Genomic DNA, 285,134 nt, shown 5'->3' with positions numbered 1-285,134 from the left:
AAATAATGTTATTTCAATGTTTAATTTCACTCACCAAAAACTGTCTACTGTCAGAAAATGAGTATATTTTTTCATTGAAATGACTTTAATTGCATTTGTGTATTTCTCCCCCAGGCTAGGTTCACACACACACACTGCTTAATCCTCATATGGGGGGGAAGAGAATATACATATATAATGCATGAGCTTTGGAATGTCCTTAATTTGGAAAGTAATTAAAAAGGAATCACTTTAATTCAGTGCTCTTATCACAACACCATTTCCAGCCCAGGGGAGAATAGGGGTGGGGGGCGGAGAGGCACGAAGCAGGGGGAGAGAGGGGAGGGGGAAACGGGGGAGGAGAACTGATAAGGGGGGATTGGTGCTGTCAGAGAGACTCATCAGTCTAAGACAGGTGGAAATTCACCTACTCTGGGGCCCACAAAATGTCTACTGGCAGGATGGATGTAATCACTAAACACCAAGAAAACTCAAAATGTAGCAATTTGAACACCACTGTAGTGTAAATACTCCCCTGAAGAAAACTGATGAATTGTGGCCCGGAAAAATCCAGTTTATCTGCCTCACCTTGTTACGGCAGTTATAGTTATGGCAGAGTGTCAGATGTAGGTGTTTACCCCCCCAAAACAAGAATAATTCCTTTCTGTGTTTCACAAGGGTAGGTGAGCAGGGTGGTTCTGGGAGGGAGGCGTGGGGTGTTTTGGCGAGGGGATGGGTGGGTGGATTGGGTGGGGGGGGGGGGGGGTGGGGGGGGGTTGTGCAGAAGTGTTCAGCAAACAAATGTGTTTGGTTCCCTGGAGCAGGTCTTAACTATGCCATTATTTCTTCAGTTGTTCACAGATGGCTGCCCCTAGCTTCCCAGAGAGGTTTGCAATTACCAAGAGGTGTACTATTTGATATTCCAACTCTTTAGGAGAATTAACACCAGGCAATAACTCAAAAGAACGTCAAGTAGGAACCAATAAGCTTGTTCCCGATGTGGATACCCATGCAAATATCCAGCTTGGAGTCAAGAAACTCAGTATAAACTGGATTACACTTACAAATGGATCACATAAGTGAGAGTGCATCATATAAGGTGTGATACTGGGCAGGTAATGGATCTAAATGTATGATTTACCAGTAAATATCCCCAAGCTGGAATTTCTGGTAGGATATTAACGGGTTCTGGCATTATCTGGGTGTGTGAAGCTCAGACCTATTTACCTGTAATGCTTGCTGATATTGCTGCACCTGAGGCTAAAGAGATCCACGCTGCTATCAGCATCCTGTCTCCCTGTGTGTTCACAGAGCTCGCTTTATTCCACAACCATAACATATTAAATTTCATGTTATGATAGCATCCCTCATTTTTATAATGGATACCCCGGTGTAAAAAACGATATATAAATAAAATACAAAATCCCCTGCCCCGTTGTCTGTGGGAAGATGTCAGTGGGGCACTTACTGATGAGTCAAGTAACAGAGAAAGGGAATTACAAGTTGAGATCCCCTGGAGGTTCACCCAGGCCCTGTTAGGAAAGAACATGCTTCACTCTGCTGCCCATTTACTCCTCAGATATGGGCGGCTGTGCTTTTACGGCTGTGTTTACTCCCCAAGGGGGCTGGCTACATCCTGTTAAAGTTCAGGTCACTTCTCCTCCTCCTCCTCCTCCTCCTCCTCCTCGGGCTGGCTGCTGCTCCTCTTCCACCCGTATCACCCTCCCCACTCAGAGCACATGAGAACGCCAGTCACCCTTATTTTTTTACTCTCAAACCAATTGCATGTCAACAACACCACAATCAAATTTGACAAACAATTATCATTGCTTAGATCCAATTTTCAATGACTATTTTCCCAAACAAATCACTCCAGACAAACATATGGATGGAGCAGTATGTTAGCAAATGGCACACAGTGAGAGAAGGACTCAGTATTTAAGGAGTGAGTTATTTTTCCAAAACGGAAGCTAGCTAGTTTTAGTTAGCGTCCGTTACCTAGCAACCTAGCATAATACTCGTAGCAATGCTACTACCTGCTAGTGTTACTTGTTAGCCTCCTAATTGTAAATTTTGAAGCCATACTATAGCGTTTGTCATATAGTTTTTGTCTATCGTAAAATAGTCGGTTGGAATGTTCAGAATCACGTGTGACGCTACTCCTTAACGGGTTAAGTCCTCTGCGTCTTTGTCAGTCTTATAGACACACAGGAAGCACTGATATAGATGGCTGATTACTGTTTGACTTGGTCTACATTCTAGAAGGTCTGTGTCCCCTGAGAAAAGTGCAGACAAGGACATGTCCTTTTCAGTGAGAAAGGCAGTGAATCCCTGCCCTCAAATGTCTGACTCATACTAACTCCTGGGTGTCTCCTCCCGATCCTCCACCTCCTACTCCTTCTTGAGGGTTCCTTCATTTTCCTCCTCCTCTTCTACGCCCTCCTCATCTTCTACCTCCTCCTCTTTTTCCTCTTCCTGCCCCTCCCCCTCCTCTTCCTCAACAGCAGGGAGCTGACGTCACCAAGACTTTCTCACACTAGGTCCAGACAAGCCCGGTCAGGCTCACTGGAAATCTGCTTAGTTACTTTATCATGGCAGGATGTGTTTCTCATGGGAGAGTGCTGCTTGTCAGGGCAGATATTGTCAGGAAACTCAACTCTGCAAGGTTGCTGTCACGTTGTTGCATGACCTTAGCAGGCCTGCTTTGCAGAGGGAGGAGGGTCATATATGATGGTGTTGAGTCGTTGATGGAAGAAGAACCACGTATTTTCCACTTATATAACTGTCAGCGTGCACTTATGTCAAAGCCTGGGGATCAGTCGCATGTTTTACAATGCATTTAATCATACCAAAAACTGCTTTGTTTCTTGGGATAAACCCGGTGTGACTTAGGTCTGCTGTGAGGGTGCCACATAGACTGCGGGGAAGAACAAGGACAAATTGAGTCTTCCATTTTGAAACTCTAAAGTGAATAAATAGACACAGAGGCCCTGAGTACACTCCACAGAAAATACTAAGGCTAATGTAATTTGACAGTGGTCTTTGGCTACATGTCACCCAGCCTCCCGCGTGGCATAATTCAATTAGCCAATGTGGTTGGATAGTCTGGCGCATCCGTGAGCCAGCTCTCCTAATAGATCAGGTGCTGAACGACTTTGAGAGTCGGACTCACACACCATAGATAGGTGGTGGGGTCAAGGGGGGTAAGTCATTTTCCAGTGACCTGCTACTAAATCTCTCTCTCTCTCTCTCTCTCTCTCTCTCTCTCTCTCTCTCTCTCTCTCTCTCTCTCTCTAGCTCTCTCCCTCTCCCAGGGTGCTTTGTTGTCCAGGGTAAATTCTCAATTGCTATTGACAGTTTGAAAAAAAATCTATTAAGGACACAGTGGTGTATTCTCCAGGCTCGGCAAGGGGCTGTTGTGCTGTGCTCCACTCTTAAATGGGTGCTGCTGCTATTAACGTAACCCATCTGCTGTGGAGCTACAAAGACCTCCCTGCGACACAATAGGTCCCCAGCTCACACCAAATGGTAGTGTGTGAGGCGAGGGGCCTAAATACTCAGCAAATACAATGAGGGACATCCAGCCGCAATCAGGCCGTGAAAGGAACCCTGTAGTCCAGCTAGCTATTAATGTGTGATGGAATCAAGAGAGTCTGTCTCTTTCACAGGCCTCCTGCCAGTCCTCAGCCCATGACTGGAGCCATCAGAGACGATGTTGCAGCAGAATCACTCTGATTGCTGTCCTCAGTGGGGAAAGAAGGTGTTCATTAAAGACTATAAGACCGATTAGTATATAATCATGCCCACGCTGACCTGATCATCTGCTGTTTTGAAATATTGAATGCATCACATGACCCGGTACAGATTACGTTACACACATGACCTTACTAAAAAGATTGAATTGGTATGTCTAAAATTTCATGAGCTAAGTTACCTAAACCTAAAGCTATGTAGTGTCACACCGATTTTTTTTTAGGGTTAGAACTTTTAAGCTAAAGATCAGCTTCTTGCTTCCAATAACTCAAGTAAAAGTGGCTGACATGGATGTCTGTAACTAGACTTTTTTCTATTTGCCGGTAAATTGTGCAGCTTCAGACGCCAGTTTTATCTGAATGCCTGCAGGTTCCCTGCATCTGAATTTTCTGTTTGTAGCTCTCAGTTCTGTTGGTCTGTGTCAGGGTTATGTTAATTGACTTTCGGCAGGTGGTTTCTTGCCATTTTTAGATCGAAAAATAGTATTTCACAACAACCGCTGGTGAGTGTCTGTTGCTCCTCTCAGTGTACACCTCTGAAGTCAGAACGCCACTGATGTTTTTCAGGCTGGACATTTTGTGTATGTGTGTGTGTGTATCTGTGTGTGGGTTTGTTTGTCTGTGTGTGTGTGTATGTGTGTGTGTGTGTGTGTTTCTGTGAGGATTTGGAGATTCACATGCTCATCAGCACACCATTAAAGATGCAGCCATGGTAAGTTTGAGCAATTTCAGATTAGGTTTTGATGTTGCAGTTTGGATATCAAACACACACACACCAAGCCGATAAACAGCATGTGCACTTGGGGGTGTTTAATTCCTCCAAACAGTGTAGACTAGAAAAGTCATACAAAGTTAGTCAATTAAATAGTGAGCTTGTGTTCAAAGAGGTAGACCGCGACTGTGCAATGATTAATGCGATAACAAATATCACGTGAGTTCCCCTGGTGCAGCCATATAAAAAGTCAGTTGGGGCAGATTGATCATCTTTGATTCATATGGAGAGAGAGTGCATGGGTATTGACTTGTGCAGAGTGAGTTAAATGAATGCTGATATCTGTATTGAAGGGTCTTATGCAGTGAGTGTGAAAGATTTGGCCACAATGAAAAACACCTCTCCTCATCGAGTGAGACCTAGTCTCTCTGCTCTCCTACCACCTCCTCATATTCATGAAGGGAAGTGTCCACTACGCTACACTGCACTAGGCCGCTGTGCCAGATCTAATGCATTATACGAGTGTGAAGATGAAAAGACAGGGCCTGGGAAGAGGATATTATAGAGATGGATTCTGTGTTGAGCAGATGCTGACTGGCCCAGAGTCTGTGCCCGGACACAGCTGTACAGCTGATCACTAACACTGACAGGAGCTGGAGAAGGAGAGAGAGAGGACATGCAGCTGCAAAGGTCACAGCAAACAAAGTGGAGCTCTCTCTCTCTCATTGTACTACGAGCCAGCTTAGTCGAGTTGCCCTTTTCAGTCTGTCAGACCCAGATCCAGATTTGTTTTGATATAGCAACCTTTCATGTTGTGGATTACATATACGTTTGATAATAGTTATGGGAGTGGGTGCAGTTGCAATTATCATCAAATAACTACTGTGGTTTGAGTTAAACTTATGTGCCCCAACATAAAGCTGCAATTACCTGTTATTACCCAGCATTATCTGTGATGTCAAGCCCAGGATTACCATACAGCTCATATGTCACATTATGACAGGCGGCAACTATGTTGAACACAGAAATAGATAAATGGGGATTAGAGCCCAGCAGTGTTAATATCATATTTGGTTGTTTGTTGCACCCAGAGTCTGTCATGGCTTTACTCCAGACGTATAATCCTACAATTTACATGCAGGGTGTCTAGTAACTACTGGACCAAGAGAGAGAGAGAGAGAGAGAGAGAGAGAGAGAGAGAGAGAGAGAGAGAGAGAGAGAGAGAGAGAGAGAGAGAGAAAGAGAGACTGAGAGAGAGAGAGAGAGAGAGAGAGAGAGAGAGAGAGAGAGAGAGAGAGAGAGAGAGAGAGAGAGAGAGAGAGAGAGAGAGAGAGAGAGAGAAAGAAAGAAAGAAAGAAAGAGAGAACGAAAGACAGAGGAGGATAATGGAAAATATTTTAATTGGGTATTTGAGCCCTGTGGTTGTGAATTGAGCTTTAGCCCAGTTGAGAGCGTCATCATTATAATCTCACACCGGGTTTTAATTCAGGACCAGAATGACATCCTCCTGCTGGGTTCCTTGCACTTGAAAGCACTGAAAGATTGCTCACATCTCCCCCTTCTTTCCCATTCTGTAATAGTTTTGAAGGATTATGCAATGGCAAATGTTCAGATTTGACTTATTTATGCACCAAACAGGAGGCATTACACAAGCAAACAACAAACAAACAAAAACATTTGTGTCTTTTGTTGAAGCAAATAATGTCCACTTTGTGACATCTACATTTCTCTGTCACTCTGGATTTAGAACGTCAATTGCCATCAGCAAACATCAATCATACCCTCATATACTGACCCCCTGTGCATAAACAATTCAATTTCACCTAGAAATTGTCCAATTTAGCTCCAAAGCACAAATCTGAGAGGATGTATTTGGCTGCGCGTCGGCAGACGATGGTGAACTCACTCATGGCCCCTCAGGCAGTAAGAACACAGCTCAGATGAACCCTGTCAACTCCATTACCTGCTGATGTGAAACGACCGGATGCCCTTTGAGAAAAGAGGCAGGTCTGAATTCAGATCATCAGAGCACACAGGCTCAAGAATGACAGTAACTGTCTTTGGGATCCAAGACTTGGCTGGCTTGTCTGTACAGAACAATAAACAGGTCACTAGCAAGTGCATCCCGATACATTATAGCACATTTGTCTCATGCAACATGCCGTACCGGTCAGAGACAGTTCACTGCAAAGATACACACAACCGAGAACCCCCCCAGATAGGCTGACTGTCTCAGAGAAACATTCCGGTTTTTACAAAGTACTTAGATTATGTTACGTAACCATAGCTACCTGAGGAGGGAGGCGTCAGACAAGCTTGCCAATATTAAGTGACTCAAAGACACTGAAAGATGAGAGACGTCCCGTGTGCCTAGGTTGATCCTGCGTCTTGTAAAATGGGTTTGATCTTGCTCTAGATGCACGAGGAGACTGCATAGGGGTGAGGGGGGGGCAAGAGTCGATCAATGCCACAGGTCAGCCTACAATCTTGTACCAGTAGAATCAATACCTCCACATCAAAGGTGTATACCATTGTACACGCTTAACAGGAGCAAAAAGGCCAAGCCCTTGAGAATCAACCATAGAAGTGGGTCAGAAAAACACTCCCTCCAATTGGGTCAAATGATAATGTAGAGCTGAAACACTGTAAATCTACCTGCACAGTAACTGATGCAAAGAAGCTCTGTAACCAAGGATGGCTTTTCGAGCCGTACAAAGTCTGTGTCTCTTTTTTTAACATTCAGCATTTCTTCACAGGGAATTCATGTGTAAATTAATCTACTCAGCCGAATAAGTGCAGTGGAAGAATACTGCAAAATATCTTTGCTGGCCAAGCAAGTCAACATAATTGATGTAACAGCAGTAATTCCATCGGCCAGGAGGATGAAGTTCAGATGGTCTAACTTTATTACAGTGTGACGAGCCGGTGGGGAGGGAAGGGTTTGATATCTCTGTTGTCTCCTTGGCCAGTCCTAACAGCTGATCAGCACTGACAGATAGGCAGTAATCATATTGAAATCTTATCTGGCTGCTGTATGGCGAAGATAGGCCCGGTGTATTTGGGTCTTATCTGCCTACAACACCGTGCAACTGTGTGTTTGTTCCCCCACTGTCTGTCTGTGCACCCTGGGCTCTGAGATTACTCTCTGCCCCTTTGAAGATCTGGCAGCCAATTTCTGTTTTAGACCCGTGAAGGTCGCATAATAAATAAAAAAAAGCCCGTCTATCACCAGATGTTTCCGTGACAAAGCATTTCAGGTGAGATAGAGGCTCTTGGATATGTCTTTGATGGAAATGCTTGAATACTAAATGGATGACTTGTAAGTCTGACTGGCATTGTGAGACGCCTCGCGACAAGTGGAACCAAAGAACTGGGACATGTCATCCGTCACCTCTCAGATGGGAGGGGAAACATTTAGCGGGGATCACAGTCGTAGATGTTGCTTTTGTGAAGCTTGGATGAAAGCCCAAGAGAATGAGGAGCACTGGCGTGGGTTGAGTTAGAAGAGACAGACATCTGTGATGATGACAAAGGAGGGTCTGTATTTCATCCCGGAGTTCTCCAGTTAAGTGTCCTTGGGCCGCTCCGCCCGGACACCAGGACCTGAATACACCCCATCCCGTCCCATCAATCACAATCTTTCAATCCTTCTGAGCGGCCAGCTTGAGGGGTGGTTCAAAATCATTTGGGTTGGAAGGGATTCAGACCAAAATATTAACCCAACCCCTTAGTCTGTGGTTCAAGGATGGAAGCGGCTCCACACTAGCATCTGGGTGATGAAGGGTTATCTCCGAGATTCTCCGGTGCTGACTACAGTGGCAGTCACATGGAAGTAGGCTGAGACGCCTGTCTCTCTCTCTCTTTCTCCCTCTCTCTCCGCCTCTCTCCATCTCTCGGCCAGCAGTCTCCCACAGCGAGGCTCAAGCCTCCACGTGACTCCCTGAGTTAGCCCAGGAATCTGGCCAATGGAGTGCGAGCCATAGACGCAACTCCATGGCAACGGCATGAGGAGGAAATCACATAATTAAGGGTAAGCTGGAGATATGGTAGATCCAGGCTGAAGTGACATATGGTTGCCTGGTGCTCCTGTTAGAGGGATGTAGAGAATCTGTAATGGCCTCTCAGCTCTCCCCAGCTGGGGGCCACACCTCAGGTTTTTTATTACATTTCTACATCCTGGTACATCCCGGCCATTAAAAAACAGGATATTATACCTTTCTGTAATGTAACACTTGGGGAAGTAGTCCTATTGGTGTTGCCTTTAATACCTGATTTAGATGTTTTTGTTTTTGAATGCAATCTTAGATTATACATTTTCAGACATGTTATTCCTGATTACTGACTGTTGCATCAACCAATTATTGGGGTCAACATCGTCTGGGACTTATTGCCCTGTCCACTAGAGATGCTCATTACCTGGCATCGCCTCACTCTACTGGTCTTTAAGAGTGTTCTGGAATTGTCCATGTTCACCAGAATGACTGTTGTTGCCTTTCACATGACTCAGGCCAGTTGTTTGTTGATGTGTTGCATTGTGCCTTTGAGACAGCCCTTGCCCCCCAACTGTGTCGTTAGAGAACCTGTATCGCTCCTTTACAGATGCTGCTGGGCGTAGAGACTCAGGTAGGATATGTGATTTAATGTACTGCATCCCCCAGATAGTGTGGTACACCTACTTTATTCTGCCCTTGTAACTATGGTTACAGAAGCCTCCTGGATATCTAGATTGTCACAAGCCTCGAGACGTCTTCAGGGGTGGACTCTGATTTCTTACACCGACCCAAGGAAAACTACAAATTAACATATCAAGTTAATTACCTTCATCAGCCGGCTCTCATTTATCAACCTAACGTCTAAATCTCTCTTAGCAGAGATAAATTAAATTTCATTTCCTTTTGACCTTTTGCTGAGCAGGTTATTTTTCCCCTTGAGATGCTATCACATCACTTTGCCTGCCTGAGACTCTGAGTTTATTGTGAATTTATGGACGGTACGTGTACACCATTACGCCTGATATACAGTACTTGTTTGGTATGTTGATTTGTGGCTGTATTAGAGCTGTGTTGTATTTCAGTTGCTCTGCAGCCTCCTCGTGCTGGCTTTCCCTGGGTTGTATGAGTAGATAATTACTTCTTAACAATGTGCCATCAGTGCACTGTTTCCCCATGCCCCGGGCTGTTCTGCCTGTTTCTGCCTCTAGCTCTGCTGCGTTAGACCCCAAAGACTTCCTGAAGACTCACTAATGAGAGGATGATGCTGCTGGTGTGGACCAGGGGAAGGATGCTACAGTTTGGGTGAAATGTCGACCAGATTTGTTTGTTATCATACCACGAAGACAAAATTATCTTTTGTTACAAAAGACAGTTTGATCAATATGTTCCCCTTTAATAACAAAGGATGTCATGGTACAGAAGGTTGAAGTTCTGTTTGTTTTGTACGTGAGATATTCTTAAATGATGTGCCTCATTAATAGTTATAATAATTTGTTAGTATTTGTATTTTTTGTTATGGTAGTATACTTTATGTTAATGCCTTGACTTCAGATAAACAAAATAGTATATGTATGAACTGCAAGACAGTCTTCTGATGGTGATCTAAAGACTTACTAAAAACAGTGTCTCCATTAAATGAGCTTTGTTTGACTGATTGGCCCCATGACCATAATATAGCCCACCCTGAACGCAGAGCTAGAAATATGAATTTCAATAGATTCTCCTTGGAGGACTGTATGCTTGATAGAGTAAATTCTCCATTCATGGCATTTCCAAAGTAGGCCATTACAAAGAGCAATCACTGAAATGTTGCCATGAAAAGTAAAGTTTGAACACGGGTGGATATCAGCTTGGAGATAATGACAACTTCTAATCAGAAGTGAAACACAGAATGTTTTAAACTGTTCAAACCTTTGTCTGAGTGCTTACATAGCACTCACCATGCCAGAATCAAACATGGCTATGAAATGCATATTTGTGAGACCCCCGAGTACTTCTAATCTCTAAAGCTGTACTTTCCATGAACTGAATCTGTTATTTGACAGTGAAAGCAGAGCTTCCCACAGAAACCCAACATGTACTGTTTCGATCTTCTTGGCAGCTTTGAGACACAAAGGCGTAGATACCACTAAAGAACCACATCACGCCAGCCCCTGGATGTAGCCAGAGAGGTGAGGGACTGGAAAGTCTGATTAATAAGGTTTTTTCTTTCAGATGTTAGTTCTTATTCACTCTCTGACCCATCCCACTAAAAGTCCATATCTATTAAAAAAATGTCAGAAAGTAACCCAAGTACAGAACTTAAGGAATATCTGGACAATGGAAACCAACTAAACAGTCATATCTACTGTAGGGTTTGCAGGCTTAACAGACAAATCGAGTTCATACAGGGGTTATCACCATAACCCATGACCTTGACAGAGAATCCAATCATGGCTAAAATTACTGATAGTAAAAGCATCAGGCATGTGAAAGAGCTGATTTATAGTCGAGTATCTGATACTGTACAGCTTGATGAATCATTTATAGCATACAGAAGTCATTACAGCAAGGACAATATCTCACAAAATCTTCATGTGGATTGAATATTCAATGTTGGCAGAGCAATACATCGGTATCGACTTGTTCCCCTCCATGAATTAAAACTGTAAAATAGTTTAGTCTCCCCTAGTGTACTGAGAATAGCCTCCGACAAACGTCGACACATTCAAATCTGCTGGCAAGAGTGGGATCTTCAGAAAGGTTGTTTCTTTGTTGGAAGCCTTCCATCTCTGGCACAGCATCTGGTTAGGAGAGAGCAGCGTCCTGCCCATTGACAAGGACTATTTTGTGTAGCATTCAGTAGCCTATCTAAAAGCAATGCCAATAAATGTCTGTCAGTATGGCTATCCATCATTGCCGCCTAGTGACACTTCTGCACAACCAAAGTGCTTACTGTACCATTGTTGAATGAAAGTAAACAAGATTGCAAGGCTAAGACATCCATGTAAATGAGACTGAATAGAGAGCTCCCACATAAAACAGGATTTATTATGAATGGGACATGGGTGCAATGAATATCCAAGATTTATTGTTGGACAGGAACAAAGCCAGCATTTACACGTAGGTCCTACAGGGTACACACTTGGGGGGGTACACACAACACAAGCACACACAAACACAGACACATAAAATACACACACACAGAAAGTTTATTTTTGCAAGACTGTCATTAAAGCTAATTTCCGTGAGTGCTTTGATTGCATTGATTAGAATAATTGGTTAGCTCACTCAGTTGATTCATCTTCATTGGTTGTTTTGTTTGTGTAGCCACAACTTTAAATAGCTTGCTGGAGGTACCTTGCATGTAGCCAGCTACAGTTTGTGCATTCTCAGCAACTTCTTTCTGAAAGGTTTTGGGAAGTTTTAGCATTGTTCAGACAGTGGAGTTCAGTCCATGTAATCACAAATGGCTTGCTTATTGTTTTACTGGCAGAAACGCTCAGATTTCAAGATTTGTGCATTAAACATGCAGCCTAATAAAATATTAAGGTGCACTGTAGATGCCATGCCGTCCTGAAACCTGAAAAATAGATCCAGTATTTTCTTCTTTTGCTTCATTTTATTTTTTACCTCCAGACAGACCTTTTTTGTGGTTTAGCACATCCAGGGTGTACTACATATTCTCGGTGTTACACTGTCGAGTGTGTTCTGTATGCGGGCAAGGAGTAGAAAGAAAGGTGGTGGTGCTGTCTGTCTCACAGAGCTGTCTGCTTTCACTGAGAGATGTTGACGTCAAGGGATGGACATGGAGGTACATTAGCAGAATGTACCCATGATTGATGTCGGAGACAGAGAGGCTTGGCCTATTTCACTCACTCAGCCGGGGAAGACGCACACAGTCAGAAGTCCCTCCAACAAACGCCGGTTACAGAACACCGAGGCTTGCGAGCAATTTGAATCAGAGGTCGCACAAACAAATAGCAAATAATCCTGAATCTACAGCATGAGGTGACACAGCTATGCAGGCCCTGATTTGTTTGCCCTTCAGCAGGTGCAGTTCATGTAGTTCATTCAGCTGCCTGTCACGGTGGAAGCCAACCACAGCACACAGCAAAGGGAAACTCAACACAGACGAGGGCCCAACTCACCACAGACTCCACCACAGACGTGCTTGTGGAACATAGGATCTGCATCGGAAAGAAGGAACATTTTACATGTCACGTGACAGGACCAGGAAGTAATCCGAGTTCTCGTGGAGCTACGGGTGGGTGTCAGTGAAAGGAGCATGTCTGCTGGTTTTCCTCCTGCTCTGTATGAATGATATACACCTCAATATGCCTGGCTTCCTCCATCAAACCTGGCCCATGCTTATAATAAATGATAGTGGGGGACAATGCCCCATTTTCACAGTAGAGTCATCTGTCATGCCAGGCCAGACAGAGCCCCCAGAGTTTCATCATTTTCAGCTGTAGCTCACCTTCTGTGCGCCTGCGCAGATGAACCGAGGGGGGATTCAAGGGAGAAACTCATTGGATTCACAATTCCATATGCATTTTCGAAAAACCTTGAAATTCTCAAGTGTGATAAAGGGACTCACCTGCGCTCACCATATTAAGTACTCAATCGTTTCGAGCTAAGCGCTGACATTCTGCAGGCCTATCACTGTTCAAATAAAACGTCTTATTTGAACACGGAGAATCTGGAGATTCCACCTCCGTTTAAACATTTAGCAATTAGAGCGTAGGCGGTGTGAGTTTTATCTCCGTCGGTGGATTGATACTCACCTCCTTCTTCTAGTCAACATCTTATTACACTCCTTCTACAACCAATTCCATGTGTTGAATGCTTAATTAAATCCCAGATTATATTAGGTAGAGGGCTGAGGCAGACATCTTGAGGTTTAATATCAATTTGCAGGTTAATCAGGTCACCATCACCTGACAAAGCAGCAGAGAGCGTGCAGCTGTCATAATTACACACCAGAGAAAACACAATGACAAGGGCAACTGCTCATCAAAGCCTGCCTAGTCCTTCTCATTACCAAACAATAATTTTTGGTATTAGGAGTATGGTATTTTGTCATCTTTATTTGTGTTGTAGACATAATCCAGCATAAGTTTACATTATTTAAAATGTCCTTTACTGATTGACCTCACATTTTTCCAGATATTTCTATTTCAAGGTTTTCTGAGGGTGTTTTTGTATCTATGGCAACACATTTACAACCTTAGCTCGACAAACAACTTCATACAGTAGGCTTGACAACTCAGAAATTGGAAGACTTCCATATTTACCTCATTTTCCTTTTGAAAAAAAAAAAAGATTTAAATGTTGGACAGTGAGGAGAGTGACAGTACACTAATGTAATTTATGCTCCATTTCCCATTGGTGGATATCTTGTATTGACACAAAACGATTAAAGCCTCCATTTATGTGAAATGTGACATGTTATGCTGAAGGGTATCTGTGCAGACTGGTTACATGTGGCTGCATGGTTCACACAAACACTCGTTTTTTAATTGTGATATTGTAAAGCAAACTGTTACAACATGTGGCAAAAGCCTTTGAGCATCGCTCCCCTCCCCTCTCTCCTCCCATCCCTCCCTTCTCTCCTCATTTACATTACATTTATTCATTTAGCAGACGCTTTTATCCAATGGGACGCGTTTATCCAACATTTTATTGTATGGGTAACATGGGAGCATCTGGGTAGATTGTAGACCAGGCGGGCCACTGCGTTCTGAATCCTCTGAAGAGGGCGGGTTGCACATGCTGGGAGACCAGCGAGCAGCGAGTTGCAATAGTCCAACTTGGAGAGGACAAGTGCTTGGACTAGCAGCTGGGTGGAGTGCTCAGACAGGTATCTCCTGATCTTCCGGATGTTGTAGAGGGTGAATCTACACGACCGGGAGACCGCAGCAATGTGGGCCGTGAGGGAGAGCTCGTCGTCCATGGTAACCCCAAGGTTCCTGGCAGAGGATGAAGGGGTCACCGTCGCAGATCCCAGGGTGATTGAGAGATCGTGGGAGATGGAGGGTTTAGCCGGGATGATGAGAAGTTCTGTTTTGGCGAGGTTCAGCTGGAGGTGGTGCTCGGTCATCCAGGCGGAGATGTCAGGATTGAGGCAGGCCTCAATCCTAGCTGAGATCCCCGGATCGGTCGGGGGGAACGACAGGTACAGCTGCGTGTCGTCAGCGTAGCAGTGGTAGGATGGTCTCCTCCCATCCCTCCCCTCCCCTCTCTCCTCCCATCCCTCCCCTCTCTCCTCCCATCCCTCCCCTTCCCTCTCTCCTCCCATCCCTCCCCTTCCCTCTCTCCTCCCATCCCTCCCCTCCCCTCTCTCCTCCCATCCCTCCCCTCCCCTCTCTCCTCCCATCCCTCCCCTCCCGTCTCTCCTCCCATCCCTCCCCATCCCTCTCTCCTCCCATCCCTCCCCATCCCTCTCTCCCCACCACTCCCTCCCCACACGTTCCCCCCGCCCCTCCCCTCCCTCCACACCCGTTCTCCTGGTGATAAATGTTATTTACATGGCAGGGGAAGCGTTGTGAACGCTCTGAGTAAGGAACCTGGACGATGGCAGGCAGAGACAGAGTGCCCTGAGATAGAAATCTAACAGCCCTATCTATCTGGGTTATTAGAGTCTCCCCTCAGGATCCTTCTCAACACAACTCTCACTATTATGTAGGCCACAGAGAAACAATAGAGGAAAAGGCCATGCAGTGGTAACTACACAGCCGAGGAATTATCTCCATAGAATCCCCCCCGGCCCCTAAAAGATAGGATAAGGAGACAGTGCCGAGTCTCGGGGTCACTTGGTATCAAGTAGAGAGTCAAGTCATCAGGCAGCAACACATCAGTGCATTGGGCATCTTGACAAACTTTATTTGTTCTCTGGTTATGTAATTTACAGGTCAGAAGGCAGAGCTCATCCGTGGTAAGCACAGGAAAACATGATTAATTTGTTGATATTGGAACTGATTCTGCGTGTTACCCTTATTTTCTCAAATAAATCTATTTGATTTACAAGTGTCCTTTCAACAATCTTCAGGCGGTGAAATTCCATAATTGCTTCTCACTTCATTCTGAATAGCTGAGGATTTACCGTAACAACAAACCATAGTTTGAATTTGGAGAGGAGACCGGCAGAAAACAAAAGTAGTGGGGCAGGGCAGAGAGAGAGAGAGAGAGACAGAGAGAGAGAGATAGAGAGAGAGAGAGAGAGAGAGAGAGAGAGAGAGACAGAGAGAGAGAGAGAGAGAGAGAGAGAGAGAGAGAGGACTGACTGCTTGTGTGACAGAGAATGAAACTGAGAGAAAGATAAAAAAAAACAGAGAGCGTAATGACTGCAGCGCCAACAGACGGCACGTCAGAAGCGTCTCTAACACCGTTTGGATGACGTCACAGAGAAGCTGCAGGTTGAGGACATAGATATATATAAAGGCTATATATATGGTTGAGGATCTGTTTGGATGAGGTCACAGAAAGGCTGCAGGTTGAGGATCTGTTTGGATGAGGTCACAGAAAGGCTGCAGGTTGAGGATCTGTTTGGATGAGGTCACAGAAAGGCTGCAGGTTGAGGATCTGTTTGGATGAGGTCAGAGAGAGGCTGCAGGTTGAGGATCTGTAATTGATCGTGTTGCAGCTTTCTGAGCTCCTGCTCTGAATGTTCCACAGGATGACTCCTCAGGTTGATGGAATCCAGGAAAGAAGCAGAGAGAGGAGGTCCAGCAAGGAATTTGAGAAAAAGAGTAAAAGGTCCTCAGGGGGTTTAAAATAGTGGAATAATTGTACATAGTAATATTTGTGTGCTGGTACCCCCTCTCTGTTCTCTTCTGTTTATTTTTGACTATTGAATTAGTGGGTTTAAAATCTCATTAAGCAGCCTCCCTTCCTCCACCCTCGCTAAGGTGTGCACACCTTCTTTTAATTAGATACGGGCGTTTTACACACAGAGCCTTCACTGGGGCTGGAGAAGACTCAACTCAGCTGCAATGCAATTACAGACATGAGGTTAATAGAATAGAGAACAGATTATCAGTGAATGTGTGGTTTGGCTGTCATACACACACACATGATGCACACTTGCACACATGCACACACACACTCATTCAAATGCACTTTTACACGTTTGCACACACAGTCACATACACATGCACATGTATGCACACACACACACGCTCAAATTCACATCCACACAAACCTACACCTGCAAGTCAGCAGAGCTATGCTCAGGCAGGGTAGTCATTAAGGATGATGTTAGTCTGGAGCATTTAATTAAAGGCTGAGAATGAGGTCAGTATTGGAAGGACAAACATATTCTAATGAAGTAAGAATGCAGTCTGCATAAAGATCCATGGGCTCCTTAAACCCCCACTGACTGTAGTCTGTAGAGGCAAACACTCAATCTTTTTCTCCCTGTCGTTTCTCTGCAGGTTGAAAACTCATTTATCAATTCAGTTCTCTCCTTCTGATCACCCAAGCTCTGCTTCTCCCCTCCCCCCCTCCCCTCCGGGTGTCTTTCACCAGGCCGACGCTGCTCTGCCCCCCTGTCCCACCTGATAACAGCAGAACAACACAGCGGCTCCGATCCCCCTAATTAAATCAATCTGTAGTAGCTGGAGCAGGTGCGGTCGCTCAGCCTAGCTGTGACTCGTGCAGGTCGGCGCCGGAGCTGACCTTGATCATGCTAATCTGGCGCAGCGCACCTGGTGGATGGACAGGCGGACAGGGCGAGGGGTGCGGGGAGGGGGTGTCGGGTGTCGGCTGATGACAAGGGGGGGTCACAGAGGAGCCTCCGGAGCAGCTCTGTGAGAAGCGCTGATGCTGAGTGGGCGTCGTCAGGACACAGTCGTCAGGGCGCGGTCGTCAGGGCGCGGTCACCTCGGGGGAGCCTGACATCACTGGCATGGAGTCAAATGATACAAGGCTACAACACTACTGATGCCTGCTCCAAAAATGCACGCAGATAGATGATTTTTTCTTCATGAATGTATTCATGCTTTCCATGCTGAAGTGCTCCATACTGTTGCCTGCTCTACAGTGAATGCAAGTTGTGCTTTTGCTTTGATGATATGAGAATTACAGACTGTTCCTTGACTCTAACCAACGAAATACTGAAGAACCATCCACTGTACTTTCTGTACACTATTTAGAGATTTGGATAAAAGCGTCTACTAAATGAATCCAATGTAAACATGTAAAATGTGATGAAATAGTCTTTGTGGTCACAGCCTGCTGAAGTCAAGTATGACACCAGTACAGAGATTCCTCCAACAAGTAAACATTATTGATACAGCAAAATCTACATGATCAGCATGTTGAATGAAACATCCTCCTTTTTTTTCAAAAGGAGCAAAAGCACCTTCAAAAGCAAGGCAAATGTCCCAAATAATACTCCATTAAATCAATAAAGACAGCAAATGTCCTTTCAAAAGTACAAGGAAGTCCATTTGGAGGTCAGAGTGGGTTCCAGGACAATGGGGGCCAGTGTGGAGAGAGATGCAGACTAGGGCTTGGCAGGCCAGGTGGGGTTGAGGCCCTGACAGACCATTACAGTTAATATGCACAATCCTCTTGGTTGAAAAGAGACATTTAGAAAGTAAAACAGACTCCTGTGATAACGGTGGATGTGACAGATCTCTCTCTCTCTCTCTCTGTGATCCCTCTTATTCTGCCTATCTTTCTTTTCTCTTGCTCTTTCTCTGACTCCCCCTCCCCATCTTCTCTCTATTTCTCTCTCCCTCTGTCTCTTTTTTGTCATATCTCTTCATCCCCTCTCACTCTCCCCCACCCTGGGTGGTTCTGATTCTCTCTGTCCCCCCCCGCCCCCCATCCTCCTCTCCGTGCCTCGTCTCATGGTGATGTCAGTACCTGACACCTTTGTTCAGTCAGCCAAATGTCACAAAACAGAAAGTGAAATATCAGGCTGGCAGTCGATACAGTGGAGAAATGATGGGGATGGGGAAGGTGCTGCCGTCTGGTCCTCCGAGGAGCCGCACGGCCCCTGCCCTGGAGCTCTGAGAGCAGGGGCAGTGACAGCTCGCCAAAGGAGAACAGTGGGGATCAGAGGTGGAGTGTTTCCTAGGGAACACTTCCAATGCGCTTTGCACCCTTCCGTGCATTTGCTCAAATGCTACCCTGCTAGCAGCTTGTCATCATCATCATGCCAGTGACAGCGTAGTGTGTCAGAAATGCCACATGTCACCAGCACGGGCAAGAATAATGTCACACTCTCGCTCCATGTGATTTTTATTAACTGAAAGTTTAATTGAGCTTATTTATAGCTGAGGTATCCTATCCAGCTACTACCCAATCCAGCTATGTGTGGCATTTCTGTATCTTTTTTTAAGACAACCATATGCATATTTCATCTCACGATCAAATCAGATCTCTTCACTCTGTGCATACAATGAATGCAAAGCAGAGAAAATAAAGTATTTACTTTCCCTGAGGAACGACCATTGCTTGTTGAATGTCATTTAGTATGCCAGCTGAGGCCACTGGAGTACACATTAACAATGTACACCTCCCAATGACTTGATTTCCAGACTAACCAACGTGCCCGTGTCTAAATTTAAACAATGATGAACGTCTTAATTTATTCATGGCCCCGTTCACACCAGTTTTTGTAACATAACACACTTAAAGCAAAGACACGTTCAGATATCTTATGTAATGAACTGCACAGCTGTGCTGTGCTGTAACACATGTTCATGATCTTATCCCCAGACTGTGTGGGAACTACAGTACCAGTAGTGATGTTTTACAGTGTCGGACAGCCAAGTAACAATTTAAAAACGAACTTTCCTAACTCCTCCATTGCTGTATACAAATTAAATCAAATCAAAATGTATTTGTATAGCCCTTTTTACACGCAAGCACACACACAGAGGACTTCACATACGCCCATAGAACTGCCCCTCAACCAACCTAAACCCTCAAGTATGCAGTGTTGATGCATTGCTCAAAATGACCCCTAGACTTGTTATAAGCAACAACAAGAAAGTATCTAATCAATAGGAGGAAAATCATTAATAATAATCAGAGCATTTATCGGCAGCTGTAAGTGGGTTATTAAGAAACCCTGCTGATTCGTTTTTTTCCAGATGTCTTCATTTGAAGAGCAGATAGATTTACAGTGACCTTTTCTGACACAGCGTGTTACCACCGGATATTGAAAAATATAGCAATATATAGTTGGAAAGAGAGAGAGGGGAAGGCAGGGACACAGACAGCAGGATTTGCAGACAGTCCAAGAGCCAGACAGTCTGAGGACTCAGGCCTCAGTGAGTTGCGTCATTCATGAAAGCCCACAAACCCAGAGTTCAGATTGCCATTATCATGAACGCCAAAGGACCACAACCTTTAATGAGGAGGTTCAATCTGGCGTAAAACGTTTTCAGTCCACGGGAGACAAACAGAGCGTGTCTATCGCATACCTGACCCTCTCCCACCCCTCTCTCCATCCCGGTTTCATCTAACATGTTCATGGCCATCAAGTTGTTTTGTTGTGATGAAGCTCTTTGTTTACACTACTGTGTTTATGAGAATTAATGCCTAAAGAGTTAGCGCTGCCAGGTGGATTAAGATGTATTAAACAACCTCTTCTTCTCTCATTGTGATCTAGAAAAAAGGCCTTATTTCTTGGACTCTTCATCTCCTTTTCCAGACCTCTTGGAACCAGCAGGCATGGTCTTTCAGTAAGCCCTGAGTGGGGGGCAAGGAAGGGGGTTCAGGCCTGAGCACTACTGTGGGTTACCTGGGGAGGGCAGAGACCCCTGCGGTCCTCCAGTTCACACGCTGTTGTTTTGTTCTGCTAATTAAGGAGCAGTGTTCAGGCTGATTGGTTTCCAGTGTATAATTACCAAACCGTCTGCCGAGACTGCTTCCAGTAAGACTGCCAGATACTCTCCCCCACCATTAACACCAGAAGAGAGAGACAGACAGAGAGAGAAAGAGAGAGAGAGAGAGAGAGAGAGAGAGAGAGAGAGAGAGAGAGAGAGAGAGAGCGAGAGCGAGAGCGAGAGAGCGAGAGAGCGAGTGAGCGAGAGAAAGATAAATTCCATGCAGATGTCTGAGGTCACCCACCTTATTTACGCCAAACAGTCTCAAGGATGTGGAACTAAGGATGATGAGGCAAACCAGTATGGAAATAAGCCACCCCTCTCTACCTTCTCTTCCTTCTCCTTGATTGGTTCTGCACAACATACCTTCAACAGGCTCTGAAAGACACATGAGGAAGTGCTCCCTCTAAAGGACATCCTTGTTATTGTGTGACAGGCCTTCTGAAGCACTGAATGAATGAACTACAAGAGTCAATTAACCCTGACCATCAGGGCGGCAAAGAAGACCTCAGTAAAACACATGGACACCATTTTATATAACCAGGCTGTATCACTAAATAAATGATTAAATGATTTACGAATCAAAACACAGCCAGTTTGACTGCACAATGACACGCTTTCAATCACTCTGTTCTATTCCATCAGTCTACCAGCCTCCCTGTCTCCAGGATCCATACCCTGCCATTCGGCATTCATCAATCTCCTAAACAGAGTAGAATATCTCATTTTCATGGATGTTTGCCATGCTTCTTACTGTATAGACACAATGATATTGCATAAACAGCCCATAGGCAATCTGTTTTCAACATGAACAATGAAATGTTTGATTTTAAATGCCTGGGATTCGATCCACAAGTGAGGTAGCTCCACAAAGCCAGACAGAGGGACAATGGCACATCAGTGTCATGAAATAACGGAAATAAAGCTTGTCCCATCATTTTGTTGTGCAGGGAAATATTTGAGTCAATTGAATTGCTGTTTAATCTTCAAAGAGCTTATGCTTTAAAAAGTCTATTATTAGGGATGGAAATAAAATATCCTGACTGCACTTCACAACTGGTTCAGTTAAATTAGTTTCCTACAGAGATTAAAGAGATGCCAAATGTTTCTCCAACATTGCAAAAATATGCTTACACATGTCTTATTCTAGAGTCCAGGCATTCAGAATTTAAACGTCTAATTGTAGTGTCTTAATCTCTCTCTGTCTCTCTCGGTCTCACACACACACACACACACACACACACATACACACACACACACCCACACACTCTCAGTCTCTGTCAGGCAAACCTTCTCGCTCTTTGGTCAAATTAAAGTACATTTACAAAAAGAAATATGCATCTGCATTAAAACATCATATATAAGTACAGAATTAAGCTAATTAACTCATGCATCAGAGCAGGTGAATGCAAATTAATTAATAGATTCAGAGTCACAGTGCACTGTAACACATTAACGTAAGCCTCAAAACTTCTCCAGAACAACAGAACATCTGGTCTGAATTGTTTCCCCGGCACAGAGTGGAACAGTGAACACCAAACCTGTGTAAAAAAAAGTCTGATTCTGTGAATAGCAATGTCCTGCTTCCTTGAGACAGCAAGGGCAGTGAGGGTGGTGATATGTGGTGTTGGTGATTGCATCATAAAGCTAGATGTAATGCCCTGACTAGCTGCTCCGTGTAGTGCCTCTCCTGTCGTCTGCCTCTCAGCAGGGGGGCTGCTCTACACAGGCTACCAGTTTTCAACACTGAAACATTTGCTAGTTAGACTGCATTTGTGCTTTGGAACAATAGTGAGTAGAGTGGTGAAATATTTTTTTTTTTCAAAAAATCGTTATTTACACTCAACGAAGAACAGAAGAAAGTAATGGACAGTGTCTGCTGTAAAGGTGTTATTCTCCTCTGGAAAGTTCAAGGTTCAAGTCTTGACTGTTGGAGCCCCAGGGTGCAGTGGAGGCCTGGTTGTCGAAACACGCCGTGATGATGGTGTCATTAACCAGCAGCCGTGCCAAGTGGGGAAGTTCTGGAAAATGAAACGGCGGCCGCCGTCTCTTGCATAAGTGTCTTTTATGCAGCGAGGTGTAGGGAGTCAAGCGAGACACAACAACAGATGTCAGTGAGTCAACAGGAGCCACTCGGAGAGCTCGTTCACACTGTGACACGTCTCATATCGAGTGAAAGGATGGAGACTTGAACCTTGAGGTTTAGGTTGGTTGAGGGGCAGTTCTATGGGCGTATGTGAAGCCCTCTGTGACATGCTTGCGTGTAAAAAGGGCTATACAAATACATTTGATTTGATTTGATTTGATGGAGCACAGTCTTCAAGGTGCCAACTCCAACCCTCATGATGTCCCTGAACAGAATATTTGACTAGCATGAGTAGAAGCATTTTTTATAATAAAAGAAATCTTGAAGTTTTGAAGATTTTGGTGTATATTGTGATGGTTGTGTTAGAACTATGGGTTGTATTACTCAGGAAAGAAGCTAAGGCGTTAAATACATATGGCAAAGCCTTTAATTCCGAATCAATTTCTGGGACTGGGGACTAGGTTAGGCCTGTCTAACTAAGCCCTTCCTTCTGGTGTGCATGTGCATAAATTAGCCCCACACCAGGTAGCCTTCGACGGCATCAGTGCTCCAGAGCACTGGCCACACATGGGCTAGCTTGGGAAAGGGCAATGCTTAAGACCAACACCAGAGCTGCCCAGCTGGCAGGGCTGGCATGTGAAGGATACATCATGTGAGTCGGCAGGTGGACGGCTTAGTTTAAGATCTCCTTACTCTCTTTTTATCTCAGCATGCGGCCACAGCACAACATCCGCCAGCGCTCTGGGGAATGGAGAACATGAATATCTTTTCTCCCTGTGTCTTTCTCTTTCTGCTTGTCTCCTTCTGTAACCTTGTCTCTCCATCTCCTTTTTCTCTCTCTCTCTCTCTCTCTCTCTCTCTCTCTCTCTCTCTCTCTCTCTCTCTCTCTCTCTCTCTCTCTCTCTCTCTCTCTCTCTCTCTCTCTCTCTCTCCTTTTATTCCCTTGCTCTCTCACTCTGTCTGTTCATACTAAACACAAGTGTTCCATTTCATTTGTTTTTTAAGCGTCGTTGCTTGTTTGAAGCCCTAGAAACGGAAAGAGGGGACTTCTGGCCGTTGTTGTCCAGGAGACGAGCTGTGTTGACAGCCGACAATTTTCCAGCAGCCTGTTCAAAAGCTTGGGCTGCAATCTGTGACAAGAGAGAACAAGCTACAACCGTCTGCTGTGGAACACAAGACCATTCAGAAGAGAGATCCTCCAGTTTTAAGTTCTGCTAAAAACACTAATATGTGTAGCTTTGATGTCCTCTATGTTGTGCCGACTGCTCTCTTATCCTGTGTGCCACAACAAAGACACCAGAAAGCCATCTGTAATTCAAATGAAACACTTTCTGACATAATTCCATCCAAATGCAGAAATCTCACTATTCAATCCCCAAATTCCCATGCCAGTGTATCATGCCTAATTCAGAGCTAACATGTCAAGTGAGATAATGCAGACGTCAGGAGTCAAGGGATTTCTTTCAGAATAGAGAATTCAAAAATGAACAATCAAAAATTAATTTGATCGTTTTAAAATCGTGGAGAGAAATGAATTTATCTAATGGCTTTTAAGTGCTGTTCTGCTGTACTGTGGACTGAAAATCATACCTGACAACAAGTCCCTGTGTCTCTGGACATGGATGTTTTTGAACAGGAACCATATTGGTAGGTCTCATCCAGACTGCTACTGACAGCACGCCAATGCACTGTCACTTCTAACAAAGACTGAAAGTGTCACATGCTGAATTGAAATCGTATTTGGATAGGAGGAAGAGTATGTAGACAGACAGAGTAAGGAATGGAGAGAATGAATGGGAGCGAGAAAGACAGAATCAGAGTGAGACAGAGAGAGAGAGAGAGACAGAGAGAGAGAGAGAGAGAGAGAGAGAGAGAGAGAGAGATAGAGAGAGAGAGAGAGAGACAGAGAAGAGAGAGAGAGAGAGAGAGAGAGAGAGAGAGGGGGGGGGGGGGAGGACTGACTGCTTGAGTGACAAAGAGTGGAGATGGAAGAACTGAAAGAGAGAGAGAGAGAGATGGAGGCAAGAGAGAGAAGCAGGGAAGGATAAAAGCATGTATCCTGCTGTGTTACTCCTAATAGCATGGGGTTAGCAGAGCTGCAGTAGCTGTCATTTTCACATCAGAAGGGGACAAAGTCACCTTGGCCCACGTGTGTCCCTGTGTGTGGACAGGTGACAGGGGGAGCGGGAGGCTGTGTGTGGCGGCAGAGCTGGCCCCTGCGAGGCCCAGGTGACGAGGGCCAGTGTGACTGAAGATGACTGGGACGAGGACCCGCACACCAGGGGCCCCTGACACCCCCACACCTGCGGCGTCTGCTGCCTCAGCACATCCTAGAACAACTTTTAGGAGGTGGAGAGGGAGAGGTTTGTCTTCCTCTTCATCCCTCTCTTCTCTTCTTTCTTTCTTCGGCAGTTCCTCTCTCGCCCCTAAGCGGAGGAATGAAATATTAATATCTTGTGTGTCTTGTGTCTGGTGGTGCATGTTGCAGTGGGCAAAGGGGGGGGGGGGGGGATGTGCTTCATTCACAGAGAGAGGGAGGAAAAAGCTTCTGACCACTTCCTGTCTGTCAGGGCTTTGGCTTCCTCTGCCTCCTCTCCTCCTACGCTTCTTCTCCACCCGCCTCCAGCCCTTCTTCTCCTCTACTTCCCTCCTCTACTCCATCTCTCCGTCGCATCCTCAAACCCTCCTCCCCTCTACCCTTCTCCTTTTCCTTTTCCTCTCACCTCCTCCTCTCCATCTTTTCCTCTCCTCCCCCTTCTTCTCCTCCCCTCCTGACCCTCTCCTCCCCCTCTCCTCCTCCTCTCCTCCTCCTCTCCTCCTCCTCTACCTCCTCCTAGGTTGGTATCCATCACAGGCCAGGAGGCCACCTCTCATCTGACAGCTGTGCAGTGTAAATGACTGTGCGGGGAGCAGGCGGACCCCAGAAGGAGGGGACCTGCAGGGTTGGTCATCACCGCTCAGGGACAGCCCAGAATAACTGCCCCAGGGCTGCCCTGGGCTCAGACATGGCTGAATACACACACACACACACACTAGCACAAATACAGTCACATGAACATGCACACATCACAAATGCATTCGCTTCAACGCAGTTACACAAACACACACACATACACTCACCTGCACTGTCTCATGCAACCACAAGCACGTACACCACTTAGAAATGACTACCCTTGGGAGACAGACACAAACTTTTAATTGAATGACTTAAATGGCCCTTTTACAGTATAGTAAACAAGCAAGTGGACTGGGACTCTGACATGAGCAGACAGGGGAAGGTTGTCACGGTTTTATCTCAGCCTGGCCAAAACTGGGACGCCCATCAAACTGACCATCAAATGATCTCCAGATATCTTCATCCTCAAACCAGCAGGATCCGGCTGCTCCTTGGATTTTTCTCCATTCCACTGGTCTCCTCTGTTCATTCTGAGGGACTATGTCTCCTTCACCAGACTAGTTTTTTATACTATGGTTTTTCTGCTTAGAAATATGGCCTAATTCCTGCTTCAAATGAGCTCCCCTGGGATTGTGTTTACTAAATTGCAAAGAACTAAAGATAATTCATATCTCAGTAATTAGGCATACTAGAAGAACATCACAGACCTGAGTATGCCTTGTTATTAAAAAAGGCCATGGTTTGATATTATGTAGATTTAAAAAGCCCCCCTCCGTGGGTTTTTGTTCATAAATTATTTAAGCTTTTCTATTTATTTTGTCTGCGAATAGAACGCCAATGTGAGCTTGCTCACACCCACAATGCCAGGCAAATTAGCAACAGATATGAAGCAAAGAGGTGCATTCCCACTGTTGTTTCCTCAATATCAACCATGTTCCTTTGAACAACAGCAACACTCAGGACTCGTTTGTACATTATTACCACCACACTGGAGATAACGCCTGTCTGAGTGAGAGACTGGGATCCATGTTCCGGGGGTGATGAAGATCTTTGTGTGCTTCTCCTCCAGGGGATATGTGGTCTCTGAAGGTCCGAGGGAAACATAGTTACCTCACCACGCAACACACAGGAGACACCCTGGCAATCTGAGAGGGAAGGATGAGCGAGGATGCTGGTGTGTGTGTGCTGCTGTGTGTGTGTGTGTTTGTGTGTGGAGGGGGGCTGTTTTGATAACAGCTGTTGCAGTAATAATGTTACTACTGTAGGGACAAGAAGAGAGGTTCATCTCAAAAAGTCCATTGCCAAGGCTTGTAACTCAGGGAATACTTCATCAGACAAAGTGACTGACCAGGCTTCTCTCCCTCAACACAAAAACAACTAAAAAGCGGATACATTTTATTCTTGATTAAAAACTATGGTTTACTGGTACTTTTCTTTGTGTAATAAAGGGGAAAACTGAATTAAATAATGATGTCTGCATTCATGTAAAGACTGCAATCCCTGCAAGCAGTTCAAAGCACACAATAGTTTTTTTTTCTGTCTGTCACCTGTCGTAATAATATATTCACAATCTCTCCCCATTATCTTTGTTGACAGTCAATTATTTCTAGACTGATTATACTCTGCACAAATACCATGTGAGCCAGTGAGATGTATGTGTGCTAGTTACAAATATTAACTGATATCTCAAGGTGTCTAAATGCATTATCTGTGTTTTCCCTATAAGTGGCATAAAAATAAACTATAATAATGTAATGATAGTGTTCTTTGTCCTTTCTTTCTAAGCTTGTTCGACACCAATCTGTTGGATGAAAATACAATCACACATCTGCTTTTGAAATGTGTTTGCGTTGACACAGGATGACACAGTCCAGCCCAACAGCTGGTGAGCCCAACGTGTCCGTGTTCTCCGGCATGAGCTGACACGCTCCTGAGATCCAGCGCGTCCAGTGAGAGTGAAATATAGCCGCTATTAGAGCCTATAAATAAACGATGATGTTGCTGTGAAGCCCTCAGAAGGTTCCCGATCACAGCATTGGATGAGCGTGACCAGAGAGGGCCAGGAGCCAGGGGCTGGCTTGAGAAGATTGGTTCGCCTTCAGGCTTGGAGCACAAGCACCTGTCAAGACTCCTGAGTCACAGCGAGCAATCATCCAATCACAGCTGCACACCGGCAGAAGGTCACCAGGACGGAGGGCCATACTTTTCGGGGAAAGGAGACAATCGCTCTTACTTAGATCTGGCGTCTCTTGAGAGTCTTGTTCCTCTCAATCACCTAGGAGACTCTGAACAAAACAACTAGCCAGTGGGATGGCATTCCTGGCAATGACCAGTATCTGGATAGATGATCCTGTGGGGACATTTGATGTGACACTAGAGTCTAGTCTTATTCTTTACTTTGGAGACGGGTCAACTGACAAAGAGGGCACGCTCCTAACTGCATTCCCCCGTTTCACATCTCATACCAAACACAGTGTACAGTATCTGTAGACTCCTGTGTGTGCTATTTGTCACTGCTCCTAGCAATCCTACTGTACTGTTCATGGAATAATGATCCTGTACTTTCCCTCCCAGTGTCACTATGTGTCATGCCATCATTGGTTCAGGCATGCAGCTTGTAGTTGAGAGTGCCTGTCACTGTTATTCTGTCTTGCAGGTGAAGACACAGATGTAAACAAAAAGTGAAAGCTGCAGTCTTCTCTCCAAACGCACCAGGCTCTGCAGCGCTGCACATCCTGTTTGTTGAGTCAGTTCAGAGAGAGGGGGAAACTGCCTTGGTTCCTGGGGGTCTTTTGTTGTGTAGTCTGGGGCTCTTAAACAGAGGAAGGACAAGAAGAGGCTTCAAATTCGAAAAATTCTGACACAGCTGATAATCACCAGACGCGGATCGTAGAATGCTAACTGAGATATTGTGTCGTGGGTTGGATATTCAAGGCTGGTCCGCTAGGCCTATGAAATATTGAGGGCTGAGATGTTTGTGTTGACTTTGATCAAAGCCAGCCTCACCTGTCTCCAGCCCTGCTCTCCTCCTCTGGTCAGATCAAAGTTGAAAGAAACCTTTATTTCAGGCACCCCTGCTCATTTATAAGATAACCAAGTCTTTTTAGCATGCTTGGAGTGACAGTATATGGACTATAATCTGCAGACTATTCCTTTACTGGAGCATGTCAGCAGCACACAGTTTTATACAGTCTGGGCGTCACTGCAGCTGCCTTCCTGCCGCTTCTTGGACAGGTTCAGATCTGTGACTCTCATCTTCCCATCAGGTGATGTGAAATGGGAGGCAGGCAAATTAAGCCATGCGTTGTAAGTCAAGCTGTTCTCTCAAAGCCGTATTTTGTTGAGAGAGTCAGACAAAAGTATTTGAGTGACATGCGCTTTGCTGTGTACAGGTGCTGCAGAGGGGTGTCTTTGAACTCAAAATAACTTGCATGTCAGTTGGCGTACGTGCAGGTGGAGTAGCAGTTGGGTTGAAAGAGTTAGGAGGAACTCAGTCAAAGAGTGAGTGACAGTTTTCCCGTTAATAGATATTCATATTTTTACGCTCCAATTTGAAATCAAATTGGAAACCGTGCAACCTCTACAACAATGATTTTTAAGAATTAAGCAATTAACAAACCCGAAACAGAAGGTTATCTAGTTATTTGTTCAACTCAAGCATTCTCCCATACATTTCACGACAATAAAGATATTATGTTCAGATTTGCATTTTTCACTTAATCCCCCTGAAAGAATCATAAGTCGATCATAAATAATACGTTTCCAATGGGAACTTTTCAGAATTTTCTTAGTTAAATGGGTGGTGAGAGCTCCAAAGTTTAGTAAAAAAATCTTTAAAGTTCTCAAAGTATCAAAGGTATGCAGTGCATGAAAATTCAATATGTCACACTATAGGATGGGATGTGACTACAAGCCCTTCTCTCACTTCTTGGGTTTTAATTGAAAGTGCTTCGTAAGCCTTGTTTGATTCCTGATTTGTTCTGCTTCCAGGTAATTTGTTTATCTAATCCCAGTCAAACTTCAAAACAGCAACGTGCCAATTTAAGTCTACTGTTAATCTTTTGACAATCTGAGCATCATTTGGCATCAATTCCTTTACTGTCACTTCACCTTGGGAAACTCCAGGCACTCACTGTAATCATGTTCATTATAGGTATGAAGACGGCCAGCTTAACAAATCAAGGGTCAATAAAAACAGCTTTTAACTTCGAATTAGCCAATCAATAGTGAGCAGTCCGGAACAAGTCAGTAGTAAAAAAAGAGACCTCGGAGGTGTGCATCCCTTCATCCCTCCATCTCTTTGTCCCTCCTTTTTCACAAGGAATGGCGTTGATGTCCTCCAGAGGTCAAGTGAGGAACATGACAGGGTCCACCATGGCAGTGTGTCATCAGTAACCTCCATAATCTTCCCATTGTCTTAATGACGTTGTCATGGGCCCTAATGGCCTGGTGGCGGAGCCGCCCTGCTGCACAGTATTAATTTGAGCAGGGCCTCGCGCTGGGAAGGTTATTTTTTATTGTGTCTGTCGGGGGCTGATAAACCTCCACACATTCACCCATCCATCACAGGGGGTGGAGAGAGAGAACGCGAGAGAGAGAGAGAGAGAGAGAGAGAGAGAGAGAGAGAGAGAGAGAGAGAGAGAGAGAGAGAGAGAGAGAGAGAGAGAGAGAGAGAGAGAGAGAGAGAGAGAGAGAGAGAGAGAGAGAGAGAGAGAGAGAGAGAGAGAGAGAGAATGAATGAAAGCTTAGCTCATATCATCACTCCCTAGCCCCTTTCTTTCCTCCCTGTCTTCTCTCCAGGAACCCCATCTCTCTCTCCCTCCACCCCTCCCCCCACCACCACACATACAACCCCCTTCCCCCATCCACCCACACACCCCTGCCTCACACTTACACTTAGGCGTTTTTAAGCTCCACATGGTCCTAATGTTATCCTGCGAGCCGCCCACTGCTCTCCCATGGTGATGAATGGCCAGGCCTCCAATATCGATTTCAAAACCGAAACAATTTGGAGACAAAACAAGTAGCAGTTTATCATATTGATTTTGCTCCCAATTTAGTTTTTCCCTTTAAGGTGACACTGTGAATGTGAATGAATGAATGAATAAATACGTTAATGGCTGAATGGATGAATCCATAGGCAGCAGCTGCTGAGGCATGTCTGGGATTCAGCTGGATAACCACTTGATGGAGTCTTCTCAAAGTGGTTTTTAATTGAACCGCCTAGCGTCACAAAGAGAGCATGTTTGGTAGAGAGAAACTAAAGAAAGCAGCATAGCACATCAACCATTCAGGAGATCCATTGCTCGTTGAAGCATTTGATACGGTTCTTCTTCAAAGAGAGAGTGAAATTGAAAAAAAAAAGAAATCACCATTTGTGTTTAGATTTTCTGGGGAAACAAAACTAGGCCATTTCATGCCGTGTCAGTACGTATCTGTTCACAGCTATCGGGGTGACAACATCAGGCCTAAAGTGACAAAGACTTGGGAGTTCTGGCAACTTAACGTTCCTGTGCCTTTGAAGCCGTTACATCGGTGGAAGAATTGTTTTGGCACAACAAAACGGAGAACAGAACAAGGGAAAATTCATTTTACGTAGCATGAACCAGACATTCAGAATAACCACTAAAGATTGGATAATGGAACAATCCCTCTTCCTTACCTGAGTGTGCAGCACTGTTGTATTCACTGAGGGGGTGAAGCTCAAAACCCTGACATGTGTGGGATTCTCTGTCTTATTTTATAGAACAGCTATTGGACTCTATTGGAGCTATTGGAAGAAAAGAGATTCTCACAATTTACTTTCTGTATCATTTTATGTACTGTATGCATGCAACTGCAAAGTCAGCAACTGAAACCGTCAGCAAAAAAAAAGAAGTCTTTGTTTTCAGAGCAAGGATAACTATTGGCCAGTTAAAACACCAACAAGTAAAAAAGCAGAAGAATCCATTTGAAATTCCATCAGGGGCTCACAGGTGAACACCATCAGGGACACTTCCAATTGCATTACACCCCAACTCGTCTCTGTTTTCTTTTGATGGAGTCAAGTGTCAAGATCATCTTTTAATAACAGATTGGATTTGATTAGGTTTTGCTGACGGTGCAGGGCGAGACACAACCGAAAGGCCTGTGGCTCTGCCCTGAATGCATTAGTGCTGACAGCAAGAGTAGCCAGCGGCCAGGCGTGTCCTTGGCTACATTGTTGTAGCCTGGCCCTCGACACTGACCACCACGTCCAGTGCACGCATGCGCACAGATATACACACATATACACCATAACCCAAGCAAACACACGTAAAAAAACACAGCCAAACAAACACACTGGTATACAGTAGATGAATATCCACACATGGACACACACATGGACACGCACACACACCACAGAAATAGACCGGGAATGAAAAAGGCCATCAAAGAAAAGCGAGCAAACAACAATAGCATTCAGTGGGAGAAGACCAGATTTGGGAATTGCAGTCTTACTTGTTTAACCTTAGGTCCTTGTTCATCTCTACCGTGCTCCTGCACCTAGTTAAACTAGCCTCCCCACAGAGCCTCAGACTCTCTACGTTGCTTCAGAGTACAATTACCTGTACATGAAACTATCTGCAGCCCTGGGAGACCACAGCACACTATTCTGCACTGTAGGTATCTTGAGATAGACCAGACAAAAAAACAATATAGCACCTTTAAAATACACCTTTGAAAAAGTGTTGAGGGTAAAATGCATTAACTCCTTATCTGAATGTAGTCTTTTAAAATCAATAACAAGGAAATGGGAAGAGAGCAGGCTAGAGAGAACATTTGCTTTGTTCTTTAATGTGTTTTTTTTCATCTATCCAATCATACAATACTTACTTTTGAGTCTCCCGTAGCCGAGTTTATAATGAGAAGAGTACTGTAAAACATGTCTTCTCTTACGCAGGTTTTTGCTATGTGCACTAAGAAGTAAAATACGATAATAAGGCACTTGCAGAACAACAACAAAAAAACACCCTTCATGTTAACATTGTGACAAAAACGTGCATTTCAGGACTGAGAAGGTTGAGCAGCATGGAGGACGGTGTGGTTGGGTGGTCTTTGGGCTGGGTTGTCCATCTGAGGACTGCCTCAAGCGCAGCCTGCAGCCCTTCTCTGCATAGCTGTCAACCTCTCCCTCAGAACCACCTCCTCACCGCTCCACCTGCGCTTCACACCTTTGCTTTCTGAAGTCAAAGACACACAAAAAAAACGATCTTACTGCTTATTGTCCCCTGGAGAAGTAGATGTGTAAGGCCTGGTGGTTGAGCTGGGCGAATTGGCAATTAGTTGAGTGCTACTGTTTGAGAGCCAATGTTCGATTGAGTGGTCGTCTCTGCTGGTATAGGAGGTTGTTAGTTGTCAGCTCTGGTCAGGGTCACTGAGGGGAGCTGTCAGGGGTGTCACACGCACAACCTCTTAGATAAACATCACTGATGGAGAAGATAGGAGGATTGATGGGTAAACAGATGATTAGACTGATGGATGGGTGGTTACTGTCAAGAAAACGGTTCAGTTTTAAAGTGTATGGAGAGAAATAATATGATGACAGAACACTAGAAGTAGGTAGAGGAAATGAAGGGATGGTTCATTCATTTCTTCTTTCATTCATTCAATCAATCTTTAAGGTGGTTGTTCATTCCTAATTTAACTGTGCATGCGTTGAGGTCTGCATGAGAAGCATGTCACAGAAACATGTCAGTTTAATCATGTAATGTGGAATACAGTTGATGTGACCATGTATGATGTTTCTCTGGAACAGTACCTGACACTCTTAGCCACCAGTGATGAATGTGATGGCTGGCCCATCCATCTCTGGCTAGAACCACGTCAGCAAACCTTCCAACCAACAACTAGGTCAAGGTGTGTGTATGGTTTCAGAAGACATGCTCCTCAGAGTGATCCAGATGGATTCTGCAGGTTAGAGTGCCTAGCCCCAGTGTGTCAGCCTTAGCTCTATATCCCCAGTATCCTGCAGGCAGGCCATATATTCTGTGTGTCTGCGGCCTCAGGTCGGAAGAGCAGAGCTGAGCTTTAAACTGAAACAATAGATTACTGTCACCTCAGCCTGTCTTCAACCAATGACGAGGTGAGCCTTCTGAAAAGGACAATGGGGTAGAAATTGATTTATGAGGGTTCTGGGGCCATTATGTTCAGTAGTAACAAGGAATCAATGGGCTAGAAAAATGCTAACAGCAGCCCTTTATGTCCCAAGCTTTTGTCTCATCCCAAATTTAATTAATTTCAACAGGAGTTGTTTCTCTCTTTTTGTGTGCGTCTGGTGGAGTGGTGATGGAGAGCCACGTCAGAGAGACGGTGGAGGTTGTGGTTCACGAGCCCAGCCCCTGCAGACCCACGCACAAGGGACCACACCGGGAGAGAGATGACAGATGTGACGGGTCTGCTTTGGAAACAGTTTATCACTGAAGAGGAGAGAAAAGTTAACTTATGGAAAAGAAAGAAGTAAAAAAAAAAGGGGGAGGTGTGTTGTCGACTGGCCATGGTTTGGTGCTGTGTACAGGAGCGTGGCTATGCCCCTGGGGTTCAGGGAGAAATGAGGTGCTAGTCAGTAGTTACTGACTTGCTAGTGCCAATTTATAGATCCAAATTGCTTCCTGGAAATAATTACCTGGTCGGAGGTAAATTGTCCTTTACAGAGGATTGCGTCTGAGAATTTGACATTCTCTCTTACCTGGAGCATTGACCAATACACCATTATCCCCACAAGGCACACTCAGAAATCAGAGGGTGGGGTGGGGAATCTATTAATACACAGAATGGATTTTACTTGTTTCATGGTTCATGAAGTTATTTATTTTACACACAATACTGTAAGATTGGAGGTGGAACAACATTGTACTTTTTGTAGGAGGCCTTCCTCGTTATGACAAGCCTTCAAAGAAACATTTCTCTTTGACAACCTACTAATTTCTCTATATTTCCCTCGTTTGTTTCCTGTAAGCCCCTGCTTCTAATTAGCAAGCCCATGGGTGAAAGAAATTTGATCAGGATTTAGAGCCCTCAGTAATAAAATGTGATGTGTGGCCAGGAACCAAACTGACATGCATAAATTGAATTGCATTTAAACTGACTACAATGTTACAATATTGAAGACTAAACCCCTATACACATCATTATTCTCTCATTCCGCTATGCCATGTTGCAAGCAAGTTCACCTTTCCCCTCATTAACCTTTCCACCTGGCTAGCGTTAGCTCAATTAACAAGCCCCACATTCATCCATGGGAAGGCTAATGTCATAGTTAGCAGACTGCAGATCCATGGTGAACATTACAAAAACACGGACTGATGTATTGGTTTTCTGTCTTTGTGCGTCTGGGAGGCCGCTGCACTGTACATCTAATTAGCTACTGAACTGTCTGTGAAGATTACGCTCAAACACATTACCGTCCAGCCCTCAGGAGGAGAAGCGGGACCTCTGATGGAGTGACCATTTGATCAGTGGATCCTGATGTGCTGCTTACCAATTAAGCAAGGAATCTGCAGCCCGTGGGAGGGTTCGATCACCGTGGTTACCTGCTACGTTGGAGGCAGAGCCACATCTGATAAGTCGTTAATGTGACGAATCTGTAATGTAGGTTTTAGAACGGCTGCTGGTCGGTGTGTTCCAGGTGGTCCATCTAACTTCCTTCTCAGCGGCAGCTGCGCTTCAGTACACAGCCAACACAAACATAACACAAACATTGTACCCGCAACACATATTGTTAAAACGTAGTTTATTTACACAAAGTGTAATCCTCAGCTTGAAAGGAAAGACGCTCCCTCAAGGCTTCAGAGTAAACACCTTCATCGTTATGACGGTGAACATACCAAGTTCAAATCAGAGTAACAACCAGCCCTTGTGGTACTGAAGAGGAGAGAGGATTTGTGGGTGTGTTTGAGAAAGGATATGTTCTGCATATAGATGGCATGGCTTGTGTGGGCCCTAAGCCTCATGGTCACACTACTCACCACTACCGTGGGGTGAGATACAGCACCTACGACACTCCGTCGCAGCTGTTGCCATGACTACCGCACCTGATTAGGTAGGAAGTCAGACATATGCCCTCTGGTATGTGTCTGCTTAGAAGACTGCTTGCTTATTCCTTAGACCGGACCAAAGAAAAAGAAAAAAAAAATTCTCTGGATGTCTCGTGTTTTTACAGACCATGATGTGCCTTGCAATGATGTGTTCTAGTTCAGATGTTCAGCGAGCAGCACGGTTCACCACTCTCCATTTATCATCAAACGGTCTGAGTTTTTGTTTCTTATTCTTTATTTTCAATTTTGTATTCACTTATATCTCTCATTCTCTCAATCCCTGTCTCAATCTTTCCGTTACTCATTTGCTCTTTCTCCATTGCTCATTCTCTCGGATTTCTCTGTCTTTTTCAATCTCTCTCTCTCTTTCCTTCTATCTTTCTCTCCCTCTCTCTTTCTTTCTCTCTCTCTCTCTCTCTTTGCTGGTTCCCCCTGATCAGCATGCGTACAGCAGACTGCCCAGGGAGCCTACTGATCCATAATCCCTCTACAGGAGAGGACTGGATGCCTTTAATGATTTCATCTGGTCAATGAGCACCTACTCTGATTTGAAATGAGAAATTTGACGGCTCTTTAGAATTACCTCAGAATACAGCCCCACTTACCACGTCAGCAGCCCAACTCAATCAATGGCTATTGACCAAAATAAGTAGGTGCTTAATCATTTTTTATTAGAAATAATCAGACATCTTGTTTTTTTTCTGTAAAAAAAAGGACAAATTCCAGGTCTACTTGGATGAAAGTTTTTCATTTTAACGTTTCAACTCAGAATTAGTTCATTTGACATACTGTCAATACATTTTTTAAGCTTTTTTAAATATTGGAACAGTGGTTTCTTGTGAATAGGTGATTATTCAACGTTTTGCCCGTGGCTTGTCAACCGTGTTTTAAATACTAATTCTCACAGAATCAAAAACATCACCACTGACAAAACCAGGAGGGAAACAGGAAGTGTTGGTGTGTGAAGAGTATGGGTGTGGGAGAGAATGTAGTCATTGTGTGTTAATGAGGCCCTGTGAAGCCAAGGTTCGCACCCCTCGCTAGGCCCTCATACAACATTAATGTTCCCTCATCATAGTCCTGATAATTACCCAGGACGTGAATGTCACCCCAGTCTCGCCTCGCCGGCTGAGAATGACAGCCCGAGGTCTGTAGTCTGACAGCCGCTCCGCCAGAGCATGGCATCTCACACACACTCTCCATTTCACACACGTTCTCATCACACGTACCACTTTGGTCAACGTGAACCTTCTGTGCCCCTGCTCCAGAGAGACTGGTAAACAGTGTACCACGTCCAACTGGCATCACCCCCCTTTCATTTCATCCTTTCCTTCATCTCCTCAACTCGCTTCCTTCGCAGCAACACCTTGAAATGTGCTTCCTCAGCAAGCATTCAAACTACAGAGTTATCTACAGTTCGGTTACAGGAGACCATTCCTGTCTCCTTTGTGAAAATGGAATTTGCGTTTGGATTTGACCCTCCAATCAGTCGCCACTGCAGTGAGTGAGAAGGGAAGTTGGGGATCATCATAATATGTTCAGTGTCTGTCACTGTATGCATCTTGGTTCAGCCTGAGAAAGAGATGAGTCATACAGAGGACGTTTATACCCTCACTTACTACACTCTCTGTCAATTACCCCTGTGACTGAAACAGATGTCTGCTCCCTCTCCTGCTCTCTTCTTTTTCTCTCTGTGCCTGTCTGCCCTCATCATGCCCCCCCTCTCCTCCTCCCACCTTTGCTTTCTTGGTGCGTTACATCCACACTCTCATTTTGGGTACCACTGTGACCTTCTAAATTGAAAAAAAAAAAAGAACGCTCACAGTGATTTTTGCATTCCCCTGCCTCCCCCTCTCTCTATCTCTCTCTCTCTCTCTCTCTCTCTCTCTCTCTCTCTCTCTCTCTCTCTCTCTCTCTCTCTCTCTCTCTCTCTCTCTCTCTCTCTCTCACACACACACCTTCGCTCTCTCTCGTTTTCTCTCAACATCTCTCGGGGGGTATTCTGCATGCCACTCTATCCTCATTGATAGGAGAGCTTTAGCTCTAAATGAACCTGTTTGCCTCAACCCATTTCCTCCCCCTTCTCCTCCAGGGCAGAGGGTGTAATTGATCGCTGTCTTCCCAGGGGTGTGGGGGTTGGTTGGGGGCTCCAGACTGCAGCTGGTGGGGCTACAGGAGACAGTTAGCCTCCCTGGCTGCTCTGTTTTGCGTCTGTCGGAGCCAGACTCAGCTGCCCCCTGCTCCCCTGCAGCCCTGTGTGAAGACACTTGTTAGGAAGCTTCTTAAAATAGAGGAGCAACATCTCCCACCTACAGTCCCCTCCACACCTTTCTCCCCCGCTCGCCTCTCAGCTCCCCACGCAGATCTGGCTGCTTATTTGCCTGGTAGAAGGTTACCTGGTACCCAGGGTGCATTGCAGGGGTGTGAAGAGGTGGGGAAGTGGGGGTGTGTATGGGGACTGTTGAAAAGGTGAGGGGGGCTAGGTGGGGGAAGCAGTCGTCTAGCCTGCAGAGGGCTAGGTTGGGTTGTTTTGATAGGAGGCAGCGTACTGAGATTTCCACTGAGATGAGGAGCTTGGCTAAGGGGGTGCTGGAGGACGGAGATGGGGCGCTGTCTCCCTGGCTTTGGACCCCTGGATCTGCCGCTGTCTCTCAGCTTCTACCTGATTCTCAGCACCTACTGGTTAATAGGCCTGTCTCTAACAGCCAGTAAATCCTAACAAGAATAATGCTAACCAGCATAAATTTCATTTGAACTACTAGCATTGTTAGTATTAGCATCACCGGCATTATCAGTATACGCATCACTTATCACCCTGTCTTCAACCCCCTGACTGGTTTTCTTTTGCCTAAAGTGGGCTTGCATCTTCGCCCTGCCTCTGTATAAAACAAGTCTTTGTGAATGCAGTTGATTGTCTCCAGGAACCGAGCAAAAAGAATCAGATGCAAATGACCATGTCCAACCCGTGGACTGAAGTAAAGATTGGACTAAATTGGTTTTAGCCTGTGGCTTGCTATATGGCGTCTGTGTGTATTTGGACTGTATGTAAGGCAGGCTCAGTGACTGCGCTAATATCAATTAGCATGCAATATCAATTAGCTACCAATCTCACAGCACATTAGTGGGGATAATGGGTAGACCCCAGATACAACCTGCTCCCTTCTCTTCTGGATCCTCCCAGATTGCTCACTCAACAGCCCATGTTATGTAGCCCGCACATAGAAAAAGTTGAATATGAAACTTATATTCCAAAACACTAGGGTCAAAGACATTATAATTAATTATTTTCTCAAGTTGAGAGTTTGGAAAAGTAGATATGCTACTGTAAAATTGCATAGCTGAATGCTTTACAGTATTGCGTCTCAACAGGGAGTATAATTATTTCTTTTTTTGTTTTTTTCTTTCTTTCCTGCTTAGAGCAGAACTAGTCTGGGCAGCTGTATAATGACTGAAAGGTCTATAAATGTTCCATGCTCTGCGTACTGTGAGTTACAATGCTCCAGGCAGGCAATAACTCACACCATTAAACATAACGAGGGCTTAGACAAGACCAAGTCATCGCCTCTACCGAAAAAATTATGTCCTGTTGTGTGATGATGTAATGCATATACTGTTCGATTCTGGCCAACAAAACCAATTGAACGTTCCCTGCCTTTGTAACTCTGCCTGATATGGGATGTGAAGGGTACAGTACAGTTCAAGAAGAGAGAAGCAGAAACCGTGAAGCAGACATATTTCGGCCAATACTGATATCAATGTATTTTCTTTGCCAAAAATATAGATACCAATAACATAAGAAAGTGAGTTGGCTGTTGTGTTCATTGAGTTTGTATAGATTCATTGAGCATGTAGCAATTGTGAATAATTTAGCATATAGCATGAATCATGTTGAATGTGGCATCTATGAATCCCTGTGAATCTTTTCTGGATTCAACTGGATGCAAAATTCAGGTAAAGTTTGATTAATATTGACTTAATGGGTAAAGCTTACTTCTCTCTCTCTCTCTCTCTCTCTCTCTCTCTCTCTCTCTCTCTCTCTCTCTCTCTCTCTCTCTCTCTCTCTCTCTCTCTCTCTCTCTCTCTCTCTCTCTCTCTCTCTCTCTCTCTCTCTCTCTCTCTCTCTCTCTCTCTCTCTGGTATTGTATTCAGTATTAGGATTCTCTGAGTGTGCTCGTAGTACACTATAGAATGCAGAGCAGAGGCTGCAATCAGACTGTGACACCAATGTCCCCTCTTCAGTGCCATCAGGAACTGCATTCAATCCAAACTCACCAATTAACCTCCTCTGAACCGCCTCAGTGCCAGCTGGACTGCAGATGACCTTGAGCTGATGACCCAAGCAGCTGATTGGTGGGATGATAGGAAACCTAACGTTAATGTGGTGAGAGCTGATTTAAGTCGGAGGCCTGGATGATTTGTTTCCATTGTCTGAGGCCAAGATGGTGCTGAAGAAAATTAAGCAATGCAATACAAAAATAAAACTTTGAGAAGTACAATACATTGAGCAGTTCTTAAAGATTATAATTATGTATATACCCCTTTCCATCCTGTTGACATGCTGTAACATATCCATTGCTAACTCGGTAATGTAGCTGAAATACAGTACACTTCATGCTTTGTTTATTTTTGGAGGTAATGGAAGGCCATTAACTGGCCCGTCATTGACAGCCCTCTTGTCTTGTTTCTTTCCAGCACAGTGTGACACCTTTATGCACTAGACACATTCAATGACCGGTGTTCAGGGGTGTATTTTATACAGGCAGTTGTAGCAATCAATAGCTTACCTCAAACATAGTTCATCTACCATATATCCTCATAAAGCTTTCAATGTCATATTTTATAAAGCTCCATTACATACAGATAATTCCTCTAGCCATTAACAGTACATTATATTATATTTCTACAAACATGGCTTTATTAAAAGAAAGTTAGCTGTACTCTATCTGTGATCAGCATTTGTTCTACAACAAATATCAGAGGGTCAGTAAGTATTAAAATACCAGCTCAAACAAGACTGTAACACAGTGTAATCAGTACATTCTGAGCTGTCAAAGCAGGGCTTTGGCCCCTTAATAACCCTGGATGGTGGTGGGGGGTGGTGGGGGGGTGGTGGGGGGTGGTGGGGCAACCCGACACTACAGCCTGTCCTCCAAGCACCGTTTGAATTACATAATGTGGGTGAAATTCAATTGTCTCCAATCGTCTCCGGCCCCTGTGTTATCCATCATTTTTATTAGTGCGGCAGTGAGATAAGACTATGTTATGTTTCAGGGGGAATCCATTTCTAGCCGAAGTTCAACGTTGCTGATTGAATGTATTAGATCCCAGGGTTACTCAGATCATGAACCTAACTGGAGTTCTGCAGCCTAGCAGGAGACAAATCTCTTAGAAAACATTCTGCAGAATAGATACCAGACGAATATTTTTATAATCACAACTTTATTTTCATTCCCATCAGGCAATTCTTACTGGAATTTTTTAAGTGCAATCAGTTCAAGTTGAACAGTAAAGCTTTGAAATAAGGCCTGTTTTACTGCATGGGGACTTATGTAATTGAATTTCAATGGCATGTTGAGCTGTTGATTGTGGGCTTGCCAAAAATGTGAACCCTATGACGGATTGAGACAAATCGCTGCTCAAATGGGCTGACAACAAGACGCCTCAGGCATTGCATCCCTATTCAATTAGCATTTAAGACGGCTTCAGGGGAAATGGTTTTCATCTATTTTGTCGAAGAAATATGAGCATCTCCCACAGACTTCTCATTAGGGCCACTTTGAGGGTAACACTCACCCCATTCATCAAACCCAAGGTGCACCCATGGTGAATTACATTCCTTATATTTGGAGGGAAGAGACGTTGCAGATTGAGTTGTGCTCATTGAATTACACTGGAAGGCTGAACTTCCTCCATTCACAGCTCTCGTGTGGATTTCAAATTTCCAGTTTGCACAGATCAGAAATGGATGGGGCAGTGGTAATTGAATTCCAAAAAAAGATCCCCCCAGTTTTTGCAAACATCATGACACAAGTACATTTTTCTGGTCGTGGGTTAAGTGTTGAGGAAACGTGCCAATATTTCAAAACCCAGTGATTTTCTCTTCTTCCTTACGGTACTGTATGAACGGAATATGAGAATGCACTGACTCCCTGATGTGGCAGCACCAGTTGCTCAGAGAGTGCCTGTAGATCTGCACCATGCAGCCTCTTCCTGTTTCCCAACTCCTTAAGTAAAACCACCTTCACGTCTTCTTAAAAACGTTTTACGTAATGCTGTTTGTAAAACCTCTGGCACCAACAACATACCATATCGAGCCAACCACATCCCAGTCAAGCCAACGTTCACCATGCTGTGGTTCAGCTAAATGTAACATTATGTTTTACTTCTGTCTCCTTAAATTTAATGGAAACGCTGTTTTGTGTGAGAAATGTTTCCCTCTGCTCTCCAGAGCATTAGTCACAATTCCTGTAATAGGGCTCGGATCTGATTTGTTGACGGCGTGGCTAGGTGGTCACAGGCAACCTGATACATGTCCCTCCTGGGCCCCGTCACCCTATCAAGACTCTCCATAAAACAACGTCAACACAAGGAAAGGCCAGTCGCACAGAGAAATGATCTGACCTGAGGAAAGGAAAAGAACACCCTTATCCAATCCCTACCCACAACCAATTCTTCCCTCTTTTCAGTTTTTGGCAGAATCAATTTGATTTTTTCTTTTTAATTATGCCTCGATGATGATGTATGCTCCCCTAATAAGACATGAATGTGAAATGAAAGGTCGGTGAGAGCTAGATAAATGACTCCTATTATTTCACCAATGGGAGAGAAGCCCCTCTATATGTTCTAATTTGAATGATAATAAAATCCTGAATTGCTTTGTCCTGCAAGGCCACCCTTCCCATGATAAGCAGCCCGGCAAGGTAACCTTGGCCCCAAACCCAGACTGCTAGTGGCTCTGGAGACCTGCCATGGCTTTAAATTAAAGGTACCGCAAAATAAATCACAATTCAGAACTGTAAGCTGATAATTCCATGACTAGACACAAAAGTCTTCGGATGTTACTGTAACACACTGTAAGAGGCGTTCCTGGTCAGATTCTTTGGATGAAAAAAATTGAAATGGCATTTTTCTAGATTTGCTTAATTGTATGTTTATGATCATTATGGCTCTGATGCGAGTGCATATCCCAGATGGATCAGTGATGTAATGCTTCATGGTTAACATGGGATTGACTCCAATATCAAACAACATACAGTACATCCTTACATATGTAAGCTACTTCTCAAAGCATTGTGTTTACCATGACAGTGTCACTGTCCGAGAATTGTATCCAGACACAGATGCTTACAAGTCCTAGATGAAGTCCTAGATTGTTTATTTTTAGAGCACTCATTGGACAGAGACGGATAAGGTGGCTTTGAGTGTATAAATAATAAATGCCGTTGTCCTTGTCTAGGAACATACGTTTGAAAAGCAATGAAATGTAATAAACTGTCTCATCCGGGTTGTCTGATATTTGTGGCTGTCACTTGTGAGCTGACGTTTGGCCTGTATAAGTTACTGATGGCACAGCACAGCATGTCTCACTGGGTCTATAGACCAGGAAGGTAGGAGGCAAAACAAGTCAATGTCAGTCTGTAACTCTGTAGGAGTGTGTCCACTGCAGCATGCTCACAGAAGCTGCTGCCAAGACTTCATGTCAGCCACTAGAATGGCTCAGGACCTCTGACAAACAAAACAAAGGACATGCTGGTAAAACCTTTTTACTAGGTTGCAGCTAGAAAGTGTACAGGGTTATAACGTACTCGTAGCACTTCAGGATTCTTATCTGGGTGAAGATGGCTTTATGCTGGGAGAAGCTGCTTCTGACAGTTGTGAAGCGGCTGGTAAACACAGACACTTCCTTCACTGACCGTCATAATACTGCTGTGCACTTCCTGTACTTTCTATATGCACAATTTATTTGTCGATTTAGATAAAAGTGTTTTCTAAAGGAACTACATTTAAAATGTAAATAAAGAATTGAAGGTATCTAAGGAGAGGTTAGTATCGTGCAGTTTTTGTGTTTCTTTCCCTTGTGTATTGCTGTAAACACAGCCTTGGTTGAAATGTTCTGTCATAGGCAATTATCTTCTCTTTGTCCACCTACCACCCTCCCCCAATGAAAATAATCAAACTCATGACGATAACAAAATACGTCCTTTAATTAGTAAAAAATAACAGGTCAACTTGGGAATATTGGAGGACAAGGTAAAAAGTATGAAATAATGTTTTGTAATAAATAGCAATTATTTGGTTTTGTGAATTCATTTATTTTGATTACCATCCACGTTGTTCCACTTTATGAAATTAATTGAATTCCTCATGCGTATGAGTAAACGGACAAACGAATTAATCAAGAACAGAAAATTGACTGTTTTTTCTAAACAGTGTGAAGAGATTGTATGGTGCAAGTGTGTGTGTGTGTGTGTGTCTGTGTGTGTGTGTGTCTGTGTGTGTGTGTGTGTGAGCGTGTGTGTGTATGTGTGTGTGATAATATGCAAGGTGTGAGAAGATGCAAGCTGATGCTAGGGACTCAATCATCTCTGGAAAAGTACAATAAAAGAGTCTCAATAACATCAGTTGGTTATCACAATACAACATCAATGTTTCAACCAAATAAGGACGTCATACACATAAACATGTCAAACATTAAATTCATACATACATAAAACATACATACATACCTTTTTTGTAATTTTTTGTAAACCTTTAAGGTTTTCCTGGAGATGGAACTGAGGTAAAATAAATGTTCTACTAATCAATTGGCAAGATGAAAGACTAGGAACACACAGTGTGACACCCACACTTAAGAACTTTAGAATCTTCAAAAAAATGTTCATCATGATTGTCTATTATGAAAGTTGTCTTGCTTTCAGTTAAATGAAACAAGAAATAAGAAAAGACTGGAACAACGTTCCCATCCTTGAAACAGCACATCATCACAATTGAACTGTCACTAAAGAAAAGATGCAGTCTTAGCCAACAATGGTTCCTTTTTCAACACATCAAAGCGATGTTCCCCTCAGGACATAATAGTGTGGCACACCTGTTTTCATCTCAGAAATGCTTGGCTGATGTTTTCTGAAGCCTGCCTGCCACCGACAGAGCCTTCAAACTATTATCTCCCTCCCTACCTCCTCTTTCTCTCCTCTCCTCCCCTCCTCCTTCACTCTCAAGAACATAAAAACACTATCCTCCCAATCCCTGTCTCAGCAGAAAATATTGTGAGACATAATGATGATGCGACACAGGGGGTATAGAGTGGCAAGAAAAAATATGCTTTGTACTGAACTGAGTGTAATTTGTTCAAAAAAGCTTTCATCCCCCCAAGTATATTGTTTTAAAAAATATGTCTCAATTTTAAGGCAATATTTTGCACTTTGAAGGTTACAAGCACCAGACAAGACAAGCAATCTAATATGGTTATGTGTATGGTCAGGGTTACAGCATAAATGAGAGGTTTGTGAAGGAACATTAAATTACAGTAAAGGAATGATTATGTAAATTTCCTCACACAACAATGAGATCATCAATAAAACAGAGCAGTTCATTAGCCTTGGTGAGGTTTAATGTATGGATGTTTTGGCTAATTCCAAGCACTGCGCACTGGGCACTGTTCAGTGATGCATGGCTCCTCTGCTAATCGCTCTACACTATATTCAAAATGTGTCAGGCGCAATGGGAGGGTAAATGTTATGCTTTGCTTACAAATCATATTATTGGTGGGCGTGAATGTGATATATTGACTCAGGAGAATGTCCTGTGCAGAAGAAGGAGGAAGTACAAGTCTTTTATTCTCTTCATGACTCACAAAGTCAAAGTTATGTGCCCTGACCGTAGCCTTCCTGTACCACACTGCAATCTTCCCATGCAATCTGACCTTCCAGCCTTCCGTAATCACCACTCTCATCGTGGCAACAGCGATGCATAAACAAGCTGTCTTCCTCTGTGTGTTTGGGCCCAGAGCACAGGAACAACAGGTCCCTCTCCTGCAGCATCGGGATTAGCACGTTTGTGTCAGTGAGGCAGAGAAAGAAACAAGGGAGCAGATCAAACCCGAGGCCCACGGCGCCCGGCGAACGCTTCTGCTGTCTCACTTTGACCACCATGTGACGGGTGGGAGGGTACGCCGGCGCCCAGGAAACGCAGGCAGAGGGAGCAGGTCGTGAACTCTCCCTCTCGGCTTTTGAGTGGCAGAATATGTTCCCCCTCCCATGAATATCAAGGGCAGCCTGACTCCATTATTCATGACCCAGCTGTTCAAAGGTGCCCGTATTTACACTTATATTGGAAGAACCTGCATGCCTCTCACCCCGTTTTTTAATATCTGCTCTGACAGCCCTCTCTAACTTCTCAAATAGAGGGACAGAGTGAGTTGCTCCGGGGCAAAATATGTGGCTTTATGGGCGGCGGGCTTGTGAATTTGTAAACAAAAGTCTGGTGACGCTATATTATATTTGCAATTTGAATTATTAAATAGGGCGTTTGAAGATGTTTGTATTCTGCCTGAGTGTATGATGATAAGTTTGGGAGATGCAGGCCTCGATGCCACGGGAGGTGAATGAGCTGACGAGTTAGAGTCACATGGCGATGACCCAGGTCAGGAGTCACACAGACAGACAAGTGAGGAATAATGAAGAGTTTACAGGAGGTGGAAAAGCCCAACCCCTGCCAGCGTGCATCTGCACTGGTTCCAAAGCCATTATGGTTCCACCCCAGAGAATAAATGATAAAGAAGATGAATCCCTGTTGAGGAAACATTGGAGACCAGTTACCAGCACCCAGCTGTCTCATTGAGATAGTACAGATCGCCAGTCATTGCAGTCCCAGTCAGGAGAGAAGCCAAACAGGTGGCATGTACTCGATGCTGTGCCAGAAGGTCCACTGCTAACAGGTTTGAAAATGGCCCGGACAGTTTGAGTCTCTCCTCTTCCCTAATAATGCCTAGCTAGGACAGAGGCTCACTGGTGTCACCAACACAGACGGAGAAAGGGAGAGAGAGAGGAGAGAGAGCAGACAGCCAATCAAATGAGTCCGATATCCTCCTAACAGAAGACTGTAGGAGATACTGTGACAGAGCAGTCCCCGATGGCTAATAAATCTATGGCCAAAGATAACGTGGCAATGTGAGCTAGTTTATCCCAGGGTCTGGCCCGGCTAGGATGGCAGGGACAGCGCAGCATCCCCAGCCCCCTGGTCCCTGGTCCCTGGCCCCTGGCCCCTGGCCCCTGGCCCCTGGCCCCCTCTCTATGGGTGGCATCTGAACGGTGGAATGGAGGGAAGCAGTGACAGGATGTAGTTAAGGAACCAGACACATATCTTATTCATGTGGTCAGGCCTCGCAAGGGATTTCAGGTTGGCAGGAAACAGCAATTTGTTGGTGTTGTTGTGTTTTTCAGTGCTTTGGGGACACCTTGGCCAGACACTGTTCCAGAAGCCAAGACAAATTTTAACAGGAGGCACAAACGGTATATGTTACAAACGTATGTACTTTATATGTAGAAAACTAAATTGTTTTAATTGATGGAGTTTTTCAAATAATAAATCATTCCTTAATATCTCAATCCAATCCAAATGAATGACAGAGGTAGGGCAATAGTCACAGGAGGACAGAGAAAGACACACACAGACACATACACACACACCTGGATACACCATGGCTCCTGTATGAAGATGTTGTTGTTGCTGTTGAGTCGAGGGGAAGGCTCTGGGGGTAGGGACAGGACAGAGGTGATGATGTCACGGGAGCATGCTGCATGCCAGGCAGCAGCTGCCTCATCTCTTTGCGGTTCCACATTTTTGCACACTGCCGTGAAGGAGATGTCATCTATGCAGAACCCTATCTGACAGCTGAGAGTGAAATGAGGTGAGAAATCAAAGTCATATTCTATTTGGGATCGTTTCTGTGGTGTCTATCTGCAAACTGAGATCACCCTGCCCCCCCTCCCCCTCCCCCTCCCCCTCCCCCTCCCCTCCCCCTCCCCCTCCCCCTCCCCCTCCCCCTCCCCCTCCCCCTCCCCCTCCCCCTCCCCCTCCCCCTCCCCCTCGCCCCAGTGGCTCCACACTTGGATGGGCCTCTCTCCTCTCTGGAACAGAGAACCTGAGCACATGGCTGTAGAAGAAGTCAGGGACAGAACTTTCTTGCACACGGCCAATCACACACTCACATTCTTGCTCTCACAGACATACACACTTATAAACACAAACACAAAAAGAAATGTAGATGTGTGACTCAACACTCTCTGATTAATTTATTTCGATGGATGGATGATTAAAGCCAATCTAAAATATGCATTAACTGAATGTTGCCAGCTTCTAATGTTCAACATTTTCAAAATGTTCAAAATGTTATGGTTCAAAATAATGGTGATTTTTAACTTTTTCCAATATGTGTCTGAATATTTAGCAGTGGTATATTCTCCATATAGACTTTTCACAAGTCCCACATGTAAACCCAGTTCAGCCCTGGCTGAGCCCAATGGCAGAGTAACAAGCTTCCTGGCCGCAGAAACTAGCAGAATGGATCGCTCCATTCACCTCTTGTCTATTAGTTTTCATTAGTCTGCCCTGAGAAGCCTGGAGATTTATAGGGAACATTTGCTTTAAATTCAGCCCTGTGGGTTTCCACCTGATTGCTGCGCAGGACAGACAATGATCAGCCCCCATCCGTCTCCAGCTCCTGTCTGCATTTCCATAAACCCTCTGAGTCTTGTGGAGAACAAGAGCCTGTCAGGGGGCACAATGTCACAGCCAAGAATTCCCTCCAAAGATGGACTTACACAGGCTTCTCTCCTCTTCCTCTCCTCTCTTCCTCTTCCTCTCCTCGGGCGGTTCGTTCAGGGCTCAGAGAGGCATCTCTACCGACAGACACACGAGGCCGTTTCCATCCTAATATCTTATCATCACTGTTCTGCTCTGTTTCCCTGGAAATAATACCACACAAACACCAACATGCCCTGGCCAGAAAGTGTGGATGCTCCTTGGGGCTGAGGTATTGGTGGCTGCTGAGATACAGGGTTAGAGGGCCTTCATATCTGAGGTACCTCTCTAAGTCCTTAAGAGAGGGGAGCTGTGGTCTGATGGTGGATGGAGTCATCTGATAGCAAACTAGGAAAACTGACATCGCTATTGTGGTTATTAAAAAGTGGATGCACTGTAACCAAGAAGCTGAATACCTTTCACTCACTGCACCCCTAAATAATTACATCATTTTTTCTGAAGTTGTATTTTCTCTCTTAGAATTATGCCAGCACCATTGACATCAAGATGAAGTGTGGGTTATTGGCTTTAAACATTTGGATGTAAAACAAGAAATAGAAACTGCAGAAATATTTTCATGAGTTTCTTTCTCCCCTCCCTCTATCTCATTTATAACCAGAGGAAATGTTGGTAAACACATTTATTTTGCTCATTGGCTGCATGTTTTTGTCAGCCCGAAATGATCATTTCCTGATTATTCAAAAACTGATCTGACTCCAACTCTTTTTTCCAGACGAGGATAGGATTCTGATCATTATCTACAGCAGTTTCATACAACATCTTCGAATGATTCATCTGAATCGCCCTGGTGATATCGTATTTCTTCCACACAGAGGAATCGATCCCTCCTTCGTTGGTAGAGTTTGATATTTCATTAACCCATTTAGAAATATCTGGCTATCTGCTGTGAGTTATGACAGAAGGACGGGGAGGCCAGGAGACCTCCTCAGCCAGGAGGACCTGTTCTTAGGTGAGCCTTTTTCTGGTTACCGGATGAATTCCATTGGAATGGCGATGATGATGATCGATCTGCAGCTCAGTCAATGACAGGTAAATCCCAGTGTTTAACCAATCAATAACCATGCGATCCATCAATTGTACTTCAATATTCCTGTCAGAGCCCGTCTCCTCCTTTACACAACATCCTGAATTCACTACGCTGCTCGTGAATAGATGTTTTCTTTAGGTCTCCTTCACCTTGGCGGACGTTCATTTTTGAATCCTTTTTACAATCAATTTATCATCTGTCTTCTTGACCGTCTAGACATCCCCTCCTAAATAGCAGCCGTTCTCTTTCATACATTTTAAGTCCTGTGTTTTCACAATATTCCTCCCACTCAGAAACACATTCCCCACCCTTGTTAATCAGCAGCTCCATTTCCTCCCTGGTCATCACGAGACTGTCAGTCTATCCTCCTCCCCAACGTTCTGCTCTGTCACATTAAAACTAGAGGATTCCAACCCTGTGGTGAGAACCAGACGTCAACAGGGTTGAAAGGCTGTCAGTGACTGGCTGGCTAACGTGTTGCTAGATTGCTGGTGTGCTAGCTTGCTAGCTGGCCAACTAGCTTGCAGGCAGGCCGGTTTACTGGTTGTGTTGGATGGCAGACTGGTTGCCTGTGCCAGGCTAACCAGTTCTCTTCCTGAATGGGTCTCCTACGAAGCTTCCTGCTGTTTCTGGGCCCTAAGGACAGCCTCCCCCAGCCAACAGGGAAAATCAATTCCTCATTAAACAAATTTGTAAAGGGCTGCTTCAGAGGGTGTTCAACATTTGCACCCACGCGGCTGTCAGTTTGATGTGACCTTGAGAAGGCTGTGTGACACCTCACAAGCAGAGAGCCAGAGTTGTCATTGAGAAGGTGTTGCTTTTTGTCCTTCCTTCTTGATTGATAGTTGAGTCATGGCTTTTTTTCTCAGCGCTGAAACAAAGGGTCGACAACTGACAATGCAAATCACATGGACAAAAGGAGAGGAATGTACAGTGTAAAGGTAAAATATGAAGAGCAATGGACAAAGAGTGTGAGAGAAAAGGAAAGCAAGAGTGAGAGAGAGAGAGAGAGAGAGAGAGAGAGAGAGAGAGAGAGAGAGAGAGAGAGAGAGAGAGTGCAAGAACAACCGTCACAGTCCAGGGAAGAGAATGTCACCTCAGATTCTGCCTCCTCCCCTGGCAGAGGGTTAGTATTACCCATCCTTATGTGCTCGTACATTTCTTCTTTTACAGATGACCGGCTATCCCCACCGGGAATTGACACCCTCCATTTATACTCATCCCCCTGCTCTCCTGCGACCGGCCCGGGCCTCCTCAGTGAGCTGAATCCACCACGGCTATCAATAGAGAGAGTCTTCATGGGCTGGCTAATGCAGCCCTGGTCCCTGGGAGGTGATTCTTCAGCAGCCCCCACGGCCAGGGAGATACGCCAGAGCACTGCCGCCAGGATCAGTCCACACGATAGAGAGAGATATATCTTATTTAAGCCTGATTTAATTTAGGCAGGTTAGCAGCATTGTGCAGGGATGTGTCTTGAGCAAACTGAGGTAGCCGATGATGCTAAAACTAGCCTCGATCCGTCTTGAGAAGCCGGCGGAGGTATCCAGACAGATACTGCACAGTGGTTTGAGAGACGGTTTTGGGGCTAGATATACTGCTCTATCACTGATGAACATCCAGGTAAATGACTGCAGACTTCGCTCAGAGGAGTACAAACATAGGAAACCTGGGCCTGAAGTTAACTCAAAGTCTGACATCAATAATTCACTGTAGCCAACGGGAGAACAGCCCAATTTGGTCCCGTGCTGTGAAACAGAAATTCTACAAGGTTAGGTGAACTTCTTAAATCACCTTACATCGAATGGACAGATTATAGTGAATTATCCTACATAGACAGTTTATCACCAAAAATGTCAGCAATTATAAACACATCATGCGCTTTGAAGTTGCCAGGTTGTCATTGCTATTCATATTGTAAAAGACATAATACAGCTCAGTAATTCATTCCGGCTTAGCTATCTCTGACTTTAATGTCGACCATAACAAACTATTGTGTCTCCAAAAGCTCACATCAATACATGCACTCCTCAGGTGATATTAAATATGTACTGTATCAGCCTTCTTCCCAACAAGGCTGCCACTACTGTATGCATGACTGTGTTGCGTCTTTCCTGAGTTTGAGGGGATGGTTTTGTCGGAGGAGTCTTCCTGTGCTCACTAATCTATTCTGACAGTACATTCTCCACGGGAAGGCTTCACAACCGTCTCAGCCTCCGTGCAGGACTAGACTGTCTCTCAATGCAGAGTTGATTCATTATGCTATGTAGAGAAGATGGCAGGCATCGTTAGTGTTTACAATACTGATAGCTCATTGTGCTCACAGAATGCAAATGCTCAGTACGATAGAGTGGACAAATGCTGCTGTGGCACTGGCTGTGATTACGTTTCAGACCAACGAAGGCTACTTGGTGACTCTGCCTATACCGTGCTCACCTTTGAAGGCTTATCAAAAAACTAACAGATTTGATAAGCAATTACTGGTGTAGGCTTAACTATTATTTTCTTGTCACGAAACTCACTTCTAAATCCCTTTTTTTATGACGCAGATGATTGCTTAGTTCGTCATTTGGCTTGTTTGTAGGACTTTCCTGTCATTGATGGTCCTTCACAACTGAAGTGTAGACCCTGTGTGTCCTGACTGCCTCAGAAACATCCACTCCTGACTGCCTCAGAAACATGCACTCCTGACTGTCTCAGAAACATCCACTCCTGACTGCCTCAGAAACATCCACTCCTGACTGTCTCAGAAACATCCACTCCTGACTGTCTCAGAAACATCCACTCCTGACTGCCTCAGAAACATCCACTCCTGACTCTGTAACATCCACATCTGTCTCAGAAATGGCCTTTGGGCCATCTTGTGATTCAGCTCACAGGAGAGACAGCATCTCAATACAAACAACAGACACAATCAGACAGTTAATAGGCTTTTTCCTGGGAGTCAGCCAGAGAAGCAATTCAGTGTGATAACCACTGTTACAGTAGAGTGAGCAGGCGGAGGATGATGAAGAAAACACTCAGGAGGAACAGAAGGAGACAGTCACATGACTCACTCACCACGGGGGCGCCAATTGGTCAATAACACAATGTGAAATCTTTGCCCCCCTTCTCTTTCCCGGTGTGTTTGGCTACACAGGCTAGGTGGAGCCTGATCTTTTTAGCTCTGTAGGAAAGAGGTGTTTAAATTCATAACCTGTAACAGACATAGATACTTCTTTGTTTCTCCCAGTGTGAATGTTGATTTATTGATGATAAGGTTCTGAATGTGTATTCCAGAAGTGCATCAAGAACATGTTCTCGGTTTGGCTGAATAGATCCTAGAGCAAACCAAGCAGTGCATTCCCACTTGAAGCCAAGAGGAGAGAGGAGTACAGTACATGAATAAAAAGGTTGTGGTACATGATGCTCTCCAGTGAGATGCGACAGAATAAAACGTCCATCTCTCTTTTTCTCGCTTGCCTTTTCTTTCTTTGTACTGTTTTTTTCTTCCTCTCCACTCGTCCCTCACTTCACCTCTCTTTCCCCAGCCCTCCTTCACTCTCCCTCACGGGTCCACTCTCCCACTTGTTGTACTCTCAAGCCTGTTGTCTAGGAGACCATTCCTTGTTTGGACCTGTTGTCAAGGAAACAAAGATGGAAAATCTATGGATTAAAATTATATTTTTAGAAAATCAATCTGCTTCGATGCAACAAGGGCTGCATGAGAGCTGTGATGCTACAGTAGTTGGATTATTATCAAGACAATTAAAATGTTAAGACAAAAGATGTTTCATTGTGCTTTTTAGCTATTACTTGTAGCTATTAATGAGCTTCGCTGTTGTAAACAAATTGGGAAGATGTATTGTTGAGTGCCTATTCAATGTGAGCTCCACTAGGCTACCTCTCTGTAATGGTCCAGTCTAACAAAGAGCTTATTTGAGCCATTGAGCTGAAAATTGTGTGGGAGAAAATCTATAATTGAGATAATCCTCTACTCTATTGAATACTGACCAGTGGCCACCCTCTCTCTCTGTACGAATAACAGACTTTCAAAACGCCCATAATCACCCACCATTACCTCAGAGTTGGGAGGTTAAACTGACCCAATCCGCCTGTCACATACTGTTGCTATTTCCAGCAGAACATGGTGAAGACTGAGGGATTTTTAAGCCCTATTTGGGATATTGAAAGAAGCCAGAGACGCTTGCTTTGGGTAAATGATAGCTTGTTCTGCATGAAACAACCCGGCCTAATTTGATTTCAGTTCCATTGCTCAGGAGGAAGGCAGCAGCTGGACACTGAGTTAGCAATCGCGATGCACGTTGTTGTGGAAGCGATTAAAAACTCAATGTGCCCTAAATCCCAGCCCACGGGCTGCTTTCCTGTCTATTCAGACACCCCCGGACTCCTTCATGTCATTCACAGTGTTCCTCTTTTCTTCTCCTCCCCTCCTCATCACTCAGTTTCACATGTGTGTTGAAACGTACGGGGGAAGTCATTCATGCACTGTATCCTGCTGTTGCCCACAAGCAGATAAACCAGCATAAACAGCTTCTTTACTTCCCGCTGGCATCCAGAACTTTCCACAGTATACATCATATACTGAGCAGAGAGAAGTCTCCCAGTATTGTACCATGGTAAGGTCTAAAATGTTCAGTCAGTCATGAAAGAAAGAAATGTCCAAGCCTGCCTTCGCCATTATGTCTCTCCTCCTCTCAGATCGTAATCAAGGCAGAAATCTGACGCAGCACAACCTTGCCAAGAGCCAGCACTGCACACTTCAGATACTACAAACACGAACGTTGACAGGAAAACTTTGTGTCATCACCACCCCCGTGAGTTTTGTTCAGACTCTCTTTGAACCCCACTCATCCCTACCTCTCCTTACCACCCCTACCCCTTCCTACCTCTCCCTACCAATCCTCCCGTCTGGTTTTCATCAACTGACAGTGGCAGGATGCTCCCCTGGGTCCAGTAGGAGCAGGGGTTGCTGGGAGCCTGGTGCAGCAGGAGTGGTGTGGTGCGGGAGGCAGACATCGCTGGCATCCCTCTGGCTGCATCTTTGGGACAAAGCCTTGTCAACACACGCAGCTCTGGGGGTTCAGACTCCAGAAGAGGGGGGGGCAGAGGACACAGGAAATAAAATATGAGGGGGGGGGGGGGAGAAGAAGCTACAGGAGGTGAAAGGAAAGTGGGAAGAGGGGGAGGTAGGAGCAGGCAGTGAGGAAGAGGGGCGTGGATGGAGACAGGGATGGAGGAGTCAGAAGGAGTCCAGGTCATTGTGGAATCTGACAGCGCAGGGCAACTCCAGGCCTCATTTAATATTCCCCCCTAGAGATGCAGCTGTTACATCTTTTATCAGGCGAACAAAAGACTGCCATGCTATTTTCACACAAGAGCTATTTTCTTAAGAGCAGCCTTGCAAAGGACAAAGGGGATAACAGAATCTTGCGTAGGGAAAACAAACTTATTTTTGAACTGTAAAGAGGCTACGGCATCTCATCATACCTCAGGTCAACTGTATCTGATGGATTGCGCCCCATTAAGTTTCTCATCCTGTGGATGTCCCATTCCAAGCCGCCTGAAATGGTCTGATTCACTGCACCAGACACCTCCAGCTAGATCAGCCGAGCTCCTCATTTCTCTCTCCCAAACAATAATTTCCCCCAAGTGTTCTCTCAAAAATATAAGCTTGCATAGTGCGATATCTGGTGTGATCCAGTGTTCAAATGCAAAAACCGAATGAATTCCAATGTCAAGACATGCATTATTTTGTATAACTTTTTTACTTTCAAGCTAAATATGTCGGGGGTTTTAGAATTGTTTTCCCATTTGCGGCAAGGTTTGTTTACCCTCACATAGACAAACCTCCTCATTAAAGAAGGAACGTTTCGTCCAGACATCATTACTTTATTATCACCTTTTATTGCTTACCGATTTAATGAGCTAAAAGGGCAGGTCTCCAGGTCCTCAGTCCAAACTGTTTGGGTGACTAATGACCAAAGAGATGTAGTTAAAACAGCACACACAGACACGCAGAGCCATCAATCCAAATTGCAGACTCAAGCACTGTATCAAAACCATGTTCTTTTCTACACTGTAATATTCTTTGTGACAGTAATCACAGAACCAATCATGCAGTCTGATTGTCCAATTTACCAGGACTGCATTGAACACATCTTATACTTATACTAATTAGACTATAGCCTTTTTTAAAGAAGGAAAAAACTAGTTATAATTTTAAGAAATGCACTTGATAACGGGGCCATCCTATCTGTCTATTACTGATGCAGTTTTAGCCCACTGACAATGTAAAAATAGCTTCCTGTCCTGTTCAAGCCTGGTCTGATATCCCTATAGATGACAGTGCAGAGGAGGCTGGAGGATACACAGAGCAGGAAAACTGACAACAGTGATTCTTCATGAAATCTCTCCTCTAAGTGGTGTTTGTGGATGCGCCTGCCTGCCTCGCTCGTGCGTGATGTGATTGGTCAGTGCCATGGAGGTGTTTCTGTGGCACGACTGTGTTTATTGAGTATGTGGCAGAGCCTGCTGGACAGCCCTGCCTTCAAAGGCAGAGTGAGTTAGCCCTTTCCATGCAGCCCTCACAGTAGGGTGGCCAAGATCAATCAGAAGCAATTTGAGAAATGTCAAGCTTCCATCTAGCCCCATCCCAGCGTACGCTAAGCAGAGGGGAGAGGCTGGGGAGCGGGTGATTCGTCACTGTTAATTATAAAGCCCATTAAGGTTTGGACGGATGTCGAAAACCAGTCAATAGAAGAGCAGCCATTATTAGGAAACCCGTCGCTTGTTTTCCTGAAATTCATTTCTCTGAAAGTTGTTGTCAACCATCCTGGACCCCAAGCATTAATTACGGTGTCTATTTTCCCCATGTCTTCACTTAAAAGGGTTGAAGGCTCTGTCAACAGAAAACAAAACAAGCATTAAAGTACATTTAACGTAGAGGAAAATGAATGACCAAAGCTTCCAGCCTTTGTTTTTGTGTCTCTGATAACGGAAAAAGAAAGAGACAGTTGACAGGAGGGTCACAAGTACAAGGGCTGAAATTCTCCTGAAGGGTTTCATTCCAGATACATGCCTTTTGTGAGCAGAGGCAGAGATGTAAGAATTATCATCATGGCATTATTCTGCCATGCACTTTCTGTTGTGTGTCTGGAAAAAGGTGATAAATGCGCCAGAAAATAAACTGGAAAAGAAATTATTCATGGGAAAATGGAAATCAACTGTTAATGTGGTGATATTTCTCCTCCCCCCTCACAACTAAAAGACACAACAATGTATCAGCATTCTATTTCATCAATACCACTTCCTGGAGTTTTTGTTCTAACATGGAGGAACAGGATTCCTGCCCTCCTCTGACAGGCTTTCTCCCTCAGGGCCAGCTACAACCTGACCTCCACACACACCATGTTTTTGTGATTGGATTTCATGAAGTGTTGTCTAACAGGTACTGAAACCATGGTGGGCACAGTGAGTGGAGTAGTAATTAGTTCTGTGGTCTGCTCTATGAGGTGCTTGAATGCATGCTCTAATGTATGTCTGCTGTTAGCTGAACTGTGTTTGTGCATTCAACATTTTACAACTGTTTTACCACAGATAGCATGTCTGCACTGCAGTTCAATCAGAACGTGTGAAATTAGAGCAATCAGCTGGGAAAGGATGCTAAACGTTGGTGTCTATTTATGTCTTTCACCACATCTAAATGTATTATATCCTCACAGGACAGTATAGAACAATGATCTTGCTGGCTGGCAGTGGATCCATGTTCTAGATGCCAGACAGACTGAGTTTAATGGCATGAAACAGCTCACTGCACACATGAAACATTTAAAACAGTTCACTTCCACAAAGGACATGCTAAAATAACCCAAAGTACAGAATTAAAGTAACAGTATTAATGATTCATTTACTTAAGAGTTGGTTTAATCACTCCTACTTCCCAGGTTGGTGTCGTGCTCCTGAAGTCTCCTGAGGGCGGTAACCAGGGTAATCAACAAAACACCAGAGAACAGTGGTGCCCTGCCTGCTGCTCTGTTGCCACAACCACAGCTCCTGAAACTATGGCAACTACCCGCACTATTTGGTGTACTGCAGCTCATTGGAAAGTGCTAAACGGTTCAACATTTCCCTTTAAAGTTCAAAAATCAGCCTCCCATTTATCTCCATGGCATCGGGAACTAACAGGCTTATAAAAGGGACAGCTCTCCCGTGAGTTTCATCCCCACATATCACGCGAACCACCTGTCTAAACAAACAAAAAAGGAATTTGAGATGAGTTTCTTTAATCAACTTCGAGGAGGATTCCATGCTCTCTGTGTACCCAGAACCACAGAAAGCTCTGCAGGAGCACAGCACACGTCAGGCCTAGTTAGGACTGAAAGGTAAGTGTTGTTTTCTCTGTAAAAATAAAAAATTGAATAAAAGGCCCGAACCGTGACAGGGAACAACACAGGGCACATTCACATTCCCATCCCGTCTGGCACTGATCCCTCAAACCTGCCCTCTCCGTCGTCTCCCAGAAGCACCGGCAACATCTGGAGCCTCGCAGACACACAAGCCCGCAGGACTGAGATAGGTGGAACGCAGGCACGCACACACTTACACAAAGGGAAACAACACACACAGACACACAGACACACAAACGCACCACACAAACTCCTACTCCGACGAACACACTGACATGCATACTCTCACCAAGTGAGAGACACTCGGGTCAACAAAAGGTAAATGCCTCTTGTTGTGAAAAGATGTTTGTATCAGAAGCCATCATCGGCACTCTCCACCTGAAGGATTCTGGGAAGCCAAACAAGCTCTCTGAGACATTTCCTTATTGAGTTCAACCAGGACCTGCCTTGCATCAGGTCTGGGCTCAGGCACTGGGAGTTTGTGATGAATCCTTAAAAGAGGATCACTTTCAACCAGAAAGGAAGTTATGAACAGGGGGCTTGACAAACACTATAAAACAAAAATGGCAATCCATTATACTCCACACTTTTGGAAAACATGGTCAAAGCACAGGCAAATGGGAAGAGCTCTTTTCTTTTTTTAAGTATTTTCAGTTTGAATGTAATACACTGGTTTGCAGTAAGTGTTACAGTAGGTCTAACTCATTGTACATGCCCACACAGTACAAAGCTCTTTCATTATATTCTCACTGAATGCATTGTGGAGGAGACTGATATATGTGCATTTATTTTCAACAGGTGTACATTTCAATGTGGAAAACATAATACTGATAAGTGCAAATTGAGGATAGTATTTTGTATCTATAAACAAAAATGTGAAAAATGTGTGTATTGTCCAGTGCAACCCTATGGTCTAAACATATATTTCTTCATGCATTGTTACACTGGTATGAGAGATGAGACGCAGCAGAATATTACTATAAAATTGTTTGTGAATCAGGTTTTACCATTTGCAGGTTAATTGGGTGTGCTTTGCCTTCGGCAAGGGCACAACCTTTGTTCTCTCACATATATATTATTGGGTGTGCTTTGCCTTCGGCAAGGGCACAACCTTTGTTCTCTCACATATATATTATTATTATTCTTTTTGCCCCCCTAAAACTCAGTCAATATTTGGCCTACATAGACAAAGTAGGTGTCAAAAGTTTCGTCTTGGTAGCGATTGAGTTGCTTCTATTGGAATTTACGTTCCGTTGCATGGTTTAGGCTGAAGTTAAGTTTTTGTGGCGAAAAGTGAAGCTAACGGTGGCTAATTTGCTAGCCACAGTCACTGACGTTACTAACGTCACTACGTCACTAACGTCACGAAAACACGCGTTACTACCTTTGGCAGAACATTCGTTTCGCATCTGTTAACTTGGGGGATAGCTAGGCTAACTATAGCTTTACTGCAAGGCAGCTGCAGAAACGCCACAAGAGGCCAGGGTGATAACTATTTACTCATTTTACTTTGTGATATGACACACAATTGTGATGTGTAATGTACAATATAAGCTGATATTATTAAGGAAGTACATCTACTTTCAGAAACAGTAGTCTACTATTTCACTGAAGTATTAGCATCATGACATTAGCCTGTGTTGCCCGGGCAACACATACTACAGTGGTCTATGATGTAGCGTTATCTGTTTTCAATCGTTAAAATAAACATTCCTCACATATACATTTTCGTTGTAGGATTTATTATGACATTAGTAAACGATTTGTTGGTGAAATTACCATTACCTGTGGTTTCAAACCAGTGTAGCTCACTGCAACGCTGTAGCCTCCCCGAGACACTAGTGTGAGTAGCTAACAAAAACTCCTCAGCTGTTCAAGTCAAACGGCGACAGAACATGTTCGGCACTCCCCTTACTCAAAAGTCTTTCAATAGTTGAAACAATCTGACTACTAACCTGAACTTCATTGCCACAGCCTAAACTTTGTCAATCTGTTCATGAAAATAATTAATTTCAGCCTAAACCGTACAACGGAACGTTAAATCCAATTCAACCAACGCAATCGCTACCAAGACGAACACAGCAGTAGTCTAGTACTGTACTGTAGTAGTAGAATTTACCGGGGCAGCTTCTCCACACAGGGCTATATCGCATTTTGCGTTGTTACTGACAATGATCGCTACCAGTGAGCTTTTTATGAATGAGCGATTTTCCACTAAATAAATGTCAAGCTTATTTACGTTTTTGGGGGCATATTTTCAGTTAGCAGATGTTACTGTTTGAATCGCGATTCTATGTTCTGCCGTTAAAGTCGTAGAATAATCTTCAAAGGGGGTTCTTTATTAATGAATGAATGCAATATGAGTAGGCTAAATGCCTGAAAATATCACGAGAAGGGACAACTTAAAAGGACGTTTAAATCATGGAGATTAGGTCCATTTTAACACCGGTCTGCCAAATGTATTCGTTTTGATTCAGCCTGTCAGCTGCCTCTTGCAGGGGAAATGAGAAGACATCATATTTCATTCTACACTTCACTCGTATTTTGAGTTGTAAATGAGCAGCAAAAAAAAGATGCTTTTAAATCTATGTAATCTTTATAAATAATAAGTAGGCCCGATGCATTTTTATATAAAATATACAGACCCCTGTGCATCCGACGCAAGCAAGCACACCCTACAATTTCCCCAGAAATTGTATCCTCTCTAGTTATACTACAGACAGTGATATGTATATAAGTGAGCCCTGTTTCCACAGCAATAATAATTGATACATACAGTAACATACTGTATACTAGGTATTTTAATATTGAGTTAAAGATCAAAGAATGTCTGGTACTGATGAAGAGAATGGCCATGACTGCTGCACAAATGTGTTGTGTTTCTTTGAAAATGATTGTATTTCTTTAAATGTGTTTGTGTACGTGTGTGTGTGTGTGTGTGCGCACACACGGCCGCGCATACTTTACATACAGTATGTGAGTGTGTAACCATGATGACAGCCAATTAATTCAGTTCTTGGAGAGTTGGTGAGGAGAAACAGTGACTTGCGGGCTGCATTAGTCATGCTGTATGGCAGTACCACCATCAGGGAGCTCTCATACACACAAGGTGACGGCAGTGTGTTGGTGTGTGTGTGTGTGTGTGTGTGTGTGTGTGTGTGTGTGTGTGTGTGTGTGTGTGTGTGTGTGTGTGTGTGTGTGTGTGTGTGTGTGTGTGTGTGTGTGTGTGTGAGTGCTCTGTTCCCCTCCACTGCCATCCTGTTGTCCCTCCGTCACCCTGGGCCCTGTGTAAAATACTGAAATACCCTTGTGACTCCAGTCTACTGTCTAACCATGAGTCCTCCAGCCAGTGACTAAAACACTGAGCAAAACTTCTAACCATTCAAAGAGCCTGAAAGCATCCGTCTTAAAGCTCCTTAAGTCTCACTCAGTTTGAGAGCTTATCACACAGCGCGCTAGACTCATACAGTAGTCAGAATCATACCTTTGGAAACTGAACAAAATTGTATGGATGAGGGCCGTGGTAAACTATTGGTTCAAGGGCAAATGCCCTAAAGGCCTGGCCCTATATGTATTAGCAGATGTAGAAAAAATAATCACAATAATGTAAATATAATTGTAAAAATAGGTGGAAGGGGTTCTTTGGAGAAGGCAATAACACATGACTGCCAGCCATGTTACAGGGGTCAGAATAGAAGATGTTTTGGGGATTCAGGTTCACTGCTACAAAGCTTTGGAACTGTACACAGGTTGTTATTGGCTGACAGTGTGAGATACTCATAGCCATAATCTGTATTGCACAACGGTAGTGTATGGTAGTGTTTGTGTGCACACACAAACACACACTCAGCCACATATACTTAAACACTTCAACACGCGCACACACACACACTGTACGCTTGTTTACTTCTTCTGCCTGTCTGCAATGTTCTAATTCTGTATTGAGTGGTTTTGCAGTGTATGTCCTACATTAATAGGTTACATAACAATATGGAAATGACCATGTCCCCATACATTTCTCAAGCCCTCAAAATAACCCTGATTTCATTTTTATGATGCAGTGTAATTATGTCGTGTTAAATCTTTTAACTGTCCATTGGTATTTCTTTCATTCTGCACACGCAGTGACTGCAAACATCCTCACAGACACTGTGTTTATAAAGGAATCTCATCATCTATGCAATCTATAATCCATACTCTATCATCTGTTCTGTTTATAATCCATACTCTGTCATCCATCCTCTGTCTATCATCTATGATGTCCATAATCCATACTCTGTCTATCATCCATACTCCTGCTGTCATCCATACTCCTTCTGTCATCCATACTCCTTCTATCATCCATACTCCTTCTGTCATCCATACTCCTTCTGTCATCCATCCTCTGTCTGTCAGCTCTATTATTCATCCATACTCTGAGCCTCTGTCATTCAAAAGACTGAACCCCAGCAGTATTACCCCAGCTCCATTACACCTCAACCAGACAGTGAAGTATACATTCAGAAGGACTGGCACGAGCATGAGTGAGCATTCAGATGCACTGCACACCTACACAGAGGCACGCAAATGTGTGCATGCATGAAGGTGCATTCATGTGTGTGTATGTATGTACGTGCGTGTGTGTGTGTGTATCAGCATTGCATGTGTGCACACAGTATAGAGGAGTAGCTCCATGAGAAACTAATGATGAGGAGGGCCAGTAGGTGGCGGGTGTGCTGTCACAGTCAGGCTTCTGCAACAAAAGACCATTAGCCAAGGTCTGCAGCTGACAGATGACAGGGGTTCTAATGGTGCCAAGGCACACTATGATTTACAGTGTTCATGTTTAACCAGAGAGGTGATTCATTAGGCCCAGCAGATTGACAGGAACAAGTGGGGGTGTGGGTGTGGGGGGGTGGGGGTGTTCTGACTGAAATGGTCATCTGTCACCCTGCTCTCTGGCAGAGGGCACCCCTCTTGACCTTGTGACACCAGTACAACCCTCCCAACCCCTCAATCCTTCAGACCTTACCCATCCGATGACCCCCTAGTCTTGAACCTCAGTCTTTCTTCCTTCACTCCTCCAGTCTGACCTCACCAGGCTCCCTCTCCACTTTACCTTCTTATTTGCCCCTCCCACTTAAGCCCACGCCTGCCGTCACCCTCTCCCCACCTCACATACCCTAGCACCCTGCTCCCCTCTGTGTTCACCTCCTTCACACGCTCAGACAGCCTCCAGATGGCACGTTTGTTTACTCTTTTTAACCCTCACCACTCCAGACGCCTGCCTCAGGCAGTCACACCTTGCAACTATTTCAGACTGTAGGTAAAGAGTGATAATGAGTTAACCATGGATGAGTTAACCATGGGACCAAGGCGTGGATGCCGAACATGAGAGCCTGATTTACACAACTCATTTCTTTGCCTCGGGGCTCAAAGTAAGCATACCACCAGGATAAATCCTGAGATTGATGACGTCGGCGTCTCATCCTTGGTCACCTAGCTGATCCGGCAGACAGGCGGCGAGGGCTCTTTGGCTAACGTCTTCCCCTCCTCGCCTGCTCGCCAGAGAAGACCTCTGGGAAGGACAAGGGGGAAAGCGTGCAGGTCACAGGACAAGCCTTGCTAATCCTTCTGCTCCACTTAGGCACAGCCCCTCTCTCTGAAATTAAGGATGGAAATTGCTAAATGATCAGAACATTGCATCAGCTATGCTTCTCCCATCACTCTGTTTGCCCCACACACCCTTTTTCTCCCTCTCTCTACCCATCTCTCTTTCTCCCCCCTCCCTTCTTCTCACATCTGCTTCCTGTCCAGGCTTTCAGGAGAATTACGCCATTCCCAAGTGTCAAGAGTGGGAACAATTAGCAGACAGGTACTAAAAAAAGGTTGGTTTCATAAGGAGAGTTATTTGCACACAGCTCCCTCAACACACACACACACACAGCTCTCCCAGAATACACACACATATAGCTCCCTCAGCACACACACTACATCATGGTCTTACTCTAGAACCCCTGTGGTATGTGTTTTAAATTGACGCTCTTGCATTTTCAGTGTTGATGTCCTGGTTAGCATACAGGTTCTGTGGGTCAGGGAATAAAGGTCTCATCAGAAAAGCAGTGAAGTATTGTGAGATGAAGTTCTGTGAATGTCAAATATCATCAGTGAGCTGCTGTACTGTAGCTTGTCTGACAATCTTTGCTGGCAGATTATAAGACTGATGTGAATAACTGAGGCCTGTTGCGTCTGTCAGTCTCACTAATTAAATGATCTATTTAAGGATAACAATAATGACACACAAAGCTATTAATAACTGTCTTCATTTGACCCAGAGTTGATCAGTCTTACATTCTCTGTCACATCAGTAACTAGTCAACCATGATATCATGCCAAATCTCTTCAAATGCATGCAACCGTGTGTGTGTTATGCAGGAGTGCAGGAGGGGTGAGAGGACTGGAGAGACTGACCAGTCCTAAGTGTTGGTTTGTATGTAGGATGGTGAGCTTGTAACCACTGCAGGGGTGTCAAGGTCATCCATCCTCTCAAGGACCATTTATCAACAACATTCGCATATGATTTTGAATCACCCCAAAAACATTATAACACAGCCATAATTTTTACAGCCAGCTTGTTATGATCCATGAGGTCAAAGAGGTCAACGAACAGAAGAATAGCTGATCTAATCCCAATGGCGATTCAGCTCTGTGGTCTCCCAGAACATGCAGAGTGCTACTGCCCTCTACTGGTTAAGAAGACACAGACATGGATGAGAGAAGAATTGGTCCAATGCAATTTGTTATTTTATCAAAGTTCCTTGCCCTGCTTATCGAATAACAAAAGCTTGAGATGTCCCGGATTGTCGGTGAACAGGACTCAAATATCAGTGGATCGGGCTTTATCTTGCTGAAAGAAAGTCCTCTTTTTTTACCAGAAAACGTTCTGTTTTGTTGAATCTTGAAACCATGTTTCGGAGATAGGATCATGTGTGACAAGGCCAGTGGCATGTGAGAAGCATCCCTGGTGAACTGAGGAGGCCGTGATTATGATAAGACATCTTTATCCACACAACAAATAGCTATGTCTGTTTGTCAGCTATCACAGAAGCCTCCAGAGATAGGCTCTCCCCAGGTGACTGTCAGCCAATCTGCTGCATTTGTGCCTCAGTCACTCTGTAGACCAAGGACAATATTGTCCACTGCAACTGATTATTTACATTATCTGAGGCGTGACGTGATACTATTTACCTCATTTAAATTTGGATTGTGGATTATATATGAAAAGGACTACTGGCTCCAGGGATTTTGAATATACCCCCTTGTTAGTATTCTCATTGCTGGGATGTGGTGTGTTCACCATCTAGTGGTAAGAAATAAAATTAAACACACTCAAACAAGTCCTTAAACCTCTAAAAGATGTATAAAGCCCAAATCGACATTTCTAACACAATACGTAGATGAATATACAAATTCATTGAGAATTTTTAAGATGTGCAGTATTACATTAAATCAGTTAACGTTTCATTCACAGGGATAAACTCTAAATGATACACCAATCTATCATTTTATGCTAGCATCAAAAGAAGTGTCTCTTCTCTGACAGCTATGAAGGGTTCTTGTGTCAATTTGGTTAAAAGGGTGCTTTATTCAACATTGATGGCAGTTCTTGATGACAGGGGCATGCTGCACAGTCCCTATCTGCCATATGCTGTTTCAATGTGCAAAAACAAAGAATGCCAGACTGCAATTCCAGGCACGATGTCACACATGAATGATATAACAAGCAAGGTTCAAAGCTCAGTTTGGATTAAAAAATAAATGATCATGAATCTTTACCTAAAAGTCCAATAATTTATCTCTCTCTAAATCATGTTACACATCTGACCTTTAGTGCCCTCTGCCCCCCTCCCCCATCCCTTCCACCCCCCATTGGGAGGAACAGGTCATGCACCAGTGCCCCACAAGAGAGATCTAATGGCTGGCGTGATGTCTTCAATTAGTGCCTAGGGATACTATAACTTTCTTAATATATATATATGCGCGATATGTATAATTCCTACATTGTACCTAAGGTACATACAACTTGAGGTAAGTTGAATACGTTTTTCTTTCTGTTCTGTAGGAGACATTAAATTGCCTCTATTAGCATGTACTTCAATATTTACTTTATGAGCACGGAAGCAATTCTTCACTCAGCATGAGATACAGGAGAAACATCATGCGCTTCATAATGATAAGTGCTGGGTAAGGGTAAGGCATCAGTTTTGCAAACAGTTCTTTTCTGTTTATCAATTAGCTTTCTTCCACAGATAACATAGGTTTAATGAACCATTGCTATAACTGCCACAGTATTACTTCCCTTCCCTGAATTAATGAGGCTAATAATTGTCCTAATTTGTTTTGAAACCCTGACATTAAACAATCCAAACCAACTACCTCTCCAGAACCACCTCCGTAGCTTCGGGTGAACAGGGATAATTATAGGCTCTTGCTTCGAACATCAAGGGGTAGCTTTTTATGGGGATAGACAGTCTCTGTTCTTGGTGACTCTGATAATGTCTTTTGTGTGAAAAGTGGAAGCGTTCAATTGTTTAAAGAGTCTTTAATTAAAGCGCTCAGGAGCATACTGTAGTCCCAGGCACAAGGGCCATGCTCAGAAGTCGAAATTTAGCTAAACCTAAGTAGAAATATCAACTCTGAAACGTCGGTTGAGTCACCAGCCGAATGATGGTTAATATTGTTGTCAGAGGTCCAACCCATAAGCCTATTTCGAATATGACCATCCAAAAAGCCTACAATGGATCACCCTCAAAATCATTGAACCGAAGATGGTTTACCCGGTTTGGTCCTAGCCCCCCTTGTTTAACGCGCGTGCATCAGTCAGTGATCATCTTCGAGGGGGCCGCTATAGGTTGACCTTTGTAATGTTCCTCACACCTCCCGTGGACTGCTCCACCACTCCCCAGTCACACCCAGCACCAGATGGGAAGTGTAGCCCGGCGCCTCATCCTAGATTCGGCAGGGCTACAGGCTGTTGCGCTGGCAGTGGGGCTGGAGGAATGAAATATTCATGTTCAAAATAAGAATGGGCACCCCCGGTAGAAGAGTGTGCCTATTCATTCAACTAAGGCCAGGGCTCATTAAACCGCTGACGGTGTGGCAGGTCACGGTGATTTCCTTACTATGCTTTAGCATCTAGGCCTACCGCCTGTCATGCACAAACACACACACGCGCGCGCGCGCGCGAACGAAACAATGCCACACTATAGCTTATTTGTGCTTTGTGCTGCAATGAAAATTCCCTATAGAGCTAAACTGTATCCTATTTGTTTATGCATGGAGTACACTATATTAGGTCCTGTTTAACCCGTCAGTCTCTCTTCTCAGTAGAATTAATTTACCGGTCTAGGACTAATAAAAGGCTACAATATTTCATTTCGAAGGTTCAATGTTCGAACTAAACAACAAATAAGTAAAAACAATTCTCAAGGGTCAAGTGTTTTACTTGAATTTAAGTAGATATGTAAAGTGTTAGTTACTGTTATTGTAAGTGTTTCGTTTTTCTGTCGCGAGTCCAAGCTAATGAAGAGTGTGAAAGTTGAATTCTCCCTGCGTGCAGCATATGGGAGACGTGGGTGAGAGCGTCGTCTGTCTGAAAGCTGAGCGAGGGAGCCAAGGGACACCAGCTGAGAGGCAGAGGGTTCACTCTCTTGAAGAGTTGCAAGAGGACGAGTCTCAAACTTTGACGAGTTTTTAATTAGTCATCAATAAAAACGATGATGATGATTTTGAGAATGATTTTAATGACGATGATGGTTATGAAATATGCACACGGCATATGCCTACTTTTTAGTCATCAGCACAACGCATCACTATCTCTACTAACTGGCCCCACCAAAGCTGTTTTTATATCATCAAATATTGTCTCATGCTAAATGATTCATGAATCACCAGCAGACAAACTTATCAGTTACATTGCTCTCACAGAGACAGGTGCGTCCCACCACGTCTCCCACCTGTCCGGTTTATGATGCTGCAAATAATCCTGTGGCAATAGTTCACTTTTTACTGTTTATTTGAGAGCAAACCTGAGCAGGAATTGCACTGCTATGCCCCTTCTTGCCAGGTCTCCTGCTCAGCCAATTCCGTTGCTTATCTGTTGTACATTACCTACCGATATTAGTAAAGGACGTTGCCAACTTCCCTTATTTCCAGTGGATTAGTTGATAAACCTTAGGAAAACTACTTTCTGAAAAACGGCATGCTCAGCACTTACATGAAAGCAAGTAAGAAGACATTGTTTATTAGATTAAAATATACCATAATTCCTGTTTGGTGAATGTAGAACCTAGAATTTACTCGAAACAAATAATAAACAAATAATAAACAAACAAACCATAACAACCTGCAAAACAAATAAAAGCCATAACCAAACTCCGCAGATGGACAATAAATCACCTCTCTAATGGCAAAGTGAGATTCATTTGTAATGCTAATAAGATTGAATAAAAATACACAATAGAGAAAGTCATAATACAATTTCTTCATTTGCAAGATGCCTCACTCTTGTGATTGGCTGCTCGCTGCCGACCTGTTAATGGGCGGGGTAGGGGTCTGTGATGTACTAAAGGCCCACGAGGGATTCAGGGGTGACATGAGACTTCTGGGAGTTGGTTCTGTGTAGATCCTGAAAACTGAAGGAACACTTTAGACATCTGGACTAACTACTTTTTTATTTTGTTTTTTGTTTTTACTGCAATAGCAACTATGACAGCAACTAAATCCGAACTTTCCAACTGGTCAGACTATTCCACGGATGATTACTCATTGTTAGAAGAGTCAAATATTGTGCACATCAACTCCAGGACTTGGATAACTTCACCTGTTCAGTCTCCAAGTTCCAATCCTGCGTTTTCTTCCAGTGGAGTTTCTGGACGATACTCACACGGATCCATGGAAATGACGCTTGACAAATTTATTTCTGTGGGTACATTTTCAGACAGTTCTATCAATGAGATGGATGTTGATGAAATGCCAGAAGAGGCAAGCAAGCTTGGCAACCCAGGCCCGCAGAAACATCGGCGCGTGGCTGCAAACGCAAGGGAGCGAAGAAGGATGCACGGGCTCAACCGAGCATTTGACAAATTAAGGAGTGTAATCCCTTCATTGGAGAACGAGAAAAAACTTTCTAAATACGACACTCTCCAAATGGCACAGATTTACATCACTGAACTGTCCGAGATTCTGGATGGAGTTGTGCAGCCCGAGAGGAGTTCACGTACAGGATGCAGCTCTCCTGATAACCCCACCAAAAGAAATGCAATGCAAACCTTCTCGCCAGAAACCACCTTCAACAGCGATATCACCTACACGATGGACTCCCATCCAGCGCAGAAGAGGCTAAATGGAGAGCAGGGTAACACTTCTACCAAAGTGGGTCACCTCATCATCCTGACGACCCCTAAATCTGACCTGTCTATTGGAAATAAAAGGGCCTCCGCTTCTAACGGAAGTGATGGCGAGTCCTCACACTACAGTGATCCCGAGGACGGCCAGAGCAGCAGACAGTGACTCTTAACTGCCAGGATATTCTTTCAAATCAATTCCAAGGGAAATGTGTGGGTGTTTTACTGGTCAATGACAATTTGCTATCACTTGTCTGTGTTTTAGAAGACATGAGGGACACCAAAATGAGTGTTGAGTTTGTAGCCGGTCTTGAAATGTTGGTATATGCTAGAATGAGAAAGGACAAGTAGCCTAGCAAACACAGTAGGTATCACCCTGCCATATTTTATGATCCATATGATTAAATGCCACATAACACATGAGAGAGATACTTTTTAGATATTTTTTTCTTTTTCATGTTCACAACATTTAAGGCTTCATGTAAAATGAATTTCTAGAGCCCAATGATTGCACTTTATCAAATGTGACTTGACTGATTGCATTTGCCCCTTTTGCTCTCTGCATATGTATTTAAACATGAAACTATTTTGGTATTTATGTAATGCTTATTTTACTTACGAAGAAGCAATAAAAAATAATTTGTTCTAAAATATACATTTTAAATTGATTTTCGGTCTCTCATTCCCCTCACATAAAACCTTTTTAAACAGTATAAAATTGTGAACAAGTGAATGATTAACTCAAAATATCAGATAAAAGTGAAGACCAAATGATATTGTAGTGACCACACAAACATAATTAAATACATAATTATAGATATTATATCTATAATATTCTATGATCTATTCCTTCAGAATATTTTCTTTGACAATTAGTGGTGGAAGGTGGGGGAATCACTCTCCTGAGGGAAGGGCCGGCTGGAACTTTGCAAGGTCTTTAGAGAGGATATCTGACAGCCTCTGTTTAAAGCTACCAGGGATCTCAGTTGGATTGATGTTGGGGGAGACATGTCTGGCCCGCCCCTCCCCTCTTTCCTCTGCCTCCTCTTCCACTTGGACCGGGGACTGGTGTCGGGGCTGGCTGAGGGCTCGGGGCTGGGGCTTCGGGTGGGTCCGCTGGGGCTTTGTCCTGATAGGAGATCGGAGCTCAAGTTGGGGGTGTGACTTAGGCTGATAATAGTTAGGCTGCGGCTGCAACAGCAGTTGGCCTTGGAAATGTGTCTGGGATTGGCACTGGGACTGAGGTTTGCTCACTATTGCATATCTACCCTCCATTTTAGAACTGTCTTTCTCTGTGACCCCCTGGCCCTCCACCCATGTTCTCAGGTTGTAATAGTCAGACTCTCCATTCAAGTTGTCCAGTCTGATTGCGTCCAGAGAATAACACCTCTCACTGTCCTCCTCATCCCCCCCAGACTCCAGGCTGGCCTCAGGCAGGCTCAGCATCCTCATAGGTGCTGGATGTTTGCAGCTCGCTCCAGAGCTGTCGTCTATTGTCGCATACAGCTGACCGTCACACTCATCGCTCTCTTCCTCGGGAAGTAAACATCCAGTGGGAGAGGACCTGGGTGGCTGTTGAGCGCCGGTGAGTCTGTCAGGACAGTCAGATTGGAGGTGGCTGCTGTCACGATAACAGCCCGATGTCGGGGCTTCAGAAGGGGGAAGGGAGGTCCAGGGAGGAGGTTTTGTGTCCTCCTCCTGACGGTGCTGGGCGATGGCCTCCTCCACTGCCCAGTGGATCTGGGGACCCAGCTGGGACAGGAAGCTGAACTGCCCCTCCCCCGAGGAGCAGCGACGGCCTGCCTCGATGGAGAAGCCCCCCTGCGATCAAACACACCTTCACGGTTTAATCTCACGATAACACACAAGAGCATGGGGCTGCAGATGAAATAAAAGGGTTTCATGAAAATCATTCATATTCTCTAGGATTTATGAAGGCGACCTGCTCCGGCCACCTGTACCTTGAATAATCCAAATCTGCGTAGGAGGTGGTAGGGCCAGCTGTAGATGGTCTGGGCTGTGTAGAGCTCCAGCAGCAGGAGGCCGTCTGTGACCGGGCAAAGGAGGTAGTCCCCTGCCAGCTTACACCTCCTCGAGGCCTCAGTGGGCTGGATTGTGACCGTGTACTGGGCTGAGGTGAACAACAGAAAGGAAGAGATGATGCATGCAGAATTTGTTGTATTAGTTGTAGTATACCACAGGATCAAATGCTGTGTTTATCCACAATACTTTAAAGTCAATGAAACATGTAGATCAGAGTTTGAGATCAAATCACTCATACTGTATCTCAAGCATTCAGTCTAAGACAGAAGCAAAATTTGGGTCAAACCGAACTAATGGATGCCTATACAGTTGGCCTACAAGGATGTTCATATTCATATTTACTATACCAATATTTAATGGAACCAGACTTGAGTGCTTGGTTGTCAACAACACTAATCTTCTTCCTTACTCTCAAAACAGAACATCTATGTAGGTAGGGATCAATTTCCTCGTTTTATTTCCTTCTCTGTATTGACAAAGTATTCTTTTGTCAATATGAGGAGTAGCGATAAGAAGCCATTTTGTTTGTTCATATAAGAGATATTGTCACCCTCCCTCCTATTAAGACATATCCTGTTTCAAAAGAACTTGTGGGAAACACTGTCACGAAACATGATGAGGTGATAAGCCTAATTAAAAAAAGGCTCATGACTAAGCCACAATTGCAATGTTAATGTGAATAGATCAATGAATTACTGCTACCTGTTTTCCAAGATGAGTACAATTCATTGTCTTCCATGGGTATCTCCCCCAATGTCTGAAGAACTCTCGTCTCTGGCTCTGAGGGTTCTTTCTGTTGAGCCAGAGGAAAGTGTTGCATCTTGGAGTGGAAACATACTCTCACTTATCTCTGTTTTATGATATGAACATTGTTAGACACACAAGCAGATTGAGGCTTGTGCAAGCAGCAAGATAGGAGAAGTGAAAAGGGCAGTTGCCATTATAACTTCCCCATTGCTGCTACTGTGGGTCTCAAATCTAGACCCACAGATAGAGGGGGTAAACAATAAACCCCGAGTTCAGAGAACATAAAAAAAGACTGAGATAAACCTAAATTTACTTGATAACAGAATATTGATAGACCCCCCCCCCCCCCCCCCCCCCCCCCGCCAACAACCAGGACCACCACCAACATGTACACACACTGACCTCTTCCCTCCAGCTCCGTGATTTTAGGCTATCTGGTGCCTGGAAGGCCACCTGTGAGAATGTGCAGACCCAGTCCTGGCAGGCGTCAGAGGCCAGAGTGTAGCACCGCTGGGTGGTGCTGAGGAGGAAGGCACTACAGTCCGGGGGGCAGATCTCCTCCTGGGCCAGGGTGATGCTCAGGCAGTCACACAGACGGACCCTCTTCTCTGGCCTCCTAGACAGAGGGGACTTTGCATAGAGGGATGTGGGTCCGTCGCGCATGTTATAGAGCTCAACCCGGCCAACCCCTGACATGCTGGGCTGGAAAAGCATCGCCCAGGTCTTGCGCCAGGTTTTCTTTGGGTAACACCAACAAGGTTAAAGACCGGTCCTTCATACACACTCAATATTCTCAACTAGGTATTGCAGTCATGTTGACTTACTTCACCAGCCTAGTTTCACTAATCTCAAACGCAAGATTATTACGTATAACTTGTAGTTACTTTTTGTTCTGTTTGAAGCCATTCATTTATACATACCTTTCCAAACTTGACTCCTTGTAAATACAATACACCCTCCTTAAAGGCAACCTCCATGGCTTTGTCCAACTGTTTCCTCTGCCTCTGCCTGCTGTTACTTCTACACTACAGCACTGTGGGCGCAGTAAAAAAAAAAAAACACCCTACAAAAAAACCAAATCTATCTTTTGCACTTCCTGCACATCATCAGATGGCTACGTTCTCATTAATTCAGAAACAAAAATATTTTATAACATGCTTAGCTTAGTTCTCAGCTGTTTCCTGTAGACAAGTTGAGGAACCATAGCAGTATGTCTATGTAAAAACTATTTTATAGAAAGTGAGACTCACTTCCTTTTGTACACATTTCATCATTTTCGCAGTACAAATTACTTTCACAATGGTTAAAAAAAAAGACGCTTTTTTTTCTTTTTTTAACACAAAATTGTTATTGAATTTTGCTTCATGGTTCCATATAAAATATTCACAGAAACATTTCATAGATGCATATGTCTTTACGTAAAAACAGAACTCATTTGTAACCCACATCTCAATGAGTCATCTCTGGCAACAAAAAGGAAGTCCATTTTAATTGAAAACATAATTCACACGACTGTACAATTCACTGAGCATGTCTACTGGTAGTTTAAAATGTGAGAGATTCAGAGCCTCAAACATGTCGTTAGAAGTCCATGGAGCTGTGAGCCAGGTAGTCCTTGCGTCCAATGTTGGTGACCTGTTTAGTCTGCATGGCCTCCAGCTTGGGGCAGTCGGTGATACGATGACCCAGACCACCACAGAACGTACAGCCTCTCTCCCCTGAGGACACAAGACCAATCAGGGTGTTACACAAGGAGCCTGTGCCAGAACTTCTCAAAAGTTGCAAATTAGTAAATATGTGAATTAACTTAAACTTATTATTTTATTTTATTCAGGTAATAATTACAACATACTTTATTTACTGTAAATATAGATAATAGAAAGACACAGTAAAACTAAAGTGAGTTCTATTTCTGACCGCGAAAAGAGATTAACAAAATATTCAGGACAGGAGGAGAACAGTGAGAACATGAAAGAGACTGAAAATGAGAGAGCCGGAGGGAGAGGATGGTGAAAGACAGAGAGACGTGCCTCCGATGTCCAGCATGGTCTCGTCTCCTGTCTGGAGCACCTGGAGGACCGGAGGCACCTTCTGCTTGGCCTCGATCAGCAGAGCTTTGAGATCCATCAGCACCGACTCATCTGCACAACAACACACAGAGACACAGGTTGTAACAAACGCTTCAACACCCTGGGGGCTGTGGAAAGAGGAAATCCTTCTGTTGACATTTGTTAATTGTATGATATTAGTTGCTGCTTACCGCAGCCTTTGTTGATGAAGGTTGTTGCAATACCAGTTTTCCCAGATCTACCAGTTCTTCCAATCCTGTGGACTGAAATATGGGAAATGTATATGACGTGGGGGATTTCCGACAGTGGCTTTAAAACATGAGTAAAAACAAGGTGGGAAAAAGCACGACCTCGGTATTAAAGAGGCCCTCACCATAGTTTTCTATCTCCTCTGGCATGTCGTAGTTCACCACGTGTTGAATGGCGGGAAAGTCCAGACCTTTGGAAGCCACGTCTGTGGCCACAAGCACATCTTTCTTCCCTTCCTTAAATGCTTCGATGGCTTTGGTTCTCTCCTCCTGGTCTGGAAACATCCAGAAGGATCAAATCAGGCTTCAGGACAAACATGCAGCTGAATCTCGAGATTTGAGGGTAACAACACATAGAGAAAGAGATGGCTGAAATGTGTGAAGGAAGGAGGACACCTAGTGGTACGAGGTTGCAACTGCAGAGAAGGGGAACAGGCTGGACCCAATACATTACATTTAGTCATTTAGCAGACGCTCTTACCCAGAGCGACTTGCAGTAAGTACAGGGACATTCCCACCGAGGCAAGTAGGGTGAAGTGTCTTGCCCAAGGACACAACATCCTTTTTCACGGCCTGGAATCGAACCGTCAACCTTCAGATTACTAGCCCGATTCCCTAACCGCTCAGCCACCTGACTCCCTGTTCAGAAGTACCCTTCTGAACACCACTGTTCATTTGATGTCTAACCTTTCCCTCCGTGGATGGCCACAGCCTCCACTCCTTTCAGCAGCAGGTACTCGTGGATGGCGTCTACGTCGGCTTTCTTCTCCGCAAACATCAACACCTGGAAGGAACGGGAAAGAAAAGGAACATGTTCACTTCGTGTTCAGACTCAACCACATCCCGAGTCCGGCGTTAACACATCCTGCCAAGCTGGATTGCGGGAAGTTTCGACAGCAGTGTGAACTCACAGGAGGTGGGGTTTTCTGCAAGCACTCCAGCAGGTACACCATCTTGGCCTCTTCCTTCACATACTCCACTTCCTGTACACACAGGGAGACAGCGCATTAGCTACACCTAGCTGGTTTATAAAAACAACGCTAAAAAGACTAACAATATCCCAACAATAGGATCTGGCATGTTGTCAAATGCTAATACATCCCACAGTGCTATAGTGCCTGGTGAGCTTACCTGAATGACATCCAAGCTGGCAGCTCCGGCCCTGCCTACGTTTATGGTGATGGGTTTGACCAGGGCACTCTTAGCAAAGTTTGCGATCTTCTTTGGCATGGTGGCACTAAAGAGAAGAGTCTGTCTCTGACCCTGTAGGATGACAGTGCTGTTACCAAGGTTCTTGCAGGTTTCAGGTTTTTTGGGCAAAGTTTGCAGCGAGCCTCGTGTCTCGTTGAATGTACACTTTCCCATTTTTAACAAACTAACAAACTCTGAGGAGACGCAGATGTATTTTGCAGTAAGGTATTGAATGAACAAGAGTAAAACCTTTTTTAGACCTGTCTAAATGAAATTTAAGACCTCGGATGAAAATCTGGCAGTTTTTAAGACGTTTCAAGGCCTTAAATTTTAAGTTCATAATCTTTTACATTTGCAGACCCCGCGGGAACCCTGTGTTACGTAACTGCTTCGAGACACATCCTGCTTTGTGTGTCAGGTGATCCCTGGTGGGTGACAATAAGGAAAGTGACCACTGTCCACTATAACTACACGGTTGAAATTCTCCCATGGTTCCACCAGTCTCCTGGGCAGGCTACACCTCTCCCAACGGGGGGCTGACCTTAAAGTAGGAGAAGATGGTCCTGATGTCCTCCTCGAAGCCCATGTCAATCATCCTGTCAGCCTCGTCCAGGGCCAGGTAACGGCAGATGTCCAGGCTTATCATCTTCTTCTGGAGCAGGTCCATCAGCCTGCCAGGGGTGGCCACCATCATGTGGACCCCCCTGCAACCCAGGGAGGAGACAAACAATCAGCCAGGACCGAGGCCCATAGATGGACAGAAAACAGCAACTGAAACCTAGTTCCTCTCTACTTAAAATACAACAACAACAAAGTAACCCGATCCGTGCATTGGCAAACACTTGTGTCTGTTGTTGACCCCAGCAGCCAGGACTTACTGGTTGACCACCTCCATCTGCTCTTTGACAGACATGCCTCCGATGCAGAGGGCGGAGCGCAGCTGGGGGGCTCCTTCCTCCTCCAGCAGCTTGCAGTAGTACTCTATGATGCTGTGGGTCTGCCTCGCCAACTCTCTCTGGAAGGGAACCAGGGTAACTGTTACCATACCGCTGTTATATACTATCATCTAAGAATGTGTCTGTCAGAAGCTTAGTCTCTCTCCCGATGGCTTAGTTCAAGCTCAAATGATGTCGGACCCGAGTTGACGACTCACCGACGGGCAAATGATGAGTCCGTAGGGCCCTTCTCTCTTGCAGAAGGGAAGCCTCTTCTCCTGCTCCAGGGAGAACATGATGATGGGCAGGGTGAAGACCAGGGTCTTTCCTGACCCGGTGAAGGCGATGCCAATCATGTCTCTGCCTGACAGGCTACATACAAATGGGAGCAACGTCATCGATAAGACAGAAACACGACCAGACCCTGAAGTCAAGACAAGTAGCCAGGAATGCTAGAGGGGAGACAGGAGGACTGGGTCTACTCACACAGTAGGGATTCCCTGGACCTGAATAGGTGTGGGATGCACAATCCCTTTCTTCTTCAAACCTTTCATAACAGCTGGAGGGACAATTAGTGAAACATAAGACGGGTATATTAATAAAGTGAGTTTCTTTTGAATGAAAATATCATAGCAGGTGTGTTAGAAGATTAATGGTGAGTGGGTGCGGTGCAGTGTATCTCACCTTGTGGAAACTTCATCTCCCTGAAGGTCTTAATAGGAGCAGGGACACCATCTCCATCCACCAGGATGTGGAACTTCTTCCTGACGCGCTCGTGTCTGGCAGGGGGCATGTTTAGGATGTACCGCGGAGCCTTCCAGCTGGACCGGACAATCACAGTGAGAGGACGGGTGAGGGTTACCACAATCTTTACATCATAAGCCCCAAGGCCTTAGTTTGAACCCAACCATGGAACTTACCTTGTTTTGATTGGATCGTCGTATATGATGCCTTTAGCCATCTCTTTCACTGACATGAGAGCTGACACCAAGAGAAACAAGATGTTTAATCTCAAGATAATGAGAAATGCTGACATAGTGAATATTCATTGAGTGCATGGGTGGCATGTAATAAAAGTCATAACCACCTCTTTGACTGAGCCAATCCCCTTTTCAACCTGCTACATTTCACAGTATGACGGCAGGTTGGAATCTGGTAATGGTTTACCTCTGCCCTCAGCAACGCTCTCCAGAATCTTCTCTTCCTCCTTCAGCTGTTTCTCCTTGGCCGACTCCTTACGGGCTACGAACAGAATTAAACAGCACAGGGGCTTAGCACTAAACATGATCCCTACTTCTCATGGCCTCACTGGTGGACCATTGTAACATACATCTTATACACTGTTGACATGAACACTCAAAATGTGGTACCTTCTGCTTTCTCCTTGAGGTGCTGGTGCTGGTCCAGGAGGCTGACGTTGGAGCGAGGCCCCAGACCTTCCTCTTCATCCCTCTGCTCTCCTCCGCTGTCCTTCTGATCCTCCTCCACTGCCTTCCCTCGCAGACGTAGCATCTTCTGAAGCTGTAGAACAGGAGAAGGTATAACAACCAGGATGGAATCGAAGTCTATTATACGCAATTTACGAATAATGTGTGATAATTCATGTTAGTAATATGATAAGTGATGTTTGAGAATGATTAACTACAGGATTATAGAGGACATTGAATCCAGTGGGGGTTCTACACAGGGAACTTTTACAGTGCCCCTGGCCCCCCCTGAGCTGGCTGAATAATATATACACTACCGTTCAAAAGTTTGGGATCACCCAGACAATTTTCCACTTTTATTTATCAAATAAGTTGCAAAATGAATAGAAAATATAGTCAAGACATTTACAAGGTTAGAAATAGTTATTTGAAATATTAATTTTGTTCTTCAAACTTTGCTTTCGTCAAAGAATGCTCCATTTGCAGCAATTACAGCATTGGAGACCTTTGGCATTCTAATTCTAATTCTTCTAATCATCCATTAGTCTTCTAAGGTAATTAGCAAACACAATGTACCATTTGAACACTGTAGTGAGAGTTGCTTGAACTGGGCCTCTATACACCTATGTAGATATTTAATTTAAAAACAGACGTTTCCACCTAGAATAGTCATTTACCACATTAACAATGTATAGTGTTTTTCTGATTAATTTAATGTTATCTTCATTGAAAAAAAGTGCTTTTCTTTGAAAAATAAACTTGTGTGAACGGTAGTGTGTGTGTATATATATATATATATATATATATATACAGTACCGTGCAAAATTGCACTTTTATACTGCTGCACAAATAAATAAAAATTATATTACATATATTTATTTGATTAAACATTGCATTAAAATCTGATACACTTAAACGCCGCCCTCGAAAAAATGCAGCAACATTAAATTTAGATTTTCCTGTGTTGTTCTTAATTACGAATTAAATAATAATAATAAAAGCTGCCCTCGTGTACACACCGCCCTCATCTAAACATGTAATTCAAGAAAAGCTATAGCATTTAATTGAAGAAATACAGTATAAGACATTATTTGTGTAAAACATCTTGGGTGTCCAAGACTTATGCACAGTACTGTATATATTTTTTTATTTAGGGGTTCATGCCCACCTTTTGCAGCATTGTCCTACTGTATTTAATTTCTCATTTTTGATGGCCCGACCTCAATGTTTGAATTGAAACTCTATGTACAAAATTAAAGCTTCTATGAGTTTAATGTAAAGCAAAATTATAGTATTTAATATTTAAATATAATTTTCCGTTTTTTAATGTGCCCCTCTGATTAAACACTGGACCCCCCCCAGTAAAATTTGTCTAGAACCGCCAATGATTGAATCTGCTTGTGATCAGGACGCAAAATAGCACTTGTACATGGCATCCTTCATATGGGTAGGTGTGAAACAATCTGGACATTAACTGATGTGTACATACCATTTGGTGCTTTCGTATTTTAACGGGAACGTATGGAACATAGGCGTCATCTTCAGATCTCTCTGATCCCGATTTTTCTTCCTCGCCGTAAGACCTCTGTTGTAGAAACAAATGGACAGACAATATTTTAGTTCATCTCCAGTTTTAAATGCCCTATACATATTAGCATGACCATCTACTTACCCAGGCTGAGGATAAAATAGTATTAAACCCAACAACATAGTCTAGCTATCTAATAAATGTACTGCTTGATGTCTAGGTTATGGTTAGAAACAAATTGAAATATTCTTTCATTTCATAAACCCAATTAACTCTAGAAATGAAAAGAATTTGTATAAATAACTATGTAAGCTTGTGCAAGTCGAAATTGAGCACCCCATGCTATGATGTATTCCATTGCATGGGGTTTAGCCTAAACAGTTTACAGTAGCTAGCTAGCTAGCACAGCACAGTATTAATCCAAAACAAAATGCTAACGTGTGAAAGCTAATCACTTACCTTCTTGAGTCGATTTTCCGCCTCCATTGTTGTATGTGTTTCTTGTCAAATATATATGCTCTTCTGACCTACTTATGACCATTAAAAACAATACGACAAAACGCTGCTTCTTTTCTTCCTTCAGGGACGCAGTTGGCTAGTACTAGCTTACAAACGCACCAAGAACGAAGTCGATTTGTTTCTGTACGGGAAGCTGAGAAGGACATTATGTTGCTGGAGTGGACGTTTCCACAAAGCAAAGCAACTTAGTTTTTACTTGTGTTAACACTATAACTCGGGCTAAAACTATTAAGAAAGCAAACAACACGCTTTATTTTTCAAAACTGTCATGTTTTAATCTTTCTTAACGAAAGATTTTCACAGTATCAAAAGTGAATAATAAAAAACAGAAAAGCCAACATACACTTGGCTATTTATGGTATTATAAATCTACATTCCAAACATTTAAGATAATGTCCTCTAGTTGAATATAACCTGGATAGCATCAGATGTAGAACATGAAAACAAAGTTCATAACAGATTTTTAGGAAAAGAAAACATCCCATCTCAAGGAGTCTCCAACAAATTGCTTTGATTCAATTAAAACACAAGCCCCACTTCCCATCACTATACTAACTTGATTCTTATTTTCTCATCAGAGGGATAATCAAGGTCAGAGACTGCGGAAGGGGAGTGGTAGCCAAGGAAGCAGTGGAAGAGGGTTTAGCTAAGAGCACAGAACTAAAGCTGTCCTTATGTACAAACGTTGAAATGATTAGATGAAGCAGAAGTATGCCATGGTCTTGAGGAAGCTGTCTTGCACCAGTGTACGTTCAGCTGTAAGAGCTATACAACTGCAGCAGTTTGAGACTTTCATGAGGCAGACAGTGGTCCGTTTCTCCACTGAAGCGCACTGGAATAAAATGTATGATTACTGGACAACCGATAAAGGAAAATAAAAAGAGTTGGGAACATGTTTCAAAGCCAGAACTATATCAAAAACCACCATGGGGGGAGATATTAGCTCAATTAAAATACCAGAGGGATAAAAATGTTTTAAGCAAGATACAGCCAGTGACTAATGTTAGGCATTGCCCGTTATCAGATTTGGATAAAATAGAGGTTTTCAGAATCACTTTTAAATATCATGCACAAGGGGGCTCTGGCTTCATTCATCACATCTTGTATGATGTAGGTAGATTAAAGTGTTAAACAAACACAGTAATTGAATAAATATATATACTTTTTTTTTCAGATCAAGTTTATATTAGTGTCGTATTGATTACTTCGCAAACGTTCATGTTTTAAAAAACAAAAACATTTCATGTAACAATTTTATACAAAAACCGTGGTAGGACATTGGGTGCCTGTCATGCCATTTCATCCATCTTTGTTGATTGCTTTAGAAATTGCATTGCTTTAAAAACAAAAACTACAGAATGAGATACTCCAAATGCCACTACCAGTCACGACCTAATGCAGCGTTTAGCCAGTGATTCAGTGGATTGAATAGGGGTCAGTTAAATCTATGGCACAATTTATGCAGTACGGTTGAGTTTAGGTGACTAGGGTGCCATAAAATCCTACACAAGGACAGTGGATATGTCTTTTCCCCCCTAACTGAGACTGAAAAAAAATATATCTGTGGAGTCACCTTCACAATACTTTCTTCTTAAATTCATTGTAAAATGATATAAAGCTGGAACGTCCTCACATTCTCATCACAGAAATGGTGTGAAGGGGGCCAGAGGAGCAAGAACAACAGCAACAAAAACAGGAATGAGCAACAGAGTACCTTTGGAGTACCAAACCGAACCAATAGGAATCCAGAGGTTTAACAATGTTAAAATATGCCACATTTGCAATAAAACACTTTTATTGTAAGGTAACTGTTTACATACTACATTAAATGAAGCACACAGATGAAGCGGGTCAGACAAAGTTGATTATTTTCCATTTTTGCAACTCGTTTTGTGATCATCACCAAGATAGCAAAAGTTGGAGTTGGCCTTGTGAGATATCCCTGGCTAGTAGCCAATAGGATTATAGTCCTTCTGAATGGAAAACGATGCTGCCCCAGGGTCCCTTGGCTTTGCGACGAAGAAGAGGAGGAAGTGGGAATGAGTAAAAAGGCCTCCGGCCAATCAGGGTTCTATTGACAGTTATGTTGGGAACTTGGGAGTTCTGTAGTCCGGGGCCCATCAAGTTATTGAGCTGCGTTTGAAGAAACCTTTTTGAGGCTAAAGTTGGACCAGTTCACTGCTACCTTCTGGCGGGTTTGTTTAGCAGAATCAAGGCAAAACCTGCAGCAGAAAGTGAAAGAGACAGATAAGAAGGAGAGCTTCAGATGACCACAATCAATCAACGCGTCAGAGAACATTCTGACAGTATGACTGCCGTGTGGCCTCTGCAGTGCACAGGGTCCTCCACATTCAGTGCCTACCTTTTGAAGTATTCCACCTCACGATCAATCTCATCCATTTCTGTAGCATCTACATCTTTCGGCAGAAAAACATCATCTATGAAATGAAGAGAGTCACAGTAAAAGTGCTGCCACACACATACATGCACTAACTACACCATAGTTTATCAATGAGCGCCATTGTCTGACATAGCCTACCAATAGCAGGGCCAGATTTCTCGCCCTTGTTCTTGTTCTTCTTATTCTTCCCCTTGGGCTGCTGCTGCTGTCCATTTGTAGGAGCAGTGGAGTGACCTCTGCCCTCTGACTCCTGTTCCGAGCGACCTCCACGTGTCTCTGCGTCAGCCTTGCCCCTGTGGGTGTTTGAGACCCCACTGGCTGTTCCATTGGTCGCCTGTCTGGGTGGCCTGGACTCTGTGGGGTTCTTGGGCACGGTTCTCTGGCTGTCTGCAGAGGGCAGGGGCTGAGGTGGAGGGGGCTGTCGGGACCCCATCTTATAACTGTTAGATCCCAAGTCTGCCCCCTTGCTCATCAATTCGTTCCCAGAGGCAGCTTTGGTGGGTTTGGCTGGGTTCTGCTCAGTCAGAGGCTGCTCCTGCCTTTGCTGCTGCTTTTTACCCTTCTTGGCTTTAGCAGCACCAGCCCCAGCAGCGGCAAAGTTCCTGGGATCCAAGACATCCTCCTTGGGCTTGGCAGCAGCAGGGACCGGGGTCTGCTGCTGGCTGTCCGGCCCAGAAGAGGGGCACATCTCTGGGGAACGAATGCGGATGAGCTTGGACAGATTGGGTGTGGAGTGCAGCCGCTGGACGTCTTTGGGCCCGGTGGCAGCCCCGGTGGCAGCCCCGGTGGCAGCCCCGGTGGCAGCCCCGGTGGCAGCCCCGGTGGCAGCCCCGGTGGCAGCCCCGGTGGCAGCCCCAGTGGCAGCCCCGGTGGCAGCCCCGGTGGCAGCCCCTGCAGTGGTGGTTGTGTTGGAGGAGGAGAGGCTGTGGGCTTCCTCCCAGCCGTTCACCAGGTCCAGATGGCTCTTGAAGGTGCCCAGGGAGAGAGGGGCCAGGTCCAGGTCGATCTGCTGCAGGTCAGAGGAGCCGTTGAGGTGTGACAGCAGATGGTTGCCCTCCAGCGTAGCCGCCTTCTTAGGGAAATCGTTGACATCCAGGTTGAGGTCATACATGCTAAAGGAGGCCCGGATAGAGTCCTTGATGGTGTTCTTGATCTCCTCCAGCCGGCTGGTGAGGAAGCTGTTGACCCGCTCCAGCTCCAGCTGGGGCCACTCCAGCAATCGGCTGGCCTCCGAGCCCTCAGGGCTGGGATCGTCTGCAGGCTCTGGAGGGGTGGATAGGGGGTCGCTGCCTCCAGCCTCCATGCAGCCATGCGACTTCTCCTTTTCCTGACACAGTGTAGAGAGATAGAGAGCGACAGAGAAAGACAAAGAAACAATAATCAGTAAATAGATGCAATTCATGATAAATAAACATAATAAATACCATACATTTAGGTAGCACCTAGTATATCCTCCATTCTCACCTCTCTTACCTTCTTCTTCTGTTTATGACGGGCCCGTTTGGCCGCCTTGGCACTGTTGATGGGTTTGGGCTCCGAGTTGTTGATGAAGTCCAACAGCTCGTCGACGTCCCGGTTGTCGATTGCGCTGGCGACGCCCGGGTCTGAGTCTTGTTGCAGAGGCAGCTCTTCCTTGCGTCGGGTCAGACGGGATCGTAGCTTCTCCCGGATCTCGGCATAGTTACGACTCGTCGGTGCAGCAGGAGGCTGGACGTGGAGAAAACAGATTTAGCGTTCACTTCTCTTAACTGCATATTTTAGAGGAAACAACTTTTGGCATTTTAACAAAAGAGCGAAATCAATGGATGGTCCATATATTACAGTTTTTATCATCAGAAAAAAAGGCCAACATTGCAGCTAAAGATGACACTTACTGCGTTGTGTCCGAAGAACTCGCAGTAGCAGCAGTCGCAATACTTCCCATCCTTCTGGTTGGTGGAGGAAGAGGCACAGGAGCTCCTCTCAGAGCTGCTGTCCTCGTCCTCACCCTCCTCCAGCTCCGACGGAGCGTGGCACAACGTCCCGTTAGCCAGCTTGTGTCCTTTACACGCCTGGTCCCTGAGGGAAGGACACACAGGGACAGACAAGTCAGACGACGTGTCGAGCAAAGCAATGGAATAGAGAACAGCCCAGTACTAGATTAAAAAACTAAACGAATATGTCATGTGGCGCATTAGGGATTAAAAAAACCTACCTGACCTACTGTATTTCAAACCTCAAATACCCACCACTGGGTAAATGGACAACAATCACAACAACAACAGCCATGCTCCAGACTAACCTGCAGGCCCCTGCTGTCAGATGTCCTACGTTGGAGGTGGCCACTGTCGCACCGCTGTTCCCGTTACAGGGGTGGTTACAGCCCATGAGGGACCCGCCCAGTTTGCTGTGCTGAGTGTTGACAGCAGGAATGTGGGAGTTCTTGCAGGGGCTAGGCTTGTGGAGGGCCGTGGGGCTGTCAGGCCCAGAGGAGAGCTTGGCTGACGGGCTGTGGAGGTTTGGTACCAGAGGAGAGAAGGGAGCGTGAGCAGCGAGGCCGGGGCTGGGAGAGGAAGGGACGTGGCCGTGCGTTCCCGAGCTCTGCTTGGGCGGCAGGAGAGAGGAATGCTGGGAGGAGAGACCAGTGGGGCTGTTGGGGGGCACAGACAGGTCCGAGTGTTGGTGGTGATCACTGGGATGGAAGGCTTCGCCTGGGGGAGAAACAGAAAAAGTCAAGAAAGAGTCTTTCAGCAAGGAGATTCTGGACCCCAACTCAAGTATATTTTCAAATGTATGGGAAAATTGTGATAAAAAGATAAAGATGGGCAAGCTTCACACCTGGCGGAGTTGGTCTTCTGCACATGGTCTTGAAGTGCTTGGGGGTGGTCTTACAGAGGTCAGAGGTAGAATGGGGGTTGCCAGGAGACGTTCCGCTGGAATTCTGGGATGAGGGGTGACTGTAGGGGCACACTTTGGCCCCTGAGGTCTTTGCAGATTTCCCAGGTGCCTCATGAGAACCTCGTTTCTCGTGACACACTGGTCCCCTTGTTCCACCTGGAGGTGTAGAGGTGACTACATTACACACAGCAACCAGCATCTGCTCATTGACGTCATACTCTGGTTGTCATGTCTTTTTTTATCCAATATGAAACTTATGTTTAACTTCTGCCACAACAACAATGCTGGTACTAACTAGTGATGCACCAAAATGAAAATGATGGGCCGAAACCGAAACTTCAAGATGCACTTGGCTGAACACTGAAACCGTTTTTCTTTTGTGCCCATTTTTAAATATATTTTAAATAATTGTATCAATATTATTTCAATTTCGGCATTGTACCCCTCTAGAAATGTCTGTTGAACAAACACTGCAGATTGCAAATTTTATGTTCTTATCAGAAACATTTAAGTATTTCCACATCACTGACATGATCCCCCTTTGTGGGGCAGCGCCGTGATAATGGCTGGATCGAACAGGAGTGAAATCTGAGTGCTGAGCACTGTGGGCCGGGGCAGCATTTATTTTTGGCTCATTTTTGGCCTCTTCTCTCTTTTCGCCAAAAAACGAAAATGCCACTTTCGGCAGAAAGTTTTTGGCTACGACATTTTTGGTGCATTCCTAGTTAAAGGATAACGGGGTTGGGTTAGCAGACCTTGCTGTGAGTGTGGGGCTGCATTGTGGTTGCAGTGGACCCCTCCATTGCTGTGGGCAGAGTTCCAGAGGCCAGACAGCTTGTGGGCTGACAGGAAGGAGCTGGGGTCCCAGTCTACAGAACTGTGCTCTGGGTACCCATTCCCACAACTCTGGGATTTGCAGGAGGACGAGTGTGACAACGGTACCTGAAACAAAACAGGACAGGCACAAGGCTACTTTAGAAGGCTTTTTAAATGCAAGATGATATTTGGCACCACAATAAATTGGCCGGCCTGCGGCATGTGGGCCAGTCAGGCTGTCCAAGTAGCTATTCCACAGTTGCACAGTGCACCTAATATTCTGTGCATTGTCTCGTTAAAAGGTGCACCTCCATTCAACCAAAAACTGCAAGGAAGAACCAAGCGGTGCACCCATGTTTATGTAGGTCCTGAGCATGGCGAGACTTTATATGAAGCACTGGGCCATAGTCCAACGAGGCCATGTGTCCCTCTGCTACAGATATCAATAAGCATACCCCTGCTCAGGGGTTGGAGGGAGATTCCATCATATATCCTCCTACATTCATCTCTGACATCTCTGCTACACTAAACCGTAAAGTCCCATCACATAGCCTACCTCATCCAAGCTACCATAACGACCAGTGTGGTCCTTTCAGGCCTGTCATACTGACCGGTGTGGGCTCCTCCTGGGCACTCCGCCTCTCCTCCTCCTCCACGCTCTTCCGGCAGCTCTGGCAGATCCAGAGGGGCACCTCCCCCAGGAGAGACTGGGACAGGGAGGGCACCGCGTCAGCCAGCTTACGGCCCACCGTGTCTGCCAGCTTCGCCCCGTGACCCCCAGGGAGACCATTCACAGAGTTTGCCCCCCAGTCCTTAAACTCACGATGACACAGTAGGCAGCAGGTGTGCATAGGCTGGATGGCAGATGTAAGTGGAAAAAGGTAGGTCTTAAACACTGCTGTTGGTTCAGAGTTTACTAACTTAGGCACTAAAGGATATGATTAGGCAGGTAAGCAGGAACCATGTGAGGGTATTTCTTCATAAGAAGTAAAGCATCTTATAAAATCAGTTCTATGATAGCAGTCTCTGCATGGGCAAAATCATGTGAAGGTTACCTATTGAGACAACTTGGTTTCACTTTACACAAGGCACACAGATTCACATATTCATGACGTCCACCTCAACTTTACGCTTGGTTGACAGCAAGAAACGATAACGTAAGATGGACTACCATAACACCAAGCTGCCTGACTGATAAAACACAGCTAACATGCATGATTCTGCTGTAGACAATGAGCAATTAAGTATTAACCACGCAGAGCCAGCTGTGTTGTGTAATCTATAAAGCAATGATCTGCACATATAACGTTGGATAGCTAGCTTTCTGGACGGGTAAAAACTGCCTGGATCAGTTACCACTAATAGTCTGTAAGTGTAAACTTTAACTGCAAGCTAGTCAGAGATCCAGATTCGATTATGGCACTTCGAAGCCAGCATTTACGACGTGTCCGATGCACGCGCACAACAATGTCAAACTTATAACTGGTATTGTAGGTAACTGATACAAACAAGTGGGTTATTTTTTGGCTTGCCAGCCTTTGCTAAACTGATGTGGATGTCTTTTTGCTTGCATGCACAATTTATAGCTAATGAGTTATTTATTTATTTATTTAGCTGGCAAGCTAGCTAGCTTTGTAGCAAATGGATCTACCCCGACCACGTTACGGAAACGAAAATAAAACATAAACCCTTGTTCATTGTGCACCCATAGAATCCAATCCACTACTTAAAACACGTAAATATATACATATAAAAAGCAGCCATGTGACTTTGATGGCTGGTTAGCTGCCTAAGTTATGTTCAAATGCTAGCTAGAAAGCTAGCTACCTGATTCGCCCTGGTGGCCAGTCTATCCAGCCCTGCATCTCCGCCACCACCGCCAGCTGCATCGCCGGGAGAGACGAGGTTCTTCGATATGTTCTGCTGTCCAGGCACCAGCTCCTTGTGCCCGACTCCTTGTTGTTTGGTTTTCTTCCTTGCCATTACTCAAGTGTTCGTGATATCCTTTGGCCAAGTTTGCACCAGTTTGGAGGGTTTACACACACAGTTTCTGTTCTTCTAGGATCACAAATGTTCCCTATCTTCTCCAGTCAAGACAACAGTCAATATGGCGGAGAACTGGCACACTGTGGAGTTCATAGGTCAAAGTTACTGCTGGCAATTTAGCTTCAAGTCGTGTGTACATGTCTATGCTTCAATGTGATACAGGCCACCGTGATAAGTGAGGCAAATTTGCCACCATGATAAGTGAGGGCATTTGCTCTAGGTTGTCGATATTGCTCCGTTTGACAATGCCTGCATTTGCACGACTTAGTACATTAACTTTCGTTTATATTTTAATAATTCATCCATCATTTAAATATATGAGACATTTACAATAGACATTATGGCATTATTTACTCTGTGGCATTAACAGAACGTTATTATTAACATTATGTAAATTAATTAAATACACTTAACGTATATTGAGTCGTATTTGGTGAGGTAAATAGATCTTTGGTAGACGAATGTGATCAAATTAAATGTGAATGTAATTAAAACATTTATAGACTACAGTGTTGACTGAATATGTTCTACAAAGTGTATTGATTGGTGAGCTGTGTCACTGTTATATTATACTATAAATATTTCTCACACTGACTGGACAAGAACTGGTACCTGGTCAAGCTACAGGAGGTCACGTCATGTGACCAGTAAAGGACAGTGTCAAATGTTTTTAAACTGAAACCCAGTAGGCTATCTAAAATGATTGAGACTTTCTGAAAAAAGTTGGCAAACTAAAGCAGCACATGTTAGAAAACGGGTTTCCCAAAAGTAATCTTAACTAAGTTCAATTCTAGTGCATGTTTCTAAAGGATGTTTCCTTACTGAGTAAAGCCCCCGTCTCTATCTTCATCATTCAAAGTAAAGGCGCGCACTTTAGAACTTAGAAAACAAGAGTGGGAGCGGTCGTAGAAAGAGAGGGGTGGCCTAATGACGTATACTACGTAGACAGGCTAGTTTCTTTTGGTAGGGAGTCAGAATTGCAGACGTTGCATTACTGTCTTTTAGCCCAGACTGTCATTGTGATAGATCGCGATAGTCTTTATATTCAAGTTATTAAAATGGAAGCGAACATTTGCAGCATCCAGGTGCTTCTTCAAGCCGCCGAATTTTTGGAGAGAAGAGAACGAGGTAGGCTGCGGATGGCCAATAACCTAGGCTACTTGTCGCTCTGGTTGAGAAATGAAACTAATAATAAATATCAATGCATTCAATTTAAATACGTTATCGATCTACTGTTTTTAAAAGAAAAACGTAGGCTTTTTACAAATCGATGCAGTAGCTCAGATATCCATGTAGTCGAGCCCTCCTGTTTGACTCAGTGACCTAGATTTCGGGCAAATCATTGTACACAAAGGCGCCAAGTCTACAGCAGTTTGAAAATGTATCCGAGCGCCGACATTCACATATTAAATGAAAAGGATGATGTTCCCACTGTTTGATCTGTCGTCTGTGCAATTGTTTTGTAAACAGCAGTTCAGCCACATAAAATATAATGTTGTCATCAAAAATCAGGATGGCGCCAAAACCCAAAAGCAAAACGTCAACAGTAGCTTTGACAGCACAGTTGTCTCAAAGATAGAATGGGTAGGCCTACTCGCTTTGCTTAAAAACAAATGTAGTAAATTACAAATGTAACTTGATGCTAACTGATCTTGCAAGTAGTAGTTGTTGCTTAATTTGGTACTTTCTGTTGCTAAGAGGCTTGTCTTTGAAACGGGTGACGTTTCTCTTCTGCAGAAGCAGAACACGGGTATGCATCATCAGCGCTGCCATTCCACAGCCCAAGGGAGTCCGATAAGAAAAACAAGCAGAAGAACAAGAAGATACATGCTGGTAGCAACAGGTGATTGCATTACATAACAGACTACTGTACTTAACATAGGGTGTGGTTCTGAGAGGCTTGACAGAAATGGTTAATGGTGGACAAAAACTTACACAGTTTGCGTGTATTCTCAGGTCTGTTCACAACGAACTGGAAAAGCACAGGTACCTTTTACACTTCTATGCTCAATTACGGTCAAACTGAGTAAATAAATTGGCTCCGTTTCACAAGTAACAGTAATATTATATGATCATAATGTAATGTTAGTATAATAATTAAATCCCATTTATTATGAACATGATTTTCAAATTGGTGATCTAGGTTCATACTGACAGGTTTGTTTTATGTGCCGTACAGGCGAGCTCAGCTGAGGCACTGCTTGGAGCAGTTGAAGGAGCAGGTTCCTCTATCATCTGATTCCACGAGAAACACCACTCTCAACCTGCTCAGACGAGCTCAGCTCCACATTAAGGTAAACACACAGATGGCTAGTTCTCCCTGCCTGCCTGCCTCTCTCAGCTCCCTCTCACCCTACTATGGATCTCTGGAGCCATGGCATCCGCTGTGATGTCGTCTGTTTCGATGTCCCCTTCTGCCTCCTACTTCACTTCCTCTATCCCTCTCTTGATCTCATTGTCTGTAATCTCTTTGACTCCCATTGTGTACTTGCTACCGTTGACGTCACTTTCCCTTTTTATACCGTACTTATTTCTCCCCCACCTGTCTCTGCTCCCGCCGTTAGAAGCTGCAACAGCAGGACGAGTGTGCCGAGCAAGTGAAGGGGCGCCTGCGCTGGGAGCAGAGGGAGCTGCAGGTGAGGCTGGATCACCTGCAGGGCAGCACTGAGAGGATGAGGAACAACAGCCTGGGCTCCACCATGTCCTCCGAGCGCTCCGACTCCGACAGAGGTAGGCACCACCCCCTGGAGGAGTGGCCAGTCAGGCTCCAGTCACATTGAATCATGCCCCCCTGTCCTTAAGGGCATTAGCTGGGGATATGTCTGTGGAGGCTATGGAGAAATTGATGACGGAAACAGCTATAGTAGGCGTGACGTCATGGAACATTGCTGATGTGGTTTGTTTTTGTTGCCATTACAGAGGATGTGGAGGTGGATGTGGAGAGCATCGTGTTTGATTGCTTGGATTCTGACAGCCTGGGTGGCACTCACACTGAGGTGGACCACTGCTACTCTAGCCCTGACAGGGTGTGGCTATGACAGCAGTTCATCCACACTGGCCCAGATGGAAGGAAACAAGGAGAAGAAACAAAAAAGACTACTAAAAGACAGACAACATGACTGTCCAGGTGGCTTATGACATCGCTGACAATTACAGTTATTTAACTGTATTGTTTTTAGAGATGAATCATGTCTTTATCACTCTGTGTGAGTACAGAAGAACTTATTTTTGCTCAATTGAGCACAGTCCAATCGCACTGAGTAGCAATTTCATGTCCTGGGTGCGAAATCCAAAAAAGCATTCTTTACAAAAAGGAACATCACAGATGTTTTAATTTAACCTTTGTTTCAACCTGTAACTTTTAAAGAGGTGCTGAAGTAGTTGTCACTTGCCATGAGTGTTGTACAAATTACACCAGTTCTATTAGGTCTTTAATCTACATTTGAAGGACTCTTTTTAATACAGTATTTATATTTGGTGACTTTAATATGGGTTCTAATCCCCACTATCTACAGCTTTTCTTCAGCTAACAAGCTTAATTTCAGGTGTATCATTGTAATGTACAGCTTGCACTTATCCAGTAGTCTGAATTATGTATATCTAATGGAACAACAATAGCTGTTTTTATTTTATTTAGTTGTGGTCTGTTGCACAAACCATCCACCCAGCACTTCATCCGTCTAGTAAGGGTTGTGGGAATATCATTCTGAATGGTGCTTTTACTGAACAGACCTTATTTGCACATTTTGAATTCTGACATGCAAGTCGTGTTAGTACCACAGACTGTTTGTGCTCCATTAATTGGTTCACAAACATTTAATTAAGTGCACAAATTTATTCAAAACTGACTGGTTAAACTAATGTAACATGAAATGCAGTCATTCATTGGTCTCTATTGGGGTTCTATCTATATTTTGTTTATGCATGCAATTGTTGCACCATTGTCAGGGAAGTGGTGACCAAAAACAACTAGTAATATCTTTTATGCAACTTTTGCTGTATTACAAAGATACATTTGATTCTCTGATGTGTTGTGCCTTCAGGATTGTAAATATAAAATGCCTTATGATTGTGTATTTCATTACAGCAAAACATGTATGCATTCACCTTTTCTGTCCTCCCAGTAACATTATGTAGCATTTTCTACTAGCCTTTTGTATCAATAAATATTTTATTTAATCTGTTTTCATTTTGTATGTACTGGTAGTACTTGATTGTTTCATATGAAAGGTGAATGGTCATGATGTGGGTCACAGAACGATGAGAAAAACAAGGTAAAATACTTGAAATAGGAAATTATGGTTTATTAAGAAGCATTTTCCTTTTGTAAAACAATACATCTTTTCATGATTGGTTTTAATTATATTAGCTAGGCATATGAAAATCGGGTATTGAATATTTAATATCTTACTTTATCACAATTCAAGCATAAGTACAGATATTGATATCCACAGCTATCCTGTCCTTTACAATTTCAAGTCTCCTGTCCTAAAGCACTCAGTACCAGTCTATTAATTCATAAGCAATGACTGAAAATAATGTGGATCCATCATTACACCAATAACTTCAATTTGAAGCAATGAAATACCATTTTGAAAGAGTTCAGTAACTGAAATCAAAAACACAGAAAAGTGTGGACAAACCAAGATTCAATGACAATTATGACACAGGTTTGCTTTAAGCCGTTTTTAAAGCGCATTTAAAACATACTATTGCTGAATCGTATTTATATATTATAGATTATATTAATTAATATCAAAACCCTAAAATCGGAGAGATACGGTATATTGACAGTCATCTTACACCATTAGACAGAGACTGTCTGGATCAAGTAAGGAGGTATAAAGCGTGAGAAATCTGCATTGACTCTTGTAATAAGAAAGACTAGAAAAAGCACATAAGTACAGAGGCAGATGGGACCAGAGGTTGAACATGTAAGTTCTATGTTTGAGGAAGGGCCCTTACAAACACTGAAACACCTCGGATCTCCAAGCCACTCATCCATACAACAATACTGTCTGAGAGATGGAGATGAGGTTTAAACCTGTCCAGTAGCACAGTGCTCCATCTCCATGAGTCACCCACCTGTCAAGGTGTTCTAAACAAGAAAACAAGATGGCAAGAAAATCCAGACTACCTGAACCCAGATCAGATGCGAGTACAGTCTGTCGTAGTCAAGAATGGAAAGGTCACTGAGAAAGTTACATCATCTTACCTATAGGCTGGATAAACATAAATGCTAACACTTTTTTCAAACATGAAACTTAACAGGTATAACAAGACACTACATGGCAACAACGGAAAAAACATACAAAGACATTGACTACTCCAGTGGTATTTCATCAATGAATTCAAACTAAAATGTTGTGTCAGTATGCATTTACCAAATAATACCACTTTACCGTAAACTGGTAAAGCCACTGAAAATATGAACAGTGACCGAAGAATGGTGGCCCCAGCACCTGTGATCAAGGTCCTTGGATATCTACACCCCTCCCCTCCCTCAAACATATTGTTTCTTCTGGGCCTGGGAAGCCAAGTCTTTGGCTTTCTCTTTGGCAGCCAGAGCCGTCTCCCTCGCCCTCTCTGTAGCCGTCTCTGCCAAAGTCTTGGATGGTGTCTCGCCTGAAGGAGAGAGAGTTGAGACAAATTAAATACAAGTTCAAAATAAGGTGTAAATGTAAATGCAATAAATGGCAATGTGTCCCCTTTCAAAAAATAGCTTACCTTGCATTTTCCCCAGGACATATTCAAACCCTTTCATGGTCTTAGTAGAACTTGTTTTGAACCTTGCAAGACCAAATTCCTGGAAATAGAGGGTAAAGAAAAGGTGAACAAAACACAGAATTAACTTCTTTTTTTTTTGCCATAATCCAGCAGCCCTTTTGTCCTGGCAAACTATTGCCAAAAAAAGCTTGTGTCTTATTTATGGCTTGTCAAATGCAGTTATAATGGATGATATATAGGTGTTATTATTAAAACTGTACAGCATCTCTCGCCTCAAGCCCGCTCCCTGTACATCCTATCCTTGGAGAGGAAAGCCATTTCAACCCACTCACCTGAATGGCCCTAGACAGGCCATATACTTTGGAGGAGATCCAGGCCTCTCGCTTTATCTCCGTCCAGCTGATGTTTTCAGGGTTAATTCTATACTCACAGCGCTCCTCCACAGACTATCACAAAGGGGAAGGGGAAAACACCCAAGAGACCACGTCAGCACATACTTCTGAGCATTCACAATGAGCATAGAAATACATGGGTGCTTTATGTTAAGTTTCTCTTATTTTAAGTATACAGTGTCTTAAGTTACTGTATCTAAACAGGCAGATGGGTACCATTTAAAAAAAACTATAATGATACTATTACACTGAGTTAGGGTGCAGACCCTATCTTACCATGAGGCGTGCATGGCTGATGTTCCATGAGACTGTGGTCATGGTCCTGGTTATAGGGTCCACTATGGAATCCTCTATGATGTACGCTGAGCTGGCCATGTGCACAGGCAGGTATTTCTCTGCCCATCTTGGTGCCCGGCTGGTTTTGGTCAACAGTCGTCTGGAAATAAGGCAGTTGCCTGGGGTCACCTCCCGGAAAATTATGTCCTCAGTAAGAACATGATTACTGAGGAGAGAAAATATGATAGAAGATAGCTGGAGCAAAGTATAAAACGGTGTCATTAATAATGTTGTTATTTGTAATATATAGATCATAATAAATAATAATAATAATAATCGAGCTCTACATAATTTAGTGCATCTGCAAAAGCTAAACCTAAACCTGTGTTTAGCTAAGAGGTTTTCACCCAGCACAGTATTTGTATGTGGTATTTGAATAGACTTGCTATTTATGGTGCGTTTAGGCTCCTGAGGGTTAACTAGAGATTAGTATATTTCTTCACTGTGCATACTCTTACCTGTAAGGATTGGGATATCGCTGCCAGAACGCAATGCATACTTGGTCCCAGGTACTTTTCAAAAGACCCACACAGACGAAATACTTCACCATGTTTCCGCTATAAGCTGGGCTTCCTCGGGAAATAACCTGTTTCTTGAAGAAATGTTTTTCTGTTGCAGTTAGACTAGCTTGCCTGTGACAGCTGCACAGAAAAACCTAGCTCGTCTACCATGTCAGTATAATACACACTAGTTAGCAGTAACACCACAACATAAAGCTACTTCCTCTGTCACCATAACCACACGGTAGGTGAAATATAAGGTCACAGGCAAATTACTGTCACGCCCGCGACTAGTTCGAAGTCCTTCCGACATAGTTAGTGTAGTAAGCTTGGAATCAACTAGCGTTAGCTAAGCTATCCAACCATCCAGCTAGCAAGCTAGACGTGGTCGATTAGCGAGGAATTCCACGCCATGAAAGCATTTCGCTGATATGACCTAAATTGATTGAATCATGTTTATATTATAATCGGAAAATTAAAGCACAATTACCAGGTTGGCAAACGCCTTTCTTATAAAGTTGGTTGCATTTCTACTAGCTACTACTTCCAAGATAATTTTAGCTGAGCGGCTACATTGGAAATGAGACGCGGACCAAAAGGGAAGGTCAGAAAATACGCTGTATCCGGTGAGTAAATATTTTTTGTGCGGTTTTATTTATGACCAATAGATGGCAGACAATGACTGTGCCATGTAGAATTAGAGCGCGTCCTTATCTGTCCGTCCCCATCTGTGAATCTAGCGAAAGATTTCCACTACCTTTTTATGATGATCACGGGAGTCAGGAATCCCTATTCTAAAACCTATATTCTGCTAAATCTGTTTTTCATCCAAGAAGATAGGCCCTACATGACAATAATTGTTGCTAATATTTTTTCCTTATAGGAGCATTGTTCATTATTATCTTCATGTCCTTAATTCCCTCAGGGAACGACCTTCAATATGTTTGTTGTATGAGACTGTAATGTTTGAAATCGTATGTTATCTATTTTTCAATCACAGCACTCTGTAGCTACAGTGGACAACCACAACACAATTTAATTATTACTGACCATACCTTTCCCCAAAACATTCACTTGTTTTTCTCTGTCATAGATTTCTTCTAAACATTTTTGATTGAATGGACTGCATAAGGAAACGGAAGATTCAAAGCACTAGTTCAATGAACAAAAGGTTGTATATTATGACTTATTTAGAAGGCCTAAGGATGAATGTTTTTTGTGTCCTTACAAGTGGCTACCCTCATTCTGTAAGAATAATATGAATGGTTTGCTTGTTAAGTAAAGGCACGACCTGCACAAAACAGTTGTTTATGTTTTTGAGATACATCCACACATTTGAAAGAACACCAACAATACATGAAAAAGCAGCAGTTCCAATTTCAATGGCAAATATCCTGCCATTTACCCACCCAGGGCAATTATGGACATATAATTGGTTTCCTAGAAAATTACTCTTTAGAGTAACCGTGTTGTCACTTCACAGATGAAAATATACAGCCTCACAATTTCAAAAAGCTCAAAATGACTGTAATCCTTGCAAGGTCAATTCATGTAGGTTAACCTGCAATTTACATTTACATTTATTCATTTTCATTCAATTGCTCTGCAATGACAACTTATATACCCTACATATGGTTTTAACGTCTTAAACATCTTGAAATGTATTTGACAAGAGTACCACTAACAGAGGTGAAAGGCCTCAGATAAAACATTTCACATGCACTAACATTTAACCCTCCCCATTGTAAGGTATTCAAGGTAAATAATTCAAGTCAGAAGGTTGTAGTTTCACCTCAAGCCAGAGGTCCATAACATCTCTCACATTTGTGTTCTATATGTACTTAGTATGAGTCACAGGGCCTCAAACAGCAGTGGGAGGATGTCCACCATTGCGCCCATTCAGAGTCACCCCCCTCATGGATCTGGTCCTGAAGGAGCCCTCAGGATGGATGGAGTCCTGTTTGTCCTCGCAGCGGAACACCATGAGGAAGCCATTCCTGTAGTTCTTATTCATCCACCCGTAGAGGAGTGGGTTAGCGAAAGTAGAGCACATGGCCACAATGTGGAAGACGGTGTAGATGAGCTTGTACTCCTTCAGCCTCAGCGCCAGGTCCAGGTCACTAGCCAGCTGGAACACGTGGAAGGGCAGCCAGCAGGTGGCGAACACCACAACCACCAGAGCCAGCATCTTGGTGGTCTTCTTCCTGCGCTTCAAACTGTCACTACGGCTGGAGGGGCTGACATGGTTCTTCAGCTTGACCCAGATGCAGATGTAGGCATAGCTGATGATGGCCAGGGGAAGGACGTATTGCAGGACCAGCATGGAGAAGCTGTAGATGACCCCGTCCCAGCTGGTTCCATGGGGCCACTTCTCAGAGCAGACTGCAAAGCGCAGGTTGATGGAGGGGATCTCCTCGTAGCGATACTCTCTGAAGATGGCCAGGGGCCCAGCCAGGATGGAGGACACGGTCCAGGTCAGCGCCATGATGAGGAAGCTGGAACGCCAAGTGAGCCGCTGGCCCAGGTGGAACACGATGCAGCGGTAGCGCTCCAGGGCGATGACCGTCAGGGTCAGGATGGACACATGCACGCTCAGGGCCTGGGCAAAGGGCACCATGTGGCACAGCACCGCGCCAAACTTCCACTCATCCAGGAGAGTGTAGACCAGAGTGAAGGGCAGGCACAGGGTGTCCACCAACAGATCTGCCACAGCCAGGTTGGCAATGAAGAAGTTGGTGACCGTGCGCATGTTCCTGAAGCGGACAATCATGTAGATGACTAGGGCGTTGCCCACCAGGCCCAGCAGGATGATGAGAGAGTAGGCTGTGATGAGGGTGATCTGGACCCACAGGTGCTTGGTAATGTCAGTGTGGAAGTCGGGGCGGTGGGGGTACATGCTGTCGTTACCCAGGCTCCCTTGTGGCCAATGGGCGACTTCTGTTTCAACGCTCGCCACGCCTTCATCGGTGCTGTTTAACATATCTGTGGGGCTCATTGCAGGGTTCCTGTCAGTCCTAATGCATAAGGTGAAAAATAAAACAAATAAAACAACACAAACAGTGTCACGAAAGCCATTCTGCCGACATTCAGAATAACATTCTGCCACTGCTTAAAAGAGATGGTCAAAGGTATTTAAAAAAAGTGATCAATGGGTAACACATGTAATGCAATGCTCACAAAAGTCGCCAAAAGCTAAAATATTCCTTTCATGTCATACTTTTGTCCCAGGCAGAATCTTATCTCTAAATAATTTAGTTTGTTTCACACCGTTTTGAAGTTTTGATTCCCTGTAGTGAGAACTGCATAAATTGCCCAATCATCAAAACAAACAAGATTGTATTGGAGAATTGGATTCTCTGATATACCAAAAGGTTAAATAGGTTTTTGTATCTCAGTTCAGGGAATGGAAAAATCAATTGAAAATCAGTCATTTTTATCTGCAAATATGGTTGGTTCATGACTTATGGAATAGACTACATTGGCATTTGAAGATATTGAAAACATCACATATAGGCAATGCTTTGGAGTTATCCACAACCTTTTGGCATTTTGATTTTCCAAGAAATAGATGCCATAGATCTATGGGATGTCTGTCTGAACGCAGATAGGCAGGTTATGGAGCTGGGAGTCAGGTCTTAGTCAGCCACAGTTCAGATGCCTTTCACACTCAGTCAACATCCCACAGGGGGCTGATTAAACTGTCATCCTTAGCTCTGACAGACAGTAAGAGGCCTGCTGTGACACCATTGTAAGTCTGTGAAAAATCTCCCACCCCCCTTTCCACCCCGGGTTCATTCTTGCACTCTCCCTCAAGCCCATTATACTGTCACTCTTAACAGTCCAACTACTCCCAAGTCAAACAGCATCTAGCTACTTCCTATGTGTTATCAGCTGTTCATGCCTGGCATACAATTTTCTAAATGCACCTCCATACAATACCTCATACTTGAGGGGTATCTATTTCATCATAAAAATAGTGTTGAAATCCACCTCTGCTACACTGAGATTGAGAATGAAAACCCAGTGGGTATATTCTCAGAGTATTGATTGACCTGAGGAATCCTCGCACTTTGCCCTGATGCCACACTCCAAATGTCTGAACGTTTTCCTTTTGGGACACTCATCACTGAGGCAGAAAGGACAGCACTGGCTGAAAGGTCATCGGCTTAGCGACGGGACCTTTTGGTTTTTGTACTGGGACCATCTACTTTTGACAATCATTGAGTATGTGAATTTGTGTGGCCAAAGGGCATGCATTGTGGCCCTCTCAACATCTCAGTTACTCGAGGGCTAAACCATTTTATCCGTATCAGACTATTAAAAAATATGTAATTACATTTGGCAGTGGGCACAATATCACAGGATTTCTGGGAGGAGAGAACAGATAAAATGGAGATAAAAAGGTGGATGCTGTGTGAAATATGGAGGTTCTGTATGGGAGGAGATAAAATAAGCACACTGACTCATGATGTACTGAACTCTAAATCTGAATTCATTCTGCACAACCCAGACCATGATCATCCACACAACAGTGCAATCCTCCCCTACCTCCATGTCTGCACCAGGGCACCATAATGTTGGGACAGAGAGACAAACAAACGAACAGACAGCTGCTTATCAATGTGCGTGTTCTTTTATTTTGGTCCAATCAGTAAATGACAAAGTCTGCTCTTGCTGAAAGAAGTTGTGGTCTCTTTAAAGCTTCTCCTCAAACACAGTATATCTTAATTCACAGTTTATAAAATGCAATTAAGATCATTAATATGAAATCTCATAGTCACACATGCAGTATTTACAGCTTACACCCAAACACTGAGAAGCCCATTGGTGATAACATCGTGCGTTATTACTGCCTGCTGCGTATAGAACTATATCCTCAAATCATGTCTTATCTTAGAGAGTAATTAATAAGCAAAGACTATATCAAATTGGTTAAAGGTCCAACTTTTCATTAATATTACGCATGCATACTTTATCAAATGTTTACATGAACAGTTGTCTTTACATTGATACCCAATTTGTATTGCAAAGGTTATACTTTGGTAGTCTGTAAATATATTTAGAACACAAATTCTAGACAATATATATAGTTACATACTGACCTTTTCTTCAACAGTATACAGGTATATCTTCTGCTAAGCGAGTCTTCAAAGGAGATGTAGAGCGGAACAAGTGAAAATCCCGAAGCTCCTCCCAAGCCAGCATCAAGCGCACATATGATGAGTCCGTGCGCCGAGACTGGTGAGCGACTGACGGTACTTTCATCCAGAGTGCGGCTGTAGAGCACGAGGATCAGTGGAACTGTCATGTGGGGAAAAAATGCATGGCTGCTTTTACCAAATGAATCAATCCTGATTTTCCTCTCTACTTCTCATAGGCTTTATTCGGTTTTCTTATAGACTGGAAAGCATTGGCGAACAATTTGAGTTCCTTTCATTGGTTTCAACAGTGTTCTCTAAGAAGGATCACATTTATATTTTGAAAAACTCTATTTAGATTTGTATTCGACACCGTGACAAATGACCCATCCAATACACCTACTATAAAGTATCTGTTAAAGCTGTACTTTGCTCACTGGTTTAAAGTCTACAGTCTACGTGGGCTGCACTGGGGCATGCGATCTCTGAATCATTGTATATTCCCATTATGGCATTGATTCCAAGACAACTTTGCTGTTTATGATGTTTTTTTATGCTGTTTATTTGAAAAACTCCAGGCATTGATTTTTGGTGTGGTCAACACAATTCATGGTTTTGGGAATCAATGCATAAATACATGCACTAAGAGAAAATTCTGTGGTCTATGACTGACACTGCATAAAATAATTGCCTTTATTGATTGGGATCACAGAGCTTCCACACCTCAATTTACACTTTCAATTATGAGAACACAACCACCAAGGCTACACTGACTGGGGTGGGAGTGGGTTGTGGAGATTGGCATGGAGGGGGGTAACCATCCATCTTGAGTCATGCATCACTATCTATAACAACTTCCTTTCGTGCATACAACAGAAGATGCAGGCAGTAGTTGCACACAGAAGACTCTGAGGGTGCAGAAGCGGAACGCTTGCTGGTTCAACACATCTCAAACCTCAATTAAACAGCCATTGTGCAAAATGGAGTGTGGCAGGTTCATGAATCATTCCAATCAGTGGAACCCAAAGTGTCTCCTTGACAGTTTCTAGGAAAGGTGTTCTCTGTCAATGAAGCTGTCTTCAAGCTCCACAACATCCAATCTGATCTCTGTGTCTCGCTTCAGCTCGTCGTAGAGGGCAGGTGTCACTGATCTGAACTGACAATGATCAGAGACCATGGTGTCCTCTTGTCGCAAAACCTGCCATGCATAAACTCTGTTTACAATCTCTCTCTGTCTCTCTCAACTGTCTACAATCTCTCTCTGTCTCTCTTTCTCTCTCTGTCCCCAGTTCCTCTCCTGTGATCATTTATATTCCCTGCCTGAATGATGTCCTGCAATTTCTCATGGGGAAGGACCGGAATGAGAGCTGGATTTGTAGTTCTGTTGTAGAAGTGGTGCCTGGGCTTTAGTCTTTGTGATTAGAAATATTGATTTTCACGTCAGTGCCTTGTTGTGTTCTGTACTGCTTAGCCAACAAGTGAGAGATACTCAAATTACTTTTGTTTGCCCTCAATGCCTGCTTTAATAGATGTGCAGTAGCCACCAAGGCCAACAATGAGAATTCCTAGGGACAATAGGCGTGATCGGAATGGATATGGGGGTAACCAGAGTTCAAGACATAATGTATGATCTTCTCATTATCATGAAAAAGTTGGCGTTTATTTAATATTGCAGCCATTAAGCAGAGGATAATGAGTTCAATTGATCAAATAGCCAAACTAACGTAATTATTCACGTTCCACTGTCTACTTTGTAGCCCACTGTGGAGCAATCAAGTCACTTCAAACTTTGCGCGGTGCTGCGTGCGCAATAAGCTACATTGTGTTCTATTTTGTTCAGAGTTCAGTTCAGACGAACACCAAAGCCAGTGTGAAAACCAAAGCCTAGAATCAGATGACAGATTTAGCTTTCTAGAGTAAAACGTAGAAGTCTGGAACTTCAGACACGGTAAGAATTCATTTGTAATTAAAATAATTAATGTTGGCTACCAAATGAAAGTTGAATTGCATGTTTGGTACTGCTGTATCCAGCCAGCTAGCTAGCTAGCTAGCTATGAAAGCTACAGTAGCTAGTTGCGCAGCCTGAAGTACTAACTCTATAGTAAAGCCCAAGCTCATAAACAAGTATTCCAATATACCTAAATAGCATTGACTTGTTGTTGATGTTTTCTATAAATGCATATCTTGTAAAAAAAAAACTTCTAATAAAATAACATGTTACCTATATCGTTATCTAGGCTACGTAGCTTTGTTTTGCGATTGACAGTGGAGTTGGAATGCATGCATGATTTAATGTTATACAATTGGTTACGGAAGCTAATTTAACCTCATTAGCAGAATGTTTGAAATTTAAAATGTGTTACTACCCTGTATGTTTAAACACATTCAAACATCGAATTGATAATCAATCTCTATTTGTTGAATAGTTTGTTATTTAGCTAAAGGTTAGTTTCGTTTGCGTACTTGTATCAGTTAAAGGGGAAATCCACATTTAGAAAATGCATACCCATCACTTTTTTTTCTGACCGCAGGCTTTTGCTTTCATTTTGTCTGAGAGGAAACCAAGCACCAAGGCTCCAGGCGTTTTTACCATGGCTGCTGGTGTAGTACCCAACAAAATAAGTTTACGGGAAGACCTGACTTGCGCTATATGTTGTGACCTATTCACGGAGCCCGTAATGCTGGGCTGTGCGCACCATTTTTGCAAAGCGTGTATCAGCAGGTACTGGAGAGGTACCCAGGGACCTGTTACCTGTCCTCAATGTCGCAAAGTGTTCAACACCAAACAGTTCCAGACCAACTACCTGGTGACTGCCATGGTGGATAAAGTTCGAGCCAGCACCTCTGACAGCTTTGTCCAAAAAATGGAGGTGAGTTTTACCTCTTGACACCCATTTGTGCTCCCATCTTAATTTGTTAAGTCCTCTGATTGTTTAGTACAGCTGTTCTATGTTCCATCCTGGTCTGTGATGAAGTGTTTATGGCTGCATCAAACAAATGGACTGTAAAATGTAGGAGAGGCAAATGACCTTTGAATTCTGAAAGTGAAGTTAAGAAAAAAAAAAATGTTTAGCACTTTACTCCTTCAGTGCTACATTGTTTGATCAGTCAATGCAATCTTTGGGATATGACTGTGGAGTTGCACAAACCAAAGGTCACTTTCCTCTCCTTGTGTATATTGTTTTGTTATGAGTTCCATCAACAGGAACAAGGAATTAGTTTGTTTTGTCAGTCAAACTGAACAGCTGAGAGTGACTTGATCTTGCTATATATTATTACCTAGAAACAACTGAAAGACTCACTGGAGGCCCATCGCCTGAGGAGGGAGGAGGCCATCAGCAGCATCCGCAGAGATGAAGACAAGATGGATGCCATAAAGGTACACTCCTCCTGTAGGACGGCTGCACTTAAGAGATAAGAGGGAGATACAGCATGTATGTCCCTAATGGCTGTTTGTAGAATGTCCCTCTCTATGGCCTGGGCCGTGTTTGCTAATATAAGTGTCATTTATATACGTGTTCGCTGTGTCCTCCTGAGGGTGTGCAATCTCACTGCTGAGATGCACAGAACGACCCACATTCACAGCACCCATCCGAGGGCTTTGTATCTATGGAACTGTGAGCAAACACGACGGGGGAGGGGTGGGGGGCACTTTTTCCCTCACGTCTTCATGTCCACCGTGTTTTCCAGAGAGTCGGGGGGGAGCTGCAGGCGCGGGTGCAGGGGGAGTTCCTGGCTCTCCAGCAGCTCCTCCAGGACGAGGAGGCCCGCCTGCAGGAGCAGCTGAGGAGGGAGCAGGAGGAGGTTCTGGAGCAGCTGCAGCGCCACCTGGAGCTCCTCCAGAGCTCTGTTAAAGAGCTGGAGCAGAACATCACCGTGCTGCAGCAGGCGGCTACAGCCACAGACCACAGCATACTGATTGAGGTGAACGCTCATGGCATGTGTAGCTTGTACACGGCAGGCACGTCAAAACACAATGTCAAGTTCAAAGTCAACGCGAGAATGTTTTCTTCGGGTCTCATTTAAAGGGGTTAATCGGTTTTATTTTGTGTTGAGTTATACCTTGAGGTTGTTTATTCAGATTTAGTTATGATTTAACCTTTTTCTAAAATCTTTTCACCTGTTTTTTTCCAGCTCCCACAGATAAGGTGAGCGTACAAAATACAGAGCAGAGTGATTAAAACGTCCTGTCCTTTTTAAAGCCTTACATTTAAATGATGTACAGCATTATTCCATGAATATCCACTCTGTGTAATTTGAGTCAAGTATGAATTACCTATGTATAATGAACATTTTATTATTTTTTGGCAGACCTCCAGTGCACGTAGCAAATGGGCCAGAGCTCGACATAAGTGCTTTCAGCAGCAAATATGTGGCCCCATTGCAGTATATCACATGGAGGAAAATGTTCACATCTCTAAAACCAGGTGACTCCCTATCCAACATGCACCATGAAACGCTTCATAAAGTCGCACCCAGCACATTATCTTAGTGTGTGTGTACTGTTCAGCAACATGCATGAATGAATGATCAGGCCAACAATTACTGTAGTTTGCTTGCGGAGTAGTGTGTGTGTGTGTGTATATATATATATATATATATATATATATGTATATTATTATATTTTTTACTGTTTTATTATTGTTTATCCGTTTTTAAAGGTGTGTGCTCACTAACTTTAAATATAATAATCTTCCCGTACAGGCCCTGCCCCAGTGACATTTGACTCTGACACTGCCCACCCCAGTGTCCACATCTCCAGGGACAAAACCCTTGCAATAGAGTGTAATGTCATGGCGCCCTACCCACTCAACCCCAAACGCTTCCTCCAGTGTGTCAACGTGCTGGCCTGCCAGGGCTTCCAGTCTGGGCGCCACTACTGGGAGGTGAGGGTCGGCAGCAATCCCAAGTGGGACCTGGGGCTGGCGTCGGAGGGGGTGAACCGGCAGGCCCGGGTCAAGCTGAGCCCAGAGACCGGTTACTGGACCCTGCGACTCCGCAACGAAGACGAGTATTGGGCCGGCACCCAGCCCTGGACCCGTCTGCAGCTCACTTGCGCCCCCCAGAGGATTGGAGTGTTCCTGGATTGCGAGGAGAGGAGGGTGTCCTTCTTCAATGCAGAGAACATGACTCTGCTGTACTCGTTCACCAATGGGCCCAGGGGCACGGCTTTCCCATTCTTCAGCCCTTGTATCAGCAATACCCGCCAAATACCCCTGCCTATCCAGCTCCTCCACTTCCCTCCGGCCATTTTATCTGGCTAGGTCAGCTGATGTCAACCTACGTCATGCCACACAGTTACTGTTTAATAGTCTGGTACTCACTACAGACCAGTCATGGATTGCAAGGTTCCAATTCCATTTGTTGATTCCAATCACTTCTATTGTCAGGCCTCAACTGGCAAAGCTTTCCATGGTAACTTAACAAATTTACTTCCCAATCATTGGAGTTGTAAGTGATGCAGTTTGTAGGACTAAGCCATGAACCAAGCATTTGCATCATTCAGTTCAAAATCTGCATGACTTTGTGCACCTTGCCAAATGAGATGTCATATAGCAAATGCTGCATTTGTATGCCAAATCAGTGACTGAATTAAGTTGTATTTGTTCATTAATATCATCGCCTATAATAATCTTGTATGTCTGTTTTAATTGATGTTTTGATTAGGGAATTTGACTCTTGGGTGCCTTATCTCACTACAATGTTTTGTTTGATCGGTCTTTCCTCTCTTTAAATCAGGAAGCGCACTTTATGCACCGTGTCTTCATTGTCTTGTTTGGTTCATTGGTCTGAGGTCACACATTCTGAAAAGTACGTACTTACTGTGCAGTGATTATTAACGTAACGAGAATCATTAATACTTTATAAAAAAAAATTATGATTACTTACTACTCACAACAAAATAATCAATATTGCTGTAAGAAAATGAATGATAACACACAACACAAGAATCAATTATACTTTATGAAAATGTACTGTTTTTAAAGGTAATTTTAATTTGACAAAGCCAAATCGTTGTATCTTGCCAATGAGAATAAACAATAAACCAAATCAAGTTTACCCATTAGCTGAACACTTTAGTTTTCTTCATTTATTGTAAAGCTAATGGAGAACCTGGTTTCAGTTTGAGATGCTGTAGAAGTAGGACATCTCATGAAAGTACAACACAAAACACAAATACATGTCATGCCACAGATGGAGCAAGAATGCTGTTCAGCTTGGCCAGCCTTGTGGGCTGAGACTGGCCTCTCCTGACAGTGCACCTGGAGTGGAAGTGTTCTGGATATGAGGCGTCACTCCCTGACACTTTAACTGCAAGGATGGTCCCTTAGTTATCTCCACAAACACAGCAGAGCGCCCCGCGTCCTGTTTCCTCCACCGGGGTTAGAGGTCAGACAAACAGAATGACAGTGGGGATGCCTCCCGGCTGTTTAACTAGCCTCGGGGGTTGGGGGGGGGGGGGGGGGCTACGTCGGGCAGGATGGCACCCCCAGATCCCCTGCCGATAGGCCAGGGTTCTACTGACCAACACTCTTGAGCAGGAACGCTGTTTTTACGCATCTGGACCAGGCTCAGGTTGAATGGGTACATTCTTTAGTCTGTAGTACAGACGTATGGTCACCGGCTATTTTGGCTATCTTCTCTGCTGCCTTGCATTGATCAAATCCTGACAGTAGACTACAGTATACATAAATGTATACGTGCTGAGTGAATTGAAATTCCGTTCAGCCAGGTCTAGCCAGGCTGCTACTGAGGCTGAAGTAAAGTGTTGTGTTTGCGGGAATTGCAATGAGTGAGTGGCATCTTTCCCATATCCTTCCTATGTTACTGCTTGTGGATGCGTAATGTGTTTCCTGACCCAGGATTGGGCCGGATAGACTAGTGGCACTTCAAGGCCGGGTCCTTGAGCCCTCTTCCCCAGGGTCCCTCTGAACCGGACAGCACAACCTTTCATCTCACAGAACAGGGATGATCGTGCAAGTAAATTATTGCTGATTGTACTTCCTACCAATCGATAAAAGAATCCAGCTACTCACAGAGAATGACACTGTTATCGCTAGTCTGATGCTGTTATTTATGAAGTGTCTAAAAGAGGATTCTTGTTGTGATTATGTGAGGAGGGTGTATCTGAACCTCCTGGGCTGCAGCTCTGGCAGGCTGCAGCTGTAGAGCTGTGTTTGGATGTCCCCGGAGCGCTGCAAGCTCTAGGGCTGAAGACCACAGAAACATTTTAATTACAACCATTCAATCCCAACATTGTGTCTGAGGGTCAGTAAGGTGGTTTGCCTCCAGGGTGCAGGGGGAACGTGTTCCTACAAAAACACTGACATGTTCCCCCACCAGCTTCTTGTGCCTCACAGCTACGGCGTAAGCAATGGTTGTTTTTCTACCCCCTCATTTTAACTCGACTTTTACTTTTGGCCTGCCTGTGTGGCTCGTGAAGTATAAACACATTAAACAGGGAACCGTGGATACACTGTGACTCAGGGTTATTCTATTAACAGCTGCTAACACAACCTGTTCACAGAGGAAGTGATAATCATCATCTTTTTAATTAAGCTGTGTTTCAGGGGTAAAGAGCAACATCGGGGAGAACTGTATGCATGCAGTGTGCCTCCCAAATCTCAACATGAAAAATACAGTAATCATTAATTAGGTTTTGCCAGTTGATATAAGCCTCAATTGTATATCATTAATTAGTTTTTGTGGTTAATGATAGACTCTGTAGCAAGCCATTCTTGAACTGGGAGAAAGAGTAACAGCCTGAACCCTGGAAGTCAGTACTTTGTTTAACAGGAAAGTATAGTTCTGTTTTGAAATGGATGAGTGAGGCCTTCTGATCCAGTAGGACCTGTATCACCACTGACTACACGATGTTGGCCACTCTGTTCCTCTGGGTCCTGAGACTGGAGCCAAAGTAAATTGCAGTGAAGGTGGTGACTTTGTGGGACAGATGCAAAGACATTTTTACATTTTCTTCATTTAGCACACTTTTATCCAAAGGGATGCACAAATAGTGCATATAGAAAGTATACATTTACAGCTCTGGGATTCCCATTGTGTCTTCCACAACTTCATATTGTGTGTATGTGTGTGTTGCAGCTAATATATACCTGGCTTTCAGCGTCAGTGTGTTTGTTTATAGGAGAGCTCAAGGTTATGAAGCTTTCTCTAAATGTGATGTAAAAAAAAGCTCACCAAGTATGTGTCAAATCTAACTGCACTTAGCACTGCATCCTTCACTCTCTCTGATGCTGGCTGGACGTGCTTGGAAGGATACAGAGGAGGGTGCAGATGAGGTTAGGTAAACCCTGTCTGGTGTTTTTATTAGATATCTTCTGTTTGACTCTGCATCTGATAAGCCCTGAAGGATAACCACAGAGGCTTATTATGAGCAACAGCCATGCAGAGTACAACTGACACCTCTGCTACTCTGTGAACTTCCTCTGAATATTTTCTGATGGGATTCATTGCAGATGGAGTTATTGTAAATAAATAGACTTTTTTTCCATTTCATGATAATGACAGACATTTAACACATATCCGAAGATAAGGCTTATTAGGGAGGACACTAAACTTTTCTGGCAGCCTTTCCGTTTCAATTTCACTTGTCTAGAAGGATGTGAATTTATTTTGTCCTATACCCGCCACACTTAGATGAAGGTTAAAGTTTAAACTCCTAAAATATGTGAGAGGGCATATGACATATAAGTTTAAAGAGCAACAGGAGATCACAGTGCTCAATGGACGAGTGGAGAAATTAGATATTTACACCAGGAAGGAAATTTGTCATGGGTGTTAAGCGATTCTTCCAATGCGACTGGAAGCATGCCTATTTTATGAACGAGAAGGGTGGGTATGTGTGCGCTCCAGTCACGAGCAAGGGAAAGGGAAATCATTGTAAATCTATTCAGACCTTTATGCATCCTTACCACAAGAAAAGTGTCTAGCTCTTCTCTTACACATCTCGCACATCCTCTTTTCTGTTCTGAGACGCGCTGTTTTTCCAGAGGTTAGTTCACCTGAGAGTTTCCATTCACGGAGTTAACTTTACCCCTTCTTCGCTGTTCCTAGACTAATCAGCACCAACAACCAGAGTTAGTTATTAAATATCGGATAACTTCGAGGACTGGAGATTGGAAATGAAGAGAGATTTAACGTTTTTCTGTCGGATTTGGATTGTGTTCGCTTATGCTTCAGGTGAGAGATAACACTTTTTATTTACCTAAAAGTTTTTGGACCAGTTAATAGCAACAGGGATTTTAGGGAAGGTGGTGTAGTGGGCTTTCAGATGCAGTTTATGTGTATCTATTTTTCCCAACGGTCATGCAATTTGGATACGTATAATTAAGCCACAAAGTACAACCGTCTAGACTACTTTAGCTTAATGTAATAGTTACAAATAAATCGGGTTTGAGTAATTGGTTGCAGTTGTCTGGGTGATAGCGGACTAATTAGCATCTGATGGTTGCAATTTGGTCATTACTTTAACACAACAAATTAACTATTTTTAAAATCTTAGTTTATTTTTTTATTTTTTATCCTGGACCCGTGTGGCTTTTGTTTTTAACACTTAACTGTCCGTGTACTATAAGATGCAAAAATCTTAAAATTTTCAAAAGGTTTATGGGAATGTGTGATTAATTATTGATTCAAATGAATGGGCTAACGGTTGCCTCTAGGCCTGTTGTGTGATGGTCTCTGCGGAGAAAGGTGAATTGATTTGACACATAATGGCTTCGATGTTATTTGCAGCGCACCGTTAGTCACTAGGGGGAGGTCGCCCATCCTGTTTTTCATCTTGAGTTTAGTGGCCAACAGATTATGGACGGTTGAAAAATAATCAATAAGGGAACAGTTTATCGTTTTAAGGTTAATATTCAACCAATCAATATCTTCACATTCCACCCATACTATGTATTCATTACAGAAACAGCCAGGACAAATGTTCTCTAGTTGGATTTAATGAAATAATGTATCTGTAAAATCCTAAGATTTTGCTCTGCAGGAACTCATTGGGCCTGTATCAGTCAATTGAATACTTATCCAAATCAGCAGTTAGAATTTACAACCGTAGCCTAGATGGAAGATATGAGTTGACCCAGTTAAAAGTTTTGCCCAAAAATTGAACATGCAGGTCGGAGGCAGAGAGTTATCCATCACTGATTGCTGCTGAACAGCTGCTTACAAAGAACAGGGAATACTTTGTGAGGGAAAACGGCCATATGGTTACCCAAATCATCCCTCCAGAGATTTTTACACTCTTTTTCCTTTCATATGCGTACGCAAGCTGTCGGCTGGTTTGATTGCTTTTGAGAAATGGATGGACAATGTGACTGGGCCCCTGCCTTGATATGTAATGTACAAACTGTTCCACTGGAAGTGTGTAAGGTCAGAACAGCCTGTTGTTCACATGGTTTACTTGAAAATGCTTCTCCGAAGTGTTCCCAATCATATAGTCTTTCACTGTCATTAGGGCAGAGCGATAGGATGATGGACATACAAAAACTTGGCATTCCAAGGACTGCTTTCTATTCTCAGAGGCCTGGACATCACTGTTTGTTATTACTTAAGGTTTCACCTTAATTAAACCATGATGATGTTGGACGTTACTTTAATTTATGGTATCATTTGAACAGCCTCACCCCGAGTGCCTTGCCTCTAGTATCTCACCAGCGTTCCTGGCATGTTTGGTGTAATCCTATGATTTCAGAATATGGAGGGCCAGTTTGCTTTGTGCCCTGGGAGCGGTGTTCATATCACTTCTAGCCTGTTGTTTTCTGTATGCATACTTCTGCTTGATCAGATCATCCCAGAAATCCGACTCTCAAGATTGGGTATTATTTCAGCCATCCGTCTTAGGGATTAGGTTTGTTTTAGCCTTTAACAACAGCCTCCCTATTCTCAGCACTGCTCTCTAGAATTCACCTCTATGCTCCTCTGACAGAGCTCTCTCAGAACCTCGCAGGCTGTCCTCCAGTATCTGGTTTAGTCAGCTGGGAGGTTCTCTGAGGAGAGTGGAATGCTTCTATTCCGTGTGGGAAGCACTCAACAATAAGCTCAAATGAATAGAGAATGTGTCGGTTACCGTGCCTCCCTCACTCATCGCAGGTGTGTGAGAGCAAGGCCTTCGAGGGTGGAGGAGAGCCCGCCGCTTCTACAGAATACCCGTCACCGGTTGCTACATACACGCGTCGTGACACCCCGGAGGGGGTTTGGGAGAAAAGATGGGTTCTTTCAGTATGAAAAATAACCAGCAGCTTCTGGAAAACTCTGATATGTGTCTGTGTTTGATATGTTCACTAATGAGAAGCACATGGCGTGGCTTCTCACTGTTCCTCCGACCTCTGCCCTGTGTCCTCCTCTGCTGTGACAGGGTGGGTTTGATGGACCCCCCTTTTTGCCCAACCCAACGATAACAGTCAATTAGGAGCTCCTTATTAAAGAGTGGTTATTGTAGCTCATTATAAAAGGTAATGAACCTCTGTTCCAGACTCAAACTGGACTCTGTTGGCCGCGATGGAAAACCTTACTAGTAAACTGGAATTAATGCTGGCAAGCATCTTTACCACAGTGTCTCTCTCTGGTTTGCAGAGTGAGGATCAAACATTATGTGGTATGAGGCTGATATTTCACAGTGATGACAGATTCAACATGAATCTTGCTGGGTGAACATTCAACACAGACTAAAATCAATCTCCATGCTCAACGAGGTAAATCGGTATTGTGTCAGTTTCCTTGGCGTGTCTCTTCCTGAAGTCCCAATGTTTCATATTAGAGTGGCAGTACAGAGCCTGGAACACTGGTGTATTTTAATGAAGTTGAACTTTGTTTTGACCCCAGAATACATTTTCCTCAAATGAGCAAAGAGTGGGCTGTGTGCAAGACGGTTTCAAATCCGTAAGCACTTTTCTTTAAGTGGTAAACCAATGTGTTTGTTGGTGTCATCCATAATTAACTCAAACAGTCAAACTGCAAATGGAATTAGATAGTTTTCGGTCCATGCACGTACATACATGTATATCTTGACTGAGGTGGATGTGGTAAGAAAATGCCTCTCTAATATTTAGTTTGTCTGTCAACAGTTCCTTGAAGTCGAGATAAAAACGGTCAAAGATGTGTGCTGCTTCGTTATGAGGGAGTAAACGTTTCTGACATCAATTATTAACTGTGCCAAGTTGTGAATGATTGGGGCTAGTGCTTGAGGAAGCTAGACCTGCCAGCAAAGTGCCCTGGGAGAAGGGTCCAACTGTGCTCCACCTCCGTGCTACATTGAAGCACTGCTCATTGATTGTAAGCTGCACCTGCACATATTAAAGGAAAATTGCATTTAGCTTTTCATGGCCTGCGTTTCTGACCCCTACCCTCATTTAAAGGCAGAAACCGAATCCCAGAGCAGGCAGCATGATCTCAGATCCCACAGCACTCAGAGAATCTCGTGTTGCTTAGGAACAAGCATCATTTTGGAACACTTATCAGTTTAAGGAGAGCGATCATCGCCATTATGGTTCAACTGCTATCTGCTCCCAGGCGGCAGGCCTCATGGCCTTTGATTGGCTAGCTAGTTCAAGCCTTCATTGCTCAGTGATGTCTCTTACACTGACGCTGACACGGTCGCTCCAGGTTCATGGGAAAGGGAGCGTTGGCCTGGCCTGAGGAAATTGGCAGTTTCCCACCTTTGGTCTTAAACGCCCATTCTCTGACCCGGCCCACTCCCCACTGCTGGCCTTGTTTTCTCTGCGTGGCGACTTGAGCCTCTGTGTTTATTTAGCTCCCTGGGACGTCTGACTCAGACAGAGAGACTTGTTTATGGGCCGCATCACTTCCAATTACGTAACAGGACCTGTAGAAGGGATCCTCAAAGCCTGGCTCGCAGACCGCTCGCTGCTCTCCTCTAAGCACAGAGGGTCAGGGCCAAGCCACCAGATACCTGCTGCTGCTCCGATCCGTGCAAATATTTTCCATGTTTCCTGACAGAGAGAGGCACAAGTCGGCGATGCGGAGAAGACGGCGTTGGCCGGAATGCGTTTGTTTCTCTTTTCCCAGCACGGGAAATGATTTCTCGGTGATATAAATGATGACGCGTCCCCCCAAAAAACGCGGCGGCGTAGAGGAAGCGGCAGAGGTGTCTGGGGTTCCTCTGAGGCAGGTACAGGAAGATGTAGTCAGGGACGGGGGGATGGGGCACAGGAAACCTGCCCAGATGGACATCACCCCCCCCCCCCCCCCCCCCCATATCCTTGTGTCACACCCCTCCTCTGGCAGGATGTGGGAGGGCTCTGCATGGACAGACACGGCTGCAGCGCAGGACTGGGCCGCCGGAGATGTCACCTCTCAACCCACGCAGAACCACAATGAAATCAAAGCCTGTCAGGCAGCCAGGCAGCCGCCTGCTCGCTCCGGCCTTGAGCACAGATGACACAGGAAGTGGACCTTAATGCTTTTTTAGGTAGAGTGAAAAGGGGGATGAAAGGCACATAGAGAGAGAGAGAGAGAGACGGGGGAGGGGGGGAAGGAGTGAGAAGAGACTGAAAGACTGTCTGTGCGAGAGGAAGAGAGACGAAGCACTGAGAAAGCGTGAGACAGGGAAAGCGCTGGTGAGGGAATGTCTTCTCAGTCAGGTCGCCGTCTGTAGGTGTTGCCAGTGTCCATCGTAGGAAGTAGAGGGGGATGCTGACTCCACAACCAAGGGAGCAGGTCTGTTCTGTGGCCTGCCTGCCCTCCTGGCCGGCCTCCCAGACCCAACTGCACACAACGGCCTATTTCAGAGTCTCCAGGCAGACCGACCCTGGCCTCAGGCCCACACACTGCGACATTGTAGTGATAATGTGATAATGCTGCATGAAGATTTAAATGTGTTGTTATTTGAAACAGTTTAGTTGAAGTGACACTGCTTTTCTTAAAATGACAATGGCCCGTTTGGATTTGTGCAATTTGTGAATAGCATATAGAATTCTCTACTAATTCAATATAGGTATAGCAGTCTGAAAATAAGGATAACTAGATAGAGAATTAGAACGGCCCCTGTTTCTGGCATCTTGAGGCTGCCACTGATGTGGCTAGCTGAGTGTAGCAAAGCGAAATTCAACAGCAGAGAATTTTCAGTCCATCTTTATTTGGTCAAATGCCCCTTGCACACTAAAACCCTGACCTCTCATGTAACAGCCCTGTAAAAAGAAGCACTGATTGATGCTGATGGCGGATTCAACCACTCACGTAAACCTCAAAGAAAGCCTGGACCAAGCTCAGGGGTTAGGCCTTGATGACATACAGATGAGGTCTTTGTGTTCACTTAAAATCAGGTGGTTTATGAGAAGCGTGAAAGTATTTGTGTGTATTTGAGGGGCCTTAAAACTGCCGTAATGTCTACTCTGCTAAACTATGACTCATAGAAAGCATATGATTTGTTGATACGAAGCGTCCCTCCTTCCTGTGTCTGTGATGTGACTGATCAGAGACAAAACTACAGAGAAGCAAGGAAACGCTAACAGCAACACCTCTCCCTCTGTCCATGAAAGAAGGAAGCAGAGATTGCAAAAAAGCCATCAAGAAAACAGGACATTTCTCGGGGATGAAAAAAAAATAGACTTGCTGCGCCCAAAACCTTTAATGTTTTCTCCCATGTAGCTTATGAGGAGCAAAGCCTTTCACTTCACGCCTACCTTTGATGCTCCAATGCCGTGTCTATCTGCCCCTCCGTCACAGAGAAACTCACTTTGGTTATGTGTCATAAAGCCTGTGTCATCCGGGCCTGTCTCACTAGTCCGGCCCTGTGATTTATCTGCAGTCTGCCTGGGTGCCTCTGTGGTTGGACGGGCCGGGCAGCAGGACCCCTGGTGCTCCTGACAGAGACTAATGCATATTGTTGGAGCTCCGGAGCTCAGAAGTAAAACCCGCATGTGTACGTTACAGCTGGAGAGCAAGAACAATGGAGGATTAAAGCACAATCCGAAGTGGCATGCTTCAATGGTTTAACGGTGGCTTGAAGAATTGCTCTTTATGTTTACAGCCGGCGTGCAGCGATTCTAGGTTTGGTGGGAGAGTCACGCGTGAGTTCCACGACTCCTGTTTTTTGTGAGAAAAGGAGATGAATGGAATATCTTCAAAGTCAGAAATATGTCACAGCACGCATGTTGACATATTTCTGACAGATGGGCACAAACATCCTTTTAATGTTACTTTGGGAGCCAGGTGTTTGTGGGACACACCCCAGAGAGCAGAGAATGCACACGCTGCGCTGTGAACAGATACAATCAGGGCTATAAAATCCAGTCACACCACCCCGTCCATGCATTCATGTATCCAGAAACACAAGGGAGAAACCAGCCAAGATCTTCATGTCTCATGGCTAGATACAGTACAGTAGACTAAGTTCTGAGTGCAGGAGTTAGATAGAAATCACTGTTTCATTGCTTTAATCATAATTGCTATGGTTCTTCCCTTTGGCACTTATTTGGTTTTCACAATGTATGCTTCATGTTTTGGCTACCTGCAATGTTTTGGGGCTATCTCGTTGTTATTATCAGTGACCTATGCACTTTTCTAAAGCTTTCTCTTGGAAGTCGCTTTGGATAAAAGCGTCTGCTAAATGAATAAATGTAAATGTAATTGCATTTCACTCCCTGACCGCGTCCTGTACTTATAATTTTGCCTCCCTTTTGTCATGACTGTTTAAAACTAACAGGATCGTCTTGAGGGGATATGTTTAGTTAGTCCAATAAAAGCTGTATGTATATATGGCTGCAAGACCCAGCTGGTGCTGAGGCTGGGGACATAGAGAGAGCATGTGTGAGAGAGAGGGAAAGAGAGAGTGCGATTATTTCTATAGAGAGAATGGGCTTTCACAACAATGGAGCAATCACATTTCTCCAGAGCAATGCACTGTGCCATAGAATTCACTAGGCTATGCTCCATGAATGGTCTCTGTACGATGAAGCCGTGTCGTTCGGACAGTCCTGCCAATCCGTAGTTCACTGTAAGAACTGAGATCGGGCCAGAATTTGTGAAAATCCAGAGTGTTTACATGAATTCAATTTAAAAGGTATTTTCATGGTTGTACTGTGTCACTGTATATGTAAACAGTGAAACTATTTCAGATAAGTCACCATGCCATGAGTGTACTGCAGTTCAGCTGTAAGATATAAATGCTAAACCTTTTTTTTAGATGAGAAAGACACAGCCTGTTGTTCTGTATTTTTACGAGGCCAGCAAAGTGTTTTAACGTTCAGAGCACTGAGTGTTCCGCCCACCCCTGACCTAGTGGGACAGTCGTGGATCTGTTTCAGTACAGGAGAGGGAACCAGAAACAAACTATGTTTACGCCACTTTTAATTACATGAAGAGGGAGAGAGAGCAGGACCGTAGGAGCTATGTTTTATCTTTTCAGATTAAAAGGGAGAATGTTGCTCTTGTCTACACAAACACAAACTCACCTCGAGCCCTGGCTTATCAAGATAGCTACCACTGGAATGCATGGGAACTGAGGGGAACCAGTCCAAACTGTTTCTATAGCTCCTACTCACGGCTCCAGCACCTCAGTTATAGTGAACTGGCAAACAAGCCTGTCACAGTCAATTTGAAAGTGTTAATTTAACACCAGTAGTATTTATTATGATGAGAGTGGACCTATATAAACACTCAACGAGTAAAATGAACACTGCTGGAGTAAATCTTTAACACTTTGAAATTTGCTGTGTCTGAGCTTCAATTCATGTCAAGAAACCACCTCCGATTTAAAGATTGGAACATTTATGTTAACCGCTTAATTGCAGCCCAGACAAATTTAATAAAAGAAAACATTAATTCAAGAACACAAAAGTGTACCCACAACCCTTTACAGTTATAATTGTAATTTACTGAAAAGTTTCAAAATAACCTACTGAGTTTGTCTCAACCGTTGTGCTGATGCAGACATGTTGTGTAGTGGTGCATTCAAAGCCAATTCTAGCACTGGGACTGCTCCTGTATGCTAAAACACACAACTACATGTGCTGACTGAACACTGGCTGAGAGCAAAGCTCTGGAAGTGTGCCTGTTTCTGAGCGTTCTGTTTGAGGTGTTTTGGAATCTCAAGGGGTTTGTGTTTGTAATGCTGCCACCCTAGTCAGACAGATTTATGGCTCTCTCAAATGTTCCTGAAAGATAACGTTCGGAACAATGAACATCTCTCTCCGTCATGAAACTCCTGTACAAGGAGTGTGAGTATGATAACTGCAAAATACAATATCTGCAGGTCTGAAGCTGGAAATAGTATAACATTTTGGCAAGGGCTGGATGGTTGCGTGTACGTAAATTTTAAGCCATTTGTGGTTTTCATTTTATATTAGGTAGAGCTATATATCTAACCGACAGCCTGACAGCATCTCTCCTCACATGACCACTCCCAAACAAGAAGACCTCTGGCAGTTTGGAGACAAATGGTATACCATACATATGGAATATATTGACATCTGGCATCCACCTCTAACTATGTCACATGCTAGGTGAGGAGAGGAAGGGAGAGCAACTGAGAGGAGAAGAGAGGGAGAGGAAAGAAAATGAGAGGAAGGGAGACGAAGAAAAGAGAGGAAGGGAGAAGAGAGAGGTATCTAAGTCTTCAGAACCACATGACGTCACACACTAAAGGACCTGTGGAGGGACAAGCAGTTTTGCATCACCCCCACACGCCTCTGGCTTGGCTGGTCCACGGGAGCCCTCAGGGGCCCTCAGATCACAGAGGAAAAATCCTTGGGAGAATGTGTGATGGAACTGCATCACACAAAAACAAGGCTTCCATGTTCTGTGTGTGATTGTGTGGTTTGAGTCTTGCTTCACTCTGGTGTGACATCACGTAACATACGTCTCCTGTTCTATACTCGGTCAGACAATTAGTAGCACACTCTGTCGTGGGTCGGCACAATCTAGAAAAGGTAAAAGATGTCTGTCTCCTGTGTTTGATACCGTGAGTTCCCCCCTGAATAATTCTCTAGCACTTCTCTCTCCCTGTCATTACCTCCTAAAGGCTTGGTATGTCTTTGACATTTGAGAAAGATTTACATTTTGCAGTCTGTCAGGGTTTAGATGTGTGAAAAAAGCTACCATCTCCTAACTGAGTGTCAGGCAGGCAGCTGTTTGTGGTCTGGTGCAAGCTCCACCACCACAGAACCAGCACTCTACGCTCCACTCCTGCCGAATTCCATTCTGCCAGTAGAAGAGAGCTTGATCACATTCCATACATATCCCTGGCTTCTCCCAGGCTTGCTCTGTGATTTCCCAAATACTGTCTCTGCAGCTGCCAACCCCCCATAGATTAACCTCTGATGAGAGACTGCTATTCGGTTGGTCTATCGCTGAATCATCCACTTTCACTGTACTGCTCTTAGAGATTATATAGAGTAATATGTGTGTTTTTGCAAGATGATTGACAGTTTGCTTTGTGGACTGCCGCCTGCAATGATGGTGTGTTGAATCAGCCAGGTCAGGGATCCACTCTGGTCAGGGGAGACCTTGAGGGAGTGGGTGTTAGGACAAGGGGAAGGAGGGAGGCCCCCAGTGGCCTTGGGATGGGAGGGAGGGGGAGGGGGGGTACCTAGCTCGGCATTGAGAGGAATTCTGTTGTTTCCCTCTTTCAGACAGGGCAGGAAATGGGCTGTTCTAGAAATAGAGGAGGTGTGAGCCATGGTGGTGGGAGTTCCTCCCTCACTGTCCCCCACAGACCCTCACATGCCCGCTGCATGTTTATCTAACAGGGCCCCATGACCACACAGTACAGGGAGCCCTTAGTCCAGTACGTGGACAGCCAGACTTCCAGACTGACTGACAAACAGACTGACAAAGGCAGATTGACAGGCAGGCCTGTGTGAGCGGAGAGCAGAGTGGTTCTCTGAGAGCGGATGCAGGAACAGCCTGCTGTTAGAGGCAGCTGGGATTCTTTCATGAGCCGCCCCCGTCTTCCTGCCTCCACCTAGTCACCCTGTGTCCTCCTAGTCACCCTGCCTCCACCTAGCCACCCAGTCTCCACCCTGCCTCCACCTAGTCATCCTGTGTCCCCCTAGTCACCCTGCCTCCACCTAGCCACCCAGTCTCCACCCTGCCTCCACCTAGTCATCCTGTGTCCCCCTAGTCACCCTGCCTCCACCGAGCCACCCAGTCTCCACCCTGCCTCCACCTAGTCATCCTGTGTCCCCCTAGTCACCCTGCCTCCACCGAGCCACCCAGTCTCCACCCTGCCTCCACCTAGTCATCCTGTGTCCCCCTAGTCACCCTGCCTCCACCTAGCCACCCTCCCTTCTCCTAGTTTTCCTGCCTCCACCAACCTCTGTTTGTTTCCATCAGTAAAAAGATACGAGACATCCCCTCACTGCTTTCATCCATTCTCTTCTGTAAGGAATGGTTTTAAAAGATCAAAACCATGATTAAAAGAGAGTAGTGGGTTTCATAATGTGTGGTTTTGTGGCGTTCTTCTGAAAGGCTCAACTAATGTGTTTGTGTGATATCTCATTTCTGGAATCACAGGCCCCGTATTATCATGGAGTGCTGGTTCAGGGTGTTATTAGTGCCATAAATCAGTGACACAAGGAGCTAGATGTGAACAGCTAAGGGCACCTCAAAAAAGCTGGACAACCAAACTTTTCTCCAAGCCTCACCATAACCCATACGACAACTTCTACAAAGCCAGCCCCTATACAAAGCAGCCTCACACATACCTCAGCATCCTTGTAACTGGACTGGAGCTGGGTTTGGAGGTTACAAGGTTCCCCAGACTCAGCCTGCCAATCTCTCGCTACTATCCTTTCTTGTAAACATGTACATTGCTGAGCATGAAATATTTACAGAGCGTTGGCCATGTTGTATTGTGCTCTTGAAGCAGCAGGATGCCAGAAAGGAATGTTCTCTGGACGGAGAGCGACATCCAGAGAGTCAGGTTTGGATTGGCGTGAGGTCATGGATGATGGTTGTGAAATAAGGCTTGTTTGTGCTGTTGGTCAGAGGGATGGATACAATGGGAGTGTGTGTGTATGTGTGCATGGAAAACGAATGAAGCAAATTTTTGGACACCAGTCAAGCTTTTTCATTGGTGATGAGCTTATTTCATTTCTGGGGCAGTAAATCAAGATTATGGCTCTATTGTTAAGGGTTCTATAGTCCTGAAAGTGCAATTCAACTAAATTGCTTTTGAATATTTCTACAAACAATGATTTCAAATTATACCCCTGAAATGGCTTTTTCTCCACTTCTCTCTGTAAGTAGTGCAAATTACGATAAGGTAATGCATGTTACTTGTGTCTTTGTTACCCTGAGAAGAGTCATCTGAGGATGATTTAAAGAACTCCACACTGCAAGACTGGGTCTCCGTCTCGATGGATACCCAGGCGTACATCAAGGATCCAGGTTTATATAGGAATGAGGGAGGGTGCTGGACCAGGCTGGCGAGTGATAATCCAGATCCGTACAACCCCCACAGTCCTGTGAAGCTGGAATGAATCAGACAGCTGTTTGGTTCTGACTGGCTGTTGTAGGACGACAGTGTTGCCGTTCCCAAACCCTGCCGTGATTGGTCTGAGTGGACGTTCTCCAAACCAATGCTCTCCTGCAGATTGCCTTACAGTGGGGAAACCTAACGAATAACATGGTGCGCAGCTGCTGTCTCATTAGATTTCAGGTTGATGTGACGGTAGATGGGTTTGACAGCGTCTAACGGCGGTGCTATCAAACCCTCCGGGCCCAGAAATGGTTATTAGTCTTTGAAATGTGATTCTGTGTGGGTCTAATACAAGCCCTCTGTTTGGTCCCTTCAGGTCTGGTGATTGGATACTCTATGACTCCGCCCATTCTTGACAAGCCCAGAGACGACGTTGTGATTCACGCCCAGGAAACACTGACTATTACATGCAGGTGATGTATTCTGTGTGTGTGTGAGAGGGAGAAATAGAAAGAAAATGAGAGGGAGAGAGAGAGGGAAAGGGGGAGAAAGAGTGAGAGAGGCTGTGAGACTCGGCAAGTACAGTGCGTGCTGTGAAAAACAAAGCAATAATATTGACTTAGACTCCAATATATGATATCACCCACAGGTCATCACAGTGCCGAGATGGCTGGAATGTATTATTCAAGTAAAGCCTGGAATGCAGTAAATCACATTTCTCCAAGTTTCAATTTTACAGTGATTTGCATTGTACAATTTGGACTTCCCAGCTTCTGCACCCACACACTTACATACCAACCCAACAACAGTGGTAACAACAGCCATGTCCTAGGGTGATGGTCAGAGGCCATTGTGCAAAATGTCTCGCCTAAAACATAGCCAGCAATGTTCTGATCCAGATAGACCAAAGATCTGATTCAATTTATATTTATCTCTTTATTTATCCTCACAACATCTTGCCCGCTACAGCAAGCCCAGCCAGTGCTATACAAAGTGTTTCTCTGCGGTAGCAAGAAGCATGTCTTTGGAAAGCTGATGATATTGTTGGCTGCTTCTCAATGTGATTCATGAATAGAAGTGTGCATTTTAAAACCTCATATGGCCAGCTCTCAAACCAAGCTCCGTGGTTCGCAACCTTGTTAAGCAGGAAATCAGGTTTATTTCCGTCATTTGGTCTTTGCCAATGTGCAATGGGATAGATAGGCCCTATTCATTGTGGATTTTAAAAAGGCAAATCTATCAGTTGTTCCCGTCTTGGAAAATAGTCAATTCCCGACGCTTCTTGGTGGCCTTCCCAGCAGATGTGAACATTTGTAGTCTGTGGAGGTACGGTGAGCCAGCATAGCTATCATTTCTCAGCTCTCCGTAATGGTTTTACTCAATCTCATTCATATGGCCCCTGGTATATTGTGTCCCCCATAACTGAGTTTGTTTGACAAAGCACACAGGAGGTGTGTGGAGTACTGGACGTGATAAACATTCAATACAGACACACACATAAGCATACACAAGCACACACACACACACACACACACACACACACACACACACACACACACACACACAGAGACAGAAGTATTATCACACACACTAAAACACAAAACACACTCACCAAACTTTTTTTTTCTTCTTCCAAATCGTCTCTGTGCTTACCTTCGTCTCACTGAGCTGAGTTGACGAATGACGTGTGCCTCCATGCGGCCTCTACAGGGGGCAGCGTACGCTGACGTGGGCCTGGCCTGAGCACACTCTGGTGGGGCAGGAGCTGACGGACCGCCAGGCTCAGCTGGCGCCCACCGGGGCCCCCGGGCAGAGAGCCGTCTGGGTGAAGGAGTGCCAGGGGGAGCCTGGGAGACCGTACTGCAAGACCCTGGTCCTGAGCGGCGCCAGGGTCAATGACACCGGCTACTACCGCTGCTACTACCGGGACATCAAGGCCATCATCGATGGCACCACCGCGGTCAGTGTCTACGTGTTTGTGAGCGGTAAGTCCGGTTCATATAGAAGGGCTTCACAGACGGTAGTGAATTTATGTGTCTCAGAGTTTCCAGAAAACAATTTAGGAAGTGGCACAGGCCAGAATTGGGGCCCCTGCGGTGAGGCCTCGGTCCATGTGGTTTGTGGTCTACCCTGTGAGCCACGGGGGCGCCCCCTAGGCTTGTTATAGTGTCCTGACTTGACCAGTTCCACTCGGCTGGTCAGGCTGACTTCCTCTGCTTTCTCTTCTTCAGGATGTACACGCTGATTACAGACACGAGATCTAGTGTTCACAAATCAAACCTCAAAATGTTAGGCATCCGTGTTGTTGACTTGGTCCTTGAAGCTGGCTGGAGTTAAGGCTCCTAATGATGAATAAATGTAAGATTCAAGATGTAATAAAGCAGGACATTATACCAGCGTCCCCGCTGAGATTACAAATATGTCACAATAAATCACCTCTAACTCGTTTTCAGGACCCTAGGCCGGCGAGGCCAATCTCAGCTCCATCCATCTTCAGGGGATGGAGCTGCATTCAGCATTTGTAGTCCATGCAGGCTCTGATAATCTCTGAACTAGGGGACAAATAACTGCAGCCTTTCTCATATCAGTGATGGTCAATTCATGTTGCAATAACTCCTATCAAGCTGAGAGATCTTTAGTCAGGTGGATTTGTCACGAAGGGAGATGCCCTCTGCTTCTCCAACCAAACCTACCTCCAGGGCTAACCCTGTACATTTCTCTCTCTGCTGGGGAGGGATGTGTGGGAGGATGGAGGAGAGTGGGTAGGGAGCGAGGGATTATAAGGGAGAGTGGGAGGATGAAAGGGTGAGAAAGAAGAGACGGGCTGAAGGAGGGAGGGTGAGGGAGGTTGGGTGAGAGAGCGTGAGAAAAGTATCATGGAGGGTGATTGTCATGTAGGTAAATCCCTTGACCAGTCCACTCAGGTCCACTCACATTGGCGGTCAGTGCCTCCTCCTGACGAGGTGCCGGAGCAGTTTTCCACAGATCTTACCAGGGGGCTGAACAGAACCAGCTGAAACCGCGGCTGTAAATTAGACCCCCACTGCAGGATGAGAGGACACACATGTGGGTTCACTTATCCTGCCCTGCCTCACAGCCCTCCAGCTACACCCATACAGACAGTGTACACATGCAGGTACACACTGACACATGTAGACACACACACACATACACACACACTGTTCTTGCTTGAGGTGTGTGAGGGTTGCGGAGATGTTAATGCCACTCTCTAAACTCCCTTCAGTGTCACCCCTGTGGTGATTTATCTTGAGGAGCTCCAAGTCTGGAGTGGTTGTGTATTTCTTCAGTTTTATCTGTGTCTCATGCCCTCCCCGGGAAAGAAACATAAGCCATTCCATTCAAATGTTTGGGCTTCTTGCTGCTTGGAGTGATTGCTTTGAGCTCTATGGAAAATAAGTTCAAGTATTAGAATAATATAAAGCTTAGGACGAGGAGAAAAATCTGAGCAGGTAACCATCACAGAATATTGCGAGCCAGAAAAACGTAGCATTCTATCAGACAGGAAGACACACAGAGATTAGTTCTTCTCTTAATAGCCTGTTCCACAGTGTGGGAGCAAATGACTTGTAGAATGAGGAAAAGCACTATCTGAATGCTGCTAAATGGCCATGGAAATGACTGTCACAATCTGTGTTTCTGGTCTATTATAACCATAAAACAAGGAACTTGTTTTATGCTTTCCAGAGGGAGAGAACAGGAGTGCATTTGCCATTTAGCAGCATCCTGAGGTGGAGTCTCTTATGTTTAGTGTGTGGGATGAGACGCCTTACAGACTCCGGGTGTCAGTTTATTTTCAGCTGTATTTTTGCTGTCGTGTTGTTTTACTTTGTGAGGACGCCCTGTCGGGAGCCGGGTTCGGTTCCACACTCCAGACAAAGCCCCAGTCCTCACACGGCGCGCTGCTGCTGCTGAAACCTCTGCAGCTCAGTCTTACTAGTTATCACACGGCTGTGTCCGAGTGTGGGGTTTCCGTGACAACCCGAGGGCCACTTCATGCTTTCAAAGACGCTTAAAACACGCACCGTGTTATAAGACGCTTTGAACAAACCCGTCAGAGTTGTGTGCCGACGGCCTTAAACATGTCTGAAGGTGCAGGGAGGTCTGACTTTCGCTGGCATCTTTTTTTCCAGTTTCAACTATGTCGTATTTCCAGACGCCCCCTAACACACCCGTGTCCCTTTCTCTCAGACCCCCAGGAGCCCTTCCTCAAGAGAAGCAGCCTCTCCAACGTCAACAACAACCTGGAGACCATCTTCATCACCAGGTCTTCCTCACATATAGTCGTTCCATGTTTGGTCACCGCCCCCGATCTCAACGTCACCCTGTATCTGGTAAGCTCTGTTCTTTTCTCTCTCTCCACGGTCGGCACCCTCTAGGTCCAGATTCTGTGCTAGAAGTAAGAGGTTTACCTTGTGTGTTGTGTTGCGTGCGTGTGTGTCCAGTTGGAGCCATTCCCTATGCCTCTGGAGGAAGAGGGGATGAGTTGGGACAGCAAGCAGGGTTGGTTGGTACCCAGACTGGTGCTGGACACCCGACCTTACCTCATTGGGTTCTTCTGCAGAACCACAGTACTGGGAAAGGAACATGAATCCACTTACTACCTGGTCCACTCCACAGGTAATACAGCACCAACTCTACCTAGTACACTCTACCTAGAACATTCTACCTAGAACATTCTACCTACTACTCTCTATCACACACACACACACACACACACACACACACACACACACACACACACTAGTACACTATCTAGTACACTCTACCAAGATCTAGAATGTCCATAATATCAAGAGTGGAAAAAATGATTTTCAAGAAAATGCAGAATTAAGAGAATGGTTGGACTGAAACTACGATGAGGAGGCAACCGTCAGCCATGCTGCTCCCTCCTGTCTCCTCCAGCGTGAACTCTGAGAGACCCCGAGTCCCAGTGTTGTTAAATGAGATCATTCATCTCTCACTGTTCAGATGTGAAGGTAACTCACACCCCAGCTATGGGCCAAGAGCAACAGGCCCACCGCCCCGAGGACAAACTGAAAACTTGCCTTTCGCCTCACCGTCACATGGAGGTGCTGATGGAGCAGTAAAACAAACAGACGCTCTCGCGCTCCGAGACGTTATCATCCTCAGACACGGCCCTGGGCGGCTGCTCTGGTCCAATGACAGCACAGGCAGATGGTCTTCAGTTACACACTTAAGAGAGGGAGCTCTGCCAACGCTCCAATGCTTCTAAGCAGCTCCTACTTTCACAAGTTTACTCTCTAGTTGACTGGATAGGTCTCCACAAGTCCTCATAGCAGGTCTGTCACGTCAGGAGTGGAGACTGACAGGACACAAAGCAGAGAGCAGTTGAACAAACATGTAAAGGAGGCGAGAAGGGCCCATGACCAGGTTTGAATCTGCTCTGATGCGTCCTTTCTTGTGGTAATCTCTGAACAGACGTATGATCTCTCTCTCTGTCTATCTCTCTCACTCACTCTCCGTTCCTCCCACCTGGACAGGAAGTCTGATTTACGACGTCAAGCTCTTTCCAGAGTCCTCTGTGGAGTTGATAGTGGGAGAGGCCCTCACCTTAAACTGCACGGCCTTGGTGGAGTTCGACACAGGCTTGGACTTCCAGTGGTCCTACCCTGGCAAACAGGTACTTGACACAGAACCATCATGGCTGCCAGAGATCGTATTCAATCAAATGATTTTGGCATTATTTTGTTTGACAGAACAAATAGACCTGGTTAACTCTGTAATTACCTCAGTCTTACTAGTGTGACCTAGAGAGGGAAGTGAAACGGCGATCTAACCTGAGTTTGCACTGTGTAGACAAACAGCTCTGTTAGCATCCAGCACCAGAGGACCTCTCTAGCCAGCTTCACAGAGGCAGTCAGCCTCCTGACCGTCCACAGTGTCAACATCACAGACATGGGCTCCTACACCTGCTCTGCCATCAGCACGGAGAAAACTCTGGACCTGGCAACCCAGGTCATAGTTCACGGTAAGAACTGATGACCCATTGTCAACAGGTAGATATAGTACATCCTCATAAATCCTTAGGATCTACAGAGCATCCAGAGACGTCTCAAGACTGGGGGGGGGAGGGGTGGAGCTAACTGTGTTTGACGGCCCTGATGGACGGTGTGTCTGTACTCCAGAGAAGCCCTTCATCAGCCTGGACTACAGGAACGGCCCCGTGGTGGAGGCCACCGCTGGGCAGAAGAGCCTGAAGCTGCTGGTGAAGGTGTCTGCCTACCCCACACCAGAGACCCTGTGGTGAGACTGCAGCGCTCGGCTGCCTGGAGATGTCGGAGCAGTCACGTCCTGACAGCCACTATCAGACAGTTGACATTTCCGTTTAATCCGACAACTAAAATTGCCTTTTTTCTCATGTCGTTTGATAAGATTAGTATTTTATTTTGCCGTGAATCTTTTGTGTGCGCGTTTGTGTGTGTTTATGTGTGTTTTGTGTGTGTGTGTGCTGAACAGGTATAAAGACGGGAAATTGATAACCAGGCGTCCCGAGTTCAACAGGATGAGGCAGTACCAGTATCTGGAGATCAGGGACGTTTGCCAGGAGGATTCTGGGAACTACACGGTGGTCCTGAGGAACAAGGCCTTGTCCCTGGAGAAGAGGCTCACCTACACCCTCATCATCAACGGTAATCTGCTCTGACAAGCCTGGCATGAGATCAGGAGAACACCTTGGCTTCTTCTTTTTCAAGTGATATAAATGCGACCTAGTGGGCCTTTAATGGCTCGGGTCCAATACAGCTACAGGACTATGCCCTGTCCGGTCACCTCAAGGATGTGAAAGAACTAGTTGAGATCATGACGACGTCTGAGACCTTTTCTCAAGCAGCCAGCTCACCATACAGAGCCTCCTGCTGGCTGAGCTTATTGTGTGACAGTAGAATTGTCTTTTCTCTCCCTCCCTCCCCCCCCCCTCTCTCAGTCCCCCCACAGATCCATGAGAAGGACGTTGCGGCCCCCTCCAACCCCTACCTGAGCGGCAGCAGCCAGACGCTGACCTGCACCACCCTGGGACGGCCCGCCCCCTCCATCACATGGCACTGGCGACCCTGGAGCCCCTGTGGCCTCAACAGTACCCGACGCAGCCTGTATGAGACACACACACGCACACCTAACTCACATGCATATCACACCACACACACACACCAACACACCAACACACATGACATTACCTAGAATAGGCGTGAGGCTTCACTATAATGCTTTGTCCCCAATGAGAGAGTCAGAGGTACCGAGACAGCTTCAGTGACTCCTTGTTCTAATCTCTGTCACTCTCAACCACCTCCTTTTGAAACAACAATAACCTCCTAAACACCCCGTGTCGTATACCCTCTCTCCTCCTCCGGGCTTCACTCTGAAAGGTATTGCTTTTGTCCAGCTTAGCCGGGTGGGTGGGCATGATTCATGGGTCCAGACAGGACATGGGCATCCTTAACAGGTCTGCTTGCTGTCTTAGGGCACTTCCTTACGAGGGAGCGATCAGTCACACGTCCTGACACGTGTAGATACACACTTCTACATGCGCACACACTGACAAACGCGCACGTATTCAAACGCACAGACAACTATGACCATGCCTACTGGCATCCTCCCACACGTGTGTGTGTGTGAATGTAAAGGGTACAGCGTGTGTTGCCAAACAGAGTTATACATTCAAATATCATATCCTTACAAATGACTGTCGTAACTCACTCAGGAGGTTGATTGAAAGGATGCTTATGAGAACACAGTCATGATGACATTGATGGCTTTAACTCATTTGGAAAACATAGCTTTCCTCCCAGGACAAAAGACAATCTAATTTCATGTCTCATTTGCTCTGCTGTGATATTCACAGTTTGCTCATAACAGAAACCACTGTTACATTGTATTACTTTACCAGAGAAGGACCTGTCATCTCCGCCATTGATGTAGAATACATTTTTACTATGAGGACTCTTCTCACAATATTAGACATTTCACTGTCTGCTTTGACGCACCTCTGTAGCCTGTCCATTCCTGTTAGACTGAAGGAATTAACAGGCCAGTTGAATACTGCTTTGATGTGCTTGTCGTATGTTATTGACCGGACGGTTGAATATCTCAGTTGAATGTCTGTTGACTATCTTAGATGAATATTTTAGATGAATGTGCATAATATTGCCTTTTCTGGGGTCTTCGTAGCCGTAAGGACAGGAAGGGGAGGAGCGGCAGGATGGCTGACTGTCAGAACTGGCAGGAAATCGACTCCGAGAACTCTGGGAACACATCGGAGAGCATCTACACGTCCATGGAGGTGGTGGACGGGAGACAGAAGGTTTGTTTCCCTGGAACACCCCTCCTGACTTGTCTTCCTAAGCTCCACTTGTTTTGTTATCAACAGATGAGTCATGGATTCATCCTCTCCAAGGATGTAACAAAAGTAACATTTACAGTAATATCAATGCAGACACTTAACCTAGAAAAAAGGAGTTTATGTAAGTGGCCCTAACCATGAACTGTGGTATTTTTATGTAAGTGTCCCAAATCATGAACCCATTGACAATATTTGTCAATCAGCAGGGAAGACGAATAGACAGCCGTTTCCTCATTAGAAATATTTAAAACCCTTTTCCTGTGCACACTTCCTGCTGGGAGTCGGAATGAATCTACACATGCATGTACATGCACACGCTTCTACAGACACACGCTTCTAGACACACACACATACTGTACATGCTTCTTCACACATACACACATACACACACACACACCACACTCACACACATACAACTGCACACGCAGAGGACACTTCCTGTTTTCTCCAGTTCCTGTTCCTGGGCGGGGCAGTCGTGTCAGTGGAAAAGTTTGAGTCATGTCAACCTTGACACACACAATGAATTACCCAGAATCCTCTGAGTCTGAGGCCAAGCTCCAGTGAACAACATGGCTCGTGTCTTAACGATCACTGTTGTAAAGTTAACGAGGAGAACTTATGAATTGTTAAATGAAACTGTCGTGTCCTTTGAGAGTGTGAGCCGTTCCTGTGCCTTGCAGGTTGTGAGCAGGCTACTCATCCACAACGCCAGCGTCTCCGTCATGTACAAGTGTTCGGCTGAGAACAAGGTCGGCAAGGACGAGCGGCTCATATACTTCTATGTGACTAGTGAGTATGACTGGAGGCTTGAGCCTGCTGTGGAACAGACAGGTCCTGTCACAGCACCTCCCTAGCCATTCTACACAGTCTGTAAGGCGACCACACCCAAAAGCTCCATTCCGGCCCTGGGTCCTAAATCCCCTCCTCCCGTCTCTCCCCCAGCTGTCCCAGAGGGCTTCAGCGTCGAGCTGCGTCCGTCCGAGGAGCCCCTGGAGCAGGCGGCTGTGTCCCTGCGCTGCGGCGCCGACAACTACACCTACGAGCAGCTGCAGTGGTACCGCCTGGACCCCCAGACCCTGCAGGACGAGAGGGGCCGGCCCCTGGAGCTGGACTGCCGCAGCCTCCACCTCTACGCGGAGCGCCTGGACGGCCAGCTGTCCTTCCTGGAGGCCTCCAACAGCTGGCTGCTGGAGCTGGCCCTGGCCAGCCTGAGGCTGCAGGACGAGGGCCCCTACGTGTGCGAGGTGCAGAGCCGACGCGGCGGGGAGAAGCACTGCCTCAGCAAGTACATCTCTGTCAGAGGTGAGGGGGGGGGGAATAGGAGAGAGGGAGAGGAGAGAGGGAGGGGAGAGAAGGAGGGGTGGAGGACATGCCGGCTCAACGGTCCAGGCATGGACACAGAGGCGTGCACCCAAGCACTGACAGTCATGCACTATTAAGCACACACACACACACACACCCACACCACATTAACTTTCACAGTGAGATGAGGGAGGGCATGGACCTCACAGAGCCATGAAGATGGAGGCTTCATGCAGGGAGGTTGGGGGTCCTGGGGGTCTCCTAGGCCCTCTAATGCCTTATTCATGGCCAACGTTGCACCCTATTGACCTGAGGGAGCTCTGTGTGAGAACGAATAGCTGCTGTAATGGTGTTTTTCATCTCTTGCCCTCTCCAGTGTCCTATGGGAGGCGTCTCTTCATATAAACCCCTCTGGACATCAGACTGAATTAAAATACCTGTATGTGTGTGCAAAGGTGGCCTGACTCTCTCTCCCTCTCGCTTTATCTTTCCCTCTCGTTTTCTTCGTCGTTCACTCTTGCCGTCTCTCTCTCTCTCTCTCTCTCTCTCTCTCTCTCTCTCTCTCTGTTTCCCTCTCCTCTCGTCCCCTGCCTCCCCCCAGCTCTGGAGGCCCCCAGGTACAGACACAACCCCACCAACCAGACGGTGAATGTGAGTGAGTCTCTGCTGATGGAGTGCGATGTGGAGGGCACACCCTCACCCCAGCTCTCCTGGTTCAAAGACCACGAACCACTCCACCAAATGTCTGGTAGGTACACACCAAACACAACACACACGACACACACACACACACACACACACGACACACACGACACACACCCTCCCCAAAGGTGTGTGTGTGTGGTACTGTCGAGCTAATGTGTTTGCTACGCCAGCCCTCTTAGTAGAGCAGTGTCTGCTCTATTTCTGTTTCCTCTGGCTTTGCCTCGCATCTCTCTCTGTTATGAGCACCTACTCATCTGTAGCAACTAACACACACGCACACACCTGCCAAACACATCCATCAAATAGGGGGATCAACACTTCGATCCATCACCGCCCCACCCCCCACCCTCACAACACACACACACACACACACCCCAATGTAAACTAAGGGACATCTTCATGCACACACAGGAGAGAAATAGTGGTATTGTTTTGATTGACAGCGGAGAAGGGCGGGGGTTCAATCAGAGCTCTGTTGAGCATAGTGGCCTTTAGACCTGAACTAGAATGCTAAATACAAGATCAATCCAAAGATAGTGGACAGAATAGGAATAATGAATAAAGTAATAGAGGGATGGAACTAGTGATGGGGAGAACTGGAGATAAGTGACAACGGTAGATGGGTAGGGAAAAGGACAGATGGACTGATTATGGTAGATTGAATGATAGATTGCCTGACAGTGGAGTGCAATGGTAGGTATATGGGCTCCAGCCAGGCGTGTGTGTGTGTATGTGCCTGCATTTATGTCTTGCATGTGTGTGCAAATTTGTGTGTGTGTGTGAGTTTGTAAATGACTGTGTGCGCATGAGTATGTGCGCGGGTGCACACGAGTGTGTGTGTGTGTGTGTGTGTGTGTGTGTGTGTGTGTGTGTGTGTGTGTGTGTGACTGACAGCTCTGTGCTGTGCTGTAGGGGTCCAGCTGCAGAACCTTAACAGGACTCTGAGTATCCAGCGAGTGAGAGAGGAGGACGCCGGTCTCTACACCTGTACTGCCTGCAACCAGCGAGGCTGTGTCCAGTCCTCAGCCTCCATCAGAGTGATTGGTGAGACAGGCGTACACACACACATGCACGCACGGACACTCCCACACACATGCACCTGCGTCCACTCCTTAGCTGCTAAAACACACACACACCATGCACCTGCACCTGGAACACACACTGACACCCCTTTCTGCACTCGTGAACAAAAACACACGTAGCAAGCACACGCACACAGGCACACACACAGCCAAGCATGCATTCCTTGTTCCTTCCTCTTCTTAACCCTGTTCTTTCTCCTGTGTTCTTTTCTTTTGTGCTTCAGATCAGTGAGATATCTGATACCTGCATTCATTATTAAATGTATTTAGCAAAGAGGGTCTCTTGATAAATGATTCAATCAGCCTACTGTAGCTGCACATTGCTGGAGGCTGTTTTGTTGTGTTGCTAGTGTGTGGTATAGCACCCTCTACAGGTCAACACCAAATACAACAGCCAACAAAAACGAGTTCCACAAACGAAGATACAAACATTTTAAAACCACTAACAAAACCAAATCTCTAAGCGTTCATATTTTAGGTTTATATTTGTAGTAATGGTAATATGTGTATGTGTCATATGTTTATGGAGGTTTTAGTAGGACTAGCTGGGCTGAAGGCTCCTGTGCTGTGTTCTCTTCCCAGGATCCAGCGAGCGAGCCAGCGTGGAGATCGTGATCCTGATGGGGACCGGGGTCATCGCTGTCTTCTTCTGGGCTCTGCTCATCCTCATCTTCTGCAACGCCAAACGGGTCAGGACTTGTGACCTTTCACCTCTCACCCCTTCAGCTCCTTATCTGCTCACCTCACTCGAGTTCATGTGGATTCTTTCTCTCTTTGATCTACCAGTCACACACTTTCTCATCCAGTCACACACACACTTCTCTTGACACACGTACACACTCTCCTCTTGACACACACACACACGACCGTGACCTCGTTGTGTCCTCTCCTCGAACATCTCTCCTAGTGTTGGTGAAACACTGTGTTGAACCATGCAGTGATTTAGTCTGGGATGAGCTCCAAGTAACCTGGGTGATGTATAGAGTTGTCCTCCAAACAGCTGCTCGGAAGCTTGTATGGCCTCAGTAGGAGTTGTTCTGTCTCAGTCCAGCCAGCCACTGACAACTCATCCTCTCTGTCTGCTCCTCCTTCCACCTCTCGCCCTATCCCTCTGCCTCTTTCCCTCCTCCCTCCATCACTCTCTCTCTCCCCTACTTTACCTTCACCTCTCTCTCTCTCTCTATCTCTCTTACTTCACCTCTCGTCTGCTCTCTCTCTCTCTCTCTCTCTCTCTCTCTCTCACTTCACCTCTCCTCTCTCTCTCTCTCTCTCACTTCACCTCTCCCCTTTCTCTCTCTCTCCTCTCTCTCTCTTTCTTTCTCTCACTTCACCTCTACCCTCTCCCTTCTCTCTCTCTCTCTCTCTCTCTCTCTCTCGCTCTCTCTCTCTCTCTCAGGTTAACCCAGCAGACATAAAGACAGGTTATCTGTCCATCATCATGGACCCAGGGGAGGTTCCTCTGGATGAGCAGTGTGAATACCTGCCCTATGACTCCTCCCAGTGGGAGGTCTCCAGAGACAGACTCCGCCTTGGTGAGCACGGAGGGGATGGATGGAAACCGACTGAATAAATAAACGAATGAATGAATGTCAAATGAAAGCCACATTCTCTTCCCCAGCCTGTGGGCGTTTGCACCCATGCAGAGTACTACTGATGATTCATTCAAACAGTTTCCTGTGCATAACTTGAGGCCATGCATCTGTTCCATCAAAAGGATTTATAGGAATCCAAATCATTTATTTTCCAATATGACATTGGAAAATAAATGATCTGTGCACATGCCACATTTTTCTGATTTACATTTTAGCAATGTTCCAGATGGTCTTACCCAGAGGAATGTACTACTGTTGCATTCTGAAAACAGATAAACAAACTCCTGTTGTCTTTTTTACATCTAGTTCCAGTCTAAACTGTTGTTTTTCTCTCATGAAGGTAAGGTTCTGGGTCATGGTGCGTTTGGTAAGGTGATTGAGGCAGCCATATTTGGAGTCAGCAAGAACAACAGTCTGGATACCGTAGCAGTGAAGATGCTGAAAGGTGTGTGCATGTGCCTGTGTGTGTGTGTGTGTGTGTGTGTGTGTGTGTGTGTGTGTGTGTGTGTGTGTGTGTGTGTGTGTGTGTGTGTGTGTGTGTGTGTGTGTGTGTGTAATTGTGTAATTGTGTACTTACATGTTCTCTGTCTCCTGCTCAGAGGGGGCCACAGCCAGCGAACACAAGGCGTTGATGTCCGAGCTGAAGATCCTCATTCACATTGGGAATCACCTGAACGTGGTGAACCTGCTGGGGGCCTGCACCAAAGCTAATGGTGCTTACACAGCTAGCACACAGCTAGCACACAGCTAGCACAGAGCTAGCACAGAGCTAGCACACAGCTAGCACACAGCTAGCACACAGCTAGCACACAGCTAGCACAGAGCTAGCACACAGCTAGCACAGAGCTAGCACAGAGCTAGCACAGAGCTAGCACACAGCTAGCACACACCTGTTGCACACCCGGCACACAGAGTACACACCTGCTGGCACTCATTTCGAACCACCAAACCATGTAGGCTGCTTCCTCATCTGTATGCATTCGAGCAGCTATTGAGATTCTGATCAGCGTTTCATTTCACCTTAGGCCCTCTGATGGTGATCGTGGAGTACTGCAAATACGGAAATTTATCCAATTATTTGCGTGCCAAGAGGGAGTTCTTCCTGCCGTACAGAGTGGGTATAAATCTGTGCCCGGGGGCGGTGAGCTGTTTCAGTGTGCATTATGGAGGTTTTGACCCCAGTGACCTTGTGATTCAGGATCGCTCCCCTAAGACTCAGAGCCAGGTGAGGCGTATGATAGAGGCAGGCCAAGTGGACCAGAGAGGCCGACGCCCGCCGTCTCCATCCTCCTCCTCCATTGGAAGTCCACAAAAGCAGTCATCCAGGAAGTCCAATCAGAAGAGCCGCCCTGTCGTGGAAAGACGTGAGTCACAGGACAAGGTCCAGGTCAGCTAGCCTTGATATGAACGTAAACACCTCTATGCTAATCCCTCTCCATCCCCCCCCCCCTCTCTCTCTCTCCAGTGGAGGACCTGTGGAAGACTCCTCTGACTATAGAGGATCTCATCTGCTATAGTTTTCAGGTGGCACGAGGGATGGAGTTCCTGGCCTCCAGAAAGGTATTGCGATGCACACACACACTTCTCTTCCTCCTGGTGTCTCAGCTGCCTTGACCCCCTATCATAACCCCTGACCTTGGCTGAACCTGGAGCTTTGATCCGGCGGATCCTCTGATGACAGTCCAAAACATTCTCCAGTCACACGCACACAAACAAACCCACACGTCTCTGTAGATTTGATGTGTGTGTCCTGTGCAGTGTATCCACAGAGACTTGGCAGCCCGGAACATTCTGCTGTCAGAGAACAACGTGGTGAAGATATGTGACTTCGGCCTGGCCAGGGACATCTATAAGGACCCAGACTACGTCAGGAAAGGCAACGTAAGACTCTGGTTCTGTTTACCTGTTCCATGTTCTGGTTTTGATCCATTTGATGTCCGTAAAGGGTTGCTGTACCCAAACACAGCTGGCGGTGATAACAATGACATGGGTATTTGTCACTGGGAGTCTGGAAGGTGGTATAATGGTTTGGAATGTTCCGCTGGTGTTTTTCTCTCTTACACACATTGTCACGACTCAGGCTCGCCTCCCTTTGAAGTGGATGGCTCCAGAGAGCATCTTTGACAAGCTGTACACCACCCAGAGTGACGTCTGGTCCTTTGGTGTGCTGCTCTGGGAGATCTTCTCGCTGGGTAAGACTCAGAGTCAGTGCTTGGAGTCATGGCTTCCTTCCCGGTCATCCTCGGCACCATGAGCTCCTGGTTCTAGACGTTCTGCCTTCCAGCAGGTTTGGTTTCTTGAGGTGTAATCTGCCTTCCTCCTCCTGTTCCCCTCCACAGGGGCGTCTCCGTACCCGGGCGTCCAGATCGACGAGGACTTCTGCAAGCGTCTGAAAGACGGAACCAGGATGAGATCACCCGAGACGGCCTCCCCTGAGATGTGAGTGCGCTGTACCGCCGGACAAACCTGTCCGTGACATAACTAGTGTCCCCGGGTGTCACACGGCTGCTCACTGACTGAACCAGCGTGTCCCCTGCGTGTAACTGCTGCGCTGTGTGCTGTGCTGCCCCCTGCTGGTAGATATGGGATCATGCTGGCCTGCTGGCAGGGCGAGCCCAGGGAGAGGCCTACCTTCCCTGCCCTGGTGGAGATCCTGGGAGACCTGCTGCAGGACAACAGTCTACCAGTAAGTCATGGCGCCAAAGGCGGAGAACATTTGCGCGTGTGTGTGCGTACGCGTGTCACTTTTCCCCTCTTCATACAGGATGGAAAAGACTACATCCCCCTGAATCCCTCCCAGAGCTCCGAGGACGACGGCTTCTCCCAGGCGTCGTCACGACCGCCCTCTCAGGAGGAGCTGAGGCTGGCCTGCAGCACCCTGCCTGCCAGGTAGAGCATAGCACACTCCTGGAGTCACTCACAACTGGCCTTGTCTCCTCTCCTCAACTGCAGCACATGTGAAGTTGTGTTTTCTGCTTTGCTCGCATTTGCTTTTATTTATTTTTTATAATGATTAATCCCCGTAACTTAGCAGTATCATATTACCATTAGGATGATATAGAGAGGATCATTCTTTCCGTTCCCCGGAGCTGAGCTGAAGAGCCAGCTGGTAATCCCTCCTCTAACTCAGTTCAGACGGTCTCCCCTGGCACCGAGGGCAACGATCACGCTCATCCGCCACCTTGTAGCTCATTTACTTCCTCTAGCTCCCTCAGTGGCGCCGTCGGGACCTGTTGTTAGGATACCCTCGGCTTGCTGCAAACCCCCAGAGCCCACGAGGCCGGCGGACAACCAGAAGCTCTACTCCGCTCATCCCCACAGCCTCTCTTAACCCTGTGTGCCCGTGCCGCCATGCCAGGTATTACAACTGCGTGCCGCTGTCGGGCTGCGTGTTCCTGGGGCCGTCCAGGTCATGCCATCCCCGAGTCAAGACGTTTGAGGAGCTGCCCCTGGAGATGAGCTCCCACAAAACGCAGCACGTAAGCCCCCCCCTCCTCCTGTCATCTCGCCGCAAAATGTCAGCCAGCTGGTGACATTTCCCGGTGTCTCGCCCAGAGACTGCCCGCGCGGCTCTGAGCAGACAGAGCTTCACTCTGATCCCCTGGCTTGGTTGTGTTTCAGCAGGACAACCAGACAGACAGCGGGATGGTGCTGGCTTCAGAGGAATTTGAAAGAATCGAACACAAGCACAGGGGCGCCATCTCCACAAGGTATACACAGTCGGGGGTGTATAAACATTTCACACAAACGAAATGCTTGCCTGCAACAGCTGTTGCAATATGCATTCAGTATAGTGAATACAGTTAGAGAGTAGATATGTCATTTCAATAGCTCACAGCAAAAACAGGAGATACTGAAACAAAATTCAACTTATTTCCCTGTTGATTCACCGTTGGAATCCACAAGAGTAGCAACGCACTATTTGTACATCACTTTGGCAAATGAATCAAATGTAAATGTGTTTGCGGAGTAACAGGAGGCTGTGTTTCTAGTCACCAGAGCAGCAGCAGTATAGAGCTTCTGACAGGCTCCCAGGATTCCCTGCAGCGGAGTGGCATGGGGGGCGGAGCCAGCAGACAGCGCCCGGCCTTCCTCAGCCAGCTGTCAGGACAGACCTTCTACAACAACGAGTATGGACAGCTCTCGGAGGAGGGGGGCGTGGCCAACTTCTTCTCTTCCCCGGACGCCACATGCCCCGCTTCGTCCAACCTGTAGTCCATGGCGACAGGAGAAGAGCGGCGGCACACTGCTCTGGCTGTGATCCAGCGAAGCTAGAATCCATCTGAGCATTAACAAGCCTCAGTCAGTTCACACCACTGAGAGCTTATAAGAGGACTTGGGTTGGATGTGATCCGGTGTGTCAGTGGTTTGTTAGAACAAGAGCATGTGGGTCTCCAGGAAGACGTTAGTGACCACCAAGATATACTCATATCCACCTGTGTGCTCCTCTCCCTCTCTGCTGCCCCAAAATGGACTGAGCCATCTATGCCTGTAGTTCTCCAACAAGCCACTGGGTGGCGCCATTGTGTCAAATTTGAACCCCAAGTATTTTTATATCACCCATAGTTACACTTTTTTTATATCTATCTAGAAAACAGAGTTAAAGCTTCTTTTGTGTATTTGTACAAAAAATGTCCCCTGTGGGAAGAAATATAGCAATATATCTTTGTCACGTCTCACTTTATTTTTCTTCACAGTTCTCTTTCCTGACACCTCACAATCCTTAAGCTATGTACACGTAATTTTTTTACTAAAACCAACACTAATCGCATACACATCCTCATACTTGTGGTGAGAGAAAGGGTTGGTCAAGGTAGTGATGTGAGGTGATAGAGAGATGTGAGGGGATAGTGAGGTGAGGTGATAGAGAGATGTGAGGTGATAATGATGAGGTGGTAGTGAGGTGAGGTGATAAGAGGCGAGAGAAGGCCACTGGAGAGTTCACAGGAATGAGTCACCTAAAGACCTCAGATGAGGCTTGTGCGTAAATATGCGTGACGAGGACAACAGCATCCAAGCCTCTGACACACACACTGACGACAGCATGTTAAGTCAGCTAGGCATTCGGTTCCTCGCCACTGCTGTTCCAAAGTCCAGAGTTTGACAGCAGCACACATCCGCGCAGCCATGAGTAAGCACATCTTCCCTATCTCAAGGAACAAAGAAAACAACTCAAATAGCCCTGTCATCAAATTACTATGATGTTGACTTGAAGAGGGAGGCAAGTGTGTTGGTGTCATAGTAAGTGACAGACATTACATGGCTTCTACAGCACCTTTATTTGACAGATTAAGTGAACGTTTGGAAAAACTTAACGGAGCTAAAAAAAAGCTACAAAATGTTTTTTTTCTTGTTGCTTACTGTAGTATTGCTCCCTTTGACTCTTGAAACCAATAAACAAAACTAAACTTTGAAACAATCTTACAAACAATATCATCAACCAGCAATTACAAAGTACTGAAAACAATTACAGGAAGTAAAAATATAAGAAACTAGAACCTTCTTTTTGGCAGAAACTCCATAAAATGAGGAAATCAGCTAAGTAAGTCAACCAAAGTTCAAATCCATCAAAAGGACACAAGGTTTGGACACTAAAACCTTTAACAGCCAGGATGGTCGTATTTGCTTTTAGAACACCAAATGTCCTGGCACAGCAAATGACAGGCCACAGTAAGCCTGGTTCACTGAACAACTCATTACAAATGCTATCAATATTGTGCCACAATACAGACAGTGTTGAGGAAACAGTTTGATAGTAAGGTTACAAGCTGATAAAATATTGGTCTCACCCACATTTCAAGGCACAATGATTTTTACTCTGCCTGACAGAATATTAACTTCATTAACGGTACATGACGGGATGATACACAAACACTGCTGTTTGCCTTTCACATCACAAGGTATAAAAGACTGATCTGGTATAAAAATGTTTGAGTGACGAGAGCTACAGATTGTAAAGAGACGGGTATTAGAGTTATGTTGAGTCAGTATTATCATACAAGTTCTATAGGACACACAAAAAAAACTGCTAACTTCCTTCAGTTGATCTTTCCCTATTCGGGTGCATCTCAATAGTGTAAGGAGGGCTTCCTATCCCCTCCCTCCCCCATCCTGAAGCCAACACTAGTAATAACTGAAGTTCAGGAGAAGACAGGAAAGACCACAGAGATGCAAACGTCTGGCCTGCTAGGCAGATCTGTCCTGAGTCAGCCAAATGTCTGGTCAGTTTAAACAACAACGGAAGCGAAGGATGGCGGCGTCTGCAGCAGGATGAGATCAGTCTAGCAGGCCAGCACCCTTCGTGTTATAAATTAAACGCACTGCCTTGTTTGGGCTCCTCAGGACATCTTGCCCAGCTGGATCTTCTTCCAGGCCTCGGAGGCGGTGAAGATGCAGGAGTCTATGATGCCAGCCACGGTGAAGGTGCCTCCGATGATGGCACAGATCTGGGAGGGACCGACAGGGCGTTAGAGGACAAGACTGGTACAAACAGGAATGGACAGGAGAGGACCAGACCAGACTGGACTGAACAGGACAGACCTAGACAGGACAGGGATACAGCTTTGGAGTGGAACAATCATGTTTACATCCATATGTTCTAACCAGGTGAGAGATGACTATAGGGCCATGAGTCACTTTACACACCCTTGACTGAAAACACACTGATTATGAACAGTCCTCTGTGTTTACACTGTGCGACATGGTCACACAGGAGATGACAATGTCACAGTGAGATAGAGCAGGTCCATGGTCACACACACGCTCTCCACAGGACACAGCCCATAATAGGCCCGCTGTGGTGAACTCACCGTGGTGATGAAGCGGTACAGGGGCTGTCTCCTCTCTGTGTACTTGACTGTGATTGGACTGAGGTCGTAGCGGAACCATATGGCCGGGATGATCCTGCCCGTGTGGCTGTAGGCCACATACTCCTGGAGAGGAGAAGCCAAGGTTGACCTTTAACCCTGGGGTTACGTGACAAGAGCGCCCTTACTGTGCTTGTTAATGAGCTACATCTGTGTTAATTATGATGATTTATATTGCGCATTTACAGTCTGGGTTTTTATATAACCAGAGCTGGGGCCAAAGATCCTTTTTATTGTGCTGCAGGGAAATCTGCATTTATGGTTTGTTGACGACAATCGTTCCGCAAAAATTTCTCAAGTGAGTGAACATGTTATGGCAACAAATGACATCCTGCTATGCTGATGCACACGTAGCCACGAGGCTAGTCCATGTAAACGACACGCTAGGTGGACTAGTACAACGTGTTCTTCCCAAGGTAGGAGAGTCCTGTTACCTTGTTTGCTACAGTATATTGGTAGGAGAACCTCTGCTTTCCCGTCAGGTCCTCATAAACCGTTGGAACAATCTTCAATATGTAGTCATGCGAGGCCAGAGCTGTTTGGAAAAGAAATGCGTTTTTTTCAGTACAACATAGAAATCTGACCGCCGTTCAGCTTGACCACTAGGTGTCTCCGTTTCCCATGGTTCCTCATCGCACAGCGAGTCGGGTCTCTAGACAGCGTTTCACTTGATGCTGAGAGGAGATAACACAAGCCAGGAGAGATAAACAGGATTACGTACGGTTGGAGCTTAGCCTGTCAGCCCCTCCTAAGGCATTGAAGGCTCCTTGCACGTGGTGTACCTGTGAACACAAACAGACAAGTGAGGTGTTTAACCCACATCCAGCTTCCTGAGAGCCAGGACTCTATTGTGTGTGTGTGTGGGTTCGCTCACCGATAGCTTTTCCCCAAAGGCCAGCTTATGAATGTGGTGGGTCATATCTGGGCTCTGAGGCTGGGCAGTGGCACTGTGGGTCGACACGTGAAAGTTCCCTGGCACCTGATGATGACAGATAAAGGAGAAAACACACACGGGTGAATAGACCAGGTAACTCCCAGATGTCCCAGGGTACACACATTCTGTGCTAACCACCCAGCTGTACCGCCAAGCCTCCAACTCACACGCACTCTTGTGTTCCCCACTGCAACAATAGAGCAGATTTCAACGTTTTAGCCTTTGTAAACGACTCTGAAGGCACTTAATGTTTAACTTCCCACTGCATTCAAGCCTCATTTAACCAAATGAGACCGTTAACTGTTCAACAGTGAGGTTAATCATTTGAAATGCAATGGAGAGAGTGACGCAAGAGACCACGGCGTGACAAAGAGGCTTTTAAGAGGCCGAACTATGAAGGCTTTTCAGCAGAGGCCTGTCCTTATGCACGCTCCTCCATTAAACATAACCCGATTTGGGCTGACTGGAGACATGCTGATAAAGAAGGCTTCTCTACGCATTGTTAGGTCTCAGTTACACCGTTTACATGGACAGACAGACCCCTAACCAGGAGGCTCAACGACACGGGGGGGGGGGGGGTCTGTGTGTGTCTGTACACGTGTGTGCGTGTGGAGGCCTGACACGGTCGTACCTTGTTGATGGTGAACTCTCCTTCAAAGCGGCAGCCGTAGCCATTGTTGAGAGGGATCTTCATGGAGTTGTCTATGTGGCCCACCTCATGGCGACCCATCTCATCCTGGATGTCCAAGCCCACCACTGGGACAGGGTGGGTGGGGTGTGAAGGAGGGATGAGGAGGGTGGAGGGGATGAGTGGATGGGAAGAAAAGAGAGAGGGACAAAAGATGATGGAGCAAGGTGGTTAGATATTGGTCTGGACAACAGATTTCACACAAACCACGTCACAAACAGCAGCTTATCTATTAATGAACAAAGACAATCTAGTTAGTGATTGGTTAAGCATCGCATGTCCCCAACAAGGGTGTGAAACCAGAGCTTTAGCCAAGCACATGCTGACAGAAGTACTGACTCGGGTTTGTCAACAGGTCTGCTTTGGATGGTACAGTAGGCTCGCAAACTACTCTGTAGTTTTCCATGTTCTCTCATGCTCTCTCTCTCTCTCTCTCTCTCTCTGCTTCTCCTACTTTCTCCTTCTCCCCTCCCCCATCCTCTCCCTCTCAGGATAGCTCAGGATTGGCACATTGGCAGAATCCTATTTTTGGCACCGTGTCTGAATTTGTGTCTGTCTGTCTGTGTGTCTGTGTGTGTCTGCGTGTTTGGGTCTGTGTGTGAGATGGATGTCGGCTGGACCAGCCACATGCCCTGTGACCTTTCACATTTAAGAGGACAGGTTTAGACACATCCCCTCCCACCCCCATCCCAAAATACAGCCTGCACAGACATGGCCGTGACTGTCAACATGCAGCTCAGTCTTCTCCCTTTTCAACATGAACACATTTTCCACGTGAAGGAAGAGGTTCTTTGGGAATGGACATCACAAGCTTGTTAGTTTGTCGACTTTTGTGTTTTTCCATGAAGTCAAAGCAACACTGGCCATCTTTAAAAGGTTACTGGAGAGACTTCGAGTCCAGACCAGAAGAGAGAAACTGAAACGACACAGACTGAAACACCATGTAGGGCTGAAATGAGCCTGTCAGCCTGTATCTGTGAAACATCGTCATAACTGTTAAGTGTGCTGGAAAAAAAGGAACTTGGATAACACAGGACACATAGAAAACGTCAACTCATGGTGCCTCTGGGGAGAGGTACAGAGAGAACACTGTGCTGAATTCAGCAGAGCGAGTTAGAATGAGGATGCTTATGGAAATAAGGCCAGAGCTCAACAGGGCAGTGCTGCAGAAACAGTTAACAGCCACTGACATCACTCCTTGTGACCTTTTATGGAAGATAAGAGGAATGAATATAGATAGTCTTTGTGCATGGCAGGCTGCGAGAGAGAGCTGTTCAACACATGCTTCACAGCTGTGTGTCTGGATGCCAAATCATCTCCATGTCTCTTAAACATACACACACACTTTCATCTACGTTATATCGTCTTTGCCATTTTTGGAGTGGGACAAAAATGATTCTGTTTCCAGGGCTGGTTTGGTGTCTGGCATGAATTGAGTGTTTTGTGTTTGTGTGTGTGTGTATGTTGTAGTTACGCCTGTGGTGTGTAATTGGGCATAGTTTCTGACGGGAGTCATCAGGAGGGAATAACCAGTGACTGCTCTCCATCCTGACTTGGCTCCGCCCAGTTGTGACATCAGAGGGGCTTGGAGTGGGTCCGACCCAGAGCCTGATGCTACTGGGAGCCACGCCCACAGACAGGTCTGACAACATGTGGGTTTAACCCCGGTCCAGTGTCAACTTCATCTAAGGTTGGTTGTGCAAGACATGACGCAAAATACAGGAAGATGAGCAGTTTTGAGTCTAGTGTAGGTCAATGTAGGCAATGTTGGTATAGGGCTTTTGTTTCTATGCCAACAGCAGGTCATGATAAATGGCAGGTCATTTCATTCGGGCTGATCTGACAGAAACAGGACAGTGACTCATGGAAAGGTTAAAACAGTTGGCTGGTACAAGACAGGCCCTGAAACCGTGTGGGGAAAAACAGGGGTGTAAGGTTATGTATTTACGTATATACTGTATACTCACAATCACAGTGTAAGTTTGGCAAACTGACGTTTAAACTCACATCTATCTTCCCACCACTGTTCTTATCAGGGTCATCCACATAGAGCTCATTGACTCTGAAAAACACCACATGACAGACACAGAAAGACAGACGAAGTGTGTCAGAAAGAGAAGGGGGAAAAGGACTACAATTAGTTATGTGTCATTTACCCAAACAAAGCTGTGTCACAAAAAGCCATCTGAAAAACATTTGGGTACTTTTTAAGTATGCCATTACCCTTGTTGCAAAAGGCCATCTTCCTTGTTCTACAAAATAGCGAGAAACCATTATTTTGTACGCAAGTGTTCCTCCAATTTCCTTCCGGCCCCTCCCTTACCATCCTCCCCCTTCCCCTCCTCACACACACACACACACACACACACAGCTGAAAGAGCTGACGCATACACAGGCTAATTTCCTGTGAGAACATTGTTTTTGTTGGTTGGTTACACAAGTGTGTGCATCATTGTGAGGACCTACTCACTCCTTCTTACGTGGTTCTAAACTGTTCTAGATTGCACACACGGCATAACCACCGAGGACACTCAATGTGCAGTTGTATACGTTCGAGATAACTGGACATTAAACGATGACAGTGTTTGGGGTGTCTAGCAGGGATGTGGTTTGTGTGTCTGCAGGTTGGGTGGGTACTTACATTTCAGTGGCTATGAATCCTGTCAGTTCAGACAGGAACAGGAATATCATAAAAACACAGCACAGGATGGAGACTGTGGGGGAAGACAGGGAGAGGAGACAAGGGAAGAAGTGAATGGATTTCTCAACTCAAAACCAGAACAAGCCCTGTGACCCAGCTTGTTGGTTGTGGACTGGGTGAGCAACGTGTCAATTCCAATCTGCTGAATAATCGGTATCTAATCGAAGCCATGTTTGGAGACGAGGCCGGTCCTAAATGAGCGATGCAGCGCAATGTGCAGAAGACTGGCATCTGACATGAATGAAATCACCACTCGGTCATAAACATGTGTTCTAAATAGCACCGTTTTAACTGCTTGTGTTGGTTCAGTCATTACACTGGCGTGAAAGATTCCTCTGGAATACAGACAGAGCATTACGACTCCTCCAGGGCAGTGAGCTCATGCTGATTCAGTCACTCAAACGGCTCATTTTTGGTTTCCTGTGCTGTGATTCTCACGTTCATCATGATGATGATGATGTTGGGTGATTTCACTTAGGAGCTTAGTGGGAAATGAAACCCAAACAGGTTCAAACCGCAAACTTTAATCCTTTATTCATACTGGAAACAAGGAAAGGGCGGAATATGAAGTGAGGGAAAGGTCTTCCAAGTTTCCATTTGAAATACAATGCTTCTGGTTTCCAAAGTGTCAAAAACACAAGCCTCTAGAATACTATGAGGGAGATTTGTCTGTTTACTCAGATAAATATAGAAGGGAAGGATCTGACGGGCTGCTCAACTGGACATCTATCCAGTGTAAGTTACTATTACAATCATGTGACTCAGAAAACCAATGCTCAGCAGGTGAGACCTGTTTATCTGGCAACAGTATCCTAGGACTAGAAAGAGTCACATGACATTGTGGTTAAACGCACGTCATGACGGATGTGTGGTTTTCAAAGGGTTTACTAAAGGTAATGTTTAACCAAGACTCAAACAATAGGGAGTGTCTCTATGACTCATAGGTGACCATTTCAGGTTCAGGACATAACTTCCTCTCAGTCTTGAGAGAGCACGTTCCTGGAGATGGAACCACCACAAGGCTGAGGAGTCATGGTACAGGATCGTCAGCGCAATCCATCTTTGTAGAAAAACTGGCATGTTGAACCTTGTTGTCTTGTTAAGTGTGATTACAGTGTCTTAATCGAAAGGGTTCATCATTTTCCTTAGGGTGTATGACGGTGTACTAGGATATTCAGTGCACAGCTCTAGCAGTCCCAAAGCATTCTGATGGTATCTGAAGCCCTACCCTTTGTTTATTATAACTAAACCTGCATGTTTAATCTGGACGTAAAGGACCTAGGGCTGAACCCAGTGGCATGCAGCCCGACAGAAAATAACAAAAGGGTCAAATATTTGACCTTTTGTAACAAGGGAGGGCCTGTATGTGGAGAAACACATGCAATAGTACATATGTGCCCCTGGGAAACATGTATTACTATCCCACTCCAAACCACACCGGCCCCCCAGCCTCACTCATAATAAACGAGCTGGTTCAGATACCCAAGTGTAAATGTTACTGGGGTGAAGCTGCCAAAATTCGTCTCTGGTGATGTTAAATGGCTTCTCATGTGCTTGTGTAGGTGGTTGATACCATGTTTACAAAAGTACTGAGTCATCAGGGATAGGCTATTGGTTAATCATTGCTGGTAACGGATTAAGAAACTGAAACTATCACAACTATCTTCCTGCCCCAGCAAGCAGTGAACAATCAATGCCATTGGAGGACAGCCCGGTGACAAATAGGAAACAACATGAATCAACACATTTACAGAGATGCCTTTGGTGTGACAGGTCTTCTGTCCCTGGGGGGGACCATCTGAGGTGACTTATCATTCCCACACAGGTACCGTGTCATGCCACATCACCACGCTCTGGAGAAGTACCTGGACTGAGACAGGTTCAGTCACCATCACAAGGGACTTGTCCCTCTTTCTTCATCGAGTACCCAAGTTGAGTGAACCAACTTCAGATATGACTACTTACTGAGTGCTCCTGTGTACGTAGGCTGGGTGAGGTCTTTGGGTACTTTCCTGTATATATCCAATCTGAGGAGGGGTGAAAAGAAAGGAAAAACTGTGAAAAAATAGTGATGAGAAGAAAAAAAAGGACGAAAAGGTAAACACAATGTGCTAGAGTGAGGGGGAGAGCACATTGTTTACCCAGAAGGCAGTGCGGTATTACAGAAGAGCATAGGAATGTTAGCCCTGGACGACAACCAAGACAAACAGGCCTAGAGGAACACACACACACACATCTGCTTCATCTTACAGAGCCTACACCATTTCCTTTACATTCCTGCCCTGAAGCTTTGACCTCAAGAAACAATATTGAACCCCCTGCCCTCTCTCCTCTCTCCATCCACGCATTCCCTTGTTCTCAGATACACAAATTGAACAAACTAACTAAGTTGTATTTTCATCATGACAAAAAAGGAACATTTTATTAAGTTAATGTTACATCTGTATATTATTTGTCTCTGAACCATATCTGTTACCAGATTTTTTTAACGTTGGATCATTTTTGGCTCAAAGCAAGGGTACGGAAACCAAGTGATGAATCACAAATGTGTCTTGCTCATAGCTACTTCACTGATCCAACTCTTATTTGACAGGAATGCTCATATTACCCAGTTGGGGAGAGAATAAGGCTGCTACTCCACAGCTCAAATATTTAGGCTCACAAGACCCCAGAGGACTAGAGTCTATCCTTTTTAGGCATTTGTGCAGTTTCAACACAAACTCCATCACTGCCTCCCTGAAACCCTCCCACTCTCTCTCTCTCTCTCTCTCTCTCTCTCACTCCCTCTCTCCCCCTCTCTCTCCCTCTCTCTCCCTCTCTCTCCCTCTCTCTCCCTCTCTCTCCCTCTCTCTCCCTCTCTCTCACCTCCCCTTCTCTCCATCTCTGTCCTCCTCCACTTCTCTGTCCTCCTCCACTTCTCTGTCCTCCTCCACTTCTCTCTCCTCCTCCACTTCTCTCTCCTCTTCACGCAAAACCTCTACATCTGTGGAGGGGGGGGGGGGGGGGGGGTTCCTGTCCAAACCATCACTCTGCTGTTCACTTTTTTGGACTTAACACCCCGCCCCTACATCAGTCATTCACTACCCATACCTTCCACTGGTCTTTTCTCTCTTTCCCCAACCTTCCCCTCACTCACTCACTCTCACTCTCTCTGTTCAGATGCACTCTTTACCTCTCCTCTCCCTTGCTTCATTCAGCTTCCGTTCCCCTCTCTCCACACCCCCTCCCATGTCCCAAAAAGCATTGTGATTACCGCATCTTGACAGAGCAGCATGACAGGGTGTGTGTGAGTGTGTGGGGGTCGGGGGTGTTGTGTACCAAAGGAGGTCTGACTGGACACATTTCCCGGATGTTGCGCCATTGTTGTCTCCAGAGAAACTTTCTACGTTTGTCTTCAATTATCTTCTGATATTTCTTTACTTATTTTGTAACTGTGCACACAGATATAGAATGAACACTGGAATTTCCTTTGGGATTAATAAAGTGAAAGGAATTGGATTCTACCTCTTATACTAAAAGGACACAGAGTTAGCCTATATGTAACAATAGAACAATCCTTTGAGGAAATGTTTCTAATAGTTAAATAATAATATATTATAGAAGGGGTTATATATTTATGTCTCTCTTCAAGGCGAATCTTTCTGTATCAAGGTGATAGAAGTGACCCAGGTGAGCTCTACCTCATCACCTTACACCTGTGTCTTCACCTGGACTGGCAGCATCAGAGGACACAAAGAAATATGGCCTAAACATACCAAATCAGCTGGGATTTCAAAATAAAATCTGACGCAAGAATGTCTTGTGTTTAACCCTTGTGTTATCTTCGGGTCATTCTGACCCATCAGTCATTGTGACCCACCGTCATATTGCGACAACTTTACCGCATACAAAAACAAAGTGAAAAATTTTCTTTTAACTGTTGGGCTGTCTCAGACCCCCAACATTGCGAAGGTTAAAAGAAAATTATTTTTATTTGTTTTTGTATTGGGTAAAATTGGGTAAACACAACGATGGTTCGTTATGAACCTTTGGGTCATGTGACCTGAAGGCAGCACTTAACCAACATGGACCTGTCAAGAGTTCGGCTCCAGGGCTACAGTGGTTGTAATTTCCTGAATTATCTCTCTCTCTCTCTCTCTCTCTCTCTCTCTCTGTGTGTGTGTTAGGACATTGTGTTCCGTCAGCTCTCATGCAACAGCAACTACAGGACACATACGAGCGGGTAAATGGAGTGAACTAACTGAAATGGTACATGAGTCACTGTGTGAGGTTGATAGATCAAGCCCACTGATTGCTTGGTAAACGTCCATAATGGCCAATTGGGGAAGTTTATCGGAAATGACAAAAATGCTGATTCGAACACAGGCATAACTGGAAGCTCACAGTCAGCAGTGCTTCGCAGTGTACGATCATCATACATGTTTTGTCAGCGTCACACTTGATGACTGCTGTGTCTAGTGACTGCACCATTGAAGTTGCAGGTGTATTTGTCCGGGGGTCAGCTAGGTGATGGCTGGTTGTAAGAGAATGTCACACAAACACTCTCTGAAGTTCAAGTCACTGGAATCAGGATGTAAGAACTTGTCAAAAATGTGTAAAATGTTAATCAATGTTTTAGAATCCTGTATCAGTTCGTAGAACTGCAGGCCTATACAGATAAAAGATTTGGATTTGTGTAATCTATTCATCCTCATTGTGTGATCAGAAAAGCATTTTTAAAAAAACATCCAACTCCTCCGGGAATTCTAGTAAACAGGTATGCAACTGCAGGCTGTGATCAGAACGCATGTTCTTTATTTGCATAGTGTGTTACACTATCTAGCTGTTACACTTGCTTCTTTGGGAGTTATAGATTGAGACTTTAGTGATTACTGAATTTCTACAAATAAGGATTTAATTCAGAAATGGAGGCCAAAGCGCCATGGGAAAGGAAACTTAACAGTCCATATTTATCAAGAATATATTTTATGGGAAGCTGATGGGTCAATATTTAATCAAGCTTCTTTTATTTTAATATGTTTACTGCACTAGTAAGATCCACTTATGAGTTTTCTTAATTAAATATTGCATGGCCAGTCATATATTTCCATTTTAATTACTAGTCTTAGTTTTCCATGTGTACTTGGAAGTACTGCGGCCTCACAACCGGTCAAATAAGTTTCGTTTATTATCTGCAGAAGTAGGCTATGCTAGGCTAAGCTTGAGCAACGTTCCCTGTCCCAACACTCACATGACCAATGACATATGAACCACTGGAAACGGTTACGTTGTAACAACTATGGAAATCATAGCAACAAAATGCAATACAGAAATATGTTGCACCGCTAACTTGTTGGCTATGGAACTTGTGGCCAGGGCTTTCTTAAGATGATTCATCCTTAGACAAACAAACGTTTTATATAGGGAAACAAATACCGTGACGGCACCGCGTTATGAACTTAAGCTTTTTACTCACCTCCTGACATCGAACGGCATGATGTTAGCACGTTTTATAGAGAAATATTGTACAATTCAATTAGCACACGAGCCAGTGGATATTTCTCTTCAATCCTACCGGTTGTTCGTCGGTACCGGGTTGACGTCAGCTTAGGACGCTTTGCAAAATCTTATTGGTCTAGAGCGTTTCCCAGTCCTCTGATTCTTCTTCCGCTTTGTGTGTGAAAGATGATAGGCTCAGACTACAGTAGTCCACAGGTAATATGTATAGATTTCTCGTTATGTACTTAAAGGAATATGATGAAGTAGTTATTCCTAGTAGAGACATATAAATAAATATACATGAAATCCATGTCAAGTTTAATTTATCAAGATATCCAAAGTTATTTATAAAATAGGGAACAGACCAATAGACTAATTTGAGAGGCAATACTGCTCCAAGACTGATAGTTATCAACTGAACTTAGGTTGATAACCAGTTTGGATCTCTGTAAGGTTATTTTTGCCCCCAAAATTGTTATGTTTGGATTGTAATATATAATTTGGCTTTAGTATATTAATTACAAGTACTCCTGAGTTAAGTTAGTGATTTGCATGATATGTGAAATGCATGCTAATATGGAACCATGCTCAATTGGAATAATCTATGGATAATTGAAAATCTATGTTTTGCCCCTGGGCTGTGAAGATGCCCTTGTTGGTCTCATTATAGCCACTGTGACTTGGCGACAGGAAACTCCACAACTGATTCCCGTAACATTATCCTCCCAAAATACAGGAAAACCAAATGACACAATGTCAGAGTTGTGAAAAGGAAACCCTTAGCACTGATATGGTGATGATTAGAAGGCTGGGGAGGCCCAATACTGAGTCACAGGTTGCCAAGGTGATCATGAGAGATGACAGTGACTGAAAACAGTGGTAACACACAGGAAATGCCTTGGTGTCATCCTCTGTTTCTGTTCCGTTTCTTGATGAGAGTAGTTACATCTGATGATGGGAAGTTAAACCACAGTAGGCCCAATAAAAAATGTTGTGCACATACATTGCCCTAATGTGTCTGTACAGACACACAGGATGTCTACACCTTTATCAATAAAAATAGATCATCATACTTTAGTCCATTCTCATTCTGACCTCTGTCTGGTTATTCACAGAATATTTCAACATGTCCTGCATGCGTAGTGTACCTCGTTCATGGAGAACCTTTTTGGGTAGCCTACATAGTACATACTGTTTTCAGAACACCAGGTTCCTTTCAACCCACTATGTTTGTTACATTCCAGCTGCTCAGTACGTAGCTCAAAGTTGACTCATCACAGACGTGTGTGAGGTACAAAAAATGGGTAAAGTATCTGCTAGATACATGGCTTCCCGCCAGAGCTATTTCTCTCTCTCTCTCGCTTGTCCTTTCTAACCAACACTTTTGGTTGAGATTTTCCCCCTTTCAGATGCAACTGGAGCACCAAAAGTTCTGCTTCCCTCAAACTACTGAAAATACTAGACGGATGTCATTACCTGAAGGCTTTTACTGTACATATTGTTGGATTTGTTTATCAATATCCTGGCCTGGCCTGTCTTGGTGTACAAACAAATCATTATCAGTGTGTTTATTTTCATAATTAATTAAACTTACATCAACAAGTATTAAAAAAGACGTAGCTTACATAGCGTTTATTGTTAAGAACAAAAAGATTATCAGTGACTAGTTATATAGTGTGTGTGTGCAATGTGCATAATGTATGTGTGTACAGTTATAATAAGAAGACGTGTTAGCTCATGCCTACCCTTAACGTTTCAGATATCTATGATGGAATGTGTAGGATGAGATGATGCCTCATTTGATTTTACATGAGATAAGCATATGGCAACATTCTCTGCCTGTTTGGAAGATCCATGGCACGTTTTGCAAAAATGAAAAACAATACTAGTATGTCTTTGTAGTTAGGAGAAACACCCTCCTTACCACAATGTTTGTCAGTCAGTAACCAGCTTTTTTTTGTTCCTCTATGTTACAAGATATCTGAAGTGCCCGGTTTGAGTCATCAAACCACACCAGGGATTGAAAAGGGTTTCCCAGTAACATTGTTTAGTTTTCAATCACAGTGTTAGGTTGTTGTTTTTTTAGGCTATATTTACATGCATAACTCGCCTTAAAGATGTCAAGACCAAATAATACTTCCCATCTGCTGTTTTCTTCCTGTAAGCTCACTGTTTTGTTTCCACCGTGTGGAAATTTACTGGAACCCAAGTTTCTATACAGTGATTAACTTTTATGGTTAGCCTTTGCTCGCGCGACATTGAACACTATGTACCTCTGCCCAATAAAAACAAAGTATAAACTTTTATGGCCACCATGACAGGTATTTACTTATTATCTTGATATTTGTCAACCCTCATCTGAAGGAGAAAAATAAAAATATAATTGAACAATAACATCATGGAAATTTTTTCAAATTCCTCATTGCCAGACCTAGGCTTCAGCTATTTCATTTCATGATCCTGACAATTAATTGAGGATGACTGGTATCAGGTAATTATCCCAATGATGACAACAATGTGCATCATAATATTAACCAGCCTATTGTTTTGTGGAAACATGGATAAATCATGGAAAGGCAAAGTCTATAAACAAATATTAATCCATTTGTATCAGCATATTAATTTACAAATTAGCTTCTAGAGTATTAATTTACATAGGCTACATGTAACGTCATATTTCTAAGGCCAAACACAATTTGCTTGTTTTTTTTTCGTTAAGTCTTAGACAAACTATGCATTTGAAAAACTGTACGCTGTGGAGAAGGGAAGAAGTTGGTCTGCAGCACATAGCCTACATGTCCCACATCCAGCCTCCCAGCCCCCATCAAGCTCTGTCGGTATCCTTCTCAAGAGAGGGCTTGGCTGTGTTGGCTCAATGACACAATGACGTATGTGCAAAGCGGGCCAGGCAGATTGCTAAAGTGGGCGGTGCTTGACGTCATGTTTCTCATTCATAAGAAGAGGGTTACTATAAAACCCTATTCTGAAGGACCTTGCGAAGACACAAGCTCTGAACAACTCCAGGGAAAGTAAGAATAATTTTGTACAAAAGAACAACTAGGACCCATGACAACAGGGAACAGACGGTTTTGATAAGCTATTCATTTTTTAATTGTCTTAACCTTAATAAGCGTAACAAGAACAAAATAACGAATTGTCTTTACTCGAGGAAAAGAAACCAGCTCTCCACGGATACAGTCTTCAGGGAAGAAAGACAGTCTATTTCTCTTCAACAGCGCTTTATGTTTTTGGATTTTGACTTTTCAGCACGCCGCCCTACTATGGTGATTATGGAAGTGCCCAGTATCGACTGTGCGTCCCTCCGTGGCTTGTTGGATGAGGACGATTCCGCTTGCCTTGTTCTGGACTGTCGCTCATTCTTCTCTTTTAATTCCTCTCACATCCCCGGGTCTGCCAATGTGCGATTCAGTACTATCGTACGCCGGAGAGCGAGAGGGGGCTTGGGACTTGAACACATTGTTCCTAACGAGGACCTCAGGAACAGGCTCCTGACAGGAGAGTATCAAACAGTGGTGTTCGTCGACGACCGGAGTTTGGACTTCGGCCAAGTGAAAAAAGATGGGACCCTGATGCTCGCAGTGACAGCTTTATGTCGTGATCCATGCGGTGCCAGTGTATTCTTTCTTAAAGGTAAGGAGCTTATAGACAAAACTGTCTATGATTTTATGGCAGGCCATAAGTACATACGGTCTCGTGTATACGATATATTTGCGATCGGTTGTAGTTACACTGTACCTAACAACGGCGCACAACAAATGTGAATCACAGCTGTCACCGCACCAGCTGGTGTCTTGCGCTGTAGAATAAACACATTGTGCCAAAATAGTGTGTTAGACAGCTGCTGGTGTTTAAAGCCAAATATCGATACGTGGAATTGAATGTCCGGCAGTACCCTAATATAGCGTTGTGTTATTAGGTGGCTTTGACACGTTTTCGTCGGAGTTTCCAGAGATGTGCACCAAACCATCCCCGCCACAGGGTCTGAGTTTGCCCCTGAGCGCTAGTCGACCCGAGAGCGCGGGCACGGGCTGCAGTCCATGCAGCACACCGCTCTACGACCAGGTATGTGGTCGCTCACACTTTCTGAATGTTCTAATTAGGTTTCAAGTTATTACGTGTATCCAATTTGTCTGCCCAACATTGTATGGATCTTATTTCATAAACCTGGCATTGACCGTCCAACTCTCCTTTCATGTTTGTGATCTTCTAGGGTGGTCCAGTTGAGATCCTGCCCTTTCTATATCTTGGAAGTGCCTACCATGCATCTAGAAAAGACATGTTGGATATGCTAGGGATCACAGCCCTCATCAACGTCTCGGCCAACTGCCCAAACCACTTTGAGGACTCTTTCTTGTACAAAAGTATTCCAGTCGAAGACAACCACAAAGCAGATATTAGCTCCTGGTTCAACGAAGCTATCGAGTTTATCGGTAAGTACCTTCAAAACACCCCCCTCTCTCAACTGCCAAAACATAATCACCAAACCCAGCCGTTGCCATGGAGACCTAACACCCAGCCCCCTATCCTCTCTCCCTTTATTCTGGGCCTTGGATTTAAATGTTTGAAAAGTTCCCTCCAAAATCGACCAGCTGTCTCAGCCCCAGATCCCCTGGTCCACCACAATAGTGGTTACATCATCACCCCTCAACCCTCCTTTTTTAAAGAGGTGCCCCCTTTTCATGTTGAACCACCAGGCTAAGGCCCCAGTCTGCTTCAGTAGCCTGGTCTGGCTTGAATGGCTCCCTCCTCACCCCTCTTTGTTCTTGCTAAACAAAGGGTAGATTCTCCACGCTCACTGCCAGCCTTCCTCCCAGATCAATACCCTCTGCAGGGGGCAGCCACCCCTCCCTTATGTCTATTCATGCCCCCTCCTTAGGGAATAACCCCCAAGCTCGCACCACAAACCTCTTTAACTGTTCTTCCTGTGTCTGAATGAAGGAGACCACTAGCAGCACTGATAGGCTGGATTTGCAATTTAAAACATAACTAATGAAGAAAGTTGTGCTTGTTTTTGGGTTAGGGTTAGGTTTAATTTTTGTTGTTGTTGAAAGTATCACTGATGAACACAGGAAGTAAGGACTTTACAGACCACTTTGTTTTGAATGTCATTTTTACCCAGTTTCTCAACTTTCTCTTTCTTCTCTCTCCCTGTTTCAGACTCGGTGAGGAACAAAGGCGGACGTGTTTTCGTTCACTGTCAGGCCGGCATCTCCCGCTCCGCCACAATATGCCTAGCCTACCTCATGCGCACCAACCGTGTGAAGCTGGACGAGGCCTTCGAGTTTGTCAAGCAGCGGCGCAGCATCATCTCCCCCAACTTTAGCTTCATGGGGCAGCTGCTGCAGTTTGAGTCCCAGGTCCTGGCCACCTCCAGTTGCTCCTCTGAGGCTGGCAGCCCAGCCATCAGCAAGAGCAGCACTGTCTTTAACTTCCCCGTCTCCATCCCTGTGCACTCCACGGCCGGGCCACTATCCTTCCTGCACAGTCCCATCACCACCTCCCCCAGCTGCTGAACCCTCCCATCCGTGGCTAACCATTGGTGTAACAGTGTCATAAAGTGAACATAGACGCTGGACAAAACGGGGAATAAAGACATTCTGGAGATGGATATTTAAAAGGACAATTGTATGGCCTGTGGTGTAATGCAATGGACTATGACATAGGTTAGCCCCCATTGTGTTGACAGGACTATCTCTCGCTATCACAAGTCAGTATTGTTGTCACAACATCCTGTGTTAATGGGAATGAGCCTCACTCTTCTGCAAGGCCCTACCACACCTCTTTATGACTAAGAGCATGTGCATGTACAAGGCTAAGACTGCTCAGGTCATTTGTAACTGAAGTATTTTACCCCTTTTTTACAGTAATTGTACCATGTGATACTGAAAGTGGTGGCTGGTGATAATTATTATCATTCGGTAAATGTCCTCTCGGACTCACTCAGAAATCTTTTATGACCTTTCTTGGCTTTCGGATCAGTTTTATGAGAGCACTGCAGACATCTCGCTAAACAGAATCACTCCTCGGACTCTTCGATTTGACGAACAATGAATGTATCCCCCTTCTCTTTCAAGATGAAACTCAGGCCAAGTTTCTTTTTAACAATTATTTCTGTAAGTGGACGGAGATGCCTGTTCAAATGCCTGCCTTTGAAAATACCATGAAACCCTGACAAACCTGACATTGGGTTAAAACAACCGTCAGATACCTCATGCCTCTGTACTGTGTGCAGCAGCTCTGGGAAGAGAGAGAACCCCAAAAGCACTAAGATGGGGAACTTTTACTAAAGAGACTGCTTTCTGATATGTGATATTTATTGAACTAAAGTAATATATTTCTTATATATATTTTTGCATATGTTTGTAGTATGTTTGATACAACTGAATAAACTCCATTGGTATTTTTTACTTAAAAAGAGAACTGATGGGCTGCTTACTTGATGAACACTTCATAACATTTATGTATCATTCACATGGAACAATACATCCATTAACTAGATTGTACAAAAATCCCTACTAATACGTACATCTAATCAGAAAAATGTCCCAAACATTGACCTTCATATGTTATGACAAACAAGGTCAGAAGCATATGGTCATGAAAGAGCGTAAACTCCTATCATGTTGTATCCTGGGAAGGAGTGGTGCGATGGAATCCTCCCTGCCTCATATCTGGGAATGCATCCTGTGTGTCTCTTATAGGGTCTGTATTAATGTCAGCCATTGTTCTGGGAGCACTCCGTTTCTCAGTCTGAACCCAGATGAGGCTGTGCCAACAGCAGGGGGCTGAAAGGAGCAGCCAAAGAGCCCCCCTCCACCGCCACAATAGGAGCAGCTGCAAGGCGTTTGGGAAAAGTGTGACAACTAAAGAGCATTCAGGGTGCAGTCAAACTCCATCCCTGTGCCGTCTGTCTCACTAACCAATGAGGAGAAGGGGAGATGGCCATGAAAGGGACAAGAATATGTTTGGGTTGCAAATTAGCCAAACATTGGCTCTGACCTCTCTGTAGTGTGAGAAAAAAAGGATTCTAGCAGTGACTGATAATGTCCCAAGGCCTTCATTCTTTCACTACCAGAACTGCCTCTGCCATCAGAACAGGGTTGTTGACAAATAAACACTTATTGAACTAAACATCTGATTGACTTCTTCTTCAGAAAAATGCTTGGTTTAAAGCGAAGAGTAAATCTGTAAATTTGACTAGCATGTCTCTGAGCAGACCTAAACAGAGACAATGATTCTGACTTAAATATGAACCTCTTACCTCACCATTAGCTACAAACAAGCTGTGATTTTGGTGACATATGTGTTCCCCTCCCTCCCCCGATCTCACACCCCTCCCCAAACCCCCACCGCCCATCCCCTGCCCTCCACCCCATTTCCCCCTGCCGCCCAGCCCATCCTTTTGTGTCTTTTTACTTCCTGTTGTAAAGGAGTAAGGTCAGCAAAGGATAGAAGTGTTAAAGTATGTGTGGGTGTTGGCCCTGTGTTGAGAACGTTCCTCACTTAGAGGGGCATTTAAAAGGTCTGTTACCTGCAACTGTGTATGTGAGAGTTAAAACCTCTTTGGTAAAATAGCACCCACAACCCAAACAGTTACATTGAGAGCTACAACAATGTACCAATGAATTATTACTATGGCACTGCCATTTTTTTTTTACTGTTTTTTGTTATATTGCTGGCAGTCAGTCGATGTGTATTGGCCACAAAGTGCTACCTCAGTCTAACAGTAATTTTAATCTACAGACTATATTAAAGAACGATGGCTCATGACAGAAAGGCAAGAAGAGACAATGATTTTTTCGACTCACACACAAGACGCCAAACACTTTTCACACAAGTCATTTGCATCTTTAGAAACAAATAGTCTGGCATGCTATGGTGCTCATAGGCAAATTAACATTTGGGTGATAAACACACCCAGGTGTTTCTCATGGTTCCTGTTGTTTTAGCCCACATCCAAATCTCTCAGATAGCCATCTGTGTGTATTTTACATAGTGACGCATGCACAGCACGAGCTTCTTAACTCCGCGTGATCATCATTGCCTTGCTTACATACAATGAATTGGATTGCCCATTTACCCCACACTTATCCCTTCCCAAAGCTGGCCTAAATCTCATACACCCACTCACAGTTACAATCCTGACAGCTTGAACCTAGAGGTGACGCAGTAATGTCATGGTACAGTTCTCATTGGCTGGGATTCTAGGGATTATAACCTTTTTAGGTCACACATACACACAACACACACACACCTAGGTGGCAGGACAGCGCTTTAAATGTACTTCCTCTAAATCAGAAGCACAGTTCAATGCTAAACTTGGCCTTCACACTCACCGTCTCCCATTCTACATTTCCTGGGCACAGTGATACAATCCCACTGCTCTTAATTCAACCGATTGTATTGATAAGACTCAGCCTTTCAGATGCCCAGACATATCAGAGAGCAGACATCTGAGATGCTGCCCTGGCGTGACAGGGGCTGAGGTAAAGGCAGATCGGAGGAGCGATAGCCTCCGTCTCCACTCCAGTGCGGCTCCACAGAATGTCAGGACATTACGTGTGACCTCATTGAAGTGGCCTTTCCGTGCCAGCATGACTTTCTTTCCTCAGCAGCTCTCTTTGGAATGTTGAGGCTGCGACGGAGGTGTGCATCGCTGGCAGGTCTGTTATACACACTGTGGCGGCTGTGAAAATAGGATTTTCCATGAGGGAGTTAAAGCCTGTTCTGCCTTTTTTGACTGTGAGTGTTGCTGGAACATTAAAGATGAACATGTCATGGTTTAATTCATATAAAATTCTAATTGTTCTGATTATTTAAGTAATGCGTCCGGGCAAGCAAATTAGATTTAGAAAGTAACAAAAGTGTTACTATATGTGCTGAAAGTCCAGTATGGCAGTGTTTTTGTCTGTACTGACGGCATTTATGATACCCCAGAAAAAGGGAGAGGCTTGTTGAACCATTCTAAGCATTATCAACTTCCTTGACTCAAAACAAAGCCTGTATTTTTCCACTCTCCAGAGCTGGTGGGTCATGTTCCTGTGAGGGGTTCTCATGCAGACATAAGATCCTGTGTGGAGTATTCTTGGAATGTTTGGCATCCGCACCTCTAAACTGTCTGCTCTTTTGGGGCAGATGATGTCACACAGTTAGACGGTATGGCTATAAGCAGTAAGGTTCTAAACACATGTGTGTGTAGTGTAGGGCCTCTGCATGTGTGAAGGATTTAATCATATCTGTGTAAAATCTGAATTCTGTCAGAAATTACCAAATGTTGACACAAGGCCTTAAAACAGTGTATTTTACTGTAGTGTATCTGATCTTGACGCTGTGGCAGTACTCAAGTACAAGTGAAATCTGAGACAGAAAACTTAATGAAAACATGTACCATTTAAAGTTGGTGTACGCAAGTTTTTGTTTATTTTCCAAACCATAATATCTCACCCCCTCCCTTCAAAGCCACACCCACTAAACACACGAACGCGCTGTCTGACTACAGAACTGCGGGATACTACTAGTTAGTCCACAAGAGAAAGAGCGTTTGATAGAGCAGCATAGTTTTTTTTCTCACAAATTACCCCATGTTGCACTTACATGTAAGAACACACACAATACTATCATAATGAACATAAAGATGGCTACTCACAAATATGACAAAAAGTGCTTCTCAACAACATTGCCTACACCATCTTTAAATAACCGGCTTCCTTTGAATAATTGTCTGTGAGCGGCCTCTAGAGGGTGTAAGAATGTTTTCATTTATTTCCTCCATCTGAGTTGAGCAATTTAGCACGTCTTCATTGCGGAGCATCAGTTGGCGCCCTCTGTGGGAAGAGTTATATTTTGAGTCTCAAGTAGTAACTACAGTCTGACGTAGCCTACTGCACCTCTGAATGAGACAGGGTTTCTCCGATCAATTATTTACTTTTAAACCTTAAGTAACAGTGATAGGGGAGGGAGCAGCACGTTGGCCAAGTCCTAGCAAGTCACAATAATAATTCGTTGCATATGTTGTTTTCTCATTCAAAAAATGTGAGGGACATTCGTTTGTTGATGGTCCATTCGCCAAGCACATGTAGAACTGTCGTCTCAAAACTTTAGCAGACACAAAGCCACCTGGATGGTAATTCATAAATATGTCCGCACAGAACAGTTGAATGTTAAATGAGAAAGGTAACTTCTGCAATTAAACTGGGTTTAAAAGCGGGTTTAGGCCATCAAGATACAGTTTTGAGTAGGCTTTTCAATACAATATATTGTTATGGTGTGTGGGTGAAAGCCGTTGGTCTCATAATAGACCAATGTAGTGCGCGTATTTTGAAATACCCGAAAAGCTTCTCCTACTTTGAGACACTTGAGGAACGTGCCAAGTCCATCCCTTCACGAGCTGACGGTTTTATTGGACAGAAAAGCAAGAAATGTCCACGTGCTTTTCTTGTTTATCTTTTCAACTAAATTAAGGCGGGATTTTTGGTGGATTAAAGTTGGTTCCTCGCTAAATTTAGCCTACAACCAGAGAAACGCAAACAAAAAGGCTTTTTTAAGTGCTTTCGCGTTTAGAAAATAATCATGGGAAACAAAGAATCATCGTTCATGTCCAGTCCCTTCATCCCATACAATCAGACGATTGATGCCAGTGGACACAAATGCGCGAGCAGAGACGGTGAGTATTTTGATTAAAATAGCAAATACAACAGAATTTGCATTTTGGGTCAATTATGACACACCTCTTTATTACTGTGTACAGTATGGATTTGTTATCCTCCTAAAGTCTTGGGTGATTGGGTGATGTACCCGTTGTGATTAATTTAATTTAGACACCAGACTGTTTATGCATTTCCACTAGATGGCATCGTTTTGTGTACATGACCGGCATGTTCGACGGAGCAACAAAATGCCTAGATCTTAACAAGGCAAAGAACATCTTTTGATGTTGTGTAAATGGAATGTTTCAATGTTCTGTTTTCAAGCTGCAAATCTTTTAGATACATATATTTAATAAATATGCTTATTATTCTACTTTAATGTGGTCTCACATTATGTACTTCATATGTACTTGGCTGTAAACATGTGCCATGACCTGTGAAACTCAGGGTATTAAGACATGTGGACAGTCCAGGAGAGGAAGTGGTCACTTGAAAGCAGATAATGTTCTGTTGACTCAAGCAACAGGTGGGGTTGTGTAACATGTCCAGTAAGTTCCCATGTCTATATTTGACGTCCGAGGGCTAGGGATCCCTCTGGAAGTCTACTCAGAATGTACCTGCGCAGGACCTTGGTGTCACGTTAATTTCATCTGCTGTGAAGTTCAACGACACTGGTGTGCATTTCCACAAAAGCAGCTCATGAAAGCAACAGGAGGATGATTTAGTGAGGGATTTCAAAGAGTCAGAGGAGAGAATTATATTTATCCACTGTAAAGGTCAGTTTCATCTGGATTTAAGCATAGAAAGGGTTTAGGAGTACCACAACATAGTTTACAGTTGAGTTCACATGAATTCACGAAGAGTAAAACTGTCTTTTCCCTATCCTCTATGCTTGGTTGTGCAATTTGTTCTTGAATTGTCATTAGTAGATACATTGCGAGCAGTAGGAGGCTGGATGATCTGTTATCAGAGATGGCTCAGGACTGGACCATTTCTCCAATGGGGCTCTTAGGTGGCATATGGGGACTTAGTTAAACATTTAGCACCATCTCAATTATTCAAGAGCAGGGCTCTGTTTGCCATTCTTTATGTGTGTAATAGAGATAAGGCATATTATTCATATATATTCGCTTCATGTATATAGGACAGTCCTCCTCCATACAACCAGCCAGTGCATTTAAAATGAGTTGGAGATGAAGATGGCCTTTTCAACTTTCTACTGTCTCTGAAGCTCTGCTGTTGAGTCAGACAGATGACTAGAAGGTGACTAAGCCTGCAGACTCATTGACTGCTATCACATGAGTTTCCTCATCGCTTTTTCCACTCTATGTCATGTGTCAGTAGCAGCATGCGGTCAGTCGTTCGATCCTAAACCCTGTCAGAGTGCACTACACACAGGAAGGTCCCCCACAATGCATTAGTCAGAGCCTGAGTTCCTCATCCTGAGATGAACTTCCTCCTCAGCCATCTCTCAGCTTTCTCCCGTGTTCTCTACAGCTCCTACCCCTGTTCCTAGTACAGCACCCAGCTGGCCAGGGGGGTTGGGCGTAGGTAACACACAGGAACACAGACGGGATGACCCCCTTTTTGACCCTAATGTGTAAGCACCGGTTAATACCATTTGACAGACAGAACCATTTTCCTGAAACAGCCATTCCACATCATAGATGTATTTCATTCCACGTATGCAAGAGTTCATAACAAAAAAAAGCAATTTTACATAGATCAGTATTCACAAAAGGAACTTCAAGACTAACTCAGTCCTTGGTTTCAGTGGAGATGCAGACACATGCATGAGGGTTATGTTCCCCTGGGTCAAGAGTTGATTGGAATGTGTTACGTGTAAATATATGTACATATTAACAAGTCAGTTGGCATTCCTCAACCACTGATATTAGAAGAGCTGTCTCTAAGTATCAAGAGTGCTAGAGAAGAAAAAAGTAGTTGAAAATAATCACGGACGTCATGCCAATAGCTTTAGCTCCTGCTCGTATTGTTAATAAAAGAAAATAATCCCTTGGGAGAGTCGATGCAGTTTCGGGAGGAAGTTCCCATATTTACAAGTTCCTAAAATAGCCCCTGTCATGTTGCACTCTCAGTATATCAGTGTCCCGTCCTAGGCAGGGGGCCCACACAAGTTTCCCACGTGTCATAGACCAATGTCATGACAAGCCAGAGAGAGAGATGGAGAAAAACAAAAACGGGAACAGTGGGGGAATATGGAGGAGTAAAAAATGTAAAATACAGTCATTGAAAGAGATGCAGCTCAGAATATCTGGAGCCGGAGAGAGACCCGCGTGAGAGCAGTTCAGATGAAGAGAGGATGATTGACTGAATGGAAATGAGATGTGGATGGGTGAAAGGAAAAGACGGGGCCCAGATGGACGGAAGCCCCACAGCAGGGACGGAGGTGTCAGAGGTGGACGGCGTGTCTGTGAGACCGACCTTCTCGTTTCCTCCCCTCCAATCAAACGGACGGTTATGTAACCCGATGTTCAGCCACGGCACCGCCTTGGTCTTTCATCAGGGACGAGGAGTGCAAAGCAGTGCGGTGCTTTGGCACGCAAGAATTGGGGCGCTGTGAAATGCGACGTGATTCCCTTCGGCATAGCCCTATATTTACCTCTTAGCTCCTAAACAACATCTTGCACATGACCTCATCGTGGGATATTTTAATTGTCTCCTGGCCCTTCCTGACAGCTGCCTTTGATGTGTGGAACGCAGCCACTCTATAGAGAGAGATACAGCACATTCCAGTGATTTGCAGTGACAGCACACGTCTATTCTATAAGGTGTCATTTACAGTCAAAGCATCCTTGACATCACGTTGGAGAATGCCACCAAATATAATAAATGACCTGTGTATCAATCCACCCCCATCTTTGGGTAACACAGAAAAATTGAATACAGATATCAGTAGATCTTTGCTCAACAAAGGACCATGGATCATGCTTCTATAAAAATAAGCTTCTGCTGTTCTTCTTCAGAAGAAAAAAGTCTTATTTTCTTGTCTTTATTTTCATACAATTCCCTTTACATTGCTGTTTGTGTTGAGGTGGGCCTATGCATGAGGCCGCCAAAACAAGCAGATTTGAATCATAGGAAAACAGGGAGCCTGGCCTTGGGCCTGCTGCTGAGATCAACTCTGCTTCCTGATGCAGCTGCAGCCTGCATCTATTACGTTTGCCTTGGAAGACAGGGTCATTTGTTGACATTTGGACAAAGGATGTTAACTGGAATGCCTTTCGGAGGAATGACGAGGGAAGTAGAAGAACAGCGTTTCTGTCTGACCCAGAGTTGCTGTACTATTCTATTCATGTGAAACAGAAATGAAGTGTCATGTCTGCTGAAACTCTGTGGAGAAGAGTATCAGGGCAAGGTGCAGCAGCAGTGAGTAAGAGGGGGACACCAAGTGGGGTAGAGAAGCACACCTCACAGCTGTTGCACCGACAATGGCCACTCTCCCTCTGGGTATGTGTACCAGAGCCTGATCTTTACCCACCCAGGAGTGCTGCCGACCGGAACATACCTTTTGCCTCAGGGCCCCTTCAGTTTATTAGAGTGCTAGCAAGAAGTTGTTCATTGTTGACATCTTTTTCCATGCTGTGGAAAGTAGGGGGATGGAAAGATGGCAGGGCATTTGCTGCAGCCAACGGCCTGGTAGCTGGATGGAGAGAGACGGGAGTTTTCCCCTGAAACCTACAGAACAGTGATTATCTTGTTGCAATTGTTATGAGTGTGAAAAGGGGAGGACGTTGATGACAGTTGGAATTCAAAATTTGACCCGTTTAACCGGTCTGGCATGTCATCTCAATGGTGCCATTATTTGGCAGATGCAACTGGATACTCTGACTTTGAAATCACCTTTAACGGTTCAAAGGAACAGAACATTCTAACTGGACATGGCTCTCAGGGGCTTGGACTACTTTTGTGACAGTTGACGTGATTGTACAGTGCACCCACAGCTGTGGAATGGGAGATTTTATCTCCGCCTCAAAGAGTGTCGATTATGTGTCCTTCAGAGTGACACAACCTGAGGGAGAGTAGAGGCATGGTGGAAGTCGAGTCCGCTCTGCTTCTCTGTACACCCGGGTGCTTCTATCTGCAACAGAGGTGGAGATGAATTGTTCCCTATCAAGAGGAAATGCATTCATTTGTGCGTTGCTTTCAGTCACTTCTAATGGACGCTGTTGGGAATCGGTGGTATTTGTGCCGACCTCAAGTTGATCTCTGCCACACAGTGACATGATATCAGTTTGACCTCTGACCTGTGTTGGCTGGGTCTGCGTGGTCCCTCAGCCTCCTCCGTCTTCCCAGGCTAATCTAGAGCTGGACAGTCTCTGTGTCACCCACGTTTCCCTGAGAGGGGATGGAGAGGGGCCACTCATACAAAAACATTCCAGAGGGAAAAATAGTTAGCCTTAATTCAGCCAGAGTCTCTATGTGTATGTATATCAGTGGAATGGAAACAGAGTTTTGGAAGCAGAACCTGTGTACTGTACTGGGTCAGAAGCTACAGCCTGTATTCTATTTGACACTGGGATGGAAGTTGGAGCATAACACACAAAGAAAGGAGCCGTGTACTCAGCACTGGCTGTGTGATTCCTCAAACGTATTGTTACCTTTGTAAACAGCATGTATCAGGCTTTTGTGCAATTCAATCAAACCATGTAGGGCAGTGACATGCTAATGGTCTTTAAAGTAAGATATTCTGGATGCCATTGTGTTGCATAACAGGTTAGAAACATCCACGTATAGGAGGACTAATAACAGATGTACAGGTACCTCACATTCTTCTCATTACATTGGCAGGTAAAAACTGTCCTTTTGTTATGCTTGGTGACAACCAAAGCCACCTGACGAATGACAGTGTGTTTGTACACATTCTGTCCTGCCCCATCTGTTGTTCCTCACAATCATTTCACTTCATGGAAACATTATAATGTTCCATGCACTGTTAAGCTGTCCTTTCTTGTTTAGAAAGAGGCTTCAGTGTCCTTTTCCCACCTGTGGAGAGAATGGACTGTGTGTAATAATAGCCACCCTATTCTGCTCCTGTGGTATGTGGTCCCCCTTCCCCTCCAAGGCTTTGTTGGCCAGTTAGACCCCTGTGGTCAAGGTCAAGGTGGTCCATGGTCTTTGTTAAGGGAACGCCGCAGAATTCCCCTTGGCAAGATAGGAATTGCACTCTCAAGTACTTCATGAGGAATGGGCCTATATTGGAAATTATTTTAGGATTCCTACAAGAAGTAACCTTGAAATCTCCATGTCTTGGCATGGTTTTGTGTGTCTGTGATAATATCTACATAGTAATTCATACGGTAAGTTGAACATGTCAAGAAAGAATATCTGTAAACAAAGGGAGGTGTGTGCTTTCTGGTTGAAACCACCCAGGCTATATCTTTCAGACTGTGGAGCTGTCACAGATCTGCGTGTGTGTGTTTGTGTGTGTGTGTGTGGAGCTTTCACAGTCCGATTGTTCTACTATGAGGGATTTGCTGCTGAATGTGTTACTCAAGGAGCAGAAAAGCTCAATCACATTTCTGTCAAAGGAATGAGGTATGCATTGATTGCCCACAAGCGCAATGAGAGATGAGATCATTTGATCAAACACATGAAATGGGAGCAACAAAAGTAGCCTAATGGATGAAAATGGGAGAATTGGAAAAGCTAAAAGCCACAAAGCACATCTGCTCGGCAGCATTCCCCCAAAACCGCATTTCTCTTTTTCTACACAATATCTTAGAGCAGAGCAATTTCGAGGTCAAGATTCAGTAGCCTGCAAGCAGATTCTGAAAAACCAGAAAATGCTAGTGGAGCGATTTCCCGAACTGTGTCATAAATTCTAATGACGTTAGCTTCATTGGGATTTTGTTAACTACTAGATTCCTTGTTATATATTTACCGCAAGTTACCCTCTGTGCTTTTTTAATGGGGGTACACCATGGCACTAGTCACTGTAACTGTTGTATAAAACATAGGACCTCTTGCAACTGAACGACTTCCTCTGTTCCAAAGGGCTTTCTCACTTACACACACATGGATATAAGCTAGTCATAAACACATGAAGACCGAGCAAATCAACTTCCACTGAACGATTGAACATGGCAATGCCGAGATGTACATCTAACTAATGCTGTAAAACTAACACAAAGCATTGTGACCAACCCCTGGTAAGCACTTTGTTGCGTAGTGAGTCACAGATGGCCTTGAGGTTGCATGTTCCCTTCAAGCTCCCAGCCAGCAACATACACGCTGTCACCAACCAAGCCTTCAATGGCTGAAGTGAAATAGATACGGTACTATTTAAAACGTCTTTAATGAAAACCCAAACAGCCCTCATTTCATGCTTTGAAAACGTTCTTCATGTTTTTCGGGCGGTTATCTCACCTACCGATGAAATATGACTGAGATGGGTTCAGATAGGTTCAGTGCTTGTTTGACAGAACTTTGTGTGGATTCACAGTAAATATGACAAAAACATTGACACTCCTGCCCAGATGGTCCTTCTGGTTCCCTTCTGTCCTCATTTGGAGACTGGACACCACTAACACCTGTGGTCAGAGTCTCCACAATGTGCCTCCAGCTAAAAATACTCTAAAGTTGTTTTGAAAATAAATTCCAAAGGTGATGGATAGATGATATCTTTGGAATGAGGTTCATGGTTTAAGGAGTATCATCCCCATAAGGAGATAAAGATTGTCACTTGACTGGGAGGAGGGCAAGAAGAAGCAGGCAATGTTGTTTCACAGTCGTGTATTTCCTGTTAGTCCTTCGGCGCGGCTTCCGTTTCTCATCCCGGAGAACACTGAGACAATAGGCGTCTGGGAGGAAGCCAGACCACTGTCCACACATCTGCTAAAATGGACTGCTACTTACCGCATTTATTTCACTGAGAATCATGGCTTCCACTGAGGAACAACATACTGTGACCTAGTTCCCCTCCCCCCTTTGAATTGTGACCGACCACAAAACAGCACTATGCAGCAATTCACGATGTCAAATTATGCCTTTCAAGATTGTAATTCTTCATTATATATTATTTTTACCACAAAAACTGTTAAGGGTTTCACGATGCTCACAATAACCCCCCCCCCCCATCTCACCTGCCTGCTTACTTTCCGGTATGATTGCAGGGTCACCCAGGGTCAGGGGCTGACAGTTTATGCAATCCTTTGATTTAGATTAAACCAATGGAAAAGAAGCCAGGGACTTCCAAAAACCTGAGTGCAGTGTATCTGTCCTGTGTGTCTGGTGAGCTGTGAGATCATTCATAATGGTTTGTTGTTCTGTTCTATGGGGCTGGATTGTCTAGCAGGTGATTTAGCTCTTAGTTCTGATGCATTTGTATCACTGTAGGCTTGAGCATCGATGTCTGATATGAATGGGTGTAGCATCCTAATTTTCACTTCATGTGTAGTAAAATACCTAGGCTAAAAAGCTTGTGAAATGCAGGAATGTAACACAAAGAAATTCACAAATAATCTATAGACATTTTAAAGAAAGTTTTATTCACATACTGTAGAGAACATTTTATTAATCAAGTGTGTTTTTTGTCTAATACCCACCATTTGCCTGGTATCCATACCAAAGTTGTGTTTTCAATTTACCAAGGTCTGAGCCTGCTGAAGTGAATCCAAGCATGTGTTCTTCCTGCACAAGACCACCACAACATTCAGTGTCATAATACAAAGATTTTACAAAATAAGGACAATCTGTGAACACTGAGCATGTGGCAATATATCCCCTTCAAATCAAGAGCAAATGCTGCAGAGTTGCTTTGATTGCACTCTGGTGGTCTGATGATTTTTGAGAGGATTTCATTGAAGACAGGTTGCCATTAAATGGTACATTGACATATTGACTGGTTTTAATCTTAGTGAATAACCTCCTTTGAATGTTTAAATGACCTCAAAGTTGCAAGAAGAGCATCAGCCATTACAGTACATTGGATGTGTCTCAGGTGATGTCATCCTAGCGCCTCCTGACCTGAATATACACACTTCTGATGTGAGATGATCCTTCAAAACTTGATGATGATGATCGCTGCTCACAACGAAACCAGATGTGAGGGCAACTTTTTTCTCTTTGTAAAAAACAAGTCCCGGGTCCTTTTGGCTCACTATCGTGAAGAGGAAATAAGTGAAACACTGTGATATGAATAAGTGTCTTTATGCCAAGCCCATGTGTCAGAGATGGCTGTTCTTCCTTGGAGAAGGTGGATCTCTGCTGTATGACTCACTCCAGCCATTAGATCAGTGGCTTTGGATGGCAGCCCTCTCCTACGCTCAGACCACCACATTCGACAAACCTCCCAAACGGCCATCTGCTCAGCATTTCTCCAGAGCCTCTCGATCTTTAAAGGGGGAATTAAAATACTGCAAATAAAACACTTTGCAGTCCAAGGACCAGTCACTCTCTCTCTCTCTACCGCATGGCAGCCGTCTGCAGAGCTGCAGGCCAACTTTCCTTTTGCAAACCAGGCAGTGACTGACTGTGTCCTCCTGAAAACAGCATACTCTTCTTCTCTCCACGGTCCAAATGAGATGCATCTCGGACATCTAGCTACCAGGAAAGAGGGCAGCAAACCACTGTATCTCGTCGGTAATGAGCCTCTTTTGTTTGACATCTAAAGAGATGCAACTTTAGTTAGCTGTGTCCTTCACCTACTTTGGGGGTTTATGTGCAGAGCCAGCAACCGTAAACCTGTCTTTGTGTAAGAAACATCTCCAAGGCTTGTTTATTTCCATGACAACAGTTAGACTGACAGTTCTGTGTCAACAGGGGCCAAGAGTCAAAGGCAGGAGTGGTATATACAGTACGTAGTTGTAAAATATGACATGGTGTCTGAAATATGGCAGGAGAAGGGGAGGAGAGGAGAAACACCAATGACAAACTCTCTAAACCAAGGTTTTTTGTTGAACATTCCAGTGTCAGTGGCCAGGATGGATGGGATGTTTTACTCTCCAGGAAGCCCACAGGTGTTATCAACAGAGGATGGCTCTCTCGCTTTGGAAGATTCCACTACAATCGGAACGACAGATTTAGGCAGGGTTACGACACACTAGAATGTTGACTGGTACCAGGAAGAGGGACCATATCTCCCCGATATTGGCCTCTCTTCACTGGTTACCAGTCAAATATAAAGATATAATAGATTTTAAGGTGTTGTTACTTGTTTTTAAAGCTTTACATGGATTGGCTCCATTGTATATTTCAGATCTCCTTATGTTGTATCACACTTCCAGGCCCCTTAGATCATCGAACCAGCTCCTTTTAGCCATTCTACAGACTCGGATGGAAACAAAAGGTGATTGTGCCTTTTCTGTTGTGGGCCCTAGTCTGTGGAATAAATTGCCCATTTTTATCAGGTCATCCCCCATCACCGAGACATTTAAGTCTCGTCTTAAAACATATTTTTATTCTTTGGCTTTCGAGTCAGTTTAGGGTCGTCACTCGTGCTTAATTGTTTTGTTTGTCTGTTGTTTCTATTTATTGTTGTTTGCCTCATTTGATAACTTTGTACAGCACTTTGGTCAGCTAGGCAGGTTTTTAAATGTTCTTTATAAATAAACAGACTTGACTTGACACTGCGTAACAAGCCTAATGTGTGCAATGAACTGAGAACTCGCAGAAGAGCCAACTGTTCTCCTCAAATAGAGGGTCACCTCCTGCCTATAATCTGTGCTTCACACACCCTGCCAAAGCCTTTCTTAATTGAAGGAGCAGAGGAGAGAATGGACGCTTAATCACTTTGGGGATGAAAGCAACCACAGTGTCATTAGGCTTTCCTTTACACCACACATTTTGTGCTCATGCTATCAGGCCGACGTCAGAGGGAAAAGGAGAGCACTTGTTACCGTGGCACTGCTGGTGTTTACATGGCTTGCTTGATTGCGACCTCCATCATTGCCCTCACGCTCACTTCCTGTGTTAATCCCCTTCGACATGGCAGCTCTTTCTTTCCGAGGCAATGACAAGGGTGTGGAGGAATTCTACTTCTGCTTGAGTTCACCCCACAAACACTATTCTCTGAAGACTCATAAGGGCCGTCATTTCCTACTAACACAAACAACATTGAACAGAAGGAAACAAAACGGTTTTGTTCGTTGAGCTATATTTAGCAAAGCCCTCCTACACCCCAACACCAGTCTCTCACAGGACTAATCTGGCCGGGATCAAACATGACCTTATAGACAGTAAGGGCAGTCTGAATCCCACCCATGAGAGATAGCTCCCTTCGGTGGAGTGAAGGATGTGCACCATGAATAGCAATTAATTGGAGTGCAAGGTTCCATGGATGAAATAATCAATTAAATCGCATCCCATCCAGCCATATGAAAATACTTAATTTAGAAAATGTTTCCAATTAAATTCACTCCCCTTCACTTCTCCCGAGTCACGTCAGCACCAAACATTGATGTTCCATCCCCACGCATCCACACTGCTCAGGGTCTAGGCTCCTCTTGCCCTTCTCATAATCACCTGGTCATCTCTGACCATCCCTGTGCTTTGCCCATTTGAGCCTGACAGGGCTGTGGCTATGACAGCACCCCGGGCCTCTCTGGCTCCACATCCAGACATCCAGTCAGAAAGACAGGAGACAAAGCCTTCCGGTCATCACTAGTATTACAGACATCCAACCAGCCTCCAACAAAGCTCCCAGCCCTACTGCCTTCCAGCCCAGCCTCCCAGCCCCCCAGTCCACTCAACCTGGGCTCCTCAGAGACCAGCAGGGTTCAGAAGGCAGGAAACAGCTTGAGAGAAGCGGTCAAGGCTGTGTGGAAGAAGACAGGGGAGACTGTGGGAGGATGGGTGGGTGGAAAAGATGGGATTTCCTCACAAATTGTTTGGACTCTTTTCAATAGTAGGCATTTTGGCATGATTTCACTATGCACATCAAATTAGATTGATAATATTAATTAGCAAACAATTAGATGTATTTTTACAAACTGATTTTGCTTCATGAGTTGTAGTGTAGTCACTGGTCTGCTATGGAAACATACCTTGTGAGGAGAACTGGGTGTTTCCCTTCAAGGGGGATATTCCTGGGGCAGGAAGATTACATCATTCAACAATGAACAAAGATAGCAGTTTGATGTTATCAGATTTACCACTGTCTCAAAAAGTCTTTCAGACTAAGTCTTTTCAGACATTATTCACGTCATACTTTCGTCAGATATTCAAGCACAGTAGAAACTGATTGCCATGGTCGTTTGCTGTATTTCAGTAGGGCCTTTATGTAGCCTATTGATAGATTTATTTTATCCAGACAATCCCATGACAGTAATAGAAAAGCATACAGACAATTAGACATTGTTATCAGCAGATGGAGTCAATCCTGTGTGCCGGTTGAGAGGGAGCATACTGTGTCTTTAAAGTCGTGCTGTAGTGAGACTATACTACAGGAGGGGAGGGGGGCTGCTGCGCGCTAGTTATCGAAATACTGGGAGAGCCGTTGGGACTGCCTGCCTGTCCGTAGCAGCTCCAGTCAAGATAAGAGGAGCATGTCCACGCTTGAGTGGGAAGATACGGTGCCGTTCAAACGGTTCTAACATACTTAGACTGGAAAGCTCATCTGTAGCAACGCATTGCACCGCTTTTATACGTGTATAAATGGATGGACATCGAAATATTGCATTCAAAATTCACTTGTCAACCGGTGACACAAATTACTGGAAATAATGGGGAACACGACACCTAAACCTCTGATAGGTAAGATTTTACACATTCATGAGGTCAACACTACTACTACTTATAGCCTTTATCAATCAATATTTGTGACCGTAGTAAGGCGTCAGGTTGCGTTAAATCTGTGTTGATAAATATGGCATGTCCTAAATTTTGCGACTTGCTTCACTGTACACGCTTGGCATTGGCTCCCTTGACAACTGTCTTGACAAGCTGCAGAGATGCGCGCTACTGCGTGGGAGAGATTCCCAAGTAGCTCTTGGAAATAAAAGGTGTAGCGGATTATTTTTAATTGCTCAATTAGATTTCATATCCTGATACATTTGTTTATGGTTAGGTTAAAATCAACGCCTGTGTGTGTCAACGCCTGATTGATCTGATCATTAAGCATGTCACTTTCAATATTTATGTTATATATAACCCCAACCCTAAAACTTAATTAACTTAATGTGACAGTTAAAATACTTAAATGTCATAACTTTATCATAGATGACCAGTAGAAATATTTTTAACTGCCCACTTTTTTTTCAGTTAATACTTAGTCACATTAGTATGTTTTCAGGTGACAATGTTTCCCTAAAACTGATTTTCCACCTCCACAGAGCAGATTTCTTGCCTTGCATTTATGCATCTTAGTATTCAAAACAGCCATTCGATTCCTCATTGTCCGTGGCTTCAGTCAGATTAGTCAGTGTCTTATTGAGATGGTGTGAGCCACCATGCCATTCACAGCTTGCAGGTCCAACCTGCACAGGTAGTCAGATGGACACTGTGTCACAGGAGCCAGCAGTGGGTGTAGAGGGGCAACAGTTAGCCAGAGACGCGTGGGCATCTGAGAAGTGCAGCACAGTTCAGCCCTGAGTCCTACAGAGGTTTTTTGACCGCCTCTTCATCCTTCGATACTCAGTCTAAATGGGTACAAACACACGCCAGGTGGTTATCAAGAGCTGGGCCCTACAGACAGAGAGCAAAACACAAACACACTTCAATGCCACACTTCAGTCGTTGACAGCAAGGAACAGGGGAGACTGTGTTTGGCCATCCTGTTGTGAGGTCATTGATGAACTGGTGTTTATACGAGCCTACATGTCCCACAAACTTGAGACATTTTAAACCTGTGGTCAACGGGCTGGTCAATGAGCCAGGCGGAGTTAAGGCAAAGTCATGAGATCTGAAATTTTACGACCTTCCCAGAGAAAATCCAGGAGCACAGCGCCATAGCAACACCGACAAATCACTAAACAGCCAGTGTCATCTGATATGGTATGCTGTGAAAGCATTGTAGGGAGGGGACAGCATGCCGGTGTGCTCCATTTATAATCCATTTATCATGGTCAAGCCAGCATCTCTATGTTAGGTACATGTCTTAGGTATCTGAAGTAGCTTAGCCAGCTGACCTGCAGGTCTCGGCTGCTGTTTCTGCTTGATGCAGTGCTCTCGTGTGTTCTCCTGCTTCCATGATCTCCAGAAAGTGGAGCTCCCTCCACCTTCGGTGTGTTTTGTTCATGTCACATAAACCGAATATTTCCATCGGAAAGCACTTTAGATGATTAATCTCATCATGATTTCTTTCATGGGGACCATTTAAGAATGAGAGGGGTGCAGCCGTGCATGGTACCGCATTCGGTCTCTAAAAATAAACTAATCACATGTGTGAGAGCCATTCTGGGGAGGAGGAGGAGGAGGAAGAGGAGGCCAAGCTTTTGACATTAATGGCCCCCAAGCCTCTGTTAGACTGTGATTCCTAACCAAATCTCCAATGAGCTGCCTCAGCCACCCTCTGCCTCCTGTCTCCCTCTATCTCTATCCTTCCACGCCTCTCTTTCTCCTCCTGTCTCTACCCTCTCCCCCCTCTCATTCTCTCTCTCTCTCTCTCTCTCTCTCTCTCTCTCTCTCTCTCTCTCTCTCTCTCTGTCTCTCTCTTTCCTCTCCTCCTATCTGTCTGTCCCTCACCCTTTCTATTCCTCCCCTTCTTTTCAATCCCCCTCTCCCATCTCCAAGAGTGCGATAAGAAAACAGCGCAATTCACTCTAGCAGACACTTAGATTAGACAGTTGGCTGAGTTTAACGCTGTGTCTTTGGGTGAGGTCATCTGGGCTTGGCAGTTATTGTGTGACCAGGGTCCTGTACTCCTGAGCTGCCTAGAACAGGCTTGCATTGGTTTCTTAATTTATCCAATAATTATCCGTTTAAAGGGCTGGTTTAAACTAGTTGTGCACTGAGCTTCTGGCTTTCTGAAAAACAGGAGTAACACATGACTTGATGTCAGTAAGACCACTGAACAGTAGGATGTACACATGAATCCAGAGATGGTTCATGTATGAGGCATATTTGCATAGCTATGCCACTGGCTGATTACATATGGAGAATAAATGCTTTCACGCCTAGACAGATTTGAAGCTGTACTATATATAGCGTGATTAAAGCTATACCGTAAATCTAAGACTCTTCGGGGCTTTGTTTTTGGAAAACAAAGGTAGACATGGCCGGATGAATACAAGACATATCTAAAGCTGACACTGACCCCATATGTCAGTCCTCCCTTAGCTGTGTGACCATGCCCTTCTTCTAATAATGGAAACCAAGTAGCTATATCAGTCTGCTCTTCTCTCTGATGTGACACCGATCACTTCAAGCTGCCTGAGTGCCCCTGTCAGGGAGGTAGTTGAGCAGGAGACATACAGCAAGCTAGGTCTATACCGTCTGGTTCTGTTTGCCAGCTCTCCAGTAAGCTAGCTTGCTGCCCCCACGGCTGTGCCTTGACAGTAGCTGCAGAGTTTGTTATACGTCACAGTGCAGCCCCATAGGGGGAGAGGGGCCGGGCAGAGAGCAGCAGAGATCTTACAGATGTTCACCACAGCCTCCTACTTCAAAACTTAATTATGGATAATGTCCTATATGGGAAATGTGCTGTGGTACATTTCACTGAGTGATTCTCCTAATGTAGATTAGAGTGAATATGCACATAGTTGATGTGAATTCATTCTCTAAACAAATGATAGCCAAGGGCCCAGGGCCAGGGGGAGGGATGTAGCCTCAGAACTCTTCTTGGGATAAGAAAGGCTGCTCCAGCTCTTTGGAGCGCTGGCTGTGTTCAGAGGCTAGGAAAACAATTACCTTCTTTATCGACTTTTTAATATTCTCCCACTGTAAACCAGCAGCAATGGCTGTAGGAACAAATTCAATCAGATCTTTGTTTGTCGGACTCGTAAATCTTAGAGCTAGTCATCATTGATCTGTGTGTAGACCCATAGCCTGCCTCAGCCTGGTTCTGGGCGGAGAAGATGGCTCTATGGCCTGGTCGGATTGGATCAAAGACAGTTCTAGGAGGCCGTGATTACCAGTAAATCTTGCTCCTCTGTAGAACCAGTGTCACCCTATCAGCTCACCATCTAAACATAGCTCTGGAAACAGATGAAAGAGGCTATTTAGAATGTGTTTGTGCTGATGTCTCGGAGTGTGCGGGAGCCATTAATAGATGGTAGAATTATTCTTTTGTTGACGTTGGTGTGTTTTATTATTTCACCTTGTGGGGGTTTGAGGTCTGTTTCATCTCTGTTGCCGAACTACGTCCCAGTCAGGGCAAGGCATGAGCCATGCTAGTACACTGCCCCTCTGTACAGAGTGTATCCATTCAACAAAAGGTTTTCTTCATCATCTGCTGAAGAAAAAGGACAGGAGTATAGTCTCTGAGGGGTCTTGATATAAATGGTTATGTTGTTGGAGGAGTGGCAAGATCCTAGATGCATGCGGTGAGACGCAGGACAGATTTGGAGCAGTGTGGGGACATAGCACAACGTTTCTATACAGTAAATATAGGTTACAGTCTAAAATAGGCTATTAGGTACAATCTGACTGTAGATGGATGGCCTTATAGTGTCACTGTGGGAAAGGAAGGGTCAGGGACTGTGGCTTGTACTGCATTCCTAACCTCTGGCCTCCACACCAACACTCAGCCTCCACACCAACACTCAGCCCCACAGCTAATGCTGGCTGTTGACTCTGCTCGATTAAGAACAGCTGCTATCAGTCATATTACCATCCTGACATCTCAGTCACCCAAAAAAGCTATTTGGAAACTGCTTGAATGGACCTCATAATCTTAGTTTTATCTTAGTACAAATTACCTCACGCCAAGGTTTTTTTCTTTTAATGAATTTATTCAGTCATTTTTTTAATCAATGATGAGTAAACTATTCATTATTACTTCATTCAGTATTTTTTTTTGTAGCCCAAACTATCAATCAATCAATCAATCACTCTGCCCTAATGTGCCCCAGCAGATGGGACTCTGCAGCCCCGCCCGGTGGTGAGCAGGCAGTACTACACCCTTCCTAATGGAGGTGCAGGTGTGGAGAGACGAACGTCGGCCCCCCCGGCCAGCCTCAGCCTGGAGTCGCCCCGCTTCCACCCCCACGCCAAGGGCAAGAACATCCGCCTGGATGGCCAGTTGCGACGCGCCACGCGTAAAAACAGCTTCTGTAATGGCATCACATTCAGCCAGAGACCTGTTCGCCTCTACGAGAAGGTAAGGGTATCAAGCTGAGGTGAAGCTGCTGTTATCATGGCATGGTCACGCTAAAACTCAGCCACACTCGAAAAACATTCATTTATATTTAATACATAACGATCCATCCAACTGATTTGAATAATTCCAACATGCTACCAACGCAAAAAACTAAACCTTCAGTTGGCATAGGTAGAATCCATAAACATTCATCACATAATGTCTGATGAGTTTACCGTGATGATGCAGCTGCCCCGCGTCACCTGACCTCTCCCCTCAGGTGCGTCTGCGTCTGTCTGGCGTCCACACGGGCTGGAGCGGAGCGCTGCGCTTCGGCTTCACCAGTCTGGACCCTGGCGAGCTGGCCTCGGCAGACATCCCCAAGTACGCGTGTCCGGACCTGGTGACGCGACCGGGCTACTGGGCCAAGGCCCTGCCTGAGAGGCTGGCTCTCAGGGACAACGTGCTAGCCTTCTGGGTGGACCGCCACGGACGGGTCTTCTACAGCATCAACGAGGGCGAGCCAATCCTGTTCCACTGTGGCCTCAGTATCGGCTGCCCCCTCTGGACCATCATCGACATCTACGGCATCACCCAGGAGGTCACGCTGCTAGGTGAGCTGGCGACACGCGCCAAGGTCACACTGCTGGTTGAACTGAGAAGAAACTGGTTCAAACATGCTGTAGGATGCAGGTTTTGACGTGCTAAATATACATGCTGCTCTCTGAGGCGTTGATAGCTATGGGTGTCTGTATGTAAAGTGACTCAGTGACTTGTAGACAGTTGTACATGTAGACCTCGTTAGTCAGCGGTTTGAATCCTCATATCATTGTCAGGGCGTAGGACCTTATGCTCCGTGACAAAATATTTCGAACTTGATTAACCTTAAGGAAGGGCTGATGTTTGAGGACTAAACATTAGGGAGTGGGGCTCAGTATCTGGTCTAGTGTTTACAACCGTCCTCAGATACAGCGATGTTGCTAGCTAGTAAATCTGCATGCTCTCCAAGACTGAGAGAGACACAACATGGGGAGATAAGTAGGAACCAGGCCACAGACGTCAACCAGTAGCCCCCTACCCCCGGCCCCTCTCTCTCTTTCTCACTCTGTCTTTCCCCTCTCTCACTACGCTCTCCCTACTCTCTCTCCGTCTCTCTACGCTAGTGTTTATCTTCAGGCTGACAGGAGCTATGGCCATGTTTGGTAAAGGCGTGTGATCCCCAGAGCTCTGGTGAGCGGCCAGAGCGCTCCACTGCTCCAGCATCACTGGAAACAGTCATGAGCAGCAGCGTTTCCAGCCAAGACGGCCTCTTAGGCCCTGACTTGTCTACACCAAAGCCATAACATAGGGGGGAATTAAGGCATACTTAGGATTCTAATAAAACACGACACTCGAAATAAACAGGTTGTGAAGTCACGGATGTGGAGAGTTAAAGTGCGCTGCTCATTTGGTAAATAACAAACAAAAGAAAATACTATATTTGGGGTTTGAAGGTGACACACACACATTGAAGCTTCCCTGAATGGAGCCCCTGTCTGACCCTCTGTCTCGCCCCTCCACAGAGAGCACGTTTGCGGAGAGTGTGGGCTCCAGCTGCCTCAGCGCGGCACGTCTGAGTGCCTACCTGCCCCAGAGCAGCCACGACTCAGCCAACTACAGCAACAACCAGCTGGAGAACAACCAGGCCGCCGCCGCCAAGATGGCCGCCACCCTCCAACTCAACAACTGCAGCCAGCTTATCCCTTGCTGTTCCACTACCTCCACCTCCTCCTCCACTCCCACCTCCTCCACCTCCTCCTCCGCCTTCTCTGCCCCCAGGGTGGTCCGGGGCCTGCCCTCCCCTCTGGACAACGACCTGCACTTTCACCCTGTCCGTGGGCCTGACGTCATCCTTTCCGCCGACCGATCGGCCGCCTGCATCCACTTTCTGGACAGCAGCAGGACCCTGGTGTTCAGCGACCGGCCGCTGCATGTGGGTGAGACTCTGTACGTGGAGGTGGGCCACCTGGGCCTGCCCTACTTTGGCGCGCTGCTTTTTGGGGTTACCTCCTGTGACCCAGGGAGCCTGCACGCTGGGGAGCTGCCGGCCGACCCAGAGGTCCTACTGGACCGTAAGGAGTACTGGGTGGTGTACCGGGGTTTCCCCATGCCCTGCTCCGGGGACGTGCTGAGCTTCAGCCTGCTGCCCAGTGGAGAGGTGCACCACGGGGTGAACGGAGCGGCCCGCGGCAGGCTGCTGTGTGTGGACTCCTCCCAGGTCCTCTGGGCCTTCTTCACCCTGCATGGAGCTGTCAACAGACTCAGGATACTGGGTGAGACAACCTATTGTTCACTCTGGGTTGGTGTATAAAACTGTTAACGAGCGCGAAGGATGAGCTCGGCATAGAAAAATGTGAAACTGGGATCTGAGTGGTGTTTGCTCATGTGACAAGTGTCAAGAAGTTAGTTTGGAAATACATTTTTAATTCACTTTAAGTGGACTTAAATCGGGTGGAACCATTTTTTGTTTACTTTTCTTCACATCCTGAGTACAGTTTATTGGGATGTATAGAATTATTGTCTGGACAGTAGAAAATGTATTATTTTTTCATATCTCTCAATTAACTTCTTTGCTGTTCAATCAATGATCCTCAGACTTTCAATATAATTTAACACTTTTCACAAATACTGTGTTAGCCGGCTACGGCACCGAAGCGGTAGCACACAGATGAGCAGTATTTATACACAGGACTGAGTTTAACTAATTCAACTACACTAGAGTACAAGCTACAGACTGTGCTAGTTTATCTTGTCAATCAATAAGGGCGCAGGACAAGCACTGCAGGACAAACAACAAAACCTCTATTTGGAGCTCAGAGTTGTAACGTCTAAACGTTGTTGTTTCCTCCCCCCCTGTGGTAGCAACAGTTGACCACAATCACATTCCCTGCTTGTCCATGTTTCAACAGCTCATCCTGTTTCGCTAGGTTTTCCCAGACCTGAAGGAATGCTGTGGCGTAGTCAATCCCCTCGGCCCCTCTCTGGTTTATTTTTGGTTGTGACTTAGCTGACCTATCCCAGCACTCCCACAAGTCCCTATGGAAGCCTGACGCTTTGTTGAATTACAGCCCAGTGGGAGCTTGTCAGTGACGTCAACATAACTAAGGAATAGTCACTTAAAAATATATATAACATTGGTACTGTCCAATTTGACAGAACATGAGCACCACACCAAATCCCCAATTCTTTTTTGTTACGACAAATCAGAGAGGGACAAGATGTGATGTTGAATTGTTGACTGGACAGTGTTCTCATCCTAAACCTAGAAAAAGAACAATAAAATGTGTCTTTGATTGGAGTGTCTGTGCTTGTCTTTACTACAGGCACTATGCAGTCCAGCCCCGCCTCCTTGTCCCCCGGCAGCTCCCAGAGCAGCAGCACAGATGACAGTGACTCTGACCTGGCCTTCAGCGTCAACCGATCGTCCTCTGCCTCCGAGTCCTCCCTGGGTACATGACCAACCCTCACCTCTCTCACAGACTACTCACACACACCCTCCACCCTAACTCCCGCGCAGCACACTCACACTTCCTCTTTCCCAACCCTACCCTCGAACTACTCACACACACACCTTTCATCACATTGTTTATGGTCCATTGCGTGTAATCATTTGAATACTGTCACACTGTATTCATGGCTAGTTCTTTCCTATAGGATTATTTTTTAATATCTATTTCCCATTGCCCTTACTTTAATACATCCTGTCTTGTGTCTGTCTCCTCAGTGACAGCCCCCAGCTCCCCCCTCAGTCCCCCGGTCTCTCCCACGCTCTCCGCTCCAGAGCTGCCTCCTGCTGGTAAGAACGGGGAGTGCACCGTGTGTTTCGACCAAGAGGTGGACACGGTCATCTACACCTGTGGACACATGTGTCTGTGTAATGACTGCGGGCTGAAGCTGAAGAGACAGATCAACGCCTGCTGCCCCATCTGCCGGAGGCCCATCAAGGACGTTATCAAGACGTATCGACCCTGATTGGAGCGGCATGCTCAGGGCCGGCCAGGCCCCAGGTGCTCGGTGTCTGCACTCGAAGGGCACAGGGTCTCTGGAATTGGAGAGACTCAATCCTAGCCCCGATGAGATCCTACCTGCCTGGCACTGAGCTTCCACCCCCCTCAGCAAGCCCAGGACTCTGGCTGCTTGTGTCCAATTCCCTGAGACTACCCTTCTCAGACTATGTAGTGTTAAAGCGGTGTCTCCGTCTAGTTCAGTTTCTATTTACAGCTAAGGCAAGGGCTGTTGTGGGGACATGCCTCAATCAGCCCAATGTTTGTCTGTCCCTTCTCTACATCTCCATCACATGCTCCAGTTGCCCTAGGTCCTTGTGGATGAACAGTTCGAGGGGCTCTTCTGTGAATACTCATCTCATCCCAGATCTATTCATCCTAACCACTTGGACTGCTGTATATCCATTTAGGACCCTTTCCAAAAGGATCATTCTAGTGCCTTACACAATGTTTGTCAAATGTCTATATGTCCTAAGATGACAATCCTTTTTGTTATATTTGTAAAATACAAATCACATTTGTAGAGATGGTCAGAGCTTATACTAAAGTTATTGTATGTTTCCCAAATGGCCATATTGAGTCAGTGACTCATTCAGGAGCTTCATGATAAACAGAAGCAGCCCACTACATTTGAAAGATGCTGATATTAAAGGATCAATGGTTTTGCACATGAAGTTACACTAAAGAGTGGTTGATACAAAGTACCAGTTCATTTAAGCACTTACATTTGGGTAGGCTGGTCCTAACCAGACCCTCGTACATTTGTACAGAGGGTCTGGGATCGCTCCATTGACAAGCGTTAACTTCCTTGAAGGCGGGTACTCTGTTGAAGTTTAAAACTATTGGATCTGCCCAGAGCCACTCTGATCTGCCATAACCAATCGCTAGCGTTCGCCTTAGCCAACTCCTTCCCCACGGAGCTAGCTGCCGTAGCTGGAAAATCAAACTTTTCCCGAATCCTGTGGGGAGGAGGGCCACAACATCATGACCACCAGCAAAACTCAACAAGGTTTGTTCTTGCTCCGGCTTTAACTTATGGATATTCGGCAGCGTTGCCACAACCGTATAATAGCTTCGCTCGCATCTTTCTCCGCCGCCATTACTGAACTACAACTCAAACTAGTGCACGACATGAACGTCATTGTTCTCAGCCACTCCCTCTGTTCGCTGATTGGACCTACAAAAAATGTGTTTCTGAAAACCGACTGATGCACTGAAATCCCAGACCTAGTACAGAAGCAAAATCCAAATTGAGCGGAAGTACGTAGGAGGGCAGAGCCAGGCTAACATTTGGGTGCATTTGTAAAGCAAAACAGGACTTTCCAGTTATGTGACCAACAAAGGTTACAGGTTCAACAGAATATGCCACAAAAACTGGTTTTGCAACTCTTAAATCCCTCATGAGATAAGTCTGGAACAGTGGAGTAGAATAAAAGGCTTTAATTATTTCTGGTATTTGAAAACAATTAAATAGAGTAGGTCTACATCTGAACAGGAAAAACTAAAATCACTGGGAAAAACCTACGTAGAAGAACACATGGAGACAGAGTACAGTTTAAACTTTTCATTGCTTAAATACTACCTTGCAGTCGCATAGGAATGCCAGGTGATTAATAGGCTTAGTCTAGAAATTAAATCCAAGATAAAAGGATTTCTTATTCCGGGAAGGTTGGTCATTTTGTTCTTCGTCAGTTCAGCATGCCTCCTTGCTCCTAATCAACACGTTTCCCTTGCGCTCGCTGTGGAAATGGAAATGCCTGTAGTTACACAACAATTACACCCACGCACGTGACTTGATTTCTGATAAATTCAAAGTTGTTCCCGACACGCTACACTCCGTTCCCTCTACACAAACACCCACCTGTTGTCAAAACACAGCATGCATTCGTTGGAATAGGTGACACCGTCGGATCCACAAACTGGTTCATAGTTGCGTGGACACATGGGTAGGCTGAACTGTGTACAGTCAGCCTGCGTGCGCAAAACAGAAACAAAGATGAACACTCCCCTGTACTAACGCAAATTGGTTTTGTTTGTCATATATGTTGTTCCTCACCTGTTCCCCTTCACCAGGAAGGAAATTGGCTCCGTGTACCGCAACTGTTGATTGCATTTTAAGAACAAAAATAAGTCAAATTAATTCAATGTGTTATAAGAGCGGTCTCCATAACATGTTAACAGTCTAGTCGACTTACTGCTTACGATTTAGAAAACAATGATTACAGAATGACAGAGCGTGTCTAGTTTGTCGTTTGTGAGCTACATTTCCAAAGACGTACATTTCAGAACAAATGTTAAGTTCAAACGTGGTCTTACCGGCAACACAAAGCAAGGCAAGTGCAAGTCTTGTAAATGTCCTCATTTTTCCACGTCTTCTCCAAAGGTATGTACTACTCGACTGATGATGGCGCCAACCAGGTGAGTCATATTTATATGTTTTCTGTCTCCACCCCGTAGTGACACGACTTTTAAATAATGGCTGGCCTTGGCCGTGAGTGTGGGCGAGAATGACGCATTTGTGCATGTTTGTCGAATCATCAAATGTTAATCTTGTATTTATCTCAGAAGGCTAGCTTGATAGATAAATTTGTACTTTTCATTTTAGGAACAAGGTTAGGTTGGCTAAAATTAAATAAAGAGCTGAAACTGACATAACAGGTGCTTGTTTGCGCATATTGACCTTTAGACATGAAACCAGATGTTCCATGTGTGAATGAACTGTGAGTGATCTGCTGTTAAAACGAATACAAACTCAATTCCCAATGTTCCTAAAGTAAATGTATGTCAAAAATATAATCATAAATTTAATCTACGGGTTTATGGTATAATAGTAGCCTACAGTAATAAAAACGGCACTGTCCTGATTTCAACACATGGAACTGGATTTAAGTATACCCATACTTTGACTACTACTGATATAGGTCATGTATATTCTCACTCCTTCCTCTCTGCAGCCAAAGAAGCAGACAGAAATGTACAGTGTGTACCTGGTGCAATAGAGCGAATAACACCTTTTTGAAAGGTTTTGGGAAATCCATCCTATAGGCTTCATACGTTGTTGCTACACCTGAACTCATTATGTCAAAATTTTGTGACGATACAATATGTTGAAAGAAGCTCTGAAAAGGCCTCCTCCTCCCCTCACTCATTCCTTCTTCTCCCCCTGACGATGGACATGGCATGAGCTCTCAATGTTCGGAGAACGCGCAGTTAGTTAGCTGAAGTGGAAAAAAAGACATATATTATTCAGAAGCTTATGCATTTGCGTTACTGTTTTTGTCTGATAATGAACTAGATTAGAGCATGGCAGGCGCATCATCTTAGGTAACAATCGACTCCCGCTCGATGATCTCTGGGGCATTTTACTGGATTTACTGGATAGGCCACAGCGCACGTGTATCGTCATGTGTAAGCTGTTACCTTGTACTAAAGTCTGCCTCTGGGAAGTCTATCTAAAAATACACAACTTCCCCTGCTTTCACGATAAGGTATATTTGACTAGAAATATCCTGTCATTACTCCGAAAGGCACGGTGTAGAGATGACTGTAGCATGTACCCTGGTCTGTAATAGTACATTTGCCTTCTACCACAATAGTACAGTATCATGTCCTCCAATGCCAATCAATTGATTGCTGAAAGTCAATAGCGGAATCTTTGTGCAAACTGTCAAAATTGGACACACGAGGGCGCCATTAGGTAAAGCATACACGATAAAAGAAACGTGCCGAAATTCTTTCATCAGTTACTTAAACTGGAAGTTTTTCAGTTTTATAAGTTATCACATGTCACTTCAGCAGTCATACTTCCCAAATTCAATCGGATTATGATGAATGAAAAATGCTGAACACTTCCTGACAAAGAGTTTAAGTTTTGGATTTGGCACTTAGGGATAACGATAGCCAACAGACAATGATGACAAAAGGGTGATATAGGTGACAAAATGTGGCAAATGTATTGAGTAACTGCCTGAATGAAATAAGAAAAGGCACTATATCCATGCATGCGATTGTAATACAGTAGGCTATGTGACGATGTTTTTCGAAGATACCTTATTCATGAACCACACCATAAAACAGACTGTTACTTAGTATGATATTACGCAGAGGCGAGGACATCCTCTCACAGGCTCTTATCCATTACGCACAGAGATCACGCATGCCGTTAGACTGGGCGCGCTCCACTATGGACTTGGTTGCAGGTGGAGACGTCATGGCACGCACAACGAGAAGGATGAGAACGAAGGAAACCTCGAGGATGAGTCACGACCTATTTTCTAACATGATATCCTTAAAGATTTGTTATTCAATTGAGATTATTCATCATAGATCACAAATGTTACCTAGGACCCGGGGCTAGACTACTTGGAGCTCTGCTCCTAATCGAGGACACCAATACCACCATGGTTAAAGTTGGACGCCTTTGTGAATGTCACGTATTACAAAAATATTATTTCTCGATGAAAATCAAACAGTGAGAAACATGGAACTTGAGGCAAATTCAAGCGGTGTAAATTGTTTGTTTCACGATGAGAACGGAAGCTGCGCGGCGGAACAGAACTCGTCCGCCGGAGTGTCCACTGCGCTGGCCAGCGTGCTGATCTTCACCATAGTGGTTGACATCCTGGGGAATGTGCTCGTTATCCTCTCTGTGTTTCGGAACAAAAAACTAAGGAATGCAGGTGAGGTATCCACCTAACCTAACTGTAAAGGAACTTATGTCCATGAAACCCCTTTTTGAAGCAATTTTTGTGTCGGTAGTTTCAGACTCAAAACGTAGTTGTCTGTGGGCTTTTCATTTAGGAGGCGAAATGTTGTTGTTTCGGTTCTATTTTGAGGTGAAGACTGTTCGTTTTTCCTGTTATTGTGTGCTTGGCAGATGGGCAGGTATAGGCCTGTGACTATAACTGGTTCATTGTAACCGAGGGACCAATATAACTTTATTACAAATCAGTTTTTACAACAACCTTGACGGACCTTCATAACACTATCTGCCTGTATCCACTTAATTTCTTGACGGTGATAGCTCGTGTCTCTCTACAGAGCAGGTCTGTTTCAGGTTGACTTGCGATTCTGTTGACTGATTAGTCATTAAGAGAGATGAAAGTCAACATGACCTCCATGAGTGAGGTTCATATGGTGCTGCTATCTAAAATGAGCTTCTGCCTCAGATACAGTAATGGAGCTAACATGGCCCCTGGCAGGACTTGGCTGCACCTATATATCTCTCCATAAATAATAACCCCTATCGTCAGCCTCCATCCTTGGGTTGCCAGATAAATCACTTTTCCCTTTCTCAGGTGCAGGTATGTGCATGTGGACATGCTCAAGGTGAGGAAGTATTTTGGTCTCAACTGTAGATCCCTAAGCAGTGTTATCTAAAAGCACAAATTCACATATTCGATACATATTCTAGCCTGCCTTTGTTCTATGATTGTATGTTTGATACATGGTGGGTCAGTTTATAAGATGGAGAAGCAGGTTACGAGGTACAGTTAATAAACATTATGCATATCCAGAATCAACATTACAACATATTGGTTTCATTCGTACAGTGCTCCAAGCAATCAAGCATTATTATTTAATGTTTCGGCCTAAATAACTGGCAGAGTTATAAAGACACATTTTTTTGGGGGGAAAGTGCAAGCCTCCCTCTCCATGGCCATTAAAACTTCTACCCTGTGGCAGGTTGACGAACACAGAGACAAAGAGCTGTAGTCAACACAGATCACACCATCAGCCAGCAAGGCTCTGTGAAGAACACGACTTTACATCCAGGTCATCAGACATTCCTGAAGAATCGGTTTTTAATTACCAATCAGAGGCTATAGATTACATAACATGTCTGATGTGCCCGTTTCACAACAAAGCAGCTCCAACCAGTTAAACAAGGGGGCATCTAGAACGTTGTAGAATATAAAAGATGCGCTCTAAAGGACACGCTTGGCTGGCAGTGCATGAAAAATTAAGAAGAATGTGTAGCTGGTTGATGGATCTAATAAGGTTCTGTGTACAGAACAGTCAAAGTATACCTGCTGTCGTTGTTGTCAGGTCCAGGTCCTGGTCCAGGTCCTGGTCCAGGTCCTGGTCCAGGTCCTGGTCCAGGTCCTGGTCCAGGTACTGACAAAACAAACAGCATTGTTTTTACGGCCACTACTTTGGGCACAGAATATATAATTTGGATATATGTCTGACTTGAAAGAGGAACAGGAAGTGCAAAATAAACAGAAGGCAGGAGCATCTCCTCTTTTCTATGTTGTCGTCCTTTGGGCAGAAGAAATGGCTGAAAGTGTCACTTCGGTTTGGCGCTCAGGAATCAGTTTTTCCTTCCTCCTGCTTAAAACAACTATTTTTAGGAGTAGGGACTTGCAGTATGAAAGTTTAATTCCAAAAAGCTGCCCAAGTAAAAACCAAACAACTGGATAGATCAAGTAAAAAGTACAGTATTGTGTGATATTTGAGCTTTTCATGGCGTTACTGAATAACTATTGTTTAGACCAGTTTCTGTGGCAAGAGATGGAGATGATGGGATTCAAATGTTGAATGAAATAGGTACAAAATTGCTGCGATGTCCTTCAAACACTTGAAGTGTGCACAATAACATAAACTCACACATGCACGCACACGTAGAAGAACACACACACGCATGTACACACACAAACACGCACACACATGCGCAGACTGTTGAAACACCCCATCTGCTGTTTGTCCCTGGTCCCTGGGATCCCACCATTCTGTCTGCTGGTCAGCCTCTCCAGAGACAGACAGCTGTAGCAGCTTTCTGCTCTGCTTCACAAAGACACTGCCGTTATCCTGGCTGCTCTTATCATATCCTGGCCACTCCATCTCTCCTGTCCCTGTCACTCCTCCAGCTCTTCTCTTCCTCCATTTGTACTCTCCTCTCCCTCTCCCTCTTTCCTTATATCTCCTATCCTTCCATCTCTCTCCTCTCGTCTCATCTCCTCTCGTCAGCTCTCCCCCTCCATCTCTCTCCCTGGGTTTTAGTCTTGTTCTGTCCCATCCACTGGGCAGGTACTGATGTGTGTCTCCTTCTGGGTACCCAGGGTGCATGTCTGGTGTGAGTTTATGTGCATTCACTTGGAATGAAGCCAACATAGAATAACCGTACGCCAGCATAGGACATCCCCCTGACTGTTCTTTGTTCCACAGAAAACTGGAATGAAGAATAGTAAATGTTGATGATAATCTGTACAGTAAGTGTGTATAAAACAGTGGTATATAGTAGTTAATGATTTATTGGTAAGAAGAAACCATACAACGAACACTTCGGCCTTGCAGTAAAAACTGAATTGCCCCGAAATTTACAATCATCAACATATACAATACAATACACAATAACTATTCTGTTAAAAAACACATTCAATTTTGTCGACATGGAGAGAATTCTACAATTAAAAGTTTGTATTTAACATAGTTAAAAACAATATTATTGTCGATCACTACTACCAGCTTAGTTATGAAGTCCGACAAGGAGTTTAGCCAGTGCAGGTATCGCACTTGTGGTGTAGCATTTAGTTCCCCTGGCTAGAGAGTACTGCAGTGAGTTCCTCAGCGGTCTGCCGTGCTGTTCTCCCCGGGTCAGAGGCAGCCAGGAACAGAAGCGTGGCGATTGTCTTACTTTATTTGCAAAGTTAAAGCAGAGGTCAAGTCTGCGGTTAGAGTAGGTTTAATGACCATAAGGCATCCAGATATGTAGTGTACTGTCGGCCCAGCATAATCCTGCAGGCACGCTTCTGAACACGTTCAAGTCTGTTGATTTGTCTGTTGTTGAGGGCGGCATTCCAGACAGGAGCTGCGTATTCAAGAAGTGGCCGAACATAGCCGCAGTAGATGGCAGTGAGGTCGTCTGTCGGGAGACCAGCCCGTCGCAGTCTGCACAGAAGGAGGAGTATTCTGCTCCCCTTTGTCACCATGCTATCCACTTGTGCGTCCCACCCAAGATCAGACTGGATCTGGAGACCGAGTAGTCTGGCTTGTTTCACCACGGTGAGAACCTGGCCTCCCAGTGTAAGAACTGGGGAAGGTGGAGGTCGTTTCATGAAGCAGACTTGTAGAACTTTGCACTTTTTAGGGTTCAGTAGCATGTGGTTTCTGTTTGACCATTCGTCTAGGTCGTCCAAGTCGTTCTGTAGGGTTGAAGGTGAGCAGGCCGGTCGGGTTTCTCCCAAGTTGTGGTCATCAACGTACTTCCAATATTCGTTGTATGATGTTCCTGCGTCGTTGATCATGGCCAAGAAAATCAGGGGGCCTAACAAAGTTCCCTGAGCCCCCCCACAGGTGAGCGATTCCAAGTCTGACAGGGCCTGTTGGTAGCGGACCCTCTGTCTACGACTCGAAACAAAACTACACACCCAAGGAAGAAGTGAGGACCGTTCACCCATGTGTATGAGTTTTGTAATAGCTGTTGTGTGGCACACTCTATCAAATGCCTTGCTAAAATCTGTAAGGACCAGGCTACTGACAGTTTGCCTGCTCTCTGCTCCTTGATAGAAAAAGTCAAGGATCTCTATCAGACAGTGGGATGTGGAGATGCCTTTGAGGTTCCCGAACTGCCTGGTGTCAACAGCTGGCCTGATGTCTCGGAGAAGCCAAGAGAAGACGAAACCCTCCGCTACTTTAGCAAATTGTGATGTTAGTGACACTGGTTAGATTTTTCCCAGGTCTGCTGGATGTTCTTTTGGGACGGGGATGACGATCGCTTCTCGCCACTCAGGTGGTACTCTGCCCTGTCGTAGAGATGCATTTGTGATGTCAGTAAGCGGGATGGCAAGTTTGCAAGCAAACTCTTTGATAAGGGTGGGCGGCATAGCATCAGGACTTGGAGCCTTGGTCACCTTAACTCTTTTTAGGCGCTGGTACATTTGCCCTGGCTCAATCTGGGGTGGTGGCGTAGCCGGTAAGAATGCAGGGAGCATGTCCCGGTCAAGAGGAGGCAGAGCCTGGCAGATGGTAGCAAGGTGTTTTTTAATAGCTCCGGCGATGGCACTCATGTCTGTCTGGTCCACACTTGGCACATGGATCATGGAGGTACGGTTGGAGAGATTTGCTAGGCGTCATACTTGTTTGTGCCACTCAGATGGATCAGATCTCTTCAACCTCTCTACATGATCTCTGTAGTACTCTTTCTTTGCACGTTTACTTTCACGGCTCACCTTGTTCCTCAGAAAACGGTAAAGTGCCATTTGGCCTTTGCTGTGTGCCTGTTGTCTTTTATGGACGAGGTCTTTCAGAAAGGCCGCCATCCATGGCTTGTCCTTGTAATGTAGTGATATAATAAATGTTTGATTAATATTAGGATTATTATCATTTGTTTTGTGTGTGTGTGTGTGTGTGTGTGTGATTGGGAGTGTGTCTGTCTATGACTGTTAGTGTGTGTTTTGGTTGCGATGGGATGGAGGGGATGGTGGCTAACGAGATGAGATCCTGGAGGTCTGCATCAGGTGGAGAGCTGTCCAGTGAGAAATGTACACTTCCTTCCTGTGCTCCAGAGGGTAGCATGAAGAGAGTGCCTTCAATCTCCCCGGACTTCAAAATGAAGCCTCAAAATAATAAATTATTATTAACAGATATCTCCAAACTGCTGGAAATTACCAAATTATCAAAGAGCAATGTTGGCATTTCATGGATTAAATCCTTCGCGCTCTGTACTTAATTTTTGGAGTGAATGAAGTCTGAACCTCTAAACTCTTTTTCTGTCTAAACTCTTTTTCTCCCCTGTCTGAGGCAGAGATCTCTGACCTCATTCTCTCTCATCGCCCCACCTCCTGTCCCCTTGATCCTATCCCCTCCCCTCTCTTTCAAACCATCTCCCCCTCCATCATAACTTTTCTTCTCCATGTCCTAAACTCCTCTCTTACCTCTGGCACCTTCCCCTCTGCCTTCAAACAGGCTAGAGTTACCCCTCTACTCAAAAAACCCTCCCTTAACCCCGCCGTCCTCCAGAACTACAGACCGGTATCACTGTTACCCTTCCTTTTAAAAACAATTGAACGTGCTGTATCTAACCAACTGTCTAACTTTCTCTCTCAGAACAACCGGGCTTCAAGACTGGCCACTCCACAGAGACTGCCCTCCTTTCTGTCACCACTGCCCTCCAGTCTTGTAACTAAACTTTCTCTGCCAAAGCTCAAGGTGACAGGTCTGAAGACTAAGAGGTTGGTGATGCCGGAGGTCTCATTGGTCTGTAGGCTTTGATGATGATGATAATGAAGATTATGTTTTTGGCTGGCTCTAGGCAGGCTGTCATTACCAAAAGGCAGTAGATGTCAGCTTGAATGTCCAGTTTCTTCTAAATTCTCTGGCCCTTTTATCATGAGTTCATGGCATAGTCGCTACCAATTCATCAGACCCAATTCTCTCGCTAGGAAGTTATGTGTGCTGTATTTTGGATAATGTGCCTGATTAAGTCCAAAGTCATCTTTTTTGTAATAAATAAAATAACAATCATGTTGTGAAAAAAAACACATTTCCTTTTGATTCTAGCACCGCCCACAGCGCTTGTAAATAGTCTTGGTTACACACATAAATATAGACAAAGGCCCAGTATATGGGCAGATTATCTTTGCTGATCAGATTTCTTTCGTGGTCCTTTGAAGGCAGGAGAACACAGACAGCGGGTCTGACAGAGGGACATGTTCCAGCGTCCCGCCCGCGGGAGCAGGAACTGACGTGGGCATACAGACACGTGAATCCCAGGAAGGCACAGGCTTGTCTCCAGGCCTGTTCATCTACATACTGTAGATACATTCATACATACATGTTCCAGCATTCCTCCTTCTTCTGATGTCCCGCAGCTTCCACTCTGTTCTACCAGTGTCTGAATACCGCTTTGAACGCATGGAGATGCATGGCTGGCTCTTCAAACAGAGCCAGAGGTTTCTTTTTCTGTCTAAAGTAGTTGTTTTACACTTCATTCATTTAGCAGACACTTTTGTCCAAAGCAACATGCAAATAGTGCAGTTAGTAAGTACAGTTGTCTACATTAAACTGTATGCTTTATTCATATTTACTGTGTTTACAGTGCTTAAATGGCCCGGCCACCTTTCAGAGTTCTCCTTTCCTGCCCCTGCTGATGGCAGGGTTGACTCCTCTTACTGTGAAGGAAGTACTGTAGAGTTTTGCTGTTCCGCCAAACGATTTAATGTGCTTTTGTGTTTTGTGTTATACACTGTGTCTGAGTGTGTGGATGTGTGTGTGAGAGAGAGCGAGCAGTGGATTTCTCCCGTTTGTGCTTTGTACACTGGGCTAAGACGAAAGAGAGGATCATTTGTTGGTTAGGCCGCTTCACATGGATGCCAGTTGTGTAAGGGCTTGTGACGAGATAATTACTGGCCCACCGGCGTCTGAGAGCCCAGTCTGTTGCTAATATCAACCCTGACACCCATTGCCCAATCCAGCAACCGGCTCTGGCCAGTGTTCCATCCCATTCACACACTCTGATAATAATAGCCTGCAAAGATGTCAGCAGTCAGGCCTGTGACCCCGTTTTCAAAGTCTAAAAATCCCTGTTAAATCTTTATATGGTGCGCAGGCCCTGCCTCAAACCAACAACTCTGCTGGAGCCATGAACCCTGCTCAGAGTGCAAACTGTTACTCACGCTGTCTAATTAAACAGGGACCTCTTCTACTACTAGTGTGCTAATCCGTGTGTTTATGTCTGCCAACATTCTAGCCTGGCAGCTCTCACAGATGGGTTTCAGTAAGCTCTCCATGTTGTTGTAGCACTTACCTCATCCTCCCAGTGATAGAGCGAATGGAGCAGAGCATGGGATGACAGCGGCAGGGGCCGTGCCCCTGGCATGCCCATGCAATAACACAGACCGCCATGCATCAGTCTGAAATCAAACCTCGGCACAATGACAAATGCACGCAGCGCTGTGAATACCATGCGAGCTTCACAAATGTGAGCTGACATTTCTGAGCTGACTGGCTAGGATCAGACACCAGTGGCGTGCAGCATTCTCAGCAGGTTTCAGAGGAGCAGAGCTGTCTGTGGTGCTGAGAGATCATGTTTTCTATTTATTGTCTCTTCTCAGTCTCTTGTTAGAGTCAATTGTTACAGCCTGGTTCATCTGTATTGCAGAGTTTCCCAACAATCGGCTTGGAATCGTCTCTACTCAGACAGCTTTTGCAATGGATACAATTAGAACTGATCATTTTAAAGTATATATTATCACACTGTCTTCATATACAGTACAGTAGCAGTTATCACCTTCCTACGGAAAGCTTTTAGTTTTCAAAGGAGTGCATCCTAAAAACTAAAGTCAAACATAACTGTGATAATTCATGACTTTGCAAGTCTAAACACCTTGGTAAAGGCATGTTCTCTCAGACATTGTCCGGCGATATGTCTCTGAATGATGCAGTGATTCAAAAATACAAACAATTGATAACAGATATGAACCATCTCAGGACACAGTGTGTTATCTGCCATTAAGTCTAATTGGAAATGCTGTGGGGGGATGTATACCTGTAGTCTAGCCATAAAGAATGATGGATTTCCCCTTTAAGACATCTGTGGTCATCAGTTTGGTGGACATGTGTAGTCTAAATAAGCATTTGTTAGTGAACAGCATGACTTTGTGTTGTTCCCTGTAGAGAAGGGTTTAGGGAAGGGCATCGGCAGAGTATGTCAACCCCCTCCAGTTCCTATGCCAGTGATTTTCTATTCATGCAGCTGTTGTATCTTTGTATATTTCCCATCTCTACAGGAGCAGTGTTCAACCAAACTCCTTCTGAGGTCACCCCTCATTTACATTTAGCAGACGCTCTTATCCAGAGCGACTTACAGTAAGTACAGGGACATTCTCCCCGAGGCAAATAGGGTGAAGTGCCTTGCCCAAAGACACAACGTCATTTTTCACGGCCCGAATCAAACCGGCAACCTTCTGATTAATAGCCGACTCCCTAACCGCTCAGCCATCTGACCCCCTAATTGTGCCCACTGATGCATAATTAAATACTGTAGTAGGCCTATGGAACCTAAATGTTTTGTCTTTTTCAAATGTTGTAGGCATATCCATACCGTTGGTCTAGGGAAGTAGTGATGGAGACATTTCTGTTTTCCACATAGGATTTGACTGACTTGCAGCTGAGCTCTACCATCCATCTTGATATCTGCCAAGGTCGTTATACTTTCTGATTCATGGGTCTCCTTCCCTTCCATGGCCCAGATGTCTGCGCACCGTTCCACTGTCAGGGGTAGTTTGTGCAATTCATGTATTCTGAGGAGATCCAGTGTCACACTCCCATCTCAGTCCACTGGGAAGACAGGAAGTGATTTGACAGTAATCAGGGGGTTGAAACCATCCATCCATCCTGTCCTGATCTAATTCTGTCATTTTACTTGTTCCTCCTCAAGGCAGTGTTCGAGACTTAATGCAAGAATACAAGAAAGATGTCTCCACATGAGTTGCTGTTTAGGAAATAACGGACATACAGTAAATCATGACCTGGGCTGGTAATAATTCTGTGTAAACTTCTAAACAGCAGGAGAACAAACCAGAGACTGGTTGCTGTCCAGAAACAACCTCTTTACGTTCTGGTCCGCCATTTTGCTGATCTGAAATTATTGCATGGATTGTACCTTAAACGTTTTGGGGGGGCTCCCAATAAAATACTTTAGATGGATAGGATGGATTATTTTAAACGGGAGTGTGTTTGTCTGGCCTTGTTGATGTCTAATCTGTAACTCTCTCTCCGCAGGCAACATCTTTGTTGTGAGTCTCTCTGTGGCGGACCTGGTGGTGGCAGTGTACCCCTACCCTCTGGTCCTCACGGCCATCTTCCACAATGACTGGACCATGGGTGACCTTCACTGCCAGGCCAGTGGCTTCATCATGGGCCTCAGCGTCATCGGCTCCATCTTCAACATCACGGCCATCGCCATCAACCGCTACTGCTACATCTGCCACAGTCTTCACTACGATCGCCTGTACAGCGTCAGGAACACCTGCTGCTACCTGGGCCTCACCTGGCTGCTCACCGCCCTCGCCACCGTGCCAAACTTCTTTGTGGGCTCGCTGCAGTATGACCCACGCATCTACTCCTGCACCTTCGCCCAGACGGTCAGCTCCTACTACACCATCTCTGTGGTGGTCATCCACTTCCTCATCCCCCTGCTGGTCGTGTCTTTCTGCTACATGAGGATCTGGGTCCTGGTCATCCAGGTCAAACACAGGGTGAAGCCAGAGTACAGGACCAAAGTGAAGCCAAGTGACGTTAGGAACTTTCTGACTATGTTTATGGTGTTTGTGCTGTTCGCTGTGTGCTGGGCGCCGCTGAACCTGATTGGCCTGGCCGTGGCCATCAACCCCATGAGGGTGGCGCCCAACATCCCAGAATGGCTCTTTGTCATGAGCTACTTCATGGCGTACTTCAACAGCTGCCTGAATGCTATCATTTACGGACTGCTCAACCAAAACTTCCGGAAGGAATATAAGACTATCGTGTTGGCCCTGTGCGTCCCCCGTCTACTGCTCATGGAGACCTCCCGCTGTGGGACAGAGGGGATGAAGAGCAAGCCTTCGCCCGCCGTGACCAACAATAACCTGGCCGAAATAAACGTATGAGCTTTGTTTGAGAGGGAACTGGGTTGTCGTATTACCGGCTCTGGACTTGGGGAAACACACTGGCCTAGAAGCCAGGCTGTTAAGGTGCCCTACACTTACAGTTGTGTCACTTCCATTGTGCCTTTCCTTCAGATGAAGTTACAGGAGGGTGTCATACTAAGTAAGGTCATGTTGCCTGAGTTACAAACATGCTGTAAGAGACCTCACATTTAATTATACCCTACTTTAATTTGTCTGTCAACCCACTGTGGCATTGTTATGTTTAGAAAAGGGAAAATATACATAGCAAGCAAAATTATGAGGGCCAAATATATATATATATTATAAAAATGGGATTTTGATTAAATAAAGGTAGGAGGATACAGTATATTTGTTTGATCAGCTGTCTGCAGGTCGATCCTTGTCAGTTGTAACAATTCATTGTGTCTGCTTATTTTACTAAAGATCACATCAGCCAGTGTGGTCCCCCATACCAAACAACAAAATGAATGACATGATCAAGAAAAAAAGAATTTGTATTTTCGTCTATTTTGTCATAACTTTCTAAAGAATTTGCTCTTTCAGACATATACGTACTATAGTGCCAAGCCCAGTTACAGAGGAATGAAGCATTTGACTAAGAATAGTCATAGTGAGTTAAGGTCTGTGTCGGAAGCACTGCATCCTGGGGGAAAAGCATCCTCATGTATCCTCATATTCAGAATGACCTTGCCAGGGTGAGCTAGACTGGCTCTTTTCAACACTACTAATCCTGTGTACCAACAGAGGAGCAGCAGCAGTCTGTCTCTCATCACCCTGATGCGGCAGAGTGTGTGTTTGTGTGTCTTAGTGTGTGTTATTGTCTGTTAGTGTATGAGCAAGCCTGCAGTGTCCTATTCACTCTTATGTTGCTTGTTTTAATGCACTGTGATTCTGCAACAGCCTGAGGGCTCCGTCTTACTGAGTCAGGCTCTCTCAAAAAATACTTTCAAAATAAATATCTATACATTTGTGGATGTGCTGGTTTAATTCCAGAAGATATCATAAAGATGATGAAAGCATACTTTGTGTGTTTTGGGGTTATTCAAAGTTTTGCTTTTAAATACCACTTTTACGTGATGTCTGAACTTGAACATAGTGACTTTCTTGTCTTTTAATGTGATGCATCTACTGTATCCAAAACTGTCAAAAGAAATAGCAAAACTAATAAAGAAATCCTTAAAAAAAAGGAAAGATTGAGGTCGGAAGATGACGGTAAACAAAGAGAGCTAGCTTTCTCTTCCAGAGCCTGAGGTTACATACCCATCATGGTGAAGAGATATCATCTTATGACAGCACGAGTGTGCTTGGGCTTATGTCACCCTGGCTATGATGAACTCCGACAGCCTCCTCCCAGCACAGCCTCCTCCCAGCACTGACTCCTCCTCCCAGCACAGCCTCCTCCTCCCAGCACAGCCTCCTCTTCCCAGCACTGACTCCTTCTCCCAGCACAGCCTCCTCCCAGCACAGCCTCCTCCCTGTACAGCCTCCTTCTCCCAACACAGCCTCCTCCTCCCAGCACAGCCTCCTCCTCCCAGCACAGCCTCCTTCTCCCAGCACAGCCTCCTCCTCCCAGCACTGACTCCTCCTCCCTGTACAGCCTCCTCCTCCCAACACAGAATCGCAGACTTGGAGTGACCTCCCTTGATAGGAAGACACTCAATGGAATGGCATAGCGTAGCTTATTAATCTAAGCCTGTCAATAGCAGTGGCCACCCAAGTCCCATTCCCAGACAACCATAACAAGACCCCTACTGTAATGCTGGGCCCATGGCGCCCAAGTCAGCAAACAGCAGACAGCAAATGGGCTTGAAAGAGCTCAGCGCCCCATGTGATGGCTCCTGTCGTCTATGTCCTGGTAATAGAGCCAGCAGGCAGGTGGCACAAGGTCAGCCACAGATGAACAGCCAACGTGGGTGGTTGTTCGGCGTACCATGACACAGAAACAGTGACATACTAGAGTCATCTCTCATTCTCTCTCGTTTCTTTCTCTCGCTCCCCCTCCCCCCCGCATCTCTCTCAGTTCCTGACTTTTGTGAAGACCTAAGCTCCTAACTGGGCCTATCAGAAAACAGTGCTTGAGTTCCTTGTAGGCTCTGTTGTTAAAAACAAATAAGGGGTACTGAAAAAATAAAAATAAAAACCTGCAGTCAGTCCCTCCAACCTAAACAGGCGTGCCTTGCATCACTCCTCCCTGAACTCACTCCTCCCTTCTCTTTCGGCCAGCTCTCCTGACATTCCTCTTGTTATCCAGGCGCTATGTCTTGTTGGGACATTTGTCTCCTTGTTCCAAGCAAGGACAGTGTGATCCATCCCTGCAGACTCAGATGATACTGCCTCCTGCAGGCAGTGTAACTCACACTCTCCCTCCCTGGGTTCATACACTTCTGGGAACCTGCTTCCAGAGAATGTTTTACAACTACCACCACCCCTCAAATGCCCCATAAACACCCTCTACACTGACTCTCTGTCTCCCCCAGGTTGGGTTTTAGGGAGCGGTCAATGAATCCCTGCATACATTTTGGGAACTGTCAGCGGGGATATGTCAGAATTAAATAAGAAGGAGACAGAGGGGAAAAAGGAAAGCAGTTTACAGTGCAGGCCAGGGTACAAGACTACTGCTTGTTTTTTAGCTTGTCTAAGTGACCAGCTCTCTGTCCGCTTACTGACATTACTGAGTCTGACGACAACAGTTGTTTTATTCAGTCTTCTACAGTATAGACAAAAAATCACTACATAAGCTGAGTTAGAAACACAAAAGAAAAAGGGCATTTTTACAGCTCCAGCTTCTCACACGCTACTGCCTTTTACAATGCAGGACGTTGAGTGTGTTTGTCAAAATACAACAATAGGAAGTACATGTTGTCCTAATGGACATGGGCAATGAGTTAAACTGAGCATGTGTTCCCATGCATATGATGCATGTTCCTAAATTTCCCACTGTATACTTGGTCACCATGCTAACTCCCTGGTGGAGATTTTTTACTATCGCCCTGGACCAGAGAGCCTGCAAAAGAGCCAATGATGATGCTGAGTAGGATGAAAATGATGAGAATAATTTATGTTATATTTTTTCTATTCTAATTTTAGTCTCGTATACTGCCTGAAGGGATTATTATTTGTTATATCGTTCCCATGCTCTACAGTATGTGTGCTTGCAGAATCCTGGGAGATGCTGTTGTTACAAGAGGTGGCCTCTGCTGCTCCTGCTGAGTACTGGGAATTATGTTGGAGCCAGGAGTCAGGTGGCTGAGCGGTGAGGGAGTCGGACTAGTAATCCGAAGGTTGCCAGTTAGATTCCCGGTCATGCAAACTGACGTTGTGTCCTTGGGCAAGGCACTTCACCCTACTTGCCTCGGGGGAATGTCCCTGTACTTACTGTAAGTCGCTCTGGATAAGAGCGTCTGCTAAATGACTAAATGTAAATGTAATGTAAATTATGATGCATCCTTTTGTAGCAAATATTTATACAGTATGATCTCTCATTTGTATTCACAGTACACTGCATACACTTAAGTTGGTTGTGACGTTTGCTCCTTTCCCGATGCAAAATATTTTTTCTCCACATCATTCACCTCATCAGTTAGGTTAAAATCAAGGTTTGTGACTGTGCTGGATAAACACTACAATACAGAAAGACCTTAACAAAACCATGTAGTTCCTCAGTGCAGTGTGTTCTATAATTGATGTACAAGGCTGTTGTTTACTCATAGAGCGGACGTAGCCTGGGGACAGACAGGAAACACCATGGAGAATGACTGTGGAGGGTCAGAAGTTAAGACTGTGGATGTACGATGTCCTGGTCATGACCCTGCATTAAAAACCCTGTGACTCCAGCGTGAATTGGTGATTAAATGTTTACTACTGTGAAGAAAATCCTGTAAAGTTTCTATTTTCACCCAAACATTGGACAGTGCAATAAAGTTTGAGTTATCATCTTGCTGGCTGGCTTCTCTGTTCCTTGTTAACTAATCTGAGATCTCCTGAGTTCTTTCGAATAACTTGTTCTGATAACTTTTTTATCTTGTACCTGTTTTTAGCAAACGTGTGTTTACATTTAACAATTCAAACTGTTCAAACTGTAAGGTTTGAAAATAAACTGGCCTTAATATCAACAATGTGTGTGTGTGAGAACTATCCAGAGTGTATGACCAGTCAACGACACAACTAATTTCTTTTTTTTCCAATATACATTTTTGTCCTTTTTTGACTTAATTGCACAAATATAGTTAGAGAATAGACAGGAAATGTAGGGGGGAGAGAGAGAGGGGGGAAGACATGCAGAAATGGCTCTAGCAGGAATTTAACCCTGGCCACTGCCTTAAGGCCTCAACCCATATGGTTAGGGCCACACAAATCTGTGGATGGTTGGTGCGGAGAGGATGAGCAGAGGATGGCTTCAGCCTCCTATCAGGTAGATGAACTGTTTGCGTGTGGGCAGTGAGTGCACCTTGTTACTAAAGCTGCAGAGTTCAGCAAGATTTCTGGAAAACCTATCCAAGTTGAAGTGGGATTAGGTATCCTGCTGAGCACAGGAGCAGAGGACAGAGCCAACTGGAGCAGAAAGGACCACTTCACCGTTGAAAGAACTTTACCCAGAAAAAAACTAGCAGCTCCCAGTCAAGCATAATACACTTGATGGCATGTCACCACCTGAACAGCTCTGTATGTTACATCAGCAGTTAGGGAAATTAAAACAAAAATAGAATGTATGCAAATCCACTATTCAGATGTGAACATGTGGACATTCTTACCAAATGTTCATGTAAAACCATGTAACAGTAAGAGGGCCCTCTGGTGGATATTTCTAGTAAAATACATCTAGTAAAGTACAGAGGAAAGGGAGGTGGCTCTAAAGGGCCCCATGAATCATTGGCTGCAAACCACTATTTTGCAAACCACTATTGTGCATAAACTTTACATTCCTCTGTTTTATTGATAGAATAGATATAAATCCCTTTGAAACTCTTTGATCAATTATTATATCAACTGACTTTTTTTTATTACAGCCAATATATAGATTTTCTGCATTGAGAGCAGGATCAACATTCTGCTGTTGGCTCATAAAGAAATGCTCTGTCCTTTTTTCACGAGTGGGCAGGATGTATATTTTACAGACGTCCTTTTTCCACCAATCGTTTATTTAGCTATTGGACCAACCAGCAACGAGCTCTATGGGAGACGTAGCCTATCACAGAAGACATACGTAGCTTTTTGAAAACTTTGGCGGTCGCTAAATGTCTTATAACAAGTAAATATCAGCTGGCACTACGAGTAAGCTGAGCGCCTGGTTGCTACTACGTGTTTTAGCGGTTGGCGTCGTGTTTTAAATAGTATTTTACACTTGACATTGGTCTTTATTGAAATAAGATGCAGGTACGTATTTCGCTTTAACGGCTAAGGTGTTTATTGGTGCTAGCTAGCTAGCTAGTTAGCAATGTCTCGTTAGCTCACTCCAAAAGAGATAGGTCTAGTCTAGAGCTAGTGCATAGCTTTTGCTAGAAAGCTAGCCTTGCTACCGTACTGTACTATCATTGTTGTAAAGGGAATTGAAGGAAAATTCTGCTGTCATATCGGATTCAATTTAACTTGCTCGTTAACACGTCTCGTCTTTTTCAGAACAAGGAGAACACAGATCCCAAAGTTATCCAAAGACCAGTAAGTCTATTTTTCCATTCGCCGCCAAGGCTAGTAGCTACACAGCAAGCAGAAGTGCTACATTGATGTGTAGTCATACTAGAACAATGAATATTAACGCTAGCTAGATATTCTGTCTTAATCCAAATAAGAATGCCGTTAAGGGGCTGAATCACATGCCAGATCTAATATACAACCTAATATATATTTGTCAACCAAACTTGCTAACTTCTTCATGTGTATGACTTTTTTTATACTTCCATTCTGATGCATCCATTTTTGCAGACAACTACAATGTTAAGTGCGGGTCCACAGCGAATTCAGGTTAACCGTCCAGAGGCTTCAGATAAAAATGCCATCACAGGTCAGACTCCTATCAGAATTAATGCATAATGGTGCTAAATTTGTAGTATGGCATGTTATACGTAATTACTGACTGTAGTAAAGATAACAATGATGGTAACATGTATTGTTGAAATACAAAACCTTAATTATATTGTGTCCACACTTGCAGGACCTGGGAGAGAACCTGTCAACTCTTCCTCTAGCTCACCCCCAAAGTAAGAAAGCTGCCACACATTAACAGAATGTCATGATATGATAGTGTTACTATGAGAACCCACCCTTAACATGTACACAGTGCTTTGGGTCGTAGTCATGTGTGCTCTGTCTATTTTCAGGAAATTCACCATAGAGGACTTCGATATTGGAAGGCCCCTAGGGAAGGGAAAATTTGGGAATGTGTATCTTGCGAGGGAGAAAAAGTTGAAGGTCATTGTGGCATTGAAGGTGCTGTTCAAATCTCAGATGGAAAAAGAAGGAGTGGAACACCAACTTCGGAGAGAAATTGAGATTCAGTCTCATCTTAGGTCAGTATCTAATCGTAGTTTGCCCTTTTAGTACCGACACTAGATCATCTGTGTCACAAGACAATGTCCATTGACTCATATCAAGGATGAAGATGGATGAGAAGTTATACTTTGCACCAAATATAGATACACCATGTACTGTATGCACAATAAACCAGTTTTGTTTATGTATTGGTGTATACATATCACCCAGCTTTTGTTAATGCTTATATTTTATGAATTTAGCCTTGATTTAAATAATTCTCTCCATAATTCAACCTTTCCTCCAGACACCCCAACATCTTGCGCTTCTATAACTACTTCCATGACCGCAAGCGGGTCTTCCTTATCTTGGAGTATGCTCCACGAGGCGAGATGTACAAAGAGCTGCAGCGATGCGGTCGCTTTGATGACCAGCGGACAGCCACGGTAGGAGGGAGGAGGGGGGTGGATGCTTTTCTGTAGGTAGACAATCAACGCTGGTGCTCTAAAATAATCTTCCTGCCGTCAACCCTTTAAACTCCCTTAATGTGGCCATGAGATGGTGTGCAACCATGTGCTTCATTAAACATATGCAAAGCTGACATGAGTATCAGAGTTTGAAGTGTGATCTCACCCTGGATGTTTAATGGTATTTTTATTAGTACATGGAGGAGTTGGCCGATGCGTTGCAGTACTGCCACGAAAGGAAAGTGATCCATCGTGACATCAAGCCAGAGAACCTCTTGCTGGGTTTCCGTGGAGAGCTGAAAATTGCAGACTTTGGCTGGTCTGTCCATGCACCATCTCTGAGGTGAGTGAACAGTTACTCTCACACAGAGCCCTTACAAATAGATTCTGGTCTATTTGTAATTTTATAGACATACCCTTACATTGTTCTTGTTGTCTAGACGCAAGACAATGTGTGGAACCCTGGACTACTTGCCTCCAGAGATGATTGAGGGAAGCACCCACGATGAGAAGGTGGACCTGTGGTGCATTGGGGTACTCTGCTACGAGTGCTTGGTCGGGAACCCCCCATTTGAAACTGCCTCCCACTCTGACACTTACAAGCGTATCACAAAGGTGAGCTATGTTTTCACAATTCCAAAACCTGGCGATCAAAATGATTTTAGGTGTGACCGTAGAGAAGTAATTTCCACTTTCAGGATGTGATTTCCAATGTCTCTTTCCAAATTTCAGGTTGATCTGCAGTTCCCAAAAGTGGTGTGTGACGGGGCTCGGGATCTGATCTCCAAGCTCCTCCGCCACAGCCCCTCCATGCGCCTCCCTCTGCCGAGTGTCATGGGACACCCCTGGGTGCGGGCCAACTCCCGCCGGGTCTTGCCTCCTGTCTGCCCTTCAAACAAGCCTTGATCCTTAACAATATGGTCTGTTGGACCATCTTTACCCTGGAGTGGGTGACTTTCACCTGCTAATCAGGACTCATGGACTGTATTTTTATTTCCATTACCATTTAACACTGCCAGGCTCTGAAGAGATGACTGTCAGTTACTTGCTACTTGTGTACAGTTAGTTCTGTTGTCTGTATTTTATAAATGTTTAGCATGCTAGGGAGTGGTAATTGGTCATTGCAGGTGGTTTATTTGTATTTTTATCCTATGCCATATTCACACTGATGTACAATTTCTCTCAACTGGTCATGTGCTTTCTTAAACCAAAGAACCACTGATGGCCAGTTATGAGCGAATTTAAAGGTGTCTTGTTTTGATAGAACTTTCATGGAAGGGATGTCTGGATATGCATACTGTCTAATAAATATGTCAGTGTATACGATTTTATAAACTTTTTTCCTTTGGTGCAATGTATTTAATCATTCTTGAAAACGAGTTAAGTTAGCGTGAGTTTAGCTTCACGGTAGCGTGGCCTTGCGGGATGCTGGGTTAAGGTCCCAGTCTCTTCGGGGCCGTGATTCGAATTCTACCACTGCCATTGACATTTAATGTTGTGGATTATATCCAGGTTGATCAAATCACTATGGATTTAGCAGAGCACATAATTGTTAAATGGACAATACATTTGGACAACATCTGGACAAATGCAATACGAGTAGGCATGTTAGTGTTGTGAATTAAACGAAAGAAAATGGTATCGACTTTTGTTATTAGTTATTGCTCATGCAGTTTCTGCCTAGAGGTCGCTAAACAAAATGATGACAATAGTTATGTTTTTGCTTCCGGTGCTGTTGCGATTAGTTTCCGGGTCAAATGCGATTGTTCCAAATCAAAATAGAACTTCAGACGAGTATTGAATGAGTTTGCCCTCCAGATATCGGTGTATTAACATTCTCAGTTTGTCGGAAACGAACACAAGTTGACAGATGGCTGGTTTACCACCAGGAGACCCGCAGCTGGTATCCATGATCGTCAACCATTTAAAAACTCAAGGTCTCTTCGACCAATTCAGAAGAGACTGCCTTGCAGATGTGGATACAAAGGTAGCAATAGCGTTCATAGCTAACTAGGTCTTTGTAACTTCAAACTTACTTGTCCATTTACTTATCTGTTTCTGTCACACACTCATTCACTCACCATTAATTACAGCTAGATTATAACTCTAGCTTTTATTCACTCGCTTACACACTTTGTTTTTGTTCAGTTTCTTTACCTTTGTCTGACTTTTTTCAGCCTGCCTACCTGAATTTAAAACAACGAGTGGACAACTTTGTTTCTAACCACCTCTCTAACCACACATGGAGTCCTCACTTGAACAAGAATCAACTGCGAAACAACATAAGGCAATTGGTCCTTCAGTAAGTAGAAATGCGTTGTTAATTTGTGTATTCACGTGTCCCATATTATTATGCATATCTTTTATATTTGCCGTCGTGAAGAATAACTCATATTAAATTGATATTATGTTCATCTTAATTTTATGACAGGTCTGGAATGCTAGAGCAGGGCGTAGACAGGATAGTAGCACAGGTGGTGGATCCCAAAATCAACCATACCTTTAGGCCTCAGGTAGAAAGGGTGGTCCGGGAATTCCTGTCACCTGGATGTTATGTCGAGGAACAAGCTGCCCTACCTGTCCCTGACGAGGAGAAGCCTGCCCACAACCTACCTGAGCAAGGTAAACAATCACAGAATACAAAATGACTGTCTACAAATGTGTGTAACCAATAGACACATTTCTCTGTTAGTTACCTTGTTAATTTTCATCTTTTATTGTCTGTCTAGCCTCTTCTTCTGCCCCTACTGGAGATGCCATGTCCATCCTGGATACCATAACCACCCTTAACCAGGAAGCGAGCTCCTGGGCCAGTTCCAGTGGGGAGAAAAATCGCAAGGGGGGCTTGGAGGAGCCAATGCTGGATTTGGAGGAGGGGGAACAGGACATGAATGTTGTTGAAGAGGGGGAAGAAGACCAAGAGAAGACGGGAGAAGAAGAACTGATGCTTTTGTCAGATTTCCACGCTATGGATGTCAAAAAGGAGGATGTAGAGCTGACAGACTCAGAGAGGGAGCGATTGACTGAGATGAAGACTGAGGAGGAGGAGGTTGGGACTCCTGAACAGGCAGACGAGGGTAAAGACAAAGTTGACAGCAAGATCTCAGGAACGCCCAAAGAAGAAGGGCAGACACTGGATGTTGATCCACTCAGATCTCCCAGTGAGAAACACCATATGAAACAAAAGGCCAGAGAGAGGCTTAAAGAAGGTACGTTGGCTGGTCTGTCACTGCAAAGCTGTTTATTATCATTGAATTCGAAAAAGGAATGAACTCGTACACCAAACATAACCTTTCTCCCCCCCCCCCCCCCCCCCCTTCAGAATACTCTTTGGAAGACTCTGACCTCGAAGGCCTCAGTGACATCACTGTCAGCTCCGTCCACACCAGTGACCTGTCTTCATTCGAGGAGGAGAGTGACGATGAGTTACCACCATCTGACTCCTCGGAGGATGGTGAAGTGTCGTCTGATGGTATGCCTTTTGATATATTTTCCCTCTCACTGCAAAAGTATATTACTACACTTAAGTGTATGTAATTGTATACATATATATATATATATATATATATATAAAGTCTACAATTGAGATTCATTTCATGAATTAAAGGTAACCATCCAAATATTATATTTCCTATTTATGATTCGAAGGTGACAAGGAAGAGAAAAAGCAAACCTGTACGGACAATGAGGAAGACAAGGAGCGCAAACCTCGTCGACAGGCATACGTCCACAAACCCTTCCTCTACTCGCGTTACTATAGCGACTCGGATGACGAAGTCACTGTGGAGCAGCGGCGGCGGTCGGCAGTGAGTGCACTCTTGAATGGAATGCAAACACTAGTGTATCGACAAAAAGCTAGTGTACCTGCTCGCTGAAAATCCTATGGAACCCAGCATGTTGCTTTCTTTAATTCTGACATAGGCGAAGGACAAGGAGGAGAGGTTGCTCAAGAGACAACAGAATAGGGAGCGAATGGAGGAGAAGCGTAAACAGAGGGCGGCTCAACTGGAAGAACAGAGTACGTAAATACAGAAGAATACCGAAAATGAGGTAAATGCGTCATAAGGGTGTTATTGTTATCATTTAATACAAATGGCTTCATTTGCACTCTAAATATAGACAAGAGAAGGCAGGAGACGGCATCGCTCAGCCTGGAGGGACCCAGGGCCAAGGAAGCTCGCAAGGAAAGGAAGGTTCTGGAAAAGAAAATGGCCCTCAGTCGGAAGAGGAAACGGGACTCAAGGTGTGCACATCTACTAGTGAACAGTGAAGACTTTGAAAGCAGTTTTTTTTTAATACTCAATACATTTATATCTGAGTACATATGTTCTTTGTAGTAAAACAGGACATGCTCTCTTTTCAGGAAAGAAGGAGATAGTTTCATCAAGAAGAAAGGAGATTCAGAGTGTGAATATGCCAAGAAGGAAGTAAGCATCTCTCTTAAAATATATGATAACATTACTGGATGAAAAAATAATTTGATTGAAGCATTGGTTACTTAAAACACGAAATACTTTGTATTGTGTTTGAGTAATGCGTGTCTGCATCTCTCCCATAGGAAGGAAAGGCTGGGACTTCAAAGAGCTCGCAACCAAAGTCTATCAGAAAGGTTTCAGAGTCTGCATCATTAGACGAGAGGCGCAGAAGGAAGAGCGGTAGCACCTCGGAAGACTCCGCCGATCCGAGAAAGGCGGCGGACAGAAGTCGTACGCACTCCTTCATCCTGGACTTGGAGCAGGGCTCAGAAGAGTTGCTCAAGCAGCGCTCTGCGGGGAAGTTTGACCGCCTGTCTCGCAAAGAGCTGCACCCCAGAGAGCGCAAAGACAAGGAGCGCAGTCTCTCTGACGAGCGTGCCAAGCCCAAGCAGAAGTCAGAGAAGAGGGTTGGAGGGGATGGGGAGGAGTCTCAGCAGAAGGAGCTTAAAGTCTCCTCGGATGACAAAGGGGAGAAGAAAATTAAGGTCAAAAGTGACAAAAGAACTTTAGGGCTGGGCAGGGAGGCTCGGGCGTCTGTGTCGGAGAGTGTCTGTGAGGAAGGCTCTCACAAAGATGCTAAAAAGGGGAAGAGGACAGCTGTAGACACTACCAAAGTAGACAAGGAGAGGGAGAAAGACAAAGAGAAGGGTAAGGAGAAAGACAAGGCCAAAGAGAAGGATAAGACGAAAGGAGAGAAGGCTTCCGCGAAAAGCGACTCGAGGCAGCTGCTCAGAGACTCGACTGGTTCCTCTGAGGAGCGGTCGGACATGGAGCCAGGACCTGACAGCATCAAAAGGAGAGAGAAACCCCCTAAAGATGGTCTGAAGAGGTCAAGGAGCCATAATGAGGACGTGGAGAAGACTAGGCACGTGGAGAAGGGGAAGATTAGGTCTGAGGCCAAGGACGGTGAAAAAGAGAAGCCTAAAGGGGAAGATGGCACCCAGGAAAGCCAGAAGTCAATCAAGCCCGGCTCTGAGATGGAGAAAGATCCCAGAAAGTCTAAGGAGATCGAGTCACAGTCTGTGAAAGGCAAAGCAATAGAAAAATGTCAATCCAAATCAAAGGAAGACGTGAAAGTTCCGCCCTCATCCAAGGGGGACAAGAAAGCGCAGGGCGCGGATGTCAAAAGCAAAGGAGGAACACCTGCAGGCAAGCCTGACACGTCAAAAGACAGAAAAAAAGACCCAGGCGTGAAGGCACACAGGAGGGGCTCCGAAGAAATCCCAGCAGAAAGGAACGAGGACAAGAGTGCCAAGAAACTTGAGAAGAAGACTAAAATCCCAGAGAAGAAAGGAGAAACCCAAGACGAAGCCAAAGGAATCAAAGGGGACGACAAATCGGACAAGTCCTCAACGCCGCCCGTGTCCTCGCCCGTTCTCGAGATGCCAGAGTCCTCCAGGACACCCCCCCAGCCGAAAGACGCGCGCGCAGACTCTGATCCCAGTGCCGCCATCGTCACTCCCTCGGTTCCGGATGACACCTACGATGCGCTGAGTGACATCACCCCTGAACCCGACGACGAGGACGATGCCGTGAAACGGCTGCGTGAGGTAGAACCACGTCTGCCGGTGTCTGAGGCCGACGCTCTCCTCACCCTGGTGGACATCTGCACCTCGGAGGATGCCCGGCTGGTCTCGGTCACAGACGTTGCTGTGGCCGTACCGGGAGACCACAGAGAAGATACGGCAGCGGATGAAGGACAGTCCTTGCCAGAGCTCGCCTTCCAGGATGCCGACTTGAAGATGAAAGAGGCCGCCCTGACGCTGCTTTCCATGGACCCTGAGAGCACAGTGTCCTCGAGCGTAGCCACACAGGAGGAGGCTGCCATGGCTCCACAGCAGATGGAAACAGCGCCACCTGGAGGAGGAGAGTGGCAAGATTCTGTGCATGTGCAGGAAGAGGTGGAAAATGCAACAGAAGTGGGATCTCAGCAGATGGATGTTCCTGTGGCAGAACCAGGGAGAAAAGGTACGTGTATGTGTGTTTGTTCAGTGCTGATCTGAAGTATTTTAGGCCATTAGACCCTGAAAAGCTTTTTTTGTTACTGCTGTTAAAGAATAATTCATTCATATTGCAGATGCTTCCACTGCTGAGGTAACTGAAATGGTTCTTTCAAATGCACAGTCACTAGCTGAATTGGGGCAACAGGTAAGAAGGGCATTTGACTGCACTTTTGAAACGTTTCAGTGACTTAAAATAATATATAATTAGTATAAATTATTGATTGTTTTTTAAAGAAGGATGTTGGCCCAGATGAAGAAAAAACGGACCACACCAATGTTACCCCTGACAAACCTGAAGAGTCCCAGTCACTTAACAGTGGGGCCCCATCTATGGGTGCAGAAAAGGAGAACGACTCGAATGTATGTTTGAAATCTCACCAGAAATTTTAACGATCGAATCTGGGAGGGACTGATGATGTGTTATCATATTATTTTGAACGTAAAGGTGGAGGAGCTGACTGAAGAGATGGCTGTGGAAACCATGGACCCCAAGATCATGATGGAGAGTGAAAATATGAGTAAGTGATTAAACACAGTCAACACAGGAAAACCATAGGCAGTCATATCTCTTGCTTGACAGAGCCTCACTAGATTTGACGTTTTTCACCCATAGATAAAGACCAGGAGGAAACACTGGAGGAAAAAGTCCCAGTTGCTGTGAGTAAAATTTGAAAGATCACTGTGGTCTTTTTAATATCATTGACAATTTTTTTTTCACATAATAAATGTACCTCCTGTGACTATTCTTCCTGTACTGCCCCTCCCTGTGTGCTCCAGGGGAGCCAGTCTCTCACTCCTGGGCCAGAGGGGGTAAGGGAGAAGAGGCGTGGCCGGCCATCCAAACTGGAAAAACAAACCAGTACGTTTCTGAAGTTTCCTCCATTTTTTTTAATATGTAATAGTTTATATCGCCACACCGTTTGCGGTGGTGTTGTCGTTGACTGGTCCTTTGTTTCAGGTAATGCATCCAAGTCAGATGGACAAGAAGATGACAAAGAATCAGACCTGTCTGAAAAGGTTCATAATTTGTCTTCAGGATGGTCTACACACTATGTATATTGTGAAATTCAAGTTGTATATGTCATTTCTCATATATCTCCCTGTGTTCCAGGAGGGGAGAGTAACTCGCAAAAGAAAACTATCCAATCAGAAAACTGGAATGCCCAAGGACTCTGGTATTGCACAATTATACTTCTTCACATTCACTTTATTAAACTTTTATGAACCAAGCTTGAATTCACACAATTTAAAATTGGATTTCATTCATTCATCCACATTAATCCACTCTCTAGGTGAGGAGAAGGACCAACAGACCCAGGAGGATCTATCTCCAGAGTCTGTTGAGGTGAGCCTTCCGTCTCAACACATACCCAGCTGTGACAATGTAAATATGCGTTTCCCTGAGCCACGGTCTGACTGCTACAGGAAGGTGACGTAGAGAAGGCCAAGGAACCCCAAACACGCCGGAGAGGACGGTCCTGCAAGGCCCCCGCGGAGGAAGACGATCAGCCTCCAGAGGTTAGGCGCTTTGGAACGCGTGTCTGAGGACTCCGGAGGATAATCCTTTTGTGGTGGGTTGTGCAATAACTCTGTCGTTGTCATGGCAGCCTGAGAAAGTAGAGGAGACTCCTCCTACTCGTCGAGGCAGGCGTTCAGGAGCCCAGGCCAAAGAAACGCCTGCAGGCAGTAAGACGAAAGAGAAGAAGGATGAAGAGAAAGCAGGAGAAGCCTCAATGGAGAAGCCGCAGGAGAAAGAGGAGGTGGGTGTTCGTTTCACGGATTTCATAAAGTATTAGGAGTTGATGGTGCTCAATTTCGGTTGTGTGCTTGTGTTTGTTCTCTTCAGAAAGGCAAGGAGAAGATAGAACCGAAGAAACCTGGCCGGCGTGGAAGACCACCCAAAGCTCAAACACAACCAGCGGCAACTGAAAACGCAGAGAGATCTGAGTCCAAGGAGACTACTGACTCTTGTGAGTCTTTCATGCAGAACTTAGCTTCTGCTAGTGCCAAGAACAGGCTTCAGGTGAAACTTACACAACTACACCTTTTTGCTGCTTTATTAACTATTTTCTTGTAGGCAAACCTTCAAGGAAGAGGAAACGGTCTGAGGGAAGAGAGGAAACGTCAGAGGTGAGTTCTATTCTATGAACTGATCTGCAACAGAGTGAACTGAGTCACAGTGGGTCTGTGTGCTGTTCAGAGGTAGCCCTTTAACGATTTGATTCTGTTGAAGGAGACTGATGAGAAGGAGGTACCGGACAATGAGCCCCAGGAGCAGGACGAGAACCCGCCCCAGGAGCAGGACGAGAACCCGCCCCAGGAGCAGGACGAGAACCCTCCCCAGGAGCAGGACGAGAACCCGCCCCAGGAGCAGGACGAGAACCCGCCCCAGGAGCAGGACGAGAACCCTCCCCAGGAACAGGACGAGAACCCGCCCCAGGAGGTTAAAGGTGAGGAGACACACATACAGCACACTAGTGTAGGAGATACACTTTATGTATTTTGTGTAGAGGTGGTGTTGAAATTCTTTCCCCCCATTTAAAATATATTTTACAGCTGCATTTTACTAACTTGTCTGTTTCTTTATTTCCTCTTTTCTCTGGAACATTCCTGTTTCTCTTTCTGCCCCAGAGAGCCAGTCAGAAGACCAGGAGGAAAGAAAACAGGAGGGTCGCGGCGAAACCAAAACCGATGAAGTAAGTATAGCGCAATGTAATGCAATGTAATGCTTACAAACCAACAGAAATATAATACCGGCTGTGTTTTTGGTGATTTTTCCAGGGAGAGCAGGACAAAGAGAAACCTCAAAAAAAGCCAGGCCGAAGGGGAAGGCCCTCCAAGGGAGCGGATGTGACTCAAGATGACCCTGGTATGGACCACAAAAGATACTCAGTTAGAACAAGATTTACTTGGTTAAGTCCTTGGTACTTTAGTTCACACACTGTACTGTGGTATCTTTTGTCATTGCGTCTTCGCAGCACAATAACTATGCATTCTTTTTTCAGAGAAAAAAGACAAGCCTGATGAGAAGGAGGAAACAAAAGAGGAGGAGGAAGGAGAGGAGGAAGATGAGGAGGGGGAGGAGGAAGGAGGGACGAAGAGGAGAACTACGACAAGGTTGGCAGCCCGTCTGGAGGCTGAGAGGTACGTCTTTGACCTGCCAGGTGTTTTAGAGAGACTGAATAATTGACTTGTCCGAGAGGCTGTGCCACATGAATAATAGGGAGACTTTTCACTCAAATTGTTATTTTTCTCAGGAACAAACCAAGTAAGCCTTCTACCCGGGCTAGTAGACTTGGAGGTAAAGAGGAAAGTGCCGCAAGCACACGGTAAGTTCAAGGGAGGGGGGGGGGGGTCTAGTACTACATATTCCAATATGTAGTACTAGACTGCACCCTAGTACCCTGCACCGTGTGTTAATTCTTTCGTCTTTTATTTCTGTGTAGTGGAACAAGAGGGCAGGCCGTTGTTGCGGCTGCCAAAGGAGGTCGTAAACGGGAAGCTAGTCCCCCGGCGCTGCGCACCAGAGGGGGGCACAAATCTGAGGAGACCCCCCCCAAAAGAGCCAAGCGATGAACAAACAGGGAGGAACCTAGGGAGACTCCACAGCAGACTGCTTTCTTTGAGACTCGCCTCCCTTGGGGTGTATATCCCTGAATATCGATCAGTGTGTGCAACTACATTGATTCATTCATTCATCAAGCTGTTATGAAACCCATAGCTCCATTGAGTTTATTAGCTTAGTTTCAGTGTTTGAAAAGGAAGGGTCTGGGGTGTACGTTTGATTAGAAAGGTAATGTCTACAACAGCAGTGTTAGTTCCTCTGGCTAATGGCGTCTTACCTGCAAGGACCTCACAGAGCTGTCCCTGGTCTGCCTGTTGATCACGTTGAATGCTGTGTTTCTGTGCAGCCTTATTCACATTCCCATGACCACAACACAGTTATCCATGTTTGCTTTACATCTCAGCCAGCCTTACACTTGTATAGTAAAGGCTTGGGAACTAGCTTGTCACTAATTAGAAAATGAAGTGTTCTGTTTGAGTGATTGAACCCCAGATGCTTAGTCTTTCATGTGGGTGTAAGTGGTTCTCAGAATGTTGGATGGCATGTTCACAATCTCAACACGCATTAAGGTTCACGTACAGTAAAGCTGTATAACAATTATAGATGTGAGTTATAGTCTCAGCTGGTTTTACTATTGTTTTTATGCCGTTTGTTTTTACTTAAGTGTGCTTGTCACTGTTGACAGAACATTGAAATCTTCATTCTGTGAATGTTAAGAAGCTATTACTGTTGTATTGTTCATGTTTTGGATTTTACATGTTGATGGGTATGTGCTACCTATCACCCTCATTAGGTGATTTTTTTTATTTTAGTATTTTTTATAAGACATAGCTCACAATGGTTTGTTAACATTATTCAAAGTACAAAATAAACTTTTCTTACTGTTGGAAACTGGTGTGATCTTCTGTTTAAACCATTGTTCTGTCACAATGTGAAGTACGAAAGATCACTTAAAAAAAAAATGGTATTTTTAGCACCATCTAAATGGACAAGTTGCCTGTAGCACGTAAAGGTTTAAACAACTCCACTAAGTAGAGAGGACATTTCAAGTCTACTAATGGGGGATAAATCTGACAATCCAGCTATGAATTATGTGACCATTAAGACATGAATTAAGACACAAAAAATAGTTTAAATAATTGTTGCACCTGAGCTCATGAAATGTAAAGCCAATGAAAAGGTGTTTGAAAAGCTGAAGGTTTTCAAAGAGGCAGTGGATGGAGTTTTCCGACCATTCCTGCGGATTGCTAAATTTGATTCCTTAAGGTGTTCTCCTCAGCTATTTCCTGGTGCAGGAATCCAAGCCCTAAATATTAGCCTAACACCTCTTTTTTAACGTTTTGGATCAGTTTTCATGTAGCCTCTGGGCCTGGCAGACACACAACACCTCTTTCAGTGATTGATACCATTAGAGAGACTAGGGGCCTTCGTTTTATAACGACTCCCTGTCTGCAACAACTTCTAACTTGTGGTTTCTGACAAAAGGCTCCTAGTTTAGGTACGGGGGGATGATGGGTGTTTGCATCTCTCGACTCAAATGGAGCAGTCGTGTTCTCTCAATGCGAATGAACGTGAACAGACAGATCTCGTGACAATGGATACCCACCTTGTCAAATCAAGAGGAATTCCAAGCCTTTCATATCACGTTGGTCAAATCTCTCATTAATAGGCGAGGGGATTTGGCTCGCTGAGCTCAGCATGCATCAGCAGGGTTTGTCTGCTGGGGTAGCAGTGGAGCAGTTTAGCCTGGAGAGGTCCCTGGAAAGCCAGTGCCTTCACACACAGCTAAGTGGAATGGATGGACCGTTGGGTTTGAGCAGTGGAGAGATCTTCTCAGACTGCCAGGGCTTTTGGGATGTGGAGGTTCGCCATCATTACCCCTCCATGTTAGGAGCGGTCCTGCGTCTACTGGGATTTGGCCAAGGCAACTGGCACGGAGCATAATGGCCTCCCATTCAGCCACTCCTCTCTCAAGACATAAAAGTTAACAGGTGTTTAACGTCAGAAGTGTTTCATATAAGAGTCACAGAAATAGAGACAGGCAGGCAGGAGGGGCCGAGGCTCAAGAGGGTTTTTTTCTTTTCTTTGCGAGGCATTATGACATGAATGTGTCGTGGTTCGGGCTGGAAGAAGTCTAGCCCTGCGCTGACACTGGTTGGGCTGTGTGCTTTTGAGCTGTATCAAATCTGCACTTGAATCCAGACAGCTTTTAGAGTTACGCAGTCAAAAGAAGTGCAGACAAAGACCAGAAAAAGACCCAGTCTTAAATCCTCTTGACGATAACATCCTTTAGGGATATGAGAGACTCCTGATTGCGTTCAGATCAGTCATTTCTCAAATATAGGATAGTGTCTTGGTACGAAATACATCAACTGTGATGTGACTGTGTTAATGAAACGTATTCAGTCAGTCAGTCTGTTCTAAAAGGTGTCCGAACTCCTTGAAGTTTTAATAGTACAATGATCAAACGTTTTAGTCTCCAGCTCTAAAATAACATTAATGAAGGTTCTCTTTTTTTGAGGGACATTTTATTGAAGCATGATGACAGGGCAGTGCAAACAATCATAAAACACTCAGAAAGAGAAACACTTGAAGACACATTGTTTATGAATGTGCTTGAGTTGCATTTATTGTCCATGATGCGCCTAAAGTAGAAAGTAGCAGCAGCATTTGGAGAGCGCACCATTAAACATCATATAAATCATGTCTGTGCTATCTACACAACTTAATTGGAGTGTAACAGTGGGGCTGTCCCCCCACTAAAATCTGCTCCTGAGCTTTTCAGCCAAAGCCCGGTAATGTAGCCAAAGCTGAGATGTTTTGAAGACCTTCCAAGAGGAGGAGGGCACCACTAGGCCTGCTCTCTCATGGTGTCTTGGTTCCATTTACTGTATTAAGTGTGTCGTCCAAAGGGTTCTTCCATTTAGTGGTCCATCGCATGCAAGGGTAATTTTTCTTGAGGGAGAAAAAAACGCATGCAAGATTAGGAGGGCTCAGTCGTTACTAACGTAACTAAAAGCATACTTTTTGTCAGCGATGTTCTTTCTACAATCCCCCCTCCACTTTTCAGTGTTGAAGTTGGTTAAGGGGGAGATCTCAGTGGATCTGATATTTGGTGGGAAAGGCAGAGGACATTTTGGGAGCATTTATTGCAAATGATTCTTGGCAGTGCCCTCCCATATATTGCCCCATCTGAGCACAATTTGGCAGCGGTTCTCGTAAGAGAGGGGGAGAGTGGCATTCCGCAAGCCTCCTTCCTCATACCAGCACGCAACAGTTCAGGACCTGACATAAACACACCCAAGAGAGGAGGGGAAATAGAGATGTTGCCATGGTACTGCCATGCTGCTTGATGAACCAGGATTTCTGTTCAAAATATAAGATTAAAGTAATATGCCGGGGCTTTGAAAACAGGCTTTCACCAATCTTCTTGGGTTCTGTTCTGTACAATATCTTAACTGAGTAGGATTTTGAGTCTCATCATGTCTCATGCATTTGGAAGGTTCGAGTCTGGTGACTATCCATAGGTAGGTATAAAAATATTTGTACAACTATAAACATTTAATTTGCAAAGCCTTTAAACTTCATCAACCCATCATGACAAAGATTTGACAGTGGCTGTAAATAAATTGATATAAAATTAGAAGGCCAAAATATAAATAATAGAAAGCTTTACTTAGCTCTAGATACAGTAAGTGTAACGCGAAATCATGCATCCGACACACTGACCATGATCATAATTGACCTGGGGATCCAATTACCTCTGACCAAGTCAGCAAACGTTTTTCCCCATCCAGCAGAGGGAGCTCTTGAGTCAGTATGGGAATCCTATGGATCTCACACAGAATTACAAACTTAAACTACAGCAAACATAAAATTTGTAAAAAAGGGACTGAGAAATACTCAAAATATTCTTCAGTCATCACAGATGATTTTTTTGTCAACCCCCTTGCAAGAGACTGTGTTCCATGTGCTTATCTTTCTGGTCAATTAGCAAAGAATGCCTTGCACATGTCATCAGTGTTTGTAGTTGTTGATCAACCAAAAGGTTGATTCAGTGACCGACTTTCTCTTGGAACTTTGCCCTGGGAAAGTTAAACGTAATACCAAAAAATCTTTATTTTGTTATCTCTTGACTAAATCACAATAAAAAAAATATTGACATTACTTATGGTTTGATTCTTGTAGTCAGTCAGTACAGCAAACTACATGTCCAACTACATACAACCACTTACTTCCTTTTAGTCATCTTAATTCCATTATCAAAACACCCTGTGGCTCCAGAGTGCTCTGGATAACATTACATTGATCAGTAGAGTGAGTCATCCTTTTGTGAGTCTTTGGCATGTGAACAAATTCTCCATTTGAGCTTTTTCCATTAATGTTCCCTTGCCATAGCTAAGGGAAGTTCCAAATGGAATGGTCTTCACATACCTGCTCATCCCCCTCACTTTATGTTGGTTCAGATGAGGTTAAGATCTGAGATCAGTCATCTTTGTTTTCTCAGTTGAGTATTGAACACTTTATTGATTGACTGTACCATGATATGTTATCCCATTATCCTAAATAATCCCCGTAAAGTTAAAAATCCTGATGCCACATATGCAAAAAAAGTTGCGTACTCTTTCGCCACTAGATGGTATAGAAAATGCATGTAAGTTGTTTGACAATGACTTCATTGATCAGAAGCCTAATATCCCAAAGCTCCAAGACTGCATTGATACACACAATGCAGATGAATAACTATATATAAAGTTGATATGGACAAACGATTTGCAGTTTAGGTGAGCCTTTATATTATGGGGAATGTTTAGGTCTCCCTTGTAAAAAAAAATACCTGCAAACAAAAAACGCACGTCAGGTGTTGATGAAAAAAAAATATTTGAATGACATACGGCTGAGACGTTTTCTACAAAAGTTATATTCTAAGGTTATATAAAAAATATGTATTCTAAAGATAAACAAAACGCTCACTGATACTAATTGTAGCTGTGCGACTCAAATTTGTATGTGGAAATAATAGAAGATACATGTTTCTCAAACTGCAGCCTGGAGAACAGACTATAGGATTTAATAATAATCGTGTTTCGCAAGTGTCAAACTCATGTTCCAAATCATAAAAATCTTTAAATTGCAAGCTCATTTTTAACTTATCAAATCACGGCAATGACCAATAGGCTATTATCAAATGACAATGAGCACATAGTTCACTGGACTTCCTTAAATTCTTTCTCACGTGTCAATAATAAAATGTGCGTTCTATATGGATCTCATCGGTTAAAGAATTGCATCCTACATTCTATGGACCACTCAGCCAATTTATGACCTCACCTTTATTCGCGAAAATGCTGCGACCCTTGCAAAACCTTTTAACATTTATCAATAGGCCTGACATCGTAAGTTAATAATAAAATATAATGATGACTAAATAACTATCTACACAAGAGTACAACTACAACTTGAACTTTACTATTAGCTTTTTTAATTACTAAAAATAATGTCAATGCCAGCCTGACAATAATAATAATATCGGCCCATTTAGACTAATAATAACACGACGTAGGCTACCAAAACGTACGAATAATATGTACCATTATAACCATATTTTGGTTAAATGTCTACATTATTTCTTTTGAAATTATTATTGCGATTATAAATATCTGTAGTAGACAAATGTTATTTGTAGCCTTGTATTTATGACTTTTCAATCTTGTTATCATAGACCTACGTTTGCAGAAGTAAACGTATCTAATAATTGAATTGGTTGCCTTGACACACAATTTTGCTCTGCAATCCGTTTTCTTCAATGGCGCAATTTGGTTTCTGCTGAGCCATAGGCTAGCCTAATGAAGTGCTAACTTTAAAATACTAAAATATTGGCATTTTGCAGCCCATCCATATTTCAGGTTGAATTATTACTGTCACTAATGATTAAATATGCCTAGTATTAACAGGCTACTTCTTTAAACATGCATTTAGTCAAAGTTAACGTAAATTAAGTTAGGCCTACGTGTATTACATTTGCTTAAATCATTTAATCATCCAAATAAATGTGACATATACTGAACACATCAAAAGTGTTGAGCATTATGCTATAACATTTTAAGAAATTATGTCTAAATTATTAATGTCTTTAAGGCTGTAGCCTACCTGAAATAGCCTGAACCTGTCCGACATCTTTCCAGTGCTGAACCTCATGCTCCTCGTTATCAGAATATACAATGAATATAGTTTCATACCGTGAAATAAACCGCGAAAGTAAATGAATGAGTATTATGATCAAATGTTCGAATGTACAATTTTAGTCTATAATTAAATTTGACAGTATATTGATGTCAGTGGCATTGGATATGTTTAAGATGATCCGGATACAGGCTTCATTGTGTGAAAGGGTCGGATGCTCTTCAAAATAATTTCCAGTCTAAACCTTAAAAACTTTAAACAAGTGCTAACAGCGCTCTCTAACACATTATGAACATTTGCTTTAATGCTCATCACATCCACAGGACCATCATCCTTATCTTACCTGGAGGTTATGCCTTCAGAATTGCCGACTGACAATCAATTTTCAAATGTGCTTCTCAAATGTAGGCCGACACATTTCTATGCGTTTTGAGCTTTCTCTATTTTTCTATCTGCCATAAAAAACAAACAAAAAATATTGTTTATTAAAATTGCTGGATAGACACTGCGCTACCCATTTATTAAGCAATTGTGTCTTTGGTTGATAAAGGGTTAACGACATATCACTGCCTTGACATACAGGGGGTGTGTCATTGCTTACAGTGGCCAATAACCACGCGTCATAACTCTACTCTTGTCCAATTGGAAATGGAGAGAGATCGCTGACGGTCACAGGTGAAGTGGGATAGTGGGACGTATGTGAAAAGTGCAGGAAACAAGAGCAAACTTGGGTTGTCGTTAGAGCAATGCGGAGGAGAGGCATCGTGCCTTGGGATATAAGCACGGAATTTCCATCTTTCTTCCGCTGAAATGCAGTGCATGTCTGTAAGGGAAATAACAAAAAAGCAGGAACAGAACAGAAACGGGGAGTAAGATGTGGATGAATTGACACTGTTGCATCTATACCTATATTATTCACTTAAGACAACTTGCTTTTGAAAATGGCCGTTCGCAGCAACTCTATAATGCCATTCTCCATCCAAGCCATTCTGAACAAAAAAGAAGATAGTCGTCATGGCTTGACAGAATTGGACATGTGCTTCTCAAAGAATGCTTGTTGGAAAATATTCGGGGAAATGGATAATGGGCCAGAGGATTTAGCCAACGCGTGTAGAAGTGACAAGGGGACTTGCGTGCCCAGCGACCATAAAAGTTATGACTCGGATTCGGGTCTCAGCGACGACAATCACAGCAATACCATTGCCATTTCCAAGCCAGAGAAAGACAGGGACCGAGCTACGGACGTACTGGAGGAGAGTTTGCAAGAAGAAACGGACCACGAGTCCACTGCCGTCGAAAACGCAAAGGGAATCAGTGACTGTGAGCCTAGTGTTTCGGGTAAGATCACTGATATCATACAATATCAATATGGGTAATTTTCTCCGCTCTCAAATAGTAAAATATGACCTTGAAATTATACGTCTGGTTTTGTGAGATTGACTTCACATAAAGCACGGCCATAAAGTCCCATGTTAAATTGTGGGATGATTCGACTGCACCCTTTTACGCACGAACGAGGAGGGTCTTATGACATCTATGGGTCATTGTTAAAGAGGCATTACTGTTGAAGAAGTTACATAGTTGTTTGTCCATTTGACTACGAGTCTATATGCAGGACTATAATTTAGTTTTTTAAACATGCTTGTGGTTTCCAGAGGCTACCCCTTTCCCAACCTTTAAGTCGTCTGTTCCGTGCAATGTTACAAACAAAATGCCCTAACACTCAATGTCTATACTTTCAGATTCCAACAACCTAGACGAGGCCAGTTGTGATAAAAGTACGGATCAACCTAAACAGAGGAAGAAGCGCTCCCGAGCTGCCTTCTCTCACGCTCAAGTGTTCGAACTAGAACGGCGGTTCAATCACCAGAGATACCTATCCGGGCCAGAGAGAGCAGACCTGGCTGCCTCTTTGAAGCTGACAGAGACTCAAGTCAAAATATGGTTCCAAAACCGCAGATATAAAACGAAACGTCGTCAAATGGCTGCAGATTTGCTGGCATCGGCCCCTGCAGCCAAGAAAGTGGCTGTGAAAGTTTTAGTCCGTGACGACCAGAGACAGTACAGTCCCGGGGAACTACTGCGGCCTCCTCTTCTGTCCCTCCAGCCGTCATATTACTATCCCTACGCGTATTGCCTTCCTGCATGGACACTCTCCGCTTGTGCTGGGAATCAATAAGAATTGAATTATCATATGTATTTATTCTTACCTGGAAAGCGAGGTATTTAGCCTACTTTCGAGGAAAAAAGACGGGCCTAATGAACTCAAAGGCCTTACTGCTCAACGTCTCAAATTGAACACTGCCTCGTGGGGTTCGTGTCTAGACTGTAAATGTCACCTTTGATGGAGTAGCGATGACACATAGGCCATTGTTGCAGTGTTTCCTCTCAGAGCAGGCCCCATATGTCTGCGTTGGAAAAACCAAAGCTTCAGTGACACTTCGAAAACCTTTGTTATGTCTATTGTTTTATTTGTTTTGCTGCGATTGTAGGGAAACGGTAAGATTTTCAGCACTTTTCAAAAACTAGAGATGTTGTGTGGGCATGCAGGCTATATCTGACAATTTTGTTGTTGATTTGTTTGACTTATGACCTGTAACTGTGGCAGGAGAGTATAGCTAACCATGGAACTATTGTTAATGTACTTATTTTTTAATTGTTGTTCTAACAAGACTGTTTATGTAGATCGAATTCAAGCATTAAAACATATCAGGCATAGGCTATTCTGTTTGGTGTGGCTTAAATACCTGCCCTAAACAACCCTTGTACAGTACAATGTACAGTAAGATTCTTGAGATATGTTATAGACCACATTGTTTGAGTATAGGCTAATACTGTTTATTAAATGCTAAACATTTATAGGAAACTATTACAGTAATACTCCTAAAACGTAGGCTATACCATTATGCGAATAACACATTCAATATCATGATGTAGCCTAGCCTATCTTCTACACTATTTCAAACAAAAACACGTCTGCTTAGGGCTACCCATGCAATACAGGCTGGATGTAGGTATATATTTCGACCTTTCTCTTTTCCTAATTTCACTCTGCCTCTATGAATTCCATTACATTTCATAAGTGCAATATCCTACAACATAGGCTACACTTGCACTGGCTCTGGTGAAATCAGCCAATAAATAGACAAGTGAAAGTTAGGCAAATGGTTAGTCAGCCAGGTATATGTATGGGAGATTTGTCTTGGTTATTAGAATATGTAGTTTACAAAAGGATAAACATAACAGGCTATGCCTAACTACACTAGACTGTTTACACCAGAAGGCACCAAAGTAAATAGGAATTGGGGCCGCATGGGGCGCAAATTTTTGTCCGCTTTACTTTATATGTTGATATTGTTCAGGACATTATTCTGCAATTAGAGCTCAATGTGGGATAATCAACTATGTGTAATCGAATTGGAATTTGATGGAGATATTGCAATTTCATTGACAAACGAACGAAGCCCGTTGCATGCCTTCCACGTTTATTTTCACGATCATGAGCAGTTCAAGATCATCAACCTCATAATGTTACAGTTAAAGCGGATAATAAAAACTGTCCTGAATTAAAATATACGGAATATTTTCGCTAAGGCTTTCTTGAGTACAAATGACTAAATCAGCTTAGAGATCTATGTAGGTGTAGAGATCCAAATCTTCATCCTTGGCGCACAGTGTTTTCCAACGTGCACACCTCTCTGACAAGTACGGCCAACTAATCTTACCCGCCTCCCCAACACACCTGTCAGACCATGATTAATGAGTCCGTGATTCCAAACCTGTGTAAACCGACAGAGACCATCATGGTGTATGACAACACGAGGATAGATTGCTGTTCAAGGGTTAAGGTAAAGGTATTTGTCTCACCTAAAGTTAAATATACGACATTTATTTTGCGTATGCTAGGTGTGCAAATGTATGTATTTAAATTATGATCAATTTGAGCTTTTTAGCGGAATATCATACAGTGCCCTTTGTTGTTTTGGCTATTTATTGAGTTATTTGCCTTTGGAACACACGATGATTGGACAACGAGGTGCAACACAATACCTTATTATAACAGGCCCTATTCTATTACAAAGTATAGGCTAATTTACACACGCACAATCTTTCACAAAACTCACTCGAGGCTTTATATGTTATGATGAGTCTATTGGGCAAAAGGGGGTATACTGACCTATCCATGCCCATCTTAAAAATGCATAACAATAAATCATGCCATAAGAGGATATACGCCTACATAGCCTAAACAATACAGACTATTGCAAAATACAATGTAGGCCTACATTAAGTTCCAATGTCGATATTTTGGTAATTTTGTTTGGTTATGTTACAACGCTTACTTTGAAAGACGTTGAAAAAAACAAATACAGATATAGATGTAATCCGTGAAGTTGGGAAATAATAGAATTGGATGTAGCAAGAGGTGCAGAAAACCAAACAGATATTTTAGGTATAAGCAAGATGAACTAGTCAAAACACATTTAACGATAACTCAGATTAAAAGAACGGGAAATTGCGTGTTAATATAGCCTACTAATCTTCCTCGATTAAATTATTACGTTTAGGCCTACTGTCTATCCGCAACATTCTTAATTCCTCCTTTGCTGTGTTGCCCCAAATGTATTATTCTTTTTCGGAACCAGCACTACCAATGCCATTTCCATGTCCGCATTATCCACCGCTTTAGCCAATGGCCCTGACGCACAGCGCAGTTCAGGACTAAAGAGTTATTATAATTACAACACGACTGACCCTATGCCTTTACTATAATACATACTTGTAGTAGTCTATATGCTGTATCTATAAACACATTCTGTGCATCATTTCATTTTAGGATAGCCTAGTTGTCTTGTTCAAGAGTTGAAGTTGAACCATCTCAGTCAGTGTCTCAAACTGGCAAGATCCATATATTTGCCTAACCTTATTAAAACATCCAGTGGAGGAGTAAACATTTGAATCATGGGATAGACCAATGAATGTTTGACAGTTGTTAGTGTCAGTTTGAATCCATGGTTAACTGTCGTATTTAGCTCTTTTTATAAATGTGTGTCTGTCTCTCTCTCACACACGACCAAATTATGCGCACGCGGCACGCACACACACAAGTAGGCTATTTTAGCCTTTATATTTATTGTGGATTGTAGTCTATGTCAAGGACAATTCAACAAACATAGCTTGGTTCGCTTGACACTTATAATGGGACTAATCTGTAATAATTTTTCTCACCAAGAGACATGTTCCAGTTGTTGTTCTAGATCAAGTTGCAGATTTAATGATAGAAAATTGGCATTTAATATGACGTTCTTTGACACGGTAATCCAAAGGCCATATGCTTTTTGCATGGGTAAGATCCATACCCTATATCTGCATTGGCCTACTATTTATTTTTTTATTTAATTATAGGCTCAGGCTATATCAGGCTGCAATAGCACACGCCAACGAATGTTGGCTAATTTGGCCTGTGGTTAATCAGATTGCCGTGAATGTTTACATAAATCACGATATATTGCAACGGAACAGGGGGACATGATTTGAAATATTTTATCAATCTAGGCTAATCCATTGGCTATAGGCAATACAATCAGATGTCGCCATCACGCATGAGGTAGGCTAACCAGCGGCAAATTAAAATGAAAACAATAGCTATGAAGATATATGAAGACAAAAGGTAGACCATATGTCTACTGATCTCCAACATGTAGCCTTATTATTTTTAAAGCAGGTGAAAGACCAACCAAACAATCTGGGTCTAACCTACCTATATACACTTGATTATACCATAGGCTATTTGAACTTTTTTGGAAAGCGTGGACACGAAAAGCGTGTTGCAATGAGGAACAAACATAAACTGCATTCAAAATGAAAAGAAGATATGTGCACTTAACACATGTTATTACAATATGCTTTTTGTATGATTTTTCATGAAAAGTCTGCTACTCGAAAGGGCGCATCAAAATCAGCCCTGCTGGTGCGCAGATCTGCAGGCCCCATATCTGATGCACGCCTAAATTAACGTTTCAAACATGGCAAACAATGCATTAGTTACAAGACATTTTTTATCACTTTTTTTTAGCCCACGTGTAAAAATTGAATCAAACGAAATGTAGGCCCATTGATCAAAATCACCCTAGCTGCTCAACAACGGCTAATTGCAAGGGACAGGCCTTTCATTGTTATAGGTTACTAAATTAGGCTATAAAGTAGCCCTATATCCATTTAAATGACAAAAAAATAGTCCAGGGTTAATAGGCTGCTGTTAAACACCAAAATATCAAAATAACCCATCATAGCATCTGATAACCCATCATAGCATTAAATATAAAGGGTTAAACCAGCAATAACGAGCAAAGCATTTAGGGTATGAAAGAAGGTCCTATGCCTACTTTGAGCAATACTTTTAAGATCGAGGGTATAGATCAAGTGATAATTTAGTTCGTTTAGCTACAGATTTAGACACAATCTCTGTAGACTATCTAACGTTCTCTCCTGTTCTAGTTAAATTTCGAGTTCTCAGTCTGAAAAATGATATTGCTCCTCACCGGCGAGCTGTGTAGGCCTACTGTATGGTGCTTTGGAATAAGAGCAAGTAGCGTGTTGAAACAAAAAGCCTATTCAATAACTTCATTAATCTGTCGCTGCCATAGGTCGCTGCAGGAAAAAACTAAACAGCCTTTGACCTCTATTGCCATAGCAACATGGACGCGTCATGTGGGACCGTTCCATTAGTACACTAGCTACCTTGCTAACCTGCTAGATCGATTCCGTCAGTCTTTAAACTGATATTAAATAGTATATTGTTGTGATAAGTGTTTATTAAAGCATGCCACAGATTACATATGAAAATGTAATTATGTACAAGGGAAAAACGAACAGACAATTTAGCTTGTGCAGCTCTGACCACAGTGCTAGGAGGACCAAACCATTACAGCCAAAGGATTGAGTGAAAATGGCGTCTGGTTGCTCAGTGCGATGCCCATGTAATCCTCGTCTGATTAGCTAGCTAGATTTAACAATATCGTTGATAATTGTTTGCACAGTTGGCCACAGTTTCTGTCTAACAAGCGCATACTCTGATTCTGAAACATAGCAGTTCATCATGTCAGACTCGGAAGAAGACAGTCAGGATCGGCAACTTAAAATTGTGGTTATCGGGGATGGTGCATCTGGGAAGGTGAGGAATTTCCATAAATTTGTTGAAATGTTGTTTGTTTGGGTTAGTTGGCTCGTTGTTTTTAATCAGCATCGTTTAAAATCTAATGAGACTATTGCTATGAATAATATCAAAATTATCAAACTAGTAGCAGTGGGATTTTACAGCTGTCCTATATTACAGCTGAGCTGGCTAAAGCTAGCTATATCACAGTGGCCAGCATACCTAGCTACATTAACATAGTTTGCCTAGCTACTTGTAAGTAACTAGGTAACACAGCCCAATGCAATATGCAATGGCCAACGTTAGATTAATGCTAGCCTAATGCTATCGTTATTCTGCGCAACAGGTAGCTAGCCAGCTAACGTAGCTAACTAGTGACTGTGGGGTTCTGGTGCTCTTAACTACTACAGTAGAAAGTAGCAGGCAAGCCACAGATAAACTGATTAACGCTGGAAGGTAGATGCATTTCCCCACAAGTCACCGAAATTCATATTGCAAACTACAGTAGGTCGCACTAGTAGTTAGATACTGTACACACCGGGCTAGTAAAACAAGACAACGTTACAGACATTTGTAGTACATGTAGTTACTCGGTACAATGTAATCATGTATGCCAAAATATAATTTGAAAAAATAGCAAATGCTACCATTGTCCAGCGAATAATCCATCTGAAGAGGGAAGAATTGCCATCACAAAACTAGACAAATTAACTTCACATTAAAATACTTCTGTAAAAAATGGTCATTCTCTAGTTGACAAATATAGCAGTATGTTCATTGAATGTGCATCCAACAACAAACGGCAATGTTATTTGTTCAGGTTTTTGAGCACTTGATTATTGTCTGTAAAGTTACCAAGGCTGATTACTCTAAAGGTGTGTGGTTTATTGTCTTTAATCCTCTGTTGCAAAGATACTGTAGTGGATTTAAATCTGGCGTGAGTCCTCTCTTTTAAACCTATTAATTGTGCCTGGCCTGTAATCCATGTTGCACAGCTGTTGAAATATTCAACAGGGCTTTGGAATGTGCCTGACTGATGTCACTGTGATAGCCAATATTTAGAAATAAATAAATAGAAATCACAAAAGGCTCAGAATGTAGATACATGTAAGTCATTTAAGACGGTAGGGATTGCTAAACAGCTGTTCAATTTGCAGTCTCTATGCAGAAATATGATTTATTTTGCCTCTATGTTGCTAAAGATTTAAGTCAGAGCAATCCATAAACTCATCATATCTGGTTTTGAGACAGCTGTTGATGGATTTTGTAGCCTAAATAATTAGTCTATACTTTTTAGTTTGACATTTTACAATGGAATCAATATATTTTACACAAGCCTCTAAGCATGTGTTTCCAAATCAGGCAGGTAGCCTAAACCCTCAGATAACTCATTGTCATATCACACACTTGTTTGGTGCAAAGCAAAGAGGTTGTCATGACGATGTGGCAATGTTTCTTCTTCAGTGCATCTCTGATTCCCCTAGTGATTGAGTGTGGATGATCAGTGGTTTTGTTTTGTGGTGTCTCCTGAAAGTAATTTAACTTTTCTAAAAGCAAATGAACGAAGCTGTAATGGAAGTCAAACGAGAGGGGAATTTATTTTCTTCTTTAGGTAGACAGAGAACACACACAACTCAGTTCCCACCAGATACGCTACATTTATAACCCTCCTCACTCTGCTGCCAGGTGTCAGTTCATCACTGTCCCAATGACTTACCTGCTTGTCTGTTTTGGGTGAAAAACAGGACCTCCACCCCCCATTTTGAATAGGCATTGCTGACTGACATCTTGAATGCCATTTCCCCCCTTATTAATGTCAATTTGCTCAGCAAATTGCTATTGGATCCGTTTTTCTTGGACGCCATATTGGGTCATATTTTCACTTGTGGCTGTCCATTCAGAAACCTGTGGAGTTGTGTGGAGGCTTGTCTGCCACCTGAGGTAGGCCTACAACTTGTCAAAATATGGACGATTGCAGTTCCACCTGGCTTCATGGGTTGCCACAGACTTTTCCCACAAGCTCAGGGGTTGTGACTTCTTTGGGAATTTTACAAATAAATTGTGTATTTTTGAAAATCCTTTTGGATTTCATCACTACTCACTAATACAGTTTGGTCTACTACTTAAAGTACGGTGCTGGTTTCCAGACAGCCTTCTCTTTCCTTAGCAACTCTCTCAGCTCATCATCAAGCCTCTGAGACGGAGGCTACTAGCGTTGTCTTAGATGACACACTCCTAGCATGCACTCCAATTGAAACAAGTTGTGTCTCAAACTATGTCTCATGGACATAGTTTGCCATTCCTCTCTCTTTCACTATCCTTTTTGTCATCTGAAACTTTAGCTCATTTCCCAGCAGTGGTATCTCTGGTGACCCTGTGTCGTTCCCTTAGTGGAGAAACGTTTGGATTACGCCAGCTTTTACATGGCCTGTTCCAATTGTATGGTGGAAAAAAAAAGGACTACAGAGAGGGAGCAAAGCCAAGCTACTGGAATGCCAAGACAAATGGCTTTCCAAGCCAACGCCAGCATGTGGAATAGATTTTTGTTGTCCGGGCTGGTTATTCCTGTGTTGCCAGTGATTGTTTGGGCTACTTAAATGGACAATTTTCTCCTTGTTGCATCAGTCACCTCCTGCCATTTTTCACTCATCCTTGAGTCTCTGACACACTCAGCAAGCAGACTTTTTAAAGTTTGTTGAATGTATGAACTTTATTTTAGGATAGCGTGGTCCTGAATCCCAGCTGGGTTCAGCAAGAAAACGGTGGCTTTTCAGGTAGTTATTAAAAAAACATTAACAATAAATAATAATAAATGTCAAATAGCTTTCGCAAGCACATGTTAATATGGGAGAGAGTGGGACCCAGGTAGCCTCTGACATTCCAACAAGACTGCAGTCACTGGGTCCAGATGGCAGGAGTGAGTACTCCACACCTAGCAAGCTGTTATCTAACTGGTAGTCAATTGTAGATTCTGTACCCTAAACATGCCCTCAGATGGTACCTGTTTTAGCCAATGACGTGTGCACACGAAAGTGCTTTGTCACCCTGCTGTTTGTGACATCCATCAGCAACCAATATGCTTTATTGGTTCAAAGAAAAATAATCCCTTGTCTATCATGCATGGAGAGTTTATTATTGTGTGTTTCTCAAGTTGTTAGTTCAGAGGAATATTGCTCTGTATTTTGAACATATTTTTGGCATGACCGGATTTTTTTCTGAAATAAAAAGGGAGGTGGATTTGGGCATAAGTGGATGCTCTGTGGACTGAAAGAAACATCATTTCAAATTCTATAACATTGACTGATTTTCAGGTAGTATGAATCATTCACCACATGAAGTCCAATAGACTAGAGGATCGCCACTATTCCAACTCAGTATGTTTATGCAAGCACACTGTTCTAAAGATAGCTAATAGACATCCAGCACTTTATTTTTTCTTTCCTCATCCATCAACATGAATTAAACTTGGCATGTCAAGTCTGTACAGTGAATTCCCAGGGATTTCAGACTGGCCTGTAACATGCAGTTTTTTTTTTTAGCTCAAAAGTGACAGGGAGTGATGCCGTTCTGTAATTTGTGGCAATTATTGAGGCTGTCGTCTGGAGACATGACTGCCCAGACACCTGTTTTCCTAATTCATGATGATTTTCACCGCCACGGCCATGACAGATTTTTCAGACAGCGCGGTCAACTAGGTCATCACTCATTTAATTGTTGCAAGCTATTTCAAATTATTATTATTATTATTATTAATATGATCACGATTATGACTTACAAGCAGGTGCATTTTAAAGTGCAAAATACTACAAGTACAGGCAATCCTAACTGGATGGAGAATGAATTTAGGATCTCATCACGTGTTTAGAAACTCAAAACAAATTCCACTCTTTTGCAGAAGGCACTGGTTTTAGCCCTTATTGTTTTTTCTCCTTTGTCTGCTGTAGACATCACTCGCCACCAGGTTTGCCCAGGAGGCCTTTGGGAAACAGTACAAACAAACAATCGGTCTGGATTTCTTTCTGAAGAGGATAACTCTGCCAGGTGAGACACCTTCATAATCTCTGAAGGGTGCGTGCTTGTTTTGCACCCCGCCACCGCAAAACATGCACGCACACAAGAGTAACACAATAGATTTTATTTAAAATTTGTATAAAAACAAAACAAATCACTTTTATAATTAGTGCTGTTTTTGCATTAAGTGTGTAGGTTTCCTTTTTCATATTTAGAGTATTGTTAACAATTGGCATATAAAAACCCAAATTGTTGAATGTTTGTGTTTTTGTCAGTTTCTGCTTATTTTGATGTGTTATTATTACATCCACCCACCTTTTTAAACCAGCTTTCTCCTGTAGAAAGATTGGTTCTTCAGGTTAATTTAGCACTTTGAATGTGTCTTTCTTGGTAGCAGCACATTGTGGAGAGTCTGCCACTTCTCAGGCTTATTCACTCTGAAAGCTCCTCTCTCCAGAGCAAACACCAGGCTTTTTCCCTCTTCACGAGGCCAATGGACAGCTTATGTCTAGAAGGGCAAGCTGTGCTCATAATTCTGTGGGCACAGTACACAGTAAATACATTTAGCATTTTATATTCATATCGTTGATCCATGGATTCAACTGATCTTTGTTCTGCACCACATAAAACATTCATGTTCCAATTTGTTTATTTTTTTTATGTCCGCTGAAAAATGCCATGCTCTATGCCCCTTAGATCTGTAAAATAAATGTTTATTGACTAAAGCTATATTTAGAATAAAGCACTCCATTTTGACTTCCTACCTTATAAAATGGGGATTTTCAGCATTTTAAATTACATTTCTAAAAGTCTGCCAAGGCTTAAGCTGCAGAAGTCCGCAAAGTGGCTCCATTCTTTTATAGCTAATAAAATAACATTCAGCAAAGGTGAATTAAGTGCTAAAAGAAGAAATATGATTAGCCAGGCCGATTTGAGTCGGTGTAAGTTTCCAGCTTGCCTGTTTCTGTTTAAATTTTAGCTGGTAATGTCACTTAAAAGAAAGAAAACCCTTAAAATGCTGTGGTTTGGTCAGGCCTTCACAAAGCCTTAGGTTGAAACTTTGATCTTTGACCTTGTTATCCCAATAAAAGTACTTTAGAAATAATCATCGACCGCTGCTGTATGTAAAAAAAAAATTCAGCACACATTTTCTGTTACATCTGTATCAATAGTGTAGATGTAGCGTTGGTTCAACACCAGAGTTGTTAAATGGGATGTTTTCTGGGGAATTGGGTGTTGATGAGCTGATGAAGAGGAGGGGCGCTGGTGCTATGTGGGTGGTCCTCAGCTTGTTTAGGGCCCCCACCCTACTGTATATTGCATAGTTTGGGTGGGTCTCAGGGGCTCTTCGGGACTGTAAGGGTCTCTAAGATAGGGTAGAGTATGGTTGACGCTGGCCCCTCTCCCTATGAAGGCCTTGCTTGTCAAACTTAATGTACATTTTCCAACGCGGGGAGAGGTGAGGCGAGGCATATTGGCACACAACAGGCTCCTCTGTGTGCGCTTTTTATAACAATACCTCTTCCATATGTCTTTGCCAAACCAGTGAGGGAGGGGCGACGGATCACCCAGAGGTGGAAATTAACTTGATCGTCTTTCCCTTTATTTAATATTCTAACCATTGAAAGCACCACTTTTTTATTGTGAATTACTTTTTAATCGACCAAACCTCAAATAGATCAATTCGTTTTGTAGGGATTGGCTGCCTTTTGTAACAGTTATCTGCAAAATCGCTATTTGATATATTTTTGGTTCCACATTTGCCAGTAACGGAAAAGGGCTGGTAAAGTTGCTTGCTAACCCACCAAATAGGCAGGAAAACTGGGTTTGTTGAGTCAGCGTGAATCTCAGGAACATAAACAAAGTTGATGTCCAAGTGCAGGGGATGGGTGGGGATTGCACACCATAACACCAAGAGTAGTTATTCATTGCACTCTTCAATGTAGCTTTACATTGACACTGTATAGTCTAGATGTAGTCACTGTGAACAGCGGCAATTCCTTCCTCGGTTAAATGGGGACTGAGGAGGGGGGGGTCTGCTCGTCCAGCCATGTTCACACTGAGGCTCCATGGACGCTCTAGCCCAGCGGAGGGCCCTCATCACACCAACATAAACTCTTCACTGTCTGGTCCAACCACCTTCCCTTTTTTTTTACCTGCCCTTTCGTTTTTCCAGAGGAAGAAAATTATTTATTTGGGTTTTGTAACACACTCTCTCTCTTTCTATCCTTACCCCATCGATACCATAGGACTGCAGTCCTGTCTTTTTCTCTTATTTTGTGTTTAATTATAACTATTTTTCTTAACACCACATATATTTCTCCTCGCTGTCCTCTACTTGGCAGAAAAGGGCGCAAGGCAAACAGCTATTCCCAGGCTAATAAGTGTTCTTTTTTTTTTGTTGAGAATTGAGCATGTTTAAATTAGAGGGCGAGCATACCTATTCATCCCTCTGAATCTCTCTGCTGGATATTCTTGGATATGGAGCGAGGGTGACCTGCCAGACAAGAGCGGTTAGAATGAAAGATTTATCTCTGATTTATTGTTTCCAATATGTACATGAACAACGTCGACTTTTATTATAGAAATCCTTCACCCAAAATACAGGCTCCAGTTACGGCTGACTCGAGATTTCCTCGGGATTATGAGCTCTGTTCAAATAAACGCCTAAACGCTTAAATAGGACAAAACATCCGAGATTGAAATTTCACAATTCCTCCACTATCAGCTTTTGACTTATTTTCTTGGAAGTTTCTTCGTCATTTTGAATTCAGAGAAAGTCTTAAGGTTCATCAATGTTTTATTTAATCAGAAAACCTGTTCACAATAAATCTTTATCCAATTATCCCACTAAACTATGTTCTTTCTCTTCTCAGGCAACTTGAATGTCACGCTTCAGGTGTGGGACATTGGAGGTCAAACATTAGGAGGAAAAATGCTGGATAAATACGTATACGGGGCTCAGGTACTGTTATACACACACACACACACACACTCACACACACACACACACACACACACACACACACACACACACACACACACACACACACACACTCCACAAATAAAGAGGTTATTAAATGTGTGATACTAAAATACACATCTGAAATGTAATGCTGTTTCCCGACTGTGTAGAGTAATCATAAAATATTTTTTGTTATATTAATAGTAAAACAGTCTCATATAAATGCAGCCATGATCTGCTGCTTTACTGTTATTCATTTCATGGACATAAAACAAATAAGATTGGGGTTAGTAAGATGGCTTTGCTTAATAGAATCAGCATCATGTGTTGGCATTAAAACAGACCACCAATAACTGTCACAAACAGAAGCGTATAAAAGCGTATTTTTCCTTGTTGAAGAGGTTACTGTCCTGTTAGACTGAAGAGGACTTTGTCGAGGAAAGAAACTTCACAATGCTGTTTACAGCTCTTGTGCCTGCGATACGCTTTCGAGAGTCCTATTTTCAGTCAGTAGCACATTGACACATTTTGCTCCACAGGTTTCTCACCACTGCTTTATGGAGCTTTCACGACCATTGTTCAGCACACCAGCGGCTGCAGTCAATCATGGCCATCGGTAGCGATGGATCATATTATCACTGACGCAAGCTGTCGTCAGCAACCTTGTGTGTTGTGACACTGAATGTCCTTAAGCAAACACTACTTCACCTAGACACACACTGTTCCATCATCTAATCTATTTATATGCTGCTTTGGATAAAAGCGTCTGCTAAATGAATAACATTTTAATGTAAAGTGGAGATATTCAGCTCGGTCCACTTTCATATTTGAGATTTTATCTTCTGAAAAAGAAAAAAAGCCAATGACAAAAATGACATGTGGTCGTGGAATGTTACTACACCTTGTTTCATGTTTACAGATTTGGTTACATTTGTTGTGGACATGTAAACAACTGCTTAAGCGGTCTGCTTGTTCCGACACAGTTGATACTCCTCTACATGCTGGGGGTTTTCTGTGAGGAGCAAACAAAACTCTCATAACAACTCCTGTACCACAGCCCTTTTTTCAGTAACCCAGCCACTTTGATAGAACATAGATAACCTACCCATACCCCCTATTCTACATCCAGTGTATGTGCCAGTGGACAATACTCTTTGCTGCAGACAGATAAGGCCATCTCTGTCAACTGTAGGAGCAGAGATTACACACACTGATTCTCAGCGATACAGGCCACAAAGAGGAGACACCTATGTGTGGGAGGGACACACCAGTGAGGCACCCACTTTAAATGCATTCTGTACACACACACACACATCCTGCTGTATGTTCATAGAGGTGGCCTGTAAACCGCCTTTAACACATGGGTACCTCACGGATCATGTGCACACTGAGTAGGGATGTGTGTGTGTGTGTGTGTGTGTGTGTGTGTGTGTGCGTGTGCGCGTGTGTGTGAGAGGCGGGAGACAAAGTGCCTTCTTTCAGACACTAGTGCCACCTACTGCTCAGCCACTACTGCTCAGCCACATGTACCCACACCTCTCAGGTTAATTTCAACTCCCATCGGAAAGATGCCATTTTGTTTGCCTCACCGTTGAATGAAATAATTTTAAATCTGCTAATTACTCAGTGAAAATAGACTGAATGTTTGTACAGACCATGACACTGCGAGGGGAGAAAGCTCTTGATACTCCCAAGGTAAAACTTAAAACCTAATTTTGCTCTTTCCAAACCAGGGGGTTCTACTAGTGTACGACATCACCAACTACCAAAGCTTTGAGAACCTGGAGGATTGGTACAGCATGGTGAAGAAGGCCAACGAGGAGGCCGACGCTCAGCCTGTCGTCTCCCTGGTAGGGAACAAAAGTAAGTATCTAGAACGAACACACACACCAAGGATCGTGAAAGGGGCTGAGGAGCAAAGCTGGGGCTACGTATTGTTTAAACACATGCTCTGAGAACTGTGAAGAAAATGTCATTCTCACTTCTGTGGGGATGATTACCGTTGTATTTATTTTTTACACGCGGCAATTTTTCTTTTCTCTTTTTTCACTAAAAGAGAGCTTCACCAGTTGGTATCAAAAAAAAGAGTTGGTATTTTATTTGCGGTGGTTTTTATTTCATATTTTTGAAGACTGTCACGGTTATAATCCCTCTCCTACAGAGTGTGGTAGTGTATGTCCCATAATAATAACAGACATGATTTCTAGGGCCATGGCAAACTGATAAAAGGTGATGGGCTGATTGATGCAAGGTCTCCTGGGGCGATGGGAACGGCGATGTTTGCGTGCTCTGGGGAGTGACTCGCTGTGATTTAAGACCGCGAGGGCGGTGGCTGGAGTGAAACGCTTATCTATACGCATCCCACCTCCCACCCCCCCCTCCTCCTCCCTCGGTTAGCAGCCCTCTCGATCCCTGGCCCCCGGCGGCCCTGCTGATCCTGCCGTGGGGCTGGGTGAGGAGAGGAGAGGGGACTGGATGATAACCAGACAACCCCCTTCAGCCTCATCCCCCCCCCCCCCCCTCCACCTATCTGCCCATCTGCAAAATAAAGACTAATTATGATGACTCTTTTTTAAACATCCCCCCTAGATGTGGAGTCGCGGTTGCTGCCGTTGTTATTGTAAAGTGGGCGTCTGAATGTGTAATGATTGCTCTCGACCGCCCTCCCCCCCCCCCCCCTCCACCTGGTGATGAACGTTCGGCAGAGTGGTGTCTACACAGGAAGCTCTCGCTAATGTTACTCGACGGGGGTCGCAGGTCACGGTTTAATTCGCCTGTCTAGTGCTGATTCTCTTGTCTTGGCGTTCAGTGCATCTCGTAATGCCGGGGCTTTAACGGCGGGCGCCTCCGTATTTAGGCTACATTTGGTGTATTAGCGGGTGTGTGGGTGTGTGTGTGTACACACTCTGTAATATGTATTTAAACAGTGTGTACCCCCACTGTCAAAGATCCCCCCCCCCTCACTGAGCTGCCTCTTAATGGCTATATCGCTGAGAATCGCCGTGTGTGTTTTCTCTGCTCCTACAGTCTGAAAAAAAAAAAGAAAAACAAAATCCCACACAGATTGCCCTACCAGGAGCAATCAATTACCTTGTGAGATTTTATGAATCCCTGAACCCTCTCATGGACTCTTTTTTTCAGAGGGCATGAAGAGAGAGTTAGTCTAGCTATCTTGTGGGAATTGCCCACACAGACATCTCTGTTTTGGTTTCTCCCCCCCCCCCTCGTGCTCTTTTGCTGAGGAGTCTTGAACACTTTTATGTATCGTAGCGCTCTTTTTCAATGCCAGAGTGCCAGGCATCTATTTACAATGAATAGAAGGAAAATATACAGCATTCTTGGGGACTGTCGAGATGTCTTTTGTAGGTTCCCATGAAGCCGTCGTGAGCGAGGCAGCCCTCAGAGCCTGTTTATGACAGCTCAATGTTTATGACAGCTGAACTGGTACAGTCAGGAGCAGGAGCTTATAAAAACATGATCTGCAATACACTGATTTATGTTTATGAGAGGGCATGTCTTTTGGGAAATATTTTTGACTGACACTTTTTAGTGTTCTTGCCATTTTTCATGCATTTTATGTTTCTCAAATCTAGAGACATTGTTGACTGAAGAGAGGCAGTTTGTAATTTATCCATTTCACGAAACAACCCATTATTTCTTATTCTGGTTATGCTTAATGTGTGAACTTCGATAACTTACCCCCAACTCTTTTCTTGTTTGGCTGCTTTAACATGGCCTTGGGCATTGACCACACGGCCACCAGTTAATAAACCAGACTGATTAGTCTATTCGAATGCTATCCCCTCACCCTGGCCTGCCTGCCCTCCCGTGCCTTATAGCGGGTAAGGAACAACCTCTCCATTCTTCTGCCTAGCGTGGCGACTGGGCTGAGTGGGCTTGTTAAGCCTGGTGGGTTCCACCCCCTTGCCCTCCACACGCTGCCCTGGCCCTTGTGTTAAATAATGGCACCACTTGTAACAATTCAGGGAGGAAGCCAATGAAATATTTTATTGTGGACACATTTATAAACACACATATACACACACACACACACACACATTGAACACGAGAGAGGCAGTCTAACACTTGCAGAGGCTGGGTTTTCTGGGAACACATGGGTAATGGAAGAATGCTAAGCTCTTGGTCTGTCTAAACATACTATAACTGTTTATTACAGCTCGGCCCAGTGTAACACCGTATGGTGCACACAGGATACACTCAGGAAAATGGAGGCTTGTTGGCAGTGATCTTCCTCGATGCAATGCATGATTCAGAAGTTTTAAGGACTGTTTATTATAATGGTATATTGTATAGGGAATATATTAGTCCAATTGAACAGCAAAGTACAAGTAAAGTATTTATTTTTAAACAATTCAAGTTTTGATACAAATGCCAATGTAAATAATATTGATAAACTATGAATTTATGTTCATAGTGTATATTCTTCATAGTAATTTGAAAAAAAAAAAAACGTTGGAAGTCATTACCAATACGATTTAGGGGATGTATCCAACAAGTGGCTTGTTTACTTAGACTTGGGGACTGTGCGCCCTCTCTTCATTCTGCAGTTTATCAAACCAATTTGTTTTTATTAAGAAGAGACCACAGAACTCCCCCCCCCCTTCCACCCCATATCCCTCTCCTCTCTGCCCCCCCCCCCTTCCACCCCATATCCCTCTCCTCTCTGCCCCCCCCCCCCTTCCACCCCATATCCCTCTCCTCTCTGGCTCTCTCTCTCCCTAAGGAGCTCCAGGAGCATCCATCATGGCTCCCCCAGCCCTTATTTGGGTGACTTAAATAGGTTCAGTTCTCTTAACCCCTCCTCATCACTCACAGCTCTTAGCACGGAGGTTCTGACGCTCCTCACCTCCGCAGGTCCACATCGCATCGCCATGGGAAATGTTCTCGCTGGCCAGGAGTGGAGATAAGGGCCTCGCACGAAGATCATTTATACAGATCTCTCTCTGCCTCCCTCTCTCTCAATTTTCTGACTTTTTCCGCCTCGCCATGTGTCTATCTCCATCTCAGCCCTTCTTACACACATTCATTATCGTTCATTTTCTCTGCTGTGCAAACACTAACTCTTTCACCCGCACACTCAGTCTGACACTTACACTATCTCTAACATGTTTGAACCAACACTTCTCACTCTGGCTGCCTTTAACAGTTGTCTTTTCCTTGGCTATGTCATACTGTTGTGTAAAACAACATTGACTTGCTTTGCGTTCTGCAAGTAACAGCAGCCCTCTCCTCGCAGCAGTGTCCAGCGCGCCTCTGGTCTCCCTTCTCCTGCCTCTCTTCCTCTTGTCTCTCTTCCTCTGGTCTCCCTTCTCCTGTCCCTCTTCCTCTGGTCTCTTTCTACCGTCTCTCATATGTCTTTACCTGTCTCTCTCTTGACTCTCACCTGTCTCTCTCTTCACTCTATGTGGTTATGAGAACTCTTGAGCTGTGGATCTCAAAGTACTCTGTTGACATGTAAGGCTTTCTCCCACTTCCAACATTGTCGGCAACGGGTGGTTTGCCCACTGGCAAGGCCCTGGAGGAAGTTGTCCCTCCTCCTCGTCCTCTTCTGCCTCCTCTTCTTCATCCTCCTTCTCTTTTTGTTTTCCTCCTCCCTTGTCCTCCTCCTTTTCGTCCTCCACCCCTCTCAGCCCCTGCCCCTGTAAAGCTGCCACAGGTCCTGTCTGTTCAATGTAGGCCTGCACATTTCTTAATAGAGATGCTCAGAAGTCCAGCGGCTCGGAGGAGCTCAATGCGCTTCTGTTTTTGGTTTAGCTCAAAAATGTTTTTCCTGGCTCTGCTCTCTCGTACTTAGGTCCTCTTACAACAAACTAAAAGGTCCTAATTGCCCCCAAGGGGACGGTTTAGCCACAATAGACATGTGGTGGGACAAAAGCCCAGTCCTCAGCCCCCGCCCAGATAGAAGGGATGCACACGTCAGCAAGGGTCTGTGTAGCGCTACAGGGAGGGCAACCACAGGTTCGGCACAGTAAAACATTATATATACAGTATATAGATCCTAGTAAGGGATGGTGCATGGCCGGGTAAAGATCTGGAATGTTTACAGTGTACAACAAGACCAGGGTTTCCTGTTTTTCCTCACATTTTATTAAAAAGAAACCGGGTGAGATTGGATGTTTGTTGTTCATGGGGTTTTTATTACAGCCACGCATGAATGTAGACTCTTACAGCGTCTGAAAAATGCCTGTTTTGGACCAAAATATGAACGTTTCAGAGCAGAAATGGAAGAACATGGCGAGTTGGCACTCGTGTCGTTTAGCCAGACACTAGTGGAAAGCGCCGTCCATTGTGGACATGTCTGTACGCCCATCTATCCAGAGCCTGCAGCAACATGGAAAGTCCTCATTCATTTTAGCCATCCATAAAGCAAATATTTTTGCACATGCAGTAGATGATCAGTCTTCGGATGCCTTCTTGTGTGGCGAGTCACGGGCCATTTGCGTTGCGCAGCTCGACTTGGCCCCACCTGACCGCCCAGCAGCCTGGAGCCTTCATCACACTCACACTGGCCTTTATTCCAGCGCCTCTCCACAACATTGATATGGAGGAATGCCGGGACGGGGCTTGGGCCTCCACAGTTGTGGACACCTCTGTGATTGTTTTTGGTGTTTGAATTTTTTATTCAGTCTTTTTAATCGAGAGAGAACATTTACTTAACTTGGATGTTATTTGTAGGTTTATTTCCTTCCCGTTATTGGTTTCTTGCTTTCCTGTTGCATTTTTTACTGGTGCGTGCTTGAAGACTGTCTCATAGGAAGCTATAAAATTAAGAATTGAGTCATGGTGATGTGCTGTGTATAATTATAAAGACTCCTGGTGGCCTATGGCTAGTTCTTATGGGTCCTAGTCACACTGCTGGCTCACAGCGGCCTGCGTTACGGCCTGCTCATAAAAGTCCACTTAGTTTAACAGCGACAGGAGAGCTCGGAGGACACGGCCAGTGAAACCCCGGGCAGCGTCTTGTGCGGTTGGCTCAGAACTGGGCCTTTTGTTCACTTTCACGAGTCCTCGGAGCCCGTTAACCCAGCCGGTGAGGCCCGCCGCCCCCGTGTTTTACTGTGGCAAGTGACAGCCTGCGCACCCCACTCTGCCCCGGCCCTACGGCTACTGCTGGACCGCTCTGCGTTTTACACCCCGCCACGAGGGAGGGAGACCACGCTCAATGTTGCTTTACGGGCCACTCTAGAGTATCTGATTATGTTTAAAGTGCGCGTGGGTGTGTGTGGGACGCGTGTGTGTGCGCGCGCGTGCGCTCCGACAGAACGCTCGGGTGACAAGATGAGCTGTGATCAATGAGCTGTCGACAGAACACTTCTGACCTGGAGGAGAGCGGGTCCCCTGACGGGCCTGGCCCGGTTTCAGGCCACCGGGGCAGGAGAGCTAGAGCACAAAGAGCTCTCTGTCTCTGTCAGGACCTCCCCCCCCTGCCCCCTCCCTCCCTCGCCCCCCTAGGGGCTCCTGCATAGACCCCTCTCACCCTGACAATCAAGTACAGCATCTTATCTGCCCGGAGTTGATGTCTGTCTGATATAAAACCCTAAGGGTTAAACACTTCCTCCTAATAACCCCCAGGTATGTGTTTGGCATTGATCTGTAGCTGTCTGTCAATGATGTTATCTTAATGAACCGAGTTATGGCTCCAGCTTTGATATTTGTGGCTGAACCTCTCATGGAATGACTTATCAGAATATTTTTTTTTTACTATTACCAAATAGCACGTTTTAATATCAAATATATATACTGTATGTATGCTGTGTAAATACCTCTTATGTTTTTCTCTACATTTTCAGAAAATAATTGTTTTCTGTAAACATCAAGAAACATCTAGACTGTTCAGCTGCTGTTGTACTCTGGAGGTGCTGTGTGTTCTGAGTTACGACATGGTGTTCTGAGGCAGCGCTGTGTGCTCACACTTAAACACTCAACTCTTCTCAGAAGATGAACCTGAAGGAATGAAAAGTTAGGAGTTCAGTGATGTCAAAGTCATAAGCTGTACTTTGGGACCGAAATACCCTGTATATTATGTTGTTTGGGTTCGTGAACTATGATGTGATATTAATTCAACGTTTCGGGCAAACGACGGGAGTCGCAAAGCTTTTTAGATTTCATAACTGTATTTTATGAGCTGCGTCTGTCACATAAACCAGTTGGGTTCTAATCGGTAAAATGCCCCACATGATTTCATGTTACAGTTTAGTTTATTGGCCACTTCATGCACAAAGAGTGCAATCAATGTCTTAAGTGATTAAACCTCCCAGTCTGAACATCCTGTAACAGGCCTAAGGATTTTGTGAGGATGTAGAGGTTTTCCACATGTCTTGTAATAGTCACTTTAACAGTAAATAAAACGTCACTTGCAATTAACCTGGGTGCTATATCACATACAGAAAGAAAAAATGCTGTGAAAGTCCAGCTGCAACAGAATGTGTTCATGATGTCATGGACAGCACTATTGCTCGGAATGTATGCTTAAGTACGGATGGCCGTCTTCATTCAAAATAACTGGAATAGTGACCCATTTCAGATGATTCCATTTCATACCACCTGGACAAAATAGAGCCTATTTTTGTATTCCGAAGGTGTCAATGTGCTGCCTATCCGTCAAAATCCTTCTTGGTGGTCTGTCGTCTACACAACAAAGGAATTAGATGAGTAAAGTGTCACAGCAGCTCATGAAGCTTTGATATCAGGTCCGTCATCTCCCATTATACTAATGGCACCTCTGGGCCTGTAATGGATCATCACTCATTATAATGGTGCAGGTGTGAAGGCGGAATGCTGCAGCATCCAGCACAGAAAGGTCTTATATCTGACTAATGCTAACTGCTGAAATGTTAGCCTATGGTATGCTGTTTCACACAGGACAGAGTGGGGAAAAGATGACTTTTGAAGGAAGGAGTTTTTTTCCCTTTTTTGAGTAGATTTTCAGAGGAAATTCGCTTTGAGACCAGGAAATGAATGTGGCTAGTTAGAGTCTTGGTGTCATCCAGAATGAAAACCACACTATCCTGTATGGCAGTTAGTTAACATAGGATATTGGAGGAAAGGAATGCCCACTCCAGAGTTGGTGAGGCCGCATGACCTCACCGTGCAAGTGAGAGGTGTTCCCTGGGGTTTTATTAAACTCTGTAACTTTCATGAAGAGGTGTGACCCTTGCACCCCCCCTCCCAAAGCTCCCAATCTTTCCCAATGCTCCAACAGTTGTTTGGTTTAAATGAGGCTGGCGGCAATTAAGTTTGTTATGTCAAGGTTATTCGCTGGCTGTTACCCGCTCCATTAAATGTTCCTCTTGGTCCCCAGCAGTCGTCTCATTCTAACTGTGGGGAGAGTTTCTGTATCATCTCAGTTAAAATAAAAAGAAATAAAAAATAAAGTATAATGTGACCACACGGCACTGAACCCATCGCCCTCTAGACAGTTAGGGAGAGAAATAATGGGAAATTAACCACCCGCAGATCCTACGCAATTTGTTCTGACATCATTTAAATCCGTTAAAGCTTATACAGTAAAGCCATGACTCATTCTTTGGGGACCCTTGTCTCCAACTGTTTCTCTGAAATGGGCTGCAATGTAGACGTTATGTAAACAAGGATGGTGACCAGGGTGGGAGGGAGGACCATCGGTCTTAACGAGTGATGATCCACGCTGCTATCTATGTGCTCTGTGGCCCTAAACAGTTTATTTCGTGTTTGCAGTTACTTCCTGGAGGTTGTTAGCCTGATGCACAGTTTGACAGAAACGGAGGGAAACCAGATCGTCAGGGGAAGATTGACCAGATAAGTGGAAAGGGGTAGCCTACATTAAGGAGAAAAAAATGAACAAAATACCACAATTGTAGGATTAGGCACACGCCTTGTGTGGATTCTGTATTGACATAATAAAAATCATTTGGGAGAATAGGATAGGATTTTTTTTAATAGAAAACATTATGAATCGTTGTTTTTATCTTCTAATGAACAAAAGCTTGCCTTTTCCATTTTCATTCAATTTAATTTACGACTCTTTGGCCATATTGTTTTTTTCTCTCCTCGTAACGTGACTTGTGAACGTACTCTTCAGGTGACTGTTAGAGGAGAATAACACACATGCCTTCTGTACTGTTGTTTCATGTGTGTCGTATGCTCCAATGAGCTTGTGTCTGTGTGTGTGTTTGTTATGGCAACAGCGACAAAGCCTACTCGTGCCGTGTAATTACACTATCGTCACTTCTCCGTCTCATCAGGTTTACTTACAGTTCCCTGCCACTCTTCCTCCACGCTTGGCCCTGTGTGTTAATGTTGGCTAATCTGGCTGTGACACATGATTGATAACCTCTCCCAAGTGTTCAGGATCCAAAGGATTAGCAGCGTTTACTTCTGGTAGCATGTGGGGTACCTCGGCTCTTTTAATGACTGGAATTAATAATGCTCTGACGCCCCTGAGACAGCCATGTTTATGTATGGGGAGAGACGCGACCATCAGCCATAAGAGTAATGCTGAGTGTGTCAGACCATGGAGGTGTTTTAAAGTCGTAAGTTAGGATGTTGTTAAAGAATGTATTTGAGGAATCCCGAACGAAGCACGACTGATTCTCGGGTCTTTGTGGCGTGATTTCCTTGACGTTTGTTTTACTTGGTTGTTGATTGCATTGAAAGGGGGGGGTGTAATGTTTACATTTCAGCTCCTCTTCCTTATTCATACGTACACACACCACACACACACACACACACACTAAGGGGGCATGAGAACTGTGGAAAGCCCTGACAGCTTGAATAAAGCCTCACACAAAGGGCAAAACTCGGGGGGACGAGGGAAATGCAACACCGTACAGTAGCCCGACCTCCTCCGGCTCCCATAGACACGTAAGCACCAGATACCGGGCGTGGCCGCCTTGTCACACAAAGCCAGAAATCAAGAGGGAAGCTATTTCTTTCAGCAGCGAGACCCCCAGGTGACCTCCCTCTGCGACCCTGGCGTGACCCCGCATCGAGGAAGAGGACAAGTGAAATGGCTGGTATCACTGCACATAAGTCTGAAGGCACAGAGATCGCAGGCACAAAGGCAGGAAAGGCAGGCTGTCGTCGTGCGCATGTCGTAAATCAGTGTGGGGGTGACCGACCCAGTTTGTAGGTTCCGTGTGTTCACCTGAAGGCCTGCTTCCATATGGCGTTACACACTATACGTCAAGGGCTTTCTTTAAGTAGACACCCACACAACCGTCTGTGTAACCTGAAGTCTTGGTCATCTTGGAGGCACAGCTGGGTGCCTTTCTCTCTCCCGGGTCAAGTAGAGGTGGAGGTAACGTTGTATGGCTTCAGGGTGCAACTGTACCACAGGTCGATGTTATGGAATGTGTGACACTGAGCTGTAATCCCGGCTGGGAATGGAGGCCTGGGGCGTTCAGATTGATCATTTCCTCCTCAGAAGGGACTTGCAGAAGAGAGAATCCAAACAAAGAAGGAAAAAAACACTAGTAAAGGAATCAAACCGGCCAATGGAAAGAAGACATTGGCATTATGTTAAAAACTTCTAGCTGTGTCTCTAACCTTGTGGGAAGCCTGCTGTATCTGTGTGAAATGTGCTGACACGTCATCACTGTGTTTTCCTCGCAGTCGACCTGGAGCATATGAGGACGGTGAAGGCTGACAAACACCAGCGCTTCTGCCAGGAGAACGGCCTCATCAGTCAGTTCGTATCAGCAAAGACGGGAGACTCGGTCAGTGTTTGTTTACCCAATAAATCACATCAAAACCACTTCTCGCATACCAGATGCATTACAAATATACACACCCCGAAGATGGGAGATGTATGTGGCCAATCGGATTCAAATCGATTAGCATTTGGTGCCGGTTTGTCCCGCGTTCCACTCCATCTCCTCTCTCTGATTCCCTTTCTGCTGCATCTTCCCTTCAGGTGTTCCTGTGTTTCCAGAGAGTGGCTGCTGAGATTCTGGGTGTGAAGCTGAACAAGGCGGAGATTGAGCAGTCCCAGGTGACATACATGGACATCCAACACTTGTATTCCAGCAGAATGTTAGAAATGATCGACAGCCCGCCCATCCCATCAAGGAATGAATTGTTCCCCACCAAGAAAGGAGCCCGGGCAAGGTCAGATGGAGTGCACTAGCCAGGTCACTGGAGTTCAGGAGGACTCTTGTTATGTCTCCTTATGACTTATGACTTCTCTGATGTCCTACCTGCTGCTGATACTGCCCATCTGTAAATAGAGCCATGTTGACCACATTAAGGCACAGCAGAGCGTGAACTGAGAGGTCAGTGGTCAGCGGTGTGAGGTGAGGAGGTTAGGATAGGATTTATTGTGTTTATCTCCCGTCGGTGTGGCCCTCGTGCCCAGGGCCCGGGCCGCCCCCCAGACCGGGTGGCCCAGGGCTGACAGTGGTGGGATTACAGGGTTCCCTCCACCAGAAGCATTAATCCTGCTGGTGATATGACTGGCTGGAGCCATGCTGGCTAGAGACCCAGCTGATGAGGCAGGGGCTAGAGGGAGGTCAGGACCCCCACAGAAGGGAAAGGACTCAGGGAGGGAAAGCTGGAGATGGACCTCAGACTCCCCTCCCTGCCCCTTCCACCCCCCTCCCTTCCCTCATGTCTGTCAACAGACAGAGGCTAAAGAGGACATCGATCTCCGCTCCCCTCCCCTCCGTCACCTCCCTTGATAACTGGCTCCATAAACCCAAGTGCTTTAATCCCAACTAAACAAGCAGGGTGAGTGAGCAGATCTGATCTGCCAATCAAGACAGCGGGCCAGGGAGACGTGTGGATGCTTTGCCTGTGATCGTGTCTTGGGGTTAGTCTGTGCAAGTTCTCTGAAGGAGGGCTGAGTTTAGGTGTTCATTCATGCACAGGAGGCTGGGTCACGGGCACCAAGTGGAAAAGCATACCGTGCGATGAAACGCAGCAGCGTTTCACAAAGATGAACTCACCCCAGTAGAAACGGATCTTCTAGGGTTTTCTGCCTCACCATTTGAACCAAAGCAAGTGATGACGCTGATTACCTATCTGATTTGTGGTTCATAAATGCAGGGTGTGGGGGGGGGAGGCGGCATCGTTTTCACAGGTCAGGGTCTAGTTAAGGCGGGGAGCGTTATCAGATGTCAGGTTTAGGGACCTGTACATGGGGTTGTGACCCCTGACAAGATGCTATCGACCCAGGAGCCCACTCTATCATGGTCCCCTGTGTCCCCCCTGGGAGATCAGATACACCGGCCGCTGATCACTCACAGGCTTCGACACGAGGCGTTGTCAGCTTGTTAATCAGACAGCCAACCAGGGCCTGCCGTTGAACCGTGAGCTGTGCTCCTGACTCGCGTTTTTAATCCAGGTTACTCTTAGTACAGATAATCTCATTTGGATTGGCTACAGGGTTGGCTGTGACACAAGGGTTGACCGTGAACATGTCCTCGTGAGCGAGGCTACACAGTCTTCTTATACAGAAGTTACCGCTGTTGTGCCTTGTACCTAATTGTTTTCTCAGATGTTGTATGATGACATGGGTGCAGCGACTTTCTATGCATGACTTCGTTTTCATTGATTTCATTCCAGTACACGGCTCTCTATTTCTATGTGTTTGTCCATTACTCACGATTTCAACCTAACCACATCTTCCCTTTTACCATTCTAACCGAAACTCTCTGTCTCTCCCCGCATCCTTGTTCCTTTTTCTACCTTTCTTTTCTTCTCTCGCCAAAACTCCTTTTTCTGGACTCGCCTTTCCTTCCTCTCCTTTCTACTCTCATCTCTCCATCCCTCTCCTCTGGTGTGGTGCTGCCTACAAAGAGGATTGTGAAAGCTGAGCTGGTGGACTACCCTCAGGATGAAGGCCCCATTAAACAAGAGTCCAATCAGAGCAAAATCTGTTCTGTTCAGTAGTGGAAGTACGTCTCCACGGTCACATATACATATATTGTCCCCTCAAATATATCTGTTGGTGTCTGGATGTAGTTGTCGTGGTCATTTTAGTATTTTACTTGTCATATACAAACTTGAGGTGTAGTCTTAAAGACAAACTTGAGATACTGCAGGCTTGTTTAAAGCGTTGAATCCACTGAGTGTTTTGTTTAGGAATTCAGACTATTTAAGAGGGTGACTTCATCAGTGGGATCCAGAGACTCAGCCACAGACACACGTCTGCTATCAGTCTGACCTCTGTTTGACCCCTTCTAGCTTCTGATTGTCTTAGAGCTGCATGCATTTACAAACTGACAGCAGAGTACCTCTGTCATCAGTTACCGCAAATGTCTACTTACTTACACATCTACTTTTGATAATGTATTTTTTCTTCATGGTTATTGGGAATGTGTTGCATGTTTTTGTCAACTTTGTAACTTCTTTTGTGTTTCTTTGTGTGTTTCTAGCGTGTGGTGAAAGCAGACATTGTGAACTACAGTCAGGAGCCAGTGGCCAGAACTGTCAACCCCCCACGCAGCTCCATGTGTACGGTGCAATGAGCACCCCCACTCTCCCCAGCCCTGCAAACCCCCCCCCCCCACACACACACTCACACAAACTCAGTTGTTTAAGAAACCAGTGAGACTTATGATCAGTATTGCTTATGGGGTAACTGGACCAAATATATGTGAAGATTGCATATAGTGTATTTACAGGAAGGAAGGATGGAAGGAAGGATGGAAGGAAGGAAGGAAGGAAGGAAGGAAGGAAGGAAGGAAGGAAGGAAGGAAGGAAGGAAGGAAGGAAGGAAGGAAGGAAGGAAGCTGGTTGTGTAGTATATTTGCAACTTTGATATCCATATATTTATATCCTTATATTTTTCATGAAAGATTCCTTGTGTCATCAGCATTTCTTGTTAAAACAAACTCTGCTTAAAACAAATCAAACCTTTCCCCCAATTTAATTAATAATTAAATTGATAAAAATGTTAAGTAAACTGTCACACACTTTTTTTTTTTTTTTTTTTTGCTGTGATAGCATCTTGGAGGGCAGTTTAATTGTACTGTATATAGTGTGTAGGCCTAGTTATTATTTTATGGCATGAGAAAACATATGTCCCGTGTGTGAAAAGAAATAACAACAATATAAGTTGTTTAATCATTATTTGTTATTCCTCTGCCACTGCTACTGTGTATGTTGGGATGTCAGGATTAGTTTTATGGCTCCATCTCCATCCTCCACTAGCCCCTCTTCCACAGATCCCAGTGTTGAAACAGAAGTGGGAGTTGTGGTGAAGGGCAAGGGAGCACTGCGGGGGCCGAAACAGTTGAAGGCCGTGGCTGCCGTCTATGACTGATTTATATGTGCTGAATGTGCTTGCGGAACAGTCTGCTCGCTCAATATGTCACCTATAGCTTCTGCATTTATGGTGCTCCCCAATTTTAACCTTGTTAACAGAAGGGAGTAGGTTAAATGTTTAGGGCTGTAGTCGACAGAAATGATTTGCCAATGGGTAGCGTACTTGAAGCAATGATTATCATGGGGTAGTGTTAGTTTTCTCCATGACTGCTTTGTCTGGCAATCTGAAGACTGTACTTTGGTTTCAGATGGTGATGAAATCCCGAAAGGATCATATTGGGTGACAACCCCCTCCAAAGCTAGTTAAGCTCATGTCTAGGGAATTCGTCTTTGGGCCTCTTTACTCTGCAGTCGTATGTTTTGCCAAGTTGTATTTTGTGGGGTATACACTACATTTGCATACTTCAGCTTTACTCTTTGCACTCAGCTTTAAAAAGTTGTGACAATAGTCACAAGGTCTGGCATCTCTTATTTCTCTGACCAGTTCACATTAACAATCTAATCTATTTATGGAACCGCCCATGACAAAGTGAAGAGACCCACAGTCGTGTAACAGTCTACAATTCCAAATGCTCATTCTTTAAGGATGCTCACATATTTAGCTACAAAATTGAGCAGAAGATATTACTATTGTTAACTGGAGATAAGAAGCTGAAATATCTGACTATTAATTGTAGCTGTGTGTTTATAGCCTTAAGAAACTGTCTGTTGTAGAACAGAGACGTCTGCAGTGAAGAACTTGCGCCACATGAAGTGCTTCATAGGGGTTTTTATCTTTACCAAACAAGCTTATTAATAATCGCCAACCTCCTATTACACTATGGGCATTTGAAAGTATAATCATGCCTAAAAATATGGTATGTCAGTCTCTTAAGTTTGTATTTTTAATTTATATAAATGTTTTCTTTGGACCAATGTGGTGTACTTGCAAGCAGAGGTTGTCAACATTGTTTCACATTCTATTTAAATCAATACATGGTGACCTGGTTGGATTGTAAACTGTAAACCATGGTGTCCGCCTTATGTGTAAAATGTGTATTTGTATTATAACAATTATATCTACAATTGTTCTGTGAAAGATCTTATTTTCAGAGCTGCTTTTTTTCAATGGGATTTCAAAAGCTCCTCTGTGTATGCCCTATGGCTTCAGGTCAAGTAAAGCAGATATCTAAGAGTTACAAATAATGTTCATTTAGAAAATGGTTGTTTTGTGGACAATATCTAACTGTACAAACTGTGTGTTTGTATATAATAAAAATACCACTGGAGAATGGGGGAAAGTCTATCTTGCATTCTTAGATCCTTTTGATTAAATGTTTACATTTTGAAGGCACTTCAAATATATCTTATAACAGTCTGATAATGCATCACATTTTCATTGTCATTTCTTAATGACAATCTTTGTATGAGCGCACTGCTCTGTGGTTGCGTGGATCGAGGGCCCCAGTTTCATTGCTATTTTTCACCCCAGATTTGACAATGGAAACTAATGAAATGGAGCCTGAGGGGCTTTTGGAGAGTATGGAGAGAGATGGAAGGTGAGGTATTGAAGCGCTTGGCAGATTAAAGATCCTTGGGTTAGAAATTTAAGCATAAGAACTGAAACTCGACCACACCAAAGTTCCCCTCTCTATACAAACCAAGTTAAGACTCAAAAAGCTAATGAGGCACCTGGCTTTTGTTCAGTAAATCCTCATTGTAACAGGTCCTAGATCCACTCCAGACAGATGATACAAATGCCTTTGTAAACGGTTGTAAGCTGCATTAATTAATCACTTAAATAGTTTGGCCTTTAGTCACCTCAACAAAACTATAAGAGGGTTTTGGTTTCAAGTTAAAACTTTTTGCTGAGTCAATGCCATACACACACCTCTGTATTTAGACAGGATTAAAGCTGCACTTGGTGCAACTAAATAAAAGTAAAATAACATTCAAAACAGTCCCAAATTTGGATTGAACATCCACGTTTTCCTCTAGCTTGAGTTTGTTTGGCAGTGGTTTTACAAAAACTGAGGAAAGCCGCCTAGCTGAGAGCGATTGGCTGGTACAGTATAGCTGGAACAGCATAACTATTGGCTGGAAAGTAGCGGGGCCACTCAAAACATTTGAAATTGACCTTGCACTGGCACTGAACTGTCTGTGTTGCTAAACAACTCTCGGAGGGCCTCATTACCTCACACAACGTGTTTATACGGGAGAAAAATAAATAGATCTTACCCACTGTGCGTTTAAGTATGGAGGAAAACGTACAACATTTTACAAATGTAGAAAATAAAAGTTTTAACCCGGAAGAAGTTTATTCAACCATATTTAATCTAGGCTACCTGTTGCATTTGGCTAAACAAAACATGACAGTCCTGAAAAAGCCGGAACCTGCAAAAAGCGTTGCAACACAGCTGGACAGACTTCTTCGCACGTCTGTTGATTCGCTCCAGTGGACGTCTTTAGGATTGTCTCTGCTGAATTTTTGTCTCGAGCTGTCACCAACACTGACAGGTGAAACTTGCCCTTGGCTTTGCTGCTGTTTAGACAGGTGTTTTTCTAAAGAAAATAACTCCAGTCTGTTTCCACCCAAATACTCACAACACCAAAGTTCCCAAAATACGCGAGGAAAGAATAATATGACGCAGATAACGGTAAGGCTTTGACAGACTGGCGGCGTAAAATGGGTTTGAAGTCCTAAAATAATTGATCTACCTGGATATGTAGTTAGTTGTGCATATAGGTGTCTTAGTAATGTGAATTTTAGATTGCAAGTAACGCAATGATTAATGTACTAGGAATTTATGCCATGGTTTAACACATGGTTCCCTCATAACATTCTGCACAAGAGCTAGCGTTCTATGTTCTCATGAAGTAGGGCCTACCCTAAATGGGAATCTCGTTTTGATTCTTCACTTTCCCTGCTTTCTTCGCCCTTCTCACGTGTTTCTCGTCGGTAAACCTGCGATGACAGTCTAAAAACCACACACGACAAGTTAGTAAGAGGCTATGGTTGTGGCCAAAGTTAGTGGGCAGAACGGGGCCAACACCCTACAGACTACCCACTCATTCTCTTCCGTTTTCCACCTGTGTAGTATGCCAGACCCACAGCGTTGAGGGAATTGGGAGGACTGAGTCAACCCCTTGATGAGCTCCAGTTCTGAGGTCCCCATACTGCCTCTGGGCCAGCAGGAGGGGGAGTGACAGGCAAGCAGAGCCCACAGTGGACATTACTGGCATCCCTAACCAGAGGACTGAGGTGAGCCAGAACTAAGTTCCCATGCAAGGTTAGAGGATTACCTCTGGATGGTGTGTGTGTGTGTGTTTGTATTTGGGGGTGGGCAAGTAGGGAAAAGGATGCAGAGGGAAGGAACTGTATACTGAGAATATTACGTCTGTCAAATGCACAGCGTGGATATTTGGCAGATCTAGCCGGCCTCCACTGTCCCTCCAAGGTGCCGGGTTTCTGGCTGAATAGGGGATTTATTTTAGAGGCAAGGATGTGGGCAATCAGATAGGTCATATTTATAGGCCGCTGGGCTGGTGAAAAGACCAGCCAGAATAAACAAGTTCCAGAGGAAACACAGGGACAAGAAACCTAAGAATCTCCCTCATTTTAACCTTCACAGTCACTACAAACTGAATTTCAAACCAGTGGTTACTGCCCTTTTCTGAAAACAGATATTTGTTGCTGAAAGCATGTCCTTTGTGTACAAATACTCTTGTTTAGGCTTGTGTGGATTTGTTTGTGGATGTATGTGTGTCCATCACAAAGAGAGTACAGTACTGCTCAGGACATCTTATCCCATAGGAAACCATGATTAATGACCAGGGCCTTTTCTGCTCTGATAATGGAGGGCTCCCGTTACTGCAGAGGCTTGTGTGGATTGTGAATTTGATAAAGATCTCCTCCATCAGATGGAACGACAATGATATTATATGTAAAAAGTGACTGTAATTGCTGAACACCTGGGCACTTAACCACTTCTCTGCGCCTGGATCTTAACCAGGGTGGCGTGTCCCAACAATGAGACTGTCGCGGGCGGGACTCCGATTGGGTGTCGCCACTTGTCCCATCTATAAGCAGAGAAGCACAAAAAAATCATATCTGTGGTTGAAATGTCAGTAGCTGGCCAGATTACATGGTCATTACTCAAATCTGTCTGTCTTCATCTGGTTTGCTTTGTGCTTCATTCCTTATTGTTTGCCCAAGATACAGTGGATCCAAAACATGATACAGAAGCCATTCAGAGCTTTTAAGTGCTATTCATTACACCCCACTGAAAATACAGTTTATCTTGAGAAGGCGCTTTGTGCTTTTTTTTAAGCATACTTAGGGGAATCTAAGGGGAATATTTTCTACTGTACATAAAAGATCCTGCAAAACACTTCAAGTGAAGTATTTATTGTATACATTTCTTTTAAGCCTGATGGAGAAAGGAAATAGTCATGCCAATAGAAAATACTAGTACTCATAGCAGAGGGGAACATCCGTTGTGGATTTGAGCAAGCATACTAATTTCATGTTCACTGGTATCTCAACTTGCATCCCTTTTTGCTTGTGACAGAGTGGAACATTAGCTCCATATTTTAACTGGAAAATTCATTTGGCATGGTGAGATCTACTAGGAGTTGCCTTTTTCTGAGACACTTCCTCTCTGAACAACACCCGTCTCTGAGGAGAAACAATGGTGTATTGGAAGGGCATGTCAAAAGCGAAGGCTCCTATACTGACAGTAGTGACTGACAGGCCGAGGTGTCAATTTCTCTCCGGGGATCAGCTCTTAAACCACTAAAATGTGTGGTCTGTCTGTCCTATCCAACTGCCCACGACAGATGTAGGAATATCAGTTGATCCACAGGTGTTTTTTTAAATACGGGAATGGGTAATGCTAACGAGATATTGAAGATTGAAGCCTCATATGAGTCAATGGACAATGCTCCTTTATCAAAGTCTGTATTTGAACAAGATTGCGATGTACAAGGACTAGTATAGTACTAACGGAGACAGTTAATGTTTAAAAGAGGGATTGATGGATATTAATCAAGACGTGTAATATAAAGAGGTCTTAGGTGCATACATCATTACAGTCGACATACTGTGACAGTAAATGTTTTTTCCCCTGTGCTTTGGTCCTTGTTTTGGTAATCAACCAAAATTGCATAACTGTGTTGGAAAACGTAACTGCCCCAGTCATTCTGGGATTCACAAAAGCCTTGACATGATATAAAATGACGTTAGAATGCTTTTCTCTGTCCAACACAATGTGTGCTGTGTGGAAACCTGGAACGTGTGATTCTTTCAGAATATCCATCATACAAGCCTTCCTGCTCTCATGGTACCCAGCACTACTAATCTAAAACAGTGCTCTGTGAGGTCATCACCAGAGTGAAAGAATCATTGGTGGAAATAAAGGTGGTGGAATGGGTCAACTGGCTCTATCCGTTCTCTCTGCTGTTAGTTGTAGGGTATCTGGAGAGGTTGTGGCACAACCTGAACAACGCAAAACTTGTTCGCGTTTGATTTAGGGCCTGCTTTTGTAATGATACGGGCCAACGAAAGACTCATGCTTTTATTGGCTGTTTTCTACAGTTTCATTTTTTGACCTACACTGAAAGTCCACAAAAAGTTAATAATTTTAAAATGTTTTCTTTCTTTGAAAACAGTCTACGTCTAGAGAGAGAGAGACTATAGCATAGTGCATGATTTGTGTGGCTCAACCACTGGAATTGTACATTACTTATTTCGGTCTCTCACGTTCTACCATATGAAATCACTCGTGCTAATTCACTGCTATCTGTCAAGTCAATTTTCATCACAGACAAAGCCATTAGACAACGTGACGACTTAAGGTATCCGTTTGGGACACCAGTCCTTAGTCAGTAGGACAGAGCAAACGCCTCGAGAGAAGAAAGGAGGTCTGGGGATCGAGCTGCCGTGCCCAGGCTGTTGTGTGAAGTGTCTGCTGATTGCCAGGCTGTTCGGTGGATGCAGTCGGACAGGGAGGTGAGAGGCAGGTTAATTACTGTACTGAGAGGGGAGGGTGAGATGCCTTACACAGCCCTTTGTGGCCTGCGGTCTTGGATTTCCAGTCAAGGGAGGTGTGAGCAGGGGTGGTGGTGATGATGGCAAAGGTTTAGGCTGCACGGGCCAAGTCCGTCCTCAGGTCACCTCATCGATCATGGGTGACAGGGCGGACACGCCGGTACCAGGTGCAAAACGCACTTGTGCACTCTCATTTTGTACAGTGTTACTGTGCACACACATACACGCTCAGCACACACATACACGCTCAATAGACACTCTACACACTCAATACACACGCATACACACAAATACACACTCAACAGACACACACGTGCACATTCGCCACACACATTTGTGCTTATGTATAGGCATACCAAACCACATGCAATGTAAAAATGTTCATTCTCTTTCACAAACCCACACGCGCAAACGCACATACATGCATACATTTGAGAACCCATGCATAAACATTGAAGTGATCCTCATGGATATTTACATAAGTCCAAACTCAGTAGAATACTATAACTGCCCAGGGAGGTTTGAATCTCTTCATTATTTATCCAATAGACGGGACTGAGGGGGAGAGTTGATTTACAATGTTCTTATGCTGCCCCAACCTCAGGTCTCTATGGCTAGTATCTGAGTGCCAGGTTTGTGTGTCTTGGGACCCCTATGTTGTCATGGCCGTGTCTCAGTTTATTTTTATGCCCCTTGAATATAGTGAAGTGTTTTTAAGAGTTCATTAAGTAAATGAACAGGTGTTTCCTCTCCGTAAGTCTTCATATACAGCTAATGAGCTGACTTAAGTGTGTTCAAATTATTAGGACATTAGGGACGGGAAATGTACAAAACACACAAAGAAATGAAGTGTGTGTATATGTACCCTGCTAACTAATACAATGTTGAGTTTTCACAAGGCTCCCTTTGGAAAATCAGCATGCTTGTTTTAAATGTGTGTGTGTGTGTTTTCAGTCACTAATCATGTCATTAGTGATGAAAACACTTTTAAAGGATGAAGCAAAGTTGGAAATAATTATGTGTTTTTCTTAAATATGCATGGTGACATTTAGGTAATTATCCTTTCAATAGTTTTGGCAATTAAGAGGTAAATAGTTTTGGGGGGGAAATCTGTTCATTTGACCAAATGTTATGGTTTGTCATGTTTTAAAGACTCATTCATGGTGGGCAGAGTTGACAGAATTGTATTGTTATATGGCTCACACAATGTAAAACATTATCAAACTAACTATGTGCTTCTCTGGTATTTCAACGTGTTCATCTTTGCAAAGAGAGGCCTATAACCATCATAGTATGTGAGCAATAATAAAGAGCTCTGTGCATTGTTGTAAATTGTATATTTATTTACATTTTTACCCTGTGCAAGCAAAATATCTATCTTGGAAGACTTAAATATGTAAAGCAGGGATGGGTTTAATGGAATTTTAGACACTAAAGGAAGAAATTATATATTGTTACTGTAAATCAACGAGCACATAACACAAAAAATCCCAAATTTACTTTGAGGGAACATTGGTAACTTTTCCACAAAGTACTAAATTAAAACAAAGGGCCAAATGTCACTGATGAGGAAACAGAGAGCTTTTGGTTGGCACTCCATCTGTGAACAGTAGCCCAATAATTCGCTTCCGTCACAGTCCACGTCACAGTCCACGGCTGTGAAAAAGAGAAACTGTGTTGCGCTCTGGGAGGAATAACCTGATCTGTCTGCTAACAAGGGGAAGTGTGAATATGACAAAGCCTCCCCACCTGACACCCTACCCAACAAACAGCCATCTGTCATCATTATAAGTGGAGTCTGATGTGCCGCACTTAAGAGTCGTCCTGAATCTTTTATGTTCCACAACCAATTAAGCTGGGCCAATTATCTTCTGAATAATTGAGTGAAATTTGGAAACCCAACTCCTTATTCATAAGCTGGTCAGTGATAGTGTTTCATGATCAAGGTTGAGGTGTGTGTGGGGGGGGGGGGGACTAGTTGGAGGTACCCCCTGGAGGATCTATTAAGTTATTAATTCATGTGTATATTTTTATCACTACCAATGTTTTATTTCAGCCTGCTCAGTGTTCAGTGCATTCCTCGTTTTTGCTGCCAACTCTTTAGTTATTCATGTCCTCTGTCCCGGACAATAGGCACCTCTCCATACTCCATAACAGATAATCCCCTCAATGCAAAAGTCACCTGTCTCAGGTGTGTCGAGGGTGAATGTCATCTGAAACATTATCGTTGTTATAGACGGCACAAACAATATTTTCTTCCCCCTTTGTTTGTTTGACAGGACTTAACACCACTTACAGCCTTTTCGACAGCTCCTGGAATTATTTTCCCCTGCGTTCTGTTACCGTGTTTGGAAATTAAATCGAGCAGCAGGGGATTTGATGACACGTAATATTCATTTAAAAGAGTCAACAAAATCTGTCGTATCTGGTGACTAATCCCAAAGCTGGCACTAGGAACAAGGTGTAGGTATTGCCCGTTGGGTGTCCTGTCTCATTATATTTGTGTCACTACTCTCACTAAATCAAATTTAAAAGAGAATTTCCTTAAAAAAGGAATAAATTCCCATCGGGGGGGAAATGTGAACCCGTAGTCTCTAAAATGGTTTCAAACGATGACAAAAGTCTGAGCCCAAGTCATGTAGGGTAAGGGCAGAGAAATGTCTTCCAAACAACTTGGAACATTTACTAAACGTTATGTTGAGTCGGCTAGAAACCCTTTAACAAATTTGCATTCTCAAATCCCTTTATTTGGCACCTAAAATCCATAAAGTCTTCTGACCTTAGTTGATAACACCGGGCTCCGTAAAACAGTTACTGTAGAGTGCATTAAATTCATACAAAATGCATCACTGGGGCAGTAATTTTACCTGGCTTGTCATATTAGGATCTCTCACACAGTGGGTCAACCTGTCTGGCTTCCTTGATTAGCCTATTGACTGGCATCTACCCCGCAGCTGTGAAAAGGGTTTCTGTCTGTGCTAGTGAGCGGCAGGTAGGGTGGGTTAATATTTTATGAGGGACTTGGGATGATCCACAGCTTGGCCTCTCAGAGTGTCTGATACAGGGAACACCCAAACCCTCTGCCATTGTTCTTTCTCTTTCTGGGCCTGCTATTCATAGAGTGAAGGATTGGGTTCTGCACTCCCACTCTGAGAGTTTCACTGGGAGAGAAACACAATGAAGTCAGAATAACAAAGGTAGTCAAGGCCTTCTCAGTATGATCATCTGAGCCCCTCAAATATGATGACCAGGGTGTGTGTGTGTTTTATAGAGATGTTCATTTTAATGTGCTTGTATTTAGTGACCAATTCCAATATCCTCAACTATTACGATAAGTTTGTATATTTGTGAGTTATTTGTTCTCTCTGATTCACAAGTTCAAGACACTTGTGGGCCGAAGTTTAACAACAATCGTTTTTTTTCATACAAAGGCGGTGTGTCTGTACATATCATTAAATATGTGGTAATGTACCTACCTAACAGCAACAATGTTCTGAAAGGAAAGAAATAGGAAAAATACACAGGGATGATGTATAACTGCTGTTGGATTTTTTAGTTTACACGTGTGGTAGAAGAGTGGACCCATTTGCTCCGCAACTTTATGTTCAGTTTATGTTGGCACTTGTTAAACAGATCTAGCTGCGTGTGTTACAGTGGGCATGATAAGGTGAGAAGTTTCACTGTACGCTATCAACTGAGATCATATGTAATGGTGGTAATGTAGTTGACCCCCAAGAGACAGATTAAACATACGGTATCATGTATCTTGCAGGTGTCTCAAACTGGCTTTCTGTTGATTCACTGGGTTTAGTGAAGGACTTAGAGGTGCTCTCTCTTTATACCATCTTTGGCTGAGTGCCTGAAGGAATCAACAGCGCCAGTCTTTTTTAATGACAGTCAGGCAATCTATGAGGGATTTCTGGCAGGTTGGAAAGAAACATTGAAACCGATCCTCCTCTTTTCCTTGTTCTTTCAGATCTTAATCCGTAAACCATCTTAAACCAGGTCCATCTGGTCATTTCACCCCCTCTTCTCTCTCTCTCCCTCCCTCTCTCTCGTTCTGTTTTTTTCTTATCACTTTCTCTTTTTTTCTCTCTCTTTCACTGCCGACAATATTATACCCGAGAGGAACTTCTTACTGGCCTTTTGTTGTCCATAACACTAAACAGATCAGCTCAAAACAAAATGTGATACTCAATATGTGGTTAGTAAACGGCTCAAGGGAGGATGGGTTTACAACTGTAAAAAGAAATTCCAAAAAATCAGTCAATATGTGGAGGGGTTTGAGGGAGGGAATTCATGAGATTTACACTAAATGATAACATTGACACAGAAACCATTAGATGTCATAAGCTGCCCACACACATGCAGCAGCATGTAGCTCGTTTTGAGGTGTCACTTATTTCTCTCGTCTGTTTTTTTTTTCTCCCCCCCCCCCCCCTTCGCCCAGGAAACATGCTAGGAGAGGGCCGCTCTGCTCTCCTCAGCGCCCCAGCAAAGCCACAACACAAACAGCGGCGGCCATATCGGGCCTCAGCTGCCGACATGTCTGCTCAGCGGCGTATTTATTTAAACCTGCCGCTGGTCCTGGCGGTCCCGCGCAGTCCTCGCCGGGGGCCTCCCCAGCTTGTTTGAGAATCCATTCACACCTGCGCATTAAATTACTGACACTAATGTTACTAGTAATGCTTGGACCAGGTCCCATTTTTTTGGAACCTATAAATCGGCAGGAGCTGGGAAATATAGACACGTTGGAGAGAGAAAACAAATCCAATGAAGGACAGATTCAGACTTGATCGAGAGGAGATGTTGTCAGATAAGCATGACCTTGTCTGTCCTTTTATTTTTGTTTTCATATTTTTCATGTTTGTGTCTTGAGAGTACTTTTTTGTTGTTGTAATCGAATATGTTTAGTGCAATAGGGGTATAATAGAATAATATCATATGTCTCCATAAGGCACTTCATATTTACATATCATCATGTTTGGATAGTCAGGGGCTGAGAAATACTTAAATATGAGCGGAGAGTCATATGAGAAAGAACACATGGAATGTTGGTGTAGGACCCCCTTCTCTCCATTCTGTCTCTGTCCAAAGACTGTAAAGCAGAGGATTCAGTCTCTGGAGGGTGGGGTCTGGGGGAGGAGGGGGGCATTGTTTGACTGTTACCTGGTTACCAAGGACTCAATGGCTTTTGAACTTGAGAGGTGTGGAGGCATGAACACCTGTGCAGCCCCCCTCTTGTAAAACGCCTGGATACCTTTCACCTTGTCTCACTCGGCAGCACTCACCGAGGGGCCGAGAAGAAAAGAGAAGGGGGCTCGGAGAAAGGAAAGCATCTGAGAGACGTCTCCTGGCCTGTCACTCAGGGTCAGAGGTGAAAGGTCGGCATGGAGGGGGTATGTCAGGTGTTAAGTGGAGCAGACAGCACTGCGGAGGGGTTGTTTAATGCTTACCTGGCGACCTGCTAACCTGCAGCCAGGTGGGAATACAAAGCAAGGGAGGCTTACTCTGAACTCACACAAACAGGATGGAGCTGAAAAGACTGAGGGGCGAGACAGGGATACAAAATACCAGCAATCCTGTAATCTTGAAACTGCTACTATATTAATGAGTAATAACAGACTAAGTGATAAATACGTATAATAAATATGAGAAGGATAAACCCTGACGGTTCTCATTACTTGCTAAAATCAGTCCCACGTTAAAAAAAAATTATATATACACACACACACAATATAAACCAAATATAGAATAAGGCTGCATTCACGTAGCCTCTTCTCAGGTTTCATAATCCCTTCATGTCCGCTGCGTGAAGCTAGTTTAAAACACAAAGGTGTTACATTCAAAGGTTAATCGTGGCATCATTGCACTAATCTGACGTGTCGCTGATACACGATCGCTTGAGTAAATAATCAGCTTCAATTTAACTAGAGTTAACACGGCAGTGACCATGATCACCAGCCTTACCATGAATAGGTTGCTTGTTCGATAACAGAATGGAACCTGGAACCCTCTAGAACTGATGGTAGCATAAAATAGCGTATTTTGTTGCAGTGTGTCTGTTTTCCTGTATGCAAGCGACACAGAGACAATGCTAATGATGATCTGAGTCGACCAGGCCTGGGGTGTTGGGGGAGAAACCTCTTCACTGGGGTGTATCCTGTCAAAGCCTTTGTTGTAGATGTGGTATTGAGATCCTTGTCTAGCCACTCATTACTTATTGATGCCTCATCACAATGTCTTTTGTTTTGTGGGCACAGCATGGAAACACGTCCAGGTGAGAAGGTAGCACTTCACTCCAAGTGCGTCGTGGTGTGCTAAGGTTGCTGGTGTGACTCCTCTAGCACTGTGCATGTTTTAGAATGGAGTTACAGAAAGACAGACGTTTTTGACAGAACTAACTTGGATTTCTACTGTACATTCATAACATATCATTCAGCGTCCAATCACTTACGATTATACGTACATTGTTCAAACGGGCCTTTATGTTCTCGCCTGTTGGCTAAACCTGTTTTACATATCTATTTGACAAAATTGTAAACAACTGACACTCATCTAGCAGTGGCAGTTAAAATTACTGGCAGGCAGCTGAACAGTTGACTTTTCAATCTCACTGGATTACAGGTGAGTCATATGGTTCAGTTTTAATGTGAAGCCCATTGACATAAATGTTACCAACGATCGGATCTGTTCTCTGGGGTTTTGGCTAAGTGAACATCTTTTGTTCATGTGATTGTGGCCCCTCTCTTTAAGTTCTTCAGATCAGGAAATGGTTAAACAAGGCTAATTACCCAGTATTCCCTGCAGTGTGCGGCCCTGGCATGCCGTCTGTGGTTGAAATGACAGGAGTCATGCCCTCCGGGGTCCACGGATCAATTAGAAGGCCTCTCACAGTTGGCCATTTTGGAAACATTAGACATGCTAAATACAAACATCTCTTTCAATTCTCACTGTGTCCCTTCCCCCCTCTCCGCTCCATTGACTTGATAGAATTGTTTAGATTAATACAGTTGCTTCAGGATTTCACGAAGTGGAAACTAATTTACATTTACTTAAATAAGCTAAACAAATAAAAAAACTGTTTTTAAAACTGAAATATGGAATGCTAGAGATATTATTTAAATCAAAACACACTTAAATGTCAGAGATACTAGGCAGTTTGTAAATAAAACGAGAGAATAAATGACTTAGAAAGGAATATCAAGACATACATAAACAGAGAAGCACTGAATTGTGTACATTTTGACTTCACACACCCTAGTAAAAGTTATTCCATTGAGGCTGTGAGAGCGAGACCTCCCTCGGAGCCCCTTACCCCAGTGGCCATACTCCCCCTGCTGCTGTCCCTGTGTAAACACAGGCCGGGAGGGGCCTAGGGGCTGGCCTTCAGAGCCTGACTGGGTCTTCAGCCACGGCCAGACTGGAATGGATGTGTATATGTATGTGTTGATCATTTTAGTAGATCACGAACATAGTTGAAAATATAAAAGATTAATGATAAAGATTAAATATATGTGATTAAACATTGAGGACATTTTATTGTACAACACATAACAACTAAAGATGAGATGTTTTTATTTATTATGGTTGTAAATCTAATGTTGGATGGAAGAAGAAAAAATCATTGAATATTTGAAAGAAGCACATTCAGGAGAAGTTTCATGAATATTTTAGATTTTGTGAAGATTTGTATGGAAAAGTGTGGGGAGTCTTGTGTCACACCTTCCACAATTATCTTTTATAAGAGCTGTCTTTTGAAGGGGGGGAACAAAAACACTCAAATCTACTCCTCAGCAACGAAATTAACCTGTCATTGCAGTGTCTGCTTAAACCCCACACGCGTACAGACAAAATAGACCATTTTGAGTTCAGAGTTCTGTGTAGATTTCAATTACAATTTAACAGACTGCCTTCTATTGCATGGTGTCTATTTCACGGGCTGAAGTAACAGGTCACAACCTCGTGATCTATAAGTGTCTGACAGGTGCTTGTTAGACATGATTAAAAAACGTACAACCAAACACCGTCCGCCAATACAAAACACACCTGGCAGTCACAAGCTCTAAATCACTGCCCTATTGGACCTGTCTGTGACTCATACTGAGTGGAAATTTAAGCTGACAGACAACATTTCAAATAAATATATTTCTTCTCCTTTTTGTTTTAAGATATTATAGTAATTTATATAATTGTTTGAAACAAGTCCACTTTTCCTAATTCCCACCTGTGTCCTTGACAACAGGGTCACACAGTGCCCTGTCTTGGCAGCTGCTCCAGATGGTGAAGAGAGAAAGGAGGAGCGAAAGAGAAAATAGAAAGAGAGGGCCTACCTCAAGGTCAATTGAGAATAAGAGTTATTTTCCTGCCTCGTGAGTTTGGTTCTATCTGTCCTTTACAGCATAAAACAAGCCAATTCCTTCAGGACAAATGAGTGAGGGTTGGATAGGAGGTAGAGAAGTCCTTACCTGTTTCAAATTGTTTGAAATCCTAATTGAGCAGAGCCCTTGGTAAATCCAGGGGTGTTTAGGACCAGGCCTTATCCAAAGGAGCAAGACAACTATCTCCAGCCATCTTTCTGCAAGAACGGGAGGTAAGTTCAGACACTCGGATGAAGAGTTCTATGAATGCTTAACAAAGAAAGCACACTGAGGTATTGCAAAGCAAAAACTAGCGACATTTGCCGATCGCAAAACATTGGTCAGTTAAATTAAATATTTACTTTGTTTTTAAATACATATGTCAGATTCAAATACGTTTTCTCCTCAAAAAGTCAAACTTTCTGTGCTTGGGAACGTTTTTAAAATGTTGCAGAATATTCTATGCAAGTTTACAATTGACTATTACCTGAGCTAGTAGTACCTGAGTAGTCTGATGATGGTTCTTTAACCAGATATCAGGAACATTTCAGACAGAGCTTGGGGTCCTAACAAGAATGGGACTTTAATGGTGTAAGTAGGTGTCAGAAAATATTCCATAAATAAACATTGCATAGCTAACTCAACCCACGCACACACCCGTTAAATTAGGTCCTTAAAACAACACTGACGCCGTTTTAGTGAGCCCAGGGGCGAGGGAAACCAGAATAGTATATGCTCTCCAGTGACAAAGCACTTGAAAGGTAACATAATAGGGCATGCTCGCAGAGATATAGCAGACTACACAGTCTTATACGTAAGACTTTTTTCAACCCTTCTCTCTGTCAGTATCCTCTCACCTAAATGCTGCTCAGAACTAAGAGGCAAATCTGGTTCTTATCTTGCGAAAAAGTCAAATGTAACCAAACAAGCACAGGGAAAAAGTGGGCACTGGTCTGCACGTGCTCATTCCCCTAAGAGGCATGAAAAATAAGCAGCGTTCTGGACTGACGACATCGAGGGCTCCACTGGGCATTACTGACTTGCAGCTCCTGCCAGGGCAAGCGGGAAACTTCAAGAAACGTTGAGTATTTTATATTTTTACGTTTAATTAAAGAATAACCAGTATACGTTTTATAGATGTTTTACTTACATTACAACATGTCAGTATATGACTGAACAGAGTACACTATTGAATAACAAACTTTTCAAATGTAGAAACTTGTCAAAGCCCATCAAGGTCATAATCATCACCAACGTGTCCTCAGCACCTGGCAAAATACACCTCCATTCACACTTCATCCCTTCTGGACTTGTCCCTAGTATTGGCACAGAAGCAAGGCCACAGGACGAGGAGGGAAGCAGGCCTGGCAGGGGTTAAAATCCTGAGTGTCACAGTACAACACACTGCCAGCTGCCGGCAGCTTTGATATACTAAGACTGGATGATGCTTATTTGATCGTTTCATTAAAGAATTTGGTCTGGGTGTCAAAGAGGTTCCCTATGTCTGTGATGCTGCTATTAAGCTCAATTACAGCTGCCAGAGAGAGGTAGAGAGAGAGAGTGAGAGAGAGAGAGGTAGAGAGAGAGAACTGAGCTGTGTCTGTGAGCCCCTTTCAGCGTGGCCGTTTGAGAGCCACTGAGAGTCACAGAAATTGCTATTCATAACAGCTAATGGCTTATGAATTAAGTTTTTCCCCTAATTATTCATAATCACACACATACACGACACATGCTTACTGAAAAACAAAAATATAAATCAGCAAATCGGTCCCAATAAATTTTATAGCAGAGTTCTTGGGGAAACAAATTATGTCTTTAAGCTGTCAATATAATTGATACTTGTTTTAGTAAATCATATAGATTTGACTGGCATCAAGTAATAGAAAATACTGACAATTAAATAATTAGAATGATTGTAATAAGCCACAATGAGCATCATTTGCTTAAAATAGTTAAATCCATTGACTGAGTCGGTGTGGAAAATGCCAATATGAGGCTATTATTTAAAATTTCCATCTTAAAAAAATTGTCCATATGACGTATATCCACACATACGCACAAAATTCTCTTTGAAACCACTTTCAGATTAGATGTAATAGAGATGCCGGGAAATGTGTAACCAGAGGAATGTCAACCACATGTTTAAAAATAAATAGGCCCGTGAGAGTTGAAACAAGGGCCAATAAGGTTAATCAAACCTAATTTCATCATGCTTTTGTGCTTTGGTCCGCCAACATTTTTCTTGTCATGTTATTATTCTGGTGTTCTGCTGCACAGGCTACAGTAATCCTAACTGGGAGCCTGCCACACTGAATTAGCTGCAATGTGGAATAGCATAAATATATGTATGTTTCCCCATCTTTGGCACTTTGTTTTTCCTTTAACAAGTTAAAGGCAGGGATGGTAATGTTGTTGAAACACACTTTTTGTCATATTTGCTGATTCAATTCAGATCCTGATAGAAACCAATAAATCTAAAGGTTAGACAGTAAAATTACATAAATTGAATATCTGTGGATGTCGTACATGTACTGTAATAAACATGACCAGTCATTTAGTTCAGACCAAACTTCATGATTGGACGGCATTCGTACCGAACGAATGCAGTGATTGAACTGGCTACTTGTCTGCCTATGTACCTACCTCCCAACATTAGTCAGGCAGCACGTTCATGTGTTTTGGAGGAGTGGCTTTGAAGGGAGAGGGTGGGAAACCTTGGTTTGAATCCTTTCTAACTCAAGCCAAAATTGCTTGGTTTGTAAAACTTACCGATCTTGCCTTTAACTGTACTTGTGTGTAAGATGCACAATGTAAGATAAATTAGTTTGTTGGTGGTGGAGGATAAGATATGGTGATCAGTGACACACATTTCTTTACATGCCTCATATATAATTTCACTATCATTTTTGGAATAGGTAAGAACAAAACAGATTAAAGGAAGGCAAGAAAAGCAACAGAAATGCACCATTTGGTTTATCTGCACAGAGAGTGGTGTCTTTGGCATGACTTGATCTCAGAAAGTGTTAAACCTCTCAGACTGTGGGCGGGGGAATGACAGGATTCCCTCAAGCTCCCCTCCTACTGGACACCTCTGTAGTCTGTCTCTGCAGAGAGAAACATCATATTAATACATAGTCCCACATCAAACTGTCTCTACTTCCCTCTTTGGTGGTGTTGCGTTTCAGAGCCCTCAATGGCTCAGTCTCTTTTGCCAGAAAGAATCCTATCAGTGAAATCAAAGGCGATTACACAGCTCACTAGTCATTTAGGATTTCTGTGGCTGCAGTAAGTATGTATTGCAGGCCGCAGCCCCAAAGTCTCTGTTTATTCAGTGAAAGTGCTCTGTAATTTATTTAAAATAATCTATTTTAACAAATAAAGAGGTCATTGAGTGAGCGCATTGCTGCAGGCGCACATTTAAATACCTCTTTAAGAGTCGCTGGCTGACAGGCTGGCTAGCTGGCTGGGTGGACACAGGGGCAGGCCTCCTGCTCTGAACAAAGTGATTCACCAAATTTGAGGAGCGGGATCGCATAGCTAGCTGGGGTTTACTTAGCCCCTGGTGAACTCTGGAGGAAAACTCAACATTGATCACCGAGGTGAACTTTTTCCTCTTCTAATGGAGACTGAGGTGTTTGATTCTCTTCCAGAGCGCTTATTTGAAAAAGGGGGGGTGGTGGGGGGGCTGTGGCCCGGGAGGACGTTTGAGTCTGGATTAAATATGACTGATAGGATCACAAGGAGACCCTCTCAGAGATTCAGAAGGACTTGAAATAGAGCTGTTTTTCCTCGCCTGCATACCAGAACATCTCCCCGCTCACTCGGTTTTCTGTGGTGGAGCGCAGTAGCTCAGGTGTTCTGTATCTACAGTATGTCAGTCTGTCTGATGGGAGTTGAGCGTACCACATAGGTGGACACATCAAAGACTCAGGCCCAAGCAGCTGGAAGAGGCCTATAAATGGAGCCAAAGTGCTCAGTGCTTTATTTGGGCTTAATTTCGCTTGTATTTGTTTGCTCTTTTAACATAACTTTATACGCTGCAACTTGCAGAGCTCTCTGTTTAACTCTTAGCCTTTCACTTTGCTGTGCAAAAATGCCTCATGTTAGAATAGATGCTAGATTGTTCAACCCTGTCGATAAATTCTGTTACTCAGAAAGTGCACAGCACATCAACAACTGCATACTCACATGAATATGTATTAATTGCCGGATTGAGGAAAGAAGACTGACATTTCACCAAATTTCTGTTCAAAAACATCTGTCAGCCATGATTGGCACCCGGGGCTATAAGTGGTCGGCGTGCAATGAGACTGGTCTATTAAAGCCAAAGAAAACCAGGTTTTGTCTAACCACCATTTCCTAGAGTAACCCAAATTTAAGGAGACACGATAAGAATGGGAGAAGCCCAACTGTGATTACAAAATGTGGTAATTTCTCATAATGTCCTTATGGGGTATGCGCATGGCTATTGGAATATTATATGAGTCATCTCATCTGACAAACATAAGCGTTCAAGTACACACGTTCACTTATGTGGATCTAACTCCACAGAGGGGTTATTCTTTGTCAACCATGCTCTGCTATCTGTGTGCCCAACACTGATAGCTGATAGCAACTATCCTGACTAGAGTACAGTGCAGTCTCTATTAGTAGAGACTGCGGCTAGGGTCAAGCTTAAGGGGTTGGGCTGATGGATTACTTTACTAATGATTTTGGCCAGGGAACGAGCTTGTTTTAAAGGGCACACATTCAGGCAGTAAGTTTAAGTTTCATACAATGTTTTGGATGGGAGGGGATGAGTGTGGGGCTCCTCTTCACAGGCTCAGCTCCTCAGTGATTATTTAATGTACTTGTTTTACAAACCAGTTTTAATCTGCAGAGCAAAGAAACAAGGAATTAAATCTCCAAAGCAAATTTTAAGGGGTGGGGGGGGCGGGGGAAACCAAACACTCTTTTTCACTAGACACAACTTGCAAATTGAATAGAAATCGCTTTCGATCGCACGGTGCTTCATAGATGGACAGTTGGATGTAAATGAATATCCTGGTGCAGAATCGAGGTGTTTGCCCATACCAACAGAGTAGGATGTCCGTACCGTTGAAGCCCACCCAGAATGCAGTGTTGTGGGTTAACGTGCCCCTCAACCTCCCACAGGGGCAGGAAGGTCCTGTGTCCACATATCGAACAGGCCTGTCACTCACAGCAGGGGAGATGGGGTTCCATACCGGGGTCAACACTTATGTTCTCCAGCTAAGAAAGCAAGGCCCTGTCTTTCAGAAGGCAGCAAGGGGCTCAACATCGTAGCCTTTGTGTTGCAGTCAGAGAGGCAAGTCCATAACACTTTTCACCGGGATTTAATATTGGGATGTTCTTCAATATCAAAATGAGAGAATTTAAGTTCAAATGTCTTTTTACAAGATTACATTATTTTGGGGTTAGATTTGTTTTATATTTCAGAAACCGTACCTGTCTCTTTAAATTAGGTCCTGCTTGTGCCAGACCTTTGAATCTGACCTGTGTGTAGTCATGCTACTCTGACATGAATCTGCCTGGTGTCAATTTGTGGTTGAAGCTTTGAACCTGTAATTAGGTTATTGGTATTAGCATATGTAACACTTCTGATCCAAGCTCAAAGACATAAAAGGCGGGGAGTAGGAAAGCCGGTGAGATGGGCGCGTGTTTAGACCGGTGTCACCTCTCCACCTAATTTGCCACTGGGGCCATGCTTCTTCTGGTGTGGGGTTTCTTTTAAGTGTCTAATGCCTGTGGATGATCGCCCTCAGAGCATAACAGAGAGGTCAGTGTTTAGGGTGGAACGTGTGGGGCATCTCCCTGTCATTCACGGCTCGCTCCACTGAGCCCTGATGACCTTTGCTCACCCCCTGTCTTGCACCCCAGAGCATCGGCCACTGAGTGAGCAGTATGAGTCTAAAATGTGCTACTCTGTCCGTCAGGAACTGGGGGTTGTGGGCAGCTGAATTGGTGTCACCAGACATTACAAATTAGCCATCTGAGGTGCATAAGAAAGGTTAAGATAACTTTCAAAGTGGAAAAATTGGGCAGTTGACTTCAAACTGATTCTGACTAGGGCTGTGGTCTATTGGTCACCTGGGGCAACAAATAGCTGACATGCACAACCTCCCTTTACTTCCTCTCAATCTAATTGGTTTCTCTCCTTTATCTCCTAGCGAGGGTAGGACTTGGATTTACTCTTCCTGTTTCACCTTCTAGTGCACCTTATCCTCATTTCTCCACAGGCATCTTTCCCCCCGACACACAAACGCACACACACAAACACATACACACGTGCGCACACGTACACAAACACATGTGCACACATGCGTGGACACACACACACACCAGCCATCTGTTGATAATTACTGCTCAGTCTCAGCAGAGAACTTGTGATATTTAATATTTCCTCACCACTTGAACAAATAAGCTATAATAACTGCAAGGTACTTGACCACAGGAGTAGAGATGTGCAGCATGAAAGAAACTGTGTGCACTTTGGCCAAAGCTGTGTTGTTAAACTTTCCATAGAATTTCAACCTCGACATATATATATTTATAAAAAGCTTTAAAATCCACCACCCATCTACTCCACACACCCCACAACCACAAAAACGTAAACAGTGAACAAACACTATAAATCATGGTTTAAAAAATAATAATATTAATAGTTGCACAACACACCAATACACACACCTACTCTCTCTCACACATACACACAAGCAGTTGATGCGTTTCAAAGGTATTACAGTGCTGCAGAGCATCAGGAGACATTCACAAAAAACTCATTAACAGTCCTTTACAAAGCTGCCTTTGTGACCAGCCAGACCCTTTGCCACTCTCCTCTGCTTTCTCTCTCTCTCTCTCTCTCTCTCTCTCTCTCTCTCTCTCTCTCTCTCTCTCTCTCTCTCTCTCGCGCTCACGCACACGCACACCAATGGCTTGTTGGCAAAGCACACAAACAGTTGGTACAAGGTGACTTGACAACCCTGCTGTCTGTTGGCTGACAGGGTCGAATTCACCATTGAAAGTGAAAGTAATCACCATTCATAAATCCCAGGTTGTTCTATATCTTAATACCAATCAGTTGAAGGCACCGAGCCAAAGCCCCGCAGTGAGACAACAGCACAGGCCACCAAGGTCATAAACCTGCTGCACACACAACACACTGGGCTCTAATGCTTTAACCACATGGATCCAAACACTGGTTTCTCCTTCGATGGCCGCCGCCCACGCGAGCTCCATGAGCTGTGGAGGCGGACTGAGGCCGCACGGCTCGACTCACTGCAGGCAGGAGAGTGGAGGCGCGCGTGGGAAGAGGGCAGACACACACTGGGACCCCCTCGCAGCAGGCTGCCAGGGACCACCAGGGCAAGACAGAGATGGAATGACACGCTACATTCTAAGCCCGGTTCCCTAGGGACTCGTAGAGAGAGAGAGAGAGAGAGAGAGAGAGAGAGGGAGGGAGAGAAATAGAAAGATATGTTTGCAGAGAGACGGAGACTGACATGAATTGCTATTTTCCATAACCATTATTAATAAATGATGGTCCCTTCTGCTTATGACACATCAGTTCCTCCAGGGCTGAAAGCCAATCACGAGTCATGAGCAGTAAGCCCTGAGGATACAGCCTCCGTGATGGATGACACCAAAATAAGGATCTGGGCAGAGGGCGGGAAACATCTCATTACCAGGGGGGTAGGCTCTAGCTCATGATGTCCCGGAGGAGTTTTACACCGCTGGCCTAGTGAATTGGATAGTGTGGGGAGAGGTGCACGGACAGACCAGAAGTGGCACCTTTGCCAACCACAGCATGTGGCTGGCCTCCCCACATGCATTTTGCCACAGCCCTATCACATAATCAAGCCCTTCTCGTACCCTTGCACTAAGAAGACATGCATACGAGTACATCTCCCCCTAATTTATTGGCTTATAAAAAGAGTTCTGGTCAGATTTTTGCGTCTCTAAAAAGCCTAGGCTGGTTTTCCCCCACATAGTGCTCCATTCATCACCCCAGGAGCAGGGAGACCTACTGCTCTTACATTTCCTGTACTTGAAGTGGCAGACATCCAGGAGTTGGCACAAATGAAAAAAATAGTACCGGAATGAATTACTTTTCTTGGCATTTCTTTCTTATTTTGAGCAGCAATTTGTAATTGATAGAATTACTATTGGCGATTACCTGATCTTGGTCTTGTTCTGGTTGCAGATTTCACAGATGTGACTTTTTCTCCATCCTACTTCCTGGATGGTGGAGTGACCTTGTGGTGCTCCAGCTCTCCAAACACTCTTGGCCCTGGTGGTGAATTTGGTGTTAGTGATACATAACTCTTCCTGTCATGTTGAAGGGGAAAGCCGCGATTCTTTGCCCTGGACTCTCACACTGCATCACTGTATTTATCCTGTAGTGGAAGACTGCCTTAAATGCTCAAGGATCATACTAACTTGTACAGAGGTTCTTATGGGTTCTAACTATTTTATTGGGTTTTCATAAGATAAAAAAATATGGTGGGCTCTTTCAGAAATGTAGCTCAACTGGACATTTGATAAAGAGATGTAAGTAATTGAAGGTAACTAGTTGACTTATTGTAGTGTATAAAACTTTCTTTTTAAGGACAAGATATACAACTTCAGAAAGTACAGTATTAAAACCTCTTCCCTTTTCCCACATTTTATTTATGTATAGACTTAATTTAATCTACACACAATTTCCCATAATGACTAATTGAGAGAAGAAAAAAAAAAAACTTTTCGAAGGGACTATAGAAAGTGACAGGAGTACTATGACAATGAAACTAGCTTCATCTGTCTGGGGGATCTATTAAAAACAGTGTAAGAATTTATTTTACATTTATTTTGAGTGAGCCAACAATTTTAAAAGCAGCTTCTTGAGGTTGCTATCCAGGAACTATGTAAGTTGGCTTACTTCAAGATTTATTGTGCACGTAGTGCACAGTTCAATTTTTCTTCAGACAGCCACACATTTAACACAAAAACGCATATGTGATCAGGACTGTTTTTTATCTAGTCAAAACACAGAGAAATTATCGTTTACAGCAATATTTTCTTCAACGGTCATAGCTGCGGCTACTTACTATGGATGCAGAAAGGAACCAAAGTTTTTTGAAAAAGGGCTATGAAAAAGGAGCTTTTGATAGAACGAAATGCACCCAGCTGTGAGCTGGACCCGACACATGTAATGTATAAATAAACTTGCATCTTGTGCCAAGTTTTGAACAGACCTCTGGTTAAACTGAGTATTTTATTTTAGATAAAAATTTCCACTTACAGATTGGGATTTTAGTCTTTAGAATAATAAAAAGTGAACAAGTCAATCATTTGAGGGTCAAATCAAGGTATAGAAGGTGCATGTTCGAAAATGTCAATAAAGAAAATCGTTGATGTTTAATAAAATGTATGAGCTGATAAATATACTTTGTTTCCACATTTGCGCAAGAAGGCAGCAGGTGTTGAGAAACATCCAAGCAAACCTTTTTTATCAGTCATTTGAAATACATTCCTAAACCTGACCATCACACATAACTTGTTTTCTTTTTCAGTGCAGTCAATCATGAGCTTTGACATACAAAAACAGACTGAGACACTTAGCAAAGAAAACCTCATTTATAACACGCTTCAGTGCATATATTACACATATTTAAGAAACACTTTTGAATGTTGTGGTACTGCTTTGAGAGGCACTTGAGCGAATGTTTGCTTTAATTAATGAAATGGAAATGGCCATTAAAATTAACACTTCAATTATCTTTGGAAACAGAGCCTTCCTCGTGTGGGCTAACTCAACCTCTTAGACTGGCTTAAGAAAAAAAAAAGAAGCTGAACTACTTGGCAAAAGGAGTACTTCAACAACATGAAAGGGTGTTAAGAGCATTGCCTTTCATGAAAGGGTGCGTTGCAATACTTTTTTTCTTTAGTTTACTCCACGCTGGCTGCCTTTTAAGAGTGATAGAACGCAGGTTTCCTCCTCCATTCATGGACTGTGGGTCTTGGACGCCATCTACGACATGAAATATTTGTGTGGGAACATCATCGTGGCTTGGATATATTGGCGATGGCAAGGCTGTATAAGGGCTTCCCTATTGGGTGCCGTGAGATGAGGGGTTCTTTTTAGCTGACGCCGGAGGCCCTGTGAAGCCCATGTTGATTGCATGGTCAATGTAATGTTCTGGCTGGGCAGACACAGGCTGTGTTTGAATAACAGCCATGTTTCCTTTACCCGTGTTGGGAAACGTACGATGACGGTTGTGTGCGTGTGCGTCCACACGTGTTTGTCTCCGTGTGTGCGTGCGTGCACTCATGTATGTGCGTGTGTGTGTGCGTGCACTCATGTATGTGCGTGTGTGTGTGCACTCATGTATGTGCGTGTGTGTGTGCGTGCACTCATGTATGTGCGTGTGTCTGTGTGTGTGCACTCATGTATGTGCGTGTGTGTGTGCGTGCACTCATGTATGTGCGTGTGTGTGCACTCATGTATGTGCGTGTGTCACATGCATGTCTGTAGCTAGAGACAGCATTCATTGTTCATCTGCAACAGTGAATGTTGGTTTTGTTTCCACTGTCCAGATCTTGTTTGGTCAGGTGTGGACATTACCCTGGTCAGGTGTGGACATTACCCTGGTCAGGTGTGTACATTACTCTGGTCAGGTGTGGACATTACCCTGGTCAGGTGTGGACATTACCCTGGTCAGGTGTGGAAATTACTCTAGTCAGGTGTGGACATTACTCTAGTCAGGTGTGGACATTACCCTGGTCAGGTGTGGACATTACTCTAGTCAGGTGTCGACATTACTCTAGTCAGGTGTGGACATTACTCTGGTCAGGTGTGGACATTACCCTGGTCAGGTGTGGACATTACTCTAGTCAGGTGTGGACATTACTCTGGTCAGGTGTGGACATTACCCTGGTCAGGTGTGGACATTACTCTAGTCAGGTGTGGACATTACTCTGGTCAGGTGTGGACATTACTCTGGTCAGGTGTGGACATTACTCTAGTCAGGTGTGGACATTACTCTAGTCAGGTGTGGACATTTCCCAGATCTTCAGGTGTGGACATTAACCTGGTCAGGTGTGGACATTACCCTGGTCAGGTGTGGACATTACTCTGGTCAGGTGTGGACATTACCCTGGTCTCTCCATAGTTGACTTCTTGGTGAATCCTTGGTGAAAACCTCAACATGTCTGGCTCGTTTGTCCCTTAGTTCCAACTGGTAAGTATAAGTACATTGTACTAACACTTATGTATAATAATATATAACTGTACCCCACACAGAGTTGTGGGGTACAGGTACATGTTTCCTATGGTTTTTTACACTACCCAAATGTAGAGTAACATGTGAATCCCCATGTACTGCAAATACTAGTAACTTTTTACGGATTCATATCTGTGCTCATAATATGTACAAACGAAATCTACTGAAACGTGGACGCAGTGGTCGTGATGGTTACAGTGGAGAACAGAGGAGAGGAAGCACTACACACATGCTGAACAATTTGACTTTGCTCTGAAGGATGTTGCATTGAATCAATGTCAATGAGGCATTCAGCATGACAGGTAGTGCTATGTTCTAACCCCTGCACTAATCCTGCGTGCTTTAAAACCAAATGCCTTCAGTCTCATCTGCTTTGCTCAAGAAATTGTGTGACCATTAGCTGGGAATTATGTTTTCCACATGCAAGATTCCACCATACGACAAAGGAGAAATGACATCCATAATCTCTAACACACTGGATTTGTTTTGGAATTAGTGCAGTGGTTTGAGCTTTAGCACGACAAAAGAGACCTTTCATGAAGGGAGTCCTGTCATTATTACCTCAACACTGTTATTTCTGGTCAGGATCAGAAGAGCAGTCACGCTAAATGCAACAATGCAGAAAAGTATTCCTATTGTTTGCCACGCTATGAAGGAATAGACTCAAACATACTGAAAAGTGTAACGTTTAAACTTCTTTCTTCTCCCGAATTCATTGCATTTAAGATCGCCACATTTAAGATTTATAGTAGGGTAACATGATAGTTTCAAATAACTTTTTAATCATTTCAAAAAAGAGTGTGCTTTGTAAGCATTAGCAGAGATGTCTCATTAAGATGTACAAGGTCCCACGTTCCCCATCTATGGTCAGGTTATTTATCACCCTCGCAGGCAGGGCCAGGCCCACAGGAAGTGAAGCATAAGTGAAACAGGAAGAGTAGAAGGTGGACGGTCTGATCCCCAACATGTAAATCAAGCTTCTTTTATGAGGCTGGCCACCCTGGAAGATGAAGTGCGCTTGTTGTGAGAGAAAACAGTGGAGAGGTACACATGTCATAACATTGACACCTCGGAGGGGGTCGGCTGGGAGCCATACCAAACCGTCCTCGGGCCATGGCTCCCAAGTGCCCTCTTGGCCTCAAACACCACCACCAACACACCACCCCCAACCCTCTAAACCCCCAAATTTATCCCTCCTTTCCTTCTTCCATCCCTCCCTCGCTCCCATTTCTCTCCCACCTTCCCTCCCTCCACTTCTCCATCTCTTGCTCTCTCTCGTCTTTAAGAGTGATCCCCAGCTTCTGTCCTCCAAAACACTTTCTCCGAAAATAAACAGAGGGCCTAGGTGGTCCTGTCAGGGATGCCGTCTTCATAGAATAACCAGCTACCACAGGAATCTCTAACCAACACTAGCTGAAAGTCTGAATGTCCAGCACACTCACATATTCCCTCATAGTGGCACACAGGACACACTCTTAATTGTCAGACCCTTAGACTGTTTGTGCAACATGTCACCCTACTAATAGTTAATTAGCCAAGGTACAGTTACTTGAGGATGCTATAAGAACAGAGCAACCAGCCAATATCAGGGCACCTTGCCAAATCACCTAGCACTACCAGTCAAGCATTATTGAGCTAGCGTTATCACAGTGAAAAGGAGCATACATGACATCTTAAAGTATGTGTTATGTGGCACTGGAACGGCCTCTAGAGCCCTGGAACATCCAGGGTCGAGTCTTAAATGACCTCATGGCATGTCAATAGCATGCGTGTGTGTTGGTGGCGGTAGAGGGCAGAGTGGGAACACGGTGCTGTTTGTATGGAAACAGTTTGTCACATTTCATTAGTTACATTAGCCCACTTCACGCACTACAGGCATGGGTTGTGTCTAGTCCCAGTGCGGCTTTGCCAGAATTTAAACAAATATTACGGAAACACTTTATTAATTGACCTTTTCACTACAGGTTACCCCCGTGTCTTGTTTTTGGAGGCCTTTGTTTTCATCACCATTTACAACGGAGCCTGGGTGATTTAGTGCTGTTGTGGCTGATATAATTGCAAGTGCACCAGAAGTGTTCACAGGAAGTCGAATGTTTACCCCGAGTGTGTGACAGGAGTCGAAGAGATGGCGTGCATAATGGGGTTTATTTACGTTCACACTTACTTACCCTGGCCAGTGTCTGGAATCCTAACTAGGGGGACACGTTCTTCAGGGAAGACGTCATGGTGCTGAAGCTAATAGGAACTGTGTTCTCAGCCCCCACGCTCAGTCAGAAGGATTATTCAAATTGAAGGAGCAGGCTGTGGAATAAAAGTGAGATCATAGTCAATCGTTGTTCAGATACCGCCATCGCAAAATCAACACCTTCGTTTGTGGTGCCAAATAAAAATGATTTTTGCATGTTGTCCTTTCAGAAATATGTTTAATGATTAATAATTTTATATTTACTCCCATTTATTCCCTTAAAATTGGCTGCATTTTTTGTTAACCATTTAATATTGCATTGTAATATCTGTTGGATTTGCTGGCATCACTGCCATAACAACATTTTAGAAGAGAAGTAGAATGAAAAGTGTCATTTAAACATTACAGTGTATGATACATTACAGTAATGTATCATAACGTTTAAATCATGATGTATTTCTATCAATATTATTGGAGAGAATAATGACAGGTCAACTGGTCAAATTGAAAAATATAACATTTTATTGTTAATATAGCATTAAGAAATGATAAATTCTGTAGTATTAGTTTTCCATCCCACTCTTATTTGTGCAATAATATATTATGGATTTTAAATGAAACATTGACATAGTCCAACAGTATGTATTACAGAATTAAAGCAGTCAGTGTGTCTAGAGATATATTTATGCTGGGCTGTTTAACTTGGCATCACTCTGTTGATAATTTATGACACTGCTGGTGTCAATCTGCCATCACCTTCCTCATAAAAGGCCTCCCAATCATGAAAATAGTCTTTAAAATGCTAGAAATGTTTGTTAGGAATTGGGGCTTGATTTGCAGGTTTACCTTTTTCTTGTATAGCTGACGGGGTATTTGGGTAAGAATAAGCTTGTGTCCATCTAGTGAGTTTCTGCGTACTTGGGACTGTCTCCATGACAGCTATGGTGGCCCGGGATTGGGCACAGTTAACACAGGGAAAACCAATTGCTATCAAAGATCTGTAGCTATAAACTACACTTTTCTTTTTTAATAAACACTGTGAGAATTTCAGTACAAAAAATTAATGAATTGTAAATATATATAGATATATATAAAGCATTATATTAGTCTATGGTATGCCTTTGGGGCCATACAGTCTCATATAAAACAATCAGTCAATTATGGGTACTTTGGCTGTGATTCTATTCATGCAATAGTCATTGAACTGTGTGTCACATTCTTCAAAGAAGAATGTCTACCTTGTGGATGACATCATCTGAATTTGTTTTGTTCTCTATGGCAACGAGTCTTCCTGCATTTTGGGGCCCTTGTTCTCTTATACCACAAAATAAGCCTCATTACTCTACCCCTGAGTAATTATGCACACTGCGTACAGTCTAGTTGGTACAGACCAGAGGGGAAGCATAATGGGCATCGTTTCTGCAGGCATGTATGGATAATGTAATAGAAGGAAACAAGCTTTGCAAGTATTCTGGCTACAAAAAAAATATTCTTTCTTTCTTTTCATAAAATACAACTGTTGATATACTCATGGATAGGAATGTATTGTCTTTTCTGTCTAATTTTGACATTAGGGCTCAGTAATTTACTGTATGACTGTGTAGTGTAGATCAACTATTGGAACATGCTTTTAACAGGCTGGAGTCAGTGTTCTCAGAGTACTCACTATGGTTGAAGGGAAGGAGAGAGGAGGTTGGAAAGAGGGTTGGTCACTGAATGTTTCATTATATCTAATGTTGCCTTCCCTCCAGCTCTCTCCAAAGTAAGCGAGCGGCGTGAGCCCAGACTGAAACGCTCAACCCCCTTGTGACCACTTGGAGCAAAGCAGCTCTCCACTTTCTTTTTTTCACCCTCAAATGAGAGCCTTTGCATGGATTATGTGTTTGAACACAGTGGCGCTTTTTACTTAACCTGATTTTTTCGTTTGCATGTTTGAATGCGTAGAGTTTCTCTCGGAGGTTTGACATGATTAAAACAGGGGCAATATTTTTAGCATGATAAACAGGCAAAGTGTAACAAATATTTTTCTAAGCGATTTTGCCATGGCAAACACATGGAGATTGAGGCTTTAAGGTGAATGATAAAATAAAAAAGCGGGTCAGGGAGGATATAAGATATAACATTATACTACTGCAAAAAAGCTCATCATGAAAACGTTGCATGTAATTTTTAACTATATGTTAATGAAGGCCAACCAATCATGTCATTATATAAAACATTATAAATATATATATATGTATATATATATATTAAAAAAGTGTTATACAGCAATTTTGTAGTGCTTAATAACTCCCCAATTTTGGAGAGTTATTATATTAATAATAAGAATCAATCCAAGGGATTTAATAAAATGTGCTTTGTTGGCTGGAATCTAGGCGGCTCATGACACAGGTTTGACACTGCGTCCTGTGATAACCACTAAGAATAAAGAAGTATCCTAATTGCCCTCATCATTTCTCTAAACGTTTAATGAATACAGTGATTATCCATTCAGGCAAGAGGACGTGTGTTTGTGAGTGTGCATGTGTGTGTGTTTGTGCGTGTGTGTGTGTCTGTGTATGGTGAACAGTGAGGCTCTGGTTCTTGCTCTGATTTCCCTGCTCCGGCATGTGCGAGGACTTACGGAGCCGTGCTTCAGACATCTGTTGAGTATTAGGGGCAATAACAGCTGGGCGGACCTCATACATGGTCACCCACTTCACCCCACTGTGTCTCTGAGGATAACCCCGGCCGCCTCGCACTCCACATGACAAGTGGCTGCTCAATGGACCACTGAGCCCCGAGGCTGCACCCCCATGGTCAGGCAGGGTCCCTCTCGCTCAGCATGGGATCATGGTGGGCGACGCTGGGATTTCACCAGGACGATAGTCTGTTTTTGTGATCGATTTCCCATAATGTGTCAATTTGCTGGACATTTGTATTGGTTAGGTGTGATTGCTTGTCCGTTGTGTCTGTCCATTCACCTTGGAAAACAGGGAGAGATTGATGGGATTAGGTATTATTAAACATCTTAACTCATTATTTGATGGGAAAGTTACTTTTTTATTGTTCTTAAAAAATTAAAGATCAAGTCAAATTTATTGATTTCATGTTTAATAATACATCTCCTGTTGTTTGTAACAATTTAATGATAAATAGTCAGAAAGGGCTTTATAGTAAAATACCTAATAGCTTACCTAAATTAACTTTTTAAGAATGAAACTATAAAATCATAAAAAAGTTAAGGAAACAATTACTGAATTTAGATACATTATATTAGATACAAATGTGGACAAATTATACCCTTTATGTAGATGAAGTATTAATGAAGTAGGATTTTCACAACATATGAGTCGTGTTTTTATGATTAGAGAGGGGTCTGCCCATGATCTGGTCTAGCCAGTCGTAGAGTTGATCTGGTGGTGTGTGAGGGAAGGAGACCTTTCTGCGGAGCACTGTGATGTATAAACAGAGACATATTGCCCTCTACTGGGGATATGTCTAAATGGTTGACTGCTCAGTGTCTCATATCTATAGGCTGCAAATTGTTCAGTGTAAATAACTCGAGACATCAATAAGAACTTGTTTTCTCATGAGATTGCTCAATTCTACCCTGTGGCTCAGTACAGCCGATTTAAAGTGGAACTGAGCTATCTCCCTTAGTTGTTAAGTTTAGTTTGGATTGTGGCCAGAGAAAGAGCTATTGTCTGGGCTGCTCATGACCCCTGTATCCTGCACTGTGTTAACAGGCCATGTGTTGTGCGTTTTACACATTCTTTAACATCCAGGTTCACGTTACACCTTCTCTCTCTCTGTTTGTCTCCTAACACCCAACATGCCCTCTCAACATCAAAGCAGAAGCACAAAACACACTGGCAAAGAATACACACGCGCACACATCTTAGCAGGAATGTTGCCCAAACACATGAACAATCCTATATCTCTCCATGTAATCTTTGTATTTCTGACCAGGCTCAATATTAAGATTGATCTGTACTTGTGTGTGGTCTGAGAACGTGACTAAGGGATTTGTTAAGACCTGTAACAACATCCCAGATGGACAGATGCAGAGCCCACTCATGCTGAGATCCGCCTGCAGAGTCAGCATGACTCTGGGGCAATAAGGAGATGTATATTATTACTAAGATCCTGACATTTGAACAGTTTCATTAGTTTGGAAGTAAGGGCCTAGGAATTTCTCCACAATCTCCTCTTACTGCCCTTCTTGTGATCCCCACCTCTCTACACTGCTACTTCCAGGGCCAGAGCTCTCCACAGTCCTTGCCTCGCTCCAGCGCTGACAAAACTCCCACAACTCTGAAAGATAACATTGATTCAAACATTGCTAAGATTTCAACACAAAAATGGGCGCATTCTCAAGCCATCTGTCCCGAAAGAGAGAAAACTCCACTCTCAGAGGGAGCAGAACATGACTGAGGTTTAAGTGGTTGGACAACCAGGTGAGCAGAGCTGGTCTGCTGTGATCCACAGAGCTGGGAACAGGTCCTCGAAGCATTCAGAGGGCATATGGATGCCTACTGGATTACTACATGCAGTTCAAACAGTTTCTTACACAAAATAGCATATGGTATCAACTATTCTTTCTTATCAATAAATACTTTTGTCGTATTTATTGTAGCAAAAACAATGTTTCTCTACTAAATGCCTTTATACAGATCAATTACCATTGACATGTTGTAATGAAGTGGAGAATGTTCTATAAGCAGTAGTTGACTGCCCATAGAGACTGGACAGAAGTAGATCCCTCTGAGGAATACTGTAAGTTCCTCGTTCTGGTACTTATTTGCGAGTGCATTTCTCATCTTGTGTTTTTACTGAGGCTTTCAGGATCAGGTGATTTAATGTTTTTATGACTGCTGCAGCTTTTGTCAGGGACACTGTGGTTGCACACATTCATAAAGTTGTTAAAACAGCGACATGGTGAATCAAATTTCATTTAACAAATCATTACTTTCATCCCCTACAGTTTCATTTGCCATCCTAGCAAAACATTTTTTAAGATGTAATGACGTTAGAAAATCGAAATAACATAAGAAAATATCTAATGAGAACCATTATCTGTTCCTAAATTACACCACTGTGAGCTATATTGGGAGGGAAATACATTTTGGGGTGGATAGTTTTGTTTGAAACGACTCGCCAAAGATTAATGGAAATTCAAAAGTGTTTTTCTTTGTGATGCATCATTATGAAGTAGTGAATCTGTCAGAAACGGACTCTGTGTGCTCCGGTCACCAAACTGGCCGCATAACAGTATCCAGCCTGCGATGACTATAACTGACTGCATAGCACAGACTTTGCATAGCAGGACATGAGTGGCAGGTGGACCTGTTCATCCCAAAGCCACAACTACATAAGAATAAAGACCAGGGGATTTGGTTGAAACTGGCAAGAATCAAGAGGCGCCACATCCTAAACAGCTTTGATAAGACACAGGACAATAGGGCTTTTTTGCTCCTGCTTTGAGAAAAAAAATATCTTCACGTTTTTGTTTTTTTTATGTGCATTTGTGAGCTTGCACATGCCTGTCTTGGTTCATGCGTCGAGGGCTTCAGTGCTTGTTTTCACAAGTTTCAACATGCTTTTCAGTGACTGGGTAATGTGACTCGGTGTGTTTACATGACTGTAGTATATGTGCTAAAAAGTAGGTTAGTTTACTGGGTGAGGGTGTTCTCATGTTCGGTAGTGTGTTGTTTAATTCGTTCAGGATTTATGGGACGTTGTACAGGACACCAACCGCTGCCCAGTCTGGCCATGGCTGTAAGCCGGCTCCCTCGGTTACCCACTAAGTGCTTCAGTGAAAGCCGTTCTGCTTGTCTGGCAGCTTTCAGAGTTATTACTCGTGTCAATCACCCCAGCTCTCAATGCATCAAAGCTAATTAGTGATGAAATTAATCTCTTTTAAAAAAACACGATCAAGGGCTACTTTTCAGACTCGTGTCGGTGTGTGTGAGGGACACCTTATCAAAACAGCGCACGGTGAACTCTGAAGAGCTCAGTCCCTTTTTTTTATTATCGTTCTCCGTGTTAGCCGTCCTCCAAGAAAGACATCTTTCATTTGTTTGGATTCCGCAGAAAAGGAATCCAAGGGATATAATATCTATATTTAACTAGAAAGTGTTTCTGCTTGGACGAGTCAGCCGAGGCCAGCTTGTTTTTTCAGGTGCTTGTACTTTGGGGAACGACGAGCCGCAACCTTGGAGATTTCCACGTTGAGGACGTGCAGCCGATTCTGAGCAAGAACTTCTGGGAAGGCTGTGTGTTGGAGGCTGTGACGATGGATGGAGGATAATGATGCGGGAATGAATCACCAAATGGCTGGTTGATGCTGACAAACTGTGGAGGAGGAGAGGGGAAGTGGAATCCCTGATTCCAGTTGTGTAGACGCTCATGGTCTCCTCGTTACTATACTTATTAACACCTATGATGTCATCAAGAGTGGACGCAGTGAGGCTTGACATTGGTGTCTTGGTGGCAGTAGACCCTGTCATGTGCTGTCTTTGTACTGAATTATGGGTTACGTCATTCTTTTTCCATAGAAAGAGGAATAGAAGCATACATTAACATTTATTCCTAACATCTGAGGAAATGTTAACTCTCTAACTCTCTTTGTATCTCTCTCCCTTTCTGTCTCTCTCTTTCTCTGTTTCTCTCTTTACTTATTTCTGTCTCACACACGCACATACAGTTCACATAGACACACACACAACTTCAGGCTTCACTACTCATGTGCACTTCAAACAAACAAAACAGTCTTTCAAACAAACAGTGATACCATCCAACCCAGAGCTCTTTCACCAGGGTAAACACCTACACTGCACAAAGCAGCATGACAGGAGCTGGGAAAGAAAATGCCACTTTTGTTGCTGTTGTCTCTGGCAGGAGCCCCTACACTACAGTATGTGTTTTAGTCCTCTGGCTGCATGGGGGAAAGAGGAAAATAAACAGAGTGGATACACATATAGACGGCTCTCTGATGTTGGGTGAAGCCAGTCTAGGGAGAGTCAAGAGCTCATGGCACTTTCTTAATGGACAGAGAGAGGGAGGGAAAGACTGTGGGATGGAGTGAGGGAGAGAATTTAGGAAAAGGGAGGTAGAGAGACCGAGAGGTTGTGTCGAGGGAAGAGAGGAAGGACATGGAGGGAAGGAAAAGTGAAGGGCTGTAAATAGGAAAGGTACATAATGATAAGTATAGTATTCCAGGCTGTACAGGTAAGACAAATGATCAAGTGACAGGACGGGACAAGACAGGAAACAAGTGGAAGAGGGCTACGTAAAATAGACTTTGATACATGCAGGCTGAGGTAAAAGATGGCGAGACAAAGGACGACTGAAAGGTAACAGATAGAGAGAGAGCTGAAGAATGAGGGAGAGAGAGGAAGAGGGTGAGAGAGAGAACGAAAGAGAGAGTGTGAGAGAAGAGGTGGAAAGAATGAGCGAGAACAAGGTATAGAAATAAGAAAGGACAGAATGAAGAGAGAGAGAGCTTCAGTGTAGTGTGTTTGTACAGCTGAACACAAGCTGAAGAAGCCCAGGCCCCTCTCTCACACTCCATTAGGCTCTAAGCTCCACGGAGTGCTGCACTCAACACATAAACAGCCCCCTGGAACACCTCCGGGAAGCATGGGGAGAGCGGGGGGACGCGGGGCTGCCCTGGGAGAAACAACAACTGCCTTTTCACTTCAGCACAATGCCTTCAAATTGCCGGGGGAGAGAGTTGGACTGAGAGTGGTCTGACATGGGCCCGGCGGTCTGAGAGAGAGACTCCCTGTCATGGCCCTCTCTCGCCATGGAGCCACTCACAGGTCTAGAGCTCCTGGAGGAAATGGAAAGTGTGTGTGGTTGTGTGTGTGTGTGTGTGTGTGTGTGGTTGTGTTTGAGAGGTAGGAGCTAGTGTTCATCTCTGCATTATCTATTGGTAACCAAATTGGCAGTGACTTTACCAAAACAAATGAAGCGAACATGGGCCTGTTGAAGGAGGGTTATTTGGTCCTTTTTCATCGAGAAAATTATCTTTTGGGTGAATCATGGAATCTCACGAGGGTTTCCTTTTGACACTACCAATGGAACATGAAGAGGGAATCAATCATGTACTGTCATTTACCGCACACAGACACACACAATAAACAAACACACACACGCTCTCTTCCAGCTCTTCAGGCCACTCTGAGAAGAGGCCACTGTAAACAGGTTTGCTGTAAACATGCCTTGGGCTGAACTCTGGGGATGTGTGGTTTGATGCTCATAGAGGTTTCACACAGGCACTCAAACAAGTCTGTGAAATATCTCTAAATGGATATGTCAATACAGTATCCAGTCAGCTTTGTGGCCTGGCATCCATCAAATAAAATCCTTCACCTCAACATGATTTAACACTGTATTGTCTTGTAAATCTGGACAATGCTCATTGTGACTGCTCCTTAACATGAAATAAAAACAGTATATATCCTGTTTGGTAAAGGATACTAACCAGACATATTGTTGACCTGTTTTCAATTTTAAGCCTATATAGGTCAGACAATGTAGAGAGACTTTGACTAAATACATTCACTTGTAGGTGTTGTGTATGTAACAATGTGGTACTGCTTTCTTGCTAATGCTTGTTAATACTCATCTAAGAGTGCAGTTAGCACCTTTCTGAGAAGACAAAAATAGGTCTCTTAATGCAATGAAAATAACTTCATAAAGTGGAAAATTGTGCACTCCTAATGCACTCGAATGATAACCAAAGTATACTTTGGCACACACTGGCTTGACACTTGACAAGTCTCGTCTGACCTCCTCACCACACACACACACCATACACCCACAGTACTATACACAACACACACACCACATACACACACAGTACATATACACAACACACATACTACACACACCACATACACACACACAGTACTATACACAACACACACACCACATACACACACAGTACATATACACAACATACATACTACATCCACACAGACACAGACACACCACACGCACACACACCATTCACACACACACATCCCCCTTTCCACCAGACACCCAAACGGGATCTCCTGCTCCAGGGTCAAGTGATGTGAGGGAACAGACAACTTTGGGCGGGTGCGAGGAGAGACTAAACACTCGCCACGGGGAATGTCATTGTTTTGGATATCTTCTGGAGCGTTTTTATGTACTCAGCTGCTCTTAGGCCATGGCTCCGCAGCAGAGCTGGAA

The 285,134-nt window shown here is 44.2% G+C and overlaps 17 protein-coding genes and 1 long non-coding RNA gene across 27 annotated transcripts; 11 read left to right on the top strand and 7 right to left on the bottom strand.

Annotated features, from left to right (window-relative positions):
- The first annotated feature begins 68,297 nt into the window (after positions 1-68,297).
- atoh1b (atonal bHLH transcription factor 1b) lies at positions 68,298-69,341 on the top strand. The gene has a single exon (XM_067247684.1). The coding sequence runs from the start codon at positions 68,298-68,300 to the stop codon at positions 69,099-69,101; it is 804 nt and encodes a 267-aa protein (XP_067103785.1). The 3' UTR covers positions 69,102-69,341.
- On the bottom strand, positions 69,291-72,939 carry dok3 (docking protein 3). The gene is made up of 5 exons (XM_067247683.1): positions 72,646-72,939; positions 72,128-72,463; positions 71,681-71,771; positions 70,897-71,066; positions 69,291-70,756 (listed from the first exon to the last, which is right to left on the bottom strand). Exons 1-5 carry the CDS (start codon positions 72,700-72,702, stop codon positions 69,830-69,832), a joined length of 1,581 nt encoding a protein of 526 aa, XP_067103784.1. The 5' UTR covers positions 72,703-72,939; the 3' UTR covers positions 69,291-69,829.
- Positions 72,940-73,058: 119 nt separating this feature from the next.
- ddx41 (DEAD (Asp-Glu-Ala-Asp) box polypeptide 41) lies at positions 73,059-79,734 on the bottom strand. Its single transcript, XM_067247531.1, has 17 exons — positions 79,583-79,734; positions 79,085-79,180; positions 77,539-77,689; positions 77,336-77,410; positions 77,089-77,149; positions 76,853-76,989; positions 76,655-76,727; positions 76,387-76,540; positions 76,112-76,248; positions 75,775-75,937; positions 75,174-75,305; positions 74,954-75,025; positions 74,730-74,826; positions 74,168-74,317; positions 73,986-74,057; positions 73,756-73,866; positions 73,059-73,443 (listed from the first exon to the last, which is right to left on the bottom strand). The coding sequence occupies exons 1-17, from the start codon at positions 79,607-79,609 to the stop codon at positions 73,307-73,309; spliced, it is 1,845 nt and encodes a 614-aa protein (XP_067103632.1). The 5' UTR covers positions 79,610-79,734; the 3' UTR covers positions 73,059-73,306.
- Positions 79,735-79,968: 234 nt separating this feature from the next.
- fam193b (family with sequence similarity 193 member B) lies at positions 79,969-87,767 on the bottom strand. Of its 2 annotated transcripts, none has more exons than XM_067248384.1 (10): positions 87,564-87,767; positions 86,348-86,590; positions 85,676-85,862; positions 84,861-85,076; positions 84,325-84,733; positions 83,918-84,101; positions 83,508-83,750; positions 82,182-83,370; positions 82,005-82,080; positions 79,969-81,864 (listed from the first exon to the last, which is right to left on the bottom strand). In XM_067248384.1, exons 1-10 carry the CDS (start codon positions 87,717-87,719, stop codon positions 81,768-81,770), a joined length of 3,000 nt encoding a protein of 999 aa, XP_067104485.1. In that variant the 5' UTR covers positions 87,720-87,767; the 3' UTR covers positions 79,969-81,767. The 2 variants fall into 2 exon arrangements, with proteins under 2 accessions (XP_067104485.1, XP_067104486.1); XM_067248385.1 differs by having other exon boundaries at positions 83,517-83,750.
- Positions 87,768-88,795: 1,028 nt separating this feature from the next.
- On the top strand, positions 88,796-91,965 carry mxd3 (MAX dimerization protein 3). Of its 2 annotated transcripts, XM_067247738.1 has the most exons (7): positions 88,808-88,910; positions 89,295-89,366; positions 89,520-89,625; positions 89,739-89,768; positions 89,962-90,076; positions 90,347-90,512; positions 90,702-91,965. In XM_067247738.1, the coding sequence occupies exons 2-7, from the start codon at positions 89,363-89,365 to the stop codon at positions 90,818-90,820; spliced, it is 540 nt and encodes a 179-aa protein (XP_067103839.1). In that variant the 5' UTR covers positions 88,808-88,910; positions 89,295-89,362; the 3' UTR covers positions 90,821-91,965. The 2 variants fall into 2 exon arrangements, with proteins under 2 accessions (XP_067103838.1, XP_067103839.1); XM_067247737.1 differs by lacking the exon at positions 89,295-89,366 and having other exon boundaries at positions 88,796-88,910.
- Positions 91,966-92,079: 114 nt separating this feature from the next.
- On the bottom strand, positions 92,080-95,309 carry prelid1a (PRELI domain containing 1a). 4 transcript variants are annotated; one of them, XM_067247735.1, is made up of 6 exons: positions 95,228-95,309; positions 94,696-94,829; positions 94,178-94,403; positions 93,842-93,955; positions 93,510-93,588; positions 92,080-93,407 (listed from the first exon to the last, which is right to left on the bottom strand). In XM_067247735.1, the coding sequence occupies exons 2-6, from the start codon at positions 94,785-94,787 to the stop codon at positions 93,286-93,288; spliced, it is 633 nt and encodes a 210-aa protein (XP_067103836.1). In that variant the 5' UTR covers positions 94,788-94,829; positions 95,228-95,309; the 3' UTR covers positions 92,080-93,285. The 4 variants fall into 4 exon arrangements, with proteins under 4 accessions (XP_067103836.1, XP_067103837.1, XP_067103835.1 ...); XM_067247736.1 differs by having other exon boundaries at positions 94,178-94,432; positions 94,696-94,823; XM_067247734.1 differs by having other exon boundaries at positions 94,696-94,823.
- A 1,289-nt stretch (positions 95,310-96,598) lies between these two features.
- npy7r (neuropeptide Y receptor Y7) lies at positions 96,599-97,732 on the bottom strand. Its single transcript, XM_067247732.1, has one exon. The coding sequence runs from the start codon at positions 97,730-97,732 to the stop codon at positions 96,599-96,601; it is 1,134 nt and encodes a 377-aa protein (XP_067103833.1).
- Positions 97,733-101,716: 3,984 nt separating this feature from the next.
- On the top strand, positions 101,717-105,940 carry trim105 (tripartite motif containing 105). Its single transcript, XM_067247689.1, has 7 exons — positions 101,717-101,823; positions 102,407-102,745; positions 103,159-103,254; positions 103,566-103,799; positions 104,010-104,023; positions 104,187-104,302; positions 104,580-105,940. The coding sequence occupies exons 2-7, from the start codon at positions 102,467-102,469 to the stop codon at positions 105,137-105,139; spliced, it is 1,299 nt and encodes a 432-aa protein (XP_067103790.1). The 5' UTR covers positions 101,717-101,823; positions 102,407-102,466; the 3' UTR covers positions 105,140-105,940.
- A 3,075-nt stretch (positions 105,941-109,015) lies between these two features.
- On the top strand, positions 109,016-137,988 carry flt4 (fms related receptor tyrosine kinase 4). Its single transcript, XM_067247218.1, has 30 exons — positions 109,016-109,076; positions 120,653-120,749; positions 121,987-122,261; positions 124,486-124,628; positions 124,740-124,914; positions 125,799-125,938; positions 126,115-126,286; positions 126,444-126,561; positions 126,775-126,947; positions 127,241-127,406; positions 128,494-128,614; positions 129,334-129,442; positions 129,596-129,955; positions 130,557-130,703; positions 131,573-131,704; positions 132,325-132,431; positions 133,139-133,274; positions 133,675-133,779; positions 133,934-134,047; positions 134,360-134,448; positions 134,533-134,638; positions 134,800-134,894; positions 135,093-135,215; positions 135,415-135,526; positions 135,674-135,773; positions 135,915-136,020; positions 136,099-136,223; positions 136,693-136,813; positions 136,959-137,053; positions 137,336-137,988. The coding sequence occupies exons 1-30, from the start codon at positions 109,019-109,021 to the stop codon at positions 137,547-137,549; spliced, it is 4,134 nt and encodes a 1,377-aa protein (XP_067103319.1). The 5' UTR covers positions 109,016-109,018; the 3' UTR covers positions 137,550-137,988.
- Positions 137,989-138,594: 606 nt separating this feature from the next.
- ergic1 (endoplasmic reticulum-golgi intermediate compartment 1) lies at positions 138,595-150,090 on the bottom strand. Of its 2 annotated transcripts, XM_067247669.1 has the most exons (10): positions 149,979-150,090; positions 146,489-146,550; positions 144,464-144,536; positions 143,790-143,884; positions 141,766-141,890; positions 141,075-141,179; positions 140,922-140,982; positions 140,635-140,735; positions 140,144-140,266; positions 138,595-139,780 (listed from the first exon to the last, which is right to left on the bottom strand). In XM_067247669.1, the coding sequence occupies exons 1-10, from the start codon at positions 149,996-149,998 to the stop codon at positions 139,673-139,675; spliced, it is 873 nt and encodes a 290-aa protein (XP_067103770.1). In that variant the 5' UTR covers positions 149,999-150,090; the 3' UTR covers positions 138,595-139,672. The 2 variants fall into 2 exon arrangements, with proteins under 2 accessions (XP_067103770.1, XP_067103771.1); XM_067247670.1 differs by lacking the exons at positions 143,790-143,884; positions 144,464-144,536.
- A 2,921-nt stretch (positions 150,091-153,011) lies between these two features.
- Positions 153,012-156,442, top strand: dusp1 (dual specificity phosphatase 1). Its single transcript, XM_067247826.1, has 4 exons — positions 153,012-153,652; positions 153,939-154,084; positions 154,233-154,452; positions 155,180-156,442. The coding sequence occupies exons 1-4, from the start codon at positions 153,244-153,246 to the stop codon at positions 155,533-155,535; spliced, it is 1,131 nt and encodes a 376-aa protein (XP_067103927.1). The 5' UTR covers positions 153,012-153,243; the 3' UTR covers positions 155,536-156,442.
- A 15,752-nt stretch (positions 156,443-172,194) lies between these two features.
- On the top strand, positions 172,195-181,594 carry neurl1b (neuralized E3 ubiquitin protein ligase 1B). Its single transcript, XM_067247582.1, has 6 exons — positions 172,195-172,383; positions 176,643-176,887; positions 177,147-177,480; positions 178,429-179,178; positions 180,229-180,354; positions 180,630-181,594. The coding sequence occupies exons 1-6, from the start codon at positions 172,353-172,355 to the stop codon at positions 180,875-180,877; spliced, it is 1,734 nt and encodes a 577-aa protein (XP_067103683.1). The 5' UTR covers positions 172,195-172,352; the 3' UTR covers positions 180,878-181,594.
- Positions 181,595-182,336: 742 nt separating this feature from the next.
- LOC136954403 (uncharacterized) lies at positions 182,337-183,308 on the bottom strand. The gene is made up of 3 exons (XR_010878105.1): positions 183,226-183,308; positions 182,966-183,009; positions 182,337-182,648 (listed from the first exon to the last, which is right to left on the bottom strand). It is a non-coding gene; the product is annotated as an uncharacterized lncRNA (long non-coding RNA).
- Positions 183,309-185,389: 2,081 nt separating this feature from the next.
- On the top strand, positions 185,390-195,925 carry LOC136954070 (melatonin receptor type 1C-like). Of its 2 annotated transcripts, XM_067247608.1 has the most exons (3): positions 194,097-194,127; positions 194,288-194,386; positions 194,632-195,925. In XM_067247608.1, the coding sequence occupies exons 2-3, from the start codon at positions 194,374-194,376 to the stop codon at positions 195,495-195,497; spliced, it is 879 nt and encodes a 292-aa protein (XP_067103709.1). In that variant the 5' UTR covers positions 194,097-194,127; positions 194,288-194,373; the 3' UTR covers positions 195,498-195,925. The 2 variants fall into 2 exon arrangements, with proteins under 2 accessions (XP_067103708.1, XP_067103709.1); XM_067247607.1 differs by lacking the exons at positions 194,097-194,127; positions 194,288-194,386 and adding an exon at positions 185,390-185,588.
- A 4,847-nt stretch (positions 195,926-200,772) lies between these two features.
- aurkb (aurora kinase B) lies at positions 200,773-203,795 on the top strand. Its single transcript, XM_067247609.1, has 9 exons — positions 200,773-200,891; positions 201,135-201,173; positions 201,438-201,516; positions 201,667-201,712; positions 201,833-202,021; positions 202,291-202,429; positions 202,645-202,793; positions 202,891-203,065; positions 203,183-203,795. The coding sequence occupies exons 1-9, from the start codon at positions 200,886-200,888 to the stop codon at positions 203,354-203,356; spliced, it is 996 nt and encodes a 331-aa protein (XP_067103710.1). The 5' UTR covers positions 200,773-200,885; the 3' UTR covers positions 203,357-203,795.
- A 453-nt stretch (positions 203,796-204,248) lies between these two features.
- bod1l1 (biorientation of chromosomes in cell division 1-like 1) lies at positions 204,249-213,375 on the top strand. 2 transcript variants are annotated; one of them, XM_067248323.1, is made up of 28 exons: positions 204,249-204,437; positions 204,628-204,752; positions 204,882-205,072; positions 205,180-205,659; positions 205,773-205,922; positions 206,099-206,256; positions 206,372-206,468; positions 206,570-206,693; positions 206,814-206,877; positions 207,009-208,893; positions 209,003-209,073; positions 209,166-209,288; positions 209,374-209,446; positions 209,542-209,585; positions 209,706-209,787; positions 209,887-209,945; positions 210,040-210,103; positions 210,221-210,273; positions 210,354-210,446; positions 210,536-210,688; positions 210,775-210,898; positions 211,006-211,058; positions 211,162-211,378; positions 211,560-211,624; positions 211,710-211,797; positions 211,934-212,072; positions 212,186-212,257; positions 212,375-213,375. In XM_067248323.1, exons 1-28 carry the CDS (start codon positions 204,321-204,323, stop codon positions 212,502-212,504), a joined length of 5,094 nt encoding a protein of 1,697 aa, XP_067104424.1. In that variant the 5' UTR covers positions 204,249-204,320; the 3' UTR covers positions 212,505-213,375. The 2 variants fall into 2 exon arrangements, with proteins under 2 accessions (XP_067104424.1, XP_067104423.1); XM_067248322.1 differs by having other exon boundaries at positions 209,163-209,288.
- Positions 213,376-219,418: 6,043 nt separating this feature from the next.
- On the top strand, positions 219,419-221,397 carry nkx3-2 (NK3 homeobox 2). The gene is made up of 2 exons (XM_067247870.1): positions 219,419-220,014; positions 220,419-221,397. Exons 1-2 carry the CDS (start codon positions 219,618-219,620, stop codon positions 220,853-220,855), a joined length of 834 nt encoding a protein of 277 aa, XP_067103971.1. The 5' UTR covers positions 219,419-219,617; the 3' UTR covers positions 220,856-221,397.
- Positions 221,398-225,631: 4,234 nt separating this feature from the next.
- rab28 (RAB28, member RAS oncogene family) lies at positions 225,632-249,345 on the top strand. Of its 2 annotated transcripts, none has more exons than XM_067247587.1 (8): positions 225,632-225,850; positions 229,777-229,873; positions 232,720-232,808; positions 234,542-234,671; positions 244,422-244,525; positions 244,723-244,800; positions 247,184-247,420; positions 247,505-249,345. In XM_067247587.1, exons 1-7 carry the CDS (start codon positions 225,776-225,778, stop codon positions 247,274-247,276), a joined length of 666 nt encoding a protein of 221 aa, XP_067103688.1. In that variant the 5' UTR covers positions 225,632-225,775; the 3' UTR covers positions 247,277-247,420; positions 247,505-249,345. The 2 variants fall into 2 exon arrangements, with proteins under 2 accessions (XP_067103688.1, XP_067103689.1); XM_067247588.1 differs by lacking the exon at positions 247,505-249,345 and adding an exon at positions 246,606-246,703 and having other exon boundaries at positions 247,184-247,278.
- Positions 249,346-285,134: the final 35,789 nt, after the last annotated feature.

This window comes from Osmerus mordax, chromosome 12 (assembly GCF_038355195.1).
Source record: "Osmerus mordax isolate fOsmMor3 chromosome 12, fOsmMor3.pri, whole genome shotgun sequence".
Taxonomy (NCBI): domain Eukaryota; kingdom Metazoa; phylum Chordata; class Actinopteri; order Osmeriformes; family Osmeridae; genus Osmerus; species Osmerus mordax.
The sequence above is the reverse complement of the archived record's forward strand: the minus strand, read 5'-3'. Positions and strand labels throughout refer to the sequence as shown.

Excerpts from the sequence above, each read along its gene's own strand:
- atoh1b (XM_067247684.1), top strand. The coding sequence starts at position 68,298 with ATGACAGCAACTAAATCCGAACTTTCCAACTGGTCAGACTATTCCACG.
- dok3 (XM_067247683.1), bottom strand. The coding sequence starts at position 72,702 with ATGGAGGTTGCCTTTAAGGAGGGTGTATTGTATTTACAAGGAGTCAAG. Across the intron at positions 72,464-72,645 it reads AAGGAGTCAAGTTTGGAAAG|AAAACCTGGCGCAAGACCTG; the intron begins GTATGTATAAAT and ends TGTTACCCAAAG. Across the intron at positions 70,757-70,896 it reads GCAGATTTGGATTATTCAAG|GGGGGCTTCTCCATCGAGGC; the intron begins GTACAGGTGGCC and ends GTTTGATCGCAG.
- ddx41 (XM_067247531.1), bottom strand. The coding sequence starts at position 79,609 with ATGGAGGCGGAAAATCGACTCAAGAAG. Across the intron at positions 76,990-77,088 it reads GACGATCCAATCAAAACAAG|CTGGAAGGCTCCGCGGTACA; the intron begins GTAAGTTCCATG and ends TGTCCGGTCCAG. Across the intron at positions 76,728-76,852 it reads GGAGATGAAGTTTCCACAAG|CTGTTATGAAAGGTTTGAAG; the intron begins GTGAGATACACT and ends TTGTCCCTCCAG.
- fam193b (XM_067248384.1), bottom strand. The coding sequence starts at position 87,719 with ATGGCAAGGAAGAAAACCAAACAACAAGGAGTCGGGCACAAGGAGCTG. Across the intron at positions 86,591-87,563 it reads TGGCCACCAGGGCGAATCAG|CCTATGCACACCTGCTGCCT; the intron begins GTAGCTAGCTTT and ends TCTGCCATCCAG. Across the intron at positions 84,734-84,860 it reads CAGAAGACCAACTCCGCCAG|GCGAAGCCTTCCATCCCAGT; the intron begins GTGTGAAGCTTG and ends TTTCTCCCCCAG.
- mxd3 (XM_067247737.1), top strand. The coding sequence starts at position 88,841 with ATGGAAGCGAACATTTGCAGCATCCAGGTGCTTCTTCAAGCCGCCGAA. Across the intron at positions 88,911-89,519 it reads TTTGGAGAGAAGAGAACGAG|AAGCAGAACACGGGTATGCA; the intron begins GTAGGCTGCGGA and ends TCTCTTCTGCAG. Across the intron at positions 89,769-89,961 it reads AACGAACTGGAAAAGCACAG|GCGAGCTCAGCTGAGGCACT; the intron begins GTACCTTTTACA and ends TGTGCCGTACAG.
- prelid1a (XM_067247733.1), bottom strand. The coding sequence starts at position 94,787 with ATGGTGAAGTATTTCGTCTGTGTGGGTCTTTTGAAAAGTACCTGGGAC. Across the intron at positions 94,404-94,695 it reads CGATATCCCAATCCTTACAG|TAATCATGTTCTTACTGAGG; the intron begins GTAAGAGTATGC and ends TTCTCTCCTCAG. Across the intron at positions 93,956-94,177 it reads TCAGCCATGCACGCCTCATG|TCTGTGGAGGAGCGCTGTGA; the intron begins GTAAGATAGGGT and ends CCTTTGTGATAG.
- npy7r (XM_067247732.1), bottom strand. The coding sequence starts at position 97,732 with ATGAGCCCCACAGATATGTTAAACAGCACCGATGAAGGCGTGGCGAGC.
- trim105 (XM_067247689.1), top strand. The coding sequence starts at position 102,467 with ATGGCTGCTGGTGTAGTACCCAACAAAATAAGTTTACGGGAAGACCTG. Across the intron at positions 102,746-103,158 it reads GCTTTGTCCAAAAAATGGAG|AAACAACTGAAAGACTCACT; the intron begins GTGAGTTTTACC and ends ATTATTACCTAG. Across the intron at positions 103,255-103,565 it reads ACAAGATGGATGCCATAAAG|AGAGTCGGGGGGGAGCTGCA; the intron begins GTACACTCCTCC and ends CGTGTTTTCCAG.
- flt4 (XM_067247218.1), top strand. The coding sequence starts at position 109,019 with ATGAAGAGAGATTTAACGTTTTTCTGTCGGATTTGGATTGTGTTCGCT. Across the intron at positions 129,956-130,556 it reads CAAGTACATCTCTGTCAGAG|CTCTGGAGGCCCCCAGGTAC; the intron begins GTGAGGGGGGGG and ends GCCTCCCCCCAG. Across the intron at positions 132,432-133,138 it reads TCTTCTGCAACGCCAAACGG|GTTAACCCAGCAGACATAAA; the intron begins GTCAGGACTTGT and ends TCTCTCTCTCAG.
- ergic1 (XM_067247669.1), bottom strand. The coding sequence starts at position 149,998 with ATGCCGTTCGATGTCAGGAG. Across the intron at positions 144,537-146,488 it reads TACGTACACAGGAGCACTCA|TCTCCATCCTGTGCTGTGTT; the intron begins GTAAGTAGTCAT and ends CTTCCCCCACAG. Across the intron at positions 139,781-140,143 it reads TGTACCGCTTCATCACCACG|ATCTGTGCCATCATCGGAGG; the intron begins GTGAGTTCACCA and ends GGTCCCTCCCAG.
- dusp1 (XM_067247826.1), top strand. The coding sequence starts at position 153,244 with ATGTTTTTGGATTTTGACTTTTCAGCACGCCGCCCTACTATGGTGATT. Across the intron at positions 153,653-153,938 it reads CAGTGTATTCTTTCTTAAAG|GTGGCTTTGACACGTTTTCG; the intron begins GTAAGGAGCTTA and ends TTGTGTTATTAG. Across the intron at positions 154,453-155,179 it reads CGAAGCTATCGAGTTTATCG|ACTCGGTGAGGAACAAAGGC; the intron begins GTAAGTACCTTC and ends TCCCTGTTTCAG.
- neurl1b (XM_067247582.1), top strand. The coding sequence starts at position 172,353 with ATGGGGAACACGACACCTAAACCTCTGATAG. Across the intron at positions 177,481-178,428 it reads CCAGGAGGTCACGCTGCTAG|AGAGCACGTTTGCGGAGAGT; the intron begins GTGAGCTGGCGA and ends GCCCCTCCACAG. Across the intron at positions 179,179-180,228 it reads CAACAGACTCAGGATACTGG|GCACTATGCAGTCCAGCCCC; the intron begins GTGAGACAACCT and ends TCTTTACTACAG.
- LOC136954070 (XM_067247607.1), top strand. The coding sequence starts at position 185,390 with ATGGAACTTGAGGCAAATTCAAGCGGTGTAAATTGTTTGTTTCACGAT. Across the intron at positions 185,589-194,631 it reads CAAAAAACTAAGGAATGCAG|GCAACATCTTTGTTGTGAGT; the intron begins GTGAGGTATCCA and ends CTCTCTCCGCAG.
- aurkb (XM_067247609.1), top strand. Across the intron at positions 201,713-201,832 it reads TCCTCTAGCTCACCCCCAAA|GAAATTCACCATAGAGGACT; the intron begins GTAAGAAAGCTG and ends GTCTATTTTCAG. Across the intron at positions 203,066-203,182 it reads CTTACAAGCGTATCACAAAG|GTTGATCTGCAGTTCCCAAA; the intron begins GTGAGCTATGTT and ends TCCAAATTTCAG.
- bod1l1 (XM_067248322.1), top strand. The coding sequence starts at position 204,321 with ATGGCTGGTTTACCACCAGGAGACCCGCAGCTGGTATCCATGATCGTC. Across the intron at positions 205,923-206,098 it reads TGGTGAAGTGTCGTCTGATG|GTGACAAGGAAGAGAAAAAG; the intron begins GTATGCCTTTTG and ends TATGATTCGAAG. Across the intron at positions 211,625-211,709 it reads GCGAAACCAAAACCGATGAA|GGAGAGCAGGACAAAGAGAA; the intron begins GTAAGTATAGCG and ends TGATTTTTCCAG.
- nkx3-2 (XM_067247870.1), top strand. The coding sequence starts at position 219,618 with ATGGCCGTTCGCAGCAACTCTATAATGCCATTCTCCATCCAAGCCATT. Across the intron at positions 220,015-220,418 it reads CTGTGAGCCTAGTGTTTCGG|ATTCCAACAACCTAGACGAG; the intron begins GTAAGATCACTG and ends CTATACTTTCAG.
- rab28 (XM_067247587.1), top strand. The coding sequence starts at position 225,776 with ATGTCAGACTCGGAAGAAGACAGTCAGGATCGGCAACTTAAAATTGTG. Across the intron at positions 229,874-232,719 it reads GAAGAGGATAACTCTGCCAG|GCAACTTGAATGTCACGCTT; the intron begins GTGAGACACCTT and ends TTCTCTTCTCAG. Across the intron at positions 232,809-234,541 it reads AATACGTATACGGGGCTCAG|GGGGTTCTACTAGTGTACGA; the intron begins GTACTGTTATAC and ends TTTCCAAACCAG.